The 288,358-nt window shown below is 41.2% G+C and overlaps 1 long non-coding RNA gene across 1 annotated transcript; it reads right to left on the bottom strand.

The window, feature by feature from the left end:
• Positions 1-87,692: 87,692 nt before the first annotated feature.
• LOC130157793 (uncharacterized) lies at positions 87,693-257,925 on the bottom strand. The gene is made up of 18 exons (XR_008825043.1): positions 257,815-257,925; positions 194,904-195,078; positions 190,594-190,770; positions 180,615-180,715; positions 175,058-175,590; positions 174,367-174,495; positions 152,564-152,726; positions 130,942-131,011; positions 113,106-113,171; positions 112,329-112,596; positions 111,535-111,827; positions 109,907-110,045; positions 106,786-106,968; positions 106,044-106,193; positions 104,338-104,510; positions 96,948-97,066; positions 87,959-88,083; positions 87,693-87,827 (listed from the first exon to the last, which is right to left on the bottom strand). It is a non-coding gene; the product is annotated as an uncharacterized LOC130157793 (long non-coding RNA).
• Between the last annotated feature and the right edge of the window lie 30,433 nt (positions 257,926-288,358).

The raw sequence follows: 288,358 nt of genomic DNA, 5'->3' as shown, positions 1-288,358 counted from the left end.
GATTGTGTGTTCCTCATTTGACTCAGAACAACAGGATCCAGAATTCTGTTTCTCCAGTCAGCGTATGCCATGCAGAGAGTGCAACTATGGAGTAGATATTCATGCTTTAGTGGTAGGATGCTTAAATATTTAGTGAATTTTAAAATGCCTCAGCTCTTTAAGAACTTGCATCTCCTGCAGACTTGGCAGGACCTCTGCAGACTGGAGCAGAGCCCTCACCGCCACGTGTGAGAGCGGTGAGGTTTCCAGGGAAGAGCGTGTTGTGGTTTAACCCCAGCCAGCAGCTCAGCCCCACACAGCCACTCACTCAGTACCCCCACGTGGGGATGGGGCAGAGGCTAGAAATGAAAAAATCAGAAAACTTGTGGGTTGAGATAAAGACTGTTTAACAAGCAAAGCAAACCAAGAGATTCACCCACCAGGTCCCATGGCAGGTGCTCAGCCATCCGAGGGCAATCGTGCTCCAGCACGTGTTAACAGGGACTTGGGAAGGCAAAAAGTCCAAACATCATCCCCTTCCTTCTTACTCCCCCACTTTATATACTCAGCACGACATTCTAAGGTATGGAATATCTCCCCTCTACAACAGCCAACCTGGCTGTGTCTCCTCCTGATTTCCCATGCCCACCCCCCGACCCCCCCCCCCTCCCCCCCCCAGCCCTCTCTCTGGCAGGGCCTGAGAAGCTGAAAAGTCCTTGGCTTAGTACAAACACCACCCAGCAACAACCAGCACCACCAGTGCGCTATCGACATTGTTCCCCCACCAAATCCAAAACACAGCGCTGCACCAGCCTCTAAGAAGAAAATCAACTCTGTCCCAGCTGAAACCAGGACAGGGAGGGAAAATGCTATTTTAGGTCCCTTTTGCAGATTAGGGCATTTTCCTTGTTCAACATGCATTCGTGCTCAGTAGAACGGGTCTCCTAATTGATTCCATAACCATTTTAAACTAAATAATACCCAGGCCACTTCACTAAAACTGATTCCTGCTGCAAGCAATCCCCCCAGTGCAGCAAGGCTCACAGCTGGTGTGCCTGGCGTACTGCTGATGTATGCCGAGGTTTCCGACTGCTGAAGGATTCAGCCACCACAGATGCATACAAAATCTGTTCTAAAGCTCTGTAAGACATAAGGCGATGGAAAACAATGCTTCAAATGCAAATCTTAGGGGGTCTGCTGATAATATTTAGTTTCACAGAGTTCGTGTGTGGTATGAATTCATGACAAAAGCCTTTGGACAAGAGTAAACAATGGATGTAGCATTCTGTAGTAACTTTTTCACTTCTCCTTAATCCTGACTTCAAAGCTAGGTTCCTGTCTATTTCTAACTTGGTCTTCAGCATAACCTCAGCAGCCTCTGACCTTGCAGAAGCCAATTTACACCCATATGTCTCTGGTCTCTCACACAGCTTCCATATTTCCCTTTACACATACTGCCTTTCAACTCTAAACATCGTTGTTTAATTTTGTGTTTTGAGTCGTTCCCTGAACTTACGCTTCCACTGCATCCCTGTGTCAGAGATGAAATTTCACAAGCCAGACATCTGAAAATTACACCTGTGCCCTGCAAAACACCCAAGGAGTCTGAGCAGACCATTCTGCAGAGCTCCAGTTTATAAGATTTTCCAGTTAATGCCTGAGCCTTTTGTGACCCAATGACTTGACGTAAACCAGAGACATTTTAGAAAGATTATTAAGCCAATCATTTGTGTTTTGCAACAACACAAGCGATGCTGATGTTAGACAGACATGAAGATGCTATTCCCTTTCTCAGTTTCAATGTGTGACGGTTATGGACTCCTGAGAAATGGAATTTTCTTTGCTAGGAAATAGTCAGCTCTTCGAGAAAGCCTTGTCTGAATGGGTGATTCTCAGGACTTGACAGCCTGCTGGTTCAGTGCAATATGAAGTCTCTGTGGAGTCTATAGAATGGCACAGGACAGCTCTGCAATCAAACCTGCCTTCACAAAGCAAAATGGAGGTAACAAATGGATACAGTTGCATATAGATTTGTTTCCTAATCTGTCACAGGTTTAAAAATAAAAGTAGATTCTAATTTGTTTTACTATCAACACTTCAGATACAGAATAACACCGCTGTTAGTAATAGCTTGTATTTAATGGGCCTTATTCTCTCTCCTGCGCTGCAGCGAAGTCTCTGGCCGTTAGCCATGTGTGTGGGCTCCCCAGCGCCGGTACAGGCCCCCGGCAGTGCTGCCAGGCCAAAAATCCCAAGCAGTAACACCTCCATAGAGCATCCTTCCCGAAAGATCATCTTTGGAAACAACTCTTGAATTAATATTTGCCTATTTCTTACACAGCACAAGGCCTGACCACCGGAGGTGCCAAGTCCTCGCAGGTCTCACTGGAACTGTGGCAGCGTAGGACACGCGGGGAGAGAAGAAATTACCTCCCGCAGCCAGCGTTAGCGGGGACTCGGGCGCAGCTCCTCCGGCAGTGGGGGAATGCCGAACGTGCATTCGTCTGGCTAGCGCTTCAGCTCATCTGCTGCACAGTTGCTCTCATCCAGTAAAGAAGCAGGTCTCCCAGGAATTCCTGATCCCCCAGGGCAGGCGCGTCAGGACCAGTCCGGAGCAGCATCACACTGGTGTCACCGTAGCAGTGCCTGTGCCCATTCCCACGGGTGCAGGGAGAGGCAGGCTGAGCAGAGCGAGCACCCTGACGTTCAGCAGCACTCTTCTAGTGCTGAGCATAATCCCAGCGGGACCCAGAGACCAAAGCTGCACGTCCTCCCAGCAGACCCTGCTGCGGCAGCCTGGCTGGATGTTCTTCCTGAAGTCACCACTAGCCATCGAACACCTCTCACCTTTCCAGGGAATAATAACAAACGAAACCTTTCTTTTTGCAGGGCTCTAATTATTATGATGCAATTTCCCAGAGCTCTGCTGCGCAGCCACAGCGGGTTTTGAAGTATGTTGTAAGCTATCCTATAAGCTATCTCTCAGCCTTTTCGAGGCAAAGAAAATGACTATTCCAATAATACTTCTGAAGAACTTCCTGTAAAGAGGGAACTCTGAAGGACATTGCTATTTAAGATTCCACAAGCAGTATGCTTGGTTGTTGGTTTGTTGTTTTTTTTTTCTTTATAAAAGTCTTTCCCTTATATAGAGTCCTAAGGAGTTGTCCCAGCAGCAGCTGGAAGCAATCCTCTCCTCTGGATTTCAGGCTGATGGAGAAGATAATGCCATTCACCGACATCCCTCTGATATGGTAGCCTGAATATAGATTTCTGAAGTCTACAGGCTTACTGCATTCCATTGCAAATTCCCACGCCATATTCCCCTCTTGCTGCCTTTGTGCACAGGGAGGGAATAAGCAGGCCAAGTCAGACAGTCTAATCGTATCTTAGACGGTCCAATGGCCTTGGGTACAGTTTCCAAACAGGCATAAGAAGTCAAATATGTCAAACTATATACATTACACACAGGTGGAGGGGAGAAACTCCAGACTGCGTACTCAGTGAGTACATTTGCAGCACAGACACAATTTAAGCCAGCCTGCACTCTGACCACACGTAGGCTAAAGGCATCAGCAGGCACGTAGAACAAACCAGGAGATGGCCTGGAATAAACCTTGAGAAGCTACAGCACAACACGAATCACAGATTGCTCAAGCTTAAAGGCAATAGGAAAAAGCTCCAGAGAAAGATAACAATAAAGACTGAAACAGAGGAGACGGATAATGACAGACGCAGAGAAGGCTGAAGTGTTCAATACCTTCTACGCTTTTATCTTTGCAGAAAGCGTCCGAAATGCTTAGCACAATTAGTTTGAGCAAGAGGAGAGAAGCACAGGCAAGGGCAGGGTATTTAAATAAGTCAGATGAATTTAAATCTGCAGGGTCTGATGAAAACACTCTGTAGTGCTTAAGGAACCATCTAGAGCAATCTCCAAACCATTAGTGATTATCTTCAAGAACTCATGGAGAATGGTAAGTTCCCAGAGGCCTGAGGAAAGACAAATAAGTGAACAACTTTTAAAAGCGGAAAAAGGGAACCTGGGGATTTGTAGACAAGGCAGTGCTGCACTGACACCTGGAAAGATACTGGAACAAATTATTAATAATCACTTTTTAATTCTCTAAAGCATAATAATCCGAAAAGAAACAGACAACTTAGATTTGTCAAGAGCAGATCACATCAGACCAAACTCATTAACTTCTCTGACATGATAACTGGCTTTGCAGTGTGTGGAGAAGCTGTAGATGTGATGGATTTTGACTTTTGCAAGGCTTTTGAGACAGTGTATCATGGCTTTTTCCTACGTGAAAGAGGAAAACAGAATTAGATTAGTCCAGGGTGGATGCATTATCCTCTGTACTCAAAATTATCAATGGTTTGCTATCACTCTGGGAGGGCACTTCAATAAAGGTCTAGGTGAGGCTTGCTTTGTTTAATCATGGCACTAAAGACCTGCATGATGGGGTAGAGAATCCAGCTGCAAAATCGTTGCAAGCACCTGGGATGAAAAGCTTACAGTTGGTAATGTTCCTGATCAAATGGAGAAAGGGTTTGAAATCCATAGGATGAAATTTAATGCAGGCTGCAAAGTGGATGTAGGACGGGAGAAAGAACGCACAAACACAAAATGTGCAATAACCGGCAAAGGCTGTAACAGACTCTGGGCCAAGTGAGAGTAAACAATGTGCCTCAGAAACAGCAAGTGTCTTTCTCAGATGTACTAACAGGAGCATCATGAGTACAGCAAGGTCAGTCGTTATTCCACTCGACTTGCCTCAGTACAGACACAGCCTTACTGAAGTACCTTGTCCCGTTCCCCACACTTTAGGAAAGACATAAACAAACTGGTAAGATCCCAAGGGAGGGAAAAAATAATATGAGATTTAAAAACATGACTTATGAAGGTGAAAGGAACTGAAAAAGAAAACTAAGGAAGAACCTGCTTAATATCCTTCACTATAAAAAGTCATTATAAACTTGATGGTTGTCTATTGTTGTCTGCATTTACCTGTGAAGTACAGAATTGTAGCAAGAAAAAAAAAAAAAAAAGGCTAGATATGAGGAAGGGCTTTGCAATTATAATGCAAAATAAGCATTAGAGCAGGTTATAGGTTATATATATATGTAGGAGGTTATAGAATATCTACCACAAAAAAAAAATCTTCAAAATGCATTAAAGAAACACTTGCCAATAAACATTTAGACAAAGGGTGGACTAGATGTGCCACTGAGATCCTTAACTTTTCTGTGTGGCTGGACCATGAATCCCCATGAAGCTTGTCCTTGGCATGGGCACAGACCACATATGGCAGTCTCAGGTCACCCTCTGATCTCCAAAATACAGATATGTTGTTCTCTGGTACTACGAGCCTGGGAGGTCTCCACCAAAGACAGTAGAGAAAAGGACAGTAACAGATCTTCTGGAAGATAAATCCTATTCCCATTCCTAATCCTGTGCATATTCATTTTTCTGCAGTTACAAGTGTAACTCAGTGCAAAACAAACTTCAGACTCCCTCCTTGGCTGTGTGTTCATCATCTTGGGCCTAAATGATTCTCAATTCTCGAGAATGCAACCAAAAGCTTATACAATTTTGGAAGAAAATAAGCAAGCATCACATTTGCATCACTCAGAATGAGGATAGGATTTATGTTCCAGAAGAACTGTTACCATCCTTTACTGCCTTTGGCAGACATCTCTCTGGCCACTAATCCCAGAAAACAAGATGTCTGTATTTTGGAGACGAGAAGGTACCCTGAGACTGTCACACATGGAGTCCTTGCCAAAGGAAGGCTTGCACACCAAAAGCTCATTTTGGTTTTCCACATACTCATTGGTCCAACGAAAGACAGTGCTTCTTCCTGCAAATTTTGCCTCGCCGATGCCCTTTGACAATCGTACCACCAGTACCAAGGCTGAATGGTTAAGCCACGCTAAATCACTGCACCCTTCACGGTTTCAGACACCGAAACGATGCAAACTGGAAGCTGTGCCACACACATGGCTGTGCTGATGTGCTCTGTGGAGAAAAATATGCCCACGTAGTCCCTAGTTTTAGTTGCATCCTTTTCGTTAAGCACACCTGCTACTGAAACTATGATGGTAGATGTGCAATTTTCATCTTACCAAAGACCTTAGCAGAGCTGTCTCACGCTACCCCCACCTACAGCCTCTCCCCACGATTCGGGGTACCCTTGCTCTGTGGGGATGACCCAGCCATGTTCTAGCCTTCTGTAGGGCAAGATGAACCTAGACAAACCTTCCTTCATCCACCTTCTCAGCCAGCTCTAAAAATCCGATCCTTTTTAACCATTTCCTTGCCATTCCAGCTTCTTATGGGCTAAACCAGGAATATAATATTTTCTTCACAAGCAGTTGCACCTCTTTTGCATGCTGCTGCATCCTCTAAACTGCTGCAACACAGTATTAGTGGAAATTGTTACCATTATGTCTGGGCAATCAACTGCTTATGGCTCTCTGGCTGGAAACCAACGCTGTATTCATAAGGGCTAACAGTTAACAATGGTATTTTATTAGAGGATAGGTTCAAGGATTGGCAGCTCGCTCTGCTGCTGTTATGCAAGACCAACCTTCTCAATTAAAGATCTGTTAAATCTAGTAGATTTGCCTCGTGTCTATCATTTGTGGCTACCACTAAAACATCCTTTCTCTTGTTTTATGTTGTTACCCATGCATAGATTATAAAGTAAATTCTGCCTTGGAGACAGAACGACACGTGAGCAGCTGAAGACAGAATTTGGCCCTCTATTTTCAATCTGCCCAAAACCAGATTGTTTACTTGACACTTTGTGAATTTTATTGATTACATGGTAGTTCCTCAATCCTATTTTCTGAGCTGTGAGCTGCACTTTTTATTATTTTTCCCACTTTTGTATTTTTCCTTTATTACGGGGTGTTATTGTTATCTCTATTTTCTGCCACTGATCTGTTTCCTTTTCAACTTCAGTTTTGATATGTAGCCAACAGCAATGAACGAGCACTTTGGTTAATTTTTTAGTAGAAGTCTGCAGCTGGTGTAAATTAGGGTTACTCCATTATTAATCAGAAAGGCTTCACTGTGGAGGTATTTGACATTACCTATCTGACTCCATATAAAGTACTTGAATTCTCAGTATCTGGAGAGCTCACCTCTTGTTTTTAGTGTGATGCAATCCCTTCTTCCCACCACCCTGTTCTTTATAATCAAAGCTGAATCCACGAGCAATAAATCTAACACCATACCACATTTACCCTTAATTTAGATCAGTATAAGTAGATTAGAGCCACTTTTTGACATTTTTTTCTTGCTCTCAGAGTGACACAGAGTTGGAACAAGGGCAGTGCTCTAGTCTATACCTTCTTCTATCCTGACATCTCCTTTCCTGAGAGGAAACCAGCTGACCTCTGGGAAAGTCACTTGAAATCCATGCCATAAAGAAACAAAAATCACCCACCAGAATTTCCACTGTATACCACTGTATACTTTTCCACTGTGCCACTAGCACTGTACTCAACATTTTGTCTTTGTATCCTTCCAGAAAGAAACAAAACAGAAAAGGTGGAGGTTTTGTTGCCTGGCCTGGGCACAGGGCAGTTCAGCGGTGATAATGTAAAATAATTACAAGCGACCATCTGGTAGAGCACTTGTTTAGATAAACTTAATTGAAGCTGCAGGCAAACACTAGTTCATACTGGGAATGCTGCTTCAACACACCACACTACCACCTTTGTCAGAAAAACCAGCAGGGCATGTAGCATCTCAGGAAAAAGCAAACCTCCAAAAAACCAAGGTGTGTGAATCCTGCAGAAATCAGAAACACAGAGTAAGATATAAAATGAAGGGTCCGAAACTCTCTTTTTTTTCCCCCACCCCTGAAACAGAGGACTGCAGACATGGCAGGTCACTGCTGTGGCTGCCACACTTTGGGGCAGTGCTTGACTTCAAGAGCAGAGATTTGGCTCTGACCCTGCAGCCAGTCTGTTCACCTCTTACTGCCCCAACCTTCTCTATCTGTAAGGTGGGGGGAAAAATGATGGTGACATTTTGCTTTAAAAACCTGTAAGCATAAATTACTATCACCATTTATCTTACAGAAAAGTACTACAGCTTGCCAGTTTGCATGATGGAAATCATTTTCAGAGCCCCTCATTAATCAAAGTGAAAAAAATCCTCTCTCCTAGCTTAGAAGAACACACATGGCTGGGCTGGGCTGTGTCAGGAACGTCCCTCAAAGCCCTAGGAAAGACTATTTCTTTAGGATTTTTATGAGATGATAATTTGGCCTTGAACAGCTTGCTCGGCAGAGCTCAAGGGAATTGGCGATATCATGAGGACCCAGCATGCATTCCATCACCCAGCTCGGTGAGCACGGACCACAGGGACGTCAGGGGAGTGCAGGGGGCACCTCTGCCACAGCCTGGCTGTTGCTCCAAACAGCAACGTGGAGGTCTCTTCACCCAGCATGCACTCAGCCAGGCACTCAGATGATGGCTCAGTTAATAGTAACTCACTGTTATTTTGGCCACCTTCTTCCACAGGTTTTCCCACAAACACGTCACCACCTACTTCTGAACCCAGCATTATAGTAACCGCTGTTCAAGGCAGAGAAGAGGTGCGTAATTCCAAATGCCAAGTATGCAAACATAGCCCCAAAGTCTCCATCTACACAGAAAGCAGGCGATGGTTCTCCACATCAAGCTTGTTTCAGAAAAAAGTAAACACCACAGGAAATATATCTGCACCAAAGCTTAATTCCTACATGGTTAATCTTTGCTTGCAGCATCCCCAGAACGGTACAGCAAGGAAAGAAGTGCTGACTAACAGATATACACTTACTTCTTGTAAATTTTTAACCGGCCCTACCAGCTTCTGTTCACACAGAACTGTGCACACATACTCCTCCAGCTGCATTTTTAGAGATGCAAACCCCTGGCGACATTTCTAAATAGCAGCCACTGTCCAGCAACCATGTTGAAGCCAACATGCATCAATACTTCAACTCTCACCGTCTGTGAGGGCAAAACCACAACCTCCAATACATATATTGCTGCTCTCCTGGACTCAGGTAATGTACTATATGTGCATTGGATAGTAGCACAGATGTCAACACCCACAGAAAACTAGCAGAAATGTCTGTACATCTGAAAATATCTCCAGTAACACCCTCCCACTGTAGAAATGCTGCTTTTGAATTCACCGCCAGAGATTGGAAGCGTTTATGAGGATGTGAATTCATGCCATCGGCCACTCTGCTTCCCCAGGCACAAAACTGCATTACCCCTATGGTCAGCAATACACAGCCCCGCGACTCAGCACTGGGGGCTTCTCGGCTCTCTCTGGCTGCCCTATTCCAGCACTCTGCCACCAACCCTAACACCTACACAACTGCCCCTGGTTTATTTGGCAGAGCTTTTCTTTTTTTTTTTTTTTTTTTTTTTTTAATGTTAGATCACAGGTATGAACCCAAAGGTTCATTTTTAAAATGCAAGAAGGGTTTTCAAAACCAAACCCACATCTTCTGTAAATAGGCAGGTCACAGCATGGATAAACAGCTTAGCAGCACGGAGTATTAAGTTAAATGGAGCATTCAGCCCAGTTAGCCCACCTTACAAGCCACCTAATATTAACTGCTTTGGACTCTACAGCATTGTGCAGGTAGCGTAAAGGCTTTGATGGAGAGCATAAAACTAATCTTTGATAGTAATAATAATAAAAAAAAAGACTCCTAAATGACATCAGCATCACCACTTAGAGAATTCTGATAACCTTTCCATTTTGCCTTCTAGAGGTTTCAGTTATGTATTGCTGGGAGAAAAATGTCTCCCTAAAGGAAAGCAAATGAAAAGCCACACAGATGGTCAAGCACAGGTGCTATTCAAAACCAGACCAAGACAATTTTTGAGCACGGCAGATGTGGATGAAGGATTACACTTTTTAAGCATGACAGTCAATATAATTTACATGGAAGTGCAAAAACTTGCAAATATTTATTGAGAATCTTCATCTCCTAGTTTTTTTCTAAGCTGCTCCTCTCCTTGACATTTTAATGGAAATGTTGACTTAACTGAAGAAGATATTTAGCATTGAAGCTACACATCTTAGTGAAAGAGATATAAGAGGTTTCTTGTAGATCATTTCAGCTTCATCTCAGTTTGTTGAGGTCCTGGCAACTGCTTACGAGACAACGCTGCCCACGAAGGAAGCCTCTGGAAGCCCAGAGGATCACACATGGATGATGTCCCCAAAGCTGCTTTCTGTGGCCATAGCCAGGAGGAGGAGGAGGCTGATGGTGAGTGTGTCACGCAGGTTTCGGGCAGGGGGTGGAGGCCGCATTACTTTGAGGCCATTACTGTTGAGGTGGGTGGGAAGCCACACACCCGGGTCACACTGTGGGGCTTGCAAAGCACAGCCAAGTCCTAACACAGACAATTCTACCAAATGTCTTTCCCTGCTGAAAACAGGTAAAGGAACAGTCTTTGGCCAGTCCAATTTTTTGCTTTACAAAAACAGTTGCCTTGGTTCTTAATTTGCCCTTTTCTGACCCAGCAGAGCTGGCAGCTCTGACACAGTGTTTGGCATTAACTGTAGACAGAGCAGCTGTACCAGGCACAACCTAAACAGCTCCTAATGAGGAAAACATGGTTGATGACTCATCTCTGATTGCATTTTAATACCGAAACTCAAGAGTTTTATCTTCAGTTTCTGGAAAAGCCAACACCTGTCAATGACCAGCACAACACAGCCATAACCCACAGAGCCTGTGCACATTGCAGTGGGGGCCTCTGTTTCTGTGGGTTCTTGCATTCCTCAATCAAAAAAACATATTTTGAGCCTTTGAAACTAAATGTAGCAAGTGAGGGTTTAGCTTGCTTTTTCAACAACACCCAAAGCATTGTATGCTCCTGTACTACCTTATCCATGCATAGGATCCTGTAGCATACAGGCTATGCATGAACCTTTACAGTATTTCAGAAGGAATCACCTACTGTCCGTGCATTTCTCTCCCATCAAGCTGGGAGTTCAACATCCATGGATGCTAAAAAGAAGCTTCAAAATGATATTTCTAAGGGTTCAAAAAACACCTCATTGCTCATTTCCCTTCAACAGCAGCCAGGCTGTGAACAGCAAGAGAAAAGATGTCATGAATGTCAGCTGTGGTGGACCCATGGCTTGGTAGGTGAACTGCAACTGCTGACTTCTCTCGGTTCTTCCCCAGTCAATTTTGTTACAGCTAAACAAGTAAAAAAAAAAAAAAAAAAAAAAAAGGGGGTGGGTGGGGAAGAAAGAAACTATTTCTGCCTAATTCTACGTTAAACACCTGATCAGTCTCCCTACTGCTCTTCTGCTATCCATGGGCTTTGTATTGTGACATTCCATAATACAGTAGAGTTTACATTTTAAAGCAAAAATAAATATGTAAGATTTATCATTTTTACATTATTTCAATTATTTTATATTTATATCATTCTTTTATATTATGCCCATTATTTTATATTAGATTATATGGGTATAGTATAAATGTGTCTAAAATATGAGAAACTGCTCACTCCCATGAATAAGCTAGACTTAAGCACATACAATAATTTAAAACTGAATCTTTCTAGGAATTGGATAATACAATCAGCTCAGTAAAGCATTCTTGTGCAATGACTGTGCTGAAGGAATAGTGTTTACTGTCAATAAGAGACACGATCAAGGCAAAAATTATCCCAGGGCTTTAAATCACCTTAAAATGGTTTTGCTCTATTTTTTCAAATGAGTATTTCAGGACTTATTTTTTTACATGTAAGTATTTAATGTTTAAATTAAGAAAAATAAACATTTTTCAAATGTGCTCCATACATATAGTAAACAGCAGAAAAAAAGAAAAATAGCTTAATTGAACCATTACTTAATTCAACTACCTGCCACACTCTTCTTTTGAAAGCAATTGCAGTATGTATACCAAAGTGTAAGGATTGTGCAGCATTCTCCAAAATGGTGAGGCATACCATACGTATCCTGCTGCACAAACAGAATGGCTTTCACTTTTTTCAATAAGGCAACGAAATGAAATTAAATGTTGACACACAAATATTTTCCCTTGAAATCTACTTCATGTGATATACTTGAGGCATAGCTATATACACAATTCCTAGCAAAGGATTCGTCACAAATAACTTGTAATCTTTCACTATGTGATCAAGGGGATATCTTATATGATCAAGGGGATATCTTAATAAAGAGAAGCTGTTAATGTGCACGTTTCAATGGCAGCACACTAAATGAGAGACAGACACATTACTAGCAATGCCCATTAAACTCCTGATACTAAGCTCCAGGTTATGAGGACATATTTATTTTCTTATGGACAGTCTAAAAAAAAAAAAAAAGTGTCAGACTAAGTAACCCTTTCCTAAACTATGGAGGAAAGGAAGGACTCAGTGTCACCCCATACAGAACGTAAAAGCTTTCAGTATTTAATGCTGTGCTCAACAGCAACGCAGGCTCAACAGGTAAAGAAATCTGTGTGATTCTTTCAGACAGCTGAAGAGCCACCATTTAAGACCTGGCTACAAGGGGTGACGCCGATGCCACACCACGATTTAATGACACTACTAACTACCCAAGATGTGCTACTGTGCTCCTGAAAGGCGATCATTACCCTGAGCATAAACACGTTTGTAGAGGAATATAGTATTATGTAACCTAATCCTTTTTGATGTTCCATTGGAGAGGAATGACAAGTTCCTTTGGTCCACTTTGCAGAAGCAAGAAAATACTTCAATGTGCAGCTATTTATTAAGAATAAGTTGCATGAGTAGAACTTGTCAAATAAATCTTAGCTGACATTAAAGCATCAAACTGGCAACTGAAACTGTGTTTCTACGTCAAGCACACAGCGCTTGAGTATCAAAGGTATCACTTTTATAATCAACTAATGTAATTACAGAGGTATATTACATGCATGCTTTGTATGCAATGGTGGTGATACAGTGTATTAACACACTATATTTAGCCACACCATCAACCTTTGTGCAGTTCAACTATCTGTACACATCTCTAATCTTCTTACTTGCATGTTTCATTAAAATTAATAGTTTACAAAGGATATTAGAGTTCCCTGGATCTGAATCATGGAAAAATCACAATTAGGAAGTGATAGAACAGAAAAATTAAAGAACATGCAGAAGAACAACAGCAACAGCATTTCCATCATTTTATGTTATTCAAGTTTGACTGCATATATCAACGAGACTGTAAAAATCCAGCTTTCACCTTCTATTTGTTCATTACGCTTCACAAAGACTATGTGGTAACTGGGAGTAAGCACAAAAGAATCTCACCTGGGTGAAAAAGCCTGCTGTGATTGTTAGATGGTGGCATCCATCCTCGGAACAGCTCGTGACAGCAAAGACCTTCCAGGATTTGGTTTGCTGGTAAGTTTTCACCTTTTCCCTTTGCCACTTTGGCTTATCACTTTTGCACTGAGCCAACAAAAATATGTGATATATAACGCAGAAAGCTTTGTGGTAAAATAAAAGCACTCAATAAACCCACGACACAGTCCTGATGGATATTACGGAGAAACAACAAGGACTCTGATTTTCAGAAAGCCAAGGACAGCTCTTTGCTGAACTAAATGACAGTGCTTGTTGCGTGTGAACTCCCACTAATGCAAATCACACACACTGGCCATCCTGCTGAAGGTCCAAGGCAAAGACGTGACAGTGTGGAAAGCAGATTGGGCTAAGTGCTTCTATGTCTGCTTGATAGAGACCTAAGAAAGGACAGCTGTAGTGGTATCTTAAGTCCCTCTTTTCAAGTACCTTTGGCAACCTTCTGCCACCACCTATGAAGTCAGGTTGAGAAGCAAGCTCAACAGAGCAGATCTAGATTCTGCACAAACATATTCTGTTCCACATTTCTGAGCATCACTCACGACCAGGTTGTGCTTGGAAAGACAGTGGCTTGCAATAGCTTCTGGTAGGAAGAGCCATAGCATGTTCCTGTGCCCTGTCTATGTCCAGCTCACCCAGCCTGAAGGCAGCCTGCAACACAGCACAAAATATTTTGAACTGGACCCCAACAACAGCTCTAGGCCTGCACCCAGCTAATACCTCTGAAAAAGCTAGAGGAAAACGGGGCAAATCTAAGCTTAAAACCAGGCTTGTACCCCTGTTTGACTGACAGAGCAGACAACCATCAGGGATATTGTCTGCATGAGCCAAATCAAACAGAAATAAGGGATGGGAACAACAGAGTGACACGTGTAACGCACATGCGTACTAAATGAGTAATATATGCTCTAAAAAGACTGCATTGCAGATACTAGCATTCACACAGAAAGCCATAGACAGAATTTAGCCCCATACTGAGCATTTTGGGAAAACAGTCAGTAACTCTCAGAACTGCAGAACAACTGCTTGCAGCAAGCTCAGATGACGGATCTATACATTAGTAGTTACCTGCTGCTGTAGGGCATAACAGTCCCACTAAATACTGAGCCATAAATTGACTTATCCAGTGGTAAGTAGCAGTAGTATTTAAGAATTAATAATTCATTATTAATTACTAATTTTATTACCTATTAATGTAGTTGCGCTCATGAATATTTATTCCCCCAAAAATACTTCACCATCCTTTTTCCATTTTTAATCTTAGCATTCCTACGTTGATTATGTGTCTTTTTATTATGCAAAAAAATGCTCCTCAAATGCAAAATTTGCAAAAAAAAAAAGGTTTGAAATATTCACCTCCCAAATATTCACCTCCCAAATAGCCATATACTCTTCCCATTATTTTTCTTTTGTGCAAAGCAATGCAGAAACGGGTACTCATTTTCACTTCAGTGGGAGGGAGCTTCTAGCTTCTAACCCTTCTGTTTTACAGAAATGTTTCGTGTCTCTGCACCTAAAATGTAGAGCATCCAAAATCAGTGGCCCCTTTGAAACACATAGTTCATTATTTAATGTTTAACTATCTAACTTTCCAGCTTTTGGTCAAACTCCTCCTCCCAGGTCAGTATCTGCTGTCTGTGCCACTAGCAGCATCGGAGCTCTGACCAAGGGCACGGCTGTGTAGAAGATGACTGCATTATCTCCTCATAAAACAAGGGCTACAAAGGCTGCACGAGGCTTTCATCCAGTGGTTACCCAGCAGGACGCTCCCCAAGAGGTGGTGGAGCACCTTCCACACGCACATACCCAACTGGAGTTCTTCTCCCAGCCACAAATGATGATGCTCTCCTCCATGGCTTGTTGTGCTGGTCAGTACTGCCCAGCTACCACCCTGCTGCCGCCGCAGGAGCCCAGGCATAAGGGAACCAGCATGACCTTACAATCTCAGAGAAAATCAGACTTAACGGAGGCACTTGCAACAACAAAGTCCTCACCCACCCTCACCTCCCTTCCCACTTCCCTGCTACCCAGGGCAGGTAGCTGGCATTAGAGGCACGTAAGCTGCCTGGGCATTTGTGGAAACCTCCTATCACTCCCATCTCACCCTACTCCACTTTCAACCTTCTGTTTTTAATCAGCATAATGCTTTATTCAGCATTGTTTTGCACCTTCTGCTTGTGCACTCTCGTTGGTGTCTTCTACCCTGTCTTCACAAGCAAGGCCCTGAGACTGTTCTGCAGTGCCACGTGTTCCCCTAACATAAATTTCTAACATAAAGAGCAATACGCTTCAAGAGTCAGACCATTTCCTCTGCACCATTTGGAACCACTTTCGGCTTGCAGATTTATTTTTCATCTAGTCATCTTTCTTAATTGTCCAGTACCAAATTTAATACATACTCATTAATACAGTAGGTGTCTAAAATTATGGTACAGCTTATGCAAAACTTGATTATACAACCCAGGCATACAGCTCTGGCCTGGTAACTCCCTGTATCTTGTCAGGGAGTAGACAGTCTCTTCCATAAACAGTAAAGAAAATCCTTTGTTACACTGAAAACGTGAAACTTAGAGCCCCAGGGCATGAAAACCAAGCAGGGTTTTTAAAAAGGATTTTGCAGACAGTAAGAAAAATATAGTAATGTATATAACAGTGAATACTTCTGACTGCATCAATCTTAAAGCCATGCAACAAAAGCTTGGCTTCTAACTCATGAGAGGTCCACGGGCATTAACTGTCTCTAACTTAACGTGCCCTAAACAAATTGGCACCAAAGAGGGTCCGTAGATCAGTGGCCTAACACAGCAGGAGAATGCCTGTGCAGGCTTTGCCCAAATTGGAGTAGAGAGGGATGGCAGAGAGGAGACCATGGGGATCTTATGATTAAATCACCCAACAAAGGTTCCTTCCAGGCTTTGGAACATCACTGTAAAATAGCAAACTAATAATGTGGTAGCAGTATCTTCCTACAACTAGAGTTCCGCAAAGGCATGTTGTTTAATGGACATGAAGCAATGGCCTGTGACCACAAGAGCCACCAAAGAAAAGCCAACTAAAACAAAAAGTAGTTCATGATCTCTAACTATTTAAATATTGTGACTTCAATAAGACATTACACATTTGATGAATCCAAAATAATTCACTTCCTCTGTTTTCATACATTTCGCTCCTCACCCATGCAGAATTTCCATGCTACTGGTAAATATGGCCAAGAAAGAGATTCAAGATTAATTCCTGGGACTTCACCTGCCCTTTCTGAGGTTGAATGTGGCAACTTCTGAAACAAAAGCAAAGTTCTTGCATAACAGACTGTAATGCGCTAGTAAACACAAAAGAGGTCCCAATTCCATCATCACATCTGTTCATCTTAGAAGCAACTTCAAAAATACTGATCTAAACAAGTTTAGAGTCCAGAAACAGAGTACTCTTGATACTACTAATATTGCTTTGTTCTCATTGCAGAGGTTTGATATTGCTTATGATACAGACGTTACTGCTTATGCCATAGGACCAGCCATCACTCTTAGCCTGCTGTGGCACAAGTTCATGTCTTTAAATTTTTGTTTATGTGAGGGGAGAAGTTCCCATATATTTTGTTCATTTTGCTCGTCTCATTCATTTCTTGTTCTTTGGCCTTCCTGTTCACTATATTCTGCTCCATTTTCTGTCTTCGTTTACCTCCTACGCTAAATGTATTTCTAGCAAAAGATTTTAAATTTCAGTATTTTTATTTCTCATAAAATGAAAAGGAAGGTAAAGAACATCATCACAGTGAAGAAAAACCATCTGACAGATCTTGAGTATTTTTTTGCATTCATGCTCTATTTTTCCTTAACAGGAAAAATACCAGTATAAGCTCTTTCCATTCCTGTTCACTAACCACTACTAATCACATGGGTATTGATTCAGCCTGTGAAAATGTATTACAAATTTACCATTTGACCTTCAGTCTCTGCAATTCCATTGTGATGAGCAGGAAAATGCTTACAGTTCCCAGACCTAAAAGTGCTTATATGGAAACAATACAAAGAAAGAAAAGGTACAGGAGATGCCTTCTAACCCTGCCTTGTCAGAGACAGTGCTTTTGCTTTTCTGGTATGCACCTTCCCTTTTTTGATCTTTCCGTCACTTCTAGCTGGGATTTATCATCTCTGTTACTGTCACGAGTCTGTTTATGGCACCTGTTCATGCAGATTTTCACAAATGTCTCTCAAGAATGACTTGTGAATTTGCTTAATGACGAAGGCAGAATGCCTGTAGTTGCAAATGTCTGCAAAGCTATGAAGGCTGAGAGAGAGCCGTGAGAAACTCCTACTAAACACACTAATTTGAGCCAGTACCGAGCAGGGCACCTCACGCCTGCCCTGGGCAGCCCTGCCGGGCAGCGTGCTCCTGCTCTGGGGCTGTTGGGGCTCTGGGTTCTTCAGCCCAGTGGGGCTGAAACACCAATTTCAGGCTTGTGGCTCAGTCAGCAGTACAGTTCTGCTGCCTAGCCACTGCCCCTTGAAGTCTGAATTCAGACAGTCCTCCTGGAAGCATCGGCTCGTGGAAAGAGGGGCTACAGGCCGTCACTGACATTGGGAATAAGGAAACTCCTTAACACCAATGTAGCATTAAGAAGCAGGCACTCCTTTACTGCAGCACGGGGGATGGCTCCATCTAATGTGCATGCTGTTTCATTCAAGCAAAATTATATAGTCCCTGCATACGTTTATGCATTACATTTCTTGGAAAAATCGTACATATTCATTCAGCAGGCGGTACTACGGTGATTAAACCTCACGCATGCTCCTTACAGGTATTTCAGAGCCTTCTAATGGGTCTCAAATAGACAACCCCATAGTTACAGCTGACGGATCAGCGAACCTTAGTTTACTTCCCTTATGTGAAAAGTCCACGTTTGCTTCATTTAGTTAGCTATACAACGGTCTCCTCAGCTACTGTCTTAGATGACTCTTTCCCTCTCAGCATAAAATTACACAAGTAAGGTTTGTTAGCCATGCCATCTCTCCATAGTGATTATACTAAGACAATATAGTTGCGAAGCTAAAACAGACTCTTCTACATGGTAACACAACTATACTACTAAATTAAAGGTATCTGAAGAAGTTTGCTGGTGGGGGAACACAACTGCCACAACCACGACATTATCAAAAGGCTTCCTGACATGGTTTTGGCCCATTCCAATGATCAGTGCTTCCAACATTTATTAGGCATGGCTGGAGGCTTCGCGCGTGCCTGAGACTCGTCCCAGCAGTGGTTCGGACGTGGCTAGCCTACTGCGTAGGACAGGAGAGTTCCGTGACAGACATGGACTGCTCTGCCACCGGTGGCCCGACGCTGCATCCCCCTTGCCAAATAGCACAGAGCAGATCTGCACAGCAAAGCAGCGCTGCTGGGGAGCCAGTCTCTGCGCTATACACTTCTAAGAATCTCATGTTTGACAAACCCTTTTTTTACTCCTGAGGACCGACCGTCCCTTTGTAGCTGGAGTACATCAGGTGCCTTCCTAAGAATGCATTTTGCCATTTATTTTTTATTTGAAAGGAATTAGGCTCATGTGCTCCAAGCCCACTCTGCTTTGTTACCAAAACCATGTGTAGTGTTAGGAGATGCTCTTCAAAAAATACTAAAAGTATTCTCCCACAAAGGAGTTTCTGTCCTTTATCGATGGTTCTGTACATGTTCATTTTAGTGTTTGGTGATGTTTTTCAGCCATGTAGTTTCCTGACTGCACCTGATGTGCTTGATGAAGTCAATCGTATCCCACAAAACCCACTTGCAGATAGGCTGGCACTGTGTAGTGGCAGGTGTAGAGATGCATTGGTGCACTTTGCACCTTAGAAAAATGGAAATGTTAGACTCTACTTGGTGTTTGTTGATCTTTGGCTATCTCACTTTCAGTGATTAGTCTGGTCAAGTTTAGGAACAGTTTGAAAACTTAGAGATGTTCTGGGGAAAAAAATAAAATCATAATCCTTTTCTACTCCCTAGGAACTGCTTAATAATTTTCTTCACACATTTTAGTATCGCATGGAATGAATTAAGATTTGTATAGCTTTCTGATGTTTCATTCAAAGGTTCGATCTAGTTTGATGTGGAAGTCTTAGGAGTTAATAATACTCTTCAATTAAATAAACAGTCTGTTTAGTATAGATACTTTGTTATCTGAGGCTATGGCATCTTGACAAAAGAGGAATTATGTTTTGGAGAATTGTTGGGTTTTAAAACTGATTTTACAATAGGCAGCTTTGTGCCATTATTAATACAGATGATATTGTTTAGAAATAATGATGCTGTACTAAAAATATGGGGTTAAATAAAAGTGTAGTTTTGGAGAATGCAAATGGAATGTTTGCCATACGAACAGTTAATATATTTGAATGCTTGTATATCATCTCATCTTTTTTATTTCCATTTTAGTGACAAGGGGAGATTAATGAACATTTCTGGCACATACATTACATATAGAAACAAAATATTTTCTCCTTGGTTTACTGATACACCTAGGTGCACAGAGATTCATATCCATGTACCCGCTACCTACATGTGCAAAAGTCACCTTCCACATACAGAAATTGAAACCCCTTACTTCTGACTGTCACTGAAATGAATGGATTTTGTATGAAGGAGAATTATAAAATCAGGCTCACATACTTTGTGTTGCTTCTCTTTTCCCTGTTATGACTAGGAACAGAGGATTCCTTATAGCAAATCATCTAGAACCTGTGTCAAAATAATGATGTCCGTGCAGACACAGATGACATGATTACATGAAAAAGTGAAATGTCATGTCAAAAATCCATTACATTTAAACAGAATGGAACAGTGCAAAACTTGATATGTCAGACTTCAAATATCAAACGGATCACTGTTACTACACCTATAAGCTTAACCTTCAAGAATTTGCTTCACATCTCCTTTTTATCGGTGTACCTTGTGTGACTTCAGCAACACTACCAGTATACACTGGGAGGTGAGTTTGCCCAAACATTTTCAAGGCTATTGGTATGGTTTGTGATACAAGCAAGTCATCACATACAGCCAAAACAGCCTGCATGGCATCCCTTAATATCAAAGTCTTCAGACTTAATATAGTGCATAGTCGTATTTGTTAATTGTGTTAATGCCCTTAGGATAGTGTTCAAGTCTGAAACAGCCTGGTCTTCACCCGTATTGTGAAGGTCAGGGGTGTTATTTCTAGGTGTTTAAAAAGTCAGTGCGATACAATGATGAATGTTGGTAAGATCTGACTGTACCTTGTGAATTAAAATGAAACAGCTTTTTTGTTATGAATTCAGGAATAACATGTGAAGAAATTAATTAGGGGGTAAATTCACATTGTATTTCACAGTGGTTGCTCATTCCACACTGGTATCCCAAGGAATAGGAGTGTGTGTCCTGCTGGACCAAAGGTGGCATGCACAATTGCAGAATTGCTGGAAAAATTCTATTGAAACTTACATTACACTTCTTTTCAGTTACATGGCTGGGATAATTTTTTTATATATATTACCTACACTATTAAAAAAAATTTTAAAAGTACTTTTTTATTCATCTCACTTAAGTAAATTTGTTCAGAGCACTGGAGTTTTTCTCTTTCCAGAAAAAGTGTATTAACTACGGAGCATGGACGAAGAGAATTTATAAATTAATTTTTTTAGCCACTTATCACAGCTAGTATGTCTTAAGGAAAGACTATTCATTCCGCTGTTAAACTCAGTCCCTTCTAAACAGTGGATGTGCAAAAATTCCATATTCCTGTAAAAGTATTGACTTAGAATGAGATTTTCAGACCACCCTGAGGGAAAAGGCTTCAGGAGCCACTGAATGATTAAATCCTTTGTGCTCATGAGCCAAGCTTTTCAGTCAACCCTTTCAATATCAATATGATAGGATGTTTTTAATAAATGTTACCACTCGCCAAATAAAATATTTTCAACAAAAAGTATTTTACCAGCTCTATCTGCCACCTACTAAGATAATTAAGGCTCTGGTTACAGGGTTTTTTTCTCATTTTAGAGAGCAGCACATTTCAGGTAAGACCTAAAAAATGTGTCGTTGTGACTCATGCCCGGAGCGAGCAGCACATACTCCTATACCTACAGCCTTTGGCACCCTCCACATTTGCTCCTGGGCTCAAATCCAAAAAGCACAGTTTAAAAATAGTGTAAATAGGTGTTCATACGAATTATTTTTTTTCCTTTATTGCTTTCCAGTATCTTAGCCCCACTTCTAGTATATGTTTAAAAAAAAAAAAAAAAAATCCTTCAGGTTTTAATGGCCTTGGCTCACAGTCAAAAAAAGCTTTGGCTAACTTTAACCCACGCTGCTGTTCCAGGTAGCGGAGGCAGTTTGCCATACCGCAGGCAGGTGTTCTTAAATAAAGGCTGATTTTCATGGGATGCTCGATAGTAAAATCAAAACCACCCATTTAGATAATCACATGTGCATGCACATACTCAGAGGTTCCTGACGGACACATGCCATCCTGGCAAGCTGAACTGCTCGAGAACCAGCTCCCTTGAGGATGTGCCTAAACCAGTTCAAAGCCAGAGCAGGCTCCCTAAGCCACAGGCTAATGAAGTTTCCCTTCATTAGGAGCAACATCACGATCCTGGGCTACTGCAGCTGTTCCTCAGCCTCCCAGGAGAAAGGAATTCTTGTGAAGCAAAGTCTCGGGTGTTCCCTCAAGCTTGAGCAATCATGATAGAAACCCTCCTCCACCCCTCTTTTCTTTTGGTACCTTTGAAGTCATGGAGGTGGCAACATCTGCCGAAGTGCACCATCAGACAAAGTGGCACTCGCAGCCCAGCAAGTGCTGCTCTCCCAGATGCATTTCCAGAGGATGATGTGAATGCAGTCCACACAGGTAACTATGATGAATTTATCTACTCATAAAGATTAATTGGTTCTATTTGCTCCTTCTGCTATTATTATTTAAAGAATAAACAACCTAATTTTTATTAGCATTTTGCAGAAAGGAATATGATTTAAACGACTCTGAGTATTCACCCATCTCCCTCAAGAAAACTGCCAAAGATAAAATTACAAATGCGTAGGTAATTTATTTGCTCAGCCATGTGTATCAGAACAAAATATGTTTCTCTGCATATTCTGACCAACTAGCCGCCCAGTAATATTTTAAGACTGTGTAATATCAAAATTAAATGTTTTCATAACGGCAGTTGTCAGGATCATAGCTCAATGCATTTCCTTTGCACAAAATGGGCAAATTTGAGTGAGATGGTAAAACTACAGGGTACATTTGCCTTGGGAATTAATCAACAGCCTACGTGGAATATGCACATCGAATTCCCTTTTGCTAAAATAATGGTGAATATGGAAATTTTCCATGTTTTAAAAATTAATACCCCTTCAAGGAACAGATGCAGGCACACAAGTTTAGACTAGGAGAGTCAGAATAATCAACAACACCACATGCATAAAGCAAAACACCCTCTAGGCCCACAACAGCATGGGACAGGCAACAAAATGCTCAGCCAGGTTTTACCGAGCAAAAGGGAGATGTTCTTTACAAGTGATAGACAGTATGAATACAACACCTATAATCTCAGCTATAACCAAGTGGTTCCATGTGGGAAACAGGAAGGTCACTGAAGTTTCAGCTGCATTTGTTGTTTTATTAATCACCATTCATAGGAATAAGTGTGCATGCAGCCAGTTCGGATGGGGCCAGATAAAATCTCAGGAAGATGTGTTAGGAAAATGTACCCCTTTGGTTCTCAGCAAAATCTGTGGGCCCTGGGTGGACTTACACTATACCTGGAATATCTGTATGACCCTTTACTTTTTTTAAATAAGAAAAAAAAAAAAGCCAAAAGATCCCTTTTCTAGGTCTTTGTGAAGAGGAACACCCAACCACAGTTGTGAAAGAACGCAAGGGGACACGTGTGGTGCCCCAGGTGTATCCACTGAACAGGGAGAACAACCAGAAGGAACTAACCCAAATGCGATGCCTGCAAATTAACCTTGATCACCTTGGTTAGCGACTGTGTTCATTTTGCTCTTCCATATAATAGATGATCATGTCACCTCCTCTAGGTACGGTTAGTTGTCCTAATTTCTTTCAGTAGACAACCTTGCTTTGAGGCAGAATTGGAGTCAGGCATCCCACTTCTGTCTGATCAGAAACAGTAAGGCAAGAAAGAAGAACTAATCTCGACTAAAACTTTACCAGTTTATTTTGTGTGACAGATAATATATTTCTACAGCCTCCCATGAGAACTCATATGGAGGAGGTTTAGCGGGCTATCAACACACTTCGTAACTCATATCACATCGCATTAATCATTAGCTTACATTAAAAAGGCCACCTGTCCTTGCCTGTTTGTTCCCTACAATGAAAAACGTTCCTCTATATTGCAGTTGTCCAATTATTCCGCATATTTGTTACAAGATTTTGCACATTAACATCTACTCAAACTGCAACCGTAAATCTACAGCTCCTCTTGTCAGAGTTTCTTCCTCTGGGTGAGGGAAATAAACTGAATAAAATGACACAAAGGCAGTAGTGCTTTGCTCAACCTCTGACCACATAAAGACAAAAAAAACCAAACAAACAACCAAAACCCAAAAAACAACAACCACTTTTTTTAGGTCTGAAATCTTCAGATAAGGGTCCTACAGTTCTACATCCCAGTCTGGGACAGCTGGTGAGATGCCATAAATTTCACAGACAAATTTGAGCTGATGGAATTTCTGGCTTGGTTTTGTACACTGAAACAACCTAAGTTTATGAGTTTTCAAGTATTTTCCCCAGAACAAACCCAGCCTCGGCTACACGGTACAGGTCAAGCAGGCACACAGTTTCAAACACTGATCTGAACTTTTTCAAACATTAAAAGCAGGAAGACATTAGACTTCACATCTGTACTCTCCTGCCCTGTCTCCAACCTGACCAACAAGATGCTATAGACTTGTGCATCTCTGGGAACGTACCTTTACGATGATAGTGATCTAAAATGATAAAAAGCCTAAAACCAAGAGGACAATACAGGCACATTCCTCCACACCTCTCTCCAGCCACCACATCAGTAGGGAAGCTCATCCTGATAGCCACAAATTCTCCTTGTTGCTTAAGACTTGATCACTTACCACAACCATTCCTGGGTTATCACTTGACTTACGGTATATAGGATAGAGAGATAAAACCAAGCAGTGGAATTATGATGCAAACTAAAGTTAAAATAACAAAAGAAGGATTAAGAAGGCATACAAAGAATGGAATCAAAGGATGCTTTGTGTGTGTGATGACCTGGAACAGATCCTGCAGCTTGCAGCAGCCAATTATAGGGTTTATTGTGGTGTGATTTAATAGCTATTTGAGAAGCTTGCATCAGCACATTCACTTATTGGGGCTTTCAATAATTTTAGCAGATAGAGAACTAGAGATGGCGGTTAATTATTTTGTTTGTGTAAGAGCTGGCTTTTTGTGGTTGGTATTGGGAAATGCATACGATCTAAGAGCAATTTTCCAACATATGAAGTGGTAATGGTAAATAATATTGTTGCTTGTGTAAATATTTGTAAAATATACAAAGGAGAGCCATTCTTTACTGTGGCAGCACTCACTGTTCACCAATTAGAAGGAAGCTCTAATATGTTACTAGCTGGGTATTCACAATAACTTGCAAATAAAATTGAATTCAGACTACATAAGATGCTTTCCCCCTTCTTTTTGTGGTTACAATATAAGACACTGCAGAGGAGGGGGAGAATGAGTATTAAACACACGATATAGGAAAAATAACAGAAGACTTTTACAGAAATACAGTCCTATCTATGAAAGAGATACTTTTAGATGTGTTTGTACTTTAGCTCTTTTTCTTTCATACTTCACTACAAAGATAAGAAAACCATAATTTCAGCGAGTGATTAGAATAAGCTAAAAATACATGATAGTCTTTACAACAAAATCCCAAATTCAGTCCTCAGTGATCTGTGATGGTTTATGTACCCCACCAGAAACCTAACCTACATAAGGAAGGTTTATTCTTCACATTAAACCAGGGGGAGGGGGAGGAATGGGGGTGTGTGTCTCTGTCTGTGTGTGTGTGTGTGTGTGTGTGTTGTTTTGTTGGGGGGGGGGTTGGTGTTTTTGTTTTATTTCAGGGTGTGTTTTTTTAATTGCAAGGAACCAATTATTTTTTTTAATGGTTTTATGTGGACTTTCTTGAAGCTGACCAGCAGGTATACTTTCCCTTCTCCCATGATAATGACTAAATCAAAATCTGGGTCTACATGCAGAATCATTTTAAATTTAAACTTCAGTGATCAAATCATCAACCCTAAAAAATCTTAGCCCTTTCTTGGATTTCTTTTTCAGATAAAGAATCCACATAATCACTTAGGCTTTTAATGTTTTATCCCAAATCACTGAACAGATGATATAACAAGATCATCTATATTCGATTCATCCTTTTCCAGCATTAAAGGAACTACTTGGGATCCTATTTCAGAGGTAGGACTTCATCCCAGATATAACCAGTTCAAATGTAAAATAACATAGTGAGACATCTAATTTTTGTCCCTAAGTTCCCTTCTGTGGAAGTAACTGTATTGTCTTTGTCCTGCTCTCCATTTTTTACGCACAAGATCTGCTCCTGTTATGATGGACTGGGGGAAATGTTTAGTAGATGAGGGTTTTTTACTTCAAAAAGAGAAAATAGACAGTGGGATTGGTGAAACAGGAAGAAACAGACTAAAGAACCCCTGCTACTGCTGTGATGGGCAAAGGCTGCTCCAGGTGCCCTGGCCATGGTGGGCTCTGGCCAGAGAGACACCCTGGCACCACCAATAAAAGCCCTTCAGAAGCACTTCTAGCCACAGAAAAGGCATTATCCTTAACTCACAGCTAGGTAATAAGCATATGTCTGGATGTACGTCAACATAAGAGTACATAAAAAGCGCAAAGGAAATAACAGATGGAAATGTACTGTCCACCACCATTAAAAACTGGAGGCGAGGGCATGTTCCCAATACAAAGTCATCATTTCAGCAGACAGCTGCCAAGGCCAGAGGTGTTACAGCTGTTTATAGTAACTCAGGGCCTATTTCATTCTCCTGAAGATGAACAGGGGCTGCTTTTATTCAGAAGAAAACACTCATGATGCAATAAATATGGTAGGGCAAATGCTCACCTAGCATAAATAAACACAGCTTCTAAAAAGCACTGTACAGCTGCTAAGGACTTGGTCATCTGTATCAATGCTTTCCTCTCATGACACTATGCAGACTGATTGCTTGTGAGTGACAAAGGATCAATCTTTAATTAAAAATGTAAGTCCTAAAATGAATTTAAATTAAAACTATAGAGTCATTGCTCATCTATTGTTCCAGGGATAACAGAAAATACAGAGGGTTTGGAACGCAAGCAGCAGCGTTCAGCAGTTTCCATTTGCACCCCTCTATGTATTCATTAAAGCAGTCATTTCCTCAAAAGGTTTGAAGGTTTTATAAAATGTCTATTTGTAAGGTTTGAAGGAATTATAAACTGTCTATTCCCATCATTTGGTGTTAAACCAAATCCCTCAGCGACCAGCCCCTGCCTCACTGGAATGCCACCAAAACTGGGGTCTGCGACACCCTGCTTGCATTTTGGGTGAGATGTGTTAAAAACAAGAAAATAACTAAAACACAGTTGCAACCCTCTCCCAGGGGGTACGTACTACACAAGGCCTTGGAACAAGTGTGCGGGTAGCAAAGCTCCCACCACACCGAGGCTGGGGGGGAGAGCTGGCCTCCGCGTTCTGCTTTTCCTGCTTTTTCCAGAAGCAGCTGATGGATGCGGGAAGGCAGAATGCGACACGTGGCAGGGTTGCACTGTTGGAAAGGAGCCATACACATTACTGGCAGCATTTTATATTTTTTTTTGGATGCATCTTTAGGCTTACCAACCACTCGTAAATATAGCTACCTGCGGGCAGAAAATGATTCTTTGCTTCTTTGATAGGTTCTTCAGGTTTATTTTTGACAAGACTCTCAGTCTGAAAAAGCCAGCTTTGCTTTGAGACGGATGGGGGCCGCGTGGGGACCGGCAGCGGGACCGGGTGAAGGCTGTAATTGTGCCCGTTGCGGGGAGGGGTGACAGAGGCCACCTCCAGCATGAGCTAAGGGGGACCTGGGGGGTCATGCTCACACCAGCACTGCCCGGAGCCCTTCTGGCTGTGGTGGGTTCAGAGCTCTCTGGCGAGCCTGGGCGCTCAGCACCCGGCCTTGCTGGCGAATAACCTGCACCAGCCAGGGCCGCGGGCTGCGTGCGGCAGAGGCGATAGAGCACAGCCCCTTGGGGTACACAGCTCGGCGCCATCTCTCGTACCAGCCCGCTGGTGCCTGCCTCGGTGAAGGCCACGTTTCACCAGGTGAGACCCTGGGTGCTGCAGTGGCTGGAGGTCGGCCGCCGGCGGAGCATCCCCCTGTGCTGCGGCAGCCACAGCCCAAAGCCCGCGCTTGGAATCCTTGTCCTGCCGCTAATCCTTGCCCAAGGCTGAATCGCTGCCTGAGCAGGCCATACAGAGTAGCTAAACAGTATCAGCTATAACACTAATCATGATTTTTTCTTCATTTAACCAACAATTATTAAGTGCAGGTGAATAAACGGTGAAACTAAGACTCAAAATATTTTCCAAAATGATAAACATCAACCTACAAACATCACCAAATATTTGAAAAGCCCTGACAATCTCACAGAGAAAAAGTTGGTTGCCAAAAAAAAAAACAAAAAAAGGAAGAAAAAGGTTTTAAAATGAATAGGTTACTCTTTTCCATCAGAATATTTAAGTATATTAAAGAAACTCATCACAAGTAAATTACAACCATTAGGGCTGTAAGCCCAGAAGGGAACCTACATACATTGGTTTCTCCTGAAGGCAGATGACCCGTGCATTGAAGTCAATGGAAAAAATGTGGTACGTAAAGTTAGTCACGTATACCTGAACCTGGGGAGTGCCAGTGTTACAGTTCCTGTCTGGAGAACTGAAAATATAATTCTGATCCAAAGTAATAGATTAGTTTTATTTGAATAACATTTTTAACTTATTTTGCTTTACTTTGTTCACTGAAGAATATATGTAACACTTTAAACAGAAGGAAAGAACTTTTCTAAGACATTTCTAATGTATTTTCTACTTTCTTGATTTGTAAAAGAAAGGCTTTGCAAGTGACTCCCACAGTATCTTTATTTCATCGCTTTCAGTGCTCACTCACATTAGTACTCGGGGCTGTGAAGCAGAAAAGCTTAGGCAGCAGTTTGCATCCTGCACCATCATTCTTTCTGCAGAAATGGTAACCTCTAAAAGAAGGGCTAGGATGACAACGGGGTGCCTTAATGGGCCAGATCATTAAAACTAAAACTATTAGTTCATTTCTCAGCATGCACATTATGTACATGCACACAGCAACGCACAGGTAGGTAGGGTTTAGAGAAAGTAAGTCTTCCGTCATTATAAGAGGATTTAAAGAGACAGATCAAAAAGATGAGAAAAAATTACCTCCTTTTCATTTTCAACTCCATTAGAATTGTAACTCATTCTCTTCATCTGAGTATTATGTTCCCTGAATTTCACAAACTTCATCTCCTGCAGTTCCGAAGCAGTATTGTTCCTTTTGGCTAAGAGATCTTCTTCAAGGAAACACTTCAGAGATTGCATCGTTCACAGTCCTGCCTATTACTCAATAAAGCTGTAATCATGTTGCCCTAAATCTGCTTGTCCCACATGGAATAATTTGTTATTTTTTCCACTTGAACAAACCCTGCATGCTGTTGCACAATCAAGGGTAATACCATTCTTCCTAAACATGATTGCCTTAATTTTAATTTCCCCTATTATTAAAATAACAGAAATAATAATTTCACCGATTATGCTTTTTCTTTCTTTACCACTAGCTTCTTAAGACCTGCTTCAACAAATTATTAAAATATAACCACCTTCTCTATTCCTTTTCTTCATCTGCAACAGAAAAGAGTGTCTGGGGATAACACTGTGCTATACTAAAGTTTAGATTTGTATTCTGGAATACCAATAACCAGAGCCATCAAAAGTGATTGTTTTAATGACCTTTTAAAAGACTTGAAATCATTTTAGGAGGAAAAAGCCTAATTTCTGCAAGACCTTGTTTTTGTATAGAAAACATAATAGTTTTGTCCAACTGCAGTGTATGATACTGTAATAAAAAAATTAAAACATGTACTATAAAATGATAAAGAGTATAGTAATATGAAAATTTTGAAGCGTAGAGGATACAGTCATTCCCCTTGTGCCGGGACGCACACACACAAGTACTCCATTGCCGGACCGCCTCCCATGGTTCCCAGGACTCCTTATACCCTTCAGTCCTGCCTTCAGAGCAAACTGGAGTCCAGAGGAACTGCCTAAACCGAAAGGTGCCGAGAAGACGCAGGTAACTCTGCAGGATTAGAGCTCTCAAGCAATTTCTCTTTTGAGCACATGCTATGCTCTAGCAGCTGGCAACAAGCTGCCCCTGCTAAATCACCTCCTGAATGTTGATTAAAACCGTAAAAGAATTTATTGTCATGCACTCAGGGCTTTTTCAACCTTAAATGGACTCATGTGAACTTCCTTTCTGGGTACATCAGCTGAGGCTGGCTGAGAGGAGTACAGCAATTAGACTCCACTGGAGTTTTAGAAGCAGCACTGCCCGTATATTGGAGTCTTTCTCCATACCCGTATTAGTGCAGCAGGAGAAATTAAAGTAGCAATACTGTTGCCAGAAAAGACAATAAGCAAATGGCTTATTTACTTTTTGTCCCTCCTTTCCCTTTCATCCTCTGACCACTCTGAATTTAGCCGGAAGTCCATTTGGTTTAGACATTTCTCATTAAGAACATGCTGAAGAGCAATACATTCCTCATCATCAGTACATTTTCTGATAATTTTTTTTTTTTTTTTCGAAAATCTTCCCGTTCCTTAATGAAAGATGCACAGTCACCAATTCTTGGCCAGGTGTTTTCCCACAATCAACTTCAGCTGAACTGAGGGCCATTTTTGTCCTTCCCTCAGTCCCTTCCCAAAAATCACCACTCAGCCAAGGCTTGTGTGAAATATTGGTGACAAAAATGGAAAAAGTGTTGAGTGGTTTCCACTAAGACGCAAACATGCTACCACTGATCATTTATGTTAAAGCCAGGGGCACATTATTCTGTACTGAGACACTTCACCAAGTTACTTTTGCTCCTGGGCAAGGTACTTATTGCTAAAGGCTGTATTATGGGGTTTGTACGCACGCACTTCTCCAGATAAAGGCATCATACCTGTTCTTCCTCCTTCATACAGCTGGTGCAAAATGTTCACCTGGACACTGGATAAGGAAAAGGAGAACAAGAAACAGGGGCAGCTAGAGCAATAGGGCTCCCTGGGGATAGCAGCACAGTATTGATTTATGTTTTGATAACAATGTTGAAGACAGAAAGTATTTGAAGCCAAACCAGAAGCCTATAATAACTATAACAGCACACTATTATAAGTGTGCTGATCAGGATATAATCGATATTAGCTTGCACTGAACACAAATATAAGCATAGTGAATCAGCGTAATCAACAGCAATATGTGTTTTGCAACACTGATAGCCCAGCCAAACACCACGCACAGTATCGTATGTACACCAGCACGTGAGCAACCTGGCCATCAAAGGGGCACAGACAAGCAGTTGAAGACAGAACTACATAGTAGAGAGTATGAATTTAATAGATTTTTTTTAATGTTGAAAATTTGTCAGTCTTCTAAACATTCCTGTCAAAGTGATCTCTAATTCCATGATAATATATAGAGATATATAAAAATATATACTTCCTACAACCTCTAAGGAAGACAGAATTTTCGAAATCACACATTTCTTTTTGGCTCCAGCCATTGTGTTTTTATTTCATGTCATGCTGTGTGTTTCACATGATGAGATTTGAAATTCAGTAAGGTTTTCTAAGACCTGCCTACCATCACTGTCAGGGAAGAGGAGCCTCACAAACTGCTGCCTGAAGCTGTTCTACTGAAAATAGTGCTAATCTCGAAAGTGCAAATAAAAAATGGTAGAAAGCAACGGAGCAATTGTCTCCCCATCAACAGTGAATGAATGGCACAATTCTTTACACACCTTTATATTTCACACTCAAGTTAATTGAGAGATGGCTATAAAGTAGTCAGTAACAACGTATATAAAGATAGATTAGCCCCTAACATTATCATTAAGCGTGCATGTATGTTACCCACGGGCGAATCAAGTACTCTCTGAAACCTAAGACATCATGGGGCACAACAGCAGCATTCAAAACCTATTCTCAATGGCTTAGAGCAAAATGCAGAAGGGTTAGAAACATTAAAAGAATGCAGAAAACGCTGAAAACTGGCATGGGAGGCTGCAGGCTCGAGCCCTCTCCCAGGCACGGCTGCCAACCCTGCCCTCCCACCTCCTGCTTGTGCCCCTCCATCCTGCTGCAGAGAGGAGGAGTGGGAGTCTCCATCCCCTCTGGAGTGACGGACTGCCCAGAAGATCCCTCCATGACCTACTTCTGTCAGGAGGAGCTATGTTAACTGCTTCAATTGCTTATTTCAACTGTAATGAGACTGGCGGCTCTCTCTAATGCCCAGCCGAACAGGTACACGTGGAGCTCAGCAGACCCCGGCAGGGTGGCGGCGAGAGGCGATAAGCTCCCCGCAGCGTGCCGGGGCCAGAGAAGGAGCTGACATTGGCTGTACCGAGAGCACGCCTGAATTCCCACCTCAGAGCCACTCACAGGTTGATCTGAAACAAACTGCTGACTCCAGGTCTGGTTCTGGCGGGACACGAAGCGCTACCTCTTTGTAAACCGTTTTGCCTCAGCAGAGAAAGGAGTGGGGACGGCTCCCGCGCTGCCAAAGGTGATCGCTGCAGGACAGGGCTGCAGGGCAGAGTTTTTTGCGCCGTCCCCGCATGTGTTCCTCTGTTGTAGATAAGCCAAAGCCTCCCAGCTGCAGGTGTGACAAGCCAGGACTAATATACTTGCTAAACAAGCAAACAGGTCAGCAACAGACCTGCTCCACCAGTACCTCCGAGGGTGCTGCTACCTTACACACCCCCGCAGCATCAGCAACAGAGCATTTGCTGCGGTGAACAAAAACAGCAGCCTAAATCAAGCAATGTGGAAATATACATGCCACATCATGGTTTGCCAGCTAAATCATGGTTTTTGCTGAAATTTTTTTTGTTGAAAGCCCTGCCAGGAAACAAACAAAAAAAACCCAAAACAAAACCAAACACCTGTCAGAACACCACTTCCCTCTATAAAGTCCAGTACTCTGCTCTGTTTGCTTATGGAAACTTCTTGGGCAAGCACAGGTCTGACCTTCCTGTGCTGGATGGGTCACCAGCCGTGTCCCACGTGAGCTCTCCAAGTCTCATCCTTCACGTTACAAGAAGAAGACTCCCTTGACCGTTGCCTGTTTCGAACATGAAGGCTGGGGAAAAAGAAATCACTGTACATTTGCTACATTTTTTAAATGGATATATACATGTAGCTCATCAACCAAAAACTGCTTCTATGCTTAATGTACAGGAAAAATTGTGACTGATAGGAATTATTGAACATGCACATAATCAATAATACCTAATCTTTGGGTACAGACCTGCATTGTATGTCAGTGGAGATGATTAAAAAGGCAACTCTTCCTAAAAAAGATGTTCCTTTCTGTTTTCAAATTAGTATCACAAGCTACCATTTTTAATTTCAGAGAGGATAAAGATCTCAACAATATCACAGAGGCTACTGTTGGATTGAGTATCCACATATTTCCTCCCAACACAAGTCAAATACCAAGCGTTCCTTTCCAATGAGATTTCTTCAAGTATTATCTTGCTGTTTCTTTAATATTGCACTGGCTTCCTCCGTTATCTATGCATTGCCAAGGTGATGGTCAAGCATTTAGTATTCAGCTTATCCCCATCTGCTGTCTACAAGGACAGATTTCCTGTACTACAGGAAAAGGCAACTCTAACATTAAACTCATGGTCTGCTGCTTTATTTCAAATGTAAAAATTAATAGGGCAACAAGCACAATGAGAAATGACCAAGCAACGGCCTAGAAAACCCCCAGTGAAAAGATTTAAATAAATCAGTGTTTTTTAATGAACAGAACTGCCTTGAAAACATGATCATCTTTATAGAAAGTAGCGCCACAAATAATTATCACACCCCGGGGGATCATAGGTTTCGCAGATGAAGTAAGAAAGACAAGATGCGTAGGTTGTTTTTCCTCCCCTGCCTTCACACGCTGCACTGACAAATGTACCAACAAGGCCAATGCCTAGTACCATCGCCACAAAACGCGCTTGGAGAGCTGCCCGAGTACCCATGCGCTGGCACATCTCTGTGCCAGGGCACGTGGCCGCAATTTGAGCTCTGTAGTGCACGTGCGGTGGGTCAGGGGATGCGCTCATTATGGGGCACCGCTGCTGCTGTGCAGCAGGGACAAAGCCCACCTCCTTAGGTGTTTGTCACCGCTGGTCTGGCTCCAGAAACCTGGACCAGAAAGACGGGAATTAATCTCCTCCAATATACTGCTCTTTCTAACACCAATTTAAGGGAAAGATTTACCCTGCTACACACACAGTAGGAAATTACGTGGATTGAATTTTAGCAAAAACTTAGCTGCAAATTCCTTACTGCTGCATTGCAAGAAGGTAACAGTGTAAAAGTCCTCATCTATATTAGATGAAATGTCTTCATCTCTCCATTATGTAAAGAATGTATAACTACCTGTTAGTTAAAAGAAAAAAAACCACGGCTGGCGCAAAATCTCTGTGATCAACTTCCTCTGACTTCTGGAGGACTTGCAATTTTTTGCTCTGACCAATCCATACAGTTTTCCTTCCATCTTGCGTTCAGGGAGCCTACAGTCTAGATGGAGTTGAAACACACCTGACAGAGCCAACTTATTTTCTAAGATACCTGTTTGTTATATTTTAGTGATATTGACCTTTAATTGTAGTTTGCACAAAGGCCCAGACCTTCATGCTTGCCAAGATCTAATTTATCTCTAAAATTTAATATGCAGAATTGAGCTGCCTGAAACTCAGCTGAATAAGTATTTAAGTCTGGCGTACAGTCATCTAAGCTATTTTAACATTATTACTTTAAGTGGTTAAGTGTGCAAATCTATGATCACAATAATTATATTTCGGGGTAAATCAGATTTACATAAAAGACAGCTGAAAAGCTGGTTCAGCCTCCCAATTTCTAAAAGCAATTTTTTTATTTTATTGGCAAACCATCACATTTAGGAAATCTAATCATCATGCAAGAGCTGACAAAAAAAAAAAAAAAAAAGGCACACTTTGATGACATATGAAATGCATTTTCTTGCCCACTCCTGCTTCTGGGTTTTGATTTTTCCCCCCTCCTGCTAGCTGAAGGAGCAATTAGTGTTATTTAGACTCAAGTCTGCTCAAGAACCTGTTAAAATTTGCGTAGTTTCACGACCAATAAAACTAATAAAGACTGGATTCTTACTAATTTGTGTCTCCTGTGCTATCCCTTGTGTAGATTTTCTGATGTATTATGAGGACTGAACTCTCATGGGAACCTTCTTTCAGTTGAGGCAGGAATAGGTTCTCCTCTTTCTGGCAGCTCATTCTTGCAAAAATTCTAGAAATGCAGTATCTTTGAGACTTCTGCATCTCTGAAATTTGGTTGAAATTAGCCAGTAGATTAAATACATTCTGGAGAACGAAGAGGGGTGTGGGGAGGGGAAATAAGTGCATGCTTAAGTTCATGTGTACACACATATGGGCAAGAATGTGACCACACAAGCCGTCTTTCTTTGGGAAACCAGGTGAAATCACAAGTCTCTCACTGCAAGAGTGCAGTGCTAGGTACTGCAGTTTGCTAGATCTTTAAGGGTGCATCCTTAGGAATATTATCTTTTCCTAGAATACAACCCTGTTTTATGTGTGAGCCTTCTTCAGTGATGATAGGAGACCTTCAGATCAAACAGTCTGCTCTTGACGATTTACACAAATGCTTCTCTTGCCAGCAAAATTTTCACTTCACCTTTTAATGCTGGCAACTCCTGAGCAAGCCTGTGCAGCTCAGTGAACAACCTCTCAGCACAGAAGCTGGTCACTGGGCTCATTTCTCAGGTGCATGCCTTTGCCCTGTGTTCAATTAACCTCTTCCTCTCATACCGACAGGGACCGAACACTCATGCTGGTCCTTTCAGAGCCCTGTCAGAGTCTCTGCTTTCTCCTTCTCCCCACCATTCAGGGGAATGACAAAGGTCATCATAAAGAGGCATTTTCCTCCTTAATGACCTCCACCCTCATCGACGCATTGATTTGAGTTGTCATAAAACAACAAGGGCTCTTGGATTTTAGACTCTGCAGCTTGGGAACTTCACTTTACAAGTTTGCCCAGATTACCAGTTGTCCTTCATCTCTGAGCACCATTTCCCAGTTTTGAGGCTCTGGCTGACAGAGCAAAAGCAAACAGAATACAATTTGCCAGAATTACCTGCCATCTTTCCACTCCAAAAGATTCAAAGCCTATCTGCAAAAACAGTGCTCTCACACAGAAGTGAATGCAGTTCAACCTAGTGTTAGAACGTGACGTGCAGAAAGAAAATTAATGAATGAGAAAAAAGCACGAGGGAAAAAATAAGAGGGTTGCTAGGTTTTCATTGTTTTCTTTTGCCCAAATACACAGATACTAGACAAGATAAACGAAGACTTAAATCACAAAAAATGTTCTCCCCTAGGCACATAGCTACTGCGGCACACTTACTAACAGTTGCTTTGTTCAAAGGATGTTCCATTTTACAGATAAACTCCATCTTCTGTGGGGGAAAAAGAATTTTAAAACCAAAGTCGTGAACACAATACAGGCGGCACTAGTGGTTATCTGCAAATTAAAATTGGCTCCACACAAGGAAATATTTAAAATCATTTTTCTTCCCCAAAAACTCTATGTTCTGAGCTCCACATCTCCCATAGCATACTCAGTGAAGCTGCTGGCCTCTAGGCAAAAAAAAAGACAGCAATTTCTTTTCTTCTTTCATACTGCCCTGCCTTGCTCAAGATAATTTATATTGCCATTAGCTATTATATAGGGGAATACGAAACTCAGACTTTGGGGAATGTGAACCCCCAGGCATCAGAACAGGTTGCCCAGGGAAGGGGTTGAGTCACCAACCCTGGAGGTATTTAAAATGAGGTGCTCAGGGACATGGCTTAGTGGTGGGCTTGGCAGTGCTGGGTTAATGGTTGGACTTGATGACCTCAAAGGTCTTTACCAACTTAAACAATTCTATCACATGCCTTTAGGAAGGAAACAAGTAGGTGCACTTTTTCAACTCCTTCAGCAGAAACTGACCAAGAGAAAAATGCTCACAATGCAATGACTAAGGAGGACTGCTTTCAAAAGTGTATGGAGGCACGCTAGCCCCGTTGTAGTACAAAAGGAGATGTGCTTTCAACTTTTTAAATTGCTTCAGCAGATACTTTTGGCTATATTTATTTCTAATTGTCAAATATGTATGCAAATGTGCGTGTATGCAAAATCAGTCTTCATAGCTCTTGTAGTAGACTTGATGTGATGGACATGATCTTTATGTATGCACACATACATAATATAGTTTTATAGGAAAAGATCCAGTGAAGGTACTTCTTCTCTGGATCTGTTCTGGTGTTCAATCCGTTCTTGCTTGTTCAAAAGCAAGAAGAAGGGATTTAACTGTCTTTGAAATAATAATAAAAAAAAAAATGAATCCTCAAGGAGGATGAAATGTTTGTAGAATTCAATTAGGAAGAGGAAATATAAGTAACCCATCTCTAATATTAAACAACTGCTGCCACCAAATGAGCTCTTTTTTTGCAGTTTCCTCCTAAATCAGTAATGGTTCATTAGTATCATACCTTAAATTGTACCTTAAAATGGACTGGAGTACTGCTTAAATCATTCAGAAAATCTTCATATAGCTCTATACATGTGTATATAGTATATTAAATATATACATACATGCACATATTATAAACAGAAGAGCTTCTAAAATTGTGCTCATCAGAAGTCAGCTGTTTCCACGAAGGGTATCCATGTTTCGGAAACTGGGAAAGCTGACAAAATCAGCAATATTTAGACTGGAAGTGATTATTTCCTTCCTAGCTGTATCCTAATCTAATTGCTTAATGGTTGTACAGTCCTGAATAGTCAGAGAGAAAATTAAAACTCTGCTCCACATTGACAGAGAAGTTTCTCAAACCTCCATCAAGGAGACACTCCCTCCACCCTGGACATTATTATTTTCACAGAGCGCTCCCAATTTTAACTGTTTAAGCAGTTGTGTTCCGCACAAAGGGCGAGATCCAAAGTGATACCGACACATCTCAGATGCAAAAAATGGCCAAAACTGTGCCAAAACAGTAACCCTCGCCTTTGCAGAACAGACCTTCTCTCCAGGTACTGCTCTTTTGCCCAAGGCAGCCTAGAATTTGCAGGGCAGGTACCCCAAGCCAAACCGTGCCCAAAAGCCACTAAGCAGAAAAGATACTCGGAGCACACTGAAGCGCTGAGCTCTACCAAACCCGTAGAAACCACAGCCTCTATCACCCACAGGCATGACCAAAGCAAGCTTCCTTGTATTGCTTACCCAGTGAGTAACACGCAAACACCTTCAAAGCCCAGGTGTCGTGTGTGTGTCCCCCTTCAAACTGCATGCCTTTCTCCTAGACATTAAGGTCACGCTCCTGCTTGCTCTCCCCTTGAAATTTTCTCTTTGGGTTCTTGTCAATCTAATGTCCAACTTCAACAGGAATGATGATGGATGGTCTCCAGGGAAATGTAACGTGGTGGTGAAGACAATTTCCTAACAGCAGGTAATATATAGGTGAATTTCTCAGACCGAGGAGGGAATTAACCCCAACCTCCCTGTTCCTGTCCCCTCCTGGCATTACTGTCATGCAGCCATCACCGACTTCGCATTCGAATAAAAGGATGAGCCTGTCATCTCTGTCGGATGCCTGCGGTGGCTGTGACATTCCAGTTTTACATTACACCTCACTGAAGGCAGTAAATACATGCCTTAGTCTCAGAGAAAGAAGAGAACTGAATTTCAGAAAGGAAGCTCCTTTCTGTAGTATTTCTATCAGTTAATTTTGAAACCTCTGTCTCAGCACACTAGAGAGGTTATAAATTTCATTCTCTGACCTAACACTGCAGCATCTCAAAGCCTATAAGATATGGTCCAAATTCCCTTCACGTCATTAAAAATATGGATTCTTTGCATGTTTTTCATTGACTACCAGGACAGGTGTGTTAGTGAGGACCTACCTATACATGTTGCTGGATTAATTTCTCTCCTTTAACTTATTTCTGTCATTCAAAATATGCGTATCTACTTAGCTGGAGCCACTACTCTTATCCTTGCCAAAATGCCTGATTGCCTTTGGGTATTCTTCTGCTGGTTTGCCCTAGATAAAAAATTCATCTATGTAAAGTAAAGCCATCTATACTATCAAAAATAAGTTACACCTCAGGTAACTTGAGGTGTTGAACATGATCCAAAGAGCAGCAGGAGGAAGCAGTCTCCCCAAAGAAGATGCTGAACACACTCAAACATTAGCTCAGTTTTCTAAAAAGAGCTGCCAGAACTCTACTGCTACAGTGACTGTAAAATAAATATCTACACATATAAATATATATTAAAAATTTTATACAGAGATATATTTGGCATCCATCACAGTTCCAAAAATGTCTTCCTTTGTAGGTGGTGGAAAGCATTTTTTTTCCAGTCCTCCTTTTTTCCACAGAATAAAAAATTTATATATACATCCTGTTGTTTCTTCTATTTGCTCAGTGGTTTCCAAAGCAATAGGTCTGTGCAATTCTTCTCTTTCTGACTTTTGGACAGGAGGATCTATCCTAGGGCATCAGCCGTGTGGCAAAGCTGAGCTTTTTCAGCTCAATTCAGTATTCTGCCGAGGGCTTTTCTGTTTCCTGGATGATGTCTCCAAATTTCCTTAGTTCTCTTTATCCTGCCAAAGAACTTGTTCTCTTGCTAAATGTCCGAAGCAATTTTAACCCAATGATGGATATTGTTGTCTCTTTTTTTCCTGGTCTTAGCACAAGTTGAGTCATTTTGCCTTTCCCCCACATTTAACGTATGTGTTCAGTGCATAGAAATTCAGCTCTATCAATCTGCTTTAGTCTTTTAACCCTCCGGTGCCTCTGGCTTTTCTTTTATTGCTTGAACACAATTTGTGGCAATATATTAGACTGTGTATGAGCATCTACCTTAAAATAAACAGCCATCCTGTTTGCTTTTAAATCAATAGCCTATTCATCTTCCATTCTGTTGCTGCCCATAGCTGCTAGGAAAAAAAAATAAATATAAATAAAAAAAGTCACATAATGAATGTCACCTTTTTGTGCCATCACCATTGTAAAAGTGCTGACAGACTCTGCCCAGCTGTGTTTCTTGCACATTTTCCCATATCCTCAGGGCACTGGGAAACGGCTTCAGCTGGTGCCAGTTCCACAACAGAGCCCCTTTTGTTGGAGCGCGAGTTCCCATTTCAGCTGTGCCACTGCCACAGGACCCCCTCGCCTGTCAGTGACTGCTACCTGCACTGGCTGCAGCTTGCTGCTCCACACGCTGGGAGCTGTGCTGGCAAAAGCTGCCACAGGGAAATACTTCGGTGTCTTATTCACCGAAATGCCGATCGCATTCCTGAGAACAGTGGGACTGCTGGCTCCGAGAAGAGAAAACCAACCCAGCCTTCTAGATACACGCTTGGCTTCAAAATTGCAAGATTAAGAAACAAAGCAAAGTGATCTTTTACTTTCTGGGGTTTATGGGGGTTGGGTTTGCTTTTAGCATTCATATCTTCCAAGGTTTTCTCTACAAGGACTAGATCTTCCAAAACAACAGCCAAGAGGTTCAGATAACTGCCCCTTCCCAGGGGATGGACCAAACACAAAATATTATGAAACCTCTTCAAAAGTTATAAGCACTGAGGACACTGAAACCTATGTGGAAAGTACAGATTTTCCAATACAATATCCTGCCTTTCTTTACTAGGCAAATACAGGAACAGAGATACTGCTTTTGCTGATCCACAGGGAAGATAAATCAAGAGCAATCTAACTAAGGCTCATTTTTTCCATGACCAGGACTCTTGTTTCTCCTTTTGCAATATTTCCACCATGCATTTCATCAGAAGGAAGACACCGATTCCAAACACCTTGTTCTTTCTTTCTTTCCATTCAGTTCAACAATCAACAATTAATGTTACCTCGGCTTGAATATATTGTCATTTTGTTTCAGGAAGCACTACAGTGAGAGAGACCTGTCCAGGCTTTCCACGCCTGACCCACTGCACTCTAGTAGATATCAACATCTATATTATCTTTTCAAACCACATGAAATAAAATAAAAGAATAATTTTCTTTAGTGTTTTCACACCTTTGCACTCCATTTAATATATCTATGCATTTGCTAGGGAAGCAAAGGCCAGATGATAAATATTTCTAAATTGTTTTGCTATCAGTAAAAATAGGTGGTTTGTTATCTGTCGCTTCCATCCTTAGGAGCTGACTGTTTGCAGCAGGGATGCGGGTCTGAGCATTGTCTTAACTACTTATGGTAACAAATCCTGCTAGTAGTGGGTCTTTGTTTCCATAGCAACTGTCTAATAATTTGCCAGATAACATTTATGTGATAAACAAGCCTAGAAATCATTGTTGACTCACGTTAGACGAAATCCTATACATTCTGCACTGCACTCTCAGAGGCAGCAGTTGCACTACACAGCTCTGAGGTTTCGCATTTCACATTAGGAGGTACTCAATCTTCTCCAAGAAGTAATAGGATTAAGCAATTTCCCCAAGCATCATAGAATATTCAACACAACTCATTTTAATGTGATCAGGATAAAGGCAACATCCTCTGCATCTGTCACCACACTACACATTCACAATTAATTAAGAAATGCATCTGCAAGCAGTGCCTCATTTAAAAGGGTTCCTTGAAGGAAGAAGACTCAAGAAAAAGCAGCCAGGCATACATGCAACTCCTAGAACCTTAACATTTTATTTAACAAATGCATACAGATATTAAGTGAAAATCCTGAGCCACACCACGGTTCCTGACTGGCCTTTTGGTTACTCCTTGATGTTTCTTTTTGAAGCCAGCACGCACAAGACTACTGGGCACCTGAAGCAAACAGAAACACATTTCCCCAGTGGAAAAGTGGCACTGGCAGCACGGCAAAGCCTGGTGGCAGAGGAAGCTAGATGGAAATACAAATTGCCCTCACTCGCTGGCTTCAAAAAATAACACTTCAGTGGAGCCAGACTGTCCCAGGTAGCGGTTGTGTATGACTGAAGAACGGAGCTGCCTGGCGGGTTGGGAAATACGTATCCCAGAAAAGAGCTAAAATGTTTTGAAGACAATGAGGCTGACTCTTATCTGGCAAAGCAGCGCAGAAATATCGACGTCTTCAGGTGCCCATCACAGTCAAGTTCATCTGACTGACATCTGCCACCACTTTACCATACTGTCACTGGGCATTTATATCCTAATGCAAGCTAACAGCAGCCCCCCATAACCACTGCTGACTCACGAGGAAAGCTACTTCTCCATTTTATGGTGTTAATGCTCCTATTGCACTTTTCCAAGACCTGATTGCTATATTTTCTTGTTTCGCCTTTTCAATACGGAATCCAACCCCCATCTGGCATGATATTGTTGACCTCAGCAAAAATTAATAATCACTGAGGTCACTGGCATGGGCTGCAACTCAGGAGAGCTCCGTTCCAGTTCCCTTCACCCTCTTGAGTGCAAAACTCAAACCATAACACATTTGCACAAACCCAATCAAGTCTTCTACTTGGAAAAAGAACCTCTGAAATTCTTCAACTTGCAATACACAAGAGTTCAGATTAGATTATCATCATGTACCCTTTTAACTTTTAAATCAGTGCATCTTTTTAAAAATATATGCATTTCAGTGTGAAAATCTAGTTTATAATCCTTAGTGCCTACAATTAGAATGGCATGAATTATTTATTAGGAATCCATAACAGCAAACAGGTTTCTCAAGAGTTTAGCTGAGTTTTGCTCAGACTAGTTTATTGCTTGTGGTAATAAACCGTACATAAACAACGTAATTGTCCTTTGAATTTCTGAGTTAGAATCTCAATGCATAATGTAAAGCTGGGTGAGACCTCAGAACGTAAGTCAATATAGACCAAAGCCAGTGAACAAAAAGTAGTAGGTTTTGCATGGTTTTGATCAGAGTCCCTTTGGAATAGTATCTTAAAAAAAAATAATAATAAAAGAAAAAAAATCACAGCTTTTAGAAGTACTTGTCGTGCACAGCATTAATTTGATTTTTCTTGCGAATTAAAATCACAATAATAGACTCTATTTCCTAATTACCTAGTTGCATAGCTTAGCACTAACCAAAAAAAAAATCAAAAGGAAAATGCTTAAAGAAACTAAAGGAAAAAAAAAATCCTGTTTTGAATAATACTTTTTATATTATATAAATAATAGCCTTGAATATTCAAGTTACTGTTTTGAATTATATAGATGACTTGGAAGTTTCTTGACTTTATCTTATCTTAAAATCTGTGTTAAAATCAGCAGGAAGTTTAATTTCCAACAACTGAATTTCAATGTATCTTTCATGTGGAGTATGCTGAGCTTTTTACAAGTGCTGTGTAGACCTCAGATAACCTGCTTCTATTGTTAGATGTATTAAATATCTTCATCATTGTTTCCAGTTTGTAGTGGAAATAATAGATGATTACACAAGCGGACAGAAAAATGTAGGTATACAAGTGCTATGTTTTACGGATTTTGATATCACTTATTCATACAACAATGGATTAGTGAGCAAATGGTTGAATTATTTCACTTCTTCAAGATGTGATTTCCATCTTTCCCTGTAAAGTTCAAGCGTTTGTTCCTCTCAGACCCCTCTGAAAGCAATACACTGTATTCAGCCTTTTCTTTTTAATCAGAAAACCTGTGAGCTGGTGCTTAGAGAGAAATTTTTAGCAAATTCAATCATCTTTCCATAGCGTCCTTTCAAATACACAACATCTACCCACACACACGTGTCCACAAATCAAAAGGTCTAATTCATGATCCCATAGATTAAAGACACCTTTCCATTTCATGTTCTGCGTCTCACTCAGAGTGCACAGGACTGTCTCCATATAAGCTTACTCCACACAACTCCAGTGCTACCAAAATACATTCCTATAGGTTTCAAGATCAATCCTTCTCCACGAAATGACACACAACTTCCCTGTGAGGATTAGATCCGTTCTTTGTATTGCAATATATTTGGGTTGCTCATCCAGTTGCAAATGTATTAGCTTTCAGCACCACCTAAATACTTAACATTTATGAAAATAAGTAAATGGGAGTCAAATACTGCCCTAACAAACGCAGCTGGAGCTTCTGCTACTTGTACAGTGGCTAATGACTCTTCAAAATAAAAAAGAAAAAAAATCAACTTTGCCACACAAACTTGTCAAAAACTTTTCAACACACCTACATTTTGCAAACCAACTTCAAACTACTATTGTAGCTGACAAAACCATTTCCTATACAGGGTTGTTTTATGGTAAGTTGATGATGCCATGTCTATCTACCAAAGCATGTGCTTGACAGACAAATCATTTTACAGCACAGTAAGTAAGGTAGAGCACTTCATAACCAAGTGTTTTACCTTGGATTGTCAACCAGTGTCAGCTAACAGCTGTGATTTGAAAGAAATCCCTCTGAGCTATTTCTTGTAGCTAACCTAAGGCAAGCTATAGGCTCCCTACAGCAAGGTGAAGTTTCACCCACTGCCATCCATCCTCACCTTCTGTCACTAGTCAATGAGCCATCATCTCACTCCACTTCTGTTCATTTCTTTCTAATTGGGATGTATGTTGTTCATGTTGTCATGGACGGAATGTATGTGATGTTACCGTCCTGGAACACTTTAGCCTTTGAGCGCCTGTTTTAAGCGTTAATCCATGCGTTTGGGTACGTGGGTTTGAGGCAAAGGTCAGGCAATCGGACTGTTTCACTCACCCAGTACAACAGCAGGAAATAAGACAGGCAGAAAGATGTATTACCTAGCTCACAGTAAGCATAAGAGAAGCTGAAAAAGGGGAAAAGTTTCCCTTAAGATTTAATGGTTTTGACCTACTGTGGGTAACTTCAGAGCTGGTAACCTAAGCCACAGGAAACCCTCCCAGGACACAACTATTTTGATCAGAATATTGTTTTTTCTAATGAATTACGATCACAGGATGCAGAATGAGAGAAAAAATTAGGATGGTTCAGACAGCTAGTTTTGGCTTTATATCCAGGCACAACAACATAAAATAGATTCCTCAGATTCCAAACATTCCCTTCAACTGCAGGTTAGAAGCTGTAACGGGGAGGTCTGACTGGAGGAGGCTGGAGGAGGAGACAAGTGGGAGGCAGCCAAGTTTCAATTGCACTTCTTAGACCCACAGCGACATTTACAGATGTGCTTACACGCTTTAGTAGCCTTCCAATTCCAAAGCTATGAAGTAAGGCAAAAGGATTTTACCTAACTCTTCAAATCACCTTAGCCCGTCTGTAAGGCAAAACGTTTGCCTGTGCTCGTAGTCTAAAACAATATAACCATAAGACTACTAGTGCTGGCCACTGCGACTCACCTCCTCAGCGACGTGGCTGGTCTGAGCACATCAGCTACACCCTCTGCTCCACACGCTGTTTGCCAAACCCTGAGTCAAGTTCAGGGTGCGGAACCTTAACTATTCAGTATGATCTTTATAAAAACCAATGAATTTTATTTCACTTGAGGTAGCAAATTACATCTTTTTCAGATGCACACATTTCTTCAGGAGTATACGAAACTGGCCATCAGCCTTCCTCAGTGCTCACGCCTTGATGAGTAAGCAGAAAACATCTAAAGAAAACAGCCCTGGAATCAGGGTTTTTGAGCTTCCTCAAGATCTCAAGTTCCTTCTCTCAACCGACATTTGCAGCTGCTGCATTCAGATAAATCAAACATGCGTGAAGAGAATATACAAAGGAGGTACAGGCCATTTCTGAAACCCACATAATTACCAAATTAAATGGAATATAATTGAGATTTATTTATTTAGCCACACACAATAATAGGATCTTAAAAGACGTCTGTATATTCCACTTAAATAGAATATAATTACTGGAAGGTGTGTGCCCTCAGCTATGCTGCTGCAGTTCCTTGAGGGAATTTTTTTCTGAGTGACACTGACTGGCAGATTTTCTTATTAGCAAATTAAAAATCCGGATCTGAAATAATAAATAACGGTAAGAGCTTTTTTTCCCCTCACTGTAAAGAACACAAATCAGAGCTGCATATCACATTCTCACGGAGTTTCACCAGGAGCTGCAGGCCCAGGTGCCCTTTGAGCATTTAAAAATGTCACCCTGCAGCACAGAGAGGGAAATGCTGAAATTCTTCCCTATTTCTTATTAAAATGCGTCCTCACAGCCCTTCTGCTCACTGAATCTGATTAGTTATTATGTGTGATGCCTTGATTATGATGAAAGGCAACCAACTGGGAAACAGCAAAGAAAGGTAAACATGACAATGCCTTTAGAATCTTCAGTTCTATCATCCCATGGTTAAAAACACTACGACAAAAAATAATCCAATAAATATATTTCTTTCATTTTAGATTTGCTGCTTCAGTCCACTTTCCATTGAGGTCTCGGTCTGTTGGCTGTGCTGAAGGAGGTACAGGGAAGATGCTAAGCTATCGCTGGCATTTCTTGTTTGCTCCTAAAGAGTTGCTTGTGGCCACTGTTGATATCTGGTATTTACCTGCTGCAATCCAGCTGCACGAGGGAAAACAGCCACTCAGTGGTGAGCCACAGGCTCATGGTCACGAGACTGAGAAGCTCAGAAGTGATAAGTGATAAGCACCAGAACAGGGGCGATATCTCTCCGGGCAAAACAGACGATGAACCCGAGCAGGCTGTAAACACCATACAAGATTTTGCTATGCTGGCTGGAAGTCCTTGAAGTTGCATTTCCATCCCAGGGTTCTCCTGTTCAGCATGGCTTTTTAAGCGGTGCTGCATACATAGCAGACAAAAGTTCATTCAAAATTACTTTTCCTGGGAGGTGTTGGAGTGTTTTTTTCTCTAGTCCCAGAAAGTTCTGACATCCCACAACTTAAAGTCATGTTATTTTACATTTTCAAAGCCTGCACCAATGTTTGGAGGCTTCTTCACTGCATGAGTTATAATCCCAGACTTTACTGGGGCTTCAGTGTTGGGGAAGACAGTCTTTCCAGTACACGTTGAGTGACAGACCATCCCCATAACTTTTTAGATGTCATCAAAAGGCACAAAGAATTGGATGATATCTATGAAGGAGCAATTTCCACTCCTGGGGGGGGGGGGCGGAAATAAAGCCAGCTGAGTAATAAAAACAAATATTCAAAAGCAAAATGAGGTTCAAAAAACCAGATATGATTTTTCTCTTATTAATGTGATAATTATGTTCACTGGTCATTGTTCATCAATACTAAGGTGATTATTCAAAACTATTTAACTGTCTTTTAAAATGTTATTTACTCACAACTACTGCTCCTTCTTTTTTGAACATTTTTATGACTGGCTCAGCAAACAGAGGTGAGGCCAGTTAATAACTTACAATACAAAAGTGTAGTTGAGAGGCTTGGGGTGGGATTTTTCAGGTGACTCAGGATTAATGTGCTGTTCCTGACACTGAAGTCAGAGACCATTCCTTCATTTGTATCACAAAAAAGGGAAATTAGGGATACAAAAATAAAATCTCCTTTTTAAGAAATCACTTAGTAAATCGCCCTAAAATCAGAAACGCCACGCCAAAGCAGCCCTATCATAGTACCTCAGCTGATTGTGGTTTTGGTCTGTTAAGCCTGTGTGTAGGATACATGTTGTGATTCTTCTGTTTTCACATTTAACCTAATTCACTCATGACATTTCTCAATACATTTAAGAGCGACTGAAATGACTGTCAGCCAGTGTAACACGATCTACTGGCTTCAGTTTCTGACTAGAATCTCCAGTTTCCTATGGTACCATATCTTGAGAGTTTACTTTGAGTCTTGGGACAATTGAGACTTCATTAGAAGTCTCCAATACAGAACTGATGCAATTACCTGAAATTCAAAGCCTTTTATTAACAAAAATAAATAAATACATAAAATAAAATTTTAAAAAATAAGCCTTTGTGGACTTAGGGAAAAATTGCTAAAAAGTGCGAACTCTTAGTGTCACCGAAATTGGGAATCAAACCCCTCAACACCAATGCAGCATTAAGAAGCAGGCACTCCTTTATTGCAGCGCTGGGTGCTCGGTGGCATCTCCACAGACCAAGCACACCTGTGTAGGTTTTTACCGTTATTTATACACAAAATTACAGGGTCGTACACTCCCAAATACAACGATTGGTTAGACATTTACAAATAATTGTAATATTTGCTGTGTCACCCTTCTCTGTTACTACACTTGCGCGGGGGAAGGGCCTTCACCTGGGCAAGGGTCTTTTTGACCTGTGGGCGTGATTTTTAGTATTATAATGAAGGCAGTTCACTTCTGGACACCTTACAAGTAAGTTTTGTTGCCGGGTTGGAAGGCTGGATATCGGCCTTGCCAAGCTGTCCAAGAACTCATCCTATACACAACAGAACCTGGGCGCTCTGGTTATGGTCTGGAGAGTAAGGACTGAGGCTGTGATGGTCTATAGCATGGGGACTTCAAGGAACAGTCTCGGATAATCGGCAGTACAGCGATTCATACATCATTGGTTAATAAGGTGCTAACACGATTCCACCATGGAGGTTAACTCTTTAGAATCAAAATGTTCTTCTATGTAACTGTTACATTAACACAGACTACAGAAAGATTCAGTAAGATCTTAAGACAATCTGCAACATTAGGAATCCAAAAGCAAATGGTAAATAAAAGTTTCTCAGATTCCCCTCCAAAATCTAAGTGACTTACCCATGTGAGACCCAGCACCTAGCTTATGACTTTTAAGCATTTAGCAGTAGCAGTTTTACACAAGTGGCAACCAAAAAGAATCCCGAGCCCATAGGAAACACAGGTTTTCCGAGAAAGCAAACACCCAGCACTTTGCAATACCTAACTCACATGACATTTACTGGTGTTTGTAAGGCAGCACCAATCCAACTTTTCTGTTGATTTAAGGGGAATTTAGGATTTTCTTCCCCTTCTATTTCTCACTGCCTCTTCTCACCGACAGCCAGCTTTGAGATTTAGTGCCCACTTACTTATTATCTCAAAAAGAGACGCAGCCCCAAATCACTGAGGTTCACCTGTCACTAGCATTGTTGAAAAATATGGAGAAATCAAAAAGCTAAAAATAGCTTGTAGCAGCGTAGCAGATTAATATGTGAGTTTATTAGTAGAGCAAGTACAAAAAAAAAAAAAAAAGGCAGATGTTACTTTATATGTCTTCCATGCTGTCCTTACAGTATAGCCCATAGTTTAAATTCTCCCTTCTTAAATTAAAGTCAAGTAAATAAGCAGTATTTCTGTGCCAAAAAAGCCACTGGTTAGACGAGCAATGGATTTCCAATGAACACATATGCAAACCTATGGGAACAGCCAGGACTTTTCCTAGTATATCTTCTCTATTAAGCAGCTTGCTAGCTGCACTGCTTCCTGCCTTTGCCTGGTATCTCTTTCATTTTCTAATAAACTCACAAGATTTTGCAGAGATCTGTAACGACTCTTCAGGTTCAGCTCAAATATGCATCGCTTGCATGACTATTTCATTATTTTCATGCAAGCAAACCTCTTCAGAAATCGCCTTTTGTGGTGCAGTTTGTCCAGTATAAAATCCTGGGGCATACCCCTATTTAAAAGATAACACACTTTATTAGCTTTCATTTAACATCTGCTTGTGCTGCAGACAGATTTAAAAAAAAAAAAAAAGTTATGTAATTAGCTCTGATTTTATCGATTGCCTGTTGATGTGTGTTACTAACAGCAAATTTGATAAGCCTTGCGCAGGAAAGACCGCAAACATTGCGCCGAGAAATTTAGAAAGTGACTGCCACCCATAGACTAAAACCAACATAACACAACAGATGCCTGTAAGCAGCTACAGGACCAAGAATAAGAAACCACATCAGGCAGGGAAGCAAACCTTCTCCTGCAGGCTTTCCTTCTTGCTGCCATTTACAAATGGAACTGCATATAAACTCATGGAGAAAGGAAACTAAACATCCTTGATATAAATTTATGAAGGTACTAATAGGGTCATTGCTAAGGTGAAAAAAATGTCCAGGTTTGACCTGCCTTACAGCTGCAGTGTTAGATGGAAAAGGCATTTCTGAAAACACACAATGAATTTAAGAGTGCTCTGTCTCACACGTAAAGCTTAGCTTTAAAACAAATAAATAAAGAATGAGCCTGAGCTGTATTTTTGGCATGCCAACAGGATAGGAGCCATGCAGTAAGTGTTTTGGACATTTTTATGTCCTTCCAGCACTCACGTTGCTTGCAGAGGCTCGCAGGGTGTGTTGGTGTAGAGCAGTGCAGTGGGTTGACCGTGGCTGGATGCCCGGTGCCCACCAAGCCACTCTACCATTCCCATCCTCAGCAGAACAGGGCCGTGGAGAAAATAAGATTGAAAAACAGACTTGTGAGTCAAGGTAAAGGCAGTTTAATGAAGGATTAGCAGAAGTTGTGTGTGTGAGCGAAGGAAAACAGAAGATGTTATTCTCTACTTCCCATCGGCAGGCGATGTTCGGCCACTTGCCGGGAAGCGGGGCTTCAGCGCCTGTAGCGGCTGCTCCGGAAGACAAACATCGTAAAAACCAGATGCTGCCCCTTCCTCTTAGCTTTTATGTCTGAGCAGGTGTTATATGGTCTGGGATACCCCACTGGTCACTTTGGGCCATGTCCCCTCCCAAGGTCTTGCCCCCCCCAGCCTCCTGGTGAGGGGAGGGGGGCGGCTGGCGAGGCCCCTGGGGTGCTGTGCCGGCGGTGCCCAGCAGCCCAGCACCGGTGCCTCACCACCACCTTGCTGGCTGCCGACACGACGCACAGCACGGTGGGGGCTGCTGTGGGGCTCAGCAGACCCAGCGCAACCACTACTCACCCCAAGGCCCTTCGCCGTGCGGTAAGACTCGTGTGGGCCGGGGTCAGAACAAGTCACTCTCCAGCCAAGTGTAAAGGAAGCTTGGGCAAGGGCATGGCCCCCTCCTCACCTGGGTGCTAACATCTCCCCATGCCACAGCCCTTAGTTCTCTTGCTGTCAGAGCATGCAAAAAGGGGGTTAATCAGCAGCAGGGCGAAAAGAAGGTTATTTAATCCAAAGTTTCCAGGCACTTTTGCTGAGCTCAAGAAAGTCTGTCTTGTACAGATGAAAGCTGGAAGGAAAGACAAGAAGCTATTTTCTAGCTTTGATTATAGTAGAACCAATTGTCTCACTAAGCTTTAAAATTTCATATAGAAGTGCTACTGCGCCAATGGTGCAAATTATTTTGCAGAGAGATCCCATTTCAGTCTTTATTTCAGAATGTTTATGGTGTACCACAGTTGGGAAAGTTAAGGAAAGATGGTCTTAGCAGAAATATCCTGTCTAGAAGCAAGCTGAAAATCTGAACAGAACGAAGAATCGCCAGCTTCTCTTTCCTTTAAATCATATGTAATTTAAATGAGATTTCCTTTATCAGAACTAATGCTTATAATGCATACTGTGTGAAAATATACAGTGATCACCTGCAATGCCTGGACCTACCTCAAAACTGTGTGCAGTCATTTTTCCATGTTTCACTTTATCCCGCTCCAAGGCTCACACCAAATGACAATGTGTGGGTTACCATTTAGGACCCAGTGTCTATATGGACACAACACGTTGTGTCACCAAATGAAAGCAACTTACAGCAATATTCAGCTGAGGCAGCAGCTGCCAGTGGAAAAGGAGTCTTCCTCTTTTTTTTCCTCAAAGGAAAACAAGACAGGCAAGCAGAACTGCAATCTAGTACTGGTTTAGTTGACCCCCAGCCAGCAGACTTAAGGCTAGCATCACAGCAGCCATAGCATGGGTGGAAGACACTGCCACAGAGTTTTCAGAGATTTTCAAAACATTTGATAGCAAGACAGAATAATAAAGAGTGACTGGGGGGGGGGGGCACATAATTACAGTGATAAAGGAGTATTTTTTGCATAGTTTCACCTTTCATGGATCAGTACAAATTACACCAAACATCACGTGGCATGTCAAGAAGATTTTAATTCCCAGGGTCAGATTCCCAGGTGTTGTGGTTTAACCCCAGCCAGTAACTAAGTACCACCCAGCTGCTCACTTGCTCCCCACCTGCCCCCCCCCCCCCCCCCCAAGGGATGGGGAGGAGAATCGGGAAGGAATGTAAAACCTGATGGTTGAGATAAGAACAATCTAATAATTAAAATAATAATAATAATAAATAATAAGAAATATAATGGAAAGGAGGGAGAAGGGGAGATGAATGATATCCAAAGGGAAGGGAGAAAAAAAAAAAACCAAACCAAGTGATGCGCAGTGCAGTTGCTCACCTGCCGCTGACCGATGCCCAGCCAGTCCCCAGCAGCCATCAGCAGGCCTGGGCCAACTCCCCCCAGTTTATAGACTGAGCATGATGTCCCATGGTATGGAATATCCCTTTGGATAGTTTGGGTCAGCTGTCCTGGCTGTGTCCCCTCCCGATTACTTGTGCCCCCTCCCCAGCCCTCTCTCTGGCAGGGCCTGAGAAGCTGAAAAGTCCTTGGCTTAGTACAAACACCACCCAGCAACAACCAGCACCACCAGTGCGCTATCGACATTGTTCCCCCACCAAATCCAAAACACAGTGCTGCACCAGCCTCTAAGAAGAAAATCAACTCTGTCCCGGCTGACAGCAAGACATTAGGACAGTCCTGTTCTTTTTTTCTCTCATTTAGGGACTAGACGATTTGTATCACTGTTTTCATCAGAAAGGGATCTTAGATGATATACAGTAATTCAGATTCAAATATTCCACAGGCTCTGCCCTTCCCAGAGGCATAGTAGAATTGTAGTAGTAGTAGTAGAAAGAATAATAATAATACTGATAGGAACATAATAGGAAGGTGAAAGCTATGTAAACTGATCTGGACTTTCTTCGTGCTTTTGTTGGAAATCTAGTACAAGGTGACAGCTGGTAAGAGAGAAATCAAATCACCCCAGACAGCTAGTAACCCCACCGCCCGCAGACAGCTAATAAACTTGCACAAGATGAGCTGATGATCTCTCTACATTGTCCGGTAAACAGATGATTCACTTCACAAAAATCATCAGTAGTTGGAACAAACATGACAATAAGTTTGGTCACATTGCAAAAAAAAATGTCACGGTAACGGCTCTTACAGTTTCAGTGCTTTTTTGTCCTGCTTACGCCTGTGTTCAGCACCACATTTCCTGGGTGAGCGCAATCATCCAGTGAATTTGATTCCTACACAGTAGACTCCTCTGAATTGTGATCAGCCTGAATAAGAACAAAACCAGAACAAAACCAAACCACTTTTAAGGCACATTTCAAAGGTACATGCTGAAAATGGAAATATTATACTGAATGTAAACACTACGGGATATTCCCCTGTGAAATTCATGGGTACGTTAGCTTTTCGTTTTCTCTTAATCCTTATTTGCAAACTTCCCGTTAAGAAACAAAGCCCAGACACTCCCACCTGTTAGTTAGCAGCAAGCCAAAAAGAACTATGGAAACATAAATTGATATCACCATTAAAGAACAAGCATTTTCTTTCAAATTAAAACTGTCATTTCCTTTGGGGATGTTACTCCCTGACAAGCTGGCCTAGTGAAAATGCAGACTATAGAATAACTCTTCTCTGGAGAGTAGTTCTGCTGCCAGGTATACCATCCTCTATATGTTCATATGGGCAACTCCATCCTATCATGTTCAGTTCTTGTCCCAGCTAAGGGGATTATGAATTCTATGTTTGGCAAGAACACCAGTGCTATAAATATTGCATGGATCCCTTGTCATATACGTTGATTCTTTCCCTTGCAACAGCTCCAGCTTTACCTAAATCCAGCAACTGCACTGCACCATTTTCACTGCCCATTTGCTTTGTAGCTGGCCAAACTGAATTATAATTAAGAAAGAACAGCTTTAATTGCATGCCAGCTAGGGTGCACAGATGAAATTCTGAAGCTTTACAACGTATATCAAGGAGGAAAGCTTGCCCTGAACAACTGTAGAATTGTAGCATTGTGCAAATGTGGCACTACTTCATCAATTCCTGCAATGTATTTCTCCTGTCACATTGTAAAGCCAACGGTGACATGAGTCCAAACAAATTAAGAGTTGTCAACTGTGTTAGCCTTTTGTCATTGCAGTGCTGTCTCCCGAATGTAGATCAGTCTAAATAATCCTTGAGGTACCAGTAGCTACACTATATTTGGGGAAATAACTCTTTTTTTATTGTCTGCAATTTCAGTAGCCTTAATCTAACTTGCAGGCAACAAGTAAAATCAACTGTACTAGCCAGAAAGGAATCATTACATATTCTGTATGGAAATGGGATTCGTTCAAAAAGTGGGAAGTGGGATTATACACATCTGTTATAGACAAAACAGTTCACACGAGGATCATTTTCAGGCAACTGCATAAGCAAGCCTTGCTTCTGCAACAGAAAATATGTTGAACTTGTAAGAGAACCAAATGAGAGGTACGAGCCATTTAGGTTTATCTCAGCAACCAGATTTTGCTCACATTTGGGTTGTTCTAACCACCCTACTATTGCAAGATCGCATGTCTTCAAAACATATTAAACCAAAGCAGAACGGGACCACTTATTCTGTATGCAAAGTGACATATGTTTCATTTCTGCATGCATAAATCTGCATGTAATATAGGCAGAGACAGGACACGGCAGAAAGTGTGCGGGGTAGGAAAAGCAGCTCCGAGATGGAGAAGGGAAAGGTTTGGGCAGTAGTTCTGCCCTCTGAACTGCTGCTGCTGACGGGTGCAAGTGCAGGGTGTAACCCTCCAAGGGCTGGTGGATCGCCTGTGGTCACTGCCTGGTATTCGCGATGCCAGGCTATGCAGAACTGCAGACAGCACTGTTCTTTGGCAGGAAGGACATCAAGCCATTCCTCAGGCTATGTGCTTGTAGAATACTCAGCAACAGGCTGTTAACTAGTTTTGAAAGGGAGACCTTGGTTTGAACACTGGCACGAGAGAAGAGACTACTGACTGTGATGGTGAGTAAGCAGTAGAGAGCACAGAGCAATGCAGACGTGGAGGATAACCACAGCGCACAGTGCAGCTGAGGGGCTGGGAGCCTGCCGGCACCATACTCCCCAACACAGCAAAGCAGAGCCAACTCCTCTTCCAGAAAGGAGCATGTGTCATTTTAGGCATCTTATCTAAAAAGAAGTTATATCTGGAAATAAAGGCTTTTAAAGAAAGCGACTCAGAACTGAGGCAATCGTCTGGAGGCAAGTCCCCAGTGCAACTCCCCTCAGTTCAGTTCTCCAGCACAGCGTGCGCAGGTCTTGGAGCATTCACTGGAGCAACAAAGCCAGTCGTTTGGGCAGAGGCTGCCGCATGACCTGGGCGAGCAGAGTCCTGGCATATCAGCTAAACACTAAGGACAGGTTTCTGAGCCTCGTCCGAAGGCTGGCAGAGCTGGAAAGCATTAAAATCGGGAGGCTGGAGACCGAGGAAACAGACAAAGCTGAGAGCTGCAAAATAGTCCCCTCTGAGAACAAGTCCACAAACGGAACGATTTCCCACGACAGCTTTTGTGACACACCATCCATAAGACAGGTTATATATCAACGCCAGCCTACCTTTACAGGAAACATTTTGTTTTCATGGTACATTTAGCTAATACGGAATTATAATTGAGCTCATGTGATACCACCTATTATGCAAATACATTCATTATGATTCCTGGTATTACAATAGGTAGTAAATGAATTGATAATTACATGACACTTAAAACAAATAGGATAACACTTTGTAAAATCATAGCTAAGTGTTACTTTTTTACAACACATTATGTTCGTATACTACTCTTACAACCGACTGCAAGAGGTCTGGCATAGAGAGTGGCAATGCGGTATCTGCAACAAATTGACTGCAGCGTGCTTTCACTATTAGCAAGCAAGTGCTACTATGTGTTTTAGATACATTGAAGATATTTAATTAGAAAGCTGCCTAATGTACTCTTGATGTCTTATCTTCCAGCTGTTGACCATAGGGATCCACACAGGGTGTTTCAGTTAATATGAACTAGATGACTTTTTTGCCCCTCTGAGATGATAACTACATTCATGCAGAAAGTTCCATATAGATTTCTGTAGCACAGGCATTGTTAACAACAGTATCAGATGACAAGCAGAATAAAATTAAATTGTTCCTGGATTTCACAACAGGCTGCAGAGGTTAATTACTACCCTACCTGTCTAAATGGTATGAATTTGGAGACTGCAAAGGAATCAGTGGTGTGGAAGACTTGTTTCTAATCAAGGGATGATGTACAACTGGATCCACAACGCCACCAAACCCTTGACAAATCATAAAACATGACTAGGGAGAGAAAGACATGGCATCTCTTTTCAAATAGCACAGTCTGGGCCAGTGATAAATTCTATTTAGTCTCTTTGGGGGACCAAAATAAGAAATGCCAAAATAAACGTAGCAAAGAAATCCACAACTGCTGCAGGAGGGTAGAGAGACACTAAAGAAGATTTCAACAGTGCTGAGACATAGCAGCAGCCTCTGCCGCACCAGCTGTGCAGATAAATAACTTCACTTTCTAGCCCAGTGAAGCTGGCTGCTTTTGCAAGTGTAGCCTGTACATTTAACTTAAGGACACGCTACAGTTAGCCAGACAAAGCCAAAACCCATCATGTCCTTCACAACTGGATTTCTTGGTCCTGTTTCCCAGGCCTGCTGCAAAGCACTCGGGAACAATTTGAAGAATTTTAAATCATTGTGACCCCTACTGTTGGAAAAGTAAATGTTAAACAAAAAATATCCAGTTCCTAACATAATAAGGAGCATCAGATATACTAAATTGGATCCTTACTCATCCAGTCCCACAAGGAGAGCGAATTCCAATAACTCCTTTATTACTGGATTTTCGAAGACTTTTTGCACTAACAAGTCTATCCTTTCACACACAGTAACATACAACTGCCCAGACTTTTACATGAAAAGAAAATGAAATATAGCAAGTTTGTGGACCTCTCCATTCCTGAGGTTAATTTCCATACAGAACCTGCAACAGCGGGAATACTTTGTCAAACTTTCTGATCATTTTGCAGCCCTCAGCAATTTTAAATGAGCAGCATGCTCTGGCAGTTTCATAAGTTTTTTTAATTGGGTTCAGATCCCTCTCCCTCCCCCCGTAAAGTTGTATAGGTGGAGCACCTCGCTTCTGGTACTTTAATAAGGATCATCGCTGTTGATTTCCCGTATGGCCATCTTAAAAGACTGAAGAAAGACAACTAAACTGGCAATCAGAAAGCAATCAGTGGAGGTTAGTACAACATCTGTCTTCCCATCTTTTCCTTATGTATAGTGTGGTGTTTAGAGAGGCACCACCAAGCGAAACTTAGCCCCAATTAAACATTTTATGAAAAAGTAAAAAAGCAGTGTCAGAGCCAAGGCAAGGTGCTTACAAAATTTTAAGAATTAATTACAAAGGAAATTCACATTTTACAGTAAGAACAAACTGCCCTGGGTTTGCTGCTCCGGTGCTGTGGCACCTAGCAAGAATGTGAAAACCTGATGTGAAACTTGCCCAGAAACCGTCTTAAAATGGAAGTAAAACAGCCTGGTTACTCTCACCAGTTAAAGGTAGATAGATGTCAAGCACAAGCCAGATTACGAGTAGAAAGGGTAAATCATATTTCAAAATTCCTTCTCCAAAGTAATTTAAGGGGTTAGTAATATAATTCAGGATACATCAATATACATTTCAGTCCTCACATATTACGTCAAGATATGTTTCGTTACTGAAATCTCATCACTTCTCCCAGGAAGACTGGCCTCGCGGGCACAGCCCCCAGCAAAACTAAGCATCCAGCTGCACGAGCCAGAGAGAAAAGCACCAGCAGAGAGCTCTTGCTGCTTGTGCAGTCACCAACCAAGAAAGACTGATATGGAGAAAAAGGGGGAAGAAAGAGTCCTCTTCCACTCTAATTTGTAGCAGCTATTTGGGTCCAAAGCCTCAGAAGACCAAGAAGAGGCTTCATAATCTCTGTACAAGCTTTTTGTACAGTCTTCTAATAAACAGACTTGCACAGAGGCATTCAACGAAAATAATTTAGAAATCTCATGAAAAGGTCAAGTGTATTTGTTTTTTTCATAAATGGAGATTCAATAACATCTGGGAAATTGATATTGATCATATTTTAATTCCTATGAACGTGGACAGGAGGGCAAGGGGAGAAAAAAAAGCAAAACCACATAAAAGCATGAGAAGCATAACACGAAGAAAATAATCTAGTTATAAGCAATGGTCTACATAGCATTTGCTGATGCCAAGCCCACCTATGATCAATATTCCTCTGTTTAACTCTATATAACACACACTTTCCAAATAGAAATGTATCTGAAAAGTAGAACTCCATAATCTTTGAAGGGAAAAACATTTAAATTAACATACACAGAGATATTAAAGACCTGTGTTGAAAGTCTAAAATGGACATGAGAGCTTCTCACACCCAGTTGGCATGGGGGGAGGTGAGAAGAGCACCTTACACACCATGAATGGAAGCCACAACCACTGTAAATCCCAGGACTTCTCAGGAGCCAGGAACGGGGGCAGAGGCAGAGCTCAGTGCAACTGCTCGTAACACAGAACATGGCTTAAAAACTCGAGGGAAAACCATCTCTGCTTTGGCTTGTGCACAGGGTAGGATGTGTGGTTTGTTTAAAGTGACGTCTTTAAATAGAGACCATCATGGTCCTGACAGTGTCGATGGAATACCTCGTATGTTAGGTAGATCAGAGGTTTCTTCCCTTCCTCTGTTTCGACGAACCTCAAAAGTAATGCAAAGTAATACATGCTCTGATAGAAAGTGGCTGGAGAACTTGGGAGTGAACACATGCAAGTATCTCCATGTTGTTCTTTCCAGAGAATTGTCTAAAAACAGAAGTTTTATGAGCACAAAGCTTTCCTCCCATTCTTGAGCATCTCTACAACAGCAGCAAAGGTTTGCCCCAGTTTAACCAAAGACAGGGACCTGGAAATAGCGAGAAGCCATATTCTGTGACATCCACAGCCTTATGGACGCTGCTTACAGCTTCCATCGGAGATTTATAAGCTAACCCAAAGAGGTAATTAAAAGACAATTAAATTAAGCTTTACAGAAGGCGATGAAACTGGCCGTAAAGAAGCAAACTGCAGCACTGCAAACCACATAACATAAAACGGGGTGTGGAAAATACCGCAATGAACCTACTGCCTCATCTCACGATGCTGCCGCGGAGGTGGAATCAGGACAGGCCTGCACAGGCAGCCATTTCGGGCTGGGTTCCAGGGCTGGACTCAGCACTCAGACAAGGTTCTAGTGTCGACACAATATTTTGTGAAGGGGAAGCCTAAGCGATGCTCACAGCCCTGGGCAATTCCCAGAGTCCATGGCTGATGAGCAGAAATGCTGCACCAACAGGTGGGGAGGTGGCCGTGGTGGGAAAGCCAGCTAAAGCAAGCTGCACAAAGAGCCCAAGGACCAGGCAGGATTTGGCCACGTTGCTGGGGCCAACATTTAAGTCAGGAAAAAAGAACAGCAGCCTAAATGCAAAGCACAATAAAGAGTGTGAGGGATGGAAAATGCAGAGGGATTTCCTTTCACACAAACCACAATCCAGGCTAGGGGAATTTGCAGAGAAATTAATTACCCTCACAAGATCTCTGGACAAGGTAGGATCTCCTCTCCTTTCTGCCTGAGACAATTAGTGGAAGATGGAGTTACCCTGGTGTGTTTATTAGGCTGCTGCTGGAGATGAGAGCCACGCACAGGGACCAACAGCTGTACCAGGCCACTTCTGTGATCTTGGCTCATTTTTCTTTACAGTTTTTATTCATTTCTCAAAAATCAGGATATAGTTTTGCTGCAAGAAAATAACTGCTAGGAGGTGAAAGAGTGTAAAACGAATGCATTCTGTAATATTAGTCATTTATCATTTATATGAAGTGTGTAATTGCTGAAAACTGCCAACAGATTGCAGGTCAACAGGGTCACAATGTGTACTTCCCACAGCATTGGGGAGAACAACTCACTGTGTTTTTGCATAATATCCTAATTTGAAAACTCAGGGCAAGATGCAGCTGCCAATATAAAGCAGCATCCCCGTAGCCTCTTCAAAGGAGAGGCACAGATTTACACCAGCTGCTGCTTCTGGACCTGTGATTCACGGAATAAAATGCTCCTACTGAGATCCCAGGGTTTTGTCACTGGAGAAAACACCCCCTCAGACGTTTTTTTCACAATACTGCTTTGCAAATGTTGCAAGCAAAGGTATCCAAGCCCTGGTTTAAGGCTCCCAGAGTGGCTTCGGGGCCACATGCAGCTTCCACTCCCAGTAGGACAGTGGATTTTCCTGTCACAACAATGAGGAAAAGAGCTGTAAGATTGCCTCCTGTGACTTGGCAGGGGAAGGCATAGCCATGAGCAGCGTGTTAGTCTGAGGGCACACTGTGACTTGCAGGGACACGGAGCTGTCAGCCACCAAACAGTCGCCCAGAGCTCAGGACCACGAGGGGATGCTTCAGCTAAAGCTCTCGCGGGCACTAAGGGTGAGGTGGTGTCTTGTCAGAGCAGATCTGCGCTGTAACTCAGCGTGACGGCAGCATATTCAAGCACATCTGAGCTAGTGCGATGCCAGGTGTCACCAGAATCAACATCCACAAGCCCAAACGGGCAGGTACCACCCATACACAGCCTCCCTGCTAGTGGCTGCCCAGGTAGCTTAGCTCTGGGCTTTCACCAGGGACCCTCCCTGGAGCACAAAGCGTTTGCATTTGGCTCTGGCTGTAGAGATAGATAGCATTTCCTTTAATCTCCAGACTGCTGAGTGTGTCTAAACATAAATCTCCTCTGTAAAAACAAACCAAAACAAAAAGAAAGAAAAAATAATAAAAGAAAGAGATGATCCCTGTCTTCTGTTGTAAATAACTTACAGCTGCTTCCATTTTAAAACATATGCAAATATCAAGAAAGTGTACAGTTGATATATCCAACGTATTTAATTTGCAATTAGAGGAAAAAAGGTACATTTTAAAAAGAGTTATTGGATCTTCTGTTAAAGATTTTAGACAATTAAGTACTGAAACCAGCTATACACATTCATGGAGACTCAAACTAAAGATGTTCTTCTCTGCAGGACATTCAGCTGCCACTGTGCAGAGACAGATTTTAAAAAAAAAAAAGGAAGGAAAGCAAGCAAGCAACAATGACAGGCTGAGTAGAACAGTGACACCAGTCTAAAATTCAGAGATGCAATCAGTCCTTGCAGATTTTCATCGGCTTTCTGACACTCTCCACTGAAAACTTTATTGTGCAGCCTAACATTTATTTTTTCTATTACATTGTTAGTTTTGTTCATCTCAGCAGATATTAATATTGATACTAACGTTACTCACACAAAACTAAATTTTGAAAGGCAAATATTACTAAGATCTAAGTAATGTGCTCAGCAGTTTTTGTTTGTATTAATCCCCTCTGTTTTTATCTCTGCAATCATTCCCAGAGTCCCAGAGCCCCCTTCAGAGCAATTATCTGCTTCACATTAGTGGCCTTTTACTTTATTAAAAAAAGGGGGCAAATAAGATGAAAGCCCAAGAAATACACCTGTAATTTATGTTTGGATTAATTCGAATGTGAATAACCACACAGGATCAGCAGGACTCTGAGTCTTCCCACATTCAAAGCAGGCAGCACAACAACAGAGCATCAGGAAGGTCCCAGAGCATTTCTCTGATACTCTCCAATGCCACTGCATGAAGAATAAAAAGGTCCCTGCTCAGACAAACATCTTGTGACTCTGGAGGCTTTGCCTTCAGCTACCTGTGGCTACACTGAGCGCTCTTCCGACTGCAAGGAGGTACCCTCATTCCCTACTCATCCAATTATTCACCCATTGCTGTCTCCTTGCCCCAAACACCAGATCATGAGCTCCCAGGAGCTGGAGCTGCCTTTGTATCAGTCACTCAACTGAGCCTAATGTAGCAGGGCTTTAGATACTCCCCAACACCAGAGACGATAACATTTCCTACTGCTTAGACGTGAGGCAATGGTTGTGTCAGAAATACGTAAGTACAGTAGACAGAGACAGATAGACTGACCTTTTGTCTTCACAAGGTCTTCACAAACAGGCGTGTAGACTGGGATATGATGTTCTTGCAAAATATCAATTTCACCAGACTGGAATTGGACCTCTACAAAATCAATGCATCTTGGATAGACTTGTTCCAGTTTCACTGTCTTTACCGATTTATGCTGAGCTGTTTCACCTTTACAGTGATACTGTTCCATTTACTCCTGAATCTCATTTTTGTCTTATTTAATGACCATCTCAAGCAATTCCTTTTTGTATTTCTCACCTAATTCATACTTGACCTTTTCCAAATTTCCTTCCTTACAGCAATAAGCACACTTCAAAAGGTTTAGCAATCAAAGCAAATAAGCTCCCAGGAGTTTTTCCGTGTTCCTAAACTTAGTTTCATTTACCGAAGCCTATTAAAGGGAGCATCCAATATCCTAGACAGATTTCCTCTGCTTTCCCAATGGCCTTCTCCATCATACAATTCAGGACCATTGGGCAGAAGCCAACAAGTTACTGCCTGCATCTGGTACCTAGACCCTCCCCACAGAGACCCACAGCTACCCTCCCTTGCTCCCTCCAGCTTCCCGTCTCTGAGAGGAAAGTCAAAACACAGTTTGGTATTGACTAATGCGTCAATTAACTGTAGAATGCAGAAGCACACAATGTAAGACTTCTTTCTCAAATACACTTCATAAGCAAACGTCATGCATATACTGGATGTGTACGATATGACACAATAATCATTAAAGAAAAGAAAATTCAGAGATCATGGAATACAGGCCTTCAGTTTGCAACATGGCTAAGCGTTGATATATCCAAAGTACTGAGACTCAGCAGTATGGTAGAAAAACTTAGCAAGATCCTACTATTATTTAGTTAGAGAGTGATTTCTTAGCCAAAATGATAATACCAACGTGACCCACAGAAGGGAACATGCTGCTCACCATTGAGAAACACAAGACAGTCAAATGCTTTCAGGCACCACAGTCTTATTTTGGTGGTTATTGAACTTATTTCAGGCCTTAGGTTCTTGCAAGAAACAGCTTACTCTCACAAGTCAGCCAAAGCCCAGCAATGAGTATAACCACCTATAGTAATGTGCCGATCATCTTTAATTCAAAGGCTGCAAGGCAAGTGCCTCTACTTCCTAGGTTACAGGGTTCTAGGCAATAGGCACCATATATATGTAGGTGCGTGTATATATACTGTATACAGGTGCAGTGTGTACATATCACACAAACACAACAGTCCATTAGAAGCAGGCTATTGCCCCATTGAAAGCCCTGCTTGTAGACAATGGAGTATTTCTGTTCAGCCATCACTGCATAGCTACTAAAGAAACTTAATTTTTTTGCATGCCACTGTTTCTGCCTTCCTTCAGGTACAGCAATAGAAATTAAAAGGCGTTTTCTTACCATATATCAGGCTCAATGCATTAATTTTACAGTGTCCTTAAAGACAGAAGCCAAACCTACTGGCGGGTCTGAGCAAGAAAAGATCATTTGCCATGAAGTATATAGCAAGGACTGAAAACCAGAAAAGGAGCAAGAAAACCTGAGTGTCGATTAGACAATAAAGCAGGGATTCTGAAGAGTTAATGACTCTAAAGTAGTGCAAAAGTAATCAAGCTAAGTACAGATGAGTGCTGCACACCTCAGTGGAGCCCAACAGCTGGTGTTCTAGCCCACAGTCAGATATTCTATAAAACTGTCCTCACATGAATAAGTATGTGCAATGGCTGTCTTTCACACAGAGAAAACACTGTCTGGGGACCGGGCAATTAACCGCGGTGGGAAGCCATGAAATCCTAAAAAAACACATTTACAAAGCACAAACGCAAGAGCTCAGGGTCTTTGTGGACTGAATTCCACTTGCCTTGCTGTTTGTGGACATCTCACTGGGGCTCACTGTGGTCATCAGCTCCTGAGTAGTTTTCCCTTTCAGTGAGCAACAGATCCTGCACTGCTGTTGTGGGATGCTGCAGCACCACGCCGCAGCCTCCGGCAGGGGAGATGTGAGCGGTCTGGGTTCAGGTTCTGATTCTGGCTGCACGATTTGGCATGCCTGGCCACGAAAGGGGTTGGGGTGTGTCAATGGTTATCAGGTTATTTTTATTTATATCAGATAGTTTTGGACAAGGGTTGGGGATGTGACTGAATAATTCAGTTGTGAATTCTTAAGAGATATCGGAAACTCCACCTCGCAGCATACAGGCAGCATGTTAAAGCACAAACAATCCTTGTCTTCTGAAAAGAGGGATATTAAGGCATGGGCTTCCCTGAACTGGAAATATAACCCAGTACCAAGACACTCATCACATAAATAGCTTTATTAACATAGCTGAAGATTTTTAATCAAAAGCATGTTGGGATTCCATTTCTAGACCTTCCCAGCCCACACACTTTTCCTCCTAGCACTACTCTTATCATCGTTGTTGTCGTTGCTATTTGTAACAAAACACTGTAAGCCAAAATCCCCTCGCACTTGGACATGTTGCTACAGCATATTTTGTGATTTAAAGTTTCAGGATTGTCTCTTGATCTTAATTCTTCAGGTTGTAAAGCCACTTCCAGCTGCCACAGTGAACAGTGATGGGGGCTCCCAGGAGGTGCGACTGTAAGTCAGTGTAAGGGGAGATGGGAAGCCTTTCGCTGCTAACCATGGCTTCATCCGAGAGACAGTAGGTATGGGCATCAAATGCTCGGAATAGAGGTTACAAAATATGATCGCTTGTTGATTCTCAACATTGATCATCCAAGGCTGTTTACATCTCATCTTAAATCCATTTGTCCATATTATTAGAGCTAAGACAGTTTCTCAATTTTAGAAGCCAGCAAAAATAACGACCACGTATGCCACATATCACAATAATACATCTAAAGTAAGTTACTTGCTTCCAGTAAGCTTCTATACACCTCAGCTATCAATTTTGCCTTTTCTACTCACCCAGTACGCCACCCAATTAAAACTAAAGCAAAGATACAAAAGAAAGAATCTGTCCTGGTGTTTCATGTATGAGTGGTGAAAGACAAAGACATGAAAGGTCTCCAGGAGCGTCCGTGGCTCCCACAGCCAAAGGCATGCTTAGCGGTATCGCAGGATTCTAATGAAAAGGTGGCATCAAAGCAAGTGTGGTCTTCCACTCCAAACAGACCAGTTTTCCTAAAACAAACGTTCTTCCACAGAAAGGTAATCCACAAAAGAAGTAAACGCTTTCCTCACTAACAGTACACTATTAGTACACTATTACAAACACAAATAGTAATATTTTCATGCTCAGAAGTGCTTGGTTTACCTCACCAAAACTGCACTGGCAATTTACAGTAATTCCCATACATTATCTGCTCTAAAGAAATTTACAAAAAAAATCAGAAGCTAATGACATGAATTTGCCACCTTTTCATTGCAATCAGCCAGAATTTGTACCACATGTAGGTGACCAGACATTGTGCAAGGAAAACATTCCTGAAGAGCAGTACTTCAAAAATGTTAAGATTTTTGCACTCTTTCTTACAGAAAGGAACTAAAATATTACACAGGATGAATGAGCATCAGTAAAAGAAGAACCGTATGAAAGACAACACCATGGCCTTTTCAAAAACACTTTCTCTGGTTGGTGTACAGTAATGGCTCGAACATTTGTATATTCGGAATACAGCCCGTGCAGAGACATTGACGCACAGAGACTATAAAACATAATCTGATGACATAATTTTAAACACTCAAGACCTAAATACTACTTAAGAATATGACTTCCAAAAGCTTTTGTAAACAGCTTGTTTGCCTTCACTGGATTAACTAGAAAACAACAGCCATTGGCTTCTAGAGAAGGTAAGCTACCAGCTTTTAAAGAGGTCACCAAAGTCGTCCTGTGCCTGGAGATGGCTCTGTCACACCCTCCTCTGCTGCTGCACCAGGACGTGTTCGATACTACTTTGGCTTTTGCACATATCATCTGACAAGACACTACAAGGAGCAGAGGGGAATTGTAAGGAGGAAGGAAAGGGGAGAGGAACGTTATGCACCAACCTCTGCACCACTCTGAGGCAGGGCGTGTAGAGACATTTGGGGAAGGAGGAGTGAAGCTGAGCTGAGGGAGAAGGGCAGGTCAGGGGGTGTGTGTGGGTGTGTGTGTGTGAGGTGTTTTGTCTTTGTTTCTCATCATCCTAAACTATTTTTCATTGGCAACAAATAAAATTAATCTTCCTCAGGTCAAGTCTGTTTTGCCTGTGACTGTGACTGGTAAGTGATCTCCCAGTCCTTATGCTGACCCACAAGCTTTTTTTCCATCTTACTTTTTGCCCCTGTACCTTCGAGGAGGCAGAGGGAGAGAGCAGCTGGGTGGGTGTCTGGCAGCCAGCCAAGGCTGACCCAACACAAAAACAAGATTGTCCGTGATGCCTCAAAAGCCTTACTAACTGAAGAACATAAGTAGGCTTATTCCTAAAGTTATAATTGACTTTATTCTTCCTCCACGTCATCATTTTTTAATACCCTCACGTGACTTAAGAATATAAATATGGTCACAGTGTTCCCTTTCAGACTGTGGAGTGGTCCCGTCAAAAGAAATAAGCATGAAGAGGTTGCAGAGATCATTACTTCAGGCACTAAATACTTTCAGATCATGATTTAGGCTGAGACAGATGATCAGGTGGGTGACTGCTCCCTTCTCATGTGAATGTAAGCCCTCACTAACACCGAACTGCAGCTTTCTGCATTTTATTTATGTCAGTTATAGTAAGTAATTTAGCTTGGAAAAGTGACAAAAAGGAAATACTACATAAAGTAAACACTACAGCTGCAGGTACATTCTCGTGTATGAACCCTCTGTACATGTAGGTTTAGTTCACATCTAAGGAGTACAAAAAAATCAGCAGAGTCATGTGTACAAAGAACTCTTACAGCAGCTCTTTCCCAATCAATTTGAAGTCTGGCGCACACAGAACCTGACCTTTGGGGGAAAACTTCATAACTTGAGGAAGAGAGTTTTTACTGATTTCAGAGGCTACGATATGAAGCACTCTGACTCAAATCACACTTAATAACAACAGATCCCTGCCAGTTCCTTCTCAGCTATTTAAAGAAACAAACAAACCAACCAACCAAAAAAAGTCCACAAGTTTATCCTCTCTCAAAGTATGATTCAGCAGCAAAACTATGAGAAGTGGTGACTGGGGGACAGATGCAAAAAGTGAGGTCAACAGAATTGCAAAGACATTGTCAAAAGGGATGATGGGAGCAAATAGTAATCCGAAGGCCTTAGAAAATCAGGTTTCATCCAGACCTAACCATGAGGGAGGAGCTCCATGGACAACAAGTACTCATTTCCAAGGAAAACACAGCATTTGAGTGGGGGCTCCAAATGTAAAATTATCAAATTATAGACAGCTGAGAATATTATGTAAAATTCTTCCATGATTAAACAGCAAACCAAGAAAAGGAAAACAACCTTAAGGCATAATATTGATTTTTCTTCTTGACATCAGGGATCAGGGCAGAATTCCAAGTGCAGCTTGCTCACAGTTACTGCAGATGAGCAGAATTAGCTTTCAGTGTCTTCCTTTCTAGCCTGGCTCTCAATTCAGCTACTCAAACTATGCAAAAAACATCGATCACATAAACCTGTATAAACACAAGATGTACATCATATTTTACCTATATAAGATATCCACCCCTACAAGATCCTTACTGTGCTTGCTATTTTCTGTAAGACCTTTCATTTCTATAGGAAGGGAGAATGCACTCGTCTAGGAGAGTGACTAGCATCTTCATTACATGCAGAACTGGTGGCAGATTAGGACTTCATGCATTTACTTATTGAGTAAAGAGTCTTTCAGAAACACTCCTTCACTGGTGCCTCGGCTGCTAAAAAACTGTATGAAGAAGTACTGGCGCGCTAAATATAGTCCTGTTGATGGTTGTCAAATGTGTAGTACTGTAGTGAATTCAAGGAAATCTCAAACAGTGAAATCACTGATCAAAGACGTGGTACTTAAAAAAAACAATAAAACAAAAAAAACAAACATGCCTAGTAAAAAAAAACTAGGATATTTTCTACAACAAGTTTGACTCACTTTACATCTACTTTCTTCACATTCTGAATAGCTGCCATCTAGTTGAATTTCCTGCATTAAATCAATCCCTACTTTTGTGCACTGGGCATACCTCCGAGAAAGAAAGAGGTGAGAAAGCCTTTCATTTCATTACCAGGCAAATGAGGAAAAGCTACATTAGAAAGATGATTACAAAGATCACAAGTACAATGTGAACGTTCATTCATATTTTAAAAAAAATCTGTTTTAATTTTCCTCATTAAAACCAAAGCAATTTAGTGCAGTTTAATTCCATTTGAAATCCAAATATCTGTGAAAACTTGTTATAGTATCTTTTTAATAGACCACGTAACCTACATTTTCTTTTCTTGGATCTTCATTCACTCCTTTTCACCGTTTTGCGTTACCTGCTTCTCCAAGCCATTCTCAGTAAGTAGAGTCCTGCAATCCAATTTTAAAATTCAATAATTTTAATGTGCACTCGTTTTATCTTAAAGTTATCTGCTTTCATTTTTCCAGTACATTTTCCTTTCCAATTCTGCTTTTCATATTTGCCTTTTCTTTTCAATATAACCTCTGAATTATTAGTACATACATCAGTACCTATACGCATACGCTTTTATCTACTTACACATATGTATCTTTCTAGTCCACCATGGGGAGACAGGAGCAGATGACTGAATTAGTTCCTGGTCCTTCAGTCACTTTTCCCCACTGTTAACTTTTTTAATTTGTTTGTTTTGTTTTCTGCCTGTCACATTCTGTGCAACCTCTGTCCTCTGCAGGAACCTCCACTTTTTTTTTCTTTTTTTTTTTTTTTCCTCTTCATTTCCTCTCATTCATTTTCTCCACTGCTGATCTGCTCCAATAAGTACCATCTGTCTAAACAGACAAGAGGTTCCTCAAGGAGGTGGTTGTCAGGGCTACTTAGTGCTTGGTGTTGGGTTTGCAGGGCATGTGCTGGTGCTCAGCGCTGGTGCTGCATGGGGCACCTGCTGCACTGTGCAAGGACCTGCTGCTGTTTAGGACACTGGAATATGAACCAAGGTCTAAATGAGCTTAGAAAAAGTGGATGAACTTGGTTCAAACCTCCCCTCCCCATCTCAAATAACTGAACGTGTCTTTGGAGAAGCAGCCAAGCACACTCTAAGATTCACATTTCTAGAGCCCACCAAGTCAGGGACACAAGCGAACCACTGAGGGCTGGGCTGGCTTCTTGCAGCCTCCTGCCACGTGAACACTATTGCCATCGCACTGTGGGACCGTAAGAACTGTCATTTTCTACAGAGGCTCCTGTGCATGGCACATGCACTTCCGATGGACATCTCCTCAAACTATGTTCTCCTACAGCCTCCCTACAATATCAGCAAAGTCAAACAGTACTTCGGAAGCAGCACAGAAAAATAGTAGTTTTCATTTCAAACAAATAAGCTGGCTGCCTGAGGAGAGATGATAAAAACACGTCATGAGATGAGGAGAATTATCTTCTTGGACCTCTTTATTCTAAAGTAACAAATTTTCCTGCTTCACCTTTTCATCAGAATCAAAATAACTGCTCAGTTTAGATGGCAATTGCTCTCACAAGTTAAAAAAAAAATAGCGAACAAATCACCACTGATCTCATTACTTCTCCTTTGTCATTGAGATTTCACTTAAGTTTCTGGAATTGGTCTATTATATCACAGTATAGGCCTCACATTTTTCCTACAGAAGTCCTGAGCACACTAGCATTGGCTTTTTTTTGTTTGTTTTTAAAACATCTTTTAGGCTGAAATTAAATGAAGTAAATACTGTTCAGAGCCAGAAGCCTGCAAAATGCTTAGAAAAAGGATCTAGTATTTACCTAACACTCACAAATATCAACAGCTTGCCAGAAAAAGCATTGATCTTTATTACAAAAACTGTTCTTTAGAGCAAGGAGAAATATATGTGTTAGACACCTGTACGTTTACAGTTAACTGGTTTCCATCAGAAAAGCTCTATAGGAAAAAGGCTGGTTTCAACAGTTTGTGCTACCACACTGCCTTAACATGCACAGGGAAACAATCAGAAACATCACCAAAAGTTCTCTGCTTCCCCATTTCCTCTAATTTTCCACGTTCCATAAACAGCCTTCCCTACTCTGTTTAAAAACAACGGAAAAATTAAAGCAGAGACAAGCAGCAGGCTTGAAATCCAGATGTCCAAGGGATTGCTTCAGTAGGTCATCATTAAAAAAACGCACAAAAAGTCTTGCTCAGCCTGATGGGCAAGGAGCCAGGCAGCTTCAGGAGGAACAGGAATAACTAAATACCTAAACTTCCCTGGTCATGAGGACTGAACCCAGCAGCTCTAGTTATCGAGGCAGCAACTGTTGGCTGCGTCAAAGGACAATGTTCATTAACATGGGGCCATATTCAGACTCCTCCTGGCAGGCATCAAGAGGCTTTAAGAGATGGGCAATGATCTACATACTGTGAGTGAAGGGTAACGAAACGTATATTTGATACTTATCGCTTTCATGTACTCTCACTCCGCACATACCTAGATTAAATATTTGTCACAGAATAGCTCTGAAGAGCAAGTGACTTCTTTATGTCCTTTTCTTTTACAAATCATGAATATACATGGAAGGACAGCAAGCTAGCAAACATTGTCATTACAGAAGTAATGTCAAACCTGGGGTCATAAATGCATGTTGAAGTTCTTCTGTATTTTAGCTGAACAACGGGAACACTTTTCAATCTTCTTTCAACAAAATCTTTTCAATGCCACTGGGCTAATCTGGGAATGAAAGCCCAGCTCTGTAACAGCCCACTTTTATCACATTCTTTATTTAACAGTTCACTGTTCCAAAAGTTTGCAGGTAATTGGCTTGCTACATCAGCAATTACCTTCTTGGGTATAGCTGGGTATTCCTTCCTATGTAATTAAAACTGTTGAGTTGAGGAAACTAATCTAAGCCATTATAAAATAATGTAAGATCAGAACCTCTTCCACTTTCATTTAACCTGGTTTTGCAGACTCCAAGATTTCCAATCAGATCTTAATTTCTGATGCTGTTTGGACTTTATCCTTAATCTAAAGTGTCAGTAGTTAAATGCATCTCACTTGAAAAAGATGTATGAACAAAGCCTCTCTCATTGCTTGGGTACTTTAGTAAAGACACAAGAGGAAATTGCTCTAGAATGCAACTCTAGGGAGAAGAAAGAAGATTTCAAAACATGGCTGGCCTACTTCCAGACAGAAAACCATACACGTGAAGACTCAGATGTATGGAAACAGTTCCTTTACCAATTTTTTACCAAGCCTATCACAAAAGCACGATCCTGATTATGAAGCACTGCCAATGCAAGAAGCAATCAAGAGCCTGAGCAAGAGGCTTTTTAAATTTATGCTTGTATGATTAAATCCAGACTTGCGTATCCGCCATCCCTGCCTCCATTTGTCTCGCTGAGTGCATCTCTGAAATCAGAAGCAATGTGGAAAATTTGTGACAATCAGGCAATTGTACATGAGGTAGACACAGGATCCTCGTAACGAGCCACTTACTGTAAGCCAGACCACTGACCCCAGCGGGAAGATGCTTTGAAGTGTCTGAAGTGGACAAGTATGAGGGAAGCCAAAGTAAAAAGTGAAAGATCATTCTTCAAGGCCCTCTGAGGGTCCAGGACGTCCAACTTTAAATCACCCGCTCATCCCCACATGGGACACAAATCATCTGATTTACCATGGCACAGCCCATGTGTTGGAGATCCACCTGACCCCTCACTGGGATCAATAAACAAACAGTGCATAAATGCACCACAAAAAAAAAAGTTTGCTCATAAATTTTAATAATGCCGGTAAAATGATAATTAGTTGCAAAGATTCCATCATTCAGGTTAATTGCATTAGATAACTCATTTCCATGAGCAGTTAACAAAGGAGTTTTCTATGCCAAATTGACATATAAAAGCTGATCTTTAACATTTTAAAACAATAGTAACTATATTGCCCTACTTTTTTTGAGCCAAATATACATGATATTGTAATAAGAAAAATCATAAATAGGCTCAACCCTGCTTCTGAAGCCCTGAATATGAACAAGTATTCACAGAGCTGATGCACTGTCAGGCCCACCAGTGCACCCATACCAGTGGATCTCTGCCAGTTCATATCAGGAAAGATTTTTCCCACTATCCTTGCTTTTTTGGGGTTAGGGATACTGTTTGTTTGTTCACCTTCATGGTATCTAATAAAGGTCATTGCTGAACACGTAATAAAATTTAAAAAAAAAAAAAAAAAGAGAAAGAGGAAAAAAAAAATAGAGACTAAATGCAGCCCCATTTAATATTCCCTGTGTTTGTTGTTCCCAACCTTAACGTTACAAATGTGGCTGCAATTTCATTTTCCATTCACCTGAAAAATCAAGTCATTCCAACCTCCCAAAGAAAAGCATATTTCTTGCTATTTATCATTACCAGACATTTTAGCATAAACATCCCTGGTGTTGATTTAGATCATACCAGCAAGGAACAATCCTCTCCAACAATAAGCAAAAATCTAGTTGGTAAAACTATAATAGTTCTGGATTGTGCGTGGTCTTCACAGACTGGGATTCAGGTTACAGTGTGGTTTGTCATAAAATAATGGAGTAAAAATGCTGCGTGTTTTAGATGAGAGGAGGACAATCCTTTCCTCCAGATCTGGTGACAATTTGTAATGCCATCGATTTAAAATGATCTATACCAGGACTCGACTGACCAAAGTGTTTCAATAATCACGTTTATCTTAATGAGTCTTTCCACACACAAAGCCACTTAAGGGGCATTTTGAGTAGATACTTCCCATTCAAAAAAGACTACCTAAAACCAAAATCCACTATGGAAATGTAGCAGCCAGCCAGGAAAACTTTTCCTTGGATAGGCCCATGAATTCACAAAGGAAATCATTTTTCCTTCCTTCTTGCCCAAACATACCAGCTCCTTTGATTCAGTAAACTGGGGTGGGGGGCCGAATCAGGTCAGCTCTTCACCTTTTGTAATGAAGACAAGCAAAGATAAGCATTTGGGAAACTCCAAAAATTCTGTAGGCCAATACCTCCACCTTCTCCCCAGATTTATTCTTCATAGTTAATCACACATGCAAATTCCTTAATATATTTGGAAAAGCTGTGATATCTCTATGTGGTAAGTAATACTGTCATTATTTTTAATATCCAAAGAGCATCTCCTCAGAATTTGTTTGTCTACCTTGGAAGCAGGATTTTGTAAAGAAGAGGTGTGTAGCAGTGATGCCCCAGCATCCTGTGGCTGGGGGTCCCCAGCTCTGGCACACGTTACATGCAGAAGCATCTTCTCTGCCTCTGAGTCTAAGACCCTGTCACTGCCCTCCAGTCCTTACACTGGAACAGGCACAAGCAACCACAGTCCGTCTTCTCCACGATTTTTATAAACCTCAGTGCCTTCTGCCTCAGTTCCATCTTGGCCAAGCAACCATATTAACCTACTTGATCATTCTTTGTTCTGCAGCAGTTTGATAACTTTGATCATCCCCATTGCCCCTCCCAGAAACTGCTTAAAACCAGCTCAGCCACACACTGTATCTGGAACTGCCTCTAATATCCCCTGTCAGTCCATTCCCCCTTCCTTCCCAGGTTATCTCCCTCCAATGTTCAAAAGGGACCAAAGGAGCACGTTGCTAGGTATTCTGCAACAGTCTGACAGAGCAATTTTCAGCTTTCTACAGCTCCTAGATAATGCTACACACTATCAGCTTCCTGAAAAGCTAATCAGTTTTCAAGTATAATTACCAAAAAAGAGAGGGAGAGCAATTAAGGTTAAAGCCAATCAGTCTAAATTGCTCAATTTCATGAACTCTTAAGGAAAAAAAAAATAAAGCAGGTCTATGGACATTTTGACAACTCAGCTCTCCAGTTTGCTACATGAGCATTCCTGGAATCAGCCGTTTCAGAGCGTTACTCAATTTTCACAAAGTGTGTCAAGAAAATAAGGATCTGCATTTTCTCAACTTGGAAAACTGCTTTGGGACACGCAGCCTCCATATAACCGATGCTTTTCACTTTTCAGCTATCACGAACAGATTTCTGCTGTGCTTGCTTCATAAAAAGGCAGAAAGCAATGACTGCTTAAAGAAATCTATCTTTTCTAAAATGCTTGTTTTCAAATTCACATTATAGTCAATCATGCATTACTTCAATCTTTGTAGATATGCTGGTAGAAATAACCTTTTCTGCACATTAACCTACAGTCCCATAAACAATGACCCAGATTCTTCAGGTGTGGAAAAGGAGTTATATCAGCCAAGGCTTAGAGCCCCATCCAGCACAGATATCCTCATTGATCTGTACACCGTCTACTTCTTTTGCATTTCAGTATACTGTCTTGTTTACCAGACTGATTTTTTTAAATGTCCTATTTTGTCTGTTGCTGTTTGAAGCTTTTTAGTTTGTTTGGTGGGGGGAGGAGGTTAAAAACACAACAAAAGCTTCACAGCAGCAAATCTGTAGCTATGAATACTCTTGACTACTCCATTGCAGATTTTCACCCGTTAGGTATTGCTGCATTTTCCCTGTTGGAAGAAAATTATATTAACTTTCTTTCAGACCTACCTATCACTGTTTTTAAAACTAGCTTTATTTCTTTGCTGACTTCCAACACATTACTGAATTCCAATGAAAAATCCCTAGGGCATTTCACATTTACTCAAAGTCAGCTCTCCTGAAGGCAAAATTCACTCTTGTGCTGTTCCTCAAAAACGTGCTCGCATGACAACGTTGAAAGTAACGACATCTGAAGCTGAAAACCCCACACAGCCACCGCTTCAGCGCTGCCTGTCACCGTAGGCTTATTTACTAAGGTTGGGGCCAGAACAGATTGTGTCACTCTCCAGCATATTGCACATAAGAGACACCTCCACGCTTCTAAAAAAAAAAAAAAGGATCTCTTTCAAAGTTTTACACCACTCTCACAGTCAATACTTGTGCAATTAAAGTCTCCAAGCAGCTCAAAGACTTTCTTGCAAGCCTTGTCCACAACCCAGTCTCGTGACCTCTTTTCGGTGCCTGCCCTGGAGCACTATGCAAAGCACCACGAGTACCTGTGGTAACCGTCTCCATCACGCCATTGCTGCGTCAGCCACACCTTTTTAAATGCTTCTTGCTCACTCAACATCTCCTTTCTCTAAACACATTATCCCCCCTACATGAGACGGAATATTCCTTTAATAAATTCTATACCTTGCTGCCTTCAGATCTGCCTATTTTCAGTATGTTTTCCCCAACCTCCACCCCACCACCCCCAAAGGCTTCAGAATCAATTCAACATAGGATATCTTGGGAAAGTACTTTATCGTTATTTCTATGTTATCTTACATGCAAGTGCATAAAACATTTATTTTTAATCTCTTTCTTCTGAACTGTTTGTTAGACTTTCTCCCCTTCTTGTTCTTTCACTTCAGGAAAGTGCTGAAAGTCCTAAATCACAATTATTTATACTGTTGGTAGATGACTAGAATCATGAAAATCAGAACGTTACATGACAGCAGCATTACACACTGGGTCAATGAAACCCTCACACCTAGCTTTGACCATACTTTTCGCTTTTAATTCTGCTAAAAAATTCTGCTTGGTGCTGATATCCAGACCACCAGAAGCAAAGAGACACCCAGCCTGGGCTCCAATTTCACTTCCAAACTTCCACAGAGTTCCAAGTCGTTCCTCTAAAGCTTTACTTTGAAGCTGCTCTAGTTTCTATTCACGACCATACGCTCCTGTCAAACGCTGATTTTCCTCAGCAGGCTCAACCCAGCCACCTCGCGTCCAGCCGTATGGCTGCTCCACTCATGTTCTTTTGGAACTGCAGGGTTTCAAGGTTGCTTGTGGATGCACACGTTCAAGTTGGAAAGTTTAACAGGCAACAGTAAGATGTTCCCACCTTTGTATTTAACATCTGGGACTGTGGGACTGCAAGTGTTGACTGATTTACAATACCAGGGGGTTGTAGCTTTTTTCATACCAGAGCATCACTCACCCTTCTGGTTAAAGCTACTGCTATCTTACAAAGCACTCAACATACTTCCTCGGTGTCCACACCAAAACTACCCCAGGAATTGTCTTCCTCCCCCTTATTTGTCTTTTTTTTTTTTTTTTTTTTTGCACTTCTCCAGTAAATTTAAATTAGAACTTTGCTCACTTTACAGATCTTCATGTGAATCAATAAGAAATACAAGAATTAAATGCCTTTTAAATTATAGAAGGATAAGGGGCTAAAAGGCTTACCTTAATTTTCCCCCTCAAGTTCCCAACTGATGCATGTTTTGAGGAAAATTCAAAAGAGCATTAAGTACCTATTTTCCTTTCACAGGTTTGCTTCCATCCTCAGAATAAAAATGCTTTAATAAATAAGAAAAAAAGAGGAACCTTTTTATAATTGTTGATTTTTACAATTATTTTTAACTTTTAAGGCCTTGTACAGATCTCACAATTTTCTGAACATTTGTGGCAATCTTCAATTATAATCACCAACACGCGCTACCAGAGGATTAAGCCTTTAGCATATACCAAGCAAACTGCATTGATTAATTGTGAAAGAACTGGAGAAATCATGTAAATATTTTTGTTCCATGATTGCTTATGTGTGGAAGCATCTACTATACCAGGCAAAGTCCTTTCAAGAAACTTATCTGCTGGAGACTTTGAATTGTATTCCCACTGAGTACTCACAATGGTGAAAAAATAGCTGACAAAACCCAAAAATGAAACAGAAGCATATTTCTTATACCTGGAAATACTGTAGGCATACCTGTATATAACATAATCATAATGAACTAGAAGTGTTGCTAAAGTTCACTTTTTCTAAGCTACCATGGTTAGAGAAATAAGCTCTATTTATGTTCTTGTTTTTATTTATTATTTTAACAATGTAAAAATAGATTTTAAAAGAAGACTTTAAAACTATTTGATGAAATCAGGTGTAGAATACATTTTTTATTTTCACCTTTCCCCAGAGACATACAAGCAGTAAATCCACTTCTGTTTTCTTTCAAAGAAAATTTATTTTAGAAATAGCAGAAGTATCACCCATAGCACTGCTGTGGAGCATTTCCATTATATAAACATCGAAGCTTTCCTGCACCTAGAAAAAAATTTCTTTGAACTGGATGGTAGTCTGAAAGCAAAAGAGATCATATTTTATGTGGGGAAGAAAATCCACTATTTTTTTTTTTCTTCAAACCAGGTCTATTGAAAGTGTCAGTACAATTCAAACTGATGTCTGTAGAGGTATGCAGGTACCCACCAGCTGAGGCTCCAATTTTCTGTTTGCAAACTGGTAAGGACACATTTGTGATAAGATTGATAATGGAATGCTAATATCTGTAACTCCCATATTTGTTCTAAAAAAAATAGGGTTTAATCTGATGGTCTGGACTAAAGGAATCAAAAGGCTGATGTCACTGTAAACCCTGCTAGCATTTACTCCAACAGCATGGCCTTTTAGTATGGAAACAAACGCACATCTCCAAAATATTTCTGGTTTCAAAGCACAGCTCACTCATAGATGTTTTCATTACGCTATGCGCCCTGGAGAGAAGGCAGATTGGATAGCACTTGTATGAATATGCAAACTTCAAATTCTTATTTATCATTTATCCAGAGCTACTAACACAACTGCAAACAATGTGAACTGTATCCAAACACGGCAGGTCCCAGAACAGTGAAATCTAGATGGCATCATGACTATGACATTGTACCAGGTTGTAGAATCTTGTTTAATGGCCATTGTTTTAGCTGGCAAACTATGGAGAAGAAATGGCTTTTCCATGCTTTTAGCAGTTTTATTATTTGCGAATTACCCTATAACTTTTTTTTATTATGATTTATTTCCATCTCTGAGTCATTTGGAGATGTGTTTCCATACACACACACACCCCAAAACTAAACAAAGCAAAACGATATCCACTGATGCTTGCCATCCAGCTCAGCACTGTTCAGGGTCTCTCTCCTGTGCATGGCTGGAGCACGGATGGGGGGTTGTAGTGGGAAGGCTTCTCATCCCCATTCTCCCCATCAGTCCTGGCGCTGGGGCTGGCCTCTATGCTGTGGCAAAATGCACAGCACAGGAGCCGTGCAAGGTGGTTCCTCCTCAATTTGCTCACTTCCAGTACCACCACCAAATCCTCTCTGTACTGATCTAAACAGCAGCATCCAGGGCAAGTAGGTCAGCTGCTCCCCAGAGAGGGGACACGGTCTAAGAGCACGGAACTGTGCCAGACTAGGTGCCCTACGCTCCTGCTGTGCTTCTGGGAGTATCCAACATTACCTCTCTTTTTCTTGGAGGTTTGGATCGCTACAGAAATTAAGCAGCACACTCTCAACGTAGAATTGCTCTGTTTTTTTCCTCCATACTTGAAGACGTTTATTCCAGCAAGGATGGCAATTCCAGCTGGGAAAATGCACAGAGCTTGGCTGACCTTTCCAAGCACCGGCCCTTCTTAGCTCACAATACTGCATGAAGTTGAGGAGCAATTACCCCTGTCACTCCTCGGAATCTGTTTAACCGTCAGTTCTATTAAGAAAGCAGTTACACTGAGCAGTACCACTGAAGCAGGCATTACACTGTGCAAGCAGATGCACAGGGAAAATAAATACTGTAGCAGAGGTGGTACCCTTTGATGTCTGCTTTTGTAAATTTAATTAAGTGAGATGCTCAAAATTAACTTTGCCTTGTAACTGGTATAAAGCAGTCACCTTCTCAAAGCCAAGTATTTCAGGAAAGTGTCAGGTCATTGAACTAACAATATTAGGAATGATCATTACAAAGTGCATTGCTACCCCAGATTTCATCTCAAGATAAAGATCCCTTCTTCTGCCATTTAGTACTTTCAGATTATTTCTAGCAACACTTAAAAGTGACAGAACAAAAACCTTTGACATGAAATATTATACCTCAAGAAAGAAAGCCAGGCCAGCAAAGGAATCACCCCCTCTCAGCAAGTCAAACCAAACTCTTTTCAGATATTTGGAGCCACCACAGCCACAGATGGAGAAGTCAATCCCCAGCAATCACACCTCTGAAACACAGCAAAAAACCATCCACAGGTAACAACAATTCATTGACCTATCTGTACGAGATTGCCTCCCCTCTAGTTATTAACAATGGTCCATCACACAACTCAAATGCAGACAAAGGTCAAAGAGGTTCCCCCATGGAAGATGGAACACTACTGAAATGACACCACCTCCAAAATGAAGCTTAGAACTTTCCCTATTAACAGAACGAAGATGCTGCCCAACTCAGTGACCATCATGGTGGAGTCAATCAAAAAAATACATTTTTTTAAAAAAAAAAACAAAAAAAGGTTTCAAGTTCAGTCTTTCCCAAGTCTTTTAAAAACTTTCCACAGCCCAAATACAGCCTGCAAGGGTAAAAAGAAATAATAATATATTTTTTTTTAAAGCCTTTCAGACAGGCTGGGGCTTTTTAATGCAAGTCTGACTGCACTGATTTCACCCTCAGAAACAAAATTACCTAGATGCTAAAAAAAAAGAAAAAGTTGAAGGGAAAATATATATTCTAGGTGGCACAGAAACTAATTTGTATTGCACTGTAACATACACTATAAACTGTACACAGGAGTTACGGAAGTGAAAATAAAAGTCAGCTTCTCAGGAAGGAATCTTCCAAGTGATCGAAACCAAAAGACACTGTTTGTTGGTTTTCATTTAATCACTTATCTGTGATCAGCCCAGAGGAAGGGACCAGCACAACAAATATCCTATAGTATTAAAGTGAGGAGCCAGGGAAGTGGTTGAGTCACCATCCCTGGAGGGATTTAAAAGATGTGCAGATGTGGTGCTCAGGGACACGGGTTAGTGGTGGGCTTGGCAGTGCTGGGTTAACGGTTGGACTTGATGATCTTAAAAGGCTTTTTCCAACCTAAACAATTCTACAGCTCTATGAAAAGTGCATGATATAGGTTTCTCATGAGTCGTGTCGCATCTGATGTCTATTATTTATTGGCTCATTATATGCATGCTTTGCTTTGAGACAATAAGTCTAATTTCACATTCAGCCTTATGAGGACATCCGGAAAATATAGCACATTTTCTGCTGCTCAGAGCAGTCTCTCGGGGAGCCTTAATGGCAGTGTCTGTGTAGTCTCTGGCACAGACTGCATCTGGGAAACTTTAATGGCAAAGAATCACTGTTTTGCTTGCTGCTGGTGCTGCTGTAAATGAGGAAAACAAATTTAATAGGATTAAATTACATATATTAGGCCCCAAAAGTTGGTGACTTATTTGCTGCAAACTATGTTTCCTGACAAAATTATGTTGCAAAATGCCCTAGTTATGACAGCCTGCAGTCCAGAGTTGCCACACAATTATAGCTAAGTGTACAGGATATTTTTCGACACAGCCCTATGCGGTATTTCTGCTTTCACTCGAACAGTTTCACCCAGGGCTGATTGCTCTCATTGGGAGCAGCCAGGTGAAACTCTGACTGCTTCACCGCAGAGCCAAGGCGTGAGGTCTGAACGCTGAGGTCTTAAGTAATGTGGTCCCTCAGCCACGGAGAAGGTTGTTTTCCCTATTCAAAAACCCTTAAAGATGGGAAGAGTAAATTACAGGGATTCTGAACAGGACTTCTATCAGCCTCTCCCAGTTTCTTAGCATTTCCATACTGGGATTCATGTGCTGGTCTGGGGTTACAAACCTGCTCCCATGAAATTTTGGTTCCACTTAGACACAGGATCAGAAAATTTTGTATTTTGAAGGAGATTTGAAGAAGCCCCAGAGAGGCCCCGGCTGGAGATCCTTGATGTTACCAGTCACAAGTACTCCGCCACCAGCCCAGATTCAAACCCGGCTCAGGGCTGTATCTGAGCACTGTCTGTCCTTCCCCACCCGTAGCTGTGCAGTACAATTTAACTACTTCAGATCCATTTAGAATTAACTGGAAAATTACAGGATTCCCACCATTTGCCTTCCAGGATGATCCCCCGGTTACAGTTTTAGCTGCACCAAGCAAATCCATGGTGCTTGCCAGACCAAGTATCCACCAGCTGCTCCCAGCACCTTAGCCTTTTGAGAACACGAGCGATATTTCAACACCAAAGTATTCTCCAGTCTGAACAGAATCTTGATTGTTTTATTTACATGTTTGTTTCCCCTCAATCCATACATCAACATCTTTACAAAAGCCTCGTCACATCAAATTAGAACACATTTTCCCTCTCCCCACCTCAAGCACAGCAGCACTGAGATGCACAGGAATAGCAGGTTATACCTGTTTGAGTCCGTATCCTCAGCCAAATCCTCTCTGTTGTGTACACAAACCCACCTGCGGCATCTCAGACATAGCAGCCCCAGGCTTACTCTAGCAAAGGAGACACAGTCTGGATATTCCTGCTTATACTTGCTGCTCCTGCAGTAGGAATGACATTCTGAGGTGATGATTTAAGGCGTTAGTTCAGTATGTTAGCATGCAGTATGATGGATACATCACATCCATCACACTGGTACGCTCTTTGCGGGACCAAAGCTATACAGAACAGTTCTGGTCACTGGCTGCACTGGAAATCATGAGTCCAAGAAGAATATTTATCATATCAAACATATGAGGTTTGCCTTCACTTCCAAAGAAGCATTTCCAATCAGGCACCTCTGTGCTTTCCTCAAAGGTAGATGGCATCTCTACAGTTTTAAGGTCTGACTTGTGATTTAATTGCCGAGATGGTTATTCTAAGTGGTCTGACCACCTCTGCTATTGACACACCTGTGGGCACGCTTGCCTGTGTTCAGGAGCCCGTCTCAGCAGTATGGAGCAGAAAGGTGTCCTGCACCCTCCTTCACATTCATTCAACACTGCGCAAACACCACAAGGCACACATGACCACCCATTTAAACCAGTTGGGCACTGGTCAATAAGCACGCTGAGACCAGCTCGAAGCCTCTCAGCTGGCTATGGTGGATCCTGTCCACCTGGCTGGTGCTTTTCTCCAAGAACAGCTTCTTACTTTTAGTACAGAAAACCTTGTACTCTGAACACACACACACACACACACACAAAGATGTTTGTAATTTATGGATCAATACCTGCTGTCTCCCTAGGAAATTTATGTCATGATAAAATATAGTCAGTGCCAATTGTCAAGAAAGACAGAGAAAAACAGATGTTATTCTCCACAGTGTAAACAAAAGTGGATTTTCCAGACTGTCACCCAAAGAAATTTTTTAACAACCTCTATATCCATCATAAACATCAGCATATCCATCACTGCCACTGGAGATGACAATTAAGAGCTAACTATATGAGGAAGCATCTAGCTCTTTATTTACAACATAATTCAAAGCATTACGGCTAGGATCATTTTATCTAAATTTTAAACAAGACGACTTGCTCAAGCTGACTGATTTGGTTCAGAAAATTAGCCTGAGGTTTAGCCTTGTCACCACAGCCCTCACAAGATAGCTACCGTAGTTATCACCTGCCAGCTAATATTATGTGAGAATATGGGGCAACAACTCTTGCAAGCCGACATTTGCGCTATTAGCACTGTAAGGAGGAGTCTCACCAGAACAGCTGCCCTAGAGATTAAATAAAGGGGGAGAGAAGTAATTTGTTTTAGGACAAAAGGATATTATGTTCCAAGTGTAGATATTTCACCAAATTGCAGTCACAGCATTGCAAGGGACAGGGAAAGCCAGTTGGTTCACGTAAAGTGTTTGAAAACTGGCAGCACATGGTACACATAGAAAAAAGGTGTATGATATTTATAAAAATGGCTACGTGTGTTGTTAAAAAAGATAGCGAAAATACAAAGGGAAGGTCTAAAACCTGAAACATCAATCTCTGCAAAGTGATGAAGCACAGAACAAGCAACCCGTACAAACCGACCATCCCCATGGCTCAGAGGCTTGTGCTCTCCACTGGTTTTCCACATCAGGGCGATACACGATTCACATATTTCATTTATACCTTCATCGAGAAATAAGCTCAGAAAGAGGATGCAGTCAGCAAAGCCTCTCTGAAAACCAGAGAAGCAGTTTTCACCTCCAGGTCAATCACAGAAGCATTACGGCTTTTGCTGTAATTCTACCCCTATTTCAACAGCCTGCGTGCCCCTGCGCCAGTACGGCTCGAATACACAGAGATCTCCTTCAAGCCTTACACTTGCTCCCTACAAAAGGCTCACCCCCAAGGACACCCTGTCCTGCTGTGGCTGCTCCCCCAGACCCCCCGGAGCTGGAGATCCCTGCGGCCCCAGGCTTGCGACCAGCGGGGCAGGACCTGCCCCATCCTCCCGGCCACCGACCGACCCCTCGCACGGATGCGCCTGGTGGAAGGCGGGCAAGCAGACTGTCCAACAGTGACGTTTAGACAAATTATATCCTTGGATGCTGTTATATGAAAGTCTTCCCCTTTTACACCCATTTTCGCCTTTTGTAAATAAATGACCATCACAACACTTGAAAGGCAATAACTCATATTTCCTAGTTTTTAATATTCCAAAATCACCAAAGTTTTATGAAAGGACCTTCTAGTTTGCCCATGGGGGCCACAAGAGCGCAGGAAGTTTGACATATGTGAAAGTATCTCCATAAAACACTTCCCTCAATAATCCAACAATGATCCTCAATGTTTATTTCATACAATCAACTACTGTCATCGTTACTTCATGAACTGAAAAAAAAGAAAACGAATCCACAGATAAAAATATAATCCCTCTAGACCAGGTTCTTCCCTATATATTGAGAAGAAAGGAAGCAGGAGAGGGACTAACTACATCTGCTATGGTTGTATTCGATAGCAGACATTAATCTTTTCCAGTATATATCAAGAATTGCTGCACTGCCATATTATCAGAGAAAATAGAAATACCTCACCTCTCCATGCAAGCTGCCTTCAACCCTCAGGGTTTGCTCTGCTGCTCTGGAAAAGCTAATGCATGTGTCCAAGGCAGTGGGACTGGAAAACCTGAACTGGAATAGAAATATCATTGACAAATTGAAGCTTCTATAGAAAAAGTTTGATTTGTTTAATTAAAACTATTTTTCTTTGAGTTCAAGGTGAGCGTCTACTCGCCATACAGGATGACGGCTTTCATTTCAGAAGTGCCCCCTGTGACCTGCTGTACATACTGCGTCAGTCAGTGCGGGGACATCCCTTGGACGCCCTCTCTTCATCTAACATAACTCCACCACAGAGGTGCTGGCCATACCGACGCACTCTCGGATTTAAGCAAGAAAGGACATTTGCCGTGGGCATGTGGGTTTTGACTCTAAAACAGGCGGCACAACTCCTCTTTGCACATGAAGCTTTGTTGGCTTCTGGCCTAAAACTCCATATGTTCACAGGACAGGTCCTTTCCACGTATGCCATCGGGGGGGCTGCAGAAACACTGCCTGGCATCTCACTCACAACTGGATCTCAGCACCAGGCTTCGGAACCTTGCTCACCGCGAAGCCTAGATGGATTTTGACAGCACATCAAGCTCACTGTGGGAATGGCGCATCCACCTCCACTACCGGCCCTTGAAACTGTGCTCCTAACAAAGCAGGAGTGCTCGAGTAAATGGAGCCCCAGTCAGGATCAGTTACACCTGCTCATATTGAAGGAATTCAGACAGTAAATACTCAGCAGTAAGTTTAGTACAGTCGGCTTTAAGGTTGTTTTCTATTTCACATTGCAAATACCCCAGTCCTTACAACCATCCTGCTCCCCCCGACAGAGCTTTCGCGTTAGCAATGTCCTGTTAACACTTCTCAACCTTCGTTTTAGCACTTGATAGAACACATTCAAGGGAAGCAAAAGCAAATTCTTGAAGTAAATTCTAGTCAGTCAGCTTCCTTAGCTAGCTGCCACTTCTGAAATAAATTAGTCCCCGCAGGGATTACCACCAGCGCAAGCACCAGGCATCCACCCACATGGCACATTCAGCTGTTACACTTCTAATTCATTAGTCTCCTCAGCTAGGTTAGAGGTTATTACAACCTTTCTGGGGATAAAAAAAAAAAAAAAAAAAAAAGTACAGACGGCTTCCTAACCTATTTTAAAACCTTCAACATGGCTTTTAAAAATACAACGGTTATTTCTTAACAATAGGGATCAGAAATTATTCTTATACTAAAACAACGCTCAAACCAGACCTGACAACATCTTTGAAAAGCTCTTCAAATAACAGTGGTAATGTACACTAAACCTCAGAATTGCAAACCATTTAGATCATTAGATACTTTTAAATTACCCTCAAAAAAGTTACAATGATGCTCATAAAAAATTGCCAGTAGCTTGAAATCATTAACAGTGCCCTAAATGTCTTAATCTTACTTATTTCTGCTTCAATGTGATGTTCCAACTGACATGATATTAATTACTATTGCTGGTGTCTTTTCAGTTTCTCCAGTAAAAAGTTTCATTTCTTAACTAGTCTCTCAGTGAAAGAGCACTCCTTAATTAAAGTTAAGCTTTCTCTACCTATCACGCTTAATTTAAGACAGTAAATCACTTTTTTCTCTTCACCAAACAAATAATTTACTTCTGTCGAGGGGAAAAATATTTCCACCGATTAGAAGTATCACATTTTGATGAAAATAAGACATGATTTAAAATGGCAAGATTTCAAATGTTGCAGATACCAAAATTGTAAGAATGGATGTATTACATTAGACCCAAAAAATCTGGCTATTCATCACAGCACATACCTCTAGCCATTGCTGGAGCAAGACAGAGAGCAGAAAACCAGAAAAGTCAGAAGTAGTACAAAGCAATCGTTCCTTCCTAGTAAGTTATTAATCCATGAGAAGATTTCCCAGATGATGGTTTAATTTTTTTAACAGCTTCTAGTCTGTTCAATAATTTTATCTAGCTCATCACCTGATTCACCAACTATTTATCTTTTTTTCTTCCAGAGAAAGCCTGGCCATTTGTGAGGCATTATGTCCCTTTGAAAGAGCCACAGCAGCAGTTTCCCAATACATCACATTCACTAGTTATCTGCTAATTTTATCCACTGTGAAAGGTTTGTTGACGTGTTCTGTACAGGAGCTGCACTGACCTCTCCCAAGCTGCAGGGTCCCTCGGGAGCCCTGTGGGCACCACAGTTTTGCCACCTCGTCACAGTCCCTGGAGCTCCTTCACCAACTAAAGCCACAAGTTACCCCCTGCAGTAATCTCCATAAGGCGTGGGAGGTGTAAAGCACTCTTCATTTCCCTGTGTCACGCAGCACAGCACAGGCACCCCCCAGCAGCCCCCCGTGGGCTGCCAGCGAGCTCAGGGTTACATTACCTGCCCCATGCAAGGTGCATAAATGTAGCCAAAATGCCTTTGGGGATGGGTTTGACGAGACGGCACTGGAAGGCAGGTGGAAAGCCCAAATCCTGCTGGATGTTACATCTCTCTCCAGGGCCAGGCAACATGAAGAGTGGGTGAGGGGATGCCATGGGTCAGCATCTGCCCGAGAGAGTGGCCATGGCCACTGAGGCACCGCTGCCCAAGGCTTGGGTTATATTAGCACTAATTACTGGTCTCCCCGGGCAAAACGGTGAGTAACTGCAGACCAGGCTGTAAACCCCCCAACTCGCGTTTCTTCTGGCTGTTACCAAAGGGGCACTGCAATGCCTTTGTACCTTCCCATCACTCCATTGCCAGTTTTACCTTCCCTTTAAACCAGCAGTGCCCTGCTGTGGGGCACTGGGAGGGTGTGGGGTGGGATGAGGAGATAGAGGAGCAGATTTGACTCAAGGCTGGGGGGCAAAGGCTTGATTCAACAGCTAGTAGGGTCAATAAGGTCTCTGCTCACTGCCTCTGAAGCTCATTTTAGCCAGAAGCTCTGATCTGGACACAAGATTTCACATATTTTGCCTGTAAAGCACACTGACATCATACCAAGATCATAAAAACTTTAATTGCTACAAACCATACAGCCAAGGCAGTGGAACCGTGTGAAACCAGGTCAGCCTGGATCTAACCCTTCTCAAGCCCATCACCAAGGCTTACAACACAACAGCAATCCCTGCCAGTGTCAGTTTTTCTACCATAGGACTGCGTAGCCTCACTCAAAACCTGCTCTTCATTGAATAAAAATCAGCTGCAGAAAGAGAAATCTGACAGCAGCTGTCTGATCCTCACAAAGGAATTTTGCTGTGAGAAGGAAAGCTGCACAGAGAAATAAAATGCTACAACAACACAAGAAAGGAAAACGAAATAAACAGGGAGCCCATGCAGTAAATTCACAAAATGGGATCCTTCCAAAGCATAAAGTATCCCATTGCTTTTAGCATTTGGCGCTGTGCTGGCATTAATGCCTTCCCTGCTCAGGTCTGAGACCTAAGCAATCTTCTTTGTTTGCAGGACCTGTCCCATATGGTGGAACCAAACAACATGCTGAAAGCTCATTGCTCTCACTGTAAACAAAGCTTCGGTGGAGGTCAATAGAAATCTCAATGGGAAACAAATGTTCTGATGATGAGACAGCTGCTGTAGGATCATATCTTGCAGCCAGTGACAAAGAGAAAAAAAGGTAAATGCTTTCCATCTCAATTCACTTGTTCTGCGTGTCTTATCTTCAGCTACGGGGGAGTGTATGAAAAATGTATTTTGAAGCATGTCAAAGCAGGAAAAATTCAATTTGCCACTAATAGATGAATTAGCTCTGAAAAGTAAGCTTAACTGAGTCAAACTGCACATTAGGAAATCAGCCCTCATCTGCCGTCACTTAGAACATGAATACAGCAATACAAGAAAGTAATAAGCTGCCTGAATAGGGCTAAATTCCCTTGCTTTGTGAATAAATAGAAAATATGTATCAACTCAAAATCATTCCATGCTTGTGTGCATACCTGCACGCACATGCTTATGGGTATGTAGAAACACTTGGAATGCAGCTGAGTTTCTCTGTCAAGCTTACCTGTACATGCCAAATTGCACCAGTTAAGGATCCAGATCGTTCCAGCAGTTGCTCCATAGTTCAGCAGAGGTCAGAGTCGTAAAACCAATTTATGCCACTTGAAACCTGGGTTTCACAAAGCTCTCCGTAGCCTACACAGAGCTGTAAAGGCAAAGAGAGGCCAGTGGAGATCAAGCAAAGATCAACACCTCTCTCCTATCACACATCAGCTTTGCAGCCTTGAAAAGCACGTTTGTCTTAGCTGTGATCCTTATTGACACAGCTGAAAACACTGTAATAAACCCCTGTTGTAGCCTCTGTCACCTCCTCCATCACTCGCAGATTAGCAGCCAACTACATACACCACTCAGCTCCATCTGTGGATGGAATGCGGTTGATGATGTGGCTATCATTTGACCTGTGTCAGAGGCAGAAACAATTTTACACCATGACACTTGCAACTCAGAAAACTTCCAAACATGACATTCAAAATTATATGGTCTGAACACACGGTCTTAGTAATGATTGGCATTTGACCATCTGGTCAGCATCTCAATATATAAATGACCTAATTAAGAGATACCCATCAGGTGCATAATATATTATTAATAGCCAATGCTGGTATGATACAATGCAGCAAAATAATTGAATGCTTGGGATCTGAGCAGCTCAGTTACCTGTACTGTTGTATACTTGCTGATCTCTAGTGCAAGTTCTACATTTCCAACCCATGAGAAAGCCTAAAAGAAGTTGTCTGAGCAACAAACCCATGCTCTGCAAAAGCCAGCTGCAGCCAGCGAATATCAGCTGTGACTCAGGATCCCCAGAGCCCCTTAAGCATCACCAGTGGCCGACAGGAGACAGGCACCCCGGAAATCAATAGTTCATGAAATAAATTCCCAGCCAATCTTTTACTGGCCTCAAAAGTATGTGTATGCAGACTTCTGTAGCCTCAACTTTATGCCTTTTACAAGTATTGGTGCTTGTGTGCACACACACAAGCCCTGTAATTCGTACAGGTTAGCGAAGCATGGGTACATGCATATATTCATGGCAGGAAAGCTCGAAGTATCTATCTCTACACATCAGCAGAGTCTCCACGCTGCTTCAGGTGTTCCCACCTTAGTCGTTCTAACAAGGCATGCCACCAAATTTCTCTTTACATCACCTCCTGTAAGCTAATTATTTTAACTGACTAATCAAGCTGAGTCATGATGGGCCAGACTCTTTCATTCTTAATAATTTTCCATTGTCTTGTTTATTGGAGAGGACAGTCAGTGCAGTGGAGGAACTGCCTAAAGAGGATGTCAGAATCAGACCCTGTATGTTCACGACGAATTGAGATAATCTCTGCAGACTACTTTATCTGATGCCTCCCAGGTTTTTTGTGTGTGATACTACACAGATGGAAATGTTAGCAGCAGAGGAAGAAAAAGAAGTGCTAGAAGCATAATAAATGTGACAAAAAGTGGTTACGTGTTTATTGCAGAAGGGCAGAGATGACAAAAGCTGAAAGGGGAAGCGCGGCAGCAGCAGCGATGCAAGACACTTTATCCCTACACAGACATGAAGCACAGTAGACAAAACCAGACAAAATCTGAAAAACATGGCCCTTCCCAGGTGACAACACGCAGGCTTGGTTTTCTCTTAGCGTTTAGATTCTAGCTATAAAATTCTCTTGACTGTCTATGTATAGCAGTATGCGTGTATTCCTTATCTTGCACGTACTCCTCGCCACATCACACTCAAAACTGAAGCAAATACTCTCACACTTGGGTGCTCTGTGCAAGCTGTCTTACAGAGGTCTAACATTTTAGGAAGGACTGCCTGTCTTCTCCTTTGACAGCTCACAGGGGCTTCATTTTCAAGTTAAGCAGCCAAAAACTGAGGAAGGCAAGATTACCACTGCATCTCACCCAGCCAGTCTCGGGCACCTATATCCTAGGATGGAATCAGCCACGAAGAAGTCCCTATTTCTTCCCAAGAATGAAACAAGAGACACAGAAAAATAAGTTCTGGATATAGATGTCTAACTTGCCGCTACCTTAGGTAGAGCAGATGAATCCCAAACTTCAGTGTTGATGTAGACCACTATTTATATGTCAAAATCCAAATGAATGTTGCTATACAATACCGGCTTTTAGATACCTCCCCCTAATGAACCTTATATGCAGTGATGCTGTCAGGGTCCTGGAAAGATATTTCCCACAATCCTCGTTCACATGGTATCTGCTGATCTCTTCATTTCCCCAGTACATTTCTAAGAGACTGAGTTTAGCTGAAAAGGTGTACCAATTTATTAATCGTGGGTCAGCCTTTTTTAATCCAGAGTCTGATCAGTCCCCAAGTATGCTAACATATACATCAATACGTACATCAATACTCCAAGCTGTATGCTATATATACTGACACGCTTATTTCCAGTAGTGATATATTAATGAAACCAGAACTGTGTGATTTCATACATCTTTGATTCTTTCTGTTCACAAATTTTAAGTAATGTGGCAAAAATTCGCAATGGATAAATTATGGGGTTTAATTCAAAGTTCTAAATCTTCATATGATTTGGATAATTTAGCTTGCATTAAACAATTTTGAAAGCTGAAACTACTGACAAGAAAAATAATTGAAAGCAAGAGAAAGGGAAAATAAACAAACAGAAACAAGGACTAATAAAAGACAATTAAATATATGAAATCTGGAATAAAAAAACAAAACAATTCCGGTACTAATTTTGAAACACTGCTCTGGAGAACACAGCTGGAATAAACATTTTTTTTTTTTTCCTGAAAAGGCTGCATAGCCATGGCTGCTTTCTGCATGATGCAATTAATTATTAGCACAATACCTTTTGCAGATATCTGACATTTCAATACAAATGAGAAACAAAAATACAAAAACGGAGTCAAAGGGATCATACATTCTCCCAGTTTTAACGACAAAGGTCAGTAATTATCTGACTGGAGACCAGGAGCTAAAAGCAGCGGTGTTAATATTCTCTGAAACTTGCTTCATCCCTCTTCTGTAGCCGCTTAACCAGAAAAGCAGCTCGGCTCCACCACCAGCAAGGGCAGTCTGATGTGAGCAGGTAGATGTGTACGGTGTGTTACACCTCAGCAAGTTGCAGAAAATATTCTGTCCTGCAAAAACGGACATTTTTTGAGATGGTTACATGGTGCTGCAATGATGACGTTCAGCCTAAACAGTAATATTTGTCTATGAAATCCAGTCAACTTGTATATAAATTTGATTCTTTATCCCATGGTTTAAATAGAAATTGTAATTCAGTTGGAACGTCTGTACTTCTGCAAAACTTTAAATAGGAATGAGTCTGAGAATAGTTTTGTTTGCTTTACAGTAAAAGAAAATAGGGCGGGAAATACTATTAATTACTTCTGATGAAAATGTATGAAATAATGGAATTTTTATATAAGATAACTTAGCAGCTTTTTCATATGCATTTGGGCCACAAGCTACAAATTAAATCTGAGTTTGTGAACTCTATTTGTTACATGAATAAGTATGGATTAGTGGATTGAGTTGGGATAAGTTTATTCTAGTATAGCTGTATCGGTCTGAGATTATTTACAGTGCTCTACATTTCTGCAATAGATTTGACTGGGGGTTTTTTCCTTCCTTGTTTATTTCAGGATGTCTGCATTTAGTCAGGGGGGATTGTAGTTTCTCACAGCTTTTTTTTCCCCCCTCCTAATAGAGCTTCTGGGTTTTTACAGGTTACTGGAAAATATTTTAAGTCTGTAATTCAAATAGCCACAAAATAATTTGTTTGGAAGAAAACTGAAAGCAAAGGAACACCGCCTGTTGTTTAAAACCATGACAATTTTACTTGTCATGTAAACCACCGATTTTACTGCAACGGTTGACAACTCTCTCGCACCATGGAGCAGATGGCCAGGGACAGTCACACGCACTGGGAAGGCAGGCCACTCCTGCTCACGGTCCCTCCCACCAAACGGCGCTGCCGACGCACTTACGGACTTGCCCACCAGCAACAGCTTTGCAGGTGAACAACACGCTTTAGGATCAGCAGATACTTAGAGGTATGTGTTGATGACTCCACCACCAACTCAAATATCACCACCTCCACTGCCGCACACACACCAGCATCTTGCCTTTCATTCTTTCTCATAGCGCCGGGGGTAGGGGGGTGAATATTGCCTTAGGGCAAACATGTCACAGCGTGTAGGAGGATCAAATCTGTTTTTTCCCTCCTCTTGAGTCTACATTAATGGAAATACCCCATGCCAAGCAGTTCACAGATGGAGGGTCAGATGAACCAACAATGTACTTGGAAGCAGAAAACTGGAAAAAATACACCACATGCCTAACAAGCTTCTTTCCCTTCTTTCACTAGGCTCCATCACTGAAGGTTCATTCCTGAGCCAGAACAGTGAATAACCACTTGCAAGACTCTCCAGAAAATTTTCAAATCTTTCAGCAATAAAATGAAAGTAGACCCTTAAGTTTATATTCTATGTTCTCTCAAGTGAGGTTGTGAGATGGCCAAAAGAGTCATTCTGCCAAGTTGATTTTTTAAACATTGTATATCCTCGTAATCTGGATTAAAAAATTTCCAGTGAAGGAGCAGAGCGTCCTCCATGTGACTGGAAGGTTTCTAGAATACCACAGATGCTAACCAAAGCTAAGAGATACCAGTCTTCTGAAAAACTTCTATGTGATTCCAGTGACAAGTGGCATTCCTCAAGTCCATACTGGGACCGGTGCTGTTCCATATCTTTATCTGCGACATGGACAGTGGGATGGAGCACAGCCCCAGCAAGGCTGCCAACACCACCAAGCTGTGCAGTGCAACCAACTCACTGGAGGGAAGGGAGGGACCTGGACAGGCTTGAGAGGTGGGCCTGTGCAAACCTCATGAAGTTCAGCAAGCCCAAGTGCAAGGCCCTGCATGTGGCTCAGGGCAATCCCAAGCACAAAGACAGGCTGGGTGAAGAATGGATTGAGGGCAGATCTGAAGAGAAGGACTTGAGGCTGCTGGTTGACAAGAAGCTCAACATGGCCCAGCAATGTGCCCTTGCAGCCCACAAAGCCAACCGAATCCTGGGCTGCGCCGCAAGGAGCATGGCCAGCAGGTCGAGGGAGGGGAGTCTCCCCCTCTACCTCACCCTGGTGAGACCCCACCTGCAGTGCTGTGTCCAGCTCTGGGGGCCCCAACATCAGGTGGATGTGGACCTGTTGGAGTGAGTCCAGAGGAGGCCACAAAGATGATGGGAGGGCTGGAGCCCCTCTCCTGTGGGGACAGGCTGAGAGAGTTGGGGTTGCTCAGCCTGGAGAAGAGGTGGCCCCAGGGAGACCTTGCAGCAGCTTCCAGCACCTAACGGGGCCGACAGGAAAGCTGGGGGGGGTCTGACAAGGGCATGTAGCGATAGGGCAAGGGGGAATGGCTTTAGGCTGAGAGAGGGGAGATTGAGATTAGATATCAGGAAAAAATTCTTTATTGTGAGGGTAGTGAAGCACTGGCGCAAGTTGCCCGGGGAAGCTGTGGGTGCCCCATCCCTGGCAGTGCCCAAGGCCAGGCTGGACGGGGCTGGGAGCAACCGGGGCTGGTGCGAGGGGTCCCTGCCCATGGCAGGGGGTTGGAACATGATGATCTTTAAGGTCCCTTCCAACCCAAACCATTCTATGCTTCTATGATTCAATCTGCCTGATGTTGAAAAGAGGAAGCATCTTGTTTCTTTTCTCTGTCATCTAGTTTTATATGCAGAAAACATACAAAATGCATGTGCTTTTTAAATAAAACATGAATATGTACACATTATTTCTTCTGTCTTTACAGCCTTACTTGGATTAAGTGATACTAACTAAAACCAAAGCTTCCTCTGTAAGGCAAGAGATGCTGATAATTCAGTTATTATTATGAAATTATATTAAGTCTGGTCAACAATTTTCTGCATTGCTTCATGCTAATTATTGCAACAGCAAGTCTTACAGATGCTGCACATCCAGAATTTCACAACAGGCACCTATAAAAAAAATACATATATAGCAGCCACAGCTAAATAAATGAATCACAGAAAAGTCAACTGAAGAAAAGATTTTCTATTTACCAAAAATTTTAGTGAAGGTAAAAAACCTATTTCTTCATTCATGATAGCATTGCTAAATAGTGCTACTGGAAATTTAGGTAAATTCTTCCCTATTCAAATAGGAGCCAGTGAAAGTGTTCAAGTGTCAGCCAGCTGCTTATCGTTACTGATGGTGTAACATCAAGCTACTGTCTAGCAATTAGATTTTCCCAACTTCAGAAGATGATCAGTCACATCATCCTGCCCATGCATCTTGATTCTTTTGCCAAGGTATGGATAAATACCATCCTCTGCCTGTTTGGCAAGAAAAGCCTGGTATCGGTGATCCAGCTTGGCTGGGCTGGCTCTTCACTGAAAATGCCCAGTGCAGTGGGAGAACCAGCAAACCTGGAAGCTATGCTGTTCCTCCATACCCCAGCAGTCTTGGGACTGTGTTAATACTATATTTTACATGCATGTCCATGGAAATATTAGATGTGCAATTTTTGGCCAACTAATTATTACCCATCCCTTCTTTCTTGTCCTGTGTCTCCAGCTTGACGTAGGGAGCCAGCCTTGGTGGTACGGTGTGTTGCTGTGTGTTCTTCCTTTCATGACACAAATGCAGGAGCACCCCAACATACAAGACACCACCACATCTGACAAGTCCTCTGAGAGTTCTCTAAAGTGGAGGAGGGTTTTTTCCCCCTCATCATTAACTGAGAACCCAAGATGTAATTTAAACATATATATTGCAGAAAATAAACAAATTTCAGCAGTGCCTAAGAAAAACATGTAATTAACAAATGTTATAACAAAAGCTATGAAAAATGCATTGCCATATTTGAAAAGGCCTAAAATAAATAGGCAAAAAATCCCGAGCAGTTGCAAAGCTGAAGCTGGAAACGTACCAATTAAGGCATACATGTTTCAAAAGACCTTGGGAAGGAGAAGAGGGAAAACCAACTTAATCCCTAGCAATAACAAGCCACGTTCCAGTACCCAGCCACAGGAATGGGAGGCAGATAAAGAAGAAAGAAGCAGTGAAGCCTTTTTATCTGGGGCTAAAGAGCAGCACATCACCCAGTGAGACTTTTCTACGTACCTCTTGTTAGGCATGTTTCAGAACACAAGCAGGAAGGATGTCGTTCCAGGACATCCAATATTTCCCCAGGATGCAAGAGCCTTACAAGCTAAGGAATCCTTCTTAAATATAATCTTAATGCTTTTCATTGTTTTCTTTCTGTATAGCTTTAGTACTGCAAATCTGTGCTTTTAAGTAAGCACGGCCTTTTTAATCACGTCTCATGAAGCAGCTTCCTCAGAGCAAGAGCACAAAAGATGTGCCATTTCCATGGAAGTAGCAGTCCCCAAAAGTGCAGCACTGCAGCCCATCTTCTCTAGGCAGAGCCTTAAAACAGGTTGCTGGGGGAACACCAGGACAAGAGCAAGGCTGCCCTTCCCATCTCCTGCCTACCTGGCAGCATGGGAGAGTGAGAGGCAGAGGCAAGCACCACCCGGCACGTGGTGGGACAGTGACAGTAGCCCCGGAGGGGACAGTTACACTAGGAAAGACATCTAGAAAAAAGTTCACTTCAGCTGGTGTGTCAGTTCAGCCACAGCTCCCATTCCTGTGGCTGGGTACTGGAACGTGGCTTGTTATTGCTAGGGATTAAGTTGGTTTTCCCTCTTCTCCTTCCCAAGGTCTTTTGAAACATGTATGCCTTAATTGGTACGTTTCCAGCTTCAGCTTTGCAACTGCTCGGGATTTTTTGCCTATTTATTTTAGGCCTTTTCAAATATGGCAATGCATTTTTCATAGCTTTTGTTATAACATTTGTTAATTACATGTTTTTCTTAGGCACTGCTGAAATTTGTTTATTTTCTGCAATCTAAAAAACCAGATTTAGGAGAAAGGCTCTCCTCAAGCTACAGCTTAAAAGCAACTGCCCTCATACCTTGCTCACCTAAGAAGTGCAATAAAATAAATTCTGCTAAATGCTTTACAGTTCCATAGCATTCCTTTAAAACTTTCTAAAGCAATTACATCCTTTTATTAGGATATGTTAACAGATTTTAGCAGTTTCTTTAGCAAGATTATTTTTGGGTGAGCAGTCATTTTGCAGATTTAATACAAGTTCTACACTTGCAGTATATTAGCTGAGCTGAATTGCTACTGGGAAGTTAAACATATTGCAGAAGATGCTTTGCAGAGTGAAACAGCAGTAAAAAAGAAGCTATTTTGTTGAGATGATGCATTTTATTTCATAGCCAGAAACATATTAAAGTATGCAGAGCATATAAAAGTAAGTGTTGAGATTGCATCAAGGATAGTCTCAATTTGAGATAAAGAACCCAATTTCTTAGATTTCTTTGCAAATGGGGGGAAAAAAAATACATGCCAAAATGTAAAAGAAAGAAGACTTGTTCTACAGCCACAATCTGAAGGGCATAAAGATCCTTCTAGCCATCAAAGTCCTCTACAGAAATGCCCTCAGGTCACCATGATGCACTTCAGTAAAGAACCTCCTAGAAATACAGCAAAAAGTCTCAGAAGGTGTGAAATATATATATGCATATATTTATATCCAAGCCATGGAACAATACTGGAGAACATCGATTAGGAGTGTGATCTATCACTTTCTAAAGGGACTGCACTACAAAAGTCACCGAAATATCTTATTTATTACAGTGGCATCTCAGAGACAGCAGCCCTGAAATCCCAGCATCAAGCAAGTCCTCTTTGAACACTACTACAACTGCAAAACCCTCAAAGATGCATAAACCACCCCCCTGACATCGTCCTTCTTCATCTTCCCAGTAATACCACAAATTATACTTCTGTACAGAGCAGGCACACCTAAATCCAGCTTCAGTTTTACAGATTTCACAGCATCTGGTGTCTAAGGAGAAGGTTTTTGATGAGAGGGTCTTCATATCAGAGTTCACTAGAAAACCTACTGAAATATGCAACCATTTTCAGGCAGATTTCCACATTTAGAGCATGCTATAAGATGACACGTGTAACATGCCAAGATATGAGTTATGTATAACTCTGCTCTAAAAGGAGCCGCTGAGCAAAGTGCAGTCCCCAGCTGCCTATGATCCAAGCTGAGTAGTGCAGCTCAAGTGCGTAAGCCCAGCTTTGCACTCAACTAAGCTTAGTATAAACTTGGATACTCAAACCCGTCCCTGTTTCAGGCTTTAGACTGCTCAGATCCACACCCTGTCATACCTTAAACTGTGCGTCGTAAAGTGAAGGACAACACTGGGACAGGGTCAGGAGGAATCTGCGATATCCATGCTGAAGTTCTCAAACAGCAGGTAAATGAAGGAAAGACACTGTCATCTTCTCTTAAGGGGAAAAACAAAAATAAAAATTAGAAATTGAAACAAAGGATTTGTCACTGTTTACTACAAGGGCTGTGGGCATTGAACTTGGCCTTTTAATAGGCTTCTTCGCACATCAATATGACCAGACCTTTACAAAGATAAACCACACACAGAAAAAGGACTTTAGATTCACCTCTGAACTGGGAAATTCTGCTCCTGACTGCTGGAAGCTTCAGGCTGTTTTTACCTTGTCTTCTGCCAGTCACGAGCCATGTAGTTTCCTAGTGGTTCTATGACAAATTTCCTTACCCTGCAACTGTTCTGCAGTTGCAGTTCTTTTGGAGGATTTTACCTCGAGAGTGCTGTCTCTCAGCGTCACAGTTTAAAAATCACGAAATTTCACATCCATTTCCATTAGGCCCGTCTGGCAGGTTCCAGAAGCAGAGCTGTCATGGAGCAGAATGCCTGCTATCCAGCCGTATAAACCCATTAAGACAACTTAGACTTAAGCTGCAGAGTATCAGCTTTCCAGAGGCAGTGAACTAATTCTCCTTCCCCCCCCCCGCCCCAGTACAAAGTGCCCGTCTCTCTCAGACATGCAGGTAAAAGGCAGTTTCTTCAGGAATTTATTGGAAGGCACAAGGGGGACAGGGAGAGGGAAGAAAAGCCATGGAAATTCCTGTACCTAACACGCTATTCCAAGTGTCTGGCTATTGGCCAGCATCATAGGCACACATACAAATATATTTCTATATATTTCTACAGAGTCTGCCATTTTCTGGTATCTTTATCATCGTTTGGAAAAAAAAAACCAACACACACACACACACAAAAAAACCCAAAACCGTTACGCTAGCAGTGTGGGCATCTTGATCAGCTTATCTTTCAGTAGCTTCGCTGTACCATTCAGTTTGTGTTTCTCACATGCTCCCAGCGCCCCCCTCACAGGAATGTCCAGCACAGACCACCCCTCAAAACATCTCAGAAGAAGTTAGTATCTACCTACAATACCAACACAAGACTTTCTATCAAGTGAAGTCTTCAACTCAAGTAACTATGAAGCATACACCAAGCTTTCAAGTCCTATTTGATTTTAAGAACTCCTGCCCCAAATAAAACCTATAAAAAAAAAAACCAAAACAAAATGCCCATGAAGCTTCTCAATCACTTCTCCTATGATGCTTACTGTATGGATCTTCATCACATGCCAGTTCAAGTTTCATAATTAAGACAACATTAAAAGCCAGGTAAAGCTGGATACTGAGAGGGTCTAAAGCTTTGCATTTGCATCGGCATCACTGGAAATTTATGCTTATAAGTAAGGGTCCTGTGTGTCTGTAACATTTTATTCCGGTAATTGTTGATTTATATATAAATAAAAAAAAAACCCATGTAATTATACTTGTGCATTCCACATACCTTTCCTAATTAAAAACTAAGCAACTACATATCTTGTAATAACAGTAGCTCTAATGTGCTTCCTTACAACTCTTGATTGACTGGAGCCGAGAAGTCGTACGTGAAAGGGGTTTTTTTATTTCTTCATCCAAAATAAAGCCAGAGTGACAAGTAATTAACCGAACACATACTAATTATTTTTGAAGCACCCATACTCCACATTATTTATTGGGTCTAGTGAAAATCTGCAAGTGAATGATAGTCAAACCCTGGTTTTGATAGTTTTCTCTGTATTGCAAAGGGGCTTCTCTGCGATGTGATTAGAAGACACTTTGTCTTCAAGTTGCAAAAACACAGGAGTTCACAGACTCACAAGCTTTTCCAGAAGTCACTTGCAAGTCAAGCAGCTAACATCAATCACTGCAACACCTCGCCTACAGGGTTATAGTGAAACAATGGGCTACACAAAACCAAAATAAATCCCATGAAAGCTACATTCAGTGAGAATGCATATCTAGAGACCATAATGGAAATCTCTGAGCAGTAACTGTTCTCCTAATGAGAGCTGGATGCACCTTTTATTCACGTATGATGTTATTTCACTTTGTTAGGACCAATCTTTACAAAGAGCAGAATTTCCGTTCTGCAAAGAATCAGATTTTCCTGAAGAATTTCTTTTATTAGGAAAGCAAGGAGCCAAGGGATCTATTTCTGCGTCTTTCTGGTTCCAGATAAGGAGCAATACCTGGGGTAAACAAGAAGGGAATTGAATGTAGTGTTCTAACTACACACGAGATGCCACCTTCTAAAATACAACCACTTTTAGCTTTCTTGAATTCTTTTTTATAGTTACCAGTAGTGCTGTTTGTACATGCAGTGATATACAAACAGCCTCCCTAAGGAGACTTCGACCGCATTTCACTAATATTGTGCTGCAGCTCAAAGCCAAGACTGCCAAGTGAGTGCACTGGCACTGAATATATGACAGATCATATGTAGAATTAGAAAGCACAATAAATTAGAAAACACGTGTTCCATCCTACATCCAAAAAGCTGGCCCTGCAGTATTAACACTCAAGCGCCAGATTTCCAAACATGAGACAAGCTTTGCCGTGCCATAAATTTCCCATAGTGTAAGAGTCAGCTGCAAATTCAGCAACGCATACAAAACATACTTTGTACAAAGGTGCACGCTGAATCTTACGTTGCACGCATAACTGCTGCTAAACCTGCACACTATAAACTCCCAACTATTAGGCACAAGAGGATTCCAGTGTGGATGCAACATAAATTGCATCACTGGCCTGCATAGGCTGTCCGAATTATAATTCAGCTGCTAATGCTCAACATGCATCCCACAAGTCAGCAGCTCTCCTGAAGGACATAACGGTTATATTCAGCATGGAGAAATGGGTAGGTGGAGATGACAGTTTGCTGCGATGGAGAGACGGGACACAGCTTGATACAAGCAAACGTCGATTTATTGTACAGAAGCACGAGTTTATATATACTTTCAGAAGCTGCGCGTTTTAAACAGATTGGATCTTGAAGCTAAGCCTTGCATACCAGGCAATCCCCGACTGGTGGTTAACTACCAGCAATTAACAGCAAGGACCTACAAGCTCCAGCACATTCCCCTCAGCTAACTGGTTGCCACGCATGGTCCTAATTTCCAGCCCGCTCCTGCAACAGTTCCTTTCCTTACTCCCTGCCTTAACCCATGTGTGAAACCTGCTTCTGATCCGTACCTCATCCCATCCTTGGAATAAGTGTAGTGGTCCCCGTCTGCATTTCTGTAGCTGGCAATATACACACTAGAACTAAACTCAGTATATGCAGGTGTATCTCTACTTTTAGACAGAGACCTCTAATTCTACCTCTAAACAGCACAAATAATTTGCAGCAAATAGTTCCATTAATTAAAATCAGGAACAACTTGAACACTTACTTTGATATCAATTGGCACGTCTTTCATTCTTCTTACAGATTTAAGAGAACTCAAATGTATTTTGCAGTTTATTGCCACACTCATAATTCAACCTACTATAATAAAATTCACAGTAAATCTGATCAGGCAATATTAATTTCAAAATACCATTTCTGGTATGAAAATAGCATATATTTCTTTGTAGCATCGATATTTACTGTATGCAACCAAAATTTTCAAAGATATTGAAAATGCTGCACCTCTATCTGCCAGTGCTTACCATGGCGCAGAGATTTCAACCGAAAAAACTGCTCCCAGCTGTCTCTGTAAGCAGATTTTTCCATTTGCAAAAGAGGGGTTTGTTAAATAACCTCATCTAAGATTGCACAGAAAATCTGTTGCAAAGCATAGAGCCCCAGATTTCTGGGGTTTAACTTAAAAAGCCTCCAGCGCCATGATTTAGAGCATACTTACTTGATTCTCTGATTGCCCAGGTATGCTTTCTAGAACATGCCTTTCAAGGGTAAGTGTGAGATGGGGAGAAAAATGGAGAGAAAACTGTATTACTGCTTTGACCTCCCAGTTACCTACATGGAAAAATATTTCTGTGTTGGATTATCATATAAAACACAGTGTTGCAGCTGTTGAGAGAGCATGTTAGCATTCCTCTTTATGTCAGCTATTCATGTCCTACTCCACACCTCTAAAGACAGTGGGCAAATCCTCATGGGACTTTCAGGGGTGCAGGACCATAACAGTACAAGCAATTTAAATAAAGCAACCACAATAAACCCTGGGAGAGCTCCCAGAAAACATCATTCAAATCACCCTGAGCGAACACAGCCTTTCAGCAGGGCACATCCAATACAGTTCCTGAGAAGCAGGAATCCTTGAAAGCGATCCTAAGCCCTCTCGGTTCTATATTCCATATCTTCCTCACTCACTACCAGAATGTCGACAACACATACCAACCTGTGAAAAGCTCTGTGAAGTCTGCAGCGTTTAACTGCTTGACAAGAAAGCACAGGGGCATGATGCACAAGAAGTGTCATTAATGTTAAAAATCCCTCCAAGTTTTTAAATAAATGCTGAAGAGCTAAAAAGCACATTTAAAGTTATATAATGGGCAGGAGCACTATTTCTTGTGCTTCCCCTGCTTGTTCTGTAAATGTTGCATCTACCAGCCTCTGCTAGAAAGGGTGAGGCTGCACAGCAGAAGCTGCTCCCAGGTACCGGCTGGATCCTTTCAGTGATGGGGAGCAGGCTGTTCCCCGCGGCGGCCAACCACATCCAAGCACAGCAAGCTTGTGGACTGTAACACATGCCAAGTAGGAGAGAGACATCGCCAAGCACAGAGCTTTCAGGGTAAGTATGGATTTGTACATCTCTGACAGGAGCAGGGTGTGCGCCTGGAGGAGCATGGCCACAGGAGACCCAAAAGAGATGATGATGAGAAGTGCCTGCAGCTCCAGAGGGCAGCGTGGGCGGTTATTCCAACTTACAAAACCACCAACACCAGCTTTTCTCAGCAGCTGTAGCCAAAAGCAAAGCTAGAAGAAAGGTCCAGCCTTTCAAGGACCCACTGGAGATGGGGAAAGATTTGTTTTCATATCTTTTTATTTAAATCTGCCAGACCCAACAGATTTGTGTATTCTCTCAGAAAGTATTTCTCTTATTCTAGCTTATTAATTTGAGTCTGTTGCAATAAAACAAGGACCAGAGCCTGGGAGCCACTTTGAGCACTGTGGCACATCTGCCGTGCAGAGAAGTTGAGGCCGTTCCGCCTCGACACCCTGGCTGAATCCCAGTCCCACACAAATGCCTTTTTAAACAACCATTTTCTCTTTCAACACATAAAAATTGAAGGATCTAAATCAATAGCTAAAGCTTACAATGGATGCAGAGCAGCTGTGGTTTTTAACAACGTGTGCAGCCACACGGGCTCCAAAATGAGCAGCTGCAGGGGGAGAAGCAGCAGGGGAGGGGAAACCCTGCCAAGGCAAACCATTAGGTTGCAAGCCCTCAGCACTGAGCGTGCAAGGGGAAGGTAGCATTTTAAGCAATGGTGGTTTCCCCCCACACACCCTCCAGATCTATTTTGTAAGTAGCAGGAAGGAGTCATCGCATTTAATCTTAAAGTAATCCCCTTTAAGCCTAAAGAGCTTATGCCTCTGCGAGCGCAGCATCCTGCTGGTGTCGTATGGGACCATAGGGGAGCGAGCAGCAACGTGAAAGTAGCTCCGTTTTCAGCAGAGAGCTCATCAGACGAGTATCAGCGTCCACTTTCTGGCCGCTGTCCATTACAGGGCTCCTAAGTACTGTATTTTGTACAATTGGATGGAGTCAAGAGGAAGTACCACCTGATACTTACTACACTTGGCAACGCATTCGAAAATTGTGCTAAACCATCGGGTTACCCTTGGAGACTGCAAGGTGAAGCACTGCGCTTCCAGTAGCGCACCCTCTGCAGAGCCCCAGAGAACGTGGCATAAACAGGAAGGAGGAAAAAACCCCAAACCCACACAGATTACAGATTTTTACCAGCCCCTGTCATGCCAGCAGGCAAAGGAGCAGACCTACACCACTTGCTGAGCCGCACAGCTCTTACTGGGGGTCGCAAAACCAGTCAACAAGTGCAGTTACAGTGTGCTGAGGCATGTTGTAATCTCCCCCTTGCTCAAGAAAGCTCGAGGCTGAACGATGCAAACCCCAGCTCACCCTTATCATGGAAGGACCAGAGGCCATCATCTTAAATTAGAAACAGGATGACTGAAGATAACTGGTCCAATGTATATATTCTTTGCTGTACTGTAAGAAGCATAAAAGAAATTACAAGAGATCTGCTGTCACACACGACAGCAGGCGAGTTGCAATAAGCTTTTGCTCCCTTTGGTCTAAAAGCTAACATTATAATTCAGGGTACTCTTATTCTCCCCCACCAATATTTCTTTGATCCAGATTTTTAAGCCAGCGTACCAGCACTCTGCTCAATAACATCTCTGTGCCCTGCCAACCCGTTATTGTTACTGCCAATAAACATGCCAATTTAGAAAGGGGCTGATTATGTAGTTCTGTGTAGGACAGTGTAATAATATATCACAACAGCAACAATCATTTTTATCTGTACTTGACAAGCGCAACATCCAAACTTTAAAATGAACCAGCCTCTTAAGGAATAAACCTTTTGTCAATAAAATGCATGCTCTCCAGAACTTTAATACCAGCTAGAAGGAAGGCATAGCACCTGCTTAAACATGATAGTTAATGTCTAAGCAGGTACTCTGCGTAATGTCATCTCCCATTAACATCTGGTCCAAGGCCTATTGAAGTCACCAGGAGTTTTATAATTGATTTCAGTGGGGTTTGGAATATGCCCTTACGCTGTACTGACTGTTTCTTGTGCGTACTACTCGATAAATACTTCTGTCTGCTTCTAAAAACGTATTTAGGAAAGAGTATTTAATAAAAAAAAACCAAAAAAAACCAACGTAACTTTTGGTTTACAGAAAGCAAACTTTAAAATACAGTTTGAAGGTATCAGAGTGGAGACTGAGACCTGAACCTTCTCCCTTCAGGAGGAAGGAGCTCAGCCCCACAAACATCTGCCTGACGTCACAAAAATGCCACTTGGGAAATGCCAGAGTCCTGGGGGCAACCAAGGCAGATGATGGATGATCCCTGCAGCTGCAGTCCTGGGGGCTGTGGCAGGCTGTGGCGCGGTGTGGTGGCACGCAGCACCAGGCTCTGTGTCCTCCTCCCGATGAGCTGCTCCCTCCCTCTTGTCTGGATATACCTCTGTGCCAGACAGAGCGCGTACAACTGTCTCCGAAGGGCAGCTTCACTGCTTGCAGCATACTGAAAGAGCCTACCACAAGGATGAGATCTTTTTCGCGTTTCCCTTCTTTCTCTTTTAAATATATTAGTTTCCTTCTGACTAAACATAGCTATGGATGCCTATAATCCCTACCCGTTTTATGGATGATGCAGGTCCTTAAACTGTTGCCTGGGCTTTTCAGGTTGCAGATGTGTGTATTTATCCAAGAACATCAGGGACCGGGGCACACCTGCTCTTCTGTCATTCTACACTGAAGTTGCCTCATTATATCCAACCTGACACATCACCATCTCTTCCAGGGCGGGCTTGGGAGGGAGGAATACTGATGACATGTTTGTTTATAACCATGTTTATTAGACATATGTTCCTTAATCACGCAAGCTGTAAGTAGTTTATGCAGACAGTACTTCTGACAATGGGAAGTGTCTCGGGGCTGCTCCTCATTTATGCGCAATGGCAGCAGAGGCCACAATGCGCTAAAGAAGTCTGAGCACCCTTGGAAACATTCCTGCACTCCACCTGCTCCCAGTAGCACCCATTCAACCTGGAAACCAGTCTGATATGTGAAGCTGCCAGCTGGTGACTGCTGGCCCAAGGTGGGTGAACCACCCTTGTCTCCTTAGTGGTACCATCAGAAACCAGGCCCAATTTTCACCTTACCTACTAACAGAAAGTGAAAATCAACTAGAAAACCAATTCAGCTGTGCTCTCCCTAATGAAGGAAGACTTGAAAATCTGATATCTTTTTGCCATTTCAGTTGTGATTAGTGACTAGGGAGTTTTATCATTCCAATCTATTTTAACCAACATTAAACATAAAAATATCCTCTTTTTGGAAAACAGAACCTCATCTCTACATTCCCTTGCTTAGTCTTCCACTTTGTTCACCCACATGTTTCTCATCTTCCCCCCATTCTATTTCTATCATGATTCTTTGTACTAAGCTGAAGTGTAACCACTTCATTTTTCTTTAATAAGAAATTACGCTGAGTACCTTTTAACCAGACTTCCAAACAAATGAAGCGTATCTTGCAGAAGGTTTAATTCCAGGGAATTTCTATTTCTTACACTCTTGCATTAAGTCTACAGTACCTTAAACACCTTGCAGGTATAGTACTCACTTTCACACCTTAAAACTAACTATGAAAAGGACTGGGTGTTCATGTAACTCAAAAGAAAAAGGAGAGGGGGAAATAAAGGAAAATTCAAAAGGTTGTATTTGCACCAGGGACCAGTCTCTGGAAAAAACAGCACGTGCCTCAGCAATCACAGAGCCAGAGCTGCAGGCAAGTTAGGCATCTGACAGGCGCCGACCTTTAGGCATGCAGAGATTGTTTCAAGTGGCCTGTTGATATCATGATTCCCACCTCTAACATGATCAGCAGTAATTATTCTGGTACATCCTTCCTTGCAACCGGATAAAACCAAAACTCAAGGCTATGCAGTCTTCTCCTCGATGCTTATGTTTAATAAGATTTTACTGCTTCATTTCCTTCCAGAACCTGCTGACAAGCCAGGTTCAAGAAATGTCCCAAAATTCTGCAGTTGAGTTTGTTCAGGTTATTGCTGCTAGTAGGCATCAATTTGAAAAGAGTACCAATTCTTTCGGCAGTTTACTGAAAATAGTGTTTTGTATCACAAAGATTATTGGTTTATGACACTATGAAAATAATCAGAAGTACTAAAATACATACCCATTTCAGAAGACACTGACATGGTCTTCATCGGGTTCATAAACCCAGCAGACATGCAATGACACAGCTCAGCAAAACACCTAGGAAGAACCCTAGCGTGAAATACCCCAGCAGTTAGCCATCCAACAATCAACAGAAATTCACAATTGGTATAAATTCCAGCTGCTCTTTTAGCACTGCCAGTCATGGGTAATGACCTGATTCTTCTTGCCAGGCAGACAGTTACTGAATTACAACCACCTTTCCACTTGGATTGGGATGTAGGTCTGCGGGTTTAAGCTCTGAAGGCAGAATCTGAAAGAAGAAAAGTTTCTCTAAAGCTGATGATGTAAACATCCATTTGAAATTAAGGATTTTACCTGTTGCCAGCAGCCTTCAGACCCACTCCTAGATTCCCTTATATTGTCAAGAGCAGGGTCTTGCAACCCTGCAGGTCAACAACCAGCCACATTTTTTCTGCTTAAGCGGACGCCACAGGGAATAGTCTTAAGTATTTAAATCTAGTCTTTATTTGCAAGAACCACTTACAGGTGGATGCAGAGCTCAGAATAATAAATCGATTCAAATCAAGCAACACCACCAAACAGGATTTTCAGTGACTGGAACAGAAAGCTTAAAATTCACTTGAGTAGCACAAACCAACCCATACTCCAGCACTGATTTCAAAATTCTCCTTTACTAATTACTTAAGGTACCAGTATTCAAGCCCACCCTAGGGCTCAAATTCTCTTTCAATAATAGGATTATAACCTCAGCACAGGATAATATTAATACTTCACACACATAAGGTCCTTCAGTGAGGCACAATGAGCTTAAGTAAACCTCAGTACATGCCCCTTAAGTACCAACAGAGGAGAATTTGGAAAATGAGGATGAGGGCACTTACCAAATGAGTGAGTTTTATGAATCACACCTTTATGTTGAATGTTGGATTTCCTGCTATAAAATTGTAAAGTTAATTTCCTCTACATTTCCAATGGAGTCTTGATGTGACCTCAGTGGCATAAAATGCTAATAATCTCCATACCTTCAAGACTGAAGGAAAATAATAGTTTTCCTTGATGTTCTCCTGGGGAGGAAGGAGAGCGAAATAGAAGAGGGAAGCAAAAGAGACTCTTTCCTAATATTGACTTAGCCCAGAAGATTACATCACCATTTCTATAAAACACAAAACAATTTAAAACAACCAAACCCAGTGCGTACATTTTACTCTAGTTTGCCCTTAGGAATTTCTGATGAAAACAAGTAGCTAGTTTTCATATAAAAGTTATACACCGAGCATATTTATTCATGCCTTTTGGAAAGCAACCTTCAAATACCATCCGACTTGCTTTATGGTTTGTATTATACCTATATACAGATACATATTTTCATACATATACACACAATGTATGCATTATATATAATGTACACACATCAATGCAAAAATCATTTGGGGGTGGGGAGGGGGCAAAGTCATACATCTCAGTTCCAGGACCAATTTTTCAGCCAAGCTGAACGTCTCCTGCTGTAGACTAGGTGCCACCCCTTTTTCTGGGGTGGATTCTAGGGTAAAGTCATCCACTTTGTCATAGTATTTGTGGATTCAAAAGGAAACTCATCTTCTGAAGGGCTGTTCCATGACTGCACAACAAATCCCCAGTAATGACAAACCTCTACACCTCCACTATGAAAAAGTCCTGGTTTTAACACCCCTATGCAATTTAAATGCAATACTACACAAATAAAATAAACTTAATTTGTTGCATACAGGTTTTTTTATTTCTTAACACATGCATCTCAGTCAGTATGGTTCAAAATCAGCTACACAAGCACTTTGAATATACCATGGGCTAGTGAAAGGTATGGACAATTCAAGAGGCACCTGGCCTTTCTATCAGCATGCACGGTACCATTTCCACATAAAAATCATATCTTCAAACATGGACTTTCCAGCACTATTTATTCGGCAAAAATAGCCTTTTTGGCTACTGTCCTTGGGAAGCAGCTGCTATCTGTGAATGACCAGCAGTCTGTCTTGGGGCATCTGAAAGCCATTGATGTTTTTTCATCAGCAGTCCTATCAAACTCACAAAGGTGAGAGAGTCCAGTCAGAGCCCAAGGTTTTTACAGTGAAACATGAATGCAAATTTCAGCCAGTAGCCCACAAACCATACTCCTCAGGAACACAGAAAATTCCCATCAATTATTCCTAACTGAAGCTGCCACCAGGGTGAATTAATTCATACAGCTGAGACCTCATGGTCTTCTGATCATTAGCTCCTAAAACATTTCTTATAGTTATTCCTATTGAGCACTGCTTCCTAGGGCCTTAAGGAGCTGCTCTGGGGGAGTGAGGGGAAGCATGTAGACCTTGGTTAATTGCATTTCCCTTTTCCATAAAGACACTCTTCATCCAAGTTGTCTCTGCAATGAAAATAATCCTGTGAACAGGTTCCAGGGAAGAACAAAATTCAACAAAAACCAACTGTATAAACAACATTAAAATCTTCTTGCAAGCATAGCTGGAAACAACCAACAGTAACCTAACTTAGATCACACAATAAACCGAATTAAAGTTTAGGAGGATGTCCTGCTTTCAGTTGGGATAGAGTTTATCTTCTTCTTAGTAGCTGGTACAGTGCTGTGTTTTGGATTTAGTATGAGAATAACGTTGATAACACCCTGATGGTTTAGTTATTGCTAGGTAATGCTTACTCTAAATCAAGAACTTCCCAGTTCCCTGTGCTCTGCCCGGGGACAGGGACACAAGAAGCCGGCAGGGAGCAGAGCCAGGACAGCTGACCCGAGCTATCCATAGGGATGTTCCATACCATAGAGCATCATGCTCAGTGTGTATGTATTTATACATATCCATATATATATATACGAAAACTGGGGAGAGCTGGCCGTGGGTGACCAATTGTTACTCGGGGACTGGCTGGGTATCAGTCAAAGGCTGGTGAGCAACTGTACTGTGCATCATCACTTGGTTGGTTGGTTGGTTTTGTTTTCCCTTTGGGTTTTATTCATCTTTCTCCTTTTCGTTACAGTTGTTGTTCTTGTTATTTTTATTATATTTTACTTCATTTCAATTATTAAATTTTTCTTATCTCAGCCCATGGGGTTTACCTTTTTCTGATTCTCCTCCCCATCCCACTGGGTTGGGGGGGATGAGTCAACAGCTGTGCGGTGCTTAGTTGCTGGGTAGGGTTAATCCACCACAGAGGACAATGCACCTAGCGCTTTATCCTGCATTATTCACCTTTGTGGATCAAAAATGAAAACTAAAAGTTGGAAGGACCTACAGTTTTCCTGCTCTTGATTAAACTGCTCTCCTTATCTTATGTCTGAGTGAGCTACAAAGGGATGCACATGGAGAGAAAAGCCCTCATAGTGCGATGCTGTTTTTCCAGTTTGATTTTATTAGATTCATAGTGCATGACAGAAAGGAGCTCATTGTAAACAGCTGATTGGGTTTTAAAGCAGTGGATAATCAGCTGCGCAAATTACCATTTGCTGTCTTCAGGACTTAGGTGCTCTGGGAACAGAAGCCCACCAGCGACAGTCTGGGGTATTATACTCCTGCTTAGCTTCTCCAGCAATGAGATTCTCTGTGGTGTTGTATGGGGCAGAGCTATGGACCTTGAAAAAAGCAATGAATATTGACTTGTAGTGATAAAGATGACATGTCTCAGAGGGATTGCTGATGTTAGCAGAAGACACAAACTCAGAAGTAACGACACCAGAAGCAATCTGCGATTAAAAAGCAGCTGCAGGCTGCCATTAGAAAACTGGAAATGTTGCCAAGTAGGAGGTACCTGTATACCACATTTCAGAAAAAAAGGGAAGGAAAAGTTCTTTCTCTGTAAAACCTCTTTAGCCAGGCACAGTAAAAACATATTCATAGAATCATAGCAACATTTAGCTTGGAAAAAAACCCTTAAGATCATCCACCCAGTCAGCCAGGGCTCCTGATGAGTGATGGGAAGGGGATCAGTGAGCACTTCCACCAGCTCCCCCTGTACCTTTGGGTGGATCCCGTCCGACCGCACAGACTCGTGTGTGTGCCTAAGTGGTGTATCAGGTCATTGACCATTTCCCCTTGTATTGTGGGGGCTTCATTCTGCTCCTTGCCCCTGTCTTCCAGTTCAGGGGGCTGGGTACCTGGAAAACAACTGGTCTTACTATTCAAGAACGAGGCAAGTTTTTAATCCATACAGTATTAAAAACAAAAACATGAAATATGACTTCAATGTATTTAGGCTTGTGACTATGCAGAAACCCATGTCAGACCTCAAAGCAATAGCTGGAAAGAAGGCAGAGAAAAGCATTTACCACCTTCATCTACATCTAATCTTTTCAGGAATATCTTAAGTAGCATTTTACTCCAGACTGTAATAGCCTCTTACAAAACTAAAATGAAAAGCATTATGTTCATAAAAATATTTCAACTGTTTATTACAATATTTTAAAAATGCTTTTAGATTCCTCAATTTATTTTTTCCACTTGTCCGTGATGTACCATTTAGTTAGACTGCAACAGGACTTGTGGTGTGATCTCTGCCTTGGTGCTAATCCTCTGCTGGTGCAAACTGAACACAGGTTTACTAGCATCAAATTCTAAATATGCAAGCAAGGCCTTTATACTCATTTTTTATTTTACAGACCAAAAACTTTTGCGGAAGGTTACTCCGAATTAGGAGAGGAGCATCTACAAGAGTAGGAAATACAGTATAGAAATACAGCAGAGCAACTATAAGTTGTGGAAATACAGACTACCCCCAGTGGGAGTTCTGAGGTCCATATTCTCTATAGTCTACTGGACAGCACTTAATGTGAAACATTTGGGACTTCCTCAGGACACTGAAATATTTAGTTTTCTCTTTTCTTTGTTGTCCTTTCTTTCAGCATACGGATTCAAAATAGGAATATGAGGGAGAGAAGAAAAAAAGTAGTTTATATTAGTTTTCCCCTTCTCCTTTTCAAGGAAACAGATACAAAAAAGCATCAGCAACTAGCTAACATTTGAATTATGTCAGAGCTGGTTTGAGCCTGATTGTACTACATTGGCAGTCAGTAGCTTAAAGAAATCTTTTTTTGTTTGTTTTTAAATTATTTTATTTTTTCCTTCTCTAGTTTATTCTTTCACATTTATGTTATTTCCTGGTAAACACATACAAAAATAAAATAGTTCTTTCTATATTTACTTGCTAGTTGAAGTCATTATGCCTATAAAGAGCAAACACAACATGTAACTTCAGAGGAAACCTTGGGAATTAGAGATTAGAAGATTGAAGCTACAAAGATACTCAAAGAAATTATTAAGGAAGCAGTATGTTAGGCATCTAAAACATCGTGCGTTATATATAGAGATGGATTTGTCAAGAACAATTTGTACCAATCCAGCTCAAATTCATTCTCTGACAGGGCTACGGAAAATGGAAAAAGAAATAGCTGTGCTATTTCTTGACTCCAATGCCCTTTTTAAGGCAGCAGGGGGGAAAAAAAAAAAATAAAAAAAAATTACATAATCAAACTAGCTAAACCCACTATAGCCAATGATTTTTCAACCTTTCCTCACTCATGGATGAATAATTATTTTGCAGAAAAGGTATGAGCACCCTGTAAACTTTACATATGTAAAGTTACTTACTTGTACTGCCTGTTCCAAACTCTGTAGATGCAATGGGCGCTGTCCCTCCCCAGGACCCCACAGAATGCAGCTGCATGATGACGTTAGAGTTGCCTGCACAGCCACCAGTGCAAGTCTGAGTATCAAATCATGTGGTTATTTCAACTTAGGAATGTGTTCTAGGCTTGCTCTTGTTCAAAACTTCCATTAATAACCTGGATGGCAAAATAAAGAGACTGTGCAGGTCACCAAGACCTTTGCAAGCGCTTGGACCACTGTTTCAGAATTCTAAATGATCCTGGTAGCAAAGTAGCCTGAAATCAATAAAAAAAGATATTAAAAAAAAAAAGAAAGTTATGCCACACAGGAGGATAGGGAGAAAACTGAATAAAAATAACAAAGTGAGGAATAACAACTTAGTCAGCTGTACCACCCAAAAAAAGAATACAGTATTTAGAGTGGGCTGCAAACTGAATACTGGCCCATAATGTGACGCTGTTCCAAAAGAAGGATTTTAAAAACATTAACCTGAAGCAACACTAAGAGAAGCATCGTCATTGTGTCCACTTCTATTTTTTCCATTCCACCTCTATATAGCTGTCCTTCTCCCATCTATTTTCTAACAGTTTTGACACAGCAAAGAACCACTCTTCCTTCTTTAGAACTTGGCACAGAATTTGGGTAAAAATTAGTCATTCTCACCAGTAAATTCTAGGCTGAATTCTGCACCAACTTTTTGTTTCAGTTTTACAGTGCTTTGGAACCACATTATCAGTAACAAAATTAATACTGTGCTTAAATTTTCATTTACCCACCTCCGACTTTGGAAGCCAGACCTGTGGAAGCCCAGGGTAAAGGGTTCATGCTCGGACAAAATTTTTTCATTATGTCAACACACCTCATCCCAAATCAACACTGCACGTTGACATCAACAGTTGTAGGTGAGCATTGCTGGTGGTAATTAAATCACTGCTTTAATGAAAACAAGCTTGTTCTGTGCTGACTTCTCAGGTGCTTTTTGCTGTCTCCACAGCTGGGTTTGTGTACAGCTTAGTGATTATATTCCCAGCCAAGCTGATATTGCTAAAAAATAAACCATGAAAGAGGCAAAACAAATAATTATTCTGTGGTCCTTCAAACACGGTGCATGTATATTCTCTGTCAGAAAACAATACAAAGGAAGAGTGACTTCTCGCTAGTGTTTGATTTAAATTAGATGGTTACATCGCAGGCTGGCTTTCACAGACAGACCGTTTTCTCCAGGGTTGTACTATGACAAGAGAAATTTCCTGCTTCTTAGGTCAATTTACAGGAGTAGCTGCTGGGACAAAGAGAAATGAGAGATGCAAAGAGAACGGCTGAGGCCTCTCTCTTTTCACCCCCCACCTTTCTTCTCCATGCGCTGGTGTTTGATGGAGCATCAGATTAGAAATACTGTCTATCTGTATCTTTTTATACTTGTCCAGGTTGTCACCGTTAAAAAGTGAGGCTTCAACGCAATTGTTAAACCTTGGATAAAGCTCAGATGTAAATATTTCAAGCTGTAAATTTATATGTCATTGTCAGATCTGCTGTATATATAAATCACCCACCAATGTCATGGAAGAAGCAGAACCGTCATCTTTTTCACACTCATGTTAAAGATTTCCTGCATGTTCCTGTAAGACAGATCGAGGGACACATGATGGCTACAAGACTAGTTTCTGCACTTCCCTACAGAAATGAAATCAAATCGATTTCTACAACCAAAGAACCACCCTTTAATTGAATTATGGTATATACCCATAAACTTATTTTCACTTGGCCACCTACCATATCCTTATTTACCCTTGCATTTATCTTGATCAGAACTTTACCGTACTTTCATCCAAAGACCTTTAAAAAGAGTGCCTTTTTCCTTTCCAGAAAATGTTTTATAAATACTATCTTTCTTAACGATAATTATGAATTAAAATATCTCGGTAACATGCACAGCAGGATATCTGTATGTGTTTGCCAATTCTTTGGTGTTGATAATGCAGTAGTTGAACAAATAAGAGGACATAATCAAGAGGTCGGCAAGATATCACCACGATCAGAGTGTTTGACAGCATATACACCACATGCTGTCCAAAATGCAGTCTGTGTTAAACCAAAAGCTACAAAAGTGCAACTGGTTTCTACTGTGACTGCCAAAAGATAAGAGACTGCTGTGTTTACAACCCAGTGTGCTCAAATAGTCCAGGTACAGATTTAACTGTTGTTAAACTGAAGAGAAATGGGATTGCGCAAATTGCAAATTAAGGTCATGTTGATATTTTTCAATCATTAACAAAAAAATACAAGAAAAAATCCGAACACCTCTGCAATGCATATGGATGCTTGTAATACTGTGTATGATTTTGTTATCAATGGTGCATTGACTACCAAAAACGTAGCTTTCTTTGCATTTAAAGGAGTAACAACTACGACATTATAAATCAAATAGCTTCAGTATCACATCACATACCTTCACCACACCACACAGTTTTCTAGAAAATTGCATACTAAACAAAGTCACCACTGAAATTTGCCTAAGAACTATATGCACAGACAGTACACTTCTTTTTTTCAAGGACTCAGAGCAACAGAACTAGCAAACATCGCTAGCTGACAGATAAGGATACTTTCCTTTTTTCCCGCCAATTTAAGATATATTTATTCTCCTGAAACTAATTCCTGCCCTTAATTTGCCCATTCTCTTGACACCGCTACCTTCAACTGAAGTAGGTTCCAGGCCACTTTAATGCTGTTGAACCAACCGCAGTGTGCAAGAACTGTGTTGATTTAACATTGGCCTCATCTCAAATGTTCTGTGCAGACTAAGGATTTTCTAAGAAACAAACAATACTTGAAATTATTTAAATATATAACTCTTAGCTAATAAAAACTTCTGATAAAATGCACGACATTTATGCTGATTTGGTGATTCTAATAACAAAAGACATATTTTGTGGCAACAGTAAAATTAGACCTAGGAAAAGGGATTCTTCCTTTGTTTAGCAACAGAATCAATAAATATAGTTTGGTCTTGCAAGATGTAACTCCAAAATATACACATACATTGACTTTGGCTCAGCCGATATCTTTGCTTCTGAAATAAACCTAAAAATTTCCAAGATAAAATTAAAATTTAAGATTACATAAATAAGATTTTTCATTACAAGCCTCATTTCAAACCTATAAGGAAGGATATTCTTAACATCAAAACACTATGTTTTGGTTTGGTGTTTTTTTTAAACTTTATCAATATTATTTATCAAATGATAATACATACAAAGTGTATAAATAGAAATATATACAAATGATAAATGCACAAAGTAGTCTGAGTTTATTTATCCATTTAAAAATAAGTATTTTTTTTCATAACAGTGCACTACTGAAGTATTTAAATTTGTCCAACCATACAACCATTTTGTTTCAGATGACTGCAATAAGCATGGTTATATTCAATGAGAGCAAAGACATATTTAGCTCAGCATGACCAACAGTGAAGGCAAAAGGAACTGCATGAGGATAGGGCAAACATGCAGTCACTTAGCCCAGAATAGTCTTCTGTGTCCAGCACTGATAGCTTATTTAGTAATCCTCAAGGGTTTGTTGGTTTTGGTTCTTTTTTTTTCCCTTGGCCTGTCTAGTAGGATTTTCATTTACTCATGGGATTTTTTTCTGTTTATTTTTTTATCACCCAAAAATCCTGTGGCAAGGAGTTCCACAATGCAATTACATGTTGCGTGAAGACCCAACCATACATTAAGTGAAGCCCCTTGTTTCTTGTACAAGGACAATCAAAAAATTATTTGCTGTGTATCCCCTTTGATCCCCTCATAACTCCTTGAAGCTTTCATTCCCCGACACTTGTCTCTACACTCCCTTCCCAACTAATTTTTTCCCCCTATGGAAGATGTTTTTCATCCTTCCAGTAATTATTGACATTCTTTTTGACCTTTTTATGATTCTGTGAGGTCCAATATGAGATGGAAGAGTCAGAACCAGGCACTATTCAAGATGCAGCTGAACCATGGATTTGAATAGTGGCCTAATAATGATCTCTGGATTGCCCTCTGTTCCTTTTCTAGCAATTCCAAACATCAATTCACTTTTTTTGACTGAAACAAGATCGTAAAGTCAATGCTGTCATTTAGGACAACATCAATATCTTGTTCTTGAGCAGTAACAGTTTGTTCAACGCCCATCATTTTATTTAAGACATTTTTGCCCCCAGGGTGCATCATCTAGATTGAATTTCATCTGCCATTTTATCTCCCAGTTACCAAGATCAATCTGCCTCTGCTAGAAATGCTGAAGTAACCCTTATCTCATTCTGCTCCATAGACTGTCCCCACTGGCAAGGATAGATTCCCTGTCTGGCACCAATTTTATCTCCCTGAACCACCAAGTCATATGATGGGAGCAACAGCAAACCATGGGAGATAAGGCTAGCCTGAAGATCTCAGTCCATAAAGGTGAGCAGCGATGCGGTGTCTGATGCATTAAAACTATCAAGTGGTCCTACTGCTAAAGCTGAGGGTGATTGGGAATTATATCAAGGTAGCTCGAAACAGCGTGTTTTCTATTCTATGGAAAGATTTTTATCCTATCTAGGTTAAAAGCAAGTCTTGAAACATTGTCAAATCCATTCTGCAGGATGGAAACCGTAGTTCTTCAGCAGCTGTTCTGATGTACAATTAACAGTACATACACACATCCATATACACAAAGATGCAACTACCACAGCTGGGAGGTGGGGTGGGATTTTTTGTTGTTGGTTTTTTCCTTTTAAAAGATGTGAGGAGCAGCAGTTTACTGTCTACTCCGTTTTTTTGCCAGCAGTGTTGAACTTCTATTTTTCTTTACTCCCATGTTAATCCAATATAGTATCCTGAAAGTAATGGTTACTTCGTATTAGCACTATTGTATCAAGATACAATAATGAAAGCGGCTCACTGATTTTCTCACAAAGGTTTTGTTCTCACACTTATTTTTACCATATCCTAGCAGTATCGGTCAAGCGTGTTAGAGACAATTGCAGTCAGAATACTTCAAAAAAGTGAACTGAATACTGTTTCTTGATTCCTCTGATCTGCAGCCTTGAGCAAATTATTGTAACAGCCCTGGATAATGTTTTCAATAGGAAATTTTTATTATATTTTAGATATCGTAAGACTCGTTCAATGCAGAAGCCCCTGATCAAAGAGCACTTTATAAATATAAGAGCTTTAATTTTGGATTGATTTCTTTCTCACAAAACCTTATTCTAATTGGTGGAACTGCACCACTGCAAAGGCAGATAGGTTTCTTCTAGAGTATTTTTTATTATTTGTTCTCAGCTGATAATAATAAGTCTAGATATATCATTCACCAAAGATTTTTAAAGCTCCTCCCCCTCCCTGCTCCTAAAAATCACATCCACAAGCAATACTAGATAGTGTTTACTATTAATACAATTAACTGAGGGGAAAACTAACACTTGGGCTCTATTTCTATGAGGTTTCCTCTTTCAAGTTTCCATCCTAAAACTCCTACTCCTTTTCTTCAGTGAACAAGTCACTCCTAATTACATTTATCTTATTATTCCACATACACACTTCCAAGGAAAGCCTTATTTGAGAAGCATCGCACCACTCAAGTACCCATTTGGCTGCTTGGAGAGGTATGTGGGGAACTTGTGATAGCTCCTGTCCACCATTCAAACCCAGCAGAAGAGTCTCCAACTGCAGAATGAAATTCACATGCAGTAAATCCTCTAAAACAATGTAGACACGCAACCTGAGGAACTGCTTCCAATCATCAAATCCCATCCCCACTGCATATGCACTGCACCCTTAAATATGTTAACCGTCACTGTACATTAGGACACAATGAGCATCTCCCACATTTAATTTCTACTTGAGCAAGAATTTGTTTCTTTAGACAAATCAGTGAGTGTAGCCTTCATAAGTATGTCTAGCTCAGGTGATAATGAAATGGACACGGCCAGGAATCCCTTTTTTAAAATGCATTTTTAAATACTGGGATTTTTTGCTGTTGCTTTTCAAACTGCAGCTGAGGAAAGTTGTTGACAGTACAAGTCACCTTCTAGCTGTCCCATGTGAGTGCAGAAACAGTCAGAGAGGAAAACTATTTTCTGCAGTGCATCGTGCTGAGCTAAATCTGTCCCTGCTAATGTCAACAATAAACTCAGTGACTTTAAAAGGCAGCAGAGTCATAGCTAGAGTGCTTTTTACTTATGGTCTAGAAGAGGACCATCTAGTTTTCCTTTGATTGCTCAGTCCACTACCTCATTCCTGCATTTGCCACCTCTTCTTCTGAAGTCAGAAATGTGTTCCATCTCCCACAGCTTCCAGGAGAATTTCTCCCCAGTGCAACAGCCTGCAAAACTAACACCTACTAACCTGGGGGTTGTTTGGCACATTGTTTAAAACAGACAGAAGAAAACCTCGAGCAAAATGAGCATTAATCAGAACATATGTTGAACTACTCACTGTAAATAATGTAGCTAGAAAGGCTGCTAATTTTGTTACCAGGAAACAGAATACATTAGATGCATTCCTCACAAAACCAGAGACATCCATGTCGCAGCCAGTTACCCACCCTGCTCACCTCCCTCAGCAGGCAAACCCTGTATTCCAAGACTCAAGGCAGCCACGCACAAACCTTCCCTCTGCAAATACGTGTGCAAAAGCAATTAATACTTCCTTTTCATGCCCCATCCAGGCCTTAGCACACCTTTTCAGGGATGATTCTATGCTCTCCTGCAAGTCCATTTTCAAATACCACTGCAACAGCTCCGCACAAACTTTCTAAGGCCTGTTTCAGAGATACTAAAGCAACTACACACTCTTTACCTCTCATCATGTTGTTAAGGTGTTATACTTCTCATTTTAAACATGTTCTATACCCAGGTGAGTTTTTCTGTCTGCACAGATTTGGAAGGATGCTCCCTCCCCTTTGAGGAACAAAAGCAGAGGGGAAGAGCATGGAAATGTTAACAGTACTGATACCTAAATTCAGATATCAGAAGGATATTTATCAGCTATTTAAATGAATACCACTCATCACATCGAATCCTTCTTTACTTCACACTTAACCATTTTCTTTGAGCCACAATAGTAGCCAGAGAAATAGAAGTGAGGCACACTTGTCTGGAAAAGCTCCATCAGTGCTGCCCACAGCTTGCCCCTTCAAGCAGTCTGGGAACACACTTGTTCCCAGGGCTGGGTAAAACATATCCTATGTGTTTTTTGCAACTTCTCATCCAAAGATTTAGCATTCAGTGGGCTGTGTGCAGTTTTTCATCCAAGCCTTAAGGTAACTTTTCTGCTTCACAACTGAATGGTGACAACCACTGGGGGGAAAAAAATAATAAAGTGAATAACTAAAAGCAGAACATGAATAGCAAATGCTCCAGGACATGCATGAATGCAGGTATTCACATTCTGTTGCTGACATTTGCTAATCAGTGTATGAAAACAAAGAAAGCACGTTCATATCAATAGCTGCAGACAGAAAGGAAATGGAATAAGGTTAATGGTGCTAAGCAACAATCCAGAATGCAAATGAATATTCAAAGACACGTGTTTTGCACTGTCAGTATTTTACTTACAGACATCCTTTTTCCAATGCTACCCAGCTACGGGGAAAGGAAACTTGGCTACAAGTTCAGTACGTTTGTAAATAGTCTGGTTCATTCATGGAGTTGCATGCTATTTGATGTTGAGGTTAGAATGGCAATTTGAATATTTTACATCAAGTCTGCAGTCTACCTAATTTTATATAAAGACAGTTAATCTAATGTGCATGTACTTGGGCAACAGATGAAATTTCAGAATGCAAGTATTCGGCAATGACTAGGTTTTTGTGTAATTTATGAGTGGACTTTGGACCCTATTCTGATGCACTGAAGGGTAAATCATTCCTACAGGTAGACCCTGATCACAGATTCTACCTTTCTGGTGTTACAGTTGCTAATCAAAAGTGTAAATTAACAGCTCCTTCCCTAAAGCCTGATTTCGGTTTTTCTCAGTTAATCTTTATCTGGCTAAAGTCTAGTTAACCCTGATGAATTAAGCAATCTTTACAAAATCAAGTTCACTACCCGGTAAGCAAAGCAAATTGTCTATGTAGTTATAAGACTTGTCAACATGACTATTACACAGAAATACGAGTGTATACATTTCTGCTCCTATGAATATTATTTCAGCTGGTGGATGAATGGAAGTCATTTCTCATAGGGAAAATTCAAAGGATAGTAAAGGAGAGCTGTGGGCTAAACCCTGAACATCTCTCCTCATATTTAAGCTATAAATAGTCCCAACAATAGAGTAGAACTCTTGGAAAGGGTAATAAATTGGCGCTAGCTGTTACAGGGCAAGCCTGTACATTCACATTCAGGGATGGTACGCTTGCAGACACAGTGATCTAAAAACATGTCATGCGCTAAGTGACAGACCATATGCTTTGCCCAGAATAGGAACTTTGGCTTGCACAAAGGACTTGAATTAATGCATCAAGTAGGTGACAAGCTTTTAAACTGATGTATACATCAAGCTTCTCATAACCAAGCTGTCATCCTCAATTATGTTTTGTGAAAAAGTCCCCCAGACAAACATAACTTTGCTTATTAAGCCCAGCATACTGGCTACAGCTTGCTGCAGAAGATTGCCTCTATTTTTTTGAATGTATTTCCATAAAACATGCAAAAAAGTAATTTGGATCAGTGTTACTGGCAATACCTGTAAAAACCTTGAGATAAATTCTTAATAGTATATATGAAACCTTGCAGAAACCAAGCAACTGTGTATATCAGGACAGCTTTCCTAGCATCAGGGTTGAAGTGAACTGTTTACCAGAGATTCAAATACTGATTAAGAGATCATTTTACAAGGTAGGGAAATATTTACTTGCTTACACTCTTCAGGCCACAGCAATCAGCAAGCTGAGAATAAAACAAGACATAGCTGAAGACACTCTGAAAAGCTTCATGAAAGAGAATGAATGGTGCAGATCACACTGTAAGGTAGAGCTGACAAATGTGGGGAAGGACCTCTTTTACCAGAGGTAGTACATGCCTTCTGAGAAGTCCCATGGTAGTAATACCAATTTTTTAAAAAAGGAGAAAAAGAAGAGGGGGAAAAAAAGGGGGGTGGGGTGGGTGGGGAGGAAATCTATGATTGACACGAATTATCTAGAAATGAATGTACTATTCAGGGCATAAGCGCTCCTCTGAATGACAGCCACCAGCTCACAGCATCATACATAACAAGTACAGCAAAGATCCTGGTGCTAGTCAGGAAAAACTGTGTTAAGTGGTATTTGCAAGAAAACCAGAAACAATTTGAGAGTACTGTCTAGCTAACACAAAAAAGGTGTTAAAAGTGCTGGTTCTTCAGCTCAACCAGATTTACTGTCTCATAGTAAAAAAGATTACCTTCGCAGACTGGACAAAGCATTGCTGGGTGATTTTTTTCTGTCCTAATGCACGCACAGAAAGCAATCTTTCTATCAAAATGAAAGTGTGCTAAGAAAAGGCCATTATGTGGCAGAGTGCTCTCATTTTCCAGGTGAATACTTGGAGACTGATGATGTGCTGGTGTGAAATGTCACCCTTACATTTTGAGGTTTTGCACTGCAAGAAAATGCAATTGTTGCCTTTAGTTAGTTAACAAACACCTCTTGTGCAAAAGCAGATGTGCAGGATACACATGTTCAGAGCATCCCAAGAACTGAGATCAGCACTGAAGGCAGATCACTAAAATTTAGGATATTTTCAGGTTGTGTTTTTTCCCCTTTTTATTTTAGTAGCCTTATGGAAAAAAAAAAAAAAAAAAGGCACAAACCAAATTTAATTAAACTCTTCCAAGAGCTTGATTATCTATTTTTAATAAAAGCACACTCACCTGTTAGATTGTACATGAGAATTCACTGTACTTACTGAAGGGGTAAAGAAAAAAAAAAAGATAACGTCCCTATTGTCTGCCTGGATCTGCAATCCCAAGGTCATTTTTCAAGTACATAATTAGAACAACTATTTCCTCCCCTGCAAAATAGGGGTTTGATCAAAACAGAAATAATAAACTGCTGTCAGCTTTCAGATGGTATTAGCAGAGATTTTGTCTTAAAGATTTTAAGGAGCTTAGCAATTAGGCTCCATTATCATGATGATTAGAGCTTTGAATTGTTATAATATCTTATGTCTGTACAAATCACATATTAATAAAAATGACAATTTATGGCTATCTTTGCCATCTAAATGAAATACTACAAACTTCCAGCTACGAAAGACAACTCTTACAAGGTACAGCAATGAGATTCTTCTGAGTCAAAGATGGAATTTCCTAACCTACCTAAAGCATCTGGTGTCCCCAGTCTTGATAGCTATGAATAGGCATTACCAAGCCTTACCTTAACCCTCCCCAAACACAAATCAGTCAGACTTTCCTCTTTAGCAAACTCAGACAAGATGAAGGCAACACCCCTCGGCACACCACCAGGGCTGTGTCACTTAGTGCCTTGATACATCTTCTGGGGACCTGGTTTGGCCCTGCTTTCAAGGTTATGTTTACCTAAGCGACACACCGTGTAGTCTGAATTATGAATATAAAGATGAACTGCAGCAGCTTCAGTCTTACCATGCAGCAACACATTTTGCCACATAAGCAACAACTTTGAAGTACCTTAAGGAAGATTAAGATGCTCATCAGATCATCTGATTACACAGAAAAATGCTAACATCTGTGCGGCATGGTGAGTTATGTATGAGAAAGCAGCTTTCAACAGAAATAGTGCTATACTCCCGGTGTATTAATAGCCATATTTACAGTGAGCGCACACTAAAACAAGCATTAAGTTACTTTTGTATAATGACACAAAGGGCTGGACTTTAGTCTTAAGGCAACTCCTTTCTGCCAAGCAGACGGCCTCCCCAGTACCTCCCCAGCCCTGTGAACACACATGCCTGCTGTGGCTGGGGACAACACTGCAGTCCGGCTCGGCCAGCTCTGGCTTCCTCATCAGGATGAAAAAACTGCTGCAAACACCAGTGCAGGTGCAGGGGCGAGGCAGCGTGAAGAGGATGCAAAGTCTCCCCAGGCTTCTTGACAGAATCCACCTGCCACACACAGCCCAGATCAGGGGCTCATTGTAGCATCCCAGCACCTTCGAGTAACTGTGCATGGTGCTTGAGACAAGCACAAAGCCAGCTGGAGCAGACTCCAACTCAAGTAGATTTTCTTATGGTTAAAGAGCTTCTGCTGAGACGGAGCCAACACTGGATCTCTGGCCACTGCATTTTCTCAGCAGGAGAGAGGGAGCATCTCAGAGCAGAATAATTCACCAGCCATTCTCTCAGCTCAGAGCAAAGCCAATTACCCACAACACGTTAGAGGAGAGCTCCAATTATGTCAGACATAATAGCAAAGTGCCAAAACCAGCTTAGACTGGGGCAGCACAAAGACATCCATGAGCCAAGAGAAGAAAGCCATCATCTCCATGTTCTCTTCCGCCACATGAAGGTCACGTTATCATCTTTGTGCTCCATACGAACTCTAACACAGGCCTCTTGGACAGAGATCGAAACCCTTTACGGAGTGCCAAAGTGCCCCAAGCGCCATCCAACTGCCTCAAGCAAGCTTTATGGTCCCAACATCTAGCTGCAGTGGTATGGCATTTATTGACTTAAACAAAAATCTCTTGGAAAAATATACAGCCTGTCATTGCGAGGAAGAAGTGCTGAGAGTTGAGAAGGATTTTTTAGCCAGTGTCCAAGAAACAAAAGACAAAGAAAGAGATCCATTTGACTCAGGAAAAGAATCTTCTAATCTCACTGATCATGTTGGGAGGAGAATATCCTGTGCCTGATAAAGATTCACCTACAGATGGAAAGCATTGTTAAATCTCACCATGCTTCTCACTTACAAAAAAATAAAGAAAAAAAAAAAAAACCACACACAAACCCCACATGCCACAAACCTAAGCAGGTAGTTCCCACAAAATGAGATGTGCGACTTCTTCCCATTTGAAAAAAGAACCCACCCTTTATTTGAAAACCTCTTTAGAAGTCAAAATATTTTCAAACCCCAATCACAGCAACACACACAAAATCACGATCGAACTCAGAACATTTATTTTCTTAATTATCAACAATTCAGAAAAGGAGGAAAGCTTGTTGTCATTCTAAGCAGGAATAGTGGTTTGTTTGTCTTTTTGCCAACTAAATGAAAAACAAGAAATAAGGTGATTTTTTACTTAATTTACCTTCACTGCTGTTAATGAAGTGTCTTGAAATCCTGAAAGCTTTCTTTGTTACTAAATATTCACATTGCCCATGAAATGAAAGAACATATTAGCGGAAATACTAGGTAGTATGCATGCCAGCTGTGGATGAATTAAAAATTACTTTGATTTGTAGTTTCTGGTAATAAATATACCCTCTTTTATTTCCCAATAAAATTTCCACAAGTCTTGCACACACCCAAACTTTCTTGTACCTTCTGCAGAGTGTATTGTCACTAAGTTCAAGACAACCGGTTGTACACTCTGAGGCCATATTTGCCTGCGTCTTTCAGCTTTTCTGAAATCAAATTAATTATGTTTAAATCACGCTTACTGAGAAAACAATCTAATCCCAATCTAATCATTATATTGACAGAGACTCACAGTATTTTCTTCTTTATCCAAAGCCTCTCCTGAAATATTCCCTTCTATCCAGACCCCACCATCTCACTTTCTCACTGTCTCAGACCCAAGAACATGTAAAATTTTTAAGGGTGAAATGAAACAGGGGTTTCAGTTCCCAAGCCGTTATGAGATTGCATGGAAGCACAACATAATAGCACTTTCCTTCGAGAAGTGATAAATTGGATTTTTTATTTTTTTGAGAGGAGGAGGGACAGGAGGAGGAAGGAGAGACACGAAGGCATATTATCATAAATGGTAGTTAATGAGTTTCTAATTAATGTTACAGGTCTCAATTTTCAGTTTTAATTGTGCCTTGCCCTACTTGCAAGTTTACCCTGACGTTTTTGCAGTGTGCAGCCATCCCTCCAAAAACTGTAACATAACAGCTGAAAAGCAGTTATGGAAAGCAGACCCTGATGCCTATTCATTAGATAATTAGTATTGCTCCCCCCTCCCCCCAAACTCTCAAATGGGATTAACACCCTTCCAGGAACCAGAAACCCTTCATGCCACTGAGATTTCTGTTTCACTCTTACCTGTTTAGTCACTAATTACATTTTAATCACTAAAATTATAATCACAAACAAAAATACAGCTTTATTCAGAGAAACACTGGAGTTCCAGAAAGCTCATTCCTTTACATCTGCCCAACCTAAAACCTCTGCTTTCAGAACTTTCATAAGAAAGCGATAGGCTGTAGCCTAGGCAGAGATATTTGCATGAGCCCTACCAGGTTTGCCACAAGCTCAGCTACCCCTCAGGCAAATTGGCTCCTTTAATGCAAAATTAGAAGGTGTCCATTGTATGGTGTTGAGGGAACATTTTGACCTTCCTCTGCTAAGGAGACCTTCTTTATCACCAGATTCTTTTTTTTCCCTACCGTATTTGTTAAACAAGATTAAAAAATAACATCAAGTCAATAAAAATAACTAGATTTTTTTTGGGGGGTGGGGGGGTGGGGAATGCAACATTAGGAAGACTGGACATACTTGAGAACAGGTTAGTTCAGTAACATAATGCAGGACTCACGCAGCTACCGTAAATGCTAAATACCATGTAAAACTGACGTACATATAGTAAGGAGAAGCATGATTAGCTACCCACATTAAGCCTGTATTTAACCAAAACAACTTTTTTTTTTTTCCCCTCTAGCTGATTTTAACATGGCTCCTGGGTCATGCTCAGTACTACCTTATTATTATTAGAATCTGTAACTGGCAGAATCCTCAACCTACTTTAACATCCAGTTTTGCAATGCTTTTTTAAATAGATAGTGGGGGGAGGGGTGTGGATACAATGGCAGGACACAGGGCAGACAGACATTTATGCAGGCAAGAAAAGGGAGAAAGGAAAAAAAAAAAATCAGTAAAGCTAGGGGAGAGACCATTTGGAAAAAATACAATAAAAAAAACACCACAGAAGTCCACTTTTTTTAGCAGCACTGAGCTGTTACATACTTATAAGTGTAGATAATGTATTTTCATGGATTTATGACAAACAAGAATTCAAGTTGAAAGAAATCAAAGACTTGTTCTCAGATACAGGCCAAGAGTTTATTTCATATGTTGGTGAGGGTTTTTTCACATTTCAGAGAAGGAAAAGATACTTTTTTCACGCATCCTGCTATCAGTTTTGCCATTGACCTTTCTTAATCCCCAGTTCTCCAGCTTCTGGAGTCACCCAGCCCCCAGAACAAGGACCAACAGCAGGGAGTCACCTTGGCTGCAACCAGCTGAGCTGTCACAGCAGGAACGGGGCTGCCAGAGCCGAGGTCCCCAGACCAGAACCTCAGGCAGGTGCAGGCTGGCTCCCAGCAGGGACACAGGTACTATCCCAGGCAGGCACCCTTCAAACACAGTCCTTGGGACATCGGGCAGAACAGAGTCATTCTATCTAGCAACTTCTGTTTCAAGGATATTTACTGCCTTAACTACCCTCATGCAGCTTGGACCCAGTTTAGAGGGGGGCTATTCCAAGATGACAGCACTGCACTCTTCAGTGGGCTCCACTGGTCAGCCACAGTAAAACCTTCTAGCTTTGTATGGATTCTAGGAGATCTGCTTTTGCTGCTGACCAGCTTCACTCAACGCACATATGTGCAAGAGGGCAAAAATATACCAACGGCACACATAAAACACTACTTCCCTCGTACTCTGTCCCACTGTGGTCTCCAGCTTTACCTCCCGGAGCCTTAAACATAAATATTCCTCTCCTGAGTCCAGGTTCACATGTGAATGTTATTTATGAGGCACTGCAAATAATAACTACTGGAGATAGATTTTTTTTCTATGCAGATTGAGTTCCCAAATGTATTTAAGATCCCACTGAGAAACATATATTGTTAGAAAACTTTACTTACCTTGTGCCACTAATTAGAGGTTTATAATTAAACTGGACAAAGCCATAGAAAATGTACAATAAGCAGAAAGTCTGTCATTGCCAGAAGCAAAGATGGCTTAAACAGTCCTTTTTCCTGTCTAAAGCCTGTGGCTCGTAATTAAACTGAAATTGAACACCAGTTTAGGTTTTTTTAATTATTCCTATTCATGAGTCCTACTGAGAACAGCATTTACTGCATGCAAACTTCATCTTTTTTCCCTTCAAATATGCCAGCAGAAGAAAAAAAACAAAACACCTCTATAAATTATTACTAGAAAATCTTTTTAGACAGAGGACAACAAATGTGATGGGAAATTCATACTTTATAAATACCCTAAAAATAAGGCGGGGGGGGCACAGAATTGTTCCAATAAACTTTGAATATACAGTCAGTTCATAAAATAATACCCTGAATGAACCATTTCTTTTTCTGGGGAAGCAGACAGAAGAAACTAGAAGGCTAGGCACCATCAAAATTAATGAACCATGAATGGACACATAACTGCTAAGCAAATGGGACTATTATAACACCCTGAGAGGGGCTTGGTCCATTCCACTTCTGTGATATGCCTTTTTGCACCTTGCCACATGATGATTGGCCCTCTGGGCATTGCTGGCTGAAGAAAATAAATCATCAATGCAGTGACACCTCAAACCTTGCATCAAAAAAAAAAAAAGCTAACCCCTATGGAGACAAGACACTGCAAGTAGTTTTCCCCTTGTTTTCCTTGCTTTTATATTTCCCTGCCCCAAAAAAAGACCCTCAATATTTTTCAGTTTGCACACTTGAGATTTTTTAGGTAAGAAAACACCGAGTAAATTTTAGTCTGTTAATCTCACCTAATTGGAAACAGCAATCAAATCTTGACAGGTTAGCAGAAGCATCTCAGAACAATATTTCTGATGCATGCATCCATTAGGCAAAAACACAGCAAAGCCAACACAGATTTACAAGGGTGAGAAGTTGTCACCGAAACTATCCAAGGAAATACAATTATTCAGAATACTCTTGGAGAAAAAAAAAAATCATCATTCTGTCCAATCACATATTTTTGAAACTGTGCACATGTAACCAAGTATGTATGCACTACTGGGCTGATTAATTTATACTGTAGGTAACACGTGCAATGATTTCAGCTGTACTCTCAATCAAAATAGCTACTTCTGGCAGCAATCCTTCAGCTCCCTGAGCATTTCTTGATTCTCTACTGACGATTCTGTAAATCATTATAAAGGTAAATGCATTGCTTTCTATATATAATAACAAAATGTTAACTTCAACAGACTATTGCCTTGGCAAATTTAGGCACTCAAAAATTATGCAACTCCAGCATTAAGATTACCTATGTGATGTTAATTATTTCCCATCCTTATGCACATGCATTACGAGTAGTAAATTATCCCTCCACCAAAGCAGAGCAGACTACACTGTGTCCCATAGAGTCAATAAATAAAAATAAAAAAACACCCAAAAAACCATAACAAACTTATTTTGTCATACATTTTCATACACAGACTGGACTTGCACATATAGCCTGAAGATGCCACTATTGCAGGAGAAGCACTTTTCTGGCCATGGTAGAGATACTGAACCTCTCTGGATGTCACAGAAAGGGACGTGCCCTGCTGCATGGGATGGCTGCACTGCAGTCACAAAGGAAGCATGTGCCTGCTGAAAGCAGGAGGAGAAAGCATACACAGTGCTCACAGGAAGGAAAGTGGCAGGGAGAAAGGATTAAGAGATGAGAACAACTTGCTTACTCCTGAAACCCACCCTCTGGCATTAGCCTGGGGGGCCACTGAAGGAGAAAGGCCGCTGTACAGACCAGCAAATTTATTGCAGAGGCTGTATCTGTCCCACAGTTGGATACCTTTGCAATTTGACATCATCTTCAAGTTTGTTAATTTTGTCCTCCTATGGGTGTGTTAAGCTCTTGCCCACATGGTCCCATCCTATTTTGTTGTAGTAGATGAGAGATAAGGAGTAAATAGAAAAGGCAAAGGTTACCTGGAGGCAGAAGCCTCCACAGTAGGTAAAGAAAGTTTTTAATCATCCGCAGAGTCACAGATAGGCACGAGATACTAGAAATGTCACAATATATTGACCCAAGAAAAAGTTTTTTAAAAATTTGTTTTCAGTCCAGCTATATCTTTAATGCTCAAGGTTGCAAAGTACATTAAGTAGAATAGACATAAACCCAGATTAGGAATTTTAAAAAAGACTTCAAAATTACTTATGGCACAGATAAAATAAAAAAAAAAAAAAAGAAAAAGCTTCTTCACCTGCCTTTTTGAAAAGCTACGACACCAAGCAAAAAGACCCCTGACCCAAACTCGAAGTTTTCATTTCATGGGAATTCCAATACTCATATAGTCATTTTCTTCACAGGTTAGAAGAAAACATCAGCATGACAGTTTTTCATGGTCAAAAAACTTCTGGGAGTTTTGATTGGGAAATATTGAAACATTTTCTTCCAAAAGAGAGGGGAGCAGAACAGAACTGTTTCAGCATTCAAAAACCAGCATATTACCTCAATATCAGTATATCAGAAAAAACTTATACAAGCCAAACCCTATATGTCAGCCAATTTTCCTTGCTTACTTTTGTTTACTGGGCAGGTTATTGATGCACAATAGGCCTCTAGTGTTACTGAGTGTGTTGAATATATTTGTCCCAATTTTAATTTAGTTAAATATTCCCACTAGAAACACTACCTAATTAGAGCATCCATTATAAGTTCATAATGATAAGTTAATGGGAAAAAAAAATCTAGTCTAGAACTCAATTAAATTATTTCTGTTAATAATTGGTGAAAAGCTGTAAAAGAAACCCTTAAATACATGCTCAAAAATTTCATGCAAGGTCATTGCCTAATAAACAGTACACATAAATTACAGGTTTAGCCTTTCTTCTGCAGAGGGATGTAGAGGAACTTAAAATACCTACTAGACAATGAAATTTGCTATGAACTCTGACATATAAACTTCAAGTTAGTCTGGTTTTACAATTAGAAGCACTTTTACTGCAAATGTAGAACAGTTAGTTTTGTGATTTGTTACAGCATCCTGCATTTTGTCACCCCAAACCGATTGATTACCGTTGCCTGGTCTCAGTCAAGAGGCAGCAATAAACTGCATTTATTAAATCCATTTATAGCCCTGTCAATTTATGGGTTGATAAAATAAAGGTGGGTGGATGGTGACCCATAACACTTGAAAGTCATTCACAAGCTAGGGAAAAGTGCTTTTTCCAAGAAAAGCGAGAAATTAGGAAGTCAGTCAAGAACAGGGGATGGTACCTGATCTGTCAAAGCAACATCCCCATAGCCAAAGGGACATCTATAATTGAATGGGAATAGCTTAAGGCTATGCAACTTTTTTTGGAGAGAGAATGTGAATACGCACAGTCCCGGACTAGAAGAAAGCTAACGCGCTTCAGCTCAAATTAACGTAACTGGAAACTAAGCATGCAGGCAGACCACATACATGCTGTTCAGGTATATGTGCACATGATTGCAAGTTTGAGCTTTTATATTTGATCCTGACGTGACCAGATGATGGTGTTCTTCCCCTTGCTTGTCTTCTATAAGCATCAGTAACAGCACTGGCTGTTTCTGATACAGTAGTCCCAATAATAGGGTTGCTGTATGAAGGAGCACCAAGGCATGCCCCCATATCAAAAGGCATAATGTGCATCAATACCACCCTGTGCTAACTGATCTCACCGGGGAACCCCGCAGGGCAGAGGCCATACATGATGTCCACGGTGTCCCTCACTATCTGAGAGCTAGTGTTCACAAGGACTATGTTTCCCCCACTGATGAGCTCCTGACAGTGCAAAGATCCGAGCTCCTGATAGCGCAAGGAAGCTTTCCTCACTGTAATATACCATTATGGATATATTTTGTACAATATTACACACCAATCACACTAAAAATCCATTGTGGACTGTGCACTACATACCATACCAACGGCCTGATGCACAGCTAATACCTGAAGTATCAGACTACACAAAAATGATCCACAAGTACCCTGCTCCCAAAGCTTATACAAAGTATTTTTTTACTACTTATTTCTCTCTTTCATTGTTGACATGTACTTTCCCTACAGATACAACAGAGATCTCACAGTTCTACAAGACTGAGGTACATTTCCACCTGTTCTCTATCACGCGATGGTTAAATACATTTTACCACAGAAATCCTATCACTGTAGTCTACAGTCCATGAAGAATCTGGCTTAGTCATGTGATTCACTGTTCATTTACTATGGTCATTGGGGGTGGCTGTTTAAAGCTGGCAAATTTAATGCACAAGTTAAATAAAACATCAAACTCAGCTATACATGTTTTACCTTGTAATTTTTCAGAATGTGTGATATCTTCGGTTATCTATTTAAACATTTCAGTCAGTTTCCTGTAGACCTATAAAGAGCAAGAAAATCACTTCATTGTATGCATTCCAGATGAAAATATTAGATTTTAGTGGGACCAGGATTTTACTTGACTTTCAAAAGGTTTTTCCTTGAGATCATACTTTGTTCACGTTTAAAGGTCAGGACTTACACAGAAGCATACATTGGATACCTTCAGACAACAGTGAGAGTCCAATCCTTGTTCTGTAAAGCCACAGTAAATATATTCAAATTACTGAAAGAACACATACATATATGATGCCTAATTTCTGCTTTTAGTACAACACTGGATGACCTTTAACACATTTTCAAACCAAGAACGGACTACAATGTTTTAATTGCCTTAGTCAAGGGTATGTCTGTTTATTTTATTTTACTTTCCATGGTCTTTGCCCCAGGACTGTGACCTATTTGCTTTTTGGGGGGAGTGAATGTGGACATTTATCTTGTATACTTATATTTTACCTGTATACTTGTAAATGGCATCCAAATTTTTGCCATTTGATACCTGTTTTGGAGACTGACAGAAGTTAATACATACCTGAAAATTAAAAAAAGATTTTAAAAGCATAATGGCCCTTTTAAATCACACTTGTATTTTTCGTTCTGGAACTCTTTCATTTAGTCACACTAATAAAAATACTGCAAAAATATAAACACTGAAGAAAGAATGTATTCAACTTGAGAAAAATAAACTGTTTTATCTTGAAGATAAAAGAAGAAAAATTGTGGTATAAAGATCAGCTTCTGCTACTGAAGTCACCTCCATGACTTACAGCAGAAAAATATAAACCAGGGCATTTCATATTTCTCTGGGAGCTGAGTCAGGCCTTGTGAAGTCAATTGTTGCTATAGCAACATATGAATCAGGGAGAAGATAACATGTCTGAATGCAGAAAATTAATTTACCTAAGATCATCCAATTGCTCTTTGATAGAATGTATATGCTTACTTGGAAGGGAAAAATCATCACATTTTAATTACTATGCATCACTTTCAATAACGTTGAAAAAAGCCCTGTATAAAACAGTTGAGGCTAAAAGGAATATTACCCAAACGCACACTACCCTTGCACTTAGGGTGGTTTGATTTTTATTTCATCACCTTCCAATAACAGAGCAGTGAAAAGCGTAACACCTTTTTACATACTCTTTTTCTCTCTCTGCCATCAAGATACAAAATTAGATCCGTATGTTAGGAATTTAAATAAGTCTACAACATGGCACACTGCAATAAACCTAATTACTGTGCAATGGTTTCGAAGCTTAACCATGGCTGTTAAGAAAAAAGTTCAGATGCAAGAAATCCTTATTTCCCTACACTTTTAATTCAAAATAAAAATTTGCTTTGCCCTGAAATCAAAGGTATCTGATAATACTTGTTAAAACCATAAAAAAAATTATACAAAATGGGAGGCAAAGGAGAGTAAGAATTCATATATTTGTATTTTTCAAAATCTGTTTAAGATTAAATCATATAGCCCCAAGCTGGAATCAGTATGTTCAGCATATGAAATATCCACTGCAGTGAGAATATAATCCAGAATTTCCATCCTAATTATCCAACAGCTTTGAAACCACCTTTCTTCTGCTAAAGGCAGTACCTTACAAGTTTCCAGCCCACGCAGACACAGCGCAAAAATACAGCCTCAGACATGGTGCACTCCACCCATGGGTACTCCAGTAGCTGGCTCACACACAGCCTGCTATGCCACCTGCACAGGACCTTCCTCACCCATCTCACCCAAGAAGAAAGCATGCAGGAAGAACACAAACAATGTCCATTTGAGAGAAAAAACGAAGCCATGAAATGAGATTCAGCTCACAACAAGTCTCATCTGTAAGCAGATTAGCCAGAGGAGAAAGAGCAAATCAAGTGCAGGACTGGTGCACAAAGGAGAGCAAAGCATCAGCAAATTACATTCGCAAGTCCAAAGATTGTAAAACTTCATTTACACCAGTCACCATTAACAAGACTGAGTTGCTCGTGCAATTCATACCAGCAGGAAAAGCACTGAATACCCTGGAAGAAGGCCAGAGGAAGTTGCCAGAAATTACTGGTGACATTTCTTTGCACTAGGCTGGGCTTCACAAGTTTACCTGACTCCTTAAGAAAAAGCTTCCATAAATCTCAAAGTTATTAAGAAGTTTATTAGTAAAAAAAATAAGCCACTGGCAAATGAGAATCAGCTTCTATTTATAGAAGTGGGGAAAACAGGAGTCGCAGATCAGCCACCTTAATTCTGTTGTGGAAAAGCAAAACCACAAGAGAAGGTGAAAGCAGAAGCTGCTTCTAGGCTCTGGCCAGGAAGCCACAGGGACACCAGCTATGACACTCCCAGGGGAAGCATCAACTATGCAGGCAGCTTTCCTTTAGAAAAGGATGTGTGACTGGTAGCAAACTGCACACCCCAAAGGAGGGGTGTGACACCCAGAAGAGGCACACAATATACCAAGACATAGCAACAGGACTATAGTGGGAAGTGAACTGACATGGCCCACCGCGCTCATCAGCTCTCACAGCCTCAGCACTGCAGCCTCACAGCGAAAGATTCTTTCCCGTTCGTTTTCCTTTTATGCCCCTTGCCTTTTATTCCCTCACCATGCTGTGAAGAGCTCGGCTGTACCCCTCAGTCACCTCCCACGGGTGCCAGCACCTGCTGTTGCCCCCGCAGAGCCATCCCTTCCCCAGGCGGAACAAGCCCCAGCCCCACAGCCTGTCCCCTGGCAACCTCCACCCCAACCTCCTTGGTGGTCTTGGGCCACTTGACTGGCTTCCTCCTGAGGTAGCCAAAACCGGACACTGCCCAAGTGAGCAGAAGAGAGATAACATCCCTGGGTCTGCTGGTTACCTTTCTAATACCTTCAGCTCTAAGTGGGAGAGAAGAAGGAGCAGAGAGCAGGAAAAAAGGGAGCAGAAAATCTACTTGCACAAGCAAACCTCAGCGCCCGCCTCTGTCACCGGCATGGCACAGGGATGCGCAAGTCACTGGCTTTGTCAAACTCAGGGACCCATTTTCACCTTTGCAGAGGAGAACAGCACTTCCAACATGACCACCACCCTGCAACAAGATGACTCACCCAAATCAAACCAAACCCCTCCCTCCCAACCCCCCACAGGCTGGTGCTCAGTGCTCCGGACACAGTTCTAGGGCCTCGAGGACCTGCAGCAAGGTAAATATCTGGGGACAGCGCACATGGAGCAAGCAAGGGGGTGGCAGAGTCCTGCCACAGCCACAGGCCATGCACACCAAAGCTGCAGCTGCCTGCTCTAAGTAGCTAGTGGACGTGCCAGTAATGAAGCTGAGGATACAGAGTCTTGTGTTTGGGGAGGGAGGGGTGAGGGGGAGGAGGAGAGATTAGCTAGAATTCAGTATGGTTTAGTGCTGTGATTCCCAGATGCATCTCCTCATGTGGAAAATTAGCACAGTGGCAGACACAAAGATAGATTTCACAGCTTTGTCCCTGTGGTCAGCCACAGAGAATCATTGACACAAACATGCAACACAAACACATGTGAGAACTGGAGGTGCTTTAGGGTCCCCTGGGTAAAATAACTCCAAAGCAAGATAATGAAAGCACAGAAGGCAGAGGAACCACACCAACCAGCCAGGAAGGAATACTTCTTATTTTGCCACCATTTAAGGGAGCTTAAGAGATTCTCTGAAAAAAAAAAAAAAAAAAAAAAAAAAAATCACACTGAAGAGAAACCTATTGCAGCACTGTGACCAACCTAAAAGCAAAATAAGCCACAGGCTAATATGCCAATAGGCTGGATACCCTCACCTCACAAATGTGGGGTTTTTTCCCCTTCTCTGTAAACATTATAGAGATCATGTGGTGTTGCTTGCCTGCAAAAACCAATCAGAACACACAAAATGCAAGAGTAAGTCAGCAGTATCATGACCGAATTCTGTCTAACTGAATAAAAAAAGGACAAGTCTATAAAGTGAAAAAATGTTCAAATACTATAAAACTTTATATTATATAGTGAATAGGATATTATACAGTGAATAGGACAGTGAATGGCTTTCTATGCAAAGGATGTACATGGCAAGGGAAACCACAAATAACAGATAATGGCCAGTGTCCCACAGATTTACTGCAAGAAAAAGGTAGCTCAGCAGTGATTGTTAACATGACAACATAGGACCGTTCAGAGGCAGGATAAATATAAACCAAATGGACAATAAGCTTTCATTTCCACCTGCCAGTCTGAAAATGGTAGCATCAAATCAAGATGTTCACATGACATTTTGAAGCTTCATCAAGACACCCATGTCAGACGTGACATCTCTCTGGCAGTATTAAACTTTTAACATTACTGCAGAATTAGAGAAAACAAATTCCTTCAAGCTGCAAGAAGGTGTACAGTTCAACAGAAGAGCTTTCAACTAGCAAAGAGGGAGGCTGTGGATCTCTACGTATGTTGTACTCTTGTTGCAGTGTAAATGTTTATTACATCCATTTTCTTTTACAAGAAGCAGGAATAAATTCCATACAGTCTAAGACTAAAGCCAAATCAGTTTCATATGCAAAGATTACCCCTGGCAAATTATAAAAGCATTCTTTCCTTCATATTGTGAGTTCCCTTTGCTAACATACAAGCAGTTGCGAAAAGAGCTTCCTAACACAAGGTTTCAGACCAAAACTCTTTTGTTGTTTGGCATTGGCTTTGCTCAAGGACAAACCCACTAGGAATCCAAATGGGAAGCCAACAATCTCTAGCTTAGATCAGAGAATACTTGTCAAGCTTGAGACCTTTCAATGAACTGTTTCTGGCTCAAAAATTTTAAATTTTGTTTCAGTGGATGTTTCTAGCTACTCCATGACAGAAAGGGACCACCATGCAGCAGTAGGTGCAGTCAGACTTTACACACTACAGATCTGGAGTCAGCAACCATGCAAGCTTGATAAAAGACCTCTGAGCAGCCGAGACTGTTTCTGGTGGCCTGCCACAGTGCCTTGGGGATGCAGATAATGCCCATCAGGGCCCAAGCTGAGGTATGTTTATTATGCTGCCCTGTGTTGCATAATACCCAAATTAAAAGTGCTTCAACTGTACCTACCAGAATTGCAGTGACGCGACGATGCTAGCTCAGGTGCCAGAGGGGCTTTAGCTGTCTGACTCAGCCAAACACCAGAATTCAACATCCAAACCCAGTTTCACCATTTATTAGAACTTCAAATCCATTTATGTTACGGAAAAAAAATTAACATGAACATACATGAACACATCCTAGGTATTGGACAACTTCCCTACAAAAAACATTTATACAGGTACTGGAAAGACCAAAGCATTTTGCAGCTACCATGCCTATACAACATCAACACACACAGGGAACTACAATTCTGCAAATTCAAAAGCTGGTGCCCTGCTTCCAGTCCTACTGACCTGTTAGTAGTCAAACCACAGCATCTGAAGTTCATTCATTATTTATACCCTGAGCATCTGGCTAACGAGCCAGATTTAACATTTTAAGTGGGATCATTTATGCAAATTGCTCACACAATGTCAAGAATACCTGCCTGAGCTACAACAGCTTGGTACTGAAAAGCAGGACATGAAGGTTTTCCCCCCACTCCACAGTTTTACTCCAATCAGTCAGAACTTCCTAATCAGAAAATGGAAGTAATTTTCCTTCCTCTTTTTTTTTTTTTTAAAATCTTGTAATAATCTAAAAGATAACAGTGCTATATCATCTCATGGGAGAAAAACACTGGCATTTGTTCAACAACCTTATCCCTACATCATTTACTGCCCAAGGTTTACACCGTTGGGTTAGACGATATTCAAACTTCTCTAGATTTTGCTGCTGCTCAAGGAAATTATTACTAAGAAATCTTTCCCTCTTTTTCCTCTACCATGGGAAAAATCTAATATGTGAAATGGGACAAAGTAAAGCTGGTTGCAAAAACTAGCTTCCACTGAGAAGCCAAAATTCCAAAAACTATCATTTTGGTGGAAATTTTCTCAGGCTCAGGTCTGATGTTCTCCAGTCAGATCCTAGTAAGAACTGGCCTACTGCCTCCCCCAGGCGATCCGAGCATCTCTATATCCATCTTGCTTCATTCATGTTCTATGAAGTATCACTGAGGGCACATCCCAACAACCTGATACTTCAAAGAAAAACAGTATTTTTCACATTTCTGGAAAGTTACGCACAGCACAAACACTTGTTTGACTCTGTCTGCAGATAAAGTTATTCCATTGGAAAACTGAACCATCTATCAGTTACATCACATTCCTTCTGGCTTTAATCTTTATAATTAGAATTTCACATTGTCATGGCAGAAAACTATCACAAACTACAGGGCATGAGAGATGAAAGTTAAGCAATATACCATTGATTACAATACCTGAAGTAGCTAATGTAGCTTAGCTGACAAGGGAAATGAGATACTTGCATTACCAGTGTACTGTAGATAACACATGATGGCCCATGACGCAGAAAACCTTTTCATTTGATATGCTGTGACAACTTTTTTTTTTTTTAAGTTTAGAACACTTGTAAATTTCTCATGGAATCTTGTAGAATAGCAGGAGTGTCTGTGTCCGTACAAACAAAAAAATAAATATCATGAATCTCCACCGAGCTAAACAGGACTTTCGATAAGCAAGCACCATGGGAAAACATTCTGCTTCTTTATTATCCTGTATCAAAGAAATGTGCAGTTTAGATGAAGGCTTCCAGCAATTCTATCCTCATTTATATCCTTCAGATAAAAGTTACTAATAAATCAAATCAGTAGGGAGGCAGAAACTTAAAGCCTCAATAGCACTACATATGGTGCATAGATTTTTAAAAAGCAAAAATATTTCAATATTAAGACAGATTATTAATGTGTATCTTTTGTAAAGCTCACTCATGACAAATAACTAAATATGTTTTAATGAGACATTACACGTGATCCGAGGCATAGAATGCAAATACATTACCAACATATTGACCAAAGTGTTTTTTCAACAGCTTTTCTCTGAAGTGTAAGGAATGATGAGACATTAACAACGGTAGTTTAGTATTTTTCCCCTAATATGCCACTACAGTTTAAGACTGCCACTTTCTAAGAGTAAGAGTTTTTTGTTCCTTAATAATACGACTGTTTTCCCATTAAATACTCAGCTGCATCCATTTACAGTTCTGAATGGGACTTTCACCAACTCCAGTGTTAGACCCTTTTTGTTTATGTACCTCTATGTTACATCTTGCAATTTAGGAGACTAAATGCTTTTTGTAATGAATGGTGAGAAGTCAATGGAACAATTCAGAGCATCTGTGTTAGATGCATGAGTCGGATGATGTGAACACCTCCCCAAAGTGCTGAAATTTGAAAGATTTATTCAAATGGCAAACAAACAGATTATTTCTATTCAAGGCATAAAATCCAAGAGAAACAAGAAGTTGCTTGAATCACATTTCAAAAGGATCAAAACTACATAATTACAAACATGGTGCAGCTTTCTGTACTGCAGTGATGCTGTTCACTGGTTTTTGATAATAACAGGAGGCAATTCTTCCCATTCTTGTGTCTTTTATGAAGAAAGCCACTACTAATGAGTAATTGGGCCACTCAGTTAAAGCCGATGAAATACAGATATCTCTTGGATGGCATCAGTAATTCTACAGAAAACAGTCAACCTCGGGACTAAAAAGGAGAGGATGGAAGCACGGGGGAGGAAGAAGGATTTTGAGCCTGGGCAGAATTTCCCAGGACCAAGCTAGTGTGGGTTTCTTCCCCAAGGCCCAAAGAAGAAACATCACAGTACTTAACATATGCCTCACAGCATGATGGTATCACATCAACAGCAGTGTGACAGGGGAACAAGTAATATTTTGTTTTCTGGTCAACTCAGATAAGAAAGGGCATGTAACATTACAGGAAAGAGCACAAATAGAAGGATGGAGAGAAAACTTCCAACTGGAAAGGAAAACTACATGATTCCCTGTTACTAAAGAGCTACTATCCTGAAAGTACCCTACAGCTGTTTAAAAAAATGTGTAGATGCAGAGTTAGGGATACAGTTTAGTGGGGGACTTGGGAATCCTGGGTTAACAGTTGGACTTGATGATCTTAAAGGTCTTTTCCAACCTAAATGATTCTCTGATTCTATGATAAAACAAGCAAGTAACCAGAGACCAACTCACAGAAATACAGGTTTGGAGACCAGTATACAATTTCCTTTACAAACAATCCCCTTACACCCTTTTGTTCAGTTGGAGGTGTTCTTCACTGCATTAAAAAAATGTCACTTTTCATATATAAATGTAGTAGTTACACGGTAAAAATCAGAGGTCTGCCACAACCTTAACAGTGCAGTCTAAGTAGGAGGTGTAACCTCAGTGGAAAGAAAGTGTTAGCAGAACCTTTCTATTCCTGTCTACATGGAATAAGTCCAGTAGCAAGAAGTATTAATTTTAGACTCCTCATCCAAAGCACTAGAAAGGTGATGTGTTAGAAAAATCAGGTAGAGTGACATTGGCCAAGTCTGTCCTAAGCAGATGTAACCTAAGCCGACATCTTTGGTACTGGTTTTCACAAGTGGTCAATGTGCAGAGCCCCTCTTCTAACCAATAGCAGACTTTGGGTTTGCCACCAAATCTTTCTAGCTGTGAATGCATTCCTGACTGTTAAATTCAATGCCCTATGCCTGGAAACCCTAGCATCTTATCCATTTAGTGAATTGCAGAAGTCTAGTATCTGCTGTTTCACCCACACCTCCGCCTTGACCATCTACCCCCACCCACAGGGCAGTCAGCAGCATCACTTGCAGTGAAACACATACCAAGAAGTTCAAGCATTAGCATAGTGTGAGACACTGCACCAGACTCAGAGTTTCACCAAATCCAATTACCAGAGTCCGACTCACTACGTACGCTAGCTCAGCAGCCAGGACATGACCTTGGCAGTGATTTTCTAGGTAGAACTTCTCTTTGGTTTACCGAGAGTTTATTTAGCACTGAGCTCTGCTGTTATTGTGACTGTTCTAGGAGGTGTCAGCCCCTGACAGACAGAGTATTTCTACTGTCTACAGTATGCCTTACTTTCTCATAAACATCCCCTTCCTCAGGAGAGACAATGGTACACTTCCAGCCAAACAGCGGCGCCGGTGGCAATGCTGGTGTTCCTTCTAACAACAGACACTAGCCATATTGCTCACTATATTTAATAGCAGTAAAAAAAACCTACCATCCCAACAGCAGCCAGCTGATAGTTAGCAGTCCTGTGACTACGCTGCTTATTAAAATCCATGGCAGGTATTTATATTGCACTTTAATTGTACAGGGCAATTCATAAGACATAGTTGTAATTTAAGTCTCAAATTAGTGGCTGTGATTTATGACAAGGGCACTAGCACAGTTTTATTGCAACAAAACTGTCAGCATCTGTGCTCAGGTAAGCCTGATCTCCAAATACTTAATGTTCCAGAGGAGAAACAATAGTGACAAGGCAAAGAAAATCTAACGGGAGGAAAAGAAAAAGAAGAAAAAACCCCACAACTACACAAAACCCACATAAGACAGACAACAAATATTTTTTCCTTCATTCAACTGGAGTGGCAGGGTCTGCTTTCCTGACTGTAAAGCCAAAAAGCCCAAACACCAGGATTACATACATTTCACATGGCTTGCACCACTGGGCTAGCTTTGGTCACACACACCTCCACCCCTGAATGGTCACCTTGCAGCTGCTTGCTCATGATCCTTCAGTTGCAGCTATGAAGAACTTCTCTTAGGGAAGATTTTTCTGTGCATGGAAGAACCTGTAGAACAACATACCCACAGAGTTTCTGCTCTCTCCCTTCACACAGTGGTAATCATACAGAGATTTCTGAATGTCCAAGACCAATGCCTAACACACTGTCAGCAGAGGGAGATCAGGAAGATTTTCTGTGCATAAGTTCAGGGCAATTGGAAAAGCTTTTCCAGGACTAGATACCCCCAGAAAACAAGTAGCTTTCAATACTCGACTCCTTCAAGGAAAGATCATTCAAGCTACTATGGAGCTGTAATATGCAGCACATATAAACACTCAGTTGTTTGGGCTCAGGCTGCTTGTTTTCATATAGGCTAGGAAAAAATAACCCAAACCACCCCAAACAGTGAAACTTTCTTATTCTTCTGTTATGGTTGTTGATTTTTTTCTCTGTGAAAAGTTTACACACCTACCGTGAGACAACTTTAAACGCGATGCCTGTGAGGTGCCACAGATTGTCACTCCTACGGAACACCTCCCAGTGACCAAGGAGCAACACAGGCAAGAGCATGGCCACCAGCCAGGGGAGCCTCCCCTTGTCACTTTATCAGGTATCATGTCAGTAAGAAGGCAGTGAGTGCTTAATGCACCCGGGTCGACAGCTACCCAGTGACAAAAACAGCCGGTAGGGGAGAAGGTATGCTCTGGAGCCAGAGGAGGTAGCAGACAGAAAACCCGGGTGCCTGTGACCCAGCAGTGGTGGCAGCTGTAACCAGGAGCCATGTAGGGCCACTGCAGCTGAATTACAATAGCAGTTCAGAATGACTTAAAATCCACTCTTTTGACAGTAATTCAAATTCCACAATTTCTTCCAGCATCCCCTTTATTCCTCTCATCAGCCTACTAGTTACATTTTTACTTGCCCATATTTTTCACCAGTGAGAGAAGTAGCACACTTGTGTGAAACAAAGCCATTCTTGTTCACTAAAATGCTGAAGCAATACATAAAGTCAGTGCTAGCACTGCTCCATAATCCCAATCTATATTTAGCAAAGCTAAATCCTATTTATTGATTCAAATATGTATAGTATTGAGCAAACTAAAGAACCAATTACATCCCCATTGTCATTATCACAGGGACAAGACTATATAAAACACGGTAACAGCCTCTCATTGATCAGCTAATCACACATGTTTCTCGCTGTTCGGTTACCGTAAACAAACTACAATACAGCCAAACCTTTAAATCTTTTCTTTGTTCATAATTCTTTATTACTATATGTCTGCGGTTTTACAATTTAATACTTCAGTCTTGTTCTAAAGAACCAGATTGTACTGTTTATAGCCATTACCTCATAAAATGATGAGCATTAATCTTACACTGGGCTGTCAGCCGGTCATTGGCATTTCCATCTCCAACCCCAGCAGCATACTCAGAGACTAAGAGAACAACCAGAGGTGTTATTGAGAATTGGAATACTTGTAATTCTTTTTCCACCAGAGCACAAGGAGAAACAATGGGGCACAAAAAGTCACAACATTCAAATCATCTTTCAGCCCTAGTTAGAATCAGTAAGGAGCTGTGAATGCCTGGTCTTCTGACCATGCAGCCTCAAAAAAAACCCCACCTAAACCAAACAAAACCCAACCAAGAAAAAAAAACAACCCAGAGATAAAGAAAACATTAATCATCGTAAATCAACAAAGCAATGAATTTTTTTTGCATTTGAAATAACCAGAAGGGCACTTTATTTAATCATAATTTGCCACAGTCCAGACTCACTTTCTACCCCAATTTACGTGCACACATACAGAGAAAGAGCAGCTGTCCCCACCAGCACCACACACTCATTCATCTTGCAATTTTTTTTTTTATTTTTTTTTTTTATAGCTATCTCTTTCTCTTCTCTCAAGGATATTTTCAAAGACAAACCCAAGGCATTTTAGGAGATAGCTAGCTCTCACCACTAAGTCACTTGCTTCTTATACTAAAAAGTTATAACTTGGGTTTTTCGCCTAATAAAAGCTAGATTGTAACATAACCAGTGCTGTACAAAAGATTAGATGCTTTTAGAAAACTGTTTTTTAAACATGTTTTCCCCAAGTGCACAAGGGAAAACAAAGAGGGAAGGGGAATCAGAGCAAGACTAAAGAAATATTTCACTGGTACTCTTACAGTCAGCATTAGCGGTATTGACCAGAGAAAAGATCACAGATATCTATTCCCTGTCTGCTCCAAATACAGAAGCATCATAAAGAACTGAGATATCAAAAAGAAGTTCTACAGCCCAAAACATGTAACATCATCTCTGTGCTTTTAAAGGCCTTTAAGATGCAAGAACTCTGTGCTGTTCTGTGTTGTGACAGAGGGACGCTGCTTTTAGACACATGAAACTGTTTCCGCTGAAGTGATCCACTCACAGGGTGCCACTGGGATGCAGGAGTGTGATACGACTGGTTCAGGCTAAACTAGCTGAACTTCAAGCTCTTTGGTTGCTTAGCAAAATCCACTTCATCAGCAAGTCACAGCCTCTTTGTAGCCAAACTGCTTTTGGAAAAGAAGGGAGTGATATTCTCTGCTTTACTGGTAGACTATAAATGAGGTCATGTATCACAGTTGTCTAAAACTACAATTTTATTATTATTTTTTTTTAATAAATCAGTACCACTTAATTCCTGCTTCCTCTGCTAGAAGCCTGCAACCACCTTTCCTTACATGGCCATGGAGAAGAAGTGGCACCCAGAACACCGTCCGAGGTGGCTAACACATGGGTGCAGACAGTGGTGACAGGTTACTGACGCTGAGCTATCAGCCACCACCTCACCCTGGACCCTGTCTCTGGAGCAGAGGTCCATGTGGCAGTGTAGCCCAGGGCTATGAGCCTGCCTGTGCAGATGGAGGCCAGGGGATGGTCAGCATCATGGGACCACCACAGGGGAAGGCAGCAGACTGCAACCCCAGCCCAGAGTCATAGGTCACCTAAAATGAGCCCATACTTCAGTAGTTAAATCCAGTTTTCCATCAAGCCTGGTGAACGGAGGTCTCCTCAGGGAACACAAAAAGAACAAGGCCTGAAGTTCTCAACCATCGTCACCAACACCATGATGACACTGCAAGCACCAGCAGTACTTCCTTCTATTGCAAAGCAGAAGTGGCCAGGCTGATCTGTTCACATTATTTGCCACTTGTTTACAATGAACTTGTTAAATCTAGATGATCCATTATGCTATTCTTCTTGAATAGCTCACCAAATTCTTACAAAGATGAGAAGCTTCCTGAACACTTGGCACTATGAGGGTTTTAGCTCCCTAGCCATGCTATAATTTGTACAATTTAAGCACTACTGTGCAGGTCAACAACATGCACAGCCACAATTTAGAAGTATTAAGTAGCCAGCAACACATTTAATAACACTTTCCCTTGTGATGCATCACACCAGTGCTGGGGAAGTGTGGGGGAGAGACAGTCACAAATGCAATTTCAGGACATGTGTTTTTGCAAGAATAACAGACCAGAGAAAAGACCGGGGCGGGGGGGGGGGGGAAGAGGGGGGTGTTGGGAGGGGGTATGTGTGTGTGTGGGGGTGCGTGCACACGTGCGTGTGGCGGCAGGGAACAGAAAAGCCCATTACCAACAAAAGATGACAGTGGGGTAGCTGGGAGAGGGAGCATGGAAGAGGCAGGGTGGCCATCTATATTTTTCTGACCATTCTTTTCAAATTGTCTGTTCCCTACCTCTAACCAAGGGTCAACACTGTTCCTCTTAATATTCCAACTGGTTCTGCTTGACAGAACACAGCTATCTAGCAGTCCTCCACACAGCAGCCTAACAAAGCCACGTGAGAGCAAGCTGAATTTCTTGCTTACTACCACAGTCTCATCAGGCTGACTCTGGCAACCCAGCAGAGATCAGCCCTCCACCAAAGCAAGATGCTGTGCCACTGCTGGACCTGTTTTCAGCTGCAGCAAGAATACCCTGCCTGCCCTTATTCCAGCTGGTATATCCTTTAAGGCTCAATTGCTCTTAGATCAGCTCTGGATGTAATAGCAACAGTCAAACGGATTGAGAAGTGCAATATCAGAATTGCGTGCCCATGTTGAGTTTCACTTCATAAGCATCATTATGCAAAGCCCAGAAAAAACACATATTTTTGGGACAGACTATAAGATTTCTGACATTTAGACAATTTCTCTCTTGTCCTGCTCAGGGCTTTCTCAAGGGGAGAGAGCATGGTAAATAAAAAAGTAACGCTATGCATATATCGAGTGTTCTGGCTCAAAAGTTTTCTTTATTTTCTGATAGCTGCTTCAGAATGTAAAGGAAAAATGTCTATGAGAGGAAGATTCATAAAATACTGACTTTATCTGAGCACTATGTACTTGGAAAAGTTACTTTTCAAAATATGCCCACCTCAAGAGCTCCTAAAACACACATGAATTTTGTATTAATTGCTTAAGCCTCAACCATCAAATACAGGCTTGCTTCTGTCACACCAAGAGGTTTTTTTGACCAAATGACAAACATCAGCACTTATTAAACTATGTCTAGGATGCCCTTTTAATATCTATACTGTTTTTGTGATCTCCCTGTCAAAGCCTGAAAAAGCTGTGGAAATAGATAACTCCAACAGGCGGTAGTTTAAATTGGACATTATTAGCAGAAGCCTTAGTCCCACAAGTACAGAGTCATACTATCACTTGTTTTGGACGCTTGCTAGCAGCACATAACACCAAGAAGCACATAAACACACTTCTACTTAATTTGTTCAAAAACCACCAGCACTCATTCAGGAAGTGTCATACACCCACCACAGTGCTCAGAGATTAAACCAAGCTGCAATATTTCCATTGGAATAGCATGCTATTCCAATTCAGCAAATCCCATAACCTTTTACAAAAAGGCTGCTTCATTGTTTCCTAGGTCAATGATTCAAAACTTTTCCATAGAGTCATTTCATTACAAAAAAAGTTCTGCTGTGCTCTGAGGCTGGGACTAAATCCCTTGCTTTCTCTCTCAGGCAATAAGCCTACATGATCGAGTAAGCAAAGGGACAATTCTTCCCTAGTTCACATTCAATCAGAAAGTGGACCTACCTGGAGCACACTCATCACGAATCTGTCACATAAATACCTTCCTTGAAGCAGGTTTATAGAACAATAGTAAAAATAACTTTAAGTGTGTCAGAAAACACCCTTCCTTGATAAATAACAGCAATAAATATCAACAATCCATTTTTTTCCCCTACACACACATCCTCAAGTCATGCTGAATTTAGTATTTCACTCCAAAATCATTTAATTGCATTGAGGACTTATGCTGACCTTAAGCAATAACATTATTCATTAAAAAATGATGACAGTTACTCTACAATATTTGGAAACAGCAAACTAGATACTAGACATAAAAAACCTTGACATTTCATCTTTCTCTTCAATCTTTTCTCCATCATGAGAAACATCGCATATGGACAGCAAGGTCCTGCGCAAGCAACAACCCAAACAACCAGAAATTGCCCTGCAGAATTGCTAACTGAAAGCTTCCACATTATTTAGTATTTTCATTATGTGCCAGCTGCTGAGATCACGCAGCTTCTTCTGAAATTTTAGTTTCCATGGTGGCAGTATCTGTTCCCCAGATTTGTACCTGAGAGCTTGGGATGATAAATTAGATCAGCTCATACTACAAAGGAAGAGGGAAAACAGTCTATCCTAAAAATAATTGTTTTCTGAGCATCAGTGGATCACAACATTTCTCCCACTTGTTTGCACACATCACCTAGTTCATCACATGCTCTGTAACAATAAAGGCATTTTTGCGATGCACTATCTTCAACGCCCTATCTTTTCCAGTAAGAAAGTATTTTCACTCACAATTGTATCAGACGTAATATGCCAAAACCCAGGTTTGCATGCTTGCATTCAGCATCACTTGAACAAACTCATACTGGAGTCTCTAGCCACTTCACTAATGAAGAACTAAATAAGAAAGTAACAATTTGTTATGCTTACTTTAAAATAAAAATAGGTACTGTTGTATTATTTACTGCTAAAGTGTATCTTGTACAGAATTTCCGAGCTAGAACAAACAATGCTTCTACTACCACACTGCCCAGTAAAGGAATCCCACAGGTGAAACTTCAGCCTCACTTCTGTGTTAGTACTTGGTGCTTCTACTTGTTAAAACAAGGATGTGATCTTAGCAAAGATTTAGGCAAATAAAAAATAACCATATTGCCCAGTGTGGAGGTGGGACACGGATACACACAAAAAAGATAAAGGTCATTAGTGTGCTGGAAGCCAGGCTATAGACCTGCCAGACTCCACGAGCATCTCAGGGGAGCAAGGCTGTTCGGAGAAGCAGACATTTCTTCAAGAATGAGATCATCAGAAGGGCAAAGACAAGGTTTTCCTGAGAAATGAGACAAACTGCACCGATCTATTCTAGCTGAAGATCTTGCCCCTGGCTTTCACCCAGTTCTAAGGGAGAGATTTACCTGTAGCAGTTTCAAATAGTAGCAAGGATAAAAGAAGGGGTGGGGGTGGGGGAGTTATTAAATCCATCCAGGCAAATTACTTAAAGCATTTTAGAGACAATGTAGTTATAGTATGCTTTCAGAGTACATGATCTATCTCTTGAGCACAACATCCACATATATTGTACCATACAGTTACAAAAAATAGTAAACACACCCATAGAACTGATGATTTCTGGAAACCAAACATATCCCAAAGATATATTTCTCGTTGTCTAAAAGAATGTCCGTTCACAAGGGTACACTATATATAAGGTGTTCAGCTAGAAAACATTAAACAAACAACTTCAGTGTAGAAGATTCTTATAAGCTCCTCTTAATCAGCAGAACCTGTGAAGTTTATGTATCCAGTATTGACATGTGTGGACCTCCAGCCTATTTGCTAATACAGAGTCAAAAATGAGTATTTAATAAATACATTTTTTATGGATGAAGAGTACTGAATTAGTAACAAAATCATCCACATCTTGTCAAAAATATTTGATTACAAGGAAGATGCCTTAAAAAAAAAAAGTGGGATTAAAAAAATGGGAAAAGTATTTGGAAACAGCCTTCACAGGCAGGATCAAGGCAAATGGCAATTATTTCCAATCAACCACTTTGCCTGAGAATTAGAAAAACTAAAGAAAAAAAATCCAGTGGTCCCTTGTTAAGCCTGTTACAATGTCCCTGTAAGTGTATGCTTAAAGCTAGCACAAGGACAGATAAGCACATCTAGAACAGCCAAGGAAGATTAAAAGTCTTTCAAATGCCAAAGTTTGCTTTCACATGCAGGAACAGAGTCATTTGAAGATGTATTCCTTCAATTTTGCACAACTAATAACAATCCCATCCTCAATTACGCATATGCTGCTTAAATTTTCTCTCTTTCACCGTACATGCAAACCCAAGCATGTAAATAAAATATTCTGGGTCTTCTTTCAAGGTAAGAACCCCATGCTGAGCTGTGGGGTTTTGGTGTTTGGGGGTTTTTTTTATGCTCTTGTCTTTATAATTTACTCATTATTTACCATAAGAAAAAGTCATTTCTCTTTATTTAAGTGCATAACTCCAAAGTAATGCAGAATTGGCAGTAGTGAAATAAGGAGCTCTGTACAGAAATTTCCTTTCCTGTAAGAGAACCTCAGAGCAGCCTTCACAAACTCCAAGCAAACTCCTAGACTTCTGCAGACAATTCAAACCACATGTAACTTTTCTTATCAAGCTTGAAGACATTTTATTGCATGTGTTCCAAGAATTTTAACAGGTGGAAAATTGCCAGCATGTAACATAACCTGAGCCGATATCTAATATTCTGAATTCATGGGGGAACTAATTCCAAAGACTATTTAATTCTTGTTCAAGGAAAATTCCCACTGAAGTCAATGAGACAGTGTGGGGTGAAATTAGCAGCTAGAACATAAAATGGTACAATAGCAGTGAGTTCCTGAGATAAAAGAACTTCACTCATGTAGAACTGCTCTTGCAACAAAGGCTGAAATTATCAAAAACCTCACATGGGTTCAGATTTCATTTTAATTAGAAAGGAATCAAGTTTCAAAACAGTTCTTTTAGTATATAAAACTTTAAAGCAATCCTAGGCTTATTTCCACCAGCAGCCACTAAAGGCAGCATATAGGTTTGCACAAAAAAAAAAAAAAAAAAAAAAAAGAGAATTAATGGCTTCAGTTGTTTTAAACAAACTGTACTTTGTTAGGAGAGATCAAAGGAAACAAAATAAGGATCATAGAAGTTGATATAATCTGTCAGCGATGTTACATCTAGCTGAGCATCCTAGAGGCAACATGAGGTGTTTCGCTCTTCTCTGAAGACAGCAGGCTGTTTGGCGACATTTGGGGTCACAGACTCTGGTAAGATTCTGCTGCATTTAATGACCGAGCCATAACTAGTTAGGGCAGTATAACATGAGCATGGCACAAACCCTCGATGTCATCTAACAGAGTATTTCCCTTCAGAAACCTTGCGGTAGATAAAGGGGAATAGCTTGTTCAAGGAATGTTTCATATAAAACCCCAGCACTTAGGCACTTGGCTTATACATGAAGCATGACAATATTTGCTTTTCTGGTAATCCCTCCTTTATTGCAGTATTTAGTTACAGCATGACTCTTAGCCTTACCACATTACAAGCTGTATAAAGAGTATTTCTTGGAACTTGCTGTTCGGGGGGTTACTGGGAGTTGTGTCTGTCTTACGAGCAGTTAACATTACCAAAATTTGACTACCAATTCCTACTTTACTTTCTATAAAGAACACTTTCTTTCATATATCTATCATCTTCTTTTCTCAGTTCTTGTTCTTGAACTTTCCTTTCTTTTCATGAGTTTTCTCTTCCATGCCATTGCATGCTCTTGAGACCACCCGAGTACTGCATTCCACAAGGATATACTGGAAGATGCAATAGAACATTACTGGGAAATTTCCTTTATTTGCTATTCTAGTCTTAATATGTACTCATCTTTCATCTGCTTTGTCCCAAGTGTCTGATGCAGCTACTCCAAGAAAAAAAAAAACCAGAAAACAAACAAACAAAAAACCCAAACAAGAACCAAACACGAAACCACAACACAAAACCCCCATACCCATTTAAAAATATAGTCATTTCTAAAACTACAATTCATTACCCCTTCGTTTACCCTCTTGACATTTCTTAATTTGACTCAATATTGTGGTGTTGTCTCTTCAGTAGTGTGGATTCATACTGAAATTACTCAGTCTCCTCTTGGCTTTCAATAAGTCAAGTCATCATGCATTATCATCTGCTTTTTTCAATTTTATGCATATTCTGGGAAAAAAATACCAAGATTAAAGCTCCACTGACACACAGCTTAGCTGATACGTGATACTGACCTTGGATGAGCTATTCATGTTTTCCTCGATTCTGAGGTTTTAGACATATATCTGATCCATAACAGTACTTTGTCCCTCTTTGATCCTCTAATTGGCATCAGTAACAATTTGCTGCTGAGCACGGTGTGAGGTACGTGCACAGACATCTGCAGGGTTCACACAGTGCAACAGGTGACACAACCTAGAGCATGCAGTGGTCACAGCACTCTCTTCTGTACTCTGCCAGAGGAAACAGAGATTTGAAATCTCCCAGCCTGACCTCAGTGTTAGCAGTGATCTTCTTCATCCACAAAGCAGCGCATTGAAGCCCAGGTATTAGCAGAGCCATAGAAATCCACACAAAACCCAGTAAGCTCTGCGGAGAGTTCTTCACGTAGCTGCACACTGCTTCTCCGCTTCTATACTGCAGAGCTCCGCTAGCTTGAGCATCCCTGTGCCTCAGTCTGTGGCCCCATGCAACATCACTTCCCAAAGCCAAAGCAGCAACACCTGACTTGCCTGAGGAAGGAGCAGCACTCTTCCTCCTCCACATTCTCCCACTCATCAAGTTTCCCCTGGAAGCACGTAAAAGCCTCACCTGTTCATTACAACAGACTCTTTGGGATACTAAATATCAGCACTACTCAAAACAACCCTGTTTTCTGACATCAAAGCAACAGAAATTTCTGTAGAAGAATGCCTTTCTCATGAAAGAAGGAAATAAGGATCATTCTTTTAATAACACATTTCAGTAGCCTAGGGCCAGATCATCACACCTCCTGCACAGACTCATGCCTTCAGAAGCCAGCACAGCTGCACTGGTTGGCCCTCTGGGGAACATCCTATCCTGGTTTCTGCTGGTTTCCTCACAGATCGGTCTTGTCACAACCTTATTCCCCAGTCACATTTTGTCACCTCATCTGCGTTCTTCTTCATGAAAAAGAAACTTTAGTTATTCTGCTCAGCCTCAAACAAGTTACAGTAAAAGCCTGGAGCAGAACGTTTTGCTCCATTTCTCTATTCATCAGTGTAAATAATTACTACTGAACCTGCAACGAAATAGCATATCTCTATTCTATTACTAGAAGGGTAAAATATCAGCCTCACTTCTCAGCTAACTCAAACACTTTCTGGAATATCAGCTCCTCTCTACTTAAGTGTTTTAATGGCATTAATATCAGCTATGCTACTGCAAAATCCATTACATTGAGCAAAAGACAATGATTAAAACCAGGAAAGGCTAAGCTAAATATTTTTGTACAGACAGAGTATAGCAAAGTTAAATTCCTAGGAGCTGAGAGCATGTGGTATACACAAACTGTAGCGGTTGATCAACCCTAAAAAGATAATTGGCATAGGGAACAAAAGGGTTTTTCAGTTCAGATGTATGATAGCATAAAAGAGTTAATGTTGGAACTTCTGAAAAACTATTATGAATCTGAGAAATGTCACAACTTCTTTACAATCTGTGAAAAAGTCCCTTCCTTTTGCTTCTGAGGCAACATTACGCTTCAGCAGGCATCAAAAACTTGAAAGTAATGGAATCGGATCAACATCACGGTTCTTTCAGGAAGCTTTGCTTTTTGCCTATAAGAAATTAATCTTTTCTATGAAACACTACTTTATTTAAAGCATCCTTCTCACTGAGACTCAGCACATCATGTTTAGTTATACAAGAAGTGTATCTGTCCCAGTCAAAATACCTCATTTTGAAAGGGTGGGGAGAGGAAGACCATTTCCACCTCACCTATTGTTTAATCCTCCAAAGCTTAGAAGAGAGCTTGGCATCTGCATACACATCTTCAGCAAAAGGGTGTTTTGTTTCTTAGCCAAGCTATCAAAAAGCCACCAAGTAATTTCACTGCTGTTCTGCTTAGGTACTATACTTTGTGCTGAGGGTCACACCAAACAGATAGACTCCAAATACACACTAGTTTTAACAGGGCCCTCATTATAGGCCACACATTTTCAATGGACCTGCAACACCTAAACATATCTGAAATGTGGGATGCATCCTCTAGCAACAGCAGAATCAAGGCTGCAGCAAGCTATGATTTTTCAAAAGTTGCAGCTGGCAGAAGGGACAGCTTTATGGCCTGTGAAACATTTCCACCACAGAACAGTGTGCAAGATACTGAAGTAACAAATTCTGGCATAAAAATCTCTACCATTAACCAGGCCTTGCAATGACTCCACCAGGTGGTTACACTGCAGCATCTACCATAAATGAACTCAAAAGATTTTTAATTCCCAGAGTGGAAATACCCTGCACATTCATTACATACTGTTTGTGATTATTTAGCTTTGCTATAACACATCTCAAGGAAGCATCAATCAGGATACCTGTAAACTTCCAAAAAGTTGCAAACTGACCACAATTTTTATAAAGAAATAACTCCAAATACTAGGCGAAAAACAAATCCAAACCTCACCACTAACCACCAACATATTTCTTAAGTTCTTATGAACTGTTACAGATTAGGAGTACCAAGAAAAGCAAGCTCACCTGTCTCTGGAACAGTATCTTCTGAAACAGAAAGGGATAAGATTGAAGGAAAGACAGATCGGGCGTGAGCTGGCACGAAGGGAATGCATGTTGGGCAGGTTCAGAAACGCTCTCACTTTCCAAGACCCTTCTCTTCCATTTGTTTCCTGCTACTTCAGATGACCTGCAAAGAAAAAAAGTTTATGCAAAAGTTTTCTCTTTATGGAGTTTCAGCACGTGCTTCTTCCAGACCAGCTGATTTGTTTGACTGTTTTTTCCAAGGTGATCTTTAAAAAGCTAGATTGACAGACCAATCTATCAAACCAATGCTGACTTTTCTTTCACACTTTTTCCTGCAATCAAGAAAGTCCAGAACCCCCAGGCTTTTCCAAGCCCAAAGGTCAGTTTTGTCTCAAGTATTTGCAGAGCTCTTCACAGTAACAATGTTAAAGCTGCAGGATGAAAGGATCAACACTCCTTGCAACTGTTACAGCCTTACGAGGATAATAGGGTTGACTCAAAAACCTCTCCAGGGACTCAGAGGTTAGAGCCTCCCCCTCAGCTAGCCAAGAACCGATTGTATCTTTCTGCAAACTTTGTCCATCCATCATACTTTCCACCCAAGCAGTGAGAGAGCTCTGAAGGGTGAAGCGGGCTGTTTATTCAATAGCTGCTTTGTGGGTGCTTTTCCACCTTTCCATTCTGTGAGCAGAATCCAGGAGGAGTGTGGCACATTCTGTAAATAAACTCACGTATTAAAGGTGCACTTGCCTCTGGGAAAAAAAAAAAAAAAAAAAAAAAAAAAAAGTGCCTGATGTTAACTTTCATAATTGCTGTAAGATTACCCAGTGCTGGCTTATCTTGCCAGTACTAGCAATTCCCAGCCAAATTACCCCAGGAAAGATGCAACTGTCAGGAATGCTCTAACCCAGATAGGAGAGTCTGAATTGCACATAAAAATCCTCTTGTATCTTGCTACCTACTTTGAGACACGACAGACAGTTGATCATAAAATTGACTGTTGCATGAGATAAAATAATTCAGAGTGCATGGACTCAGGCATGCAACTCCTTAGTTAATGTAAGACACTTGTGAATAGGAAGTATACATGTAAGGAAACCTCCTACCTGCTTTGCAGCCTATCGATCTTTCAGTACTACCATTTGTTCTGGTCCTGGACAGCCCAAGCCAGGGAGATTTGATGTTATACTCAGAGTGAGATGAAGACGCAAACAAGGTGAAATCAGAAATGTTTGTTGAAACAGCGTTCACAAGAAAATAGCAATAGGAAAGGGAAGGAAGGATAGGAAAAAAGGAAACCTAGCAAGCAGTCAGGATAGAATTGCAAGAGATAGTCACCACCATGGATCCAGCAGCAGCCCGTTGATCCGTAGTTGCCTTGTCCATTGGTGAGGGGGGTCTCCAGATCACGGCCTTACTGTTCAATGGGACAGTCTTTTATAGGGCATTCGAGGAGCCCGTTTCCCAGACAAGAGCACGTACCACACGTCACCACATGCTCCCTATCTCGGCACACGCGACAGCTGCATGGTCCTTCATCACGGACTGCACATGCCTCAGCAGGCTGAGGTGGTCAGTCGTGTCTGGGTATGTCCCCCCAAAAAAAGTGGCCATTTCTTGACCCTGGCTGATGTCTGGGTTCAGATGGCTGTTTGCTCTTTGTCTGGTCCACAGCTGCCGAGCCTGGTTACAGCACTGGGCAGCCTTGCACTGAGCCTGGCGGGGATGCAAACAAGCTCCGAGGCAGCCAGCTCACAGTATGGGCTCCCACACCATCCTTTCATATTCACTTTTTTCCTAAGTTATGCATTCCTGGATAATTTCAAAAATTAGTGAACCTCTTAACTGAGAGCTGTATTTGTCATTTTAACAGGTCAGATCACGCTATCAGGTATCTTGGCATAACTGACCTACTAAAACACTTAAGTTTTTGCAATATTTTTTTTCAGATTCTATGCAGTCAGTGCTTCTTTTGGTTTCCTTACTATTTGCAGTCAAAGGAAAAAAACTGTGCCAAAATGTTAATCAGAAAATAAAGATATATTTAAATATTCCTTTTCGAAAATAAAATTCTTTAAAATGGAATGAATAATTACAGAGGAAGATGGAGATAGAGTTGAGTCCACGTACAATGGTTATGTGGTACAGTAGCTTTGAGGTGTTACCATAACAGCAAACAAGTTATTAGGGCAGCCTATGAATTGCTTTATGTAGCTGGGCACATATACCTACCTCAAATTTACACTGAAAAGGTCTATTAATAAATCATCTTCTCACCATCTGAATTTATGTAAATGCTTTTACTCCATAATTTCAGACTTTTTCAAGCACAGATTGTCACAGTTGAATTGTCAAATTATTAATGTAACAGTTCCCGCTATTTATATGAAATTAGATATAGCTGTGATTATTTGATCAAAATCAGCAAATAATTTGTGGCAGAACTAGGCAGAGAACACTTGCCAAACTAGATCCCAGTACCCTGGCTTCATACCAGAAGAGATTACCCTTCCCTCTGTTTTGCAATACCTACATTTATGAAGGGAACAGCTACAAAAAGTGAAAGAGTTCTCTATAGCCCATCACAGACACATGTACAGAGCAATAACAAGATGTTCCATTTATTCCTTTTATGTCTCCCAGTGAGATATTTTGGTTTTAAATATCAGACACAGATCCACGGTGTATGGGAGACTGAAATAGGAAAGCTATAAACGAAGCAGAAAGCTTGTGTCAGATATTAAATTTCACTCGTTACACTGAAACACATGTGGATTTCCCACACTTCCAGATTTGAACAAAAAGGAACCTGGAAATTTTGCATGTTTCTGAACATCTTATAAGAGGGCAGAAATATCAAGAATACCAAAGCTGAAAGATAACGCGTCTCCATAGTTAACTGTTCTGTATATGCCAAGTTATGTAGCTATGGCTGAAAAGACAGCAAGTGCTTAAAATCCCCTTGGAAATTATGCTAGCCTTGAAATAATTCCTTTCATCATCAGTTTCCCTATAGACTTCAATCAAATTGTTCCATCGATGAAGTACTGTACATGAAACATTGCTCTGTCATTTTGCAACTAAGCCTGAACAAATATTTATGTAGTAGCTTACATTTTTAGCTGGTAAAAGAACTCCACAAATAAACCACATAGAAAGCTACTCAGCATTTAAACACAAAATTTATGCTTTACGTAAGAAACTGTCTTCACTTTTAAATGACTACAGCTGTCGTAAGATTTGCTTCTTATGTGGAAAGTTTCTGTATATGCACATATAAATTACCCTACACTCACTCATTGCCCAGTTAGGGCATTGGGAACGCTGGAGAAGAGACAGCACTAGGTTCAGACAAACTGGAAAATAACATCATCGACACTGGCTTTGGATGGTATCCTTGGGCTTGTCACCTGGCACGGGTGACTTTTTGTACAGACACAGTATTAGTGACAGATAGGGAGCGCACCATGTCAGATGCTGCAGAACCAAACCATCCAGCTCCTTGCTTCTCCACCCTTTCCTCCCCAGGGAAAACCCTACCCCTGCATGCAGATGAGCACAATCTCACAAGACCTCTCTCTCTGAAGTGGCACAGTCCAGCTTCATGCTACAGGAGGGAGAGATCCTACAGAGCTCTCCTCATTCCATCTCCCAAGCATAAAGAGTGCTTTGGGAAAGGCAGAATGGGATCAGGGTATTCCCATTTGCATTCCTCTATTAGCTTTAACACCCACCCACACACACACTAAGAAGTCACCAAGGATGCTTGGAATATTAAACTGCAGTAAAAGCAAGGTAATAATTCTGCCAAATGGGAAATAGCCTAATTGCATCTGACACTCGCATTTCCTAATGTCACCATGACCAAAATTCTATTTCAAATATCCCTAGGACTGGAAGACAGTTATTAAAAAGCCATGAGGCTTCAGCATCCCTTACTATACCATGACTATCTTGCATCACAGATGCACGCTTTCTCCTTACTCTGCTATAAAAGGAAAATAGGAAAAAAAAAAAAAACAAACCCAAACAAGAAACCAACTTTTTTTCAAATAGAAAAAAAAATATCTTTTTTAGATAAACAGAACTCAAGTTGAAATACATCGCTTTTTAGTTTACCTACATAAGCTTATACAAGCACAGCATTATATCTGACATCGCCACCCGTGAATTCAGTTTTTAGCTTCTGAGTATGTTTCAGCAGGCTGGTGATTAGCAAAATTATAATGACTCTACTTATAGGTCATGGATCAGATATTATTTATTTCCTTCACAAGCCACGATGAGCTCCTGAAAGGGATTATTTTGACCAAATTCAGAAGATTGAGAAATTGGTTTGAGCTTGAGAGATGCTAAAAGTTAACATTTAGTTTTGTTGAAATCTCTTGGCTTCACTAATGAAAATTCACACTGAAAGAATGGATACCACGCTGGGGCAAGCTTGAATAAAGAGAAACCTGAAACAAAAAGCAATTTACTGTGCCCAATTTCCTTTATCCCTGTTGTGTTTGCTAATTGTGGAAAGTTCTATGAACAACAACTTTTCTCTCCTAGACCAGGTTTTGCCTTATTCTTTACTCTGTAATGAAATCAGGATACAAGGTTTAAGATTCTTATTCCCAAAACCACCTCTAATCTCATGAGTTTTGATCATGATGACTTCACAACAGAACTCAGAAGAAGAGCATAGGAAATAGTTTTTTCTCTACATAGAAATCTTGTCATTTTGATAATTAGTACAAGCAGCAGTTATTTAAAAACTGTGGTAGGGACAGAAGCCTGTATTTAAATACAATACATAGTGCACTGGGGGCTTGTTTATCTGGATTCTTATTATCCAAACTTTCTAGTATGCAAAATTGGGTCATCTCCCCTGACATGCATCATCTGCACTAAGAAGTCCCCTGATTGTGAAACCTCATTTAGCTGAATAAATTCCATATCCCTACTCTACTTAGGTAGACAGGTAGTCCTACTCCACACTCAGGGTACTGTTCTCATAGCACCCACTTTGCAATTATTACAGACCAATATTCTCCAGCTCAAGAAAGCTGGTCTGCTAGGGGCTGATGGGTTCTATCTGTCAGAGATGGGGAAGAGCATCTCTGGTCATAGGCTTGCCAGGCTGGCGAAGAGGGGTCTAAACTAAAGCTGCCAGGGGAGGGGAACCTCAATACATCCTTCTTCTACCAGTTTGACACCAGTGCCAGCAAGAGATGCCCAGAGCATCCATCAGAGCTGGATGACAAGTCAGCAGGAGAGCACCTGAAGAGCAGCACAAAGGAATTCCAGGCATTCCAGCCAGTAAGTCAGCTTCATCAGGGACCGAACTCAAATACAAATGTACGTAGCATGGGGAATAAACAAGAGGAATTAAAGATGTTTGTATGCCTGCAGGGCTACGATCTTATCAGCATCAGTGAGCAATGGTGGGATGGCTCCTGTGACTGAAGTGTTGGAATGAAAGGATACAGGCTCTTTAGGAAGGACAGGCAGGGGACACAAGAAGGGTGTGTCACCCTCTATGTCAGTGACCTGCTGCAGTGTGTGGAGTTCTGCTTGGGGATGGAAGAGGAGCCAACCAAAAGCTTATGGGTCAGGATTAAAGGCAGGGCAGGGACAGATGACATTATAGTGGGGGTCTGCTACAGGTCACCATACTAGGAAGACTGAGCAGATAAGACCCTCTATAGACAGATAGGACCTGCCTCACATTCACAAGCCTGGTTCTCATGGTGGACTTCAACCACCCCAATATCTGTTGGAGGGACAACACAGCAGGGCATAAGCAGTCCAGGAAGTTACTGGAATGCATTGATGATAACTTCCTTCTCCAAGTGATAGAGGAGCGGTGCTACACTAGACCTTGTTCTCACCAATAAGGAGGGGCTGGTGTGGAATGTGAAGTTCAAGGGCAGCCTTTGCTGCAGTGATCATGAAATGGTGGAGTTCAAGACCCTTAGGGCAGTAAGGAGGGCACACAGCAGGCTCACTACGCTGGACTTCCCTGAAGAGGCCAAAGTCAGCTCTCCTGAACTGCTTCACACAGTACCATGGGATAAAGCCCTGGAGGGAAGAAGCACCAAAGAAAGATGGTTAATATTCAAGGATCACCTCCTCCAAGGTCAGGAGTGATGCATCCCAACAAAGGCTAAGTCAGGCAAAAATGCCAGGAGGCCTGCGTGGATGAACAAGGAGCTCCTGAACAAGATCAAACAAAAAGGAAGCCTACAGGGGGCATAAGCAAGGACACATAGCCTGAGAGGAACACAGAGAAACTGTCTGAGCAGGCAGGGATCAGGTTAGGAAAGCTAAAGCCCGGATAGAATTAAATCTGACCAGGAACATCAAGGGCAACAAGAAAAGTTTCCAAAGGTACATCAACAATAAAGGGAAAACCAGGGAAAATGTGGGCCCTCTACAGAAGGAAACAAGAGGCCTCATTACCTGGGACATGGAGAAGGCCAAGGTACTCAACGACTTTTTTGCTTCAGTCTTTGCTGGCAAGGGCTTGAGCCACACCACCCAAGTCGCAGAAGACAAAGGCATGGGCTGGGAGAATAAAGAACCTCCCACTGTAGAAGAAGATCATGTTTGAGACCGTCTAAGGAACCTGAAGGTGCACAAGCCCATGGGATCCAAGGAGATGCATCCACAGATCCTAAGGGAACTGGCAGATGAAGTGGCAAAGTCACTATCCATCATATTTGAGAAGTCATGGCAGCCTGGGTGAAATACCAACAGACAGGAAAAGGGGAAACATAACCTCAAATTTTAAAAAGGGAAATAAGGAAGACCTGGGGAACTACAGGCCAGTCAGTCTCACCTCAGTGCCTGGCAAGATCATGGAGCAGATCCTCCTGGAAACTGTGCTAAGGAACATGGAAAATAAGGAGGTGATTGGTGACAGCCAATATGGCTTCACTAAGGGCACATCACGCCTGACAAATCTGGCAGCCTTCTACAAGGGGGTTACAGTGCTGGTGGATGATGGAAAACCAACTGACATCACCTACCCAGACTTGTGCAAAGCATGTGACACTGTCACACAACATCCTTGTCTCTAAACTGGAGAGAGATGGATCTGACAGAGGGATCACTAGGTGGATAAGGAATTGGCTGGATGGTGGCACTCAGAATTGTGGTCAAGAGCTCAATGTCCAAGTGGAGGCCAGTGATAAGCAGCATTCCTCAGATCCCTACTGGGACCAGTGCTGTTTGACATCTTTGTCTGAGACATGGACATGCACCCCCAGCAAGTTTGCCAACACCACCAAACTGTGCGGTGCAATCAACTCACTGGAGGGAAGGGATACCATCCAGGGGGACCTTAATAGGCTTGAGAGGTGGGCCTGTGCAAACCTCATGAAGTTCAGCAAGGCCAGCTATGTGGCTCAGGGCAATCCCAAGCACAAAGACAGGCTGGACAGAGAATGGATTGAGGGCAGCCCTGAGAATGACTTGGGGGTGTTGGTAGGTGAAAAGCTCAGCATGAGCCAGAAACATGCCTTTGCTACCCAGAAAGCTAACTGTACTGTGGACTGCATCACAAGAAGCATGGCCAGCAGATCAAGGGAGAGGATTCTCCCTTTCTACTCTGGTCTTATGAGAGCTCCACCTGGAGTGCTGCATTCAGCTCTGGGGTCCCCAACATCAGATGGATGTGGACCTGTTGGAGTGAATCCAGAGGAGGCCACAAAGATGAGAGGGCTGAGGCACTTCTCCTATGGAGACAGGCTGAGAGAGTTGGAGTTGCTCAGCCTGGAGAAGGCTCCAGGGAGACCTTATTGCAACCTTCCCATACCTAAAGGGGCCGACAAGAAAGCTGGAGAGTGACTTTTTACAAGGGCATGTAGTGATTGAACAAGGGGGAATGGCTTTAAACTGAAAGAGGACAGATTTAGATTGGGAATAAATTCTTTACTGTGAAGGTGGTAAAGAACTGGCACAGGCTGCCCAGAGCAGCTGTGGGTGCCCCATCCCTGCCAGTGCTCAAGCCCAGACTGGACAGGGCTTGGAGCAACCTGGTCTGGTGGAAGGTGTCCCTGCCCATGGCAGGGGGCTTGGAACATGATGATCTTTAAGGTCCCTTCCAACCCAAACCATTCTATGATTCTACAAATTTTCCTGCATAACGCATCCCCATAACTGCATAAGTCTTCTTGCTTCCATGTGAGGCAGACCCACACGCTCAGACAGCTAAGACTAAATGCTTTTGAACAGCCCTTCAAAACTGCTTTGGAATGAATCACTGGTGAAAGACTAGCAGTCCTACCACACCTGTGTGCATTGCACTGATACAGCTCTGCAATGTCACCTCATTTGCATCCTATACAATATCTAATACTGAGGAAAGAGAAAAATATCTTTTATTATGGAGTTAAGACCAAGCCCCAAATGGCCTGTACTTGAGCTAACAGCTACAGTATGCCCAAATGTAAAATTCTGTTACTGTAAAAGCAGTTAATAGCTCCTGAAGATTTAATGGCACAAAGTTTATTACAGAATAATATTTAAAATGTGATGGAAAATAATTTCTATATGACATTTGAGATAAAAGCATTAAGCCACAACAGACACAAAAGTAATGCCTATGCTAATAGACATTAAAGAGCCTATCACCGAGACAGAATTTTAAGATTATTTTTGATTTTCCGCTCACAAATACTATACCATTTTATTGGTATGTAAGGTAATAAAATAGTAATTTCCAATTATTATCGGTTCATCATAGTGAACATATAATATGATTTACTTTTTAATTAAGGAGCAGTTTCCAAGACTGAAACAGTTCATTTTTAATCAAGAAGAAAGTCATCATCTTTTTCCTAAAGCTCTGAACCTTTGAAGAGCTTAACAAGCTACAAGGGTGACATTTCAACCACTGAACCTTGACTAAAAAAACCTTTAAAATATTAAGGGTTTTTTTTTATTTAGTGGTGCAGCTAACATGATACACTTTGTCAGTGTTGGTTTTGGGCATATTATGAATTGAGTTTTATAACCAGCCGGAAAGGCAGTGCAGTCAGAGCAAAGCATGAGAAAGAAGTCAGAGAAGGGGCGGGGTGGGGAGGCAAATAAATAAAATCATAGCTCTTGGTCAAGACTAGTGGCATAAAATTCCCTCTCCTGCTTGCGAGATATCTCTGCCTGCTTCTACAGGTTAATAGAGGCTTTGCAGATAGCTGGTAAATTGTAAACAAGCAATTTTGCAATTCAGAAAGTGGCTTAATGTGGGGTAGTCAGTGCTTTAATCTTGTGGAGATAGCCTGGCATGGAGGGAAAGCCAGGCTCTGCTCCCGAAGTCTCCCACAGCTGCCCGCCCAGGAGCACAGTCTGCCTTTCCCTCTGCCAGTTACAGATACTAGGGGAAAAAATAACAGATTAAACCAGAAGAAAACATTGAGTAAAGGCACATACCAGCAGTCACTAAAAGCTTTATGCTGCAAATATGGAAAAGGTCACTCAGCTACCGATGTCCTGAGGCACCAGAACAGGAGAAGGAGGGGTTAAAATTATGCTTTCCAGGTAGATGACTACAAAGCTAAGATTACATGATGAGTTAGGAAGCTATTTGTGGGCTTGTAGTTGGAAATGAGGGAGGTGTAACATTAAGCAAGAGATACATGTGGAGTCATCTTGTCTTGACATTACTTTTATGGACTCTGTCAGCCCTTAAGAGTTTGCAACTGGGGCCTTTTTAAAAATATACATTTCTACAATGATATTCCTTCTAAAACTACTGTCATGCAAAGTCTATACTCACTTTCAGATGGTCGAATTGAAATCAGTCGCACTACCTAAGGGAAATACCCTCCTCCATCCCTCAGCTGCCAAAGGGAGGCCAAGTGCTGAGGCAGAAGGTGAAACCCACCACGAAGGCAATGAGAGGAGCTTCCAGATAACAACAGCCGACTGCTTTTACTTGAACACAAGTCACTCCCTACTGAGCCTCAGGAGTATGGCAGAAGCCCTTCTCTAATAATTGTGTGGAAATCTAAGTGACAGGCAGGGGAAACCCAGGCCTCAGGCCTGCCAGCAAGGGGGAAGCACAGCCAGGCCCAGCACAGCACCATGGCAGCAGCTCCCCAGCATCGGGGTGAGCCTGATCTCACATTCAGGTTCATTTCACTTCCAGATTTTCCACAACTAGATACATTCCTTTCCATAATTAATTGAAAAATGACTCAGTGAGACTAACAAGCAGAAAACTACATTTTATTCCTCGCTGTCTTGATGTACAAGGGAAAACTCAGCAGCTGTCAAATCAGCCTAGTGGCATTAGGACGAGCTGTCCCAAAGGCAGAGGTTTTAAGCAACCGGGGCCAAAATAACTGCTCTTGTTTTGTTTGTTGGAGTTTGGGTTGTTTTTTTTAATAGATATCAGTAACCGCAATTGTCTGCTTCACTATGACAGATGGATTCTGTATATTTATACATATTTGTTTACAATGTATCCATATTCCTATATAAATTTGTTTATGTAAGATATACTTACATATTATATGGCCAAAAAGGGAATTGTGGTAGCTGTACAGAAGTTAATACCTCTCTCCCCCTCTTCCTTCCTCATTCTGACCGTTTCTATTGAGCATTTCAAGGTGTACGGATAGAAAGAAATGATCAATCTACTATTAAGTGGAAGCAATCAAATATTTAGAGCAAGATAAATAAAGTCCAGTCCTTTACTGAATCAGAAGCAATGACAGTTCTGTTTCCTTATATGATCTGCAATCCAGACAAGCCTGTCCACACACTCCTCATGAGGTACCTTTAGCTGAAACCTCCCTCTTCCCCCTCAACACCACGCTTTCTCCGGCTCATGACTTTCAAGACATCCTTTAAAATTTTCATCCCCACAGATACCCCTCTCTACAAGAGGAGGGGCATACAATGCTGGTCAACAATAGGTACAAGATGATTCAATCCAGAACAAAGTTGTGGAAACCTCATTATCCAGCTATTAGTGCAGCGAGACACTCACCCCGCTGCAGCAGAGTGCCTCCCTGCACTTTCCACGTCACACTGCACGCTTAAAGAGCGCTCCTTGGGCAGACGAAGGCTAAGCCAGCACACAGGCCTGCCAGGAGTGTTTGTCCAGGGAACAGAGTCCAGTTTATAGCCCGTGCTAACTCCCCACGGTGACTGTGATTATAAAAATCAAGACCTTATTACAAATTACTTAATTGCGAGTTTCATCTAAATTATTATTGCACAAAAGCATATAGTGATGAGGACAACATCCTGGATTAAGTCCTTCAGATAACTGGGTGGGATTTTTATAGGCTGCAGTTTTACTTCAGCAAACAGAAATCAGAATTTGATCTGAGACACATTGTTTGAAATACATTCCTGACACTTACTGCCATGGCATGCATTATATAAATAATTATCTTTCTAGTTCAGGTGCACTACTGAACAACTGTTTTCCATTTATCAATTTATATTTTGCAGAGATAAATCATATAGTATGCAAGTAGAGCCAGTCTAAAGGAGGGGAAGAAGTTCAGAAATTTTAACTCTGACTGTTGTACAAACCTCACATTGACTGGAAATAAGGATGGATAGCCCACAGGCAAAAGATCTGATAGTGTTTTTCATTAATTATGCACTGATTTCTTAAAATTATTCAGAGCAGGCTGGACAAGCCTTGATGGATTTCAAAGACAAACCCATGTCTATGTACTAAATAGCCTACATTTATTAAAATCCAGCTCTCAGCTATGAATAGCGCACACTGCCACTCCAATAATTTTCCATAAATTGAGGGACTTACAAGTGTAAATTAATTGAGGCAATGAAACAGCAGCTAGAGTATAGAAATTAGATATTCCCTTTCATAGTTTCTTCTCTTGAACTTTCAGATTTTACAGTGGTGGGCAATTCCCCAAAATAAGCCAACAAGGGAATATAAACTCAAACAGCATTTATTAAATCCAACTGCAGAATTGGGAAATGGTTGCATATAGACTTTGCTTTCCATCACATGCCATTTTGAAGCAACCAAATAAACATGTTTGAGTGTTATGATTAGGCACTTTGCTTGTGACAATAGGAAAAAAGCAAGCATAACCCGGCTTGTTATCTCTCTCTGTTGCTGAATCACAGATGGTTTTGGGATACATGTGTTTGTTTCCTAAGACAACTTGATTTTTGGTTAAAAAAAAACCCCAAGCAACTAAAAAAATAAAAAACCACCACACAACAAAATGCCAAAACTACACACAAAACCAACCATATGAAAAGAATAAATCCAGCAAAGCCCATAGGCTGTTTAATTTCCTGAACAATTTTTGATGCTTTGAGGATACTCACATCATTTTGTGGATGGTTTCTTACTCAGTTGGTTCAGGGGGGCTCCAAACTGTGCAAGTAGTTACTGAAGGGCTTTTGTGATGTGACAGTAGAGTGCTACTGAATAGCAGAGGCATTAAAACCAGGAGTTGTCAGTGCCAGATGCCAAATTATGTTCTTTGGGAATTGTATCTACATTGCTAGAAATAAATGCCACTTAATACATTGTTAGAAGATTGCCACCTATGAAAACAGCATGTGTTTAGAGGCACTATTGGGCTCCCAAACTTTGTACAGGGACCAAAATGGGTGGGGAGTCTCTTCTGTATTTGGAAAAGCTGCAGTGAGTGGAATTAAACATCCCCTGTTCGCCTCCCCCCACTACCAGCAATCCAGCCACGAGAAACCCTCTGCTTAGAGCCATCCCATCTCATTTCTCTTTTACATCCTGCCCATAGGTGCACAGACTCCAATCTCAGAATCTGTGAAGTGCAACAAGAAATTAATAATACACAAATGCTTCAGCTGACCTTACCTTGTACCCTGCACTGCAGAGCCAGCCCCATTTTCTTCACACAGGACTATGTGGGCACGTGATAGCAACTGCTTTAGCAGCATGGCTGCACCCGCAGGGCTCCTGGGTCTCTGCGGAGCCACACTCCTCTAGCTCCCAAAGCATGAAAGAACTTTTTCCTTATGTTTCTCTTCCTCTTTTGCAGAGCTAGGTAGGTAACACTACTTATCATTCAGAAAGCACACCACCAAGATAACTGCACTAGCCTAGATACAGAATTAAGAGAATCAATAATAATAACAGAAAACAATAATGATGAAGTCACTAAGATTAGCGTTTGCATTTCAAACATGATGAAACCACTTGGCTTCAAATTAATTTTTAAAAGTAAGCATCAGCAGATTAGAGGGGGGTTTCCACAGCAGTTTCTACTGCTAACCCTTTCAGCTGCCTTTACACAGTCTTTAAACTTCATACATTACTACTTAAAACTACTTTGATTTTTGCTGAAAAAAACATCATAGTTTTTTGGAGGTGGTAACTTCACTCTTGAGCCCGGCTTGTATCCTATTAGCTGTTACAGCCTTTTAATTTCTTCTGCATTTTACAGAAGCTCTTTAGACTAGAATAACAACATTGAAAATACAAGCAATTAGAGAACTCATGGGGAGTTTTGTGCCTGCAGGGAGCAGTAAGAAAAGGGCAGCTCCAAGAGAGAAGGCAAGCTAAGGGCAGCCACAACACAGGTTGGCCAACAGCCTCACCATCAGGGCTCAGCCCCATGGCACCAGCGCCATGCAAGCAGGAACAGCAATAGCAATGCATCCCATGGACAGTTCAGGCAAAAGCAAGGCAATTATTTGGCAAATTGAAAAAACAAGCCAAGAGCAGTAACAGAAACAAGTACATCTACAATGTAGTATCATAGAATCATTCAGGTTTAAAAAGATCTTTAAGAGCAAGTCTACCACTAAACCACATCCCTAAACACCACCACATCTACACATCTTTAAATACCTCCAGGAACGGCAACTCAGCTGCTTCCCAGGGCAGCCTGTTCTAATACTTGACAGCCCCTACAATTAGTAGCTCTAAACCCAGAGCAACACCCATGGCACAGCTTAAATAGGGCTCCCGCAGTAATGAGCAGAGGGTGTGGTGTATGCATGGGGCGGGTGCTAGGCTGGATGGACCCCAGGTGAGGCTGGTCAGCATAATTAAGGGTTATTGGTGCCTTTGGGGACCTGAAACAGTATTTTCCTTGAACAAGCTTTAATGAGTAAGACCTCTTAGTGACCACACTGTAGCAAGTGAATATTGCATTGGAAGATGTATCAACTTATTGCTTGCTTGATCTATATAGCTATATGATGTAAATCAATGTAAATCTGTCTCATTTTACAGTGAATTCTGCAAATGCTCACACAAAACCCATAGGAAACTCAGTGGGAAACACCAGTCTACAATTAAGAAACTCTGTTTCAAATTGCATGCTCTGATGTCGCTGTCTTTTGGCCTGCTTTCATGACATTTTCATTCTGAAAATGGACTGAGAGGTCTTCTGTTCTGCCAGGATATTCTGCCATCACAAATCACATCCAAACCCAAATCTGGAAGAAGAAATAGCACAGAAAGGGGATGGTTCCAAGAGAGCGCTTCTAAATGTGGGGAACACTGAAAGTACAGAGAGTACCTTATCAGCATGTCTAGTTTGTCTCTAAAGAGTGCACCCTCCATTTCAGACATGCTCACTTGCCAGTGGTTTTGCAGGCTATTGCTGCTTGGAGCCACGTTTGAAAAGATCAAGGAAAAAAAAATGGGAAGAGCAATGGGAAAAACTTGGGAATGACACTGCAGCCTCATTCAAAATGCAGCTAACAACGATTTCACAAGTCAGAATCACTCCACACTGGCTCAAGTGATCTGATGGGTGGCCAGAGAAATCGTGTGTGGTCTACAATGAAAGGAGCTGAACACAGACTAGGAAGGAGATTATCCAAGTGATCAGTGAAGTGAGATCAGGATAGCTGCACACAAGATCTAAGGACACTCGTTCATTCTTCAGTTTCTCAATCATAGCTTTTTATGTTTCCTCATTGATCCATACCTGTAACACCTCTTCTTTACTTCTATACACCGCCCTTCCTCCCCTCACCCCAGGCCATATCTAATGTGGGGCACTTACCTAGAGTTTGAGCTGTGAGGGGAAAGGAGCGTCTTTCCTCAACAGCTGAGCCCCTGAGCTACAGGTGCTGGGCCTAATGAATTCACTGCTATGTGCTACCTCATTTCCAAGAATAAATGTAATAAAAGCTTCTTTAATTATGAATAAAGGCATGTATTTTTATAAATGCACACTGTCATAAAATCTAAAATAACTTTGAAACTTAAACCAAATCACATCAAAACAGCAAGACAGCGAGCATGGCAATCACCCTGAAAAGAAAAAATGCCTGTGTGCATTCAGAGGGAGATATGCCTGCACACGTATCAGTGGAGACAGCGTAGCCACCTGAAGCAGCTGTATGGAACTGCAGAAGGAACGAGCTCTTTCCCCCCACCTCTTTCTGTTATGCTTCATGTAATGCTATTGAATCAACAGTCAGACAGGAAGATTCATCCACAGAAACATAAGCAGCTTTTAAGTACCTCCACAATAAACAATACGAAGCAGAAACAAAGGCACAAAAGTGAATGTCCTTAACAGACAGCGCTTCCTATTTATATTCTTGTACTATTGACAAATTTTAGGAGTATCATTTTCCATGGGATTTTTTCCACTGTTGTTTTCATCTGCTAGGAACACCCACTGAGGGCAGCCAGTTAGCTAGTGTTTTTGGCAAAGGAAAACTACTCTACAAAACTTGAAGTCTACATTTCTCAAAGTTCTGTTCAGCTGCTGTAAAATTTGATGGGTGAAAACACTATTTCCACATCCACACTCTTCCTGATGATTTCAGACATCTTTTCTGACCTTCTTGTGCAGTGAAACACCAGTCTCCTTCCAGCTCTAAATCAAGTAACAGCCAAGGAAGAAACAAATAAGAACTCTAACCTGTGGTGCTGTTACTGCCTCCATCACTTCTCTTTTTCATCAGTTAAAACATTTTCCTTTCTAACACTGGATAGCAGCTGTGATGTACGCTTTAATGAGATAGAGCCTCAGATCTGTTTTCCAGAGACTGACAGATGTCATTTGCTATTCCCCAATTCATTAAAAAGGGCAAGAGCCGGAATATATGAGCTCCTCCCAGCTCCTGCACAATGGTTGACCTGCTTTTATTGGAAAGCAAGGCTTACGCAGTGATGAAATCTGTCAGTCCCCTTCTTTCGAGCAGGTTCACCTAAATTCAACAGAAAGGCTGTGCTCAAGTGCTCAGAGCTAAATGGTCCAGGCAAGTTGCCCCCATATGGCCTTTATGACTGAGAGCTTGGGCTTTTCTCCCACGTGGGTCTTTACTTGTCTGCCTCACTGCAGACTCACTGCAGCCAGAGCAAGAATCACGTGGGCAATGCAGATTATCAGAAAAATGCAGGACTGAGTAAAGGCTCTGATTCCAGCTTATCCCAGCTGCACAGGTAAAGTCAGTAATACACTGCCAGATGTTTGATGGCTGAGGCTGGATAGAGGAGAGACACCGTGTAGTTCTCACCAAGGGACAGGCTACAAAATAAGTTATTACCAGGTACCATAGGATCTGCACAGCAGAGAAATGACACAAAAATCCTAACAGGAAAAACTCATGCTTTAATAGATTCTGTCCTGTCAAAACACTGGATACAAATTCATAAAACATCAGGCTTTGTTTGCTCCAACGCTCACAGAATTATTCATTTGCCTGATGTGACTTTAATTCTCATATTATTCGTTAATTTAGCCAATGTGTTCTTTGCACTGATAATTTTATGAGACAAATTAAAATGGTAAGCAGCAAGCATCACTTAAGACATTGGTCTTGAATCGTGTTTGATAGATGGTAGTTTTCAACAACCGAGTGCCTTGCTGACATGTTTGTTTATTACCCTTCTCCCTCACCCACATACACACAACATTTTTTTGTTAATGTTAGCTTCCTGCATGTTTTGGAAAGCGTAGGCCCAACAGCAACGACACGAGTTTAGCAGTCACTGTGCAGACACTCAGACACTACAACAGCATGCTGCTCTATTTCCCTGTTCTCTTTGAACAGTGACAATTAATCATGTCAAATTGTGCCAGATGCCAAAGCAGTTTTGTGATGTCAATAAATATTCAGAGGAGACTTGCTTCAGATGAAGACAGAGATTCATTTCAATTGGTGATCTAAGCAGGGTTCAAACCTAGAGGTAAAAAGCTGTTGGACTAATTTACTGAACATCCTCCATTTCTGCAGCCCTGAGAATATGAGGTCATATTTTAGGAATGAGCATTAATATATTTCACTGATTTTAACACATGCTGGCCTCATCCTGTCATCTTTATAAGCAGGAACGATTCATTGGCTTCCATGAAAGTATACATGCATCAGAATTGCAAGACAACTTATCTGCTATACAAAAAATAAGAGCAAACTTTCTCCTTCCTTTTTTTTTGTAATGCTACTGTACATTCCAGTATCTAATTAAATAACATTTCTTTCTCATATTGAACTGTGAATGCTGGTCAACAGTCCCGGTTAATTCCTATGACAAGATATTTTGGATTTTTTTTCTCCTTCATCGTCTTCAGAGCAGATCATTTTAATTCCAGCTAAGACTGAGTGAAGCAATGCTGATTTCCCCAGATGGTTCTGCTTTCTTAGAACCCCGATGGAATGATAATTACAGCTGAGGAGACAGGCAAAACTGTGAAATAAATGACAGAAAAAACAATAGCTACATTTCACCGGCATGCACAATCTGACTGAAGTGATCACATGATTCATTATTAGCCTCATGCATAATGCTGCCAGGTTGAGGCATGTTTTTCATTCCTCATCAGATTTCACTAGTCTCTTCCACACCATTTTTTTATGATTCTGCAATGACTGGTAAATTCCTAAAATAGGAAGAACACTCTTCTTTCATACTTCTCCCATGTGAGAAATGAGGAGTATCAGCAGGGGGAAAGCCATTTATTGGATTATCAGAGACATTACTTCTCGACACTTCCATCAGGATCATGTGAGATTCTTTTTAATTTGGGAGCTGCTTTGCTATGCTGCCAATGGGAGCACTATGCATGATCCTAGCAGCCCAAACCAAAACGAAATACGTAGCCAGCTGACGTAGGGTCTGGCTGTCTCACTACCACTGACAGCACAGAATAAATGCATATAATATTTGTCTGATCCAAGTAATACTGCAAGGCTTCACAACACCTTATAAATACTCAATAATAGAGAAAAATGCTGCACACAGTCCCCATCAGTGGACAATAAGTAAAACAGACTGTTCCAGCAGAAGACACTTCAGGCTTTGTACGCTTACGTATAATCAAATGGCTTTGTACACTCATTCATCCTGATTCTCAAATACTTTCATTTCCTGTGAAGCTGCAGCCTCAACACATAGATTGTAACATCTCTTTCTACTTGCAGTTATCCTGGGATAATGATAAGCAAGGCCAGTAATCACCCCTAGAGCTGCCCATGAGACCTTCTCTTGATTATGCCCGTTTCTTTCTATTAAGATTTTCCATGAGGTATGCACGAGCAGTATGGATCACTAGAGCGTGTGCTTGCTTTCTTCCTGCACCTCGATAATGGAGCACAAAACCAGCTTAACAGGGAGTGCTCATGGCAGCCAAGTTGCCTGTTAAACAGGCAAGTCAGCAGAGGCACAGCTTTGCAGACATCCATGGTGAAGCATCTGCATAGAGTGGGGTTGTCTCATATCCCCCACCGACTTTAAACTCTTAACTAGAATGTACTACAATTTATCCTACCCTCCAGCTGAGCTAATGGAGGGGCAGGCTACTCCTGGGATCATTACTATTCATTATTATTTTATAATGCCTGCTGGTGTTATTTTAACAGCTGCTCGCATGAAGGAATACATAAAAGAGGCCACCTTTGTGACACCAGCACTAGGCACATGCCTAGGGAATGGAGAGCAAGGACAGGACAGTGCTGGACGTCTGTGGCAGAACTGGCATTATCTCTCTGTAACATCCATACTAAAACCATGCAAATTCTGTGATTAAAAGCATCACCTTTTAAAAAAGGAACCGAGCTAACCTACAGTCAAGCTTGGGTTTTGGGCATGCTGGGGACCTGCAGCTCCCGCTGAACCAGAATTGCAGAAGCTTTAGCAGGCAGAGAGGAGAATTACTAGGAGCACCTGGGGAATGGCAAGTCTATTACAAGAGCAGACTAAAAAAGCCTGGTTTTCTTAGTCCAATAAAATGAAGGCTGGGAGGGAGTAAGATCGCTAACCACAGGCTGAGACGGCAAGGCAACAGAAGAGATAAGCACTGGGGAGGGAAACGAGCAATATGAGCTAAAGGACAAAAGCAAGTAGTTCCAGGTTGGTCATGGCTAGAAATTACTTGTCAGAACAGCATAGCTCTGGATAAAGCCCATCAGTAGGAGAAATGCCAGCAAAACCTTGTGGCTTTTAACAACACGGTTTGATCCATTTCTGTAAAGGGTTCTCTAATTCCAGACCCAGGATAAGAAAACAGCAGTTCTGGTAGTTGGGGAATACAGGTGATGTCTCCAGTCCCATGCTCCTACTCTACTCCATCCAGCTCAAATGTCAAAACTACTCACAGACAGGTGCCGACTGGCATGATTGCTCTGTGCTTTCCATACTGCCCTACAGGAGAAGAAATCCGGAGGGTTTTAGTAAGAAAATAATCAGTGATCAAGTCAGGTTGTGCAAATGACAGGGTTACATGCTGTATACTTACTTACCTTTGATAGGGTTTATAGTTTTCAGATTCCTAGTTCTGATAAAGCTTAAGACAGCAATCTTAGTATTCATGGGTCTTACGGTGTGAATTTTCCCCCCAGAAAGCATTTCAGCCTTCCAAGATCCAAACAAAGATGGGAGGAAAATATAAAACACAGGATGCAAATACACAGTCCTGCTGGGATGTTATAATGTTTGTGAATGAAAAGCTTTTTTCTATGAACTCTCTGAGTTTATAACTTTTTTTCATAATGTGAAATTAACATGACTTCAAAAAAAATGAATTTTCTCAGCTTGGAAATTTTGTCTTGCACAGGGAATTTTGGAGGCTGCAGACTATGGCCTGATAAAAGCCAGGTGAAGGTAAAACTACACAATAATACCTAAGTAGGGTAACAGATTAAAACCTTGCTGGAAGAACATGGGAAAAAAAAAAAAAAAAAAAAAGGGAACAAAATTAAAACCAGCTGATTGGTGCAGTGAAAAACATTGTGGAAAATCAGTAGATAAGGGTACAGGTAGTAGATTGTGAAAGACAGGTGGAGCAGGTAGTTCCTGAAGGAAGAAAGAAATGACAGACATTGAGCATGGGTGAAAGAAGGGGTGGAAACTGGAAAGTGTTGTGATTAGAAAGATCCTGCACAAATGAAGAGGTAATGCAAGAAAGAAGCTGACAGAACCTGAAGAGAGGAAGGAAAGAGTTGAAAGATTCAAAACAGGAAAAATACACCTATACTAAGCATACCTCTGAGGAACCAGATGTCTTCTGGTTGGAACCAGCCAGAAAACATCATCTTTTCCACCTACCATACAAACCAAGTATTGGAGCAAGAAAGCAAAAGGAAGAAAAAATAATTCAAATATTTTAAAATTGGCCATTCAGCTCTTCCCTTAGATGCAGCCAGAGAACTGGAAATCACTGTCATGAATACTAGCAGGAGGGAAAGGACCAGGCAAGGATTCCACTACAGGAAAGAACACTGTAAAAGCATAGTACACTATGCCAGAAACTTTCAAATTTACGTCCTAATTCCATGACCAACTGAGTGCTTTCTGTATCTGAACTTCATGTCAAGAAGTTCAGCACACAAACTATACTGGTGTACAGACAGTATATGCTTGGCTTCACCACTCTGAAAAGGAGAGGCATCGCCAACACATTTTGCTGGTTTGCACTCCAGTGATAAGCACCCCTTTCCCAAAGCATCTGACTAGATCCATGTGCAAATTCAGTAAACCCATTCATTTCCTGGCAACTTAATGGAACTTGCTGGATTGTCAGTCAGCAGCCATGTCACTTCTGTGTGAATGCATCTGCAGCTTTACCACGAATCCTTTCTATAACCTCCCTTCCAAGAAAAACCAAACAAAATGTCTTCTTATTCTTCTTGTCTGTTCACATTCCTAGCTCTTCTCTGAATCCAAACAATCTCTTCCAAACCACAATCAGTCACATCTACCTCTATTTCATGGAGAATTTGTGAATCTGGTCTTCTTCAGTCTTTGCTAGAAATAGTCAAAGGCTCATTGAACCTAAAACCCTAAAACATGAAATTTTTGTGCAAAGTATTCTGTATAAACTCGGGGGGGGATGGAGGGGGGACGGACAGATGGGACAAGACAACTGAAACACACCATGACTCTTGTTCTCTCTTAGAGAAAACAGGTTTTCCCTCTCTCCTTCCTCTCAGACCGCATGGGGGTTCCAAAGAGCAGAGCCTTGCCGGGTAACAGAAGACTCAGAAGAGACTTCCCAGCGGTTCTCTGCCTGTCCCTGAAGGGAGAAGCAGAGAAGCTGCCCACCAGCAAACATGGATGTGCAGAACAGAAAAGAGCATCCATCCATACCATATGAAGAACAGGAGGCCACAGATCCAGGCAAACCGAACAAGCATCAGATTTCAGTTCTGCTGGGCTGTCTGTCATTACTGGCGTTACTTTAGAGAAAAAAGCTGATTTGCAGTTCAGTTGATCTACATGCAAAACAATTAATAGCAGAGTATTCCCCCAGCAGTGGTAGCATATGGGTCGTAAGAACCAGTAAATATTTGGCCACTCTAATCAGGAACTGCTACAAAGTGAGTTGGATTACCACAAAGATCATTGCTCCCTCTGCACTTACCAAAGAGGTTTTTCTTTCCAACAGTCTTGCCTGTTTTAAAATCACACTCCTTGTCAGCTGGCTTGTCTTTGGAAAGTCATTTCTCCTCCTCTCCATAGACATTAGAAGACGGGAACGTGACATCTAAACCTATGGTTGCAAGAATACAGATGGTGTCAGAAGAGCCTATAACAGGTGAAAGAGTAGAGTCAGGAAAGAAACTTCAGAAAGTTGTCTTATAAACTGATTTTTGATGCCCTGAGGCCTCAAAAACCACAACACCTGTGTGCAAAGATAACATGTGAGGGGTTTCACCCAAAGTGAGTACAAGACAGGTAGTAGTTAACACGTTTCAGCCATCCCCAGGATCATCAGAACTCTATGGATGGCAACACCTGCCTGGGTATATGAGAAAAGACTTTAAACCCCGCGGGACCTACAGTACATGCAGTGGCTTTAACAAAAGATCTGCCAGCAATTTGAGTGGGCGAAGTACAGGACAGATGGGCTCACATTGCAGGGTAGCAGCAATAGTCAAGAAAAAAAGAATTCTTGGCAATATATACTATTCTTTCTTTAATTATATTCATTATTTCAACTCAATGATAAGATGGAAGGAAAAATAAAGAAATAAAAGCATGCTGCTGTCATGCACTAAAAATTAATGAGGACAACAGACACCAGTGATAGCCAAGGAAAACAGAAAATTTACCTAAGGTGTTACAGCTGTTTCATTAATAAAAGTTTTTTAATCCCCATTTCCACCATCCTCATTCCCTTCCGTCCCAGCTCAGTGTTCCACTGTTGTGCTGCCAGTGACAGCAGACACCACACATGGCATTCCGGCTCCTCCGCTGCGTTGTGCTTAAATCACTTCCCACCATTCATTCCAAGCCTCTCCATCGATGCTTTGCCTCCAGCCACAGCGCAGCCAACACGAAACACTAAACACCACACCAGGAACTTGTTACCAGGGCTGAGCAAAGAGCAGCATCTCTGCTCTGCAAAATATCCGGGGGCTCTGGCACATCAGAGCCTCTTGTGAGGCCAAACGGAGCCCTGTTCATGTGGAGGGTGACAAAGGAATTTGCAGGCTCTAGAGTATTCTGGCAATGACAGCACTGGCATGGGATACATGAGCTCAAATCTTCATTCTCCCTCGAGTTTATCATCCCAGACAATGCAGTCAGGAAGTCAAGGGATCTCCCAGGCTAGTTCCACGCTTTGGGATGTATTAATTTTCCCCTGTGGAAGAAACAACAACAAAGTCTCTTGTCTGTGAAATGATCTAATTGCCCCTCAGTCAATTTCTATAACTAGCTCAAATATGTTTCTGCTAAACCTTCTTAGCTTCTTACAGCAGCATGTTGTTAAAATTCCCTTATTAAAGTTTCCTTTTATCTCAGGAACCTCGTTCTGCCTGGGTTGGAGAGAAAATGGCAAAATCAGTATGTTCTAGCACTTCAATGAGTGGATTCATCTGCAAAACAACAAATGACTGTGTTCTAGTAAATGGCATTTACAATTAATACACTATTGATATAGCTGCTGTAAAATATTTAAATGTTTATTGGCATGAATAGCTATCATTAAATCAGCTTTATAGTTATTACAGTAAAAAGAACTGAATTTCATAAAGCCCTGGATAATTACTAGTCCCTTGTAAAAAAGAGGGAGATACATATTTACAACAAATAGCCCAACAGAAGAATATGAAAAGCCAAAAACATTCACTTACAGACAACAATTTAAGACAGGCAGAGTGTTAATTAGAAGACAAGTCTCCCCAGGAGTTAGTCAGGTCAGGGCAAACCTTTTCATTGATTCAGACATTGTTATAGGTGCCATGCAGATTATTTAACCTGTATCCCAAAAGCAAAAGAGGACTTGTCCAGTTTTCACTGAAATTGGGTTTCTAACTTGTAAATTGTACACTACAAGCACAAAACTGATGCTAGATACTATAATGTGTGTATATTTTGCTGTGACCTGAGATAGGTCATTCAGTGATGAGGTGAATCGTTGTTAAGAAAATGTGCAATCATATGCTCCAAACTCAGGCACCTACAAAATGCCAGCCTTTTCTCTTTGCTTTTATTATTTCCTCTCATCTGATTTAAATTTAGCACCTTTTCATACTGCTTTGTACTACCATCATCCAATTCCAAAACCTATGCAACCACAAAGTATACATGATAATGGGGTTTTAAGAGCACTCGTCGCTCCTCTAATTATCAGAAGGTCCTTTTTACACTGAATACAGTGAAAAGGCAGAACATCAGACAGCTTATTTGATATCTTTTTGTGTGTTTTTAGTATAATTACAACCATTCCAGTTACTAGAAACTGTACAGAGATGATCAGCTTTCTTTCCTTACTGTAACAAACGGCTGGACATCCACACCGCTACCTTCTGCAGACACATAGCAGACATGTACAGAGGTTACTAACAGCTCACAGATGCACCAGAGTTAGGGTTGCCCAAATAATTTGAAAATAAGGCATATATTCCTGTTTTTCTTCAAAAAGAGTAGAGCTTTAGCGATGAAATTTCCTACCAGCTTGGCATACAGGTCTCTCAAAATTTCCTACACACTCCTGTTTGCTTTTGCTCCATAAATACTTAATAAGTGGCTTTAAAATTGAGCTCTGGCTGATAAGTTTTGGGTTAGTTTGGTTTTGGATTTGGTTTTTTATGCTTTGGCAATTCTACTTTCCTTTCTATAAAGGCACTATTTCTGAGGAAGCAGAATAATAGTCTGGAATTTCTTATTCAAATAATGGTACAAATGCAAACAGTCATGCTCAATTTCTGTAGGAGTAACCTACCTTAGAAACCGTGATATTACATTAAGGTACTGGAAGCAGCTGTAAACCAGCCAGCACCTTGGAAACCACGTAGAAAAGATGCTTCTCAACTGCTGCAGCTGCACTGCTTCTGGTACCCAAGCTAACTCATGCAGATTTAATTAGGGTATCTGTGCTGCTCTAACATGAAACCTGGGACATAACACATTCCATTCAAACTGGGCTATGAGGTGGAGGTGGTCTGGTGGATATTAGTAGTCTCTGATATCATCCAGCTCCAAGAATTTGGAAAACACAATTCATTTTGCAAAATCACTTCCTAAACCTGTGACCTGGGCGTGTCCTAGTAAACCCTATTCCTTTTAAGCCCCAGCCTGTCTGTGATCTTCAATCAGTCCAAGGTCTCCAAAAAGCAGTTCTTAACCTCATTGGCCTAGTGACAAAAACAGAATAAATCTTATAAATGAGGAACAAGCTCACTGCTCTCCTTCCATTTCTGGGTAACCTCACTAATATTTCCAAATATTTCAAACCTCTTTTACTTTTATTTATTTTTTAATTAAAAAATCAATGAACATACTGTGTTATTTTAAATAGGATGATGGCAGAGTTAAAAACACTTCTTGTAAATAAAGATGACAAGAAAGCAGCAAAAAAGAATTCATGCAAAAAGAAGAAAGAAGAAATATCTTCATGACATGAAAAGAAGGGCTTTTTTAACAGGGGGGTGGAAAATTCATTCCACTGGTGGCACATAGAGTTATATGCTTATTATCATTATTTCCTTCATATGTTTGTGTTCTTTTAGGGTTTTTTAAAAGGTCTCCCCAGAAGCCCCTAGGGAGCTAAATGCTGCACCAAAATATTAATATACTATTGTTCCTCTTTGGATGTGTTTCTGTCAGAAACATTTGGGCCTATGAAGGCAAAATCTCTTACCATGGTGTTTCCCAAATGCCCATTCCTTTTCATACTACCCACCACACACGGGATGTCCAACTGCCTTCACCTATAGTATGTTCACTCCAGTATTTCACTTAAAAATTATGCAAAATATATTCAAATACTGGAATTTGTGGTAAACTCAAGTTAAAAATCCATGTCCTGAGTTTACTTCTTCATTTACTGTTTTACTGGGCAATAGAGTTTTATTCTTTATTCAATGCAGAAAGATGAAGTAGATTAAGCCCTCTTAAAGTATTGACTTTAAGTCTAAAACCAAGAAGGAAGGAAATCCCATCCTGACTAATGATTCAAAAAAGGTTCAAGTCTGTTCATTGCTAAGTGGTTAGGTTCTGCAGGAGAAGCCCTTTGGAAGAATAAGATGGAAAACATTGATACTTTAAATGGGCACCCCTGTGCTCTGTCACTAGAGCTCTACAATGCCAATCTTTTAGGTTTCCACTGAGATAAACCCATTTATTATTTCTGCCCTGGAAATCATGTGGGTTATTAGCTCTTATAAATACAAAAGAACATTGCAGCTGAGTTTTCACAAGCAGCTGGCCAGAATGTCAACATTTTTCCAATTTCAAGACACCAGTGGTTGGGGTATTTTTTTCCTAGATTTTAAATAATTTTTATGACCTTGATTTTTTCTAAAAATACTCATGTATACCCTTTCTCCACTATCTGTTTATGATCTAAAAAAAATGTAGGGGTAAAAAGAAAAAAAAAAAAAAAAAACAACGGGGGGTGGGGGGTGGAATAAAACATAATAAGAAAGGAACAAAATCATCCCCAAAGGTACAAATTTATATGCTGGGTATATATTTCTCATTTTCCTCTTCTACAGTGTCCATGTGGGGAATATTTGCTTCCTTCTTAATTCTTCAGCACAAGTTTTTCAAGTTCATCTGAAGGCTTTTCAAACATACTTAACAGAAATTATGAATTCAAGAACAAGGTAGGCGGAACTAACCATTTCTTATAACTTTAAAAACAATCTGTAGCCAAATCAAACCATTAAAAATGTAAAGATAATTTTTTTAATAGATCTACTTAGAAAGGGGAGTAAAGAAGGCCATATATAAGCAATGGATTGCGGAGAATGTTCCTATTGTACTGTTTTGGTCAGAAGATTTATAAGCCCTTTTTTCTACAAAGGAAAGTGTACCTGGTATTATTGTCACAGAAACTCATGAAAGCAAAGATCTAGAGGAATAAACACACCTAAAACCAAAGATGATTGCTATACAAGAATGTTGCTGCATAATTACTGTTTATACCTATTTCTGTTATGTTAATAATATTCTATACATACAACAATGCAAAATTCTCTCACAGTTCTTATCAGTAAAATATATTGCCATCATTAGGAAATGTTCCATAAGACTTCAATGAGGTTTTAATCCTTAACTTTTTCACATTTTTATCATCCTTAAGCTCTTAATTTACTTTTGTTTCGTTTTCCTACAGTTATTCTGTTTTGCTTTACTCTAACTACTTCCATCTGATTGCATGGCAACTCCAGTCGTTTTGGTCAAAAAATTACCACCCCCCTACCCTATTTGATTGCAAATCATGGCACAGTGTCATGGCACAGTGGCATTACACTAACAACCAGTCAGTTTGACTCTGAAACAGTTAATAATCGAGCTACACAAACAGGCTGCATCAAGGAGAAGAAACATACACTGAAATTAGAGTTCTGATACGACTCTTAACTCTCAAGCCTCTGCTGCATATTAGCAGCTAGCTAGTTGATTCAAACCCTTCTCAATTACAATTTAATTATAGGATTATAAATGTGATGCCATTTAGCATTCTGACAGTCAAATTAACCAAATCCATTACTTAACATATCAGCTTACACTGGTAAAGTTGCGTGCATAAAAGACAAATTATACTTATCCCAGATGTTCCTTACAGAGCCTGTTTTGTGTCAATGGTGGGTGTTTCACAAGGCACTGAGAACAGATTGTGAGATTTCTTCTCCAGTGTTCCCAGTTTCCCTTGAGCACTTAGGGTAAGATTTTTGCCTTTTCGGGGGAACCATGTTCACCATGAATTCTGCCCATTTTTAAAACTGGTGAGGATTTCAGCAGCAGTTGCTTGTGGTACAAGCTGTGGTGTTACTAACAAAAATGGGGATGTCTGAGGGGGAGAGAAGGGGCTATCCACGATCCAGAACTTAGACTGCTGGTCTCTCACACAAGTGAAGGTCTCCCAGCACTAAGAAAATATCCCTAATTCCAAATACTTGTGAAAAAACAGAGCATAAAGTTCAGAGCTGGGACTGAGAAACCTTGTCCACCAGGAATTGCCAGAAAAGAGGCGGCAAGATGGTAGTGCTGGGAGGAGGGTGCTGCTATTCTGACCTTTATACATTTTATACTGGTTTCATGCTGATAGTTCGGTTTCTATTTACTAGTTGTTGCTTCCAATCAACAATGTTTGACGTTTGCTACCAAAAGCAGAGTGGTTTCCAGGTGTGGATGCACAAATAAACATGAACTTACAACTTAGGAGGGCAAAATGAAGAGAGATCTTGTAAAGATGAAGGAACCGAGGAGCAATTCAGCTGAAGGACATGTTTTCTTAGGTCCAGTTTTTCATTAATCTGCAGTAGTAATGAGAAGGTTGACAAGCAGAGTGAGAATGGATGTTACATGTCATCAGAATGTGTGGTTTATTATAATTATTTCTCAGAGTTTGGTTTATTTGGTCTTTAACTGCAATTTTTAAAGGCTTTGGGGTGGACTTTCTTCCCTGCTGATTCATTTCTTTCTATCTGGAAAGCTATTGTTTGTTTACAGAATGCTACATCAGCCTTATTTTTCATTGGTCATTGCTCAAAATGCCTTCCTCACTGTCTTAATGGTCTTTACTTTAACTAGCTAGGCCACGATGAAAAAGTACCTTGGGCTGATAATGTGCTATCAATAGGTCTGTACAGTTCAATTTCAATCCCCTATTAAATATCTTTTGTAGTTCTCGCTCTATTACTTCCCCTCTGTACTCACTTTAACAAGCGCTAGTTTAGCTGTAGTGTGCACATTTTTTTCGTTTATTTTGCCTCATACAAAGGCAAGATCCTCAGGCAATGTCAACTGGCCTATCTCCATTTGCTTTCTGCCTTCAAGCACAGAACCTGGCCAAAATGTATTTTTCTGAATTCACCAGATCGTATGTCACGTTCTATTCATTTCATAGTAGCAGTAAATATTTCTCTGTTAAAATATCTGGAGTGATTTTCTATTACTTGACTGATTTTTATTCCACATATGGTTCTGACCAGCAGAAATGGAATGAATGCATCATCAGTGATTACGCTGGACACGTTAATCTCTTTCAGGGAACAGCATTTAGGTATGCCTAGTGTAAAGCAGAAATATACAAGTTCTTATGCTCCAGATTAAAACCCTGACACTCTGCCTCAGAGCCTTTCTCACCATTAATATCAATGCTTTTCCCAGCTAGAGAGGGAAGGGAAGAGAATCTGGGTTTTGTTCTTTGAGTCAGATGCTCCAAAAGCTCTCTTCAATGCTCAGAAACCTCGAGAAACAGGATTCAGGACTCAACAGTGTAATGTTGGTTTTATGCATAGATTTCACGCAGATCTTACAATATCACAGTTAACATCCTGATGAACTTGAATGCAGGTCTTTTTAAACAATATGCCAGTAGCCTTTCCCCTTTCTGCTCCAGAGAACAAATTCTGTAGTGTTCTTGATAAACCATGCTCGGTCTCAGTCACAGTCACTATCACTTTAAAGAACATGGGGGCATCACAAGCCTCTTTCTGCAGGTTCTTCCCTTCCATTTCCTTCCACATAGCAATAGCAAGAACATTTGGCAAATACGCCCTGTTCCTTGTCATGTAAGGCAGAAGGTCTGAAGCCCATAATCCAAACCAATGTAAGTTAAGAACCACCGGTTTGGGGAGTACTAAATTGGCCGTGTCAGAGTAAGTCATGGGATCCATGTGGTCATGTTGCTTCCAGTGCTCTAGGATAACACAGATAGGGTCACACAGAAAATGAAAGTGTCAGAAAGCAAGGAAGGTTATAATTTAAGAAAGACGGTGTATATTGTCTGATGATCTGAACACAAGAAGTCCAAATATCCTTTCCTCTATTCATGCTCTGTGATGTGGAACACACCTCCTAACCTTCAGCTGTTTCTGTCCGCATAGACATGCAGCACCATGAGAGCTTGAGTAGTGAGCCACAAGCAGGAAAACCCAGGGCTGCCAGCCAGTGCTGGTGGACACACAGGAGACTGCAGATGAATTACAAACACCCTTTACATCAGAAAAACTTTAAAACTGCCGTGGATTTAGGGTATATTATAAATCTAATTGCAATTATTCGCACACAACTGGAATGAGTTGTTTCACTTTTTCTACTGAAGCTCATTTATCCTCTTGTAATGCCACCACACATGGCTTGGCAAGGACTGTTTTTATTGCCAGTTCATAATATAATTTCTGGAAAGCAATCATTTTGGCATAGCAATATATGAGACTGCACCATATGGCACTTGCATGTAAAAGGGGATATAACTCCTTCTTCAAAAAGTTTTATATATGCTATAGCATTACTATATGTTAAATCTATATATTGCATGAAATATATAAAATTGTGTATCTTTTGTCACATTTACAGTGACTAAAAAAATTCCAAGTCTTTAAGTCTTCATTCTCATTACTGCCATGCCTGACAGTGCTAAAAGTGAGCTAAAAATTTGAGATCTTAAATTTCCATCCAAACTACAACTTTTAATTCAGTGAGTTTCCTTTCACTGAAAAAAAGTAGAACCATAAACAAGCAAGGTGCATTAGGCAGATCCCTATCTTTCAAGAATCACCACGCAACTTGATCAACAAACTGGAGGACATCATTCAACAGAAACAGAAAAGTAAATTAAATTTGTAAAGGACTAAAAATTGCTTCATTTTAGCATGTGCTTTTATAAATCTGAATCGTTAAATAAAAATATTTCTGTGTAATCTGGAAGTCCTGGCACTTTCAACCTCTACCAAAAATTCTAAGTATAGGAAACTGTGGACAATAGGGATACAATATTAAGCTTGATATAGAAAACACGAGAGAAGAGGAAATTTCTCTCAAGACTATGGAAAGAGGTAGTAAAATACTTTTCTAACTACTTCAACAGAAAATGTTCACTAAAATAGTTGCAGAAATTTCTATGGTAAACCACAGTAAAATCAGGAAATCAGGAACTACTTTAAGCAGATAAAGAAAATGAGATGTAAGAGCACTAGAATACTGATCAGGGATAAAAAGCAGTGAGCCCAATTGCATTAAAATTTGGGGAGGTAAGAGAACAAAATAACTGCTGAGGAAGTTCTGTATTTCTAGGTCTAGTTCAAACTGTTTTCATTCCATAGTATATGCAACAAGGCAAAAAAAAGAGCAAGAGAAAATCTGGGGTAGTACCGAAAAAAGCAAGCCAGCTACAATAAATTGAGCAGAAAGCAATGAAGACATAAGGTTCAGTTATTATATTCATCATATCAGAAAAATTCCTCGCGGCATACACAGGGAAATGGCAGCACAAAGGAGCGGGACTCTGAAAAAAGCACTCCTTGATTAACCGCACCTATTCAACTAACAGCTTGACAAGGAATTAGCTTCGCTCATTTCAACAGATTAGTGGAATTTAATACGAGAGAGAGAGAGAGAGAGACAGAAGATCCTTAGCTACATGGACTGGCCCCAGCTGAGGAGCTGGCCCAGCACCCTGCAATGCAAGTGCCTCATCTTGCTGTTACTGAGTGCTCCGTGCAGGTTCCTGGTACGCACATACTGGAAAGGGAAAACCCTGCACGTTGGTTTCTGCACACGGAGGCTGGTTGCAGGAGCACCTCTCCCATCAATCTCCCAAAGCAATGGAAAACACACATTTTATTTCAAGGAATGGTGCAATGAATTTCTTGAGAAGTTTCCACTCTCCTGCCGTGCCATACCGACCACGTGCTATACCGATTGTAGGGCTTGTGATGGAGAGAGGAGTAAAGACACTGAAATATGTGTTTTGGAGAAGAATTATGTTGGTTTAGATCCACATTCTAGAGGTAGTCGGTAATGGTCCCCTGTAACAATGCTCCTTCTAGACTACATATGATGTACTATCATGAATTGTTGGAAATGGCTCATTTCCCTCCTCTCTTTCAAGTCTCGGGCGTGAGTTACGTTCCCAGCTCTCGGCTGGATTTGTGGCATAACCCTACACATGCCACTCACTGACTCAGGCACAAACAGGCCTCTGATAAACAGCAGGAACGGCACTACAAGGGTACTACATATACTATACATGAAGTCCTCCAACAGATGACAAATATTAAGTGCTAAATATTATACCGAGCATTTTGCTAAGTATTCTAATTGAGTATTTGATATCCTTAATTAAGTGCATTTCCCAAGTACAGTTTGAAACCTCTTTTCACTACTTGTTCGATGGTACATGCCCAGCTAATCAATAGACTTACCAGAATTGGCTTTACTTTCCAGAAGTAGACAAGAGTAATAATATTTCTGTCATTGCCCCGGAGGAAAACAAAAGAACGAAAAATAAGCACATGCACCATTTCTATTTACCGACAGCAGGGCGTTAGCTAGGAACAAACTGAACTCAAAGCACTCTTGAAAAGGCTCCACCAAGCCCCGTAATGAGACCATCATTTAATGTGCTGGCTGCTTCAGCTTCTTTCAGACTACTCCCCTAAAGGCTTTTTAATCCATAGTTCAAAAGCTAAAGGCACCTGCACTCAACAAACTTGTGCATGGATGTCGCCCACATCCCATTTTTATTTCATCCCCTGATGGTCAGGAAATGCATGTAGCTTGCTTCTAATGTGCTCTCCTTTTATATTTCTTCTTTTAATACTCTCTGAACTTGTGCTGACTCACCTCATTTCTTTACAGGAGATGGCAAGCAGACCTTCTTTATCATTACTGTCCTTTGATCCTGCTTTCTGTCCTGCCTGTCTCTCCATCGTACGTTCAGTACAGCCTGTAAGTGCCCTTTGATCTCATGCCACTCTTGCCTCCCTCATTCGTTCTTGTAATATGAAACTGCCGATCCCAAATTTACAGGTGGACCTCTCCTTTTGAAATAACCTGTGCATTTACTATAACTTCCAACGCTTTGATGTTATTTGTTTGTTATTTGTTTTGTCTCTAGTAGCTTTAGGTTTTTACTAGCAAGTTGCACAATTTCTCGGATTTTTTTGACATACAACATTATTTTTTTGTGAGGGCAGGTTTAATGTTCCTTTGCATATTCACTAATTTTTCACTTGCATTTTTCTTACATATGCTGCCCTGCACTGACATAACTCTGAAAGATTGCTAAGACTTCTTCATACTCTATACATTAATTCTTGTTTTTCAGAAGGCAGTTGGAGCATTACTTTATTGCTGTTCAACAAAATCAACCAAACCTAAAACCTAAAACAAAAAACAACTAAAAGAAATCTGAAAGACCTAAAAGAAGCATGCCTCAAACTCAGGATAGTTTACAGCTGTTTGGGGCATTTGATTTGGAACCTGACATCTCTCAGCTGGACCACAGGTGCTGCATATGTACATCGTACCTAAATACCAGCTGAGGAACATGCAGGAATGACAGACCCGAGTTAACCAGCTGTTTCTAGAGTGGAGAATATGCATCATCTTGAAATGCTAATACTGAAGTAGCATTTAGTATTATTCACTAAGTAATTCACATTTCATTGGGAGGATACCAGTGTCACCGAAGTTCTTGATTTCAGTTTATTTTATTTACTGAGAGGGCAGAGCAGACAGGACAGCTCTTTCTCCTGGAACCCCTGAAAGGTGAGGTATGCCTCCTGCACACATACCTGACACCTTAAAGCCTCTCCCCACACAGCCTCACAGCTCCACAAGTCAGTGATCCCACAGAAACTGATGACAGAAGCCCCTAACTGCAGGGGGAAAAGGAGGAAGGACCAAGGATTTACTGTGAGCTTCACACTTGAACTGTGGCACCATAAAAACGGAGACAGCTGCACCGTCTGCAGCCTGCTGCAAGGCAGACATCTGATGGCAAGAGGTGTCAGCGCTGCAACCTTTTGCTCCCACAGCTCTTGAATGAAGTCCCTCCCACACCACTTCCCCTCGGATGAAATAACTTTTCCTTCCCATGTTTCTTACAGAATTTTATGTGTCATAACTCAGCTTCGTAATAGCATACCACCAGAGTAACTCACTTGCTAAAATCTTGATAAATCAATGCAAACCAACTGGCTACAAACACCCTAGCACCTGAGGGCTCAGCTCTCCCTCCCAGTGATAAATCACGTCCTAGTAACATCCTCCAGTTCCCATGAGGGTTGTGGTGGACAGCCCTACACAGGAGGCCACTGAACTCCCACAAATCATACTCCAGCAGTGGTCCCCTGTAGCAGTCCTGCAGTGCATCTGCTAGTTCAAAGGAGACCGAGTGACGTCTAACGTGCCCAGGCAGCATCATCACCCCATGGGGGTGCAGCCTTGTAGCTGTAGAAGACAGATGAGGAACCTGCCTTATGCCAAGGGACTACTCTTACAGCACGAGGAGGCACGGGGGGAAAGGAGTGGGATGGAGACCCAGCCAGCCAAAGGGATGTGCAGAAGGGGGATAGCAGGTGGCACCCTCCTGCGACCCCATCCACAGCCCTGCTCTCCCTCCCCCAGGGAGACAGCCAGATGCCAGCCTTGCTGCACTGGGGACCGCTGTATGCCTAAGCAACAAGATCACAGGCATTTTGCCACCTCTGGTCATTTATTGCCTATTTTTTCTAGATGGAGCACTAAGCTCTGGCCTTAAAAACATTAGAAATACGTGTGCCATGGATCCGAACCAGAAAAGGCAGTCAGAGAACAGAAAATTCCACCGCTATGCCTGGCAAAACATGGACACACACTATTCCTCCCACTGATTTTAAGATGTTGCCCTTTGCTTTTAGACATTTTATACCGATCACTACAGCTCCACTTCTAAATCTCAGTCTCTCCAGGCACCTGCCGGTTTCTTCAGAATTAATTTTCACCTGTTTTCCTTCAGTCTGTGCAGGTGCTTAGCGCAGGCTGGTAGCAAGCCTGGGGTACTGCTGACCTCAGAGGATACCCAGCTGCCTTGCCATCAGTGCTGCCCTGGCCAGGTAGAGACAAGGTGGTTTCTTCTGTGGTTGAGGGGTGGTGGGGGAGTTTCTTTAACAATGCATTGTATGCTAAATAGGAGCTGCAATTCAAGCCTTTTCAAAAGCAAATATCCCCCTTTCCCCACCACCCTTTTTTCTTTCAAACGGCTGAATTCTTCTGTCCATTTTATATCCTTTTTGCAGCCTTTTAAGTCAGCTGCAAGTGTTAAATTCTAATTTTTCAATGCCACTAAGCACGAAATCTCCGAGTCATTAAAAAGTCCTTTTTAAAGAGCAATCTGAGGTGAGGGCTTCCAAACTTTTGCATGCCACATACTTACTGTAATGTCTGATAGAGAAAAATGTGTGTTGGCAACACTGCTTAATCCACATTGAAAAAAGAAAATTGAAGCCATACTTCTAGCAAGATTAGTTAATGATCAATAGCGACAGGTAGCTATAAACACAGTAATGGAGATCCTTTCATATTCTCTCTCATCTTCTGGTGCAGCCCTCCCATAGCTACATTTCAGGAAAATGAATTTGTTTCAACTCCCACTCTGGGCAAGTTACCACAAAAACAACATGAGACAGAAAAAAAGCCAAAGGTTTCCCATAAAGAGAAATACCAACAGCTGCAGTGCTAGACAAAAACAACTTAACCCATCTATAAAGAAAAAAGGGAGGGGGGGGGGGGAGACAGGGGGGTTGTGAAGTCCATGGAGTAAAAGAAGAAGCTGCTTCTGATGGAGTCGTCCTTGTTGGAAATGAGGAACCATAGAATAACAAGTCTCAAGAGATAGGAAGACCAGTGAGAGGAGACAGGAGAAAGTTTATATACAGGCTGGAAAGCACTTCTTCTGGCAGATGTCCACAAGTTTGCCCATTAAAGAGAGTCAAGGTTCTGCTTTTTCTTGACCCTATTTCTCACTTAGTAATGCCGTTCCCAAGCATTCCCAAGAAAAGCAGAATTACAATTTCCACCCTAAAATTTCAACTTCTTGACTTCTTCCATCAACCTTTCCTGTATAAGAGGTCAAAGGTCAAATTTCAAGCTGTTCTATACAAAGGCAAGCACAGAACCATTGGCCATCTCCTAACGGAGAGCAGACGGAGCGAGTTTTGTCCCCCTCGTAGTCCAGGAGGACCCTAACAGGAACACAGCAGCTTGGAGGCATTTCTTGTCCAAAGCCAGAAGCCTGGTAGCTTCCAGCTGTAATAAAACTTAGGGGTTCACTTGAACTAGTAAAGTTGCTTGCAAGATTTTGTTCTCTTACTGGGATGTTTCAATGGAAATTCCAGCCTTAGCCAAGGGATTCAGCAGAGCTTTTTTACTATACCATTTCAGCTGCCCAGCTCGGGACCTGCTCTTCCTGGGCTCACCAGATAGCGATGGAGAGAGACGAGTTTTTCCAAACAGGAATTTCAGACCGCTTGCATTTAGCTCCTGCTCTCACTTGCTCTCTGTAGGAGGGTTCTTCCCCTGACTGCACAGTCTGCGTGCCTAAAACAAGAAAGCCAGACTTTCGCCTACTCCTTTAAAATTCAAAGGAGCTTGCCTCAGTAGGTCATGCCTCAAAGCCTGCAGGGAGTGATGCCCCATTTAAGCCTAACTGGTGGGTTAGCTGGGCACAGCGGCACCACGCCTGTGCCGGGACACAACATCATCACTGCACAGGGCGCACTCCCAGTGCCGACAGTCCACTAAGGGGTTTTTGCAGAGCTCCTCTGCTTGTGAAACATATTATCAAGAGACTTGCCTGTCCCATATTCTTAAACTATAATGGGCAGATTTCTTATTCAATGTATTAGACTAACAATCATGATTCCGTTTAGCATTAGTAAGGATGTTAGTTCTACTTCAGTGAAAGTCTCATTAATTCAGGGTAATTTATATAGGACTTAAAATGTTTTTAAGTAGTTTCCTGCAACGAGAGTGATTTCTAAGTGTCTTAGAGTGATTATATGTTCATTATCATTTTGCACATGCTTTGGCATGTACAAAGACCCCATTCCTTCAAAAAACAACACTTGCAGGTATGAATTTTAAGTGCAGGAATATTAAGCACTTAACAGAGATAACTGCAGAATCAGGACCACTGCACAAATATCAGCTGTATCTTTGAGTGAAATTCAGACCTGCTACTCTGAGCACTCAGGCACAACTTAAAATACAAAAGAGCAAAGTAGCATTTACAATTAACATTGTTTCTCACTAAAAGAAACATAACTCTAAGTTTATAGAAAGAAAATAAACATAAGCAAATAACAAATCCATGTCTTAAATGAGCTACAAAACATTAGATCCAAATGTACTAATTAAAGGAAAACTTTATCAGCCATTATGTTATGGTTAGAATATAAGGGTAAGAGCCTAACAATGAAAATTAATAATGTAGCTTATATGTATAAACTACATATATATATATGGATTTTGGTCTAACGATGAAAAAACACCATCAACTCAAAACAAATTAAATTTCCAAACTCATTTTAAAGCATATAAAGGCCAATTCTATATTTCTTAGGACCTGTACATTACGATTTACATTAAGATGTGTATGGGCAGACAGAAGCAATATCAGTCTCTGAGAAATTTGCTTTTGCATAAAAAGGACCACAATGCCTAATACCACCTTGCAATCCTAGACATAAGAAAAGTACAAAATTTCTCCTTTGTGGCATTGTACCCAGAACAGGTTGAGTCTGTCCTTTATGCCCCAGATCTCCAGAAGAAAGTTGAAGAAGGTTTGCCAGACAATCCTTCTAAGTCAAAACCTTCATTCTATACAGCAAACGCTGTACCCATTTGAAAAGTCTATCAGTCAAGACCTCCTCTGCTTTTTCTGGTTTCTGGGCATCCAGAAAAATACAGGCTAAATTAGGCATATGCAATTGCAGCTCTACCCTGCGAGGGCAGTAAGAAAATCTGCTTTTCTCTTACAGTGATTTTTCTTCTGGACTTGTCTTACTTTTCAGCCTTTAAAATCTGATAACCCTACAACAGAGGTGCCATGCTGCTACAACATTTTACTAGCAACGAAAGTTCTGGCCTTAGTCCTTGACAAAGACACTTCCTTTATTCACAGTTCTAATCCACTTTTAAGGAGATGTTGCCATGCAGAAAATTCTTTGCTACAGTTAAACAGCCCACAGCTGCACTCCTTTTGCTTTGCAGTCTCCATTTCAACCTGCATCGTGAGTTTCCATGGAGATTTGCAGAGGGAGAACTATCCCTGCTCTGTCAAATCTGGAGATCACAAAACATTTTCTTTCCAATATTTAAGGAAACAAATCCAGAAGGAACATCTTGCCCTTAAGGTCCATACCTTGATTCACAGTTCCAGCCTTCTGTCTGATCTTGGGAAAAGTTAACATCTTTGAGCTTCAGTTTCCTGTAAATTAGTTATAACAGTTCTTCCCTTCTGCCACACTTTGCCTGTCTTGCATACTTCAAAGGCATGATCTTCGGGACAAAGAGTCTCTTACTAGAATTTTGTACATCACTAAAAGATGAAAAAAAAGAAGAAAACATGCTTTGTTTGAGAGCTCTGTACAGGAAGTACATGCTGTTGCTCACATCATCTAACGCTGGGGTGATCTTTTTCTGCAAGCCTGCTAAACTCCCCCTCCCGAGCTTCAAGCATCTGTAAGATGTTCATCCATTTCTTCCACCAGGTGCAACTAGTGCTTACAACTACCAGTGATTAGACCTCACATCTGAGCTGATATGTATCAAGTTCAGAGCAGAACTAGCTTAATTATGGTGATATGCCTGAATGTTTAATCAGTTACTGCTAAATAAACAATTAAAACAATTAACTGCATTTTTTTAAGACACCGAATACACATACAGCAACACTAAATTGCTTGCAAACATTGCAGGTGATGTGGTTTCTTCTAATAATACTTTGGAGAAAGCTGTATACACTGACAACTGATCTAGGGTTTTTGTCTGACAACACATGGAAACTTTAAATAGCAGGGACCAGGGCAAAGGAAGGGAAAGCATCTAAAGGATAAATTACGTGGCAACCGTTTTATTTTTCAAAGGAATGTAACTTCTTCTTCCACCTTAAATTCTTTCTAGAGCTTTGTAAATATCTTACATTTTGCACCTATATGAAAGAGAAAACTGCTTTCTTTAAGCTTGAAATACAATTTCTGTAAGGTTGAGTATCAGCACATTTTTATCATTTGATTTTTTTAACGTAACTTCATCAAAGTAGGATTCAATAAATTGAGCCTAAAGAGTAGTGCAAGATGAAATGCTGCAGAAAACTAATATTCTGTTTTCCCCCTAACATTGCAATATATATATTAAAGATTAATTGGAAGAAAAAAATCATTTTATTTCCCATGCTTAGCCTTCTTCCCATGCTTAGCCTTAATGGGTAATGATGCTGGTGATATTTTAAATTTAAAATAATGGAGACTAGGTGTGTTTAAAAAAAAGCAGTTAAAAAAGTAGGCTTCACAATTTTATAATATTCTAAGTTAATTTACCAACCTTTCATGATACACATGTACAAATTTGAAATTTGCCTGTCAAAAATTACAAACCCAATTATTCCACTTCCTCTTTAAAACAAAGGTTCTTTAGAAATGAGGGTTATTTCCTTTCTTTCCTGTTCCCCACCTGCATCTTTCTTCCCTTTCCACCTCGTTAGCATACTTTCTTACTGTTACATTCTCAAGTATGTAGGGCTGACAGCAAAACTCCTGCAAGGAAAACATTAGAGGACTTTTGGAAGACACAAAGCAACAGGAATCCTTTGAGCACTATTTTTCACCAAGGTTCACCATAATAAACTGATCACTTCAGGGCTCTGCAGTTTCCAAAAGGAAAGATAGATGAGAATGGTAAAACAGTTCAGTGTATATATTAAACTGTAGCACAGTACATTTATTTTGGCATTTAAATCCCTCATTTCCCCAAGGACAAACTGTGCACATCTCAAGTAATGATGCCCAGATGGCTCTATGGATATGGCTTAGCAGTCAAGCTTTTTGCTGGTGTAAACTGGCAATTTCACTGATCTCTCATACGTGTTGTTGAAAGCTCACAGTCATTTCCCTTACAGGACAGCACACCAGCTTCACTAGGTCCAACAGTCTGCTTAAGGACCAGTTTTATGGCAGTAATATTTACCATTTTGATTTTGAAATCTGCTTTCGAGAAATTTGCAGTATTTATTCAAAATACATTGCTTTGCAACCATTCATGCCATTAAGAGCTCGCTAGTGAAAGAAAATCTCCAAGGGGTGTGAACACTGCCAAGCAAATGTGATTACTAAGTCAAATAAATATTTGCAGATTTTTTTTTCAGCATTCACCAAGCTTTAGTGTCAACATATTTGCAATCACTGCAATTAGCAGCAAGTGAGGCTTCAAGACTGTGATGCAGGGAAACATCTTTAAAGAAGGAAGGGACCTTACTTGACTTGCTAAAATGATTACGAAAGAGGCTGAAAGTGAACAAGCAGCACATAGTGTTTCCAAAGAGTTGCACAAGTTTAGCAGAAAGTGCTGCTCCATTACTTCAGTTAATAGAACGTTTTGTTACTCCCGACTTCCTCTGTCGCTGTGCAAAAGAAAAGAGGAATATATTATTTTCCTTTAAATAGAATCAAAGCCTATCATAAGAAGAATATATAAAATCATTACATTATTAGGAGACTGGATTTGTTGCCAGAATTGCTAGGACTCTGCCTTTATTTTAGGAACAGTCGCACTATCAATTTAATGCCATAATCAAACACAGAGCAGCTTACATGAAAAATGGACACTTCCTGACTTCCCCAGTAAGAACAGGGATTTAGTATTTATTTCATCTGTAAGCATCGCTGAAAGTCTACAGGCAGGTGAAATTCATGTGTTTATTTTGGCCACCATATAATTCAAACATGAAGATACCTCCTCTTTTTGTTGTATCGTAGTGTCTGAGCCCGTAGCAGCCAAAATATATCTAGCTCTCTTAATGACATAATAAAAAGGAAGGAGAGAAGGACAGGTGGGGGAAAGGAAGAGTAAATGAAAAATTCATTCTTTGCAACAAAGCTTTAAAAGGAAAACCTCTCCTTGAATTAAGGAGCAATATATTAAACCAAGTAATAATTTCACTTTCTCGTAGGAAAAACATAATTATTCACACAGTACAAACTACTGGAATCATTGAAGTTGCTGTATCTCCTGTGATTTAAAGCTAAATAGCTCACAAGTTTTCAAATGAAAGAAGGGCATTTTTTTGTTGTTGTTTGAAAACAGAATCTTGAGCATCTAGGAAGACAGTGAATGGACAGAGAACATCAGGGCAAGATTATCTTCCCTCTTATTTTCCTATTATCAATTTTCTCAAAGGAAAAATACAATGGAAAGGTCATCACACTGGAGAAAGTAGCTTAGGGTTTTCAACCTCAACAAAACACACAAGCTTGCCATTTACTGTTAAAATCTAGAGAACTTTGAGCAATCCTTCCAAAAGAGCTAGTTTTAATCTTGCTGCCCTTACAGCTGCTGAATTTCTCCCCTTTTATTGTTCTTTGATTTCCATTCTGATTATTTAATGAAAGGATGATAAATTCTTGACCTTCATCTCATGGGCTGTCATGTCTGGCATTTGATAATGCTCTGTGATAGGACGCTATGCCTGTGGGGTCTCCATGTATTGTATATTAACCTTCTAAACTGAACCGATTCAAAGAATGTAAATTATGCAAGTTCTCTTGCTGTACTGTTTTATCTTTTGATAATTTGCCACTGATGAAATTTCTGAGGCTAATCAAAAGCCAGACTCTTTCACATGTAGAGCATTTTGAATGCTTTCTGATATGCTGCAGCTTACTTTGCTTACTGGAAGACTCACAAAGGTGTGTTTGATCTCAACTCTGTTGTCATGTGAGTCAATACAACAGTACAATGACTTAATTATTTTTTTCTTCTTTCTTAAGTCTTTTACTGTGAGGTTGCTAACCCAGACCACGATGCCAGGAGGGACTGCTGTGATCTATGACTGGCTTCATGCATAAAGTAAGCCATGGGACACTGTTGAAATGTTCCTGCTCGGACTAGCATGTGCACTCTCAGAAGGAAACCCATGCTTCATTTTTAAAGGCCCTGAAGGTGGACAGACAACCACCATGCTTGTCATGCCAAGGGAAAAGTTAATTATCCTCCCTCTTCATATGTTTTATTTCACCCTTGAATTTGTCAGCTTCAGCTCACAGCCCCTGACGCTGTTATTCTTATACCTGCCTGCCTGAAGACCCATACAGTGTGGACTCTGTTGGTATACCATTTGCCATGTGTTGTACCTATACCTCCCAGAGGAGGAGTGTAGAGACCTTCTAATGGCACCGTAGTGGCACAGCCAAATGCAGTAAGTCAGCCAAGTGGTTTTGAGGTCTGGACTTGGCTGGGTCATTCATTTACACTCTAGTCCGTTGGGGAGCATATGTAACCAATGTACAGATGAGGTACCTTCACTACCCCAGATGTTTGATAATTCCCTGTGTATACAGACAAAGTCTTATGGTCACATTACGCACATTTTACATCTGAGTGATCATCCACAGGAGTTTCAAGACTTTTCCAACATCACCAGCCAGAAGAGAATTCTCCATCGTTACTTGTCATTACCTCCACAGGAAGAACTTCTCACTGACAGGCAGTTTTCTTTGCCCTTTTCAGTATACCAAACCGATTCAGGTCATTCCACATCAGCTGTCTTCTCTCTTTCAGCAGCTGCCATATTCCCAATACTTGCATCACTTTAAACTTCACCAGTGCTACACACCTTCTTGTTAAGCCAACCCTAGAAAAAGACAAAGAAACAGGAAAGATTTCAGACAGGGCTCATTTCTTCTTGTTTACAATTCAGGTTTGAGACACACTGCTTAGCTATTTTTCATCCTTACATTTTGATCTTCTGTCACTTTTATTCCTAATGAGAAAGTTGTGTCATATTAATGCAATGTCTTAACAAAGCTTAATTCTATTGCCATTAAGATTTAGATTAAATAGTAACAGATATTTCTGTGAAGATATACTGTCTAGCACTATTTTGTCTAAGACTGGTGCCAGATGGATATACCAAGAACTACCAAGTATAGTTTCTTTTAGTCTATTGAAATGTTGCAAGCTTGTTTTCTTTCATTTCAGGGAAGTTTGTCATGATTTTGAAACCTTGAAAAACTAACATCAATGATCCAGGAAGGCTGGCTGCAAATTATTTAGATCTGTAGATACAGAATATTTTCCTTGAAGAGTTGCTGCTGGAGAACCTTCTGACCTGCTCCTCCAGCTCCCATCCCCAAAAGAGATGGGATTCCAGTACCCATTTGAACACAGACTCAGTAAAGCATAGGGGTTCATGCACATGACGCTGTGTGAGCCCATGAAAAACTGGACTGAGGGGGGGTGTGACTCAAGTTGGTTGTTTTTTTTCTTTTAGATCCCTGCTGTGCCCTGAAGAGTGCTAATGTGTTAGCAGTGTGCTCGTGAAGCTAGTTATGTTCAGCTGAACTTCCTACCTTACGTAAGCCAGCAGTGAACTAGGTGAAGCACGGCTTGGTTCAAAATGGCTCATTTTTGAACTGTTGGCCAGGGAAACAAGATATTGAGCTTGCTTTCGTTTGCTGTCTAGCCACATCATTTTCCTTTAACACGAGCATTTCTCATCCTCAGTATCCTCATCATGGATTACATCATCGATCTGTAGACATTGACCGAAATATTCCTAACTAGTTCCCAATTATTGCTCCTATTTTTCTGCCCAAAGTGAGTTCATATGGCTAATAACAGTTTCAGCTTTGAGAAACTGGCAAGCACTGAACATGATTTGTCTCTGAGGTACCAGTCATTTGGCAACAGGATAAGCCATTTTTAGTGCAATTTGACACTTCCTCTCCAATTTTCCTCACTCGGTACTTCCTGATTATCATTTTTACTCCAGTAATAAAAACCTCCCCCTCAGGTGTCATTAATAGTAACTCAATCAAATTAATGTCTATGAATAAGCCATCATTATCTATTTTCCTACCCATGAAGCTAGCATTACAGCTTATCGAAGAATTTAGTTCAACTTGTTTGATTAGTTTTGTGAATGCATGGGTCTGTTCTGGATTTGTACTCTTTCGGCTCTACCATCCCCTCTCCACTCTCTGTTGTTGAACATCTTTCTAACGCCTTTTTGGTTTTGTTTGCAGAATGACTCCAATAACAAACACACCTTGTCACAGTTTCACCAGCTATCTATCACCCACATTTTGAAGGCGATTAGCATTCAAAGACTAATCACCATTCTCTGAGGGCTTTAGCTGCTAATAACAAACCCTGTTCCTCGCTAGAAAACCTGAAGCATGGTGGAATAAGGTTTTCAGAATGAAATAATTTAACTTCTATTCAGAAAATTCTATTATGTGATTTGGTTTCAGAATAGCCATTGGGGCCCTGGGGAATCAGCAAATATTGACTATTCACCCACTGATGCTAAGCAGCAGTTAGTCAGGCAGTCAATACTATCATGAGTAAATATCTCCACGGCTGTATAACATTCAGTATCTTAGCAAAAAACTCTCACTTCATTGTGATGGATTATGATGCAATATTTATCAGTATTGTCACATAGGTAATCACAGACTGCTTAAAAAGAAACCCTACCTCACTGAGAATTTTGCACAGGGTAATACTCACGTGGACAATCAAATCTCTTGAGTAGGAAGGGTCTGTTGCTCTCCGTCCAACAATAAGACTCATTCACAAATGTTCTTCCAACAGTGACCAGATGAACTGAGGGAAACTTCCCTTCAGCTGTTTCTTATACTCAGCCGGACTCGTTGTACTTGGCTGCCCCATGCATGATGCGTCACTATTTACTATCCTACCTTACGCACAAAGCTTCTCCTGTCTACCTTGGATATGTGCAAAAGACATGACCATTTCTGCATGTGCAAGAACAGTTTCTACTGATGATTTACAAGTGTCTTATCTCTGTCCAGTTTGATCTGTTCTGCAGCAGAAACCACCTAGACTCTCTAGTATGGCCAGGTTCTCCACTCAGCTCTAATGCTGATTAACATCAGCACACTTCGACACCTAAAACTATCCAGACACAGCAGGAGCTGCCTGGGGGAACCTCCAGGACTTTCTGAAATTCCTGCCTGAAAAGCTGTTGTAGCAGATAGTCAAATACTTTGTTGAGAAGGTGGTTACCATTCAGAACTCACTTTGTCTCAAGTCAATCCATGGTCTCAAACCAGTTGATTGTCACACCTAGGTAGCCACATCAGTGAGATCCTGGACCACCCAGGGAATTAATAAGCACAGTAGGTGTGCACACAGGTACAGCCCTGATACCCAGCTACAGCACAATTACAACTATTGGACAAATTTGAGTTCCACCCTTGCATCTCCCTTACGGCTTACATTTGATAAATTTTCCCACAGTACAATCCTTCTTTTTTTAAGCAAATATTTCACCAGTAATTAGATCTACTAACCCCAGTTCTAATTTCATCAATTTTAATCATGTTTGCTCAATCTAGCCCAAACTGAACCCACACCATTCCTTTCTTACATCCACTGGAAATGGTTCAAACAAACATGTGCTTGGGTGCGTTGTCTCTCACACACATGGGCCATATTATGCCAAGGAGTATTTTAAGTGGAACTTTACCACTAAGTCAACACACAGGTCTGAAGAGAAAGCAGTAACTTAGTAGGAATCTTGCTTTCAGCTGATAGCAAGGAGACTTTATTATTGTATCGTAGAAGCTACTCTTCATTCCCAGTGTTCATGAAACTAGGAAATGAGATTTCTAGTATTTCTTTTGGGTTTCTTGTGAATAGCTAAAGAAAAAGACTATTAAATGCCTAAGTGTTCACCAGAAAAACAGAATACATCAGTTACTGTGTGAAAATCTCTGCATTTCTCATACCTTTATAGCAATAATTTACCAGCTTTACACAACAAAAACATCAAAACGCTGCACTCATCAGCCATCTTTAATTTACTGTTTTAATTTATACTTACTCTTTATCACTTAAACTCGTATAGTTCGTAGACTGTATGCAATTCAATAAAAATCAGTCCAGTGCTGAACTGTAAACTATGTGGATTATTTCAATTTCCCTTTATTTTTTCAGATAATGGTCTTCTGTAAAGTCATGCTGGATATTGAGCTAATTCCTAGTTACAAACCCAGAATATGAAAGCCATGCATCCGTGTGGTACACATGCACATAACTTAACCAGGGTTTCATGGAGTTTTGAGCTGATTGGAATGTGAAAGCCTCAATCTTTCTTCCAGCTATCGTACAGCAGAGCAGAAAGAGAGTTACTGTTTCAAACTGAAATGGTAATTAAAAGTGATTTCATCATGAAGTGAATCAGAGCATGATTTGTTGAGGAGGACTAAATGTTCTAAATGGGCACATCTGAAATCCTCTCTAAAATAAGCTACAAAGTAAAGAGGTACACAGAAACACAATCTAAAACCAAAGCATACAAGGGTGTTTTTACTGCTCCCTGGGTTTAGAAATCTTGTGTGTGTTTCCCTGACACAACAGGGGGATTCTTGAAGGACACAAAAGTTAGAGATGGGCACTACATAAATATCTGCTTCTTAATGTTGTCCTTGACAATAGGTGCCCGGTAGGTGCTGAATGCTTGTCTTTGCAATAATTCTTGGGGTTTTCCCTCTTTCCTTCACCTATTAAGCTGTATTATCGAGACCAATGAGTTCCTCACTTTTGATCTTCCTATTCTCTCCCACATCCTGCAGGAATGGGAAGGGGAGTGAAGTGAGCAAGGAACCCTGTGGGTGCATAGCTGCTGGACAGGGTCAGCCTAGCACAAAGGGTAATATTGTATCTTCATCCCTTTTTCCACCTTAAACACTTTACATATCACTGAAATCTATAGCATCTCTAAGTCAGAATGAATTTAGAAGCCACCTGGCAATATCCAGATTATCAGTATGTAGGTTGCCTAACTAGTACAAAATGACGTGTTTTAGATTTTGCTGCCAGTCATTCTAAGTAATGTAATCATCCCTGTAATGACAGACAGCATTAGCTATTATTTTATTTTTCTTAAAATCTGGTCTGAATTTAGCTCAAAGCAAGATCTGGTTCATCGCTGAACATCTCCAAAGTTCATGAGAATTGACTCACAAGTTTTCACCCAGTTCTCCATCTGTTTTAGAAAACGAGCATTAAAAGACAATCGAGTCTAGACTGAATAAGAGGATTGTAAAAATGAAGGTGACAAGCAAATAGTGACCCAAAATTTACATCAGTCTCAAAGATCTTCATATACCTGAATTTAATGGAAGTGTTGAATTTGCATTCTGAAGATAATAGAATTAAACTTTAATAATGGGGGGAGGGGGGGGGGTGGAGAAAAAAAATGAGAGAAAAAAAAGAGGAAAAGTAAATCAACAATCCCAGGGACTACGCGTTCCCTTAGCCTAGGTAATCTGGAATACACAAACTCTCCAGGAAGCAACTTTTCTAAATCTGCCCATCTAAAGAAAAAAAAAAAATCAATACACTGCCACACTTTTCCCGAAGCCCACGCAGCTGGTACACCTGCAGCAGTCTGGAGACACACTGCTTGTCTACGCTCCCTCTTCTCCTTTCTTCCTTCTTCCTTATGTGTCATCCCCAGTTACACACAAAGAAATTCTGCCCTATCACGTTAATATTCGGAAGCAAATGGTCAGCTGTGCTACGTATGGAAAATAGCTACTAACTCAAGCTTTCACACGCATGCAGTGGTATGCATTCTGTCTGCTTCTATATTTAGGAGGGGAAGGGAGTATCCTACTGTACCTGTCCGTTTTCCAATTATTTTACTTTCATCAGCTAAATTTAATTTTGAGAAGGGCAGCAAGAGGTCTGAAGAAGCAGAAACGCTAAAAGACAGGAGAAATGTAACTAAGATGTACTATGGACAGAAATTATTAGAGGCTAAAATTGGGGAAATTCTTTGCTGCAGGCATTTGAAAGCAAGAAATACATACTTCTCAGCAAGACAAACAAGACTTGAACTCTGAGTTTAGGAACTGCAGAAATATCTTTCAGCAGACTGTAAGGGACAATATAAAATAAAGACATTTGCTACCAGCTGACTGAAATTCCCAAAAAAAGGAAATCACCTGACCACGTGTAGTTGCATGGCCTGAGATCCAAGCAGACAGCAATTGTCCTGATTGCTACCAGCTTCTACCACGATCAGGAACCTTGAATCACCACTTAAGTGCTACATCTGTGACCTTCTACCAAGAACAAGCTAGTGTTTCCTCCATGTTCCTCTCTCCCTCATGGCAAGCTTTTTGAACGACAGACATGTAGTTCTTTGGCTTCACATGGCCTTTGGGCAGTACCACTCCTGTCCCTTGGTGACTAGCATTTTTGGATGTACTTCATCTCCAGAGGGCAGGAGTTAGATGTAAAAGCCAGGCCTGCCTAGCACATATGAGCATCACATGCAAATCCTTCTGAAAGCCTCTCGGGCAGTCTTGCTGCTTCATGAGGTGGACAGCAGATGACGGCCACCACTGCTGTTTTCCCCTACCTGTAAGCAGCAACACCCCTCCCATTTCTTGGCACTCTGTAAGATAACTTGCAGGTAATCAGAAATGTCTCCAGAATCAAAAACTTTAATGACTATGAGGATCTCACCATTAAAGCTCTCTGATGAAGCAATAGCCTAGGCAGCCCAAAACGTACAAGGATCATTTACAGAGTAAAAAGTGTAAACTAACATTTAAAGGAAACACATTTTAGGCATATATTGCTGATTACAGCAATTTTCAAGGAGCATTTAATTCCTTTACTTTGCATACCCCTATCAGGATATATGGTTACTGTTGCATACAGATCCAGTGACTTAAAGAAACAGAAATATCGCACGTGATCCAGCACAGCATCCCATGTAGCCACCCACACCTCAGCCAAGGCTGCCTGTGTGTGCCTGTGGTGCAAGATAACAAGGGAGATGCCCAAGCTGAGCTGGAGAGTGGAAGCAGGCTGAGACAGTGCTTAACCTAACCCAGCCCGACCTTCCCTACTCGCTCTCTACACTGCACAAGAATAGACCTAGTGTGAACATATTCTGAGTAATTCTAAGATACTACAATTAAATCAAATAGCGTTCACATAAATATGGTCTCTCTTCCTTGCTTACCTGACCAACTGATCGTTCCTAACGACGTAGACTGAAGGCTGCACCTAAAAAACATTCGGAAAATGTTGAATGTTGTGGGTTTGTTTTTAAGCAAAGTGAAACCCACTAAAATTTCTTTTTAATGTTCTGGCTGGCTCAGTACACACTGTCCTTGTTTCAGAATGAGGACACTTAACTGCAGACACACAAAGTAATTATCAACATTAAAAATAGAATACTGCAGAAACAATCCTGTAAAATACTGTAATATCAAAGTAAGCCTCGGCTTTGCGTCTAGCTTTTGGTGTTTGGTACACAGGGAGGAGACCACAGCTCTGTTATAAATGACTAGTGAAGATCAGTTTATTCAGCAAGAAACTTTCAGGAAGTCTGGAGGGAAATGCTAAGCACAACCACTCTAAAGTCTGAGCCGCTAAGGAGCAATAATTAAGAATCTTCTCCAGACAGTAGGTGCTTAGAAGCACTCTTTCAAATTTTGAAGCACTTTTCTTTAAGACAAAAAAAAGCCAGATACCTGCCTTTTCTTTAGATTACTTGTGGTGAAGCCAGGTTGCTTTTTACCCCATTGCCCATTTTCTCATGTGTCTTAATTAGCCCTTCTTTCAAACTTTGTTCTAAGCCATGCATGCAGCTGAGGTGAGATTAATGGCCTGTCCTTTCCCACATCACTTCTTCTTCCCCTCTTAAATAAAGGTACTGCAATTCTTATTCTGTAGTCATATCCATTCTCCCCTGAGGTTTATTAAAAATATTCACCGGTAGTCCTGCAATTTCATGTGCCAGCTCTTTCAGCATTGTGGGATGGAAATTAGTTGGTCTCCTGTCTTGAAAGGATTAAGCTCTTTAGAGTTCTCATCTAGAAAGTGGTAATTTCTCTTTCCATAACCTCACGGCTGCTAGCCATCTTGCCTCTGCTCTAATGGTCAACATCCTAGGCCTGCTAAATCCCAGCACAAACTATTCCGTTCAACTGTTAGCTACGCTAGGATTATGTTCCTCTCCCCCTCATTGTACATTGAACCATTTTACAGTCGTTGCTCTTTTTGGTTTCAAAGCCTGAAGAATCTTTCTTCATTTTCTATTAATATTTCTTCCAAGGTGTCTCTTGGTCTGGCTTGTGGCAACGGGTATTTTATTCCTCTGTCTCTTGACTTCTTGTCTAATCTGGCTTTTAGGAAGTATTTTCTCCCTTTTTCTGTTTAGGGACTGTCCTCAAATCTGTGCTTTCATTCTTTGGAGTTTAAATCTTCATAGGGGTTCTTGGATATTATGGCCGAGCACTAAAAATAATGAAGTAATACACAAAGTAATAATGAAACCTACACATTTGTAGCATGACACCAGAAGATACAAAAGGGTTATGTGCAGTGACTTTGGCCAACTAAAAAGGAGAAACAGTGAAGACTGGCAGACATAACAATGCAGAAGAAATGCCAGGGCTCTCAGGTATATAATATGGTTTATGCGTGTAAGACTTCCCTCACTCAGACATTTAGATCAGGAAAAGTTCCACTGAAGTCAAAGGAATTCCCTTCCATTAACTATGGAGTAATACAGGCAGGAGTTAGGACTGCTGAAATAAAAGCAAATAGCTTTAAGAGTTCCTTCTACATTCAGTCTTGAGCAGTTCTGATTCACTCCCATATAATATGCCCTTCTGCAGAGAAGCAGAAAGCAAATCCTAAGGCCCGCATACAGTCAAACCCTGTGTCAGGGATGTGACAGCCAGCTTATCCCAGGCAATACGTTTTGTACGGTCCAGGTGTGAGCCTTTCAAAAATCAGTGTGAAGTGCTCAAACCCTGCTAGGGCCATCTGCACAACCCCACAGCTGTCCAAGGCTCCCAAGAGGCACTATCCAAACCACTCGGCATTGCCTACATCACCTGCTGCTGCCACCAATACAGAGGGGAAATCAGGAGCAGGCAGCACTGCTGCTGTTGGGGATGGAGCTTTGAGGCTTGCAGGTGCCCTTGCACTTCATGGTATATCCCTTTGGTAGCTGGGTGGTAAGGAAGGTGGCAGGTACACAGAGGTGGTCCATTGGGAAGTTTGAAAGTGGTTACATACGTGAGCTCCTCAGTACTGCACTCCTCTTCCATGGAGAAAACTAAGGCTAATAACTCGTGTATTAGTCGATCTCATTTTTTCACAGTTTCTGCCTGTCCCTGGAAAGACAGAGAAAACAACCTGTAGTGGCTCTGGATACTGGGCTTTATGAAGCAACGTGGTCAGTGCTTTTACTCTACTTGATTATTTTACACGCTTTCTTGCTTACTCCCCACCACAGCATTACATCTACTAGATCTTGATTCCTCTCCCTGGTCAATGCTAGTCCAGAAAGGTCAGGCAGAAAGTCATGTCGATTCATGCTGTCCCACTGCTCACAGTATACTCTGTCAGTAATTACGAGCCAAAGTCCCTGGGCACCCCCGCAACATTTGTCTCCGCACATCTCTCTGATCTCTAGGTCTTCTTCCACTTTCAAGTTCTTTCCTCCACCCAGGACCTTCACCTTCTTAATTCCAGAGCCCCTCCTCCTTCCTGAAACCACTTCTTCCTTTCAGGAACCTTTCTTTTGGCCTCCAGGCCCTCTTCTTCCCAGGCCCCAAAAATGACATTTTTCCCAATCTAAATAGTCTATGTGCAGAAGCTCAGCAAGCCATCACCATCCATATCGGTGGTTCTGTCCCATCTCTCTGTATTAACTGAAGGATTCAGGCTGTGCCACTTCAGTTTAATCCAGATTATCAAAATTTAAATCCAGCCCATACTGGCTGCATCTGGCAAGTAGCAGGCTTCTGCTGGAGCGTTCAAAAGCTCAACATTGGACAGTCATTCCGCATACACAGACAACTTCAGCTTTCACTCATGACACTCCGCAATCAATGACTGGTTTTATCATTTTCTTCCCTGCCAAGAAGTAGAAGTCCTCCAGATCTGGATACAGTCACTGCGAAAACAAGTAAAACGTAAACAAGAGGTTTAATGTACCAACATGGAACATTACCTTCTTCTCTTGTGCCTTTTTAACTGTTGAAGTCTTTAGACTGAGTCTCCGTGTAATGAAATGAAATCATCTGTTTGGCTTCTACTGTGCTCCACTACATTCACGTTTGGTTTTGTTTTTTTTTTAAATGCCATTTATTTCTGCTTTAGCGTGTGTGGCTCTGAGGTATTTTAACCCCTACACTGCTTTTGCAGTCCAAAGAGGTACAGTCATGCTATTATGATGGTTGGTACTGAATCAAGAATATCAGATCAATATAACACACACCAAACAGTTTAACCAACCCCATCATGACTTCATGACAGCCCCCCAGAAGCTGTAAACGGATCACCTGCGAGCAGATACTAGAATTGTAGAACTAGATGATCACCCTCTCTTGAGCTGTAATAGCCCAATAGATTTAATATAACTCAGGAACATTTAGAGCTGTACAGTTTATCACTCTATAAAGTTAGGCACCACAAACTATGGGGAAAATATCACTGTGTGAATCTCAAGAGTGTATTTAGGAATCCCACATTACTCAAATTCTTTTAAGATTTTCCTGTAGATCCTTGGACCCAAAGGCAGTTTTCAGGTCTCATTAATTCTACTCACTGTTCTAAGTAAATCCATTGTAAATAGGAGTTCAGATCACATTTAAATGTGGTCCTGGAGTCAGACCAGACATAACCAGAACTGCACATCTGAATTCAAGGGAGGCGAAGCAACAGGTACCACTGGGCTGAAGGGGTGCTGGTATTTATCGACAGGAATGGCATGGGGTATTACAGAAGATCTGAGTTTAAGAGAACTGAGAGAAGATTTCTCCCTGGGTGTGCTGTTCTGACAGCTCTCTGAAAGTGGTACTAAATGCCAGAGTCAACATAGGTGCATCCATCCTCACTAGGAATAACGGCAGAAAAGGTGTGCACAATAGACTACAACACTGAAAAAGAAAGAATTATTCAATCTGTTCATTTCACTCCCAGTAAGAAATAAATACAGCTGACCTCATCCTGGGGGTGGGTATAACTGTAGCTACAAAGGAGCTTTAAAATACAGTGCCCTGCCTGCCTGCTGGGCTGTGTGGAGGTGGATCAATCTGGTTTATTGAACCTGCTATCCAAAACAGACTGCTGTAATTTGAATCCAAGGCGCTGTGTCCTGAAGAAGTGTCTCTCCTCTCCACACGTGTGCTATTCCAACACAGGTTTTGGCTCTTTGTAAGGTCCAGTCTCCCAAACTCTTTGTTTCGAGCTGCTGGCTCTTCCCCTAGCTCCTTTGACACTGGTAACGTTCAGGCACTGGGTGGCTGTGTAAGCACAAGACGAACAGAGCCGCATCATCCACCTTGGTCCAGCTTTGTTTCCAAAATCAATGTCGTTCCTGCTAAAATTTACCCCACCAGCTTCTTGCCCTCCCTGATGAGCCAGGTACAGGTGGCAGAAAATGAGGCTGGAGGGGAGCAGGATAACAACAAGGAAGCATGGCTGCTGCCTTGTGGGGTCTGGAGTACCTGCCGGTATTTGACAGCAGATGGCCAACACTTCACAGGCGTTTCGGCTTTACAGGACACTTCTTACCCGAATACGCAGCAAGGTTCCTATGAAGAACGTCCCCGTCACAGAGCCACCTGCTCTCACCTCAGGTGACATACACATACCATGGCAGGCCCATCTAGCTTCTTCTCTGCCATTGCTCGCTGCTTAAATACCTTCCTTTTCCTCTCGAGTAGCACAGACTTTCCACACCATTGTACTCTTCCCCCCTGCGCACACACCTCTCCCAGGAACTCCCGCTGCCTTCAGCCCGCATGCTTGGGACCCACACAACCCACAGCTGAACGGTTCCTCATCTTGCTTGGTTCAGCCCTTCCACTCCAGTAACGGCAGCATGTCCAAGACACACTGTTCTTGCTGCCTCTCATCTCTTTTGCAGCAGTGATTCCCCACTCCAGTATCTCTGCCTACCATTCCCTTGGGTGCTCTCACCCTTGGTAGTGGTAATTCCCCATGCACCAGCACCGTGAACTTCTCCACCCTGATGACTCTTTAGCCTCACCAACTGATATTGGCCTGACTATCACTTCTGTCCTCTTTTCCTTCACTTGGTAACCTGGCAATCCCAGCTGATCTGCATGATCCTCTTCCTCCCTCCTCAATATTTCTGGAGGAACAAACAAGATCAGGAGTATACTATAGATTTGTTCTCTCAGCATTTAGTTCATTAAGCAAATCTCTCCTTTAACTTCAACTAAATCCCACACCATCACGGGTGAGGACAGTTTTGCTGTTGTGACACGTAAATATTTATCTTCAATCAGAGTACAGGCAGGTCAGGACCTTCCAGGAGCATGTGTGCAATCTTGGGGGAGCAAAGCATCTGGCCTGCTTGGGTGGAGCAGGCTGAGAGGTGCAGCAAGGGAGTGTGAGAGGTCAGCACGGAGGTCCTGTAGCCCAAGAGAGACAGAGCCACAGCAGCCAGCTAAAACTGACGTTACCTGAAACAGCCACACAGCCGTATCTCTGATGTAACGGGAATAAAAAGACACCAAGGAGCCTGCAGAGAGTTCTCCGAGGCAGGCTTCTGAGCTGTTACGAAGCAAGCCTGAAAGGAGGCTACTGCCCTGCACGAGCAGAGCAGAAAGGGGCAATTTTCTTTACAAATCCTTTTTATCTCTCAGCTAAAGTTTTCTCTATTTTCAAAGATCTCCTAGTTTACGTTCTAATAAAACCTAGCTATTGGATTTACAAGCCATTTTGGTCTCCGCCAATGTGTTCACTATCAGAAGAAGGTCACTTTGGGATCCGGTTGCCCATTTCTATAATCCTTGCAAATGTCTCACTACCCCTGGCTCCTCAGACTGATTCATCTTCCCACTTGCGACTCCTATTTCTGCACAGAAGCTGAGTGAGTGGCTTCAAGGGAGCACTGACACGATACATTACCGTCTCTGTCTTCCTCATTAGCTTCCTTTCCTCTTTTCCTCTCCTTCCTCCAGTGGATGCAGAATTTTGCATTTACTTCTTTAATCCCTTCATGTGTCCCGGTGAACCAGCCTTACCGATCTTCTCCCTCTGCAACCTATCTACCCGGTCGGCTTTTCCCCTCAAATGGCAAGCATGTTTGCTGTTTACACACCCATTTACATACCTCATTGCCTCTTTCCTTTTGTCCCATTCCTCTTTGATCTTTCACTCCTGAGATCCTTCAATACCCTGTGGATACCAGCTATCAAGAATCCCTTTTCTACAGTTCAGCCTCAGTCCCTCCTTACCTATCTGCTCTTTTGCTTGCCCACATGCTCTGCTCAGCACTTACAAGCCTCTAATGGCTGCTTCATAATTTTGATAATTTTATAATGAGAACTGCATTTTCACATGCATTAACATTGTATCATTTTTTCTGGTTTCTGTGACTTTATTTTCTCTTTTTCTTTACTCTCACATTATCCCTGAGCACATCCATCTAACTCCCTTCATTTTTGCAAGGAGTCAGTTCTCCTTCTACAGCGCATCCCAAGGTGACAGGAGATCAGAAATGCAGATACCGTTACCTTGCCATCACCCCAAGGACCTCTGTATACTTCATATTTCTGTCCTAGGCAAATTTGTATCTTGGCCAACCTGTCAGTGATTCTTACCCAGGAACTAAAGTGCAAGAAAAACTATAAAGAGCTCCTGACCCCTCCTTTCCACAGGCCCTTTCTCTTTTTTTGATCATTAGAATTCACCACTTTGCTTGTTGTTCAGGACAATAAAAGCTTGTCTCATCTTCAATTCTGAGTACACATCCAAATTCTGCGGAGCTATCTTGCGTATCATTTTTGAGTTACAATCTTTCCTGTGTGGCTACTGTCATGCCACTAAAATTTACTTTCACACTCTCGCTTCCATCTTGCTTACTGTAATATCATTTATTCTGGCTTTGAAAAAATAAAGCCTGTACCTGTTCATAACCACTACAAACACTGCAGGAGGGACCGTATTCCCAGCCAATCACTCCAATTACACCAGATTTTTCACTTTGTATCACCCCACAGACTCCTTCCTCTATCACAAAAGTCATAAGCTAATTTTCCTCCTTCTCTTTTAAGTTACTTAATTCCTCTTCCCAAAAGTCTTTCATTATCTATTGAAAGACTACTTCCAGTCCCAACTGGGCTTATGACCCTTCCTGCCATGATTTATGTGCTGTAGTTTTTTGAACTAATATCATTCCACTTGTCTTCCCACTGTTCCTTATGCCATCTTCCCTCTAAGCTGTACATTCTCCTCAGCAGCTATACAACATAAAAAAGCCATGTGCTATGACAAAATACCATTGTCCTGTTTCCTCACAGTCTCTCTGGCAGCTGCATATACTCATCTGTAGCCTCCAGCCTACATTAAGTAGAAAATTCCTTAAAGCAAGACACTAGGGTTTTTGTGTTTCAGTAGTTCCAAACACAATAGGAATTGATCAGAGATGAATGCTTCTACACTAGTACAAACACACAAATAAATGGTAGTAGCACTCATTACAGTGAGAGGTCATTGAAGTCTCTTCTTTGGCAGTTGCTTTTGCCGATACATGGGTGAAACAACGCCAGCAGAGATCAGCAATATGAAAATCAGCACTACGAAAATGTAAGCACAATCATTTGTGCTAGAAGGAACCTTTACACTGCAAATGCATGGCATGCTTAAAAATATCTGGTAATTCACTAAATTCGGAGGAATAAAAGCAAAATTATTCCACTGTGCCTTGTCTTGACCTCCTCTCTTTACAAGCCTTCAAACTTCATATTAGTCTACTGTGATCTACCTATTTGTCTTTCTTACTTACACTGTGGGAGCACACTCTGCACATAGTCCCCACAGCAACAGGGCTCTGCGCGCACAGAACCAGATGAGGAACACCTTCTCAGCCACATCTGGGTCTATCCCAAACAGAGCTACAAGCCATGTTTTCAAAATTGACTCTCAAAAATAGCCTGTCAAGAAAAAGAAAAGAAAAAGAATTTCTGTACTAAGTGCAGATCATTTTGCATACCATCTGCAGAGTGCTAATTATACACACCGTTGTTATTTGTCAGTATAAGATATTTCAGAATGATATCTATAAGCCATCTGCCAGCTATCTTACTCACATTCTTTAGATCATCAGCAAGAAACTTTATACATTTTTTCCTTAGGTAACAATCTGCAATACGCAAAAGCTGTTAAATGAGAATGACTTTTTAAAAATGACTTTTTAACATATAACTGAAGTCAACTGAACTCCAACTGAATTATTTTGAATTGTTTAAAAACATCACATTTTAAGTAATGTTTTTGATATTGCGTTTAGGTGTTAGGAAATAATTTCCATAGGTGCTTGATGCTTTTTTGCTTTTTTTTTTTTTTCCCCTATGTTCTTAATGTGATCTTCAAGTAGAAACAGCAAGGAATTCACATGCTAAAAATAAAGTGCCACTAGCAATTACATTATGCAAACAATTTATTTAATGTTCCACTAACCCCAAACTTTGTATTGCATACTTGCTTAATACAGAAAAATTTTGTTGGTTTGGGGTAATTTTAGTTGTTTGGTTGGTTTGTTGTTTTTTTTTAATGCACGTGCACAACATCATTACTTCTTAGGGAAAAGTTGCAAAATTTTTCCTCCTTTCATTTTTAATAACTCAACTACTCAAATGTATAATCTTACTGCACTATTGGTTATATTTTCAGTCCAAGAAACAACACTGAAAGAAGAGGAGAAATTAAGAGAAGTTATTCCCAAATAACCAGTGAAACAACTGAAAAAGTGACACACATCCAATTCAATGGCCATCACACAACTTTCTGATATGTGTAGAATGACATTGTACAGATGATCAAAAGAGAATCTCATAAACAAAGAAAATAGGTCTTTTATCTAAGGCTTGAAGAGCTACACTCCGTTCTTAACTGTGTAACAGATGCCTGGAATGACCTTGTACACATTGTTTCAGCAGAGAAAAAACAAACAAACAAACAAAAAAACCCACCACCAAAACAAAAAAAAAATATCCCATTTTAAAGCCATACAAACAGTTCTTCATCTCAGCCTTTGTTTCCCTGCTAAGAACGCACATTTTAAGAACCTCTACTACATGTTTCTGAAGATGCAGACAGCACTCATGCCATCAGTGCCTCAGTTCTAGTATGAGTCACGGCTACTACTGTAAAATACACAGGGAACAAGACAATCTTGACCATACCAGCAATCCTGCTGTTGTTGAATTTATTAAGCATCATAAGACCTATGACCACAGTTGCTTATTGTTGAATTTAAAGCATGAGCTCCAAAAGAAACCAGTGAGATGTTGATCCAAGAAAAGAATGATTTATCACACACTAAAAAGAGTTATAAGGTTCAGTCAAATGGGCTTTTGTTTAGTGTGCTGCAACACAGGAAATTTTAAAAGAATTGTTCAGCCTCCTTACTACTCACTATTATTTTATAAGCATTAGGAGTACTGACACAGTATCTTAATTGTTCTGAGCAGAGATCAGCAGGTTGCCATAGCAGGTATTGTATAAACACCAAACAAAAAGGAATTTCTTTCACAAAGAGGATAAAATTTAATAAAAGACATTTAAACATATACAGACTTATACACTCTTTGCAAAAGATAATAAAAATATTAGGCAAATGTCTACAAACAAATTTGTGACATGTAACTTCTCCAGAACCATAAATTAAATCATCCAGGTAGGCTCTGCCCCTGTGCATAGCACCTGTCAGGATCACCCAACAAACATATACAGAGAAGAAAATAAAAGGGAAGTAAAAATTTAAAAAAAAAAAAAAGAAGAAGAAAAAGGAGAAAAAAAAAAAGAAAAAGGAAAAACCAAACCACCCACCCTTCAACACACAATCAAATGGAATACTTTCTACTTAAGAACATGAGCTTCTACCTTCACCACCCTCACTCCATCTGATGGAGTTCTTCTACTGTCAGTACACTGAGTTTATATTTTCATTGCCAGAAAAATGTTGGCTATTCGACAACAAGATAACTAACTTGACTTAGCTAGAATATATTGTAAGAAAGCCAGCTGTATAGATACCATCTTAACATAGCTGGCTGAGGTCAGCTGTAGCTGAGAAGACAATATATTAATTTCACCTACCTATATCAAGGTAAGGACCGCTTGACTCCAGCTAGGATTTGGTCACAAAGCAGCTATCTGGATTTAATTATCACACTATAAAAGCACACCATTGTGGAGAAATGAGTATATATCATCATTGCACAGACTGTAGAGAGTTTGTACAGGCCAATGCTGAGAGAAATTATATCCAAGATGGGCAGAAAAAATTCCTGGCAGATGGAGGAATTGCAAATAGCGAATAGCTTGGGGTACTCTCTCATGCAACTCATCAACTGGCCAAGAAACTAGAGAGGAGAGGAGAGGACCGCTACTCTTCCGGAGTAGAAATGCCAGAGAGCTACCTGTGGCTCGGGGAGGGAAAAAAGAAGGGGGGAAAAGGGAATAAGCAAAGACTTTCCTGTATTCCCCCAGCCACCCCACACAGGGGGTCAAGCAGAAATTAACATGTACTTACTAAGTTCCACGGATGTGAATCAAGGCTTAATGAAATGAAAAACCATCAGCAGAGCCCATCAGCTTGATACCACTTCTTTCTGCTGATGCAAGCAGAGGATTTTAGGACTAACCTCTTGTTAAAAATACCACTGCCTGCTTCCCAGCCCATTATCACATAGCTTCTAATCCGTACCAAACCACACAAACATTCACAGCTGGAATATGATAGTGTTGTTTCTGTTTCAGAATAATTTCATTTGTTTTTTAAGGCATCTCACAAGTGTCTCTGTTTGAATCTCTGCTAAACCACGCTCTGTCCCCATCCCAGGCTGCCTCCCAGTGCTGAGTCTAATGGCTGCAGCAGCAACAGACCTGAGTGAGAAACAGCCTGTTGAATTCATGGCATTCAGAACTGGACTGTTTAGAAGAGTGGGCACCAGGTCAGGTGGCTAATGCAAAGCCATCATCCAGGTGAACAAGGCCTTTCTCAAACAGAAAACAACCGCATGGTTATTGTGCAGATGGTGTCGTACGGATTCAGTACTCCCCAGGAAGATCTCTGTTGCACCACTTACACAATCCACTCAGATGCTTTCTTTTCCAATTCATCTATTTTGTTTTAAAATAAACACTCTTATACATAGTACACAAAATCTTACTTGCCAGGCATGTTATGGTTTTCACACGTGTCACAAGCACTGCCTCAAAGAGCTCAATATCAAAGTGCAATGACTTATCAAGCTCAAGCTGAAAATATAATTTCCAAACTTCTGATAATATAGAATAAGGCACAAACTATGTTTACAGATGAGTGCAAAAAACTGGAGTAAAGCAAAATTATAAGTAATCAGGCTAGACATGTGGGCAATCATGGCTTTTCACCCAAGCATGGCCTTAAGGAAAAGGACAAGATCTAAAACTCTACAGCATGACAATAGAAGGGGGGTGGAAACTTCACTTCCACATCATCCGTGGACTAGTACAGCACTGGAGAAGGTATCAAGGAAGTCCAAAAAGATGGAAGTTTGCAGCAATGAAAAGGGACTGGAGGGAGTTATCCGGATTCCAGATCCTGGCTGATAGAGACAAAGAGCTAGCTCTTTAAAGGACAGCAAAAGGACTACCATCAAGAACAGAGCCTGACACAGGTGGGGAGGAAAAAAGCAAGTATTAGCACTACTGTGTGATCATTCTCGGTGACTGGAGTAGCGGTCATTTTGTATTGTGTGGGATGAAGAAAGGTTGTGGGAGGAAAATCAGTTGGTCTTTATGTGCAAGATTTAGTAGTGGAACATCTTCCCTGTGCTAGCTGTGCCCCAGGAAGGGAGAGCTTCAGGGCTGGGATGTCATGGAGAGCCCAGGTGCCTCCTTGCAGTGATACTTCCACTGACACCTGAATGCATTGGTGCAATGAAACCAAGGAAAGCTCAGACAAACTCAAGCACGTGTGATATACTAAATAAATAACACAAGGTACTCTTTTAGCACCTCATAGTGCCTTGTTGTTACCTCATTATTGCAAGCATGTAATTCACCATGCAGTCTCTAGCTTTCACTAAATCTAAAAAGAAAAACATGCCCACCTAAACTGTCTGTCCCTTGAAAGAAGAAACTGAAGAGGATAACGAATGAAGAAACCCTTGAATCTTTGAAAATGCATGCACCACCATAAGCCCTTTACTGCTTCTTCTCTTGTATATATGCCTTATTTCTTCATTTGCAAAGGTCACCCCTTTTAGAAGCTAAGACACTGAAACAAAGGTAATAGCTGGCTTCAACAAAACAGGTACTTTCTAAATCCCACTTTGATTTTGATTCTTCCCCACTCTACACAGTTGAAACCTTTTTAAGAAATTCTCCACATCAAAACAGCAATCACTAATAGCAGCAGAACAGAGATCTCTTTTCCAGCCTAAACGGGCCATGACTAGACAATGTCAGGCTGTTCTAAGCTAATCTACAAAACACTTTTATAAACTTGTAACTTTCATATTGTATAAAAGCTGGGCAAATAATCTATGCAGGTAATTGTCATGGTTTAACCCCAGCCAGCAGCTAAGTGCCACACAGCCGCTCACTCACTCCCCTGCGGTGGGATGGGGGAGAGATTCAGAAAAATAAAGCGAGAAAACTTGTGGGTTGAGACAAAGATAATTTACTAAGTAAAGCCAAAGCCGCACACACAAGCGAAGCGAACCAGGGGACTCCCCCCCCAGGCCCCGTGGCAGGTGCTCAGCCATCCCAGCAGCCGGGCTCCAGCAGCCCAACGGGGCTGGGGAAGGCAAACGCCATCGCTCTGAGCATCCCTCCCTCCTCCTGCTTCCCCAGCTGGACGTGCTGAGCATGATGCCCTGTGGTATGGGATACCCCTGGCTCAGTGGGGTCAGCTGTCCCGGCTGGGTGCCCCCCCAGCTCCCGGTGCCCCCCAGCCTGCTCGCTGGTGGGCTGGGGGAGGGGCAGAAAAGCCCCTGGCGCTGTGCAAGCGCTGCTCAGCAACGACGAAAATATCTCTGAATTACCAGCACTGTTCCCAGCACACACCCAAACGCAGCCCCACGCCGGCTGCTATGAAGAAAATTAACTCCCCCAGACAAAACCAGCACAATTTTGAACTTTTTCTTGCTCATTGTCTACAACTGACTGACTGCTGCTCATTTAGTACTGGGACTGTGCTTTGATTGCCTTTGATTACCAATCCCTGCAAATCACTTAATCGATTTCCTTTAAGTAATCAAACCCTCCTGTGGCTTTGGTGCTTCGTTACTTGTATCATACACTACAGTTATCTGACATGGTGGCTATGTTCTCTTATTTTATGGCTTAACTGTTATCATGAACTGCTATAATTTATCCATTTATAATTGGACTATACCTCCTGCATCATGGCTCACACAGGCTTAGTCATGTTGCTCCAAGACCAAATGTATATCCTAAAGAAGCTTTATGATCCAGTTCACACGGCTTTTAACTGCTTCATAGGCCTCCAGCACATCAGGGTCAAAAGATCATTATTTAAACTTCTGTCTGTAACCAATATGAATCCAGACTATGAGGCTGAGGTTTGTCGGAATAAACACCTCAAGCAACAACTTAGCTTTCACTTATATCTGCAACAAATTAAAGTGGTGCTTTACATCAAACCTACACTGAAATATCAGTCAAGAATATGTTCAAGAAACAATTTTCTCTTAGAAAAGATGAGCCTTTAAACAGTGAGAACGTTTCAATTTATGACAATTTTTCACCTTTTCAAGTCTTGGTGCTGTAGCTATCCTAGCCCCCCAAAATAATGGAATTGTGCCATGAGAAAAAGAAACCCACAAAAATATTACTCTTCAGGCCAAAAAAACAATCCCAAACTGAGGAAATAAAACAATATAAATCAGTCATATAATATGTACATAAAATCAGTATATAATTTGTATAAATTAATTAAGTATTTTCCACTTGTTCTTACTGACAAAAAAGCATGAATTGTTTTATTCCTTTTCCACTCCATGGTAACTCATCATCACAAAGCTCTTCCCCAAAGCAAGTGAGGAAAGAAAAGGGTTTTTTAAAAAAAAGGAGCTTTGTACGGCTGCATCCACCATCTTTCATGCATGCAAATAACTAACAGATGAGTATTTATATTTAGGATTAGAGTTTTGAATAGACAAACAGCAGATAAATGTGTGCCCTCAGTATCTAGGTTACATCCTTTAGGAATTGGGCCTAATGTTGTCTTCCCATAGAAAAAAGAAAGATTTGAAGAAGCAATGAGAAGATGAGAAATGAGCTTACTTTGAAATATGACAATAATGATACACAAATGCTTGCCAGAAGCACATTAATGACATTCTTGAAAAAGTTAAAAGTTCAAGAAATGTAAAATAAAGTATAAGATATAATGAGACATAACAAATAAGAATCAGGAATAGCCGTGCTGCAGTCAGAGCAATGTGTGAGCTTATTTACAAGTCAAAGGAAAAATAATCACCCTTGTGTTCACGTAAAAGCCTTTTCCAAGCCTCCTATTAACCATGTGTTGGTGCATGCAGCTGTCAGATTTTAATAATTCAGCCCAAATTTCACAGAACTGATTCACCTCCTCCTGTGACCCTTCTCTCAGGTGGGCCAGTGGAGAGGGCCCAGGGGCTAGCAGTAGCCACACTTCCCTCACAGTAAACTGAAAGTGGCCATGACTGCACAGCTGTGCAGTGTACCCTGTGGCAGAAGCCGTGCCCAGCCACACTGGAGCATGAACAACGCAAAGTAAACATATACCATGATCAAGGTAAATGCATGCAACCATGACCCTGGCTTCTGCAATGGTCCATGCAGACCCCTGTGCAAGACTGGAAGGCTCCTGAAAGGCCTTTTGAAAGACTGAACCAACTCCATATCTGTCATTGTACGAAACATCAGAATCTCTGAGTTCTGTGGGTTTGTTTGGTTTGTTGGTTGGGGTTTTTTTTGGTCTTTTTAGTTTTGCCTGCCCTTATTTCTCTGTGGTAAGTCGGGCAATTTTGGGCATTACAGAGAGACTGTAGGAAGCACGATCATCTTCTATCAGCAGCTTCAAAACTTGAAGGCAGAAAAAAAAACCAAAAAACCCGCTGACAAGAACATGTAAAAGCAAAGCTCAAGGCCAAGACCAGAATTTCAACCTATGTCCTTGAGCGCTCCATGTGCCTTGAAGCCTTAGATCACTACAGCTGTCTCACTGAAGGATCTTCAAAGCACTGTATATTCTGATACATGAAAGGAAGGTTTCCAGTGCTACTCTCAGTTTGAGCAAGAGGAGTATCATATATATGCCTTATATTGGCAAATAAACAGAGGTGAAAAACAGCCGTAGCTCAGATGTGCTAGACAGCAAACATAGCTAAATAAATGAAAAGGAAACCACTGTAGCAGTGAGTCACGTGTAGCAAGAGAAATCTACCCATCTGCTTGTTATTCTGCAAAGCAGCTCAGTGTGTCCAGATATATCAGCCTTCTTGCTCCCCGTTCACTACTGGGAACTGGCAGCATACTGTTCACCTATTTTTTTTTTTTTTCTTTTGTAGCAGAGCCCACACGGACAGGCACTTTCAAAATAGCCTCAAAATGATGGTCCTTCCTGACAGAGAAACCCACTACAGACAGATTGGCCACTGCTGAAAGCTGGGGAAAGCAAAGCACAAAAGGAGTGCCGTATTAGTCATCTGCACTGCTCAGCACACCAGGAAAAAAAAAAAAAAAAAAAAAAAAAAAAAAAAAAAAAAAGAATGTATAAAGATTTTATGCAAGAAAACTGTCTTATTTGTAATTCATTAATTTGTGATTTGCGAGTAGCCCAATCATGGTAATTAATCAATACACAGAGAGTCTTATGCCTACCAATTTCAGCAGCAAAATTCTCATTTAGTTTCACTGGATCCTTGTTTTCACTCCACTATGAAGGGGAGGACCTCAGAGAATATCACATATTTTGCAAACCTCAGCCTTTGGCTAATAAGCACAAAACAAATACTCTTGCAGTTCCCAAACAATTTATGAAGAAGTGCATTAGGTGAAATAAATAATTCAGTTTGCATTACTCCCAGTAGAAACCACTTTACGAGCCCTGGTAAAGATACACAGGGAGCACACGTCCAGGCACAGCAGACAAAACCTGGACCGGGGTGCAGCAAACTGACCCTTCCTCCAACTCTCAAAAACTGTCACACTAGTGAATGTAAGAAGTATTTTATTGGCATCCAACCTTCTCTTCTCATGCTCTCTCTGAGATCTGAGCCTCAGCTTATCCATGTAGCTGAGGTCGTGTTCAGAGCAGTGCTGAGAAGAGAGGAGAGGAGAAGGCAGAGGAGAAGGGAGAGGAGAGAAGAAGTGCCATCTCATGCTACATGACTTCGGCAGCTCCACCGGCTCCCACCGTCAGAGCCAGACAGGATGGCATTTCCCTGCAGCTTGATGGTTGAAGAGGAACAGTTCCTGCCTTTCTCCCTGACCTCCTGCAGGAACCAAAGTGAGCTTATGAGAGAAAACTGACAGGTTCCAAGGACCCAGATTCAGAGTCTGAACGGTGCTCTCAGTAGCTCTCATGTACTTTATTTTTACTAGAGGCTTTCACAGACCATAAGGAATGCTGCAGCATTTCTTGCTCTAAGGAGACCTTAGTTAATAATTTTCTTCTATTCCTTATTCCCAGCCCTCAGCAGGACAGTGATCTCAGGGGTTTTATTGGAAATTGAGACCATAGCGTTCTTTCTACAGATGTATCTCAGTTGCTGCCTAGAGCCCCCAGACATCAGCCAGCTAAGGGCTCGGCCATGGAGGAGTTACTGCCACACGTATCCCCACCAGCGTGGGTGGATCAAACCCAATGGAGCTTCTGTAGATCACCGCTGAAGGATGAGGATCGACAGAAGTGCTTCTCCCAGATTAAGCAGTACTCTTTAATGCTACTGCTATTTACAGATGTGATCACGTGGATACATACTCTGTGACCTTCTTCTCTGATCTAAACAAATAAGGAAAATGCTAAAAGAAATATATCCACAGCTATTTATTTGGATGTTTTAAGTTCTTTTTCGGCCTTTCTTGAGCCCGTTGGGTTGATTCTTTCAAAATGTTTGATTCACTTTGTTTTTCTGACCGAACACTTTGGAGAAATTTTAAAAATCCAAGAGTGTTCCTAGCAACCATGCCTCAGCTTCACCCACACAATTATTTGTGCCAAAGTGTTTGTATGTTTGTCTAATCAAGGAGCAGAAAAAACATTATAAAATGCTTCTGATCAATAGTCTGTAGGCACAGAGCTCATAGGCACAGAGCTCAAACACTGAATATTCACCATCAATCAATAGAGTAAACATTCGAAAACATTTGCTGAGAAAACTCAAAAACCTGCATAAACCACAGTCTGCTGACAAACATACTGCTAATGCTGAAAGAAACATTCTTCTAAATGCTATTCTTTGCAAACCATTCCTCTCCAACTATATTTAAGTTGCTTAAAGCTTGCTGTAAATTACAGAAATGACCTGGATTTAATATTTCTTTTCAGATTGTGAACAAAAAGCCTGTTAGAAGAGAAGAGAGGACATTTGGGAAAACTTTAACGTTTGGACTGTCACTCTTTTAAACCAACCGCATATGGCAGGAATCAACAGTCCTGTGCTATTCACACAAGCAGAGAAAGGGGCATGAGAAGGAACGATATACAATTGTATTTGTATATTTTTCTGTTGGAGAAAGATGCCTTCTCAGAATTTTAACCCAGGAGATGGAAACTTACTTTGCAAACAATATATTACGCACAATTTATTGTTACTGTATTTCTGAAAAAGACATGTGAGAAGTCATATGTGAATAATGTACATTTCACTTGCAACACTTAAAATGTGGGGACGAAGACTTTCAAAGAAACACTGTCTTGCAAGTAAATAATGTATTCATTTTTTTTCCAATGTATTTCAAAGGTAAAAAACCCCACACTTACACTTCAACACTACAGCCCCTAGGGACATAAAGATGATTTAGCAATACCTGGATAGTGTTCAGCTGTATGTATTCCTCAGTGCTTCCTCAGTCTGCTGAGCCATGGACTGTGGTGCACTGTTTACACTTTGTGCTGTTATGACTCCATTCAGATGACAATCTCAAAGTATTTTTTAAACACAAATGAATTAATCCTTGCCAGCCAAAGGCAAGGAGAGGTTCAGTGTCTTCCTCAGAGACACAAAACCCAGCCTTGATTCAACTCTCAGGCTGCGGTCTGGCACATAGCACACTACTAGAGTCCAAAAGTTCACCAGAAGTTTTCAACAACATTCCTCTTTACATCCCCGATCGTGCTCAGGTGATGCAAATAAATGGAAGAGTTCTAGCTGCAGAAATGAGCTTGTTCATAAATCATACAGCTGGGCCAGGAGTCAGATCTCTCTGTTCCTCCTGGTCATCACGCCAGATTTTCTGATATCTGGAAATTAGGTGGGGCAGCAGAAGGATCTGTCATCCTAAGCTAAATATCACTAAGCTAAGATAAAATATCCTAAGCTAAGATAAAAAAGAACAGCAAGCATCACCGTACTGTCACGTCATTGCCCAACTAATACCAAAAAGACCCAAATTAAATTGCAGAGAAAGAGCTAACAGCTTTGCAGCAGGAACAGCAAATGCCCTTTCCAGAGATGTGGGTTACAAACCTAAACCGTCATTTCTACTTTTAAGCAAAATGGACAGCTAGAAGACCTAAGGGTTAAAACCACTAATGCAGATCGAATCTCAAAACAGAAGACACTACCTTTCAAAGGAAGCATATTCTTTTCTCCCCTTCTCTCCAAAGAATTTTAAAATGCATTTAAAGGAAAGAGACGTTGATAACCAAAATGAAAACAAGGCAGAACTTTACTTCCCAATATACTTTTGAAAGTCCCCCTTTGAAATACTCATGTAGGCAGAAGGGAAAAACATCATTATGCAACAAAATACAGTATTAGCTGTCCAGACAATAACAAATGGGGTTATTGCAGGGCTAGGGAAACTATCAGTTCTCAGAGTGCTTCCATTTATCAGTGTGTTTTCTGCCATTTGTTGCAAAGGCATGTTATTCAAACAATAAAATATGGAAAATACATTGAAAAACATCCAGATGAAATGTAAGATTAACTGAAGGAGGTAAAATTAAACTTTACTGTTCTCAGGTATCCATTGCTTCACTACACAGCCCATTCTTCAGGGCTGCACTGCAGCAAAAAATACAGTAATTCACTTTTTACCTCTGAGCTCTGTATTCACCCTGTTTTTATTTTATTTTATTTTTATAAAAGATTAATTTAATATCAAGGAATGGCAATTTCTCCTGACTTGCAGGGATTATAAGGAGCGCTGGTATGCACAGTGCATCTTGGAAGATTCTCTCTTCTGCATAGATGATAGAGCAGAGTATCAAAGTTTCTGATTCACCTCTTAGCTGAAGTTGTTTTCAGTATTATGTGTAAAACCTTTAAGCTTCAAGGCTTGATCAAGCATTAACACATTGCTAAAGGAAGAGCCCTGGTGCCTGAGAACAAACACTGGAGTGAATAACACGGTGTTAGAGATCATGCTGGAGGTTTTAACAGAAACCGAGCATGTCTACCTCATTACACATTGAAACCACCTCTTCCTACCTAGTTGCTTTTATCTATTTCCATATACATGTTTATGAGACAATGTGGGATATGCTCCCAGGTCAGAAAACAGACATAACTATTAACTTCAATGCAACTGGATAATATGCAGAAACTGAGGATATGACCTCTATTTTCAGTGAAGTGACACAAACCTCTCCAAATGAAAGTACACAGTGTCTGAGTGGATAATTTGCTTAGCAGCAGGAAGCCAATTAGAACAGATTCAAAAGGTCAAATTATCCAACTCCTTCTGATCTTACACCGAAATCAGTGGAATTATTTACATAGATAGGGGGAGCTTTGCAGTGATGGAAGATCAGACTAAAACCCATGCTCTTTCTAATGTATAATTCCAGTCATTGCCTAGTTACATGTTTATTGCATTACTAGAAGCCTATTTTAAATCAACTACATTAATTTTAATTAACTTGAAGTTTTTAATCAATTTAATGTTGATGTAAAATCAGAATCGAGCCCCACCCTGTAGACAGTGGACTCAGTATTTTAGTTCACGTGAGGAGAAAATAAAGGCAGAGATGAAATATTCTTCAAGGTAGGCTCTGCTAAGGATGCTTAACAATGCAGAGCAGCGGTGAACACTGAAGAGCAGCAGTCCATCACTTAAAGCCAACTGTGCTGCACCCCTAGTCCTCCATCAAAAGGTTCCACAGCATCTGAAAGCATTAGGATTTCAAGCATGAGCTGGCCAGTTGCTACAGTAGCTCAGCCAGCTAGCATTTGCATGTGAGACAAATTAATGCCTCACTAATATGCTGGCCACACTTCAGTGGCATTCCTAAAAGAGCTTTTGTAGTAGGAATTGGAGGCAGGACACTACTCCTTATTTGAGAAATCAGCTTTGGTTCTCATAAAACCACCTTTTGCACACTTTTCCTTTCTTAAGAGACGTATCCCTTGTTATCATGTACTAGCTCCTCGATACACCTACAGTGGTTTCTGGTTTCTCACCGAAGGGGATGCAGAACTTGATACTAGACCCAACAATCTGCAATGTGTGTTAACAACAGCAACAGCCCTGTAAGCATGGGATGACAGGGCATGAAGAACATCACCAAAAGCAGGAAGGGCTGGAGCAGCACAGACCTGTCTTACTGCTCCAGCTGTATCAACAGTATCGTCCTTCTAAGTTGCTGAACACTACATCTCTCTACAACGATCTCCACTGTGACCAACGAAGTTAACTCATATTTAACCAGATCAGAATTCAGTCTCCATTGCTACCGGTGGTGTGGCCATAGCAATGCCCTGTCACGACCAACCCCCATGCCACCAAAGAGCAAGAACACCCAAAAGGCTTGCTAGAACATTCAAGAAATCTACTTTAAGCTGAAAAGCCAGATCTGGCCTTTTAGATTCTCTTTTTTCTGAATATGTATGGTCCTTTCATTAGTGCTTTATATGCCAGGCTCACTCTGAACCTCAGTTATGGCACCTTAGCGTTATGTTCCTCCAACTATATAAAAGACTTGGAATTAATGACACAATATTTATGCAAGACAAAGGGAGACAAAGGGACAAAGAGAAGCACAACACTCACACTTAAAGTGCTAACTTGTGCCAAACACATTGCACCAGATGCAGAGATCAATTTTTCTATAATATTGCCAACTGTCTTCAGCATTTTTTCAGGATATTCAGTGACAGTGGGTTAAAGCCAAGGGAAAAGAAAAGCGGATCATGTACTAACTGGGATAGCTGACTTTTTTTTCAGGATGGCAATCACCTCTCCCTGTAACGAGCAGAACACATGCTAATGCACCATGGTGCACTGCAGCCAGGAGAAAAGGTCAGGCTTAACAGAGGGCTGCAGAACTCGCAGCAAACTGAGCATCTATTTAATCACCACAATGAGGCCAAGAGCATTATCCACGGGTAATCATATTATTTCTCAAATACACTTTGACATGTTAAAACAATATTCCACCAGAATGAGAGGCTATTTGTGCCACTGTGGGATGCTTTGAAGCTATGACCATCAATTTTGTGGATTTGTGTCAAATGTGCAGTGCATTAAAAGATATGAGCAATACCCCCTTTGAGTTTTTCCATTAAATGAACCCCTGTGACAAAGTACTTCAACAAAGACATGCTGAAAATATTTGGGCAACAATTTCACACAAGCGTGCTAAAGATCTCATGTTAATGATATGACTGAAAAAGGCACTGGGCAAAGTGGAACAAAATTATTTTATCTAGCAGATCCGCTATTATTTCACAGGAAAAAAAAAACCAAACAACATTATGCAGCAGGCCAAAGAGCAATGAAATGAAAGTATTACAGTGAAGAGAAATATTTAACACATTCTCAGCCATTTTTATATCATTTCCTTTTTCTAGGCTTAGGGGCAGTAGGTACCTACAAGCACATTTATCTTGTGCATGAGTATGGGGCTAGTTTTATTAGTAGCAGAGACCAGAATTCATGAAAATTTCTACAAAGAGATGTGATACAGATATTCAGTGAAATAAATTGACTTAATAAATACAATAAGAGCATGTCAACATAATTATTAATAACTTTAACTCACTTGTCATTAACAGTGCTCTTGTCCAAAAGGCAGGCATTAATTCTTGGTCTGGTCATTATTATAACCACAGCCACATGAGCATATCGAGAGCAAATGTTGCTCAGTGTGTACTACTGCCATAAAATTACAGAAACTGGGCAGAATCTGCCACTGATGGAGCCAAATAAGTTTAACTGAGAAAACCAGACAGCATTCCACATTTCAGATTACCGTTTCCTCCACTAGCCCCAGCTCTTTCCTTACAACCTGCGTCATTATTGAGAAGCAAACTCTTCCTTCTCCTCATCTGCCCCGGTTTGCACTTGGTTCCCAATTAGAATTTAGCTGCAGACGACAGATCAGCCAGAGACAGTCAGGAGAGGTGGGGGGCTCGTTGGAAACACTGGACTCTGAGGATGAGCTCTCAAAGCTTCAGCATCATGTTTCCATGCCAACAGAGAGCATATGAGGAGGTACTGAAGAAGCAGTCGTCATTAAGAAAAAGTACGGTTAATTTTACTTCACCTGCCTTCTGGAAGGATCGTTACAGGGACAATGAACATTTGCACACAAGCAAATATGATTCAGAAATCAAAACAGCAAGTTTTCACCTCGGTCTCCACAACTTCTGCGTACACCTTCCAGACAGTCTCACTTTCCAGAGCACTGGAATCAGGCATTCAAGGTGCATCTGCTTCCACACCAGTGTTTGCTACATCCAGGTCAGGACTGAGCCTGTTCTGCAGTTAAACTGCTTAAGTCAACCTCTGGCCCTTGAATCTCTCGACCCTGGGTTTCAAAGCCCTGCTCCCCAGGTAAGAGCATGACAGCAGGGTGCTCTGTACCCTTAGCGTGTGCTGGCCTCAGGCCAGTCCCTTTCCAGTCTCTTAATTTTGGGGTTATCACAAACCACTGTTGCCAGTCTCCTCTACTCCCTTGCCAAGTGCATTTGGCTCTGACCCCATCAAAGGACTACACGGGCACCAGAAATGGGACTGAAATCGCAGGCTGAAATGTCACGATAGGTACAGCTACACTGGTAAGAAGGTATCTGCCTCACATCTCCAACACGGGCCCTCTTCAGCATCTGGCACAGGATGGAGCACACATCCCTCGATGCACCAGCTAAGATTTGCTGAACAGTCTGGTCCCCTGGAGCAGCTTTTCCTAAAGCCTCATGGCCCCTCCAGCCTTGCCAGCCTTTCTGCTCACAGGGCTGGCTCTTAGCCCTGTCTAAAGATCCTTATTCCCTTATTATTTACATCACTGAATCGGGCTTTGACTATTCCACATCTCTGGAGCCTGCCTGTTGGAGTCTCATTCTGGTCTGAGGCTGAGATGTATTTACGTGCCCAGGCAACACTAGCAAAGCAAAATGTATTCTGAGACAGAAATGAAAGTCTTAAAATGTGCCTTGGGGAGAATTTGGAGTTATACATTCAAAAGCAGGATTCATGAAAAAAACCCCGGCTGATTGCTTGGGTAGCAGCATTCAAAGGGCAGTGAACTATCCAAGGGCATGTCCGGATTGCACAGGAGGGGGGAGACAACTTGACATCGTATGGTGACGTTCTTCATCTCAAGTCAAAAGTGCTCAGGCCCCTTCTACTGTTGCCCAAGCAATGCTAATGCATTGCGCTATTTCTGGTCCTCAAACTAGGTTATCTGGCAGCAGCTTTGCTCATGCATTTTATTCAATTACTCTTTCACAGATCTGCCGTTGGCAGCTTCCATACCCAGGACACCTATCCCTCCCAGGTTCCTCTGGATGCTGCTCACAACAGAAGTAGTGGGGAGGCTGCCACTGCTTTGTCCATGGTCACACAAAAAGGATGGAGTAGGAGGCAGCAGTGGCAGTAGCCAGCAAGACTTGAAAGCTGTCTCTGCCTCTTTCCCACAGCAATGCCCAGGGCACATCACTCGGCTTTTGCAGTGGCTCCGCTCCTTAAATTCACAAGCAGCCAAGAGAGGGGGGACCTGCCCCCTACATGACTGAGCTACAGGGACCTAATCCCTCTGGAGTCCTGCTGCCTGGCTCCATGGACTCGTGCCACGGCTGCCCAGTGACTCCAGCTCAGCAGTGGATGGCGGTGGGAGGAAGGAGTGTGACAGCCTCACCCCTAGGCAGGCGAGGGGGGTATTCTTGGGGGAGGGGTGGGGGTGGTATTCGATCCCTCTCACACTGAGGAAGGACTCATAACTGAAGTTCCCTACTTTCTCTATGACTGCACTCGCTGCTCAGCCATTACAGAAAAACTGGCGGTGGCTCTGCCACCTGTGGTAGTATCTCATAAGACATGGACCAGACCCACTAACCGTCATCGACAATGATGGCAGCAATAGAGCCATCCCGCCTCTTAACATCCTCACTGAGGACCAGGAAGTCACCTAAATTTGTGAAACTAATTTTCAGATTAACCCCACTCTCTTCTGGTTTAGCACTGGTGCTTCCCCACCACCCTCCCCTCCTTCCTCTCCTCACATGCCACAGATTCATTGTAAACTCCATCTTAAGCAGACAACGCTCTCCCCACCATTCACCCCATAAAATCGGTTTGGCATAAAGATGCCAAACTTGGCTTGGCATTCCCAAAACCCACCACCCGAGGTGCAGCTGTGCAATGCATAGCGTTGCTGGCACCTTCTTCGGAAACAGAGCTGAAGTGTTTTGAAAAATGCAATCCATGTCTTCTTGTAAAATGTTACAGCACACTTAAGGACTGTGCCTGTGTGATAAGCTAAGTAAGAGATTATACAGCGTATAAGCAGCTGCACTGTCAAAAAGACTATAGACTGCTTGTCCAGTGTGCAGTTATCCTCTGGGACGGTACATCTGTATGGTAGCTTCAGCACAGCTACCTAAACAGCTATCACCAGATCACACAGCCCGAAAATCCAGCGCTTCGCCTAAAGGGGTTAAGCTGCATGTGGGCCGCTGCCCCTGTGAGCAGCAATGGAAAGCGATGCCTACGACCTGTAATGGAGCTACTCTGTTTAACAAATGCCCCTTAATTTCAAACACGATGAGCATTACATCCCTACTGATTTTCAACACTACTTCCACATCTTGTGGACTTTTATACAGTAATAAATTGAGCATGGTGGTAATTTGTCCCTGAAGTTTGTGTGTCCTATCTACTGGCTTCATTAATGATCTCAGCTCTGTCTATTTAAGCCTCTGTTTAATGACACCATTCCCTGTATTGGTCATTAATGCCTTTACAGGTTAATGCAGCACGACAAATGAACACAGTGCATTTCATATAGTTGCAACTACAGTACTGCCTCATTTGGTATTCCTATCAAATGGAAGTAGAACAAGCAGACAAAAATGTGCTAGAAATGCAAACAGGCTTAGGGAAAATATTTGGTGGTTACGAGTTGCGCGCTGCTTCAAGTGTTTCACATTTCTGTACACAGCTGAAATGAGTTTTCATAGCAGTGTAGGTCACAACTGAATTAAAAGTCTCCAGATTTTGCTGATTGCTTGCTTTCAATTTAGTGCTGCTGCAGAGCTGCTTCAATTCAACCAGATGAATACAGGTATCTTAAAGTTTACAAAGTATGGAAGCTGTTTTGCACGTAAAAGTTTGTTATACTGAATAGCCTAGATTTTGTTTGCGTTTTCTCAAAGTGTTTCTCTCTGTGATATTAATTACAAAATGAATGCAAGTACAACACCTCAGTAATATAAGGAAGAATTACTAAAATTTCTTTTCTTATACCACTTAGTCTCAGTCTATCTCTATACTTTTTCTGACTCTTCTTTTGTCCTGTTCTCACTAGTGACTTCCTCTGCTATCGATGTGGCATTCATTTGTATTTTTTTGTAATATCTAATGGTTGTTCATGTTTTCTTTGCCTTGATGTGAACCAGGGCTTATGGCTTTGTTTAAGGTGCTCTTGTTGTATTGTAAGACAGTCAGATATAACATTTACAACCTTGTCTTCTTGGATAGGTCCTGCTCCCTCTCCCTGGCAATGACAAGTCCTGCAGCCAGGTCAGGGAAACCCTCAGCATCAATACAGGCAGGGAGGGGTGAAAGGATTGAGAACAGCCCTGCAGAGAAGGACCTGGGGGTACTGGTGGCTGAAAAGCTGGACACGAGCCGACAAGGTGTGCTCCCAGCCCAGAAAGCTCACTGCGTTGTAGGCTGCATCAAAAGCAGCGTGGCCAGCAGGTTGAGGGAGGCAATTCTCACGCTCTACTCTGCTCTCATGAGAGTCCTCAGCCCAGAGTACTGCACCCAGCTCTGGAGCCCTCAGTACAAGAAGGACACGGACCTGTTGGAGCAGGTCCAGGGGAGGGCCAGGAAAATGCTCAGAGGGACGGAACGCCTGTCCTGTGAAAACAAACTGAGAGTTGGGGTTGTTTAGCCTGAAGGAGAGAAGGCTCCAGGCAGACCTTATTGCGAGCTTGCAATACTTAAAGGGGGCTTGTAAGAAAGGTGGGGACAGACTTTTTAATAGGGCCTATAGCAATAGGACAATGGATGATGGTTTCAATCTAAAAAATTGTAGATTCAGACTAGATATACGGGAGGCATTTTTTCTGATGAGGATGGTGAGACTGGCACAGGTTGTCCAGAGCGGTGGCAGATGCCCCAGCCCTGGAAACATTCAAGTTCAGGCTGGATGGGGCTCTGAGCAACCTGGTCTAGTTGAAGATGTCCCTGCTCACTGCAGGGGGGTTGGACTAGGTATGACCTTTAATCATCCCTTCCAACCCAAACCATTCTATGATTTTTGGTTTTCACCTCTTCTATATGAAATCCACAAGTTCATTAACGCTCTAGCTTCATCTTCCCAGTGCTGCTAAAACGCCTTTCCCTCTGCTAACCAGCTCAGTAGTGCACTGAATGTTCCTCACTTCCTTACCACAGCATCCCAATGTCCATGACTCTCTCTCATATACCCCTCTGCTGTGTTTCCAGAATACTCCTTCCAGAATCAGCTTCCCAAGGCATCAGGTATATTCTTTCCTAACAACAATTATTCCCCCCAAAAAGCAGGTATAAGCCCAGTGGAGGTGGCTGTTCTGTCTTCCGCTGTCTAAGAATAAACTTCATTATGCTGCGAGCAACTTGTTAGACAACTGAGTGACAGAATTATTGAAAGATTACATTTAAAAATTAGCTGAAGGTGTTATAAAGCTGAATATAATATAACATGCACACAGCTTCAGAATTATGAAAAAGCTATTTCTGCAGTGCTCAATATAGACACCTTGCAACTGCATGAATGCAAATTCTAATACAGAAGCAATTTTTTAAGAGATTATTTAAGAAATTACAGTATAATGCACAAGAGCAACATTAACATCACTATATAAACTTTGAGACACTTTAGAAAACTTTAGTCTAAAAAAAAAAAGTTGCAAACAGGCCTCTTCAAATGAGTTGGCATTGAGCTTTAGAGACATTCATATTGAAAATAAAGTATCCACCGGGACTGTCCGCATGCTTTTGTCCTAAGTGGTCAATGAACACACAACACCAAAAATAAAAGCAAACAATCACACAAAAATCACAGCTCCAAAAACCCTTGCCAGCTATAAAACCCCTTGAAAATGTATGGAACTGCTGGAAACATTGAACATTTTCCCAGTTATCCATAAGCAACAGGTACGGAGTGTGATGATAAACATCACTAATAGTTTCATTTCTGACAATAAAATACTTTCCTAAGTATTTTTATATGATTCTTATTTAAGTATGAATTATAGTCAGCTTACCCCAGTTTGCTCATGGCCACCTGCCATCACTTTTTCAGTATATGTAAGAATGGAGATCCCACAGCCTCTCCAAACAAGCTATTCTACCCTCACGTGTCAGGTGGTGTTTGACCACACTCATGGTTAAATAAAGAAATAACAGAGCAAATTGATCAGAAAGGAATTTCCCACATTTCAGTTCACATCTGCTGCCTCCAATTCTATCACTGCATGTGTGTATGAAGGGTCTGGCTCTGTCTTCTCTGTTCTTTGAAATTAGGTGTCTGTAAGCAGCAGTGAGAGCTGCCCTTTGCCTCCTCCAGCCTGAACAAACCCGCGCTCTCAGCCTTTCCTCGCACACCTTCTGCTTCAGCCCCCAGCTCATCCTGGTGGCCTCCAGTGGACTCTCTCTCCTATGTCCATGTTCCTTTTGTGCTGGCAAGCCCAGAACTGGACACGGCACTCCCAGTGCCAGTTCACACGGGCTGGACGGAGGGGGACAACCCCTTCCCTCAGCCTGCTGACTACAGGCTGACTGGCATGCAGTCAGCCACCTTCGGTGCAATGCCAACACGTCATTTCAAAGGATCTTTTCTTCCAGGGCAAGGTAGCAGATGCGGAATAATCTAGTCCCAAACCTCATCTCCAACAAATATTTGTATAAACCTTCCTTGAAGCTTAATGTTTGAAATCCTTCCGTAAGTACCTGTCAGTAAATTAAAGCAGTTATGGATATCCCATATAAATACCTACTTTATCATCTCATAAATATTATGTTCATGACCTCAACAGCTTCCTGTGCCTGAAAGTTCTACAGTTTAATCAAAAGTTGTACAGAAAAGTATTTCCTTTTATCAGTTAAAAATTTCCCTTTTTAATGTAATCATGTTTATTTCAATCTCCTACTTTCAATCAATTTGATTCTTCAGCTGAAGTTAAACATGACATGATAAAATAATTAGGTATAAAACTATTTTGAGGTAGTCCCTCTAGTTGTCTGTGTTGCCCTTTCCCTGCATATGGGTCTTAATTCCCTTAATCTCTGTCATTCCTTTTCCTAGTGGAATGCTAGAAAGTAACGGCCAGTTACTACTACCCAGCCACTTTGTTGTATTTTTCTGCATTGTCCGTAAAACCACAACATTATCCATTAGCGATATGTCATTACACTCCTACAGGTGCCCTTTACCCTTTGATATTAATTTACAGGCAGGAATGCTTTCCCTTCCTTTCTGTACTGCAATAAGAATTAGACAGTGAAGTTACTGCAGAAATAAGACCAAGGGAATTAGTTCAAAAAGTCTGCTTTTGTTTAGTACAAACCTGCTCTGACACCATGCATGCTCAGCTTTGCAGCTGATGAGTCTCCTCATGGACACCAAACCCACAAACTCTGATTTTCTCTCCCCAGAGGTTATTATAGATTTCCACTGGCTTGTGCACTGAGGAAGTCAAGACTGTATTTTCAATCGATTCCAGCCCTGTGGTATTTAAATGACAATCTTAAAGGAGCACATTTTAAAAGACCCTTTGTGGGGCTTGCTCTTGTTCACATATTTTACCCATTAACCATAAAACACTGTGCAATTCAGCAGGGGCGGGGCAGAAGTCAGTTTAAAGGCACTGATAAAGGGAAACTAAGAATTCTGCAGGCAAAGAGCTTGACAAAGCTGACGTCCCCCAGGATGACGATTGCCTCACAATGTCCATCTGGGGGAGAGAGCAGCCTCTGTGCTACTTTGCTGCAGTAAAACGTACCTTGGCACAAAGTCCCCATAATCTCCTGGAGTTCTATCAAGCCTTCTCTCTCCTGAAATAACACCCTGACTTCCTATATTTTTCTTTAAACTGACAGAAGTTTCTGTAAGAAAGAGGGAGAAGTCAGCAGTTACTCTTTCTGCATCCAAAGCAGGGTCAGAGCAGAGCGCAGTGAGTGAGGCTTTCAGCGACAGAACAAACCGCTGAAGGGACGTGCATCTCTTGAGTGACATTCATTTCTGTGCTGTGAAACGTCTTGTGGGGGAAGAAAATACAGAGACGGTCCACTGACAAAATAATGCTTATCTCAGAAATCGCTGACTCGGTGCAACCCATTTTCCATGGAAACGTATCGATACCATTGAACAGTCTGACTGAAAGGCAGTAAGATAAGTCAGAGCTTATTTGTGCCATCTTTGGTTTCAGTCCACATTTCTCACAAGTCAAATAACACCGAATTTATTTTGCTTGTTTGTTTGTTTGTTTACTGGTTCTCATTTGGTTTCCCCACTAAGCCCTGCTTGTCAGCAGCCTGTCCCCTCACCATTCACATGCACTTCGCAATTTTTTTGCTATACTCTCAACAAAGGAAAGTTTTCAGAAATGTATTCTCTCTTTTTTTTTTTTTTTTTTTACTGACAGAAAAATCCTCACTCTGGGCAGCTCTAACCATGAGCATAATGTGGACATTCAAGAAGGGTAAAACAGACTGTAAGGACAATTTAATCTAGTTTACCAGAAATTCTGACTTTCAGCATGGTGCTCCTGAAGTAGTCCAGACTTATTCAGAGACTCAGGACACATACCAGACACTCAGAAAAATGACCCTTTTATCAGCCAAGTCAGAATTTGAGACTCTGGAGTTACTAATAGTTTCTCTTCTTCAAGGTTGTGAGACAGGGTATGACTGCCAGTAGCTTTCCAACCAGCGCTGGGTGACAACAGAACGGTAAAACACTTCCTTAACCAAAAGCATGTTTTATATCTCCTTTCCCATGTCTCAGCATCAGCAACTTACCAAATAAAAGATTTTACCTAGATTATTTCCAGTCTACCCTTCACCCCACTACAGGGTTAGCCTTAACTTCACATGGTGCTCGTTGCGGGGTCCCTCTATCAATGCACAGGAACAGAAATTACAAACGAGCAGCTTGAGGTTTGGGGCTCATTTTAAATACATTTTTGAATTACCTCCTAACATTTTCTCAGGCAGGCAAAACCAAAATGCAGCAAGCATGGCAGTAACTCAGCACTACTTCACCACGGCTCCCTGCCAACCCTTGCCCTGCTTGCCACAAATAGGGTCTTTTTTTCTGTACCATAAAAAATCAACAGACTACCCCCACGGAGTGTGTAAGAAATCATTCAAAACACAGTTGAAAGATATTATGCAAAAAAAACCCAAACAAGCATTCACACAAGAACACTACAGATGAGAAATAATGAGGAAATTACTGTTAAAGTAGTACCAGGACTACTTTCAAAAAACATGGGAGAGGATCAGAACAGAAGTTGCCACAAAAGCCAAGGCTAAACAGAGTCAATATAGCTGTTTTTTGCAGGATTACTGAAATGTGACATTACAGCAAGCAGCATCAATAGACCTGCAAAATCAGGCCAGGGTACTTCAGATGCTCTCTTAACCTGTTCTCAGGTTAAAGTAATACTCATGGTGACTTAGCTACAAGAAATGGCTTGAGTGAGTTGATGCACGTGCAATATTATCCTTATGTTATTAGAGTTGAATGTATAAAAATTGATGTAGACACGATGCTTAGGAAATCCCTATTTTCCAAATCACCTGGAAATACTCAGTGATTCTTCTAGATTTTGCTTCTACTGGTATAAAATGTCAGCATTTATGACAGACAGACCAGAGACACATAGGATTACTGAGTAGACCTTCATTTATAAAAAAAATTGGCAATAATTTTCATAGAATTGGATTGTACCCGAAGATTCTTTCACATTTTTCCCGAGTTTCATGCAAGTTACCCAAGAGTTTCATCCTACAAATGTTCCACTGCAATTACACTTATGCAAATAATATGTTTTTTCCCAGCCTCGGTTAAAAAAAATAATAAAAATTATATACCTTTTATTGCCATAATTTGGTATTTTTTCTATGGAAGCTTCTTGTGTCCTACAGAGATATTTCAACTCATCTCTATTCTATTTGGAGACTCAACAATTTCAGGAGAACTATTTGGATGGTTTCACCCCATTACTTTCAGAGTAGTCCAAACTAATGTACCAACATCTCAAAGACACATGGAAAATTCAGATGCTCAAGCAAGCTGCAAAAAAGATCAGTGCAGTTCAGGTGCTTCATTTTGTCAAGAGTAGAAGAGGGTTTGAAAAAAACACCAAAACAAACAACAAAAAACATCCAGAACTGGCAGAAGATGGCAAAGGTTATAAAGCTATAAATAAATCTCCTGGCACAGTGTAAGCACTAAACTCTGCCAAGAGCACATTAACAGGAAAAACTGGGGCAACATGACAAAAATGTGGGTGGTGCAGGTGAGAAAGGAAGCCACCACTAGCATGAGGGATTCAATGTGGGGGCAAAAAAACCCCCCAATTTAATCCAACCTGCAAGAAAAAGCTTATCAGTGAGAGCTAAGCCATTGTCCATCAAGCACTCACTAACAAAACACTGAAAATCTCGAGGGGCTTTAGAGTTTTCTATTCATCATATTCAGTTTATCTTTCTACCCTAACCACATTTTTTATGTGCATTCTGAAAAAATCTGTTCTCAGCCTGACCGTTTTTAACTATAGATTCAATTTCACTTGCTCCTTATCACACAATTAAAACCAAGTATCATCAGCGTCGTGAACAGGAGTCCAGAAAAAAAGACCTTTTTGTGCGCTGTCTCCAGGGAAGATGTGCATAAAACGATGATGTTCTGCTGACAGGTCCCATAAAGCAAGTAACAGTGTACGCCACCCTGGGCAGCACCACTTCCAGAGAGACCCTGGGAGGACAGAACTTCTTACATCGCAAACTTCCATTTTGTTCTTTTGTTAGGCAATTTCTCCTATGTTCAGTACAGAAAACATTGTCCAGACTCTGCTTCAATAACTGTATTCAAGGATTAAGGTCAGTAGATTTATGTCATCATTTTAAATACAGTTGATCTGGTGGATTCCAGATGAGGTCTCCAGCTTCAGCCTCCATGCAGACACCAGGCACTTGTGGAGGGACACTACTGTTCCCGACATTTCTGTATGCTGAAATCCCACAGGTTTTGTCCCCTGACCATGACCCAGCTGTGAACTGAGCTCTTTACCTTGGTCTCCCCCTAAATATCATTTTACAGAAGTAAAATTCCAAGAGACAAGGACGGGAATGATTCCTCATCTCTACCCTTCTTTATTCCCCACTCACCCTAATGAAAACAGGTAAATAAAGGACAGAAGAAACTCCTTTCATTCCCAACCCACATTCCTCTCAATTTAGGATTATTTCTTCAAATGGAGTAGATCGCTAGATATTGGCAAATCTGGGTATTCATTCTACCAGATTAAAGCACATACACATTATAATACACAGAGATATTTAGCCAGACAATTCTCCAGCATAAAGAAGTTTGATAACCTTTTCAGCAGGCTCGCCACCTTTCTAACCCTGACAAAATGCACCAATTTTTGAGTTGGTTTATTACCTTTCTTCTTGTAATTTCAAACACAGGTGTTTTGCATGTATTATACTGCTCGGTGACCTTAGCAGACTCTGTTCTTATCTCCTGCCTTTAGGACAAGCACAACTAAAGCAGTCTCAGGAGACACAATAGCCAAGGTCAGCTGCTATATTTCTAACACAAATGAAGTGGGAAAATAAAATTGGGTTAAGCTTTATAACCTTCATGGAACAATTCTATTATATTCCTCATGCAGCTGCAGAACAATAAAGTTGCCAAAGTAAAAAGGATCACAAAAATCACTATACTCGCTATTTAGTTGTGGTAGGATCAAACCTGTCATCATTATATTGCTGTCAAACTAACTTCCAGGGTGCTGAGAGTCATGTGCGTGTTACTTAAAAAGACAATCCATCTGCTCAAATTGGGAGAAATAGTTGAGAAATATTTTACTTTGCAGCTTAAATTCCCACTGACCTCATTATGACCTTAGGGTTTGACAGGAATGCCAAAAAAAAAAGGGAATTCTACTCTGCGGAGATCTTTCACTACAAGGGAGCACAAAGGGTGGGAAAACGCACCAACGCGGTTTTGTAACGCCTTTTCTGGGTTAACGGCCTGCTTAGCTTAGGCAGAGGGGTGGAAGCAGCCAAGCTTCCCTCTACAGTCAAGACACCTAAACCTAATTAGGCAGAATTTGCCATAAAGATACTGCCCCGTGTCCCAAATGGCCACCCAAGGGTGACCAGGAGCACAGGGTCACCTTGGCATTCCCACGCGGCGGAGAGCGCCACCAGCCCAGCGCCGACGCTGGGCCGTCCTCACCCCCACGGCAACTGACGTACGGCGGCAGTGTACGTCCGAGGGGTGCAAGCAAAGGGTGACATGCACAGCAAAGTCATTTTAGCAGACCACGACGAAAAGAAGTACCGAAAGTTACGTGGGCCCAAACAGGTCAGAAGTCTGCCTGCATGGTGGAATCCTGCAGGGATATCCTTCTGTTGTGGGATTTGCAGCTGGGTTGACAGATATGTAAAATATGCGGCGATTTCACCTTCAAATTCCAAATACGCCGCATTTCATCCAGTAGAAACTGATACAACATGTGAAATCATTTGGAGAACAAATCCTTCTGACCTTTTCACAGTTGTTTTGCAGGGATGAGCAAAGTCACCTGGTTAGATCTATCACACAATATAATACGGTATTAAGTGAGTGTTCCAAAATCCCAGCAGTGGTAAGAAAATGTATGTAAACTAGTAACTCATACACTAGATATATTTTACAGTAAAAAATTTGCAAAAAATTCAGGATGGCATCAAACTATAAGCACAGCTCATAAAATAGCATTTTACAAGGCATGCTAAGTGGCTTTTCCAAAATTATGCTGTTTGTCGCATATATGCAAACTAATAAAATACTCTGCGTGTTTCTCCCCTCAGATTCATGAAATATTTTTATCAAGATATAAATATGACAGTCACACTCCCTCTTCACCGGCGGTACATGAGCATACTACTGCGAGCAGGCTCGTTCTCAGACCATGCCTTTATCTCTGAACCAGCAGTATCAGGAAAATAATAGCTCCTTAGGCTTCAACATTGTAAAGAAAACTCTAAACCAATTTTAACCAACCCTCTCTCCCTAGCTTAATGAAGACAACGGTCATTAACAAAGGCATTATGAAACACATTTCACATCCTGATTTTTTCCTAGGACTCTGTTATATCGCATTATTCCATCCCTTCCTCAGTCACCTTCCTTACAAAAGATAATTTTTATCAGGTTCACGGGATCCTGTTGCAAGCACAAAGCATTAAGCAGTCACAAATCACCGAGTCCTGCCGCAGAAGGTAATAAAGACAGATGATAAATTGTGCTTTTGCAGCTGCATTTTTAAAACAAAAAGCGTTCGCCACAGACAACTGGTGGTAGAAACAGCGCACAAACATTTTGCTGCATCTACCTATGCTGAGAATTCTTCACACTCCCAATGTTCCCCTTCTCATTCCATTAAACCTAATGGAAATATTCTCCCTTGATTTCTAAGGAATGTAATAGCTGAAGTTAGTTTAATAGGTCACACCATTTAAAACACATACTTCTTTTTTAAAAGAGAGTAAACTCTAAAGTGAAATGAGAGAGAAACTGCACAAGATATCCTTTAAGCTACTAAAGCCACATCTCACAAACCTGCCTGGCTGTTTCTGTAATGTGGAGTCCATGTTAATTTGTCCTGAGCAAGCACCTGAATATAAGTTTCTTAGGCTTTATGGACTGGATCAGTGATTCTTATCAGTGAATCGTCATGTATTATTAAGTTAGTGTTACTTTTCTTGACACCTGCAACAAGGACTTATTAACATTTAATTTGTCCAGAAATTGCTGTTCATTGATGGAACCAAGACAAATATGAAAAAGTCCCAACAGAAAAGTTATATACAAATGGAAGAGGAAAAGTAATAACGTATCACTACTTTTTCCTTAGTAGTCAGTGACATCCGTGTAAAAGCAAGGAAAGAAGGCTAATGGTAAAGGTGGGAATGACAAGGGCGTGGGAAGGCAAAGGCAAAGCCTTCACACCGTCGGGTTTGAAAGATGCCCTGGGATGCTCCAGGCACCACAGCTGCACGGGTAACACCTGTAACACGCAAGGGAACATCATAAAACTCACTTGGAGCGCTGCCAGAGTAACCTTCCTTGTCCGAGTGCCCCTACCTGAAAGGAAGGAGTGGGGTGCAGGGGATAAGAGGCAACACACCGCAGAACCCCGGGCAGCCAAAGAAGGATCCAGTGCAGCAGGGACTGGTTTGGCGTCGATGTCACCTGGCCACAGGGCTCCAGGCCAGGTCACAGCATCACTGAGGAGCTCATTCCTCAGAGAGAAAGCCTGCATTAGCAAGCATAAAGGCCCGTGATCTAAAACCAAAAAAAACCCAAACCACATTGCCCCCCATTTTTCAAACACAGAAAATGTAACTACGTGTGAAAGAAGAGGCAGTAGTTCTGAGTTACGGGCAATTAAAGCAGAAGCTGAAAGTGACAGTCAAAGAAGAGCAGTAACGGAATAAGGAAAACCTGGCCTTCAGCAGCAACGGTGTCTATGTCTGTATTAAAAGACAGATTCAGTCTTCATGGTTTTAGAAAGGATTTTAATGCCTTACTTGCCAGTGTTTGGACCCTTCTACATCCCTGCTTCCACAACAGCCAGCCCCCACCTAGCTGAGCAGTAGGACCTGTCCTCCACAGAAGCCAGGCTCACCCTTTCGACTAAATCACCGTCAGCCGCATCAACATAAATGTGCAATTAGCGTGCTTATTGAATCTCAAATGTAACCATACAGAAATTAAACAGTGTGATGTCTGTGTGGAAAATTGGTCCTTTTTTAAGCCCAAGTTTAAATAATTTTGGTAATATTATTTAGGTGCCATCAAAAAGTTCTTAATGACAATGAAACGGGACCAGAAAGGCAAGGAATAGTGGGAAGGAAGCTCCTACTTTGGTGTTGCCCAGGAATACATTATACCAGATGTAAAGCAAGCGGGGTAAAGAACCACTATCTGATTTTATATTCACTCTGGGTGTATATACAAGGCTAAAGATAGTGGAAGTCAGCAAAATAAGCCTAAAATATTATTTTAATTAGGCCCTCTTTTAGTAAGGATAAAATAGTTATGAACATACAGAATGTCCTTATAGGACTCAGATTTACTTCTCCTCATCTTCCAAACAGAGCAACTCCAAATCTTTGTACAATGCTGCTTGAAAGACACAAAAATTAAAACCATTTTTCTCTTAAAATGTCTTATTCGTAATTTTTTGTCTCCCAAACACACTGGATTAACATGAACGTGCCGGACCTTGCAATGGAAAACGTTAAAGTGCTTTCTCCTAGCCACTTGTGCCTTCACTGTGACACCTCTTACATCTATCCCAAACCTCAAATTTAAAGTGTAGTCCAAGCACCCGCATTAAACAGCATTAACTACACTGCGAGTGCTGGAGGACTCATTCAGACCAATTCAGGACCAGAGGAAAAGGCAGCACAAAGATGCTGGCTCACACAGGTGCCAGGGAAAGGCACGGCTGATCAGCAGAGCCAGAAAATCCACGCAAGGCTGCGCAGCAGTACCCTGAGAAATCACTTCAGCTGGCACCAGCACTGTGAGTACGCACTCCTCCCCCTCTTGAATGGAAACCTGGGCATTAAATAAAATAATTTGATCACATATAAAGCCGGCATATGTGAACAACTCATTTCAGCAATTAAGAAAACCCAGGTGGCTCGTGTTTGTTGGTTTAAAAAAATACCTTCTCATTTAGTGGTATAAATCAAGAGTAATTGCATTAAAAATTAAGAAATCAAACCAATATGGGAAGAGAAGAAGATCCATTTAGAGTTAGCTAGAAAGCAGAATTTCAACCACAGGGGAATCTCTGACACTTCAACACTAATTTCAATGTCAAAAGAGGAGGCTAGTCAATATATAATACACAGCAGTATAATAGATAGCCCTGACATACTAAGCTAAAAATGCTTAAATTAAATTGTTGTAGCTCTTTTCAGAGTACTTTATTCTGCAATAACGATTCATAGCAAACCACCTCCATTTGAAGTGTTCAGCATTTTCAGAGCTGAAGAGTTTGAGATGCTTGTTCTGAACTTTCCTACTGAAAAGTAGAAGTTCCTTCACAAATCCTCGCTTCCTAAGAAAAACATGCAACTACCAATAGGCTATATCTTAATCAGGAGGATTCTTGTATCAGCTTTAAGATTACTGTATGGCTGGTTGTGTTAATGAACTATCACTTTATTGTCCCACGATGTAATCAGCAAACTGTGTTAAGGGTCCTCGTTCCTGCCACATGAAGCCAGTTTACCAGGAAAAGGCCTGTTTCCCCACATCCTAGCTTCTTCAGCAGCTTACTCAGGGAAGGAGACTATAAGAATTTTCTTATTATGAATTAACTAAGACATAATTATATAGCTTTCCCCTGCGTATAAAAAAAAAGTGCATTCACAATTCATCTTCCAAGATAGTGTCTCTTCATCCCAGAACTCATTTATATTTATGGCCTATTGTAAATGCTCCTTGCAGCTACAATGTATTTGCCAACAGAAACCTTGAGGTTATTCAGGTATATGCAGAGAAATGTGACCTATTCTGCTCCTTTTTTCTTCACAAGCATAGCAAATTTCTCCTTTCCCTGAGCCCCATGGCATGATGCGGGATCAATGGCAGCTTTTGGCTTTGGGTCAGGGCACAGATATTAAAAAAAAAACCAAACCCAAACAACTGGTCATAGGTAAAATGGTTCTTGGTAGAATCAGAAATCAGCCTAAAATGTCATTCAGTATTTTTAATATTTTTATCCCATCTGCTTCATGTTGAGTTCTGCAGTTCCCCACAGAAAGCCTAAACCAGTAATAACATAAAGTCAGTCCTCTGGGACCATGCCGGCGTAACGAGCATCACAGCCCTTCTCCTGTGGCTCAGGTCTGCAAGGTTCTTGGCCACTTCCTAGGGATGGAAAAAGCTCTGGCGAGGTCAGAAACGCTTTTGAAAACCTGAGAACTTGAAGGCTGCCTTCCAGGCTGCTCTGCTCTGGCATGGCGTGAAACCTGGGACCAGGCTGCTATGACAAGACCTGTGAGAAGCCTTTCCCCATGTGCAGAGCTGTCACCCTTGCTCACGTCTTGCTTTCCCTTGCAGAACAGCTCCGTCCTTTTGCTCCCTGACTCTTGGCTCTTCAGCTGCTCAGAAATGGGGGTAGTTTCTCATGGTCTGTCTTATCCACCCCAATTAACTTCAGACAGCTGACATAACACACTCCACATCCGAGAAGACAGGTTATCTCTAGCAAGGTAGGTATAACCAGGGACATTTCTCAAACTCATTGACTCCTCATGAAGAAAAAGAAAAAGTCAACTTTGATCAGAATTAACCCTGAAACAGGCAAGAAAACTGTGCATTATTTGAGGTGTATAATATATGGCTGTGAAGAAGAGTTTGCCTGGCTGATTCCTGCTCGTCAGCATTATGTACACCATGCTAGCTGCTGATCATTTTCTGGGGCAGATGGAAATATCGGGAAAATAAAGCAAAAACCTTAGCCAGCATGGAAAGTAAACTCCTAATTAAACAGGTTAATGTCTTTCTCCTATTTACATAAAGAAAGGGCATGGCAATCAAGATGTAGTCTTACTGCTGAAGGAAGCGAATGCCAGTGTCCCCAGTTTCTCAGATTAAAGTCTGGGGATGACAATTATTGTGAAAAACCGATTTACCTTTGGTTTTTAACAAAGTCTATATATACACCATGTGTGCCTGAAGACAGCTTTTCTCCCTAACAGCCATTTTCCTAGCAACATCTGCTGGTTTTTCATCTGCTATTTGTGCATGCAGCCTACTTACTCACATTATGTCCCGTAAATAATGCATATCTTTCTATTTATTTTCACTTAGCTGGCTGAAATGGGTTTTCTTGAATAAGCAGCATCTATTTATGAAATGCTGCAATAAAATTTAACACATCTTCCTGATAGCATTCTGCATCTAAAGAAAGTTGTGAAGAATGGAGCTTTATTCCAGGTAAATCAAGAACCTTAAAATAAAGATAAAATTGAAAGAAGGGGGAGGAAAAAAAAAAAAAAGTCCTTTAAATTGCAAAGCCCTTAAGCCCCAGCTGGCTGGTCAGGGAAAGTGGTCAAAGACCAGCACTCCGCAAGCGGTGTTGAAGGGAAAGCAAGACTGTAAATCCCATGGATTCAGATTCAGCTTGTACTTTCCCATTGACTTCAATTAATCAAAGAGTATTAAAAGCAGCGGGAGAATGTAACAGCATTAGCGTTAACAGGTTTTAGATCAAGGTCAAAATGCTTAAAACGTGTGGCTGTAGGTCCCAGCTCCATGTTCTGCTCCCAGCTCTGCTATTCCCCAGCAATGAAAGCCAGCCCATCTTCCTTTGCCGTTGCTTTCTTCAGGGCTTCCAAGGGGGCCTTCCACATCTACCTGCAGCCCGTAAAGTCTGACAGAAATCTTGAGTGAAAGTAAAGGCACCAGTGCAAAGGGGGGATGTTTGTTTGGGAGTTTAGGGTAGGTCATACGCGCTGCCTGTACTACTCACTGCTCATGTGGCGTGAGGCATGGGAGGTGGAATTTGCTATGCAGGAGCAGAGTACGCCCACAAGCTGAAGCATTCTTCAAATTGAAAGGTGTTTGCCAAAGCTAAACCTGCCTATTTTGTTTCACTGGAATTCTCAGGGTTGGGTTGTTGGGGGTTTTTTTTTGCTTCAAAGTGCCTTCTTTAAATACATCAAGACCCCAGTCATAAAAAGCTGACAAACACTGTGCTCCAGGTTTCACATTTACTGCCTTGTTTTTCTTCCTAAACTCTTCCATCTGCACTTAAAGAGTAAAAAACAAACAAACAAACAAACCTCAGCAAAACTTTGATTTCAAATGCCAGCCTGAGTGATAGCATCAACATTCAAACACTGGGTGCAGAGAGCTGATTGATGGTGTAGGAGACTGAAGCATGGAGACACTGCATTATCGTACCTCTTAGGGGTCTTTCTCTGGGCTAGTGAAATTCACTAACTAAATGCATTTCTGATAGCCATGCACCTACATAAAGGAAAAAACCTTACTAACTTTCAAGGGGAAAAAAAAAAAAAACCCAAACAAACAAAAACCAACATCAAAACCTCATTCATTTTTAGATTTCTCAAGCCTAATTTGAAGCAGAGCTTTGAGCTCCTCCCGATAAGCCTGTCAGTCTGCCTCAGAAGAGGGACAGAGCTGGAATGAATTAAAATACACTTATAAATGCATTTCTGAGCAGCTTTACTCTAGCATATATTTCACTACAAAGCACTTCAGCAGGTGTTTGAATTCAAGGCTTAAAACGGTCTCAATAATAATCAAGAGTGAAATTCGTAAGCTAAAAGTGCACCACAGTCAAGTGCTTTGCTGAATGAGAGTCTTGGTGAAATCATTAATTTCAAATTGTTTTAAAGTGCTTGAAATTTATTCTATACAGTGTTGGATCTCACATACTGTTAAGATTATAATTACACTATACAGTATATAAAAACAGTAAAACAGTCCCTGACCAAAGGTCAGGCAGTCTAATTAAACAAAAGTGGCAACAAAATGAGAGACAAAAGAGATACAGAGAGGGAACCTGAGCTGAAAGAGAAACCAAATTTCTGATCTTTACATTATTAACAAAACCATATTGCCTTCCCAGGCAAACTCCGCCAGTTCTTCTAATAGTTTATGGGTAGGTATAACATATACAACACACATATAATACGAATTTAGATTTCTTAGTCTCTTCTAAAGAATTCCTTGAAATCAGTTGGGTCCCAATGATTCTCTGAGAAATGTAAACCTTTGACATAATCCTAATTTACTTCTACCTAAAAACAGACAAAAAATCAGTAGCTCTACATTATGCCTTAGGCAAGAGTTTTTTGATTTTTTGGAAAGAATTTTCAAAAAGAAGAGGCAGATGAGCTTAAAAAAAAAATCACTTAAACCTGTAAGTTAAATACATATGCTAAAATGCAGGGTTCAGAATCTTGATTAAATATTTTAAAATCTATTATACATACTCATTGTGATTTCATATTGAAAACAAAAAATATTATATTACAGGAGTAATAATAGGATATTTATAGAAATTGTGGAATGACTGATAAATACATTGTATCATTATATACAATGATTCAGTATGATCATGTGAAATAATCCGGAAAAGAAAATTAAAACAAAGAAAATGAAAACATGCAAACATCCCTTTTTGACAATTTCCAGAAATATTTTGCAATGCCCCACAAGTTCTTGGCAACGAAGAATGAGGCTGCTCCCCTAAGCAAACCCAGCAGAATGCTCTTCTTGGTAGTCTAACCATGGCTCTTACAGAGGAAAATGAATTTGCCAGAGAGAAGCTGACTAGACAAAATATGCACTTTATCCAGTGAGTAACTTTATAGTTATTGACAATGTCAGTCATTCACCTCTTGCCAGAAAAAGTGAATCATATCAAGTCATTCCAAGATGACTATCTGGCCGTAAAAGATAGCTCTTCATTACTCACGGGGTTTAATAAGCACTGCAATCTTCTTCCTATCTCCTGGCCATGCTCCAGCTCAGGTAATTACCTCCTGCCTCCCTCAATTCCCTTTGCAATTCCCTTGGGTCAGACACTCTCCAGCCTGCCCCAAGCTGCCCACGCGCTGCTGAAGGCTGGAAGCAGCTGGAGAACTGCACGGCGAGCCACAACCAGCAGCCTTCCCAGGCTGGGCTGCACAGACCGCCTGCACCCGGTGGAACACAACCGACATTTCCAACAGAACACACTGGCTTGCATGAAGCATTTTGCTAAACATTACTGGGTCACTCAGTATATTGTTGGGGTTTTTTTAATTAATCCTGAATTCCTTGAATGTATACTTCACTGGTTACCCATGTGTTTTGCCAGCTTGCAGGCCTCAGCCAACAGGATCATAGTGAAAATTAAATGGGTGTTCTACTTCAGTGTATCCCATCGAGATATCAGTGGGATGTCTCATGAGCCCCAACGCATGTTCATGCTCCAAGCCTTCTATAGAGCATGACCAAACTGCATTTTTCTCTTCTCCACCACAAACACAGGCAAAAAATAAATTAGGATGTGCCAAAACTTCCTGTTGTAAAGCACCAGGTTCTTACCATCCCCGGCCAGCTGCTCACATTGTACCATCTGTTTCCATCACCTCATCTGTTTCCATCACCTCATCTGTTTCCATCACCTCTGCCTCCCAGAGCACCGCACACACAGCACTCAAGGTCAGTGCCGCAGCTCTACCGGGACTCCCTTCGAAATTAAAGGGAAAAGGGAAATAACGGTCTAACTGGAAGGAACTATCAGTTGCTTTCAACAGACCACTGTGTGGTCTGTCCCTTTCGAGTGTGTAAAGTGTGTTTCCCAATTAACTGTGAAAATTACAGGTATACCTCTAGAAGGCTGCATCTCTGGCATACATAACCCTGACAGACAATGGAATCCTAGTGCAACTTGATAAGCTCTAGGCAGCAAAAAAATGTTCACTGTACCTTTCTGATGTATTTCTGTTCACCTCATGATGTCAGCCACTTTGCTTATTGGCTACATTTCAACACTCCCTCCCACATGTAAGAGCGAAAAAAAGATTCATACCCACCAGAGATCTTGTTGCTTACCTGACCTTTACGTTGCAATCACCAATTTTTACCTTTTGCATTTACTTTTGTAGTCTTTTTAATTAATTCAGGCATCTTGATAATAAAACATTAATAATATAACTTTTAAATAATTGTAAGTGCTGTACAGACACTTGATTAAATCTCTGTTACCAGTAAAACAAATGGAGACAACTACTTCTGTTGAAAACAGAATATCGTAAGCTCCAGTTTCATATCTGGTTTAGTGGCAAAGACATGTCCTTAGTCCACAATACACCATCATTAATTTTTTATCATTTCATTTCAAGCTTATCAATATGCAAGTCCTTTCCTTTTAGGGTAAGTCACACTTTTATTCTTTTTGTCATGCTTTTATTAGTTTTTCAATCCCTTCCTGAATTCCAGTGTTCCTTTTCTATATACACCATCTCAGAGGGCAACAAACAGGTTTCTGGAGAGCTGCAGAATGGAATCCCAGAGAACATATGGCCATGAGAAAATACCATTTCCTTTTGACAATGATCAGTCATCTGCGACAGTCCCTCGCTGAATGGGACTGGCATGGCAGCTTGTTTTCCTACAGAATTAATGAAGAATCAAAGCCAAAGTATGTCCAGGTGGACAAGACAGCCCAATCAGCTCCTCATTACATCTACTGCATGACACGCTCCAAAAGCGGCTCCAGAAGCCATCACAGCAATTACCTCATTTGTCTGTGTTTTCTGCCAAGAAATAAAGTATTGCCACTGGTAAATATCTTCCCTTGCCTATTCTCTGGGTGCTTGGGTTTCTATTTAAATATAAATCAGCAGGACAGGAGAAATAGTTTCTGAACAAAGTTGTTTATTAAATATGTCAAATGTAGCTTATAGAAAATCATGGGCCAAAAAAACCTGCGAGGAATAAAATCAAGCACCACCCTCTAGAACCTCACACACGTTTGTCCGGCCAAGAGCTCAATTCTGAATTACTTCATGCAAAAATACTTGGGGAATGTGTTGCTTTTATCCTGTCAATCTGTTATGACAGAAATTCCATTTGTTTCCTTCGATAATAAAGATGGACAAGGTCTGAAGCTGCCCTGGAAGTGCTAGAGCTCCTCAAGTTCAGAGTTCCTCTTAGAACCAGGAGGATGCTCACCAGGTAGTTTTCAAAGGAATTGCAGGAGCTAAGCATAAAACTCTTTTTGAACCGTGCCCATCTGCAATCATACTATAAATAACTTTGGAACAACAGAAAAAAAAGCTCTTTCCATTAGCGAGGAAGATGGGCTTTGCATCCAAGGCCGTGGCGCTCAGATTGGAGTGCCAGGGTGCAGTTCCCAGCTCTGACAGCACCGTTACAATGACACCTGGGAAAATCAGTGATACTCTGAGCATCCCTCTTCTTGCAAACAGGAATCTCAAAAAAAAATCTTCTTTCTTGTCATGTTACTTTAGAATATAAACTCTTCATGTCCAGAAACTGCTTACAGTGTATAGATACAGAGCCTAACCTGATAATGCTCCCATTGCCGCTGGATGACAGATGCAATAGAAATAATAACCGGTTACTGTGCATGCCAGATAACATGAAAAAAATAAATAGACCAACTTATCACTTAAACCCCTCAAAGTGAATGTAAACCATTTCAGCAGTGATTATGGGACACTATTTTTTTCACTTTTTTTTCCCGATATCTATTTGGCATCATGAATTCACTTAATTTCTTCCAATCACGTTTCAGAAATACACCTGTCAACCAGTAATCAAGAAATAAAACCTTTCCCTCCACCTCTTGGGTTTACAAAGCTTAAAGGTAACTAACAAATTATCCGGAACAAAATAAATGGTTTCTAATTATAAACAAACATGTTTCCATCAGTAAGATCCAGCTTCCACCTATAGATGCAAGTACCGCTGCACTGAGGACCACGCCAGTTTGGCATTGATAAAGGTCTTAATGGATCAAGTTCACGTGCTCCACAGGTTTTAAACCTGGAGCATAAAATGGAAAGAAAGCAGCAGGAGGGGAAGAAAAATTTAAAAAGAAAAAAAAAAGCAAATAAGATTACAGGATTACAGAAATGCAAACCTGTTTTTTCAAAGTGCATGATCAAGACACAACCCTAAGCGCATCCTGAAGCGGCAGGTTGAGTCTGGCCCCACCATTGAGGAACTACGCAAACAACTCAAACGATGGCTGGTGCGCTGCTGCACTGTACAGACGTAACGCCAGGAGCGCAGCCCCTTTCCAGCAACAACAAGCAGAAACACCAGGGCTGTAAGACTTCAGGGAAGGGAGGAAGGTTTGCTCTCTTTTCCCTTGGGTTTGTAGTTGTATTTTTTTCTCTGCCATTTAGGTGCAGAGCACAGAGCCCCTCGTGGCACTCACTATGTTCCAGCTGGAAACAAAGCGCTGTCACGGACTGCATTCAAGAGGAAAGCACCGTGGGTCTGGGACATACTGCACGGCTTTCTCTGGTAACAGAGCGTAGGGAATATCTACTCTGGACTGCTGAATTATCCCCCACGTCTGTTTAAAAGAAAACAAAAGAAGAGCTATTAAAGCCATAGGTTTTTAATAAAACCAAAACAAGTAAATAAGATCAAAAATCCTCGACTTTCAAAGACTGGAAGGGTTTCTAACCACGTGATATCATTTTCCTTTGGTTACGTATGGATGTGCTATATCTAATCAGACACGATGTAGATGTAACATGCCAGAACAGCATGACTAAGCGCAACACACAGGGCAACGGAAACCCTAAGGCATACATTTCTTTCTCTGGTACCAGACTTGCAGTTTTCTGGAAGGTTTGGGAAGTGTGGGAACTGTTCGTTTTGTTTTCAGCCCTTCTCAACCCATTGCCCTGCACAGTGAGGTGAAAACACACTCTGCAAATGTGCTGGATAAAAATATTCTGCCTGTATTTGAGAAGATTGCAAGACCTCTCTGTATCTTAAGTAACAACATAAGGACAAATACTTTCCTTTTTATTATTAATATATTTTTTAAAATCTATTACAAGTGCATATAAATAAGCAAAAAATACCACATATATTGCATGTTAAACCAGCCAGACTTTAAAAAATATTGATTGGCTACAGCTGCATTGCTGTTACGGGGTTCTCTCTCACAGACTGCAGCAGGAACAAAATGCAGAGTGATCCCCAAAGACAGAAAGTCAGTCCCCCCTATAAAAACAAGATATTCAAAACAGACTTGCCACTGAGCACTTAAGAATACTTTAAGGGTAAAGAAATGCAGAGTTTATATACCAGTAGGTCACTTAAAAGGTGTGATGTTATAACTGACAAACAGAACAGGAGAATAAGGTGGGGGGAGCCCTTGGAGGTGGCGGGTTTGGAAGCAACACAGAGCCACGCAGGCACCACTGAGCCCCACAGCCAGCACAGCACAGGGGTGTGGGGCACAGGCATGGCCAGCGTGCTCCACTGCATCAAGGGCACTTCAAAACACAAAGAAAACAGCAAGCTACCCAAAAGCTACCCCAAGGCTGTTAAAAAAAAAAAAAAAAATTATCCTTACTGCAAATTATCTACCACAGACTAGGATAAGATTCCAGCTCCAGCTGGCAGGTGAAATGGGGAAGGAAAACATGATCTTCCCCACCTATTTACCTCATCTTCTTCTTCTTTCCCCTTTTTCTGAGAGTCATTTAAAAAAAAATATGCAACTAATCAGTTCAAGGCTGCATTTTGGCAATGATTTCAGTCAGGTCAGGAAATCTGTTCACATGGAGTATGTGGCTGTTCACGTGCAGTATGTGGCTGTCCAAACTCTACGTACTGGTGGTTTTGTTCACTTTAAGAGCTCCCACCCTCCCAGCACAAGGTCAGGAGCCGCGACCATATCTATGCTCCCAGTGAGGTGCACCAGCACACCCAAGGGCTTTGCCTAGGCAGCAACATCCTCCTGAAAGCACGCGCCTGCTCTCAGTAGAGGGTGCTCCCCACCACCAGGGTCCCAGCTCCAGCCTCCCAGAGCCAGCTGCACCACGGGACAGATCCTGCCTGCTGCACTAGATGAGTAAGCACAGGCTGTGCCCACCCCGAGGGCACCACCACCAAGAGCAGCCACCCCCCAGGAACCTGCCCGAGCACAGGCGCTGCTCTCCCCGACGGACAGGCAACCAGCCCTCCGCAACCTCCTTCAGAACATACACCCTGGCACAAAACCTGGCACTGCCATCCCTGCCAGCACTTACGGACAGAAACAGAACATCTAGGAAAGCCTGCTGTACAACGTGCCTGCAAGACGGAGGTTTTCGAAATACTAAGCACCAAAGAATTGTTACATTTTAAAACTTGATAAATTGTGCTCAATAATTATGCCATTAGCAATACAACATTAAACCTCAGCCTTTACGTTAATGCTTGTCTTAATCTGATCTGCCCAAAACATAAATAACAATAAAGTACACATAAATGTAATAAAAGTATAGTGGACTACATCTTGTTCGAAACTCCAGAATCTGAAAAATTCAGACACTCAGTATCTATACCACAACTTAAACAAAACAAAAAAAGAAAAGAAAAAAAAAGGTCATCTCAAACATTTAGCACCAATCATACAGCAGTCAGAAGGGGAAAGAAACCAAAAATGAGAAAAACGGTCCCTGGAAATCAGGAAGATCCAATTCACTATGCTTTCTACTACTTTACTGAAACCTGCTTTCCTCTTTCAAAGTCAAATAATTGAGGAGTGATCCATGGTACACATGACCTGAGATCATCAGTGTGCTTTTGTCACTGTGTTTTGGCATTGAAGGAGTGGGACAGCACACTAAGGTACCCTAGCAAACGAAACCTTTGCTTACTGGCAGGAAGGGCTGCATCCAGAAATACCCTGGTACCCAAACTGCAAAAGATCAGAACTCAGCTACAGTTATCACATGCACTATCACAAGGGTATGCCCACACCAGAATATTCAAATAGAAAACATTTTCAGTAGGTAGAAAGGCATACCTATACGTCAATTCCATCAAATTTATCAAGAATCATAATTTATGATCATAGGCCTTTTGGTAAATCAATTAAATGGTCCACTCTTTTACTTATTAATTGTGCTCCAGAGTATAAAACTGTGATTTACAAAAGAAATTAGGGATTAAATTCTCAGGGAAACCAGTCCTTGAACACTTTCATCGACATCATTTGAAGTGATTGGTGCTCAGCGTTTCTGGGAAAAGAGAGAGCCCTACCAATCTCATGCAACCGTCACTGAAATCAGCAAGCAGATTAATGATGTATAGGCTCAAGTTTCAAGTCCAAATGGCATTTTTATACCCACGTCTCCTTGGAAGGCAAGAAGAGATCAGATCCCAAAGCATGCAAACATCCAACCCATTCTTTAAACCTGGGAGTCGTGTGCAAACCACAGGTTTAAGATTTTGATCTTGGTTCTGCATTATGAAGGGCACCTGATTTCCCTTGGCTGCTCTGCGGACACCATGTCCTCCTCGTGGTTTTCTCTATTGTCCCCCTACCCAGCCTCCTTAACCTCCTTTCTCAACTGAGCAGAGGATCTCTTCAGTTTCTGTTCACCTGGAGTATGTCTACAATACGACTGGTGTATGTTCTCCTTTTAGCGGATCGTTTTGACTCTCGCAATAACATCATTGTTGTGGGATGAACAGGGATTAACACCACACTCAGTTTGCTCTGCGTCACATCGTGTCAGTGGAATTCTGCACAGTGAAAGATGTGACAGTCTCCAAGCAGACCCCTCCCAGCGCTCACAACCACCCCAAAGAATTGTTCTTACTGTTTCCCTTTCATCATGAAAGACCAGGACATTTTTTGGACATAAAAATTATAGACAGCTGATGCCTTTAAAATGCTTCTAAAAAATAAGAAAAAAAGTATTTCTGTGTACAGGTGTCACTGTTACTCAGTCTTTAGCTTGAAAACACATATTTAAACTTGGAAAAACACGTTAGTTCACTTTGGTGACTCAGGTGTGCACAGACATGATGCTCAGAACAAAAGCTCTCTGCGCAGGAGGCGAGAGCTGAGCCGGAGCTTGGTTTCGGAGCAGAGCTGACCGGGTCCCTGAAAACAAGGGGACGCCTGGGGCGAAAGCGCAATGCAGGAAGTGCTGAGCGGGCAGCTTAGTGCCCTCCAAAAACCCTGGATTTGGTTTATCAAAATAGCTAAAACTTACTGTAGTTACACTAGGAAGCGAATCAGCAAGATTCAGGATGCCCACTGCCACTTGACAGAAACACAAGACGGCTTTTATATAATATTTACTATTATGCACTATTCCTATTGATTACAGCAACACACAGTGGGAGCTTTATGAAGTGGAATTGAATTTGCCTTACAATAAATACACTGAATACTGAGCCTGTTGTGTAAATACCGCTGCACTGTGCCATTTCCTATGGGATGAAGACAAACTCTTTTAATCTCACAAGGGCTAATAAAGATTATCAGGCTGGGAAGTATGAATGCTTTGCATCTATTCCTCTTTGCCACAGCAGACTCTCGTGCTCTTGCCTGGCAGCCAATTAACTTGGTGGCCCTTGGGAAAGAACTTCTTTCTGCACAAATGGACATAAAGGCTCTGGTCCCTTTAATATACTTCAACGTGAAAAATACTTTAAGGTTAAAGTTAAATAACTTTCTTTATTAACTGTTTTTATGGCTTTTATGTTGTTTTACATCTGACCGTATTGCTACAGTGGCTGCACATTATGGCCCCGTCAGCAAGGGTTGATGTGCACACCAAGGGCAAGCCTTTATTTAAACTTGGTGCACTGAGACTTTATATTAAAGGCACCTTTGTGGAGAGGTGCTCCTCAGAGCTACACAGACTCTTCAGTGAGCACACAAGTTAAAAAAAATAAATAGCATATGTACTTTGGTCCAAGTGCCTGAGGCTCTGGGAAATTCACCTCTATTAGTGTGTGAAGCCACACAATTTAAGCACACACTGGCTCCAGGATGAACAAACCTTTCCGATAACCAGCTAACTGTGCCAGATTTGCTTTTTTAATTACATTAACTTCATATGCAAACTGAGATCATTAAGAAAGAGAAAACATAACACTTGCTCAAGAATTGCCAGAAATCATATTATGAATAAGATCTTAGTCTGGGAAGAGATCTAGAGGCAAGGTATTGTCTATCTAACATTGCCTTGTTGCAGAGATTCAAAACTCCAAGAAAAAAAGGAGCAACTATAGTAAACATGCAAAAATATCCTCATTTCATTCTGCAAGAACTTGTTTTGAAAAATGGGGCTACGTGAAAATTTGTCACAGACACCTGTTACAGTGTTTAGCAGGAAGGGGATCACGCTGATGGCGTTCGGTCGGTTGGCTGTTTGGGGAGCTTGCAGAAGCCACAGTGACTCGCTTCCTCTGAGACACGGCGGTGAGAAATGCAGTTAACAGCAAGAGAAAATGACTGTGCTGCCCTTTGCGAGATGGGATGTTGGGACAAATGAAGGCGATTTATCACACGTACCCTAAGCACGCACCCAGGACCTAAGCCGCACTTCATTTCTCTTTGGCTGCCCTTGCCCTCCATTCCTCGCCCGGCTGCTGAGCTCTTCGCGGGAAGCTCTGTGCCTGCACCAACTTCTTCCTGCAGTTCCCCATCTCATATCTCATCCTGTCTCTCCTACTCCTAAACATCTTTTGTTTCCCCTCTCTACAGTTTCTCAGGTCATTAGCCCCACTGACTCCTGCCTACGCTTTACCCCTCTCCATCATCAGCTCCTTCTCATGCTCCACAGCACTTTGTTGGCTGCCTCAAAAGCAAACAAATACCCAGCAATGCTTTTTGCTTCTATTTGAGGTTTCATTTTCTCTTTTGGTATCAGCTTTCCATAGGCAGGTGCACCTTTTCCTCCACATTTGCACTGACTTCCTTTCATATTTTTTCCCCCCTCTCCCACCTTTAAAGGTTCTTTTTCAGTATATTCAACCATAATTTGGTCTGTACAACATTAACAAAACCAAACCAACATTACTGAGTCTCCCTTCCCTAACCATCATCTTGAGCCTTCTTGCTTGCCCCCAAGCAGGCTATTTATTTTGCTGCCTAGATCTATATCCCTCCAGCTTTCTCCCTTCTTTCCATTTAATTGTGTCACTAATAATCTCTAATTCACTGTCTGGACCTTGTAAGATACTGATATAGCCTGAAATCTGACAGGTGCCTGACAGAACTGAGAAAACGGTCAGTGCTTTCCAAGAATGAGCACCAAGTTCACTTCCATATCCTTCTCCTCCAGGAGCCATCAGAAGTCTTCACCACAGGTCACGGGACTAGGACTAGTCCCAGAGGTGGTAGCCTAACTGGATATGCCCTAGCCATATCCCGAATTTATGGCAGATAGGTACCAATCATACCTCTTCCTTTCCTGGGGAACGAATGGGAACCACTAGTTGATCAGGAGAACGTGAGCCTGGGTCACACCAGCGTTCACACCTGCAAGTTGTTTAGGTGCAACCTGAATGTACATCACAAGCTTTCATGTCACTTTTGGATTAATGGAACCACCGTGACATTAACCTTCACGCATACCTCTCGGTATGTACGTACAACACAGACTATGGGACAATAAAAAGAACATTCATAAAATATCACACCTGGCTGCCAAGACCTTCAGACTGTTGTTTGCTCCCTTGCTGTGTCTGATTTGACTGATTCAGACCCTGAAGTTGTTCCAGGATTTGTGGGCTCTTCTGCAGCCCCACGCTGGAATTTAGCTAAGACAACGGTTTAAGGAACACAGGGCTTTAATCATGGGTTTAGAGCAAAATACATATATCTACATCATTTACAACATACTGCATAGATTTAAAATTGCTTAGAAATGGCAAGCAGAGACCATCAGCATCGGTCAGCTATGTGATGCTTTTTTGTTGCCTCCTTCACAACACAGCAGATAATTTAAACAGAGGGGACATGCAAGTATCTTATTGTCAGTGGTCATCGTCTCTAATAATTACATTCCATGCCTTTCAAATTGTCTTCTTATGACCCCATTTTATCCCAAATACTCAAATAATTTAGAAGCCAACATTACTCTAAAAATATATGCCACTGAAATTAATGCATTACCAGATAATAGGAGTCCAATATATCTCAAATTTAAGGAGAGAGTTCCCTAGAGTGATAAAACTCTAGCAACCACCCACAGCTAATTTATTTCAGATGTATGTACATGGTTCAAATTTTATAATATCCCAGCAGAACAAGGCAATCTTAACCTTGACTGGATTATTATAATTTACAAATTGGTTGCCCATCTTGCTTTATGCCTTGGGGAAGTTTGTATCAAATGCATTGTTAGAGCAGACAAACCTCTGGAGTGGGATTTGCTTTGGTGAAAATGATTAAAAATGAGGAGGGCTTCAGTAATGTATTTTTAAACTATAAAACTGACAGCTGTAATCTTAAGTAAGTAACTGATTGAAACATTTGAGCAGATGCCTTAACCGCTCCTTTCATGGTATCTCCTCCCTCCTCTTGGAGGTACACTGTTGTACCCTCAAGACTCATCCTGAGCCTATATAAGCATATATTATTCTATAAAGTATACGATACTACTGACTTTATATTATTTATATTGGACATATTCAATCGCTGTCCAAATCTAATTTAATGTCCTGTTTCTCTGTGCACTAAAAAAATAAACAAATAAAAACACTTTATATGATTTCCACATGCACACTACCAACCTCGAGAGTCTGCTTTGCTCTGACAGTCCTCTGTGTCACCAGGACCTTCTGCTGGGTGCCTCTTACATGCAAGAAGTTACCAGCATCAGTATTATAGTGCACGCATAAGAATTTCTATCATTTTCATAGCTGTTGCAGAAAGTAGCAAGAGTAATGCAGTTAAGTTTCTTAGCACTGCTGCAAATACGTGCACATAACCTCTTTTTCCTAGGTTTACAAGGCTTGCAGAGTTAGAGAAATCTGATGAACGCATGCATCTGCCTCTCTGTTAATGACTTTCTGCATTTGCAAAAGGGTGGTTGTTTTGGAGGACTGGGAGTTGCTTTTAATTAAACAAACCCACTGCATGATTGCTTATTCATATGAGCAGATGCATGTAACTGCCAATGCTACTCTCAAAAAAAGTGTCAATTTGCCAGGGTTCCCAGTCCACCAGGCAATATACTGGTGCCCATCGTTTAAATATATGAAACTCCACCCTGCAGAACTGCAATGGGTGTTCCAGGGACAACAGGCAGGGGTGCAAAAGGACAGAATTCACAATCTGTCCTCATCAAGAGGAGATACAACACCGAAACATTTGAAACACGGCTTTGGAACAGCAGTTACGTGTCCCTAGGTACCAAGTCAAACCTCGGGCTCAGAGGGAAATCAGCTATCCCCACTGTGTGCATTCAATAAAAGCAGCAGAAAATACCTGGGAGAGCAGGTGGAGTTTGCAGACACCGCTATGAACAGGGAACTTCAGCGAGCATGTATCGCCAGCCGAGGCTGCTCCCGTGTTTATAGGTCAGACCTATAAAAGGCCAGCTACACTATAATTTGCTTCTGTTAAATTTTAAACTACATAAGTTAAATTGCTGCAAACAAGTATGTGGAGCCCCTTATTTCCATTAAAGCTGCACTTTCAGCATAGCTCAATTCAATTAGGAGCAGCTTTTCTTAACCAAGTCTGCCCACAACAATTTCTGTCGTTTTACTTTAACCAATGTAGTGAACTGGTGTAAACTTGCACGCAGACAAACCCTATCTCAGCTCTTCTTTCTCAGAAAACAGCAACATGTTTCTAAATGAGTACTCCATGTAGCCTTTTTCCAATTAAATCTTTACCAATGATTGACTTTACCCTAATAAGAACTTTGATTTTCTTATACATCTTTACCAAAATTTGAAAGATGCCCGTTTTTGAAAGATGCCCCTTCAGTAATTCTTGATAACACACACTCTGAACACATGCAGATAAGATTTCCACACCACCTCACCTGGAAAGACCAACTAATAAAGAGGTCTTTACCTTGACTTTTTTTTCATCTTTTTTGGCAGTCATTAGCATACTAATTAGCATTAGTCACAGCAATTAGCATTAGTCACAGTAACACATATATATATATAAAATATTGTATTATTTATACGTATAAAGATAAATAATCTTTATACGTAAGATTATTTATATATAATTATTTTTTTAATTTATAATTTAGATTATAACACTTATATATATATAATGGACAATAACTTACAAGCATTTACTCATGACACCAGATTTCTCAGTTGGTTTGGTTAGCTTAGGTGCTCAGAGACACATAGGAAGGCTGAAAGGTTCTGCTTTCCCCAATGTTTTGACCAGGTGCCCAAAAGCTGTGAAGAGTCTAAGGAAAAAGAAATCAATACCGTCTTCTCATGAAAAATGTGAAATCAGATGCTTGCTTTCTCTTTGTTAAGAAGCTCAGAAAGGAACCAAAAGGTGTTAATGAACGACAGTGCTGAAGCCCTTAGCCTCACCAGACAGCAACGCTATCTCCCTACACCTACAGATTGCTGCATGCTTGATTTAACTAATTCCATACTCATAGATGCGTATTTATGTGCAGATACTTCTGTGATTATATACTTAGATAAATCTAAAAACTCACCTAAAAGTTACCAAGCATTGCCAACCTTCATTCATATATCTTTATATACACACTCACTCTCAGCATCATTGTGGCAGTGACAGAAAAGGATTCTCACAAATTTTGTACATGAAAAGCCTAGCAGATTTTAAAGCTCACTAAAATGCACTTCAATATTCACACATTACCTGACCGGAGGAGAGGGCTCAGAAGATACCAAACCTAAATTCCTAAAACGTTGGCAGCACTTTGTATTAAAACTATAAATATTATCAGTAGGAGGGATTGGTTTTCACATAACACTCGAGAATTGGCCAAATAGGTTGAAATCAAACTGAAGTTGTAGCCAGTACATCTTATTTCGGTTGAACAGAGTTTAGTGATGACAACTAGATGGAGGCAGTCTGAAGGACAGAAGGAGAAGGAGGGAAAGCAGAGCATCAGCTGTCTGTGACAGGTATGACACAGCTCTTTAACCAGATCAAAGAAGTTATTTCTGCACGGCACCTAACAGCTTATAAGAAGAGGCTGATGTGGTAGAACAGCAGAAAGAAGTCAACACTGGAAAGATGATCCACCGAGAAATGGCACAGCCACCAAAATTTCCCTGTGGTAATGTGCAAAACCTAATCAAATCGCCATAGTGTAGACATGGAGATAATTTGACATATCATGCAAATTTTGATAGCAAAGGCACACCCTGAGGAGACACAGTGGGACACTATTTGCGTTGTAGTGCCCTGGGAAGCAAAAATAGCTGTTCCACCACAGCGTGAGGGTTACCTCGCCCACCGCTTTCACAAGCCAAAAGTGAGAGAAACAGTTTTCCTTCATGCAGCAGGTCTGACTGATGAGAAGCGAGCAGCTTCAGCTGGTCTGCAAAAACACGTTTTCCAAAATTAATCTGAACTAGGTATTTTTTTAGAGAAACGACTACTCTTGAGAATTCCTGGCAAGGGAGAACGACGCACCGGGGGATGAGCTGCTCCTGCATTTCACTCCCCTGACTGCAGCACAGCATGCATACACTTTCCCTTGTATTCATCTGCTCTTACATCCCACAGTTCTATTAGCCTTCAAGGTCACACTAAGTCCTTTTCAGCTGGTCCACAGGGTGGAGATGACCATGCCTCAGGCGTGTTCGGTGTCCCTTGTGCACGCATGAATTTACCCCTGGCTGTACCAAACACTCTCGGTGCACCCAGCTTACCGCAGGATCCAGAGTTACTCGGCGCAGTCAGCTGCTTCTCTTCCACTGACCCACTTCTCCCAAACTGGAGTTGTCTGCAGACTTCAGTTTGTGATGATTTTGCGTTTTCACCTGCAGATTAAAAAAAAAAAAAAACATAAAATGCCTTAGGGTTAAAAAAACAGTCTCTCTAGGCACTCCACCAGAAACACAGATGTGTAAAAATCATTGCCTGTTTACAATTATATTTTGAAATGCATTAGGCTGGTTTATTCCACTTAGCACGAGCCAAGGAAATGCTATTTTTTAATCCAAATGCCATGGTCTGTTGAATTCAAACCCCTACAGATACCTGTGACTGACACAACCCCTATGGGGAGAGTCGCTGAATGAAGCCCTATGATGGAACAACACCCAGAGGAGATGGACACGGTGATGTGCTCAGGGAATAACACAAAGCAGCTGACTTCATCTCAACACAAAGGGGACCAGAGGGTGGCCTTTGATTAAGATAAACAGCTATCAACAGCTGAGTGGATCAGCTGGTGGTACACATTTCTCCCTGAGTTAGCCAGACGGGGGTAGGGGGGAAGTAAGTATGTGGCTTAACCAGAGTATTAAAAAAATACCTAACAGAAGACTTTCAAACAGATCAAGAGGCTTGAGCTGGCTTCAACCCTTGTGTTCCTTCAACCTTTGTATTCCTCCCTGGCAACAGAAGATGCCTAGCATCTTGGTGGTGAGCTTATTGTTAAGACTGGTAATGGGAATCACAGTGGCATTGTGAGTGAACTGTTTATTGCAATTGTTATGTTTTCCTTAGTGTAACTAACATTTGTATTGTGTTTTCAGTGTATTTTATATGACTCTGCTAAATCAAAAATTGCATGTAACATCAAATATCTGAAAATAAGTAAGTTTGACATTAAGCATTACGCTCCCCTTGCATGGTGTATCTAAAAGAGCCTGGTCTGAGAGCACTGGTCTCTGATGATATCTTTTACAAACTTTAAAGCAATGTCTTTATCAACAAAACATCAACCTCAAAAAAGTGATGTCTAAATTGTTATGGTCTATTTCCCACAAATTATGTAGATTAACATCCATTATATTCCACTTCTTAAACTCTTTGTCAATCAAGTCTCACATCAACCTTTCTCTTGATATGGATGTCAGACCTACCTGACAGTAAGTCCATTTATCCTGTGACAAAACTTTAGCATTCTACCTCTCAAATCCCCCAAATGTTCTAAGATTATTTAAAAAAAAAAAAAAAAAGGCATGAATATCAGAGAGACATTTTAATATTAAATTTCCAAGAGTTGAACAGACCTTTTTTAGAGTTAAGCTACATGGATATTTTAGTGCTGGTAAAATTCCATAAGATACCTGCAGTGCTAGCAGAGGACAGTTTCCTATATATCAGGGACAGATCTAAGATAAATGCTTTTGTTAACTATCTGCTGATTTTCTGCAGTACTATGTACCTATTAAACGACATTTCACTTGTTGGGATTCAATTCTAAATTTGCAAGATCATTTGCTTCTGGCTTATACATGACAAAAAGCAACAGTTCGCCCGTTTTCCCACCTGATGCTTTCTACACTGTGGATTTTAACACTGTGGCCACGTGTGTCATATTGGCTCCCATCATACCAAGAATGTCGCATTTAAGCTCACAAAAGAGAATTTCTAGACCCACTTGCCTATCACCTAGACCCCTCCATTAGCATTTTCCTAATCAAGGAATCTTCCTCCCCGCATCCTTTGATGACAAGACTGTTCTCCCACCTCTCATGCTGACTTTACAAGGAATTCGTCCATGCGTTTTCACTCTAGTTCTACCCTAAAAATCAATTGGCTATCTATTGAAATAAAAAATCCAAAAAATGATCCCTCTTGCCTCAAAGTTCCAGATTTTTTTTTTTAAAAAAAAAAGGTCCAGACCCTCTGCAACCCCAAAAACTTCACCTAAACCACTTGTCTAATCATAAATTCATCTCCAGTACATTCTGCTTGCTTTCTTGGATTATTTCCTTTTCAAAACCTAATACAATCCCAGACCATTTTTCTCTGTCTTGTCGGCTGATGCCATCTGAGCATCAATGAAATCAGTAGAGCTGCAACAATTTACTCCAGAAGTTCTTGTAGCCAGCAGTCGTTACAGATCTGACACATTATCTAGATACTACCCTAAGTGAAGTTTCTACTATAGCATCATAATTTTAATCAAAGAAAAATAGTCATATTTCAAGACATTGAATATTTCACCCTGTTAGTTTTAATTACCAAATCAAATTGAAATGAAACAGACTGTGGAATCTTAACAAATATATATTTTTTTTTAAATTAATCAAGGCTAAACATCATTTATTTAAAAAAAAAAGTTAAATCACCATGATGTAAAACTCTGTAGTCACTATTGTAAGCAAAATGTTTCATTCATTATTATAAAAATATTGCAAAACAATTTCCTGTTTTCTTTTGCACTATAGATTGTCTCACTAGTTTAATCAAGCCAGTCAGACATCCAATGGTTATTTTCACATAAGAGAAAAAGCCTGTAAGCTATTTTCCCTCCCATTATGCTGCACAAAGCAAAATACTTCAACAACCCCAAAAATAAAATTATGAAAGAACACTCATCCAAAGCAGAAGTCCACCTTTCCTTCATGTCACCCCATACCACATTGCGCCATGGGTAGCCTAAAGCTTCTGAAAACTTGACGTTGACAAGTGGTTTCTAAAAAAAGTGGCAGATGCTCAGCACCTCTGAAAATTCAGCCAGGACTGCCTTAAGAAGTTAAACTGTTCAGCATTTCTCAGCATCCAACTGCTAAAAAAGGACCTAAATATGGATTTAGGAAGCATAAGTTCTGCATTGAAGATTAAAGCCAAGGTGAAAACCTGCTGCCTTCCAGCACAGAAGTCAACCCTCAGGGGGGTGGGGTAGAAAGGGCAGCTGCCTTCACAGCCTACGTTGTTTACCCGCAAGAATCGAGCATTTATATTTTCTTTAACACTTTTATGGGCTACTCAGAGCACACAAGTTAGGTGCCTCGTGCAGCCTAAAACAACTCACATCAACACCCTGCAAGCATTCAGACAGTTACTTGTATTTTTAAGCTACATTGTTTTAATAGCAATAACTGGGGGGAAGAACCTAGTATCCAGGAGTGGACCTCTTGTCATCCAGGCTCATATTCAGACTCCATCGATTTCCATGGCAGTTAGGCACCTAAATGCAAATTGGAGGACCAGGACCTGATTTGTAAAGGTACTTAAAACTAGCAGCAGACAACATAATGATTTTGAAAATCCCAATAGGTCCTTAATCTTCACAATTAGTCACTTAACTATGTCATTACAGTTGGCCTAAATTCTCCGCTGAAAGCAAGGGCTATGCTGGTGTAGACCATGAGGCATGCCATGCTCTCTGAAGTTCTTCAGTTCAAGCTGCCTTGTTCAGCCAGATTTTGGTGCTTTATCCCTGGTTTCACCTATCACAGAGGTGCCTGTCGGAAAGAGTGGAAAGAATGCACATGATGTGATAATAGCTTACTGGGGAATGCGGGTAGGCCGCATGGCATAGTGAAGCATGACTCTCCAGAAGAGAGCCTTGCAACCTGCAAGGGAGCAGCTTTCTGTCAGGAGGGTTCAATGGACTTTGCTCTGGTCTCCTCTTCAAACGTGGGACCGCATCTGCTGATCTGTCAACATGTCTGGTTAGGTCTTGCAAACCTGATGGGAAGCAAACCAAAAAAAAACCAAAAACCCAAGAAGTGAACAGACTCTATAGCTATTTGTCAAGTTTGCTGAAACGCAGGTAAATCAGTGTTTACAACAGTCTTTAATTCTACAGACCCCATCCACTCTGACATTATTATAACTCCTTTCTAAATCACCTTCAGGCATGTGCTGTACCTGCACTCAGGCAAGCGTGGGGACTGCAGGATTAAACTCCCATTTTCTTGTCTCCAAAAATTCCATTAAGGATTCGGTTCACTGGTCAACGAGCGAGATAACCTATTACAACAAGTCACATCTCTCCTTTTGCGTTCGCAATGCGAAGGAGAAGCGGCAGCGCTTGCACAAGTAGGAGCTCTGAGGACCTGGTCACTGGACACATGGGGCAGAGCAATGCAAGAGGAATTTAGACTTTGGAGAACCAGACTAACTGCTGATCACTGATGTTACAGAAACCCTGCTTTGGGGACAGTAAGGTCATTCCAGATGTTACAGTACGTTCACCCAACACTGGCACACAGGCTTCTCATATACCACATCTCTTCTACCATGGCAACCTGAGCTCCAATTCACAAACCAAGAATTTAACAAAGCTTAGATGCTGATAATTGAGATTCCTTTTACATTGCTATGCCCTGTGTGCCCATTGACCAGACCCACAGAGCTTCTTCTCAGTTGAGTCAGCTTCAGCCACCTGGATACCTGCTACCTGCTCACATCGAGCCCTTCACTTCAAAACAGCAGCCTTCCAGTAACGAACACCAAACATTAACAAAAAGCAAGTCTTTCACGGTTACAACGCAGAAAAATCAAGACCTGTCACGCTCTTACTAAATGCTTTCATAATAAAACTGCTAGAAAATAATTCTTAAACCTTGAATTTGCTACTGAAAAACTTACAACATAGTCTGAAATAGTCAAGTAAATTAGCAATGAAAACAATTTATCTGCACCAGCTCCACAGCTAGTTATCGCTTGTTGTGGCATCGGTAGTCAAAGCTATTCATACACTGGGAGAGGAGAATGCTGTTACGGAGGTGGGATTGTGGACTGATACCTGCAAATCGGCTTGGCAGAAGACCTGCTTCAATATTAGCCAAGCAAAGGGCCACTGCTTGCATCAAGAAGCAGTCAGCAACTGTGGCACAAATTTCTGTAATAATTTCTCCTTTAAACTCCATTCACAGTTTAATTACAGCAGAAAAAAAAAAAAAAAAAAGGAAAATAAAAAGCACTGATCAGGGCCACAACTCCACATGAAATAACTAAAATGCTGTTTCGGTTTTTAAATGAGGTGCCTGAAAAAAACTCAAAAGAAAATTAAACCTTTCTATAATGAGCCTGTGAAACGTGTCATAGATATATTTAAAATAAGCATAGCTTCAGTTGAGTAAGAAAGGATAAAATTTTAAAGTTGTTTGGTGATGTTTGAAATATGGTATGGTTATATTTACTGACAAGAAGGAAGCTATTTGAAATGTGAAAGTATTTTAAAGTAATTTCTAGGCTTTGGGTTTTGACTTAGAGCTTTTCATAGAAGTTCCTATTAAAGAAGCCTTCATTCATATAAATAATTTTATGTGAAAGATGACATAAATATATTCCAGAGTTTTCAAGAAGACTCAAACCTACATCATTGCAATTAAGAGCAAAGGGGGGGGCAGGGGGGGAGCCAAAGAAACAGCTTTTATTATGGGCAGCTGATAGCAATCACCAGAGTTCATTGATTTTACTGTTGCTAGCTGACAAATTTATGTGAAAACATTTATAGTAAACCATAAATATAGCTTAGAAGCAGTCAAAATACACAAGCCAGAATGAGACTCCTTAATAAAGGAGAGCATTTCTAAGCACGAGCATCACTGATGTTCTGACAGGCCGCGTAAAACCCCAGCTCACTTCACCAGCAGCCGGTCCCCCCGAGCTCTGGGCAGCACTTACCCTCAGGAGTATCGATTAAAGGAAACTGTGTGTTTCCGACGTGCAGTCACCACCTTTATGCAACTATACATTCCCTTAGGTCTCAGATCCACATTATCAGGTATAACGTCTCTCTGACACGTTAACTCTTCCCTTATCTCACAAAATTCAGAGGGTTAAAATAAACACTAACACTCCTGTGAAGGTAGAGGGGAAACCTGTTAAGGAGTCACCCTCTTCTGTGTCACCCTTTACTGCAAACGAGACCTCTACCAGCCAATCTAATTAACGGCATTTATATTCCATTTACCTGGTGTGTAGGTCTTGAAGATGCGCAGCACATATGGTCTGCACGTCTTGTCGTTGTGATGAAGACAACCAAGGTTTCTGTCTTGCTAACCCAGGATACAGATTTTTGCTTTGCTATACAGAGCTTCACAGTTCTTGTATTTTATTAATTTAAAGGAGGGGTTTGATTGTCTCGGTTACTCCTCAGGACAGGCTGGGTATCACAGTGGGGAAATCATTTACCTGCAGCACGAGGAGATGGTAAACGCATTATCATCGGAGCCGGCGGTGGAAAACAGTCTCTTCCACATCACAGGCAGAAGGCCTTTGAATGAGTGGGGCGCCTCTTCCAGATAAAGCCCTAAACATACTTAGTTTTATATTTTTTTCTAAATATTAACCCACAGTACTTTCCGTGAAGCTGACCACCCACGGCAGGGCTGCAGGCAGGCTGCCCCGTGTCATTTGATGGTGCTTTGCTATGGGGAGGCTCATGGTTGTCTTTAGATATAAAGTCTATGTTGGATTTAGTTTTGCCAGCCAAAAAAATCAAAAGCGAGGAAATTACCGCTGGGATGAGATCAAAATCGGGTCTCAAAAATACTACAGGCATCAAAATTGGTCCAGTTAACAAAAGTGATCTATATACAAATTATTTCTTGCTGTGTGTAATTGGCATGGCTCATGGTATTCCTGATGACCTCAGACTGCAGTCTAGCTTCTCTGATACTGGTTGAATTTACTTTAGTCAAGTCAACTCACACCATACACCAGCAAAAAGCCTTTAGCCCCTTTTGCAGGACGTGAATGTTTTCAATACAGTCATTGTTACTTTCATTTGAAAGAGTATCGTATATTTTAATTAGGGTTTAATAAAAGCTACTTCATCTTGCCTACCCATTTGTGACTTCAGTTGCTAAGAAAAGCAAAGCAAATCACATAAACAGATGTTGGCAGCTAGAAAAATCTGAATGTGTCAAACTGCAGTCTTTAATAAAAATAGCTGTTCTCCAAAGTTACCCACAGTTCACTTATTTTCACCTTCTCTGGCATTTACATCCACCTCTTCAACAGGTCTGGTTTTGTTTAGGCCAAAGAGATGGCTTCCTTTTTATAAAGGCCAAGCATAAAACCTTAGCGTTAACTTGGGACGAAGAGAAAAAACTCACAGCTGACTTAGTATCTACCGACAGCCTTGAAGCGCAGTTCAGAAATGCCAATATACCTGCTGTTCCATAAAATAACCATAGGAAAGTACATCATTGCTTTAAAACATTTACTGGACAACAGTCGATTCAATAAGGTTCAAAGTTCTCATTATTACACGGAGCAGAATTTGTTGTGCCTGGCTTGTAACACAACATGTGATTACTGCTGCTGGTATTACATTTCCCTTCCAGAGATTAACATAATGTTCCCACACTTCCAGAGGTCTAACTCCAAGAACAAGGTGTACTAGTGTGCTTCATTAACAGCCACAGAGGCATGCTGATCTTACTACAGCTGATGATTTTTGCACCTAAATTGGAATACAATTATTCTACATTGTTATTAACCAATGAACTGTGTTTGGTTTGGGTTTGGCGTTTGTTTTTTTTTTTTTTATAATTTCCAAATTTGCAGAAAATCTTACACACGCTTGAAATACCACAGATCCATCGCTGAGTTTAGTCAGGGAAGAGTTTAACAGTTCACCACAGAATAAACAACTTTATCAGCACACTCCCTCTCCAGAATCCATTACTAAACATGCTATAAAAGCAATGCAAGTGGGTACAATCCAAAACATAAGATCATCCAGTCATCTTCCAATAAGCAGCAGAAAATGTGCAATTAGAAAGCTCTCCACATAACGAGCCACTGGTTCAGACCCAGCAGCCCCGTGTGCTAGCAGCCAGGCACCACATCACACCAAAGCTTGTGCGCGGGACGTGCCAAATGTAGGTGGAAGGGGGTGGGGGACAACACACCCGACTTGACCAACACTAGATTTAAAACATGCTCTCAATCAGGCATAAATTAAGAAAGGGAAGATTCAGCTATCCGCACGCCTTAGCACAGCCCCTTCCCTCCTCGTGCAGGCACCATTCGCAGGGAATTGCAACAGCTTATCTGACTTGCTTATCGCATCGGTAAGAGGAAACATACCTCAGTACCTGCTATTATAAACAGACTTTCTCTAAAGGCAGGCACACAAAATTCGAGTTTGAGGTTAAAATCTGAGGGAAGTCAGCGATGCCTTTGGTCGCGGGCAGCGTTCCGTGCCTGCACAATGGGGCTCCTTGTGTGTGCCTTGCGTTTCCTATGGGAGGGTCATGGCTTGGAGACGTGGCACTACAAATAGTTAAAAAGAAGGTAGTTTGCAGATGTTCGGGGAACTGTCTGTTTTTCAGTGTGTTTTGTTGAAGTAAAATTTCTAATTAACCTTGTAGCTAGACTTCGTTAATGCCCCTCCGTGATCAAACCGCCTCCCGTGATGCTAACGCGTGCATGATGCGAGTGACTCAATTTTTCTTTCCTGATTCTGTACCACTTCCCCATCTCTTCCTCTGTGCTCTCCCAAGATGCTGTCTTTTTTTTTTTTTTCTCCATTATAATCACTCTTTGGTACACCCGCGGCAGAAAGGCAAGGAGGAATCTACACAGCTTGTTTGAGACAATTGCTAATGATCTCGGGTGTTTTGCTAGCATCAGGGCTACCAGACCATGGTAGGACTGTCCAAGAGAATGGCTTCAGGCTGCCTCAGGACTGAGAGGTATTTGATTTGAGGCCAAACCAAAAGGGGTCTTTTTATACCCTCAAAGCTGTTACAAGTCCTTTACTCCAACATGGTGTCCACCTGCCACTGCCATCTCTTAGGACATTCTTCTTTCTGCGTCAATTGTTCAGTACGACAGCAATAATGTCAGTGACACTGAGCACTACCACTAGCTAATAGTTTACCACTTTATCTGGATGCTTATTTTCTATAATTTCCCACCTATGAATTAGCATTTGTCTTGCTGGTAGGGACTATTATCCAGTTGAAATCCATATTCTACTGAAATGAATCACTTAATTAAAACCATAGTGTGATTCTTATTGTGTACAGAAGTATTTTCTCAATCATCTCAATCAGTACACCGAGTACTGTTATAGCTACAGGAGCAGTGCAGTATAATAATATACTATGGAATAATAATTTGCACTTACACAGCACAAAGGTGGTTAATATTTTCTAAAGAGCACCACAGGATACACCATCAGACTTGAACTTGTTTCATTCAAATTCTGCTAATATGGTTTGACACATAAATGCATTTTCAAATAATATTTCCACTAATTGCATCCGCTTTTTTCTGACTAAAATTTCAAAGGACCTTTAAAGAAAATGTTCAGACTGAAAACTCTAAAACCATTCAAAGTAATTAATTGTTTTTCCTAGCTTTAAAATTGCACTTTTTAATGAGCAGATTGCAGGATTTCAAAATTAGCAGTTTCACATGCTATTGAACTTCCAGTGGCAGCTGGGGGTTTTTCTCTCTTGCACACCAGAAAAGGCTAAAGATTCCCACTGATATCAAAGGAAATAGGAACAGTCACAGGGAGACAACGGAAAATATTTGTTCTTTACAGACTGCCCCAAACTTACAGCTGCCAAGACATTCTTGAACAATGCAGATATTACTTTAACATTGCACTTTCATAAAAGCTACAACAATCACTGAGCTCATATGTGATTTCCAGTGGGGGAAATATTGGCCTTTACAACAGAAAATAAGAGGAGTGATAGAGAATAATACACTCACGGTAGTAAAATAAAGTACTTATGCAGTAAACATCAGAGCTATGCTGTGGAACATCCCTCCTTCAAACAAAACACAATGCAAGAACCTCTGCTGGATCAGCTTTGCATGCAGCCTCATCCCTCAGTCATAAACAAAGTGTAATTCCTGCTTTCATAGTTATCCCCAAGAGTTCATTTTTAGCACCTTAATTTCATCAATTTTATCAATAGAGACTAAAAAAAACCCCATATGTAGTCGTTCTATAGGAGTCTAGACACTATCAATAAATGAAACGTACACCATATATTTTGTAAAATATTTGCCAAAACCTCAGGTTCATCCCTTTAGTTGTAAAAAGTGAAGGAGTTCAGATTTAAAGTACAGTCTGTTTCTCCAGCTGAACTATTAAGTCAAAATCTTTCAGAGCTAAAAAAAACAAACCTATGAATCCCCTCCTTCTCCTGCCCTATTCCTGTCATCTCTGTGCCTGCTGGTGTCTCAGAGCAGCGTGGAGATGCTGTAGCTCAGCTGAGGACCAGCCCTCATTCTGTTACCAGCTCTTCAAACCACCCAGTTCCCTGTGAACTTTTGCATCAACTCTTCTTTAACCCACAGAAAGATAATGACTGTCATCATTTTTTAATGTCAGAGTAGCCATTGCTTTAGGATTGCTACCATCACTACAACATAACTAAATCTCTCACTGGCATCTGGAGACCATGAATCATTTAACGCGGCACAACGGAAAGGTTCTCCACCATGATCTCAACCAGAGCTCCCAGTTTTTACAGTGAGGGCAAACTATTTCCTTGTTACACTTTCTATGAGTAGGAAGCAGGTCACCCAGTGCAGACCCTTCCTTCATTACAGGATAATTCTTTCCTTCACCTAAATTTCTGGGCAATTATAGTTTAACTCCAGCACTCCGACCATTTCAAAGAAGCAGTAAGTAGCTTTTAACAATACCTTCTATTTCTATATGTTGAGTCTTAGGCGTGGAAGGGTAATACGATGCAGAACCTCAAAGAGCTGATGCTTCAACTTCCTTAAAATTAAAAGCAAATCAAGCGTTTATGAAGAGTCATGTGGTTAAAATTATCATTACTAAGGAATTCATTTTCATATCTATGTTTGAACAACTAGACTTAACAAGTACCAAGCTGATCATAAAATTCAGTGAGAGTTTTTACTGACTTAATGGTAATAAACAAACATTGTGTTTATTTAGTCTGTTAAAGTAAATCAATATATCTGTATAAACTGTTGAAGGGAAAAGTAATATATAGCAGTAGCAGAAAGTAGCAGTAGTATTGTTCAGCTACAAAGGTTTTTGTGGACTATCTATTCTTAATAAAGCCAATGAAAATTTTATGCAAAACTTGCAAAGAGAAAACATACAGCATTGCTACTTAAACTAATTTCACAATGTTTCATACGGTTTCAGCCATAAAGTGTGTCTTGAGAGAACACACAAGAAGTTAAGGACATTTCTAGATTACATACTGGTTGTTAAAAACAACAAATTCTGCCTATTGGGTTACTATCATAACAAAAAGTCTTGGCTGCCAGGGAAAAAAAGGATGCTCTTACCTCGTCTGTAGCTGAAGAGCTGATAATGTGGTGCTGTTTAACAAGCCCAACAGGGCACTGAATTAATTTCTAGACTGTCTCGCAGATCTCGATACGTGAAAACTTCACCGTGCCTCTTGTACACCAGAGTTCACCTCAGGCTACTAACATCATACGGGCAAGTCCAAGGTCAGATTACCATGGCTGGCGCACCAGAATCCAAACGTCCAGCTCGCTCGACACAAAGCCAAAGCCACGCTGAAGGAGGAGGGAACCAGAGGACAAAGTGACACGGAGAACAGGTCCTCCCTTGAGGTCCCTACGCATCGGCACAGAAGTAAGGTAAAGGATGTACAAAACCTGCAAGCGGTCGAGTAGTACAAATGATTTTGCCAGTGTTTCCGCACATGGTGAACCCGCTGTTACGCCAGGGTACCCCCAGCTCGGGTTCACCAGGGGAGGTGCTGAGGTGGGCTCCTGCTAATCCACTTACATCAAAGGTAGCCTGGATGGAATAATTCTTTGATTTCTCATTCTGACAAGCAGTGATGCCCACAGTTGGCAGCAACAGTGACCTTCAAAAAAGCAGCAGTTACAGTCACGAGGAACTAAAATGGATATAAACCCCGTTTCCCTTTCTTGCATCTGTTTGATCAGTAGCTTTCTTTTGCCTTCCACCCACTCCTATCCCTTGATTCCAGCAGAAGGTACCATATGAGCATCTCTTCCCCATTTCATTATCTCCAGGATCAAAATCTGATTAACAAGGAGCAGGGATTTTCACTTGTTCTCACTTGCTGCAGAGTGAATAAGGACCAAGTGACGAGCCACGAGTTTACAGACACCAGGTCTTAATAACAGTCCTCAAAGTGTACGTTGTGGGGTCATAGACACTTCCTACAGTCTGTAAGTCAGCATGGCTGGTTATCTCCCAGTTCCCTATGGGCACTGCACTGCAACGTTCGAGCTGCAAACACTGCTGAAAATGCTTTACATTCAAACAATCCTTTTTCACCGAAGTGAGATCACCTCCGTCGAGAACCTGGTTTCTGCCGCATTGATCACCATAGGGCTACCCGTAACTTCTTTGCCTGAAGTTTGAAATAACTGCAGAGCCTGTACGTACGAGTTACACCTGGAAGGCGTTTGCGGCCGAACCTGAATCATGTTCCACCCAACCATGCATTCACCAGAGACCAACCTTTTGAGAACGGACGGTTTTTCAAAGTAGCCAAATTAAACCAATACCTTTGAAGTAAGAGGGGGAAAACTCGGATATGCAACTTTACACGCTTCTATTTTTCTTTTGCAAAATTACCTTCAATTAAAAATTGATGTAGGATTGAAAACACACTGAAATCCGATGATAGAGAGTGGAGAGGGGGTTAGAAGGGTTACCTGACTTGGAAATCAAATGGCTCATTTCCAATGCACCCGTCTGGCTTGTATACCACTCATTGATCCGGACATTATAGTAGATCACAGGTCTAATATTAATAAATGTGGTACCAAGGATGCACATTCGTTGACACACTATGTCCAGACAATAGTGTCAGGAGGCGAGTGGGAATTTTTCTTTCCTTAATATTTTAATATTGGCCAAAGTTGGTGTAGTTGTAGTTAGGAAATTATTGACAAATACATTTATTGCAAAATAGGTCACTTCATTTGGGCATCTATTATCAAAAATCTCCCTGTATTTCCCTCTGCATAAGGAGGGCTTCCCAGCAAAGCGGTACCAGTGTCGCCAACTTCTGCTGTCTTACTCCAAGTCTGATCCAAGCAGCTTGTAGCAAACTACCTGACATTCATTTCATTCGCAAGAAACCATTTCAACTTTTAAAATGCCACTGAGCGCTTCCCATTATTTTTAAACTGTAGCTGTTTCTGGATATAAATGGGATCTTGAAAATAATTCAGAATGAGTTAAGCAATGTTACATAAAAACAATCTCCGACTGTATTAAGCAGGGGGTAACACAAAAAAAAAAGAGAGAGAGAGAGAAAAAAAGTAGTAATACTTCCTCTACTTCTTCCCAGAGGCAAAATTCTGAGAGGCTGTGAAGTATTTATACCGTAATTCAGTAGGTCAACCCTACAACCAGAAGAACTACTCATTTTTAATGACATGTGTGGCAAATTTTGCCATTTCTCCTGCTGCAAACTGAACAGATTTTCATTTCTCTGTGGGTTTTTATTATAGAAATCATTCAAGCAAACAAACATTCACATGAAGGCACAGTACACATGCTGTGGGTTTTTTCCTCTAACCTTGAAAAAAATAATGTATAATAATACTGAGATTTAAAAGTTTTAAAGCTTTAGATTTAATTGCCCCCAGTATTGACTTCAACAGGATCTTAGGGCAGTCCATGTACCAACAGCTATTTAAAAACCAGTATTTATAGAAAAAAAAAAAAATCAGTATTTTTTATAGCCTCCAAAATAAAGATCTTTCAGACATTTTGCAAAATAATAACCAGTAAATGTAATTTTTTAGAAAAAAATATATCTTAGGAGCCATAGAACAAATGGTCTGCAAAACTTCAGGCAAAATCTTGCTCATCTAAAGGAAATTAAGTATTACTCTTTTTTTTTACCATTGTGTACAGTCTCCACACTTTTGCACCTGAGCTTACAGGCTTCCCAAACAACTTGGGCTGGCAGGTTTAAAAATCATTCTTGTTTTTTCTACAGCACCACACAGAAGAATTAATTTTGATGGGTTTAAGCATACTTTTGCAAAATACGTTTACAGAGAAATGATCACACTAAAGTTGACAATCTGATTACCTAGTTTCAAAACAACATAAATTAAAATGGCTGCACTAGCATACAAAGCCTCTATTACAGAGATTTATAAAGGAAAAACTGAGTGAGCTTTAATTACAGCAGCATTTCCCGTGCCACTGTATTACTGACAGGTCTATTGCCTCTTGCTCAAAGTAGGATTATAGCTTTACTCGAGGGCTTTCTGTTTGAGAACCTCCGGCACAAGCTGTCGATGACAAAGTGCATGAGGAAAGCGCCTAGAATTGCACTGTCTAAATCCACATAGCTCAGTGTTTTTAAAAAGGAAAATCTGGCATCCTACGGGAGTCCTGATCCCTTCTAGGGGAAGCTAGGTCCAGCAACGGCTCAAGGAGGGATACGGTTCTGAGATACTGGGAGTGGGAGCCATGAAACAGCTAGATGAGGCTGGTAGTACTGGGGGGAAAAAAACAACAACATTAAAGCAAGATCCGTTGAGAAATCAAGCACTTGAAAAATCAAGAAATTCAAGTGTTATGATTACTTCTTCACCATTAGCTCAGACACCTCGCACACAGCCTACTTTCGGTGGCATACATTAGGCAATTCAGGCAGAAGCCTGACCCAGGTAAGTACTTGAGCCCCATCTCCAGCTGCTCCAAAACACCCCGTCTCCGTTACAGCCGCAGCAGCTTTGCCGATTTAGAACCGTGAGAATCCGGCGTAAAGCCAACATGTTACTGCAGTCATGCAGGGGCTGAGCTGCGAGGTGCAGAAGCAGGTCAGAGATTCTAAAAGCCTGATTCTTTCTTTTTCCTGCCGATCTCAGGGATGGAGGGGGAGGGAAATCAAATTTGTGAATGTTTTTAAAAGGTGAAAGGAAATCCCAAGAGCATCCAGTGCCTAGTACTGCTACAGATGAAGCAATAAGCCTCCGTTGCTCACGCTCTTAGTGATAAACATGATGAAGAGTCACTAAAGACGATGAGTTTCAAGGAAGGGTTGACACCAAATTAGTCACTGGGAACGCTAAAAGTGAAGCTGAACCTTTACAGACCTTTTTCCAGCATAAACTCGCAGCTCTCAGGGATTCTTCCAGCCCCAGCTACGGCTGTACTGAGGGGGCTGCGTGAGAGGGGAAGAGAGGAAGGCAAATCGGGAAATCATTTCACTTTCTTGACTCAATTCCAGCTGCAGTCTGTGCACATATAAATCCTGCTGCCAGACAGCTTTAACTCCAGCCATTCCTTTGAGGTCATTAAGGATTTTCATACCTGGAGGACAGCCATACATGCAAACACAACCTGCGCCCGCCTCTGCACATCTCTCTACCAGGAAGGCTCTAGTGAAGCAAGAAATTTTCCCAGCAGAGATGATTCTCCTCTGGGCATGTTCTGCGGAAAGCCAGAACGGAGCTGCAAAATTAAACTCCTTGTCTTTAGCTGTACAAAATAACAATTTCCACCTCACAGAAGAATCTCAGTACACACTGAGCAAAAGCTATAAAAAAGCCGTACTCCTGTATGCGAAAAGGTAGATAATTCTGAAGCCATCTGTAGTTAATGTGCAAGTACGCACCCTATGTCTAGCTGAACAATTGTAAATCTCAATGATATTTTTTGTGATATCCTGACAACTAGACGCAAGGACTGCATAGCCAGTTGTGAGAACATCTGGAGAAATACACAGTACGCGATTTCCCACATCACTGACTTGTAAGAGTGTTTATCTAGTTGCTGCTTGTCCTTTCAGTGCTGTAAAGCTCCAAAAGGTGAAAAAAAACATGCTGACCTGAGAAGCTGAAAATACTCTCATTAGCCACCCAGATGTCTTTATCTCCTGCCCCAGGGGCAGATCTACAACAAAAGGTGTGTTCAAGTAACACAACTTTTGCTTCACTCTGGGTCTACTTTCATGAGTTGTTTTAACAGGTTTGTCTGGATCTACTTATTTATTGTAAAGTTATCACATCTGGACCAAAGTTCTTCAACTTAAACCTTCAAATTCATCCCTTCAAACAAGAACCCACTCCTTGGAATTTATATGAGTAATAAAGCCTCTTTTCAGAGCATCGCTTTGAGGACCAACAAATAAAAAAATACATAGGAGAATAGTCCATCACAGGCCACAGCATTTCCTTGGGCCAGGCAGAACTCTCTCATTTCTGCATCAGCACCAGGATAGAGTGGGGAAAAAATCAGGTTGTTCTATAAATTTATAAAGGAAAAGTGGAGGGCTCTGACACGGGAGTGAATATTGGCTCAAGGCTTGTAAAAATCACATTCTGAGACTTCTGGAGAGTCGTTTGTAGGCTCGGATGCACGAGGAGAACAAAAGGTTGAGTAATTCCTTTGCTTTTTCTTACCTATAGTATCCAAGAGAAGGATTTCCAGTTCTAATAACATGTTTCCTGATCTTGCAATCTGAAATGAATATAATTAAAAGAAAACAATGCTGTGGAGGGGTACCACACTCATGACAATATAAGCCGTACATATGTAAATATGATAAATCGTCACCACTAAGCCATCAAAGTAAGAATGAGACCTTTCCACTTTTTCTCTTGATCTCTGTTTTTGCCATAAAGAGAAATGTCTTGTACGGACCATGCCAAGTTGCCTCATTTCCAGAATGAAATCACTCTCTGAGAGCAGATCTGACCTGACTACAGCCCCGATGCTGTCAACATTCGGGTTGGCCGGGGTCCGGGGCAAGACGCGCGGCGAGCCGATGGCCGGCTGCCAGCCCCGGCGGGGCAGAGGCCGTGAGGAACACTGCTGGGAAGAGCTCAGCTGCCAGCTGAATTGGAAAGACCTCGCTGACTCCTGAATTTTAAAAAGTACCAGTCAAAGCAACATTTAGCGCTTCCAGTATTAGTTTTGTTTTGTGTCTCATGTCCTCTTGCTTCACCAGAGCTCCTTTACATCCATTTCCTCCTCCCTGGGGCTCTACAGCCTTGTCCACTTTGTCACTTTCAGCTCTGTCCTTCTTCCTTGACCACTCCTTCTGTCTTCCCCCACAGGTTATGAATTCTTATCTTATTTAGGAAAGCTCAAAGCCTACAAAATACCACCAGGTTTATTCTCTGTGCAGTATTCCTGTGCCAAGCCCAAGGAAAATCCTCCGTGCAAAACAATCAAACAGAAAACTCCATTCAGGATCCATAGAAACAAGATATTCAGAAAACTCTTGAGGGCTGGTGGGGTGTTTTAGTTGATTGGGGTTTTAACTTCTATATTTCTGTACCCAGGCTCTGCTACTACATTGAGTAAAGCTGTTGTTTCTCTACCACAGCACTAAGGCCATATGTATTCACTCACAGCTGCTCAAACCCTGCTCTAGGATAGTCCACATCTCTCCCTTGCCTTGCACAGGGATGCTCATCCTCATGCACTCTCCGCAGCCGATCACCACCACGCTGCCTCCAAGCTTAGTGCCTTTTGCCAGGATCGAGAGACGAACTGGCAGGTATCTGTCCTCACGTTGCTCAGCGAAGAGCTGAAATTAGCAACGCCAAGGCAGCTGTAATTCGGAATCATCATTACAAAGATGTTTGAGCCTTGTTGATAGCAGGTGTATGACACCAGAGCAAACAGCTAAAAATGGGATGGCTGTAACTCAGGGGCTCACAGTGACATCTGCTGGAACGATTCAGTTTGAAGTACCATTACAAGGCAGCGTTGAAGCTCTGCACAAGAGCCTTTTTTTTTTTTTTTCCTTTCAATATCAAAAGCAAGGAAATTGATAATGTGAAATCATCTATAATCTTGAAAGCTGAGTGCCTGAGTGTAAGGCAGGCTGCAGAGAGCCTGGCTCCCGGTGAAAAAGGAATCCCAAGCCCTTTGGCATGCTCCTCTCCTGCCCAGTTGTTTTCTTCACTCTGAAGCCTAAAAACCCAAAGAGCCCAAGCACTCCTGTGGTGTACTCAGGGATAATGTCTACACACGCTGGCATCTCCTTTTGATCATCTTATGGAGAGCGCGGCTCCAGATTGGAATGGGAGAGTTGCCAGATTTCTAACAGAGTGTTAAATCCTTCTGAGCTTTCCCAACCATGGATTTTTTTCTTTCCCCTTCTTCAAAGCAGTGTTAAAAGCCCTCCAAATCTAAATTGACCAACTTCAGCGTACTCCTGGAGCATACCAACCACATTTGAAAACTTGGAACTGCTTTTCAGTAGCAGTCGTAATAGGATTTTAACAAGACTAATTCCATTCAGCAGCTCTACCTCCATAGCCTTTTTCCTAATTTTTTGCTGCTGCTGTTGTTAACTGAAATGTCTTTCTTTAAAGCTGAACTGCTTCACAGCATTAACAAGCAACAGCTTTGGCACTGCGGGTCAAGCTTTTTCGGGTCACCTCTCTGTATGCTCAAGTGGCAGCAGGCACACACCGGCGGGATGCCTTGATCATTCTGCTGGCGAGACACTGCAGTTCAGTTTAGGATACGTATGAGGTTCCAGCTCCAGCGTGGAGACTGTAAGAGGAGGGCTGCTAAGTCAGGAAATTATTTTTTATTTTATTTTATTTTTTTCTCTGAACAGCAGCATCTAAGAGAAAAGAGAAACTGGCATTCAATAACAAAATCTGGCAAGAGAGCCCCTCACAGCTCACCCTGCGGGGCTCGGACCAGCCGTGAGGTTGGGCATCTTGAAGCTTCCAGGTGGCAGCAGGAGGGAGAAGGGAAGGAAGCTGCAGAGGAAACAGGTCACAGCAAATGTGCAAAGGGAAGAAAGCTCCTTACAGTTCCTCGTAAGAAAAGCAGTAACAGGTCTTACGTATCTTTCTGTGTCAAAAACTTGCAGAACACCACCACCTTCCCACCCTTAAAACTGAACATGAAAAAAAGTCAGCAGAATAGGAAAGTCAGCAGAAGTTTACTCATGAATTTTTTATATCCAAATTACTTATTTAATTTTGAAATTTTAGGTGCCCAGTTACAAAACCTTGGCACATCTACTGCCATGACCGTAAATTTGCTCTTTACCCGAGCATGCAAAACCTACCATTACAAGGATGCCATTACCTAGGGTACCCTCAGCTCTGAAACCCATGCCCAAGCACCACAAACTGCAAGGTGAGGCAGCTTCCGTAATGAAAAGCAATGTCTTGGCTGGAGCTGGAAGCCTGCCTGGCCTCTCCAGCTGGGAAGGAAGCGGCCTGGGGAGCCGAGCATGGCACGCGACTGGAGGCTCGGTACTCTGCGCTACGAGGACTTTCCCTACTATAGGTGTATGTATAGCACAGCTGCTTAGCCCACCCACATCAATCTACCTAGCCTATCTGAAAAGCTAAGAAAAGGCAAAAAGATGCAAAACCACCCCAGAATTACCAGTAGCCTACCAGTTACATCATTCACCCAGCACATGTGAGATCGTATTTCAAATCACAGTTATTCAGGACAAGGATAACTGTATTTTAAAAGGGCTTTATCCTATTTCAGAAGCCTGGATACTTCAACTACATCAAGGTCTAACCAGAAGGACCTGTCAGAAGGGAGATGTCACCAGTACGGAGGACATCGTCTGGGCACAGCTGAGTGACAATTCAGAACGCGAGTGAGTAGAGGTGGCCTGAAATGACCAAAGGGGCAAATCATAGATTCAAAGAAAGATTAAAAACACAATATTGTTATTACATCTCTGACTAGGTTCAAAACTGCACAGGCACATTATCCAGCTATTCAGTTAAAAGACAGAAGCTGGGAGAGGAAAAAAAACCCAACAAAATCAAAACAACAAAACAAACCCAGACAGGACAGCTGTCTAGGTATTTGCATAAACAGACTTGGACCAGGTTTTCTGCTTTAATTACAGCAAAGAGATGTCTCACCCATGGAGGATCTGGCCAAAGTTTTCAGACTGTATGAAATTCTAACAAATTCCTAATTATGTGAATATGGGATGTAAGAGTTTTTACTAAATTCTGAATCTGCTCCTAATTCATCAGTCTGTTCTGCAACCGACAATTGTAAAAAACCCCACATATTTTAAGGATAAAAATTTAATGTTTTGACTTTGATGAAACTATTCGTGTATTTGAACATGTGTTTAAGGGCTTTTCTGGCCATAGGCCTAACCACAGATGCTTTATTCTTTAGTGTTATTGGAAAAGAAAACAAGCTTTAATGACAGTTCTCATTTTTCTGTAGGAAATTCTAATATCTGGCTTTTAGCAGGCGTTTCCCTGGGTTTCTCAGGAAACATTAAAACTTGTAAACCTGCAAACCTCATTTTTTTGTGGACTGGATTTAAAACCTGATCTGTAGTAATACAGATAAAAACCATGGGATTTCTGTTTGGCAGAACTGGTCAGACTGATATTTTTATGTTTATGGGAGATCTGGGGAGGAGCTTTGCATATCTGGGAAAAAAGTATCCAAAATATAACTCCCATAGTATACTGCAGCAGCACAGGAAGATTTAGTTTAATGTTGAAATGATCCAAGACAAACCCCTCTGAATTAATGAAGTAAACTGAGATATTTCTATTCAACTGTTCTAATACAAAGTTAAATACTTGGTTTGCTGTTCCTGGTAGAAATGGGTGTATACCTGGGTGTTTTTTCAAAATTAAGGCAAAAAAAATCTTCAACATTATACAAATGAGTTGGTCATATTTTTCATTGAAAATTCAGTTATGCAGAAAATTCGCCAAACATCTCTGACAGACCATCATCAACTTACTTCTGGGCTTCACTGCTATAACACACCTCAGCTGCTAACACTCTGACCAGATTAAAACCTTTAAAAGGCTTGGTAACATTTCTATCAATTTCATTCACGTGTGAGTTGATGTTTATGTAGATGGTGCTGAATAGAATTCTTATTTGTTTCAAATCTTGGATCCTTAGTTCAAAGTTCCTAATTGCTTCAAAATTTTAAGTCCTTAATAAAATAGTCTGACATACAGAATAGGTCCCATTTTCTAACCTTTCTTTTAAATTTTCTTCTTGAGAGCTGTAAGTATTGGGCTTATATTCCAGAATGTACATGATCTGATTGTGAACACTCCCTTGAATTATTTAAAACAAGATTCCACATGAATAAGAACCAGCATAATTTGCCAAAGAAATCTGGCGAGCCTTCATTTCTTACAATTTCTGAAATTTGAGATTAAGCCAGCCTTTCTGAATCATTGTCTGATCAACCTATTCAACATATTTACAATAGTGGTCTGATTTTCAGTAACAGTTTTTAAGTTCTGTGTATTACAGGAATTATTTTACACAGCTGTAAACAGTAGTTGAAATGTAAGGGCTTTTGTTTTCTTCAAGCCCAAAGGACCAGGATGCAAGTACTTCTTCGGGACAATGTAGTAATTTCACGGACAACTTCTGCTAACACTGTGGGAAGGACCATTTTCAAATGGCAAATCCTCAGCCCATGACTCAGAGGATATCACCAAAACTCAAAGAGGCAAAATATGAAATAGCATGGTATATGAGCAAACTATTACAGAAGCACAAATTGCTTATCATTAGGGAGAGGGAGGGAAAGGCATCTCTGTGATAAAGCACTATTCTGCAAAAATATTAAACAGTCATTTAGTCCAGCTGACAGCTCTAACGCTTCAAGAGCTTCAAAAATTTCTCAACTAGAAACATAGTAGTGCCAAAAACACATCAAACGGGCTTTTAAGAAGTCATGCCATCTGCTATGTTAACACTGCAATTTTTGATCACTGGCTTTAGCTCCAACAGTTTATGAAAAGGGTGAATTATTTTTCACCCTTTCCACCAGCCCTGCAGCACAAATTTGTCCTATTATCTTGTCCACCCAGTAAGACAGACAAGATGTAAGGGACATTCTCTAATTAGACTGCAATGTTATTAGCTCATCTGGAAACACTTGGCAATATATCATGCAGGAGAAGGTAATTATTCCTCTTTTAATCATTTCCAGCTGTTTGAGTGCTGTTGTCATTCCTTTGCCACCCTTCAGACCAGCTCAAGCATCCTCCCAGGACCCTGCTGGCCCTGCCTCCTTGCAGGCGTTAACACAAATAGTACAGGAGGTGCCTCCTTGCTGCTTAATATACACACAGGCTCAAACACCCATTCTAATTTGGAACCATTAGATAATCAGACCCCTCTATAGAATTAGTGCCTCAAGACATAGCAGCGATTAATTTGATGCCAGACTCGTGGCAATTCCCTTCCTGATGCCGTGAAGCAAATCTCCTCCTTCCTGGCCAGGCCAGCGTATTCCATCAGACCTTCGTTACTCAGTGCTAACTAGTAAGTAATTATCAGTCTCCTCTGCTCACACCCACCCACCTGCGAGCAGCTGCGGGCTCTCCTCGTCAGCCCACAGCAGCACAGCCTGTTGCGAGGGAGCCTTTTCCTCTGCTAGCATACCGTCAGCTGGAGCCTGGCCACACATCCCTCCACGACCGGATAAATATTCATGCTCTCACTCAATTTCAAACATTTCTCTCATGAATATATGATTATCACGTTTTCTGCCAAAAAGCCAAGGAAGGGCATCATCCAGTCTGATTGCCTACTTGGGCAGGGCAACCCTAACGAGCGCCTTCTGCTTTTACTGGCGGTCTAGTGCCTGGTAACATCCCCTACCTCCAAGCACCCAAATAAGAGAATATTGGGCACCTCCCAGGATCTCTTTGATGTAGCATTGATGCTGTCAAAGCTCGTAATTAAAAAGCCACTACAAAGACCTAGGTAAAGCTGATCTGCTACAAAAGTTGATGAATTACAAGGGTGTAAACGTAGGTGAGATACTGTATTACCAAACACATTCCTGACCTGCAGGAATAACGTAAACCAAAATCAAACCCAGCGACGTGGTTTAACCCCAGCCAGCAACTAAGTATCACAGCTGCTCGCTCCCCCCTGCCACCCCCATCCTGGGCTGGGGAGGTGAACTGGAAAAGGTAAAACCCATGGGTTGAGATAAAAACAATTTAATTATTGCAATAAAGTAAATAATAATAACAATAATAGTAATAATAATAATAGAAAAAAGTGGAAATAACAAAAAGAGAAAGGGAAATAAAACTCATGAAAAAACCCAACAAGTGATGCACAATCCAGTTGCTCACCACCTGCTGATCGATGCCCAGCCAACCCCAGCAGCCATAGCTCCCCAGCCAGCTCCCCTGGTTTATATACTGACCATGACCCCGTGTGGTATGGCACATCCCTTTGGCCAGAGGGGGCCAGCCGGCCTGGCTCTGCCCCCTCCCAACTTCTGGTGGCCCCCAGCCTGCTTGCTGGCACAGCTGAAAAGCTCAAGAGTCCTTGACTTAGCATAAACATTACTTGACAACATCTAAACCATGTGTGTTATCGACATTATTCTCATCCTACATCCAAACCACAGCACTGCACCAGCAGCTAGGAGGAAAATTAACCCTGTCCCAGCCAAAACCAGGAGCCCCACCTTACACATCAACACTTTTTTTTTTGCTATTCTACAACCAACATGGGAACCTTACTGCCTAGGTTAACCTAGGGCTAAGCCTCACTGTTTAATGTGACCAGGGCCAACTACAAACCAGTCCATTAGCTGCTTAATTAGCAGTAGAACAGGTATAACAAATCAAAGGCCAGGTACTAACCACCCCCAGCTGCTCAAGGCCTGGTTGTTGCCATTGTACCACAGTGATGCTCTGCCCAGAAATTCATTCTTCCATTTATAAACTGCTCCCTCAAGTAATCACTGTGGCAAAGTGCAGAGGAACCGATAAATGGTGGTGACCAGTGTGGCAGGCACCCCTGCTACTGAAGCTGGTCATTTGATCAGCACAATTCTTTTCTGAACACTGTTGATTTTAATCTCTGTCTTACAGTGTAACAGGCTGTTCCTCTGCCTCTGCCAGGGGAGTACAGGGGTAGGTTTGGAGGTAGATTTATGAAGAAACAACAGTCCTCGAATCAGTTGCAATGTCATCAACCTTCAGCCAGCAAATTCTCATTTTATTTAGCATGTGTTTGAAGCACCCTGGTGGGATGGAAGCGGTAGAGGCACAGCCAGCTGCTGCCACTACCAATGTGACCACAGCAGAAAGATGACTTCAGCTTTTAAGGCATGACACAAAAAGTACATGTAACATCACAAGATATCTCTTAATGATACAGAAAGCTGTTCCAAAGCCTCCCTCTGCTTAGTTCTTCTCTCTCCCCCTTAGAAGACACTTATCCCCTCTATACATTTTTTTCCGTATGGATCTCTACATCTTCTCACTATACACAGACATTGTTGAAGCCTATAGAAGGAACTAAACATACTATAGCTATACTGTTCCAGAAGACCTTCAAAATCAGCTACTTACAAAGCAGTTTATAAAATGCTAGCTGCAGTAAGCTCAGCAATAAATAATACTACCAACATCCTTCAATTTTTCACCCTCTAGACACATCAACTCTGTCTCCTGAAGTGCTTTCTGATTCAAATAGGATCTACAAACCACAAAAAGTCATGCTAACATACTGCGGTCCAAACACATACAAAGCTTTACTATGATCAAAGATGACAATGCCAACACTCGCAAAAGATGTTCTTTCAAACACTCTGTTCCTGACACTCAAACCCTTTACATCAACAGCCTTTTATCCAGCATAAATTGTAAGAACAACATTTTAATGGGTGTCATATGTTTGTAGGGCGGTTTGCATTACCTGCTCTGTTTTGTATTTCTCTTCCTCCCGCAAGTACTCCCGCAGGCTCTTCTCTCACCTGGTTTCTTGCTTCACCTCTAGAACTCAGCATTACAGAGACAACTTCATTAGGAAAAATATCCTTCAAAACCACAGCCAGTTAATGCTGTGTCTCTGCCTGTGGTCAAAAACAACCGGGCCTCTTCAGTATTCTTTGGAAATAAATGTACCAGAAACATTTACAAGACTTTCCAGAAAAAAAACTGCGAAAGAGTTTTAAACCTCCGGCACACAATGAAGAACATCTCCCATCAAAACAGTACATTTATACAGTATTTACATGTATCTTATCAGCAATGTATATGGCACAGTCCCAGTGATACTGAGACTGACTAACTTTTGTCACTTGATGAAAACAAGCTTTTCCTTCTAGATTTTAAAGATAGAAAGACCCTATTAACATGGTCTAGCTGAGCTGCAGAACACCAACAGCCATAGAAAGTCATTCAGTGCTTTCCATGTCAAGCCAAAATAATTTCCAGGTGTGCTTGCCCATATATGTCAAAAAATATTCTCTCGCAAGTCAAGATTTTGCCCAGGGAGCAGTATATCCTCTTCTGCTTTTTGTTTTTCTCACCTACTTGAACTTTGTATGTCTTTGTTTCACAAAGAAATTTCCAGAGTCAGGTATCTTTCCCGCACACAGGAGATTTTAGGCAACAGTAGTTACTTTGTAACTTTCTCTTCAGCATATTAATATTTATAAACTGTATTTATAAATTAAAGAAGAAAATCTCAAAAATATGCTGCTTAGTCATTGGGGATGAATAGCATGACTCATAAAGACTTAGATGGTAACAAAGTTAATATGAATCGTGCACTGTACCAAATGTTCCCTTATCCAGAATCTAACAATCCTCAAAATTCTGCTTTCTGTGAAGAACAAAATGGCTCAATGTGCCTCATGTAGCTTGGGTTATAGGGCTGGTTTAGTCATGGTGGGTTTGTTCGTTTTCAGAATCGTATATACAGGGCCACTGATGAGCAGAGACACCTTTTCATCCATTTTCCAAGTAATTTTTGATGGCACATCATCCTGGGCACCTGTGAGTCACAGTGCAAGCTGCTCACTGCTGAGTGACGATGTACAGAGATTGCCACCCAGCTATCATCATGGCAGGAAAAGGTTTGGTTTCACTCAACATACATTTTGAATAAATGGCTTTCTGCATTTTCAAACCTTTCAAAAAACTGAGTTCCAGTGCTCATATTATAAAAGCATCCTCTAGGCAAGCATTGTTTATCCCTGCACAACTCATTAACACTTCCCCGTAGTGGGACAATTTTGGACAAATGACAGGTCCGATTCTTTCTGCTACCCAGGCGATGCTGTGATGGAAGCATAGGGTCCCCTTTAGGGTCTGTAGGTTCTACACACTCTAACAAGGGTCCGTGGACTCCGAAGGTATGCTCGTACCACAAAATAAAAAGGCAGCTGAGGAGCAAATCTGAGTACCGGACCTTTGACTGTTTGCATTGCTTCATTGTTAGTTCAATTTTAAATCTGTTCTTAAATGCACCAAAGAGCTCCCCAGGGTCTGCTAGCCGGGGAGAAAGCTCTAAGCAGTGTTAACATAAGCCAGTCCACACCACTCAGCCGTAAAGGCATGACCTGCTGCCTGGCCCTCTTCTGTTCAGCCCTAGCTAGTTTCATTTGGCCACAGCCACCAGGGACGTAGTTGGGTGACACAGAAATGCAGAAAACGAGTCCTTCAAACCCAGAAAGAAATCTTTACAAGGTTCATACAAGAGCCAAACCTACCAATTTTGTTCTTTTGTGCTAAACAGAGAAAAAGAACTGTGAAATATGTTTAAGAAACCACCTGTGCTGCTTTGCAAGGTCTTCATGCCCAAAAGGAAAAGCAGGGAGTGGAACTATTTGCAGGTGAAGAAAATAAATGCTCTGAATGAGTGGGATTTTCTTTGGTTGCTTAGTTGGTTTTTGGCAGAGGAGACATGTAACATTTCAAAATCTGACCTGGTTTCTCACAGTTTAAAAGATAAAATAGAAGATTAATTACATATCCAGATATTAGCTGCTACAAACAAGTTTTTCATCTAAAGCCTTAAAGGCAAGTATCATGAATTTTGTCCATCACTTTGAATTAGCTCCAAGCAGTGAATTAGCTCGATGTAATTCTTGCAGTCTCCCCCCACACACAATTTATTCCTTTCTCCCATCTTGAGCACTATGTTAAAAAAAAGAAGTAATAAAATAGACCAAACAAATTACCTTAAATATACAATTCCCAACTGCTAGAGACTTCTCATTCACATCACTAATTCAATTTTTTCATACTAATAACTTGCCTCTTCTAGAGCTAATTTAAAACTTAGTGCTGGTGTCTGGATTTTCATATTTAACAGCAGCATTCAATAGAATGTAGAGGATTGAAGCTGGGTTAATTAACATTGATAATATACAGCTGTGGGCTGGCTTCAGGGGCGGTGGGTTGGCCAATGCAGATAAGGTGCAGCTGTGGCTGGTTCTGTTAAGAGGCCGAGCAGCCAAGGAAGAGAGGGGAGGAAGAAGCAGAGAGAAGAGAGAGTGGGCCCTGGATGAGGTGAGACGAGACGAGGCTAAGGCAGTAGAGGGACTGGCATGAAGAGTGTAATAGTATGAGATGGTAAAAGACCTTGTTGCAGCTTGATAGTTTGGAGAGCGATGTGACAATAGAAGACTTTTTTTTTTTTTTTTTTTTTTTTTAAACAGAAAAGCTCTGCAGCAGCTGTCAGAAGATCCTCCACCAGCACAGCTTCTTGGGCCTGTATGATTAATTCCCCACTGCCAGTGTACGCCCCAGACAGAAGCACACCTTGCATTCATTTTAAGGAGAACTCAGACAGAAAAGCTCATTTTGCTGTCCTGTGCCACAGTTTTTAAATCCTATCTGCTCTCCCTGTCCCTGTTTATTACAAAGCCTTTACTTTTGCCATATCTTCCATCTATCCTTGTATTTTTACTGACGTCCACAGCTACAGTTCAAGTGACATAGTTTATCATATTCATTCATAATTCAAGTCAGCAATATCACTAGTGCATAAAACCTAATTTCAGTGGTTATCTACAATGAATGCCAAGTGAAATGAAAAAGGTACATCCATAACTCATTGCCAGAAGCCTCTCCCCGGTCTTTCATTCCTCTATTTCCAACCACGTCATTTGGTGTGGAAAACTAACACTTCTTAGCTTCAAATACTGAAGTAGCTCAGCTAGTGATGAAACATTGTTCTAATTCTACATAGCAAAAGAGAGTGAAACAGACGGAAAAGACTGATGTCAAAATTACTTTCCACATAGATTAAAATAGAAAGTTTAGAAGACTAAATAGTTTTCTAAAATCAGCAATTTAAGAGAGAGAGGATTGTGATGAAAATCTTCATATCATATGTGCAAATGAGAAGGAAAAGGAATAGCAGGAAATTAATTGGATTGCTCTAATATCATTAAAAAAGGAAAAAACTTAAAAAATGTTGCCCAGTTGCAATCTCTATTCTTTCTTTCCTTTTAGACAAAAAAAGAAGAGGTAAAAATCTGAAGTTACAAAAATGACAAACTTAAAGCAAGACAGAGAAGGAGATCACACTCTAGAAACAGACACACAAAAACAGGACATTAAGAATAAAATGAGAATAGGAGACGGTTAACTATAATAAGATACAGTATTGATGCTCATAAACACCAGTCAGATACTGAATGGCAAGCTAGTAGGATTTTAAATGTTTTCTCCTTCAGTTATTTTATAAGGTGCTGAGAGGAGCAATTTTCCAAGAAATTGCGGTAGCGAACACACTGCGCAATACCAGGACATCCGTGTGGGAAGGTACATTTGGAAATTCAAGATACCAGGTAGACGGCTTCAAGTCAACATGAACATCAACTGAATTCAATTACCAGTAAGTCGAGAAATCCACTGATGACCTGGTTTCTGAACTTTGCTATCAGCTCCAAATCTGTCGATTGTGGAAAAGCAGCACAGGTTCTCGCATAACAAAAGCACCTCAGTGATGTTCTCATGCCAAGAATGGCTCTTAATAGTACAAAAAATATTGTTTGGCCATTAATAAAGAAGAATATTGATTTGCCTTAGAAATCAGTAATTAGTGGTCAAGAACTGAATTCTGTCCCTTTCCTGACAAGGAAAGCAAATGACATATTTATCAGTTTATTATACATTAACATGTTATCAATTACATTTTTTTAACACAGTAGGGTTTTTGAAGGGGAATGGGAAGGAATGACAGAATGGTTTGGGTTGGAAGGGACCTTACAGATCATCCAGTTCCAGCCCCCTGCCACAGACAGGGCCCCCTCCCCCCAGCCCAGGCTGCTCCCAGCCCCGTCCAGCCTGGCCCTGAGCACCGACAGGGATGGGGCACCCACAGCTGCTCTGGGCAGCCTGGGCTGGTGTCTCACCACCCTCACGGTAAAACATGACATGAATTCGTGTTGAAAGCCTGGACCTACTGAACTGGGCAGTTTTGCTACTAAACTCAACCAAGGCAGGATTTCACACATACTTTATGAGAAATAATCTTAGTCTAATTTCACTCACTGCTATTTGTGGGTATAATCCAGAGCCCATCTGAAGCACTCTGGTTTGTTTGTGTTTTGGAGAAGAATCTGAATAACATCTTGTATTATCTTTTCTATTATTAAAAAAAAAAAAAAAAGGCAAATAAAAAAACCCAAACAAAAAAAACGCAAAGGAAGAAGTAGAATAGAAGTGGGTAATAGCTAAAATTCCAGAAATTATAGGCCACTTTATACTGTAATCTCCTTGGTTTATCAGTCAGTGCTCTGTCACACACCTGGTTTCATTCACTCCCAGGACCCAACTGGAAGAAGGATGGCTAGATACCAGAATGCAACGCCAGACCCCAGGGAACAGAAGACCTCCAGCCAAAAAGAGACCCAGCTATTTGCTTCCTTGCACACACACTTTAAGTTTGTTCGTACTAATATTAACAGTAGAAGTGTGGTGCTCAGGAATGGGAGCGATGTATTACGTGTGAGGATGGGCCTATGCTGATTAAAATGAATCTGGGTTTTCATTAAATTAATAGCCCTGATAAGGTCAACCAACTAAGAAAGGGTGATATCACTATCTTTCAAATTAAATTTCTGAAATCCACCTCAGCTGAAATTTCCTGTATGGTGAAGGTCACCGCACTGATTAAGAGAACAGCCAGTTCAGTTTTCAGGGAATTAAACTCCCCTGCAGTTATGAGGCTTTAAACCCAGAAAACAAAAGAGGTTTGAGAAGGCAGAGGACAGTCCACCCTGCACCTGACCGTGATGCCAGCACATGGCGCAGGAGTGTAAATTTTGCAGGGGCCAATGAAAGTAGCAGAGCAAAAATCCCACCAACGATTCCCATCCTGTCTGTAGAGTACCTACCATGCAGCACATCATCTCAATGCAGCATCATGAGAAATACAACATGACGCACATGCACATGCCTGAATCCCTTGTTTTTAAAGCTTAAAGGTGTGTGCTGCACAGTAAAGACCAATTCAAAATGGAAATGGGGAGAAAAAAGTCCAGTTGCTCCTCATTGCTGCAGCACTACCCACAGCTGATCATCTACTGCCTGGGAAAGCAAGGGCAGAGCATTTCCAAAGAGGCATAAATCAGAACTGTCCTAAAAAAAAAAAAAAAAAAAAACCAAAAAAACCAAAAAAAAACCAGCCAAGTGTGCTATACTTCACAAGCACTGAATGAAAATACAGCTCTTAAAGCAAAATGTTTATGATCTAAATGATAATTAATTGCTTAAGCCACATTCTTTTGTTCTCCCATTGCCCATTAATGCAAGTTGGCAGAGGTAAATAGCTGTAAC

Source organism: Falco biarmicus, chromosome 12 (genome assembly GCF_023638135.1).
Source record: "Falco biarmicus isolate bFalBia1 chromosome 12, bFalBia1.pri, whole genome shotgun sequence".
Classification (NCBI taxonomy): Eukaryota; Metazoa; Chordata; class Aves; order Falconiformes; family Falconidae; genus Falco; species Falco biarmicus.
Note: the sequence above shows the minus strand (reverse complement) of the source record. Positions and strands in the feature narration are given on the sequence as shown.